The sequence below is a fragment of the Euleptes europaea genome, chromosome 12 (genome assembly GCF_029931775.1).
Source record: "Euleptes europaea isolate rEulEur1 chromosome 12, rEulEur1.hap1, whole genome shotgun sequence".
Lineage (NCBI taxonomy): Eukaryota > Metazoa > Chordata > Lepidosauria > Squamata > Sphaerodactylidae > Euleptes > Euleptes europaea.
The window spans coordinates 17,930,392-18,218,749 of NC_079323.1; the positions used below are offsets into that span (position 1 = coordinate 17,930,392).

The following is a 288,358-nucleotide window of genomic DNA, read 5'->3' on the forward strand; positions in this document are numbered from 1 at the left end:
AAGCCCTTGCAAAAGTGGACTTGTTTGCACTAGAGGAAGTGCACTAGTGTGCCTGGGATTGTTCATAGGTTCCTAGCCAATGGAGCTCATTTATTGAGTGTAACTTTGGCCAGATGTGCTGCGCTGCTGACCACTTGACACTGTGCAGTGGATTACCTGAATGGCTGGGAAATTATGAGTAAATATGCAAATGATTATGGCATACCTGCAAATAATGGGAATACTGGCACTGAATTAGAGCAGACAGATGGCAGGTGGGTACACAGCATTCATTGCTTTCCCTGTTTCTGGCAACACATCATACCTTTTACCTGCAAAAAAAAAAAAGTCAGATGGCCATCTTGGCTCTGTCTGGAGATGCTACTTATGGGCTATTCTTGAAGCAGTTTAATTACCAACACAAATTGGAGCCAGAGCAGCCTCTGAGTCCTCCTGGCCTCTCTGAAATAAGACAGGCTAACAGACAAGGGGTGTGAGACAAAAGGAAGCAACATGATTCGTTATTCTGTAGGCTTACCCTGTGCTTATTATGCCTGTAAGGTCTTATTTCTAAGGCATGTTATTTCTTCAAAATCTCCAAGGAAGGAGATTCTGCGATCTATCTTGGCAGCTTTGTCCAATGATCTATTGTACCGTTATATGTGAGTGATGTGAGCGTGTGGCTTATCCTTGAGACATTAAACCCTACCAGCTGCAGAAAACTATAATTCCTGGTGGACTGCTCTCACCATACCTATGATTTTCATAATCATAATGATTTCTATTGTTGTATCTCTCTGTCACTCTCTCTCTCTGCTGGGAGGGGATATGTTTTGTACTGAGAAAAAAAGGTAGAGAAAGTCAGCATATAAAAACCAACTCTTGTTCTTCTTTTTTATAGATGTAGTGATGGGCTAGGTTCAAATTTGTTCTCTGCTATAAAACTCACTGGTTGATTGGAATAAGAGGCCTAGCCTAATTTGTTGTTGGGTTAACACAAGACAAAGCATTTTATACACAGAAACAATCTTGTGAAACAACTAATTAAGTCATGCCATAAACTTCCAGAAAATTCTGGTCAAGGCGATAGATCCATCGAGCTGGGAGAAATCAACGTCCCCAAACTCAAGTCAGGATCAATGGGCCATCCACCCACTCCATCCTAAACAACCTACACAATCAAGAGCCTGGATGATTTGTCAAAGACAGTGAGTAGCTGCACCACTGAATGCTACTGAAGAATCAATTGCCCCACCAAGCGTGAAGAACCTCTCAGCACACCACTCAACTATTCTTCATTGGGACAGTCGCCCTGAATTCAATGGCACCCAGCATGCCTTTGCCTCCCTTTTAATACCACTGTCTACTTACACCGATCAGTGCACACAATCTTCTCAATGCTTGGAAAACTACATGACTTTATTGAACCTGGAATGTCTCTCACAACGAAGAGCTACTGATCTATATGGTTCTGTTTAAGAAATGTTGATCTTTGACTTGACCAAAAAAAAAGTCCAACTCTTCCCCCCACTTCTTAGGGTTGCCAACCTCCAGGTACTAGTGGAGCTTTCCTGCTATTACAGCTGATCTTCAGCCGATAGAGATCAGTTCACCTGGAGAAAATGGCTGCTTTCGCAATTGAACTCTATGGCTTTGAAGTCCCTCCCCTCCCCTAACCCCACCCTCCTCAGGCTCCACCCCCAAAACCTCCTGCTGGTTGTGACGAGGGACCTGGCAACCCTACCTCTCCATGATATGAAATAATATGGTAATTCTGGCAGTCTAAAAACACAAACAATGCACCTAAGCGTTTTGCACACAAAGAGGTATGGAAATGTCCCCCAAAGTAACTTTAGCTGTCATAATACGGAAGCAAATAACACGGTACCTCGCAACAATGCGGATGTTTAGGATGTATCATCTTTGCACATGCTTTTAAAAAAAGCACCATCTTGGTGGGAATCTATTCTTTCTTTTGAGAATGAGTTGATTTATTTGCAAACACAGGCATTATCTCCATGGAGATGCTGACACCAGTAGTTTAGATCCAGCACCTATCTCTATGATTATAAATTCCTTCCTTACTATAAATTAACTGCTTGAAAGGATATCTAAATGGTGGTTCCGCATTCTCCTTCAGGCGATCACTCCTGCCTTCTGGACACTACTGTTCAGAGGAATTAGCATGCCTGGTCTCTCTACTTGTCTAGAAACAATAGGAACAATGCATCAAGAAACGCTGCTGTGCGACACCCCATAATTATAACGGAGGTTGAGCAACAGGCACATGAAAATCCCATTGCGGAGAATGGAAGTTGCAGAAATGTAATTCCTGGTGGATTGCTCCCACTGTCCCTATGATTTTCACAATCATAATGATTTCTATTGTTGTATCTCTCTATCAATCTCTCTTTCTCTCTGCTGGGAGGGGATATGTTTTGAACTGGGAAACAAAGGGCAATTGTTAAAATCTAAAAGAAGTTATCTCACAGTCAAAGTACATTCATGACACCTCCAGTTTACAGTGTCCAAATGCAGCACAAAATGCCCATGGAAACAATGGGTTGGATCCAGTGATGCAGTAGAAAGGAAAATATACCTGGCACAGTTCCACTTGCGCAAGCAGTAGCACAATGGCTGCTGCAACAGTTCACACTTTGATATAATTTTTAATGAGATAATGCATGCATGGAGCATTGGGATGTAGAGCAGACAATTAGCGTGATATCACTGAATTTGCTTTCAAAATGACCTCAGAAGAAATAGAAGAAGAGTTGGTTTTTATATGCCGACTTTCTCTATCATTTAAGGAAGAAGCAAACCGGCTTACAATCACCTTCCCGTCCCCTCCCCACAACAGGCACCCTGTGAGGTAGGTGGAGCTGAGAGAGCTGTGACTAGCCCAAGATCACCCAGCTGGCTTCGTGTGTAGGAGCGGGGACACAAACCCAGTTCACCAGATTAGCGTCCACCACTCATGTGGAGGAGTGGGGAATCAAACCCGGTCCTCCAGATCAGAGTCCACCGCTCCAATCCACTGCTCTTAACCACTACACCACACTGGCTCTTGAGCTATGTTTTGCACATGCAGAAAAGAGGGTGAGGATACAATCGCTTAGCACAAGCAGACAGTGAGGAGCCACTGGATTGCTTCCGCATGCACAAGGAGAAGAAATCTCTCATGGGAACCAACCCCAGATCTATACATTATTAGCTGTCCTATAGTAGCTTGCATATAATTACAGAGGCAGCAATACTGAGTTTTCTCAGAGAGGGTCTGAGTGAAAAAAAAGTTTTTAAAGTGGAGGGAAGTTACTTGTTGAGAGACATATGTATAGACAGTGGAGACAAAAGATCATGAAATGTAAGGCAGCACTCAGCCTATGCAGAGCTTCTTCTCTTCAGCACATTTGGGCACTGCTTAGAAATCTCACAAACCCACTGCCACTCCTTGCACAATCATTCCATCTCCCACTCCTCACATTTCTCTAGAAATATGCATATATAGGCAGCCAATTAGGACAGTTCTAAGCATTAAATTGTGGGACTCCCTGCCCCAGGATGTGGTGATGGCTGCCAACTTGGAAGGCTTTAAGAGGGGAGTGAATATGTTCATGGAGGAGAGGGCTATCCATGGCTGCTAGTCAAAATTAACATTAGTCATGATGCATACCTATTCTCTCCAGTATCTGAGGAGCATGCCTATTATATTAGGAGCAGTGGAATACAGGCAGGATGCTGTTGCTGCAGTCGTCTTGTTTGTGGGCTTCCTAGAGGCACCTGTTGGCCACTGCGTGAACAGACTGCTGGACTTGATGGACCTTAGTCTGATCCAGCATGGCGAAACGTCAGGAAAGAAAGAAAATTCCAAGACCACGGTTACACAGCCCGAATAACCTACAAGAACCAGTAATATATCTCTGTTTAAGGTGCCTCCCAAATCTTCTTTCAACTGCAAGTGCCTAACATAGCAGCTTCCTCTGGAATTCATCACAACGTGAACCTATGACCCTTTGCTAAGCTTGAGTTTTGAATGACCATAAGACCAGTTTTATCAGAGGACTTTCTACAAGGGCAGAGCCAAACTATGTCAAAATTTGGAGTAAGACGTCAACAAAGAGCCAGTACAAGAAAGCCCATTAACATCATCACTTGACATCGCTGATAATTGATATGTAGATCAATGATCCATAAAGTTTCCACAGTCCAAAGGCTGGTCACTATTAGGAAGCGACACACATGTGGTCTTACAGTAAGCCTTTATACACAGGAGTACCCCGCGTAATTGTTTTGGTGCGCCGGAATAAATCTGCACACAGTTTGCACTCAAATGAACTTTCACCTCCTATCATTCCCCCTTTCTGTACAGCATGTCTAAGAAGCCCTTTAGCCCCACAGAAATCTTGGCCTCCCATTCACTCCACATACCAGTTATTCCAGCCCTCCAATATGATTCCCCTTTTAAAAGAGCCATATTTGGTTCCACGCTAAGCCACAGGTTGCAGATCCCTGAGCTATATGCTTTTTCCTGCTCTTCAAAGCATATTGTGATTAAAGTGGCATATGAGAGACATACTGCATGTTGAACACACATATGAACACATGAAGCTGCCTTACACCGAATCAGACCATCAAGGTCCCTCAAACTCAGTATTGTCTACTCAGACCGGCAGCGGCTCTCCAGGGTCTCAGCCTAAGGTCTTTCACATCACCTACTTGCCTAGTCCCTTTAAATGGAGATGCCAGGGATTGAACCTGGGACCTTCTGCATGCAAAGCAGATGCTCTACCACTGAGCCATGGCTCCTCCCCTTGTGTATATAATTTTGCTGTGGTAGCAACAGCAGACGTATGAAAAGGTAAATAATATAAAATGAAAGACTCTTATTAAATGTTTCTGTCCGAAAAGGGGACACAAGAGTACTATAATGTCTGCTAGTGATGCTTTTATATTAGTGAACCCCAGCATAACAGTCCTCTTGAGATCAATGGTACTACTCCAGCACAAAAAACAAAAGGGGAAAGGAAAGACCCAACCTAAAATCAAAGCTGTATACCCAAAGGTTGGGTGGAAAAAGACTCAATTGTGTATTGAAATATATTTATCTTAAAGCGCTGGTATCTATATTAAATGATTTAAAAATTATATTAAAAGAAAGAACAAACGGCAACTAATACAGGTCGATAAACGAAAACCACAATCCGAACGTGTTTCAGCCCCCTGGCCTTCATCAGTGGTCTAATAACATCCATAGCCTTCCATACAAGGTGTGCATACCTGTATCACCATTATCTGATTGATACTGGTATGCACACCTTGTATGGAAGGCTAACAAAGCCCAGAAAAGAACAAGCAGAAAGTATTCCACGGCACTGGGCTCTTTAATTTTATAAATTTTATATTGGGCACAGAGTCAAATTGGAATGCATCCCTATGTACATACCTGGGTTGTTATAATTCTGCTTTAATACTGTTATACATATTGTATTATGTATTAGTGTATACCCAGATGGCAAAACAGGTAGCCAAATTTTGTGCAATTGCATACAAAGTTCGACACCTAATGTTGGGCAATTGCAATTAGATTAATCATAATTTGGTCAATTTTAGTCTTATCATAAATTATTTGGAAATTTTAATTAGGAATGTTTTTGGTTGAACTGCTACAATTTTTTACCTTTTGCATAAACGATACATGTGTTTTACTGGCTTATGCTGTATCAATAAGTCTGAATCTGAATCTGTATTGGTGTGCATTATAAGTGACGTTATTAGATCACTGATGACGGCCAGGGGGCTGAAATGCGTTTGGATTGTGGTTTTAATTTATCAACCTGTATAAATTGCCATGTGTACTTTCTTTTAATATAACTTTTTAATGTTTTTAATATAGATATCAGCGCCTTATAATAAATATATTCCTATACATAATTGACTCTTTTTCTACTGCTCCAGCACAGCCAGTCTTTCTACTGCTAGCAGCCTAAAGGTGCATGCTCAAGATTACTTACAGTGCAACCCCATGCCCTTTTGGCCAAAAATAACTTCCGCTTCATTCAATGGGGCTTAATCCCAAGTGCATAATTTTGCAGTCTTGATGTGGTTTGGTTACCTTTGGAGATGGGAGGCTCCATATCATGCTAACGATCAGGATGGCTATAAAGAACAGTGCCAGAATAAAAAATTGGCAAAGCTTTGAAATGAAGCACATTTCTGAAATTTGACAACAGCATGTCAAAGTTTCAGTGTTTGAAAATTTATTACATTTCAAAATATTCTGCCCATACCTTGATAAAGAATAAAACTGCGACGATCATTATCTGCATTACAAGTGCCATACCTTCAGCCCTCTTTTTCTAAATCCATCAACATTCAGAATCATAACTAGGAATCATATTTTAAAAAATCCAAACAGAAATTTGAATTTTTGTAAACAAATCCAAATTAGGAGAATTTGCTTAACATTTCCCACCCTTCCTCTAACTAGTAAAGAGGACTTGGATTTTAAATACTCCTTCCCAACTTTCCCAATAATTTCAGATAGGTGAAATGGAGATTCGAATATGCGTTAGTTATTTTGAATGCTGAGCCAATGGGGGTAGGTATTCTGGGTCAATCCTGTGCAGTATGAGGGGTGGTTTTGTGTACCTGGGGGTAAAGCTTGGGAGGAGGGCATGGTGCTTGACTCATCCGCTTTTCAGCCATATCCCATTAACTATGAAGAACTGTTATTTGCAAACAAACAAAAAAAGCTCCTAATACAACCCATAACAGTTGGATGGTTGAGGTTATACCAAGAGTTAGTGGGAGCTTTGGATCAAAGCAGTGAGGAATTGGAACATTAAGTTTTTAGCCATGTTCCCAGAACCAAGCTGAACAATCACCATTTTTACTTCCATTGTTCTGATGCCTGTACTGACCTTACTAGCAGGGCAAAGACAAAATGTCATTTTTAGATAAGCAAAATACAAACATCTAACGTGCCAGGAAAAGAAAATAACCCACATGGTATCCTTGCAAACCCCCAACAAAACAGCCTTTCTTATTATTTAAACAAACAAAAAAAAAAAACAGAATAAATTGGAAGGATGGCATAAAATATACAGTAGTCAACTGACCTCATACTTGGAATGCAGAGAATATTATTTGTCCAGAAAGTGAAATGTATAAAAAAGGTAAAATCCCTACAATATTATATACTGGATATATATTCCTTCGGCCAGGAAGATTATAAATGATCTCTACAGTATCCGTATGAAATTTTTAAAAAAACCATCAGCCTTACAAGATCATTCTCCTTACTGAATAACATTTTTTTAAAGGCAAGAATGCATCTCAATCAGGACTCTACGCTTAGCTGGTGCAAATTTAAGATGTCACTGAAACCCTGCTGCTCTGGGTCTTGTGTGTGTTTTACAGGCGCCCATGCAGAGGGACCTGCACCAGTTGTACTGACACAGATGGAGGTTATTCACGCAGTAGCGGGAGCTTTGTGCCCTTCAAAAAGAAATTTCCCACCCATTTCTGAACAGAAGAAGCATTCCACTCACTACTCCACTGATTTAAATGGAACTGGCACAGGAGACTCACTGCTGAGTGGGACGTGTCCATCAGTAGCAAATTAATTTGGATCTCTGTGTGTGTGTGTGTTTTAACCACATTGACATTTATGACCAACAGCAGCTCCAGCAATGGAGAAGTTATGTTGCTTAATTTAATTTCTTTTCTTAAAACCCCTGTCCTCCCCCCCCGCCCCCTTTTCCAGTTTGTTTACTGACAGCAGTCACCCACCTTTAAAAAGAATTATTGCCTGACATTTCACGGAGCTTTTTTTTTTTTAACTGCTTGCTTGGAACAATGCAGTGAAACAGAAAGAATCTCCTTTCTCCTGTCATGACCCAGTTCTGGGCTTGTGCTTTTGTGATGAGTCTTTGATCTGCAGCGGGCCTCATAGGCTAGTTTCCCGGAGGAACATGGTGCCAATGTTGTAGGAAATCTTTCTCACTCTGGCAGATGTGACGGAGGACTTTGGCTGCTTCTGACCAGTTCTGACCTCCAGGAAATAACAAATCCCAGGGATTTCCTTTGGAAAGTTGTCTGGAAGCTCTTCACGGGATCGAGGAACGAAGATAAAATTTTCTTCCTTTTTCAGGAGTCTAGGGGAAAACAAGAGGAGGGTCAGCCTTGAGTTATGCTTCTTCCGTCCCATAGGAGGTTCAAAGCACAGAGAAATGTTTCTTCACCTGCCCACAAAACTATGCCGGTTACCCAGACAACAACAATCAGTGCCTGTGATAATATGAGAAATTATACATTATGTTGTAAGAGGGTAGGAAGTATTATAAATAAGGTTGCCAACCTCCAGATACTAGCTGGAGACCTCCTGCTATTACAACTGATCTCCAGCCGATAGAGATCAGTTCACCTGGAGAAAATGGCCGCTTTGGCAACTGGACTCTATGGCATTGAAGTCCCTCCCCTCCCCAAACCCTGCCCTCCTCAGGCTCTGCCCCAAAAACCTCCCACCGGTGGCAAAGAGGGACCTGGTAACCCTAATTATAAACATCAATGCTGTATGCATATATGTTATGCTGCATCAACATATGTTAAAATTGTTTAGTGATTGCCAAGAACTATTCAGGCTAGGAAAGAGGAATCTTTGTGTGAACAGAAAGGACAGAAGAAGCAGGATGAGACAGCTAAGAGGAGCCCTGTGCAAGAAGAAATTCGTACCAGTTACTTAGTAGGTACTTCAGAGGGAATGTGTCAGCTAGGGAGATAACAAAGTGAGATGACACAGGTCTTGGAGAGCAAGTAAATTAGTGGAACTGATGACCAACTATGGATTAAGAGGTGTGTTGGAAATGAGATACAATGTGTTACGGTATGTCTTGCCACACTGATGAAATGGCAAATTGATCAAGACATAAAATGTAATGCACATATATTGCCTCCTTACGCAATCTTTGGAGATGACTCCCTTGTGTCAGTCTGTTCACGGCCACGAATAAACTTTATTTTCCTTCCACTAAGTGTGTGTGTTTTAATTGGTCTCAAAACAGCACCAGGCAAACAAACCTGAACCCAATTTGGGTATCACCTGCACTGTCAACCCATCATCCCTTTCTTCATAGAATATTTATTTTAAATAATTGATATGCCAACTGAGACCCAAGGCAGATAACAGAAATCAAACCATCTAAAGAATTAGCCAAACAACAGTCATAATATGTGAAAACAACTATTAGCAAAGCAGCCCTTAAAAATACAATAAATAGTGCCCACTCAACAGATCAATGACCAGAGTCTATACATTCCTTAGATCTTATTGAGTATTAGGGGGCCCTCAAGGTCCTCTTAAAGAGCTCAGTATTTATTTATTATTTCAATTTCTAGCCCGCCATTCCCAGCCGAAGCCTGGCTCAGGGTGGGTGACAACAGTAAAATCAACATATCTTCCAATATAAATATATCAATAAAACATTTAAAACAATAAAACATACCAAACAGCAATCCTCCAAAATTATTAAAACCATAGATAGCGCACAATATCATACAGCACTTGCTGAGGAACAGCAAGCAGGCAGGACCCCCACAGGTCAATGCAGATGCATGAATCATATATGAATCAAATAACTACATATTGCAGCCCTAATGAAACCATATCAAAACTGAGGCCCTCATCTATTCTTCCGGAAGGCCATTTCAAAGAACTAGGGCAGCCACCAAGAAAGCCTATAAAGAGACAGCAGTAGAGCACATCCTCCTGGGGTATGGGAGAACAACCAAGAGATGTTGGTGTGTTGAGTGAAGTTGCCACATGGGCTCACAGGATTTGGTTGTTCAAGTATGTAGGCCCCAGGCCATGAAGGACCTTAAAAGTGAGCACCAGCATCTTGAATAGTATCCAAAAACAAACTGGCAACCAGTTAATAGACTACACAATGGGAGTAATATGCTTCTTACAGCTAGACCCTGATAACAATTTGTCTGTCACATTCTGTACCCACAGAAGTTTCTGAATCATCTTCTAGGGTTGCCCCACGCAGAGCGCACACAACAATTGAGCCTTGAGGTTTACTGTGGAAAGGATCAGTGTGGCCAAATTGTAGGGTTGCCAGGTTGCTTGGATTGGCGAACAATTGCCTGCCAATCCATCGACCAACTCGGAATGGGGTTTGTGTGCACACAAGACCACATGCAACACAATTATGTCACTTCTGGGTTTACCCTGGAATTGCCACATTGTGGCAGGATGCTTTAGCACTCAAACTCCCAAAATACTAGCGTTTGGCGGGTTTGAGTGCTAAAGCATCTTGTTGCAATGCAGCGAGAGGGGACCTGGCAACCCTACCAAATTGGTAGTCTCCAAATATGGAAATATCTTGCATGCTAAATAGTGGCCTTCACAGCACACAGAATCCTGTTGACTTCATTCTGAGAAACCAAACTGAAACATGTGTCACACGTAGTCCAAAATCTGATCCTTCCTGCTTCCAGCAGGCCCACTTGCTGAAGAAATAATACTACCTAGTTTCAACTGGACTTTGTGCCACAAAAACTCTGGCTTGCTGGTGTATTAACACAGCCCTATTTGTTGTCAGGAAATGCATTTTAATACTCTGGATATTGTCAGACTTCCAGCTGGCTCTGCAGAAAGAAAAGACAGATAAAACATTTTGCCACTTGGAGAAATACGTCGGACGTATTCCCTTGTTTGCACTGGAGAAAATCCAGTGCAATGCTATTGAAATAAATAAGGCCAGTTATGGAACGAGGATGAGGAAAACTAATTGAAACCAATGCAGTTAAAGACTCCTGATTCATGACGGTTTTACCTCACGGGCTGTGAGCTGGTTCACAATGAAAAGCCTGATATGTCTGTGTACATAACACAGACCCCTTGAGGACTCTCTTCAAGTCATCTGGTTAGCAAAGCAACCAAAAGATCAGGACATTATTTATGGTTGTTCTGGTCTAGTGTAGGCTTATTAAAGTAGCTGCCTGGAATTATTTTTAGGAACATACAACATGTTAAAGTACTTCTTTCCTATAATACTTCTCTAGAGATAGAAGCTCCACCCCCACCTGCTCCAGTGAGAATAGGGTTGCCAACCACCAGGTACTAGCTGGAGATCTCCTACTATTACAACTGATCTCCAGCCGATAGAGGTCAGTTCACCTGGAGAAAATGGCCACTTTGGCAATTGAACTCTATGGCATTGAGGTCCCTTCCCTCCCTAAACCCTGCCCTCCTCAGGCAACCCTAAGTGTGATGCTGGTTGGAGAAGGTCTCACTCAGGCATTGATGAGGCTGTGTGCAAGGGAGAAAAGGCGAGGCCACACCTAGAAATACACTGCCAGCAGCCTCAGAGCCTGACAGGCCCAGTACAAGCCTCAGAAGGGAGGTGGGGCTCAGGCAGTAAACTATACCTGGTAAGAGGCCAGAGAGGAAGGCTTGCAGAAGCTGGGGCCGGTGCAGCCTCTTAAAAACCCAGGGAAGGGCAGGAGAAGGGAGGGCCCAACCAGGGTGGCTATTGGCTCAGACTCCCTTGACTTACCATAGGCATGCCCCTAAAGAGTGGGCACTGGGGGAGTCGAGGGTCAGCCTTTGATCCCCAGAAAATCCTTTGTTAGGCCAGCCCAGGGAAGTTCAAGGAAGAAGGTCCAGTCTACTCCCAAGATGCCAAAGGAGTAGTACCTGGTAGGCATGAGAGGGAGTAGGCTGGAAATGAACCTCCCTCTTTACCCTAAACTGAAATTCTTCTTGGGAGTAGCCTGGCACAAAGGGAACTCTGGAGGGTGATACAGCCCCAGACTTCACCCTAGTGCTGGTGGGAACTAGGATTGCCAACTTCAAGTTGGGAAATTCCTGGAGATTTGGAGGATGAGCCTAGGGAGGATGGGGTTTTGGGAAGGGAGGGACCTCAGTGGGGTACAAAGCCACAGAATCCACTCTCCAAAGCAGCCATTTTTCTCCATGGGAAATGATCTCCGTAGTCTGGAGATCAGTTATAATTCTGGAAGAACTCCAAGCCCCACCTGGAGGTCGGCAGCCCTAAGATAATATTATATTTTCCATTTCTTCTTTTCTGGCTGAGCTTTTCATTTTTTATTCCTTAAAGAGGATGTGTGATCCTGAATTAGACACCTAAGGCTGAGCCAGATGGTGATTCTCCCAATTCTTGAATTATAATTAATTTGCATACAAATGGTAACAGATTATAAGATAGTATCTTGTAACCACTGCAGAATGGGATTTTAAAATTAATGTTAGAATTATATATTTGTGATGGAAACAATTGTCTCCTAGTTAAACTAGCAGTGTAACAGATATGATTCATGTAGATTCACTCAGGGCACTTTCACGCATGCCAAATAATGCACTTTTGATCCACTTTCAATACAGTGTGCAGCTGGATTTTACTGTGTGAAATGGCGAAACCCACTTGCAAACGATCATTAAAGTGCATCGAAAGTGGAATGAAAGTGCATTATTCAGCATGTGTGAAAGTGCCCAAAGAGAGAGAGAGAGATTAGCTACTTGACTGGACATTTTGCCCTTTTTAAAAAAATAAGAAAATAAAATGTAAATACAGAGATAACAATCTCTGTAGTGTTATATTTTGTGGTTGTTCTTTTTTGTTTGGCCATGATTGAGATAGTCCTCTCCCTCCACAACAGCTACTGTCTTCAGCACTATGTATTACCGAAGAGTTCCAAATGTACGTTTCTCCCCGCTTGATGTTCCCCATCTATCTAGTAATGTAATTCCCCTAATGCAGAAACAGTCTCTTTAGCTCCCTTCTTCCCAAAGCGCTAGTAGCAGCTGTGTGACCCAGCACAAGGCTCTTAAGAAATAATGACTGGACCTAAGACATCTTTTGTGAGCCAGCAATTACGGTTGCAGTAGAGAAAACAAACAAAAATGAAATAAATGAAGGGTGGAGAAAAGTAGGCAATAATGGAGCGCAGTAGTTATCACAGCGGTTTCAGCTCCACAGGAACAAGCTGCTCAAAACGTAATCTGGCTGCTACAGCTGGATAAACTCCTCTCATTTAGGTATTTGCAATAGTATCGAAAATATTTTGAAGAGTGACTGCCACGCGTGGTCCTTACATGAATTTCAAGGAGGCTTGAATGTATGGCGACAAGAAATGTGAGTGAAATATTCCATCAAATAAATAGATAAGGTTATCAGCTACAAGAAACCCGGAATATATAAATAAGTAATCTGTTCCTTAGTTAGTATGGTGTTGTTGTTTTTAAAGTGAACAAATTTGCATCTTAAGAAAGCACATAGCTCAGGGCGATAAAGAAGCTCAACATTCCCTTTGCAGACTACAGGGAACATACATTTACCATTTCCTTTCCAATTTGCTGTAATATAAATATGCCTTAGTAGTTAAAGCAGTTCTTGACAACTGGAAGTTGGGGGACTGAGGTCACTCCCTGGTCAATTGGTATTCTAACTCCCCTTATAACAGCTGCATTCTTTATATGTGCCTATCTGCAAAGTGAGAGGAGATGCAAGCATTTGATGAGACCTCTAATCTAATATACCTTTGTTTCCTGTCTTTACTTCTCTAAGGTCGTTTATGCATGGGTACTTTCACTCATGATCACCCCCCTCATCTCAGTTGTTCCTTGGAGTTATGCATGTGTTTTCCCTCCATTAGAGATGACCTCGCTGCCAGCCCTCACAAACCCCGGGGCTTCCCGTCCCTCTATTAACCCAATTCTTCTCTCTCCCCTGAGCTCAGCTTGCTTGAAATCCTCATACATAAGGCAAAGCGGTCGACGCAGAAGCTTGGTTTCTCTCACAGCAAGCAGACAGCCAATTACAAAGCAGCATGTCCAGGGGTGGGGATTCAAATACTTCCTGCTTCCTTGGAGTTCTTTCTGAGCATTAAATTACATTAAGGTTGCCAGCTCTAGGTTGGAAAATACCTGGAGATTTTGGGGGTGGAGTTTGAGGAGGGTGGGGTTTGGAGAGGTGAGGGACTTCAATACCATAGAGTCCAATTGCCAAAGTAGCAATTTTCTCCAGGATAACTGATTTCTATCGCCTGGAGATTAGTGGGAGATCTCCAGCCACCACCTGGAGGTTGGCGACCCTAGTATACCTGCAGAAGACCACTGTATGGTGAAGAGACAATGAATAATTACAGAACTCCATGGGTTCCCTTGATTTGCCCTCCTTCACTCTATCCCAGGCTTCAAGCCTGAACTGTCAATTCCCAGCCAATTAGCCTCAGCTGTAGTAGTGCCAGGGTTGCTAGCCATTGGTTGGCAACCAGAGGGAGAGAGAGGGGTGGAGATGGAGGAATGTCGTCATGCTGATGGCACAACATCACTTCTGGCAAATATCCAGAAGAGACACCACGTCACTGACACGATGCCAATGTTGTGCTCTAGGATTTAGACAAAACTCTATGGTGGAACTGTAGAGTTTTGTCAAAATCCTGGACATTGGTATGTGAAGCCACTTCTGAGAATTCCCTGGAAGTGATGGTGTGATGCAACTCTGCAGCCATTTTCCCCCTGCCACCCCCACCACGGGGTGGCAGGCATCTAAGTGGGAAACCTGGTCCCCAGTGAACACACTTTGAAACATCTTGCTGTAAGAAAGTCTGGTGTACTTCTACTACTTTTTAAGGCTCACGCTACTATTTTTTTAAAAAATGTTCTTTCAAGGGTTTTGGCTAGGGTTGCCAAATTCCCTGTCCCTTTAGTAGAGGCCAAATGTGATGTTATTAACCAAGGGATGTTATTTACCTCAATGCCATGAAAAGCTTCCAACTCCCATTTTCATATTTGAAGAAGAAGAAGAGTTAGTTTTTATATGCCAACTTTCTCTACCACTTAAGGGAGATTCAAACCGCCTTACAATCACCTTCCCTCCCCCTCCCCACAACAGACACCCTGTGAGGTAGGTGGGGCTGAGAGAGCTCTAACAGAGCTGTAACTTGCCCAAGGTCACCCAGCTGGCTTTGTGTGTAGGAGTGGGGAAACAAATCCAGTTCACCAGATTAGCCTCCGCCGCTCATGTGGAGGAGTAGGGAATCAAACCCGGTTCTCCAGATCAGTCCACCTCTCCAAACTACCACTCTTAACCACTACACCACGCTAGCTCTCTTTAAGACTCAAAAGGGCAGGACATTTTTCTCTAGGCCTTCTGGCAACTCTGCTGTGGGCTACTTCTTTCTCCCACTGATCTGCAACATTTTAAAAAAATGCTATAGATCTTCCTCCCATATAGGGTTGCCAACTTCCAGGTACTAGCTGGAGATCTTCCGCTATTACAACTGATCTCCAGCCGATAGAGATCAGTTCACCTGGAGAAAATGGCTGCTTTGGCAATTGGACTCTATGGCATTGAAATCCCTCCCCTCCCCAAACCCCACCCTCCCCAGGCTCTGCCCCCAAAATCTCCCGCCGGTGGCGAAGAGGGACCTGGCAACTCTACTCCCATAACACAAATAATGACCCCCTGCAAAACAGCTCTCCTTATGTGACTCAAGCGACCATGCCTGCCTATGCTAGATCATGGCTAGTTAGAATAGCATTAGGAACAAGCTGTTAAACATTCTTCTGGAAAAGCTTTTTTTATATTAGTTAAAAGCGAATTTAACATACAAAGAACAGAAACCTTCCCCTTTCTCCTTTCCAAGAAAGGACCAAAACACTGGCCTAAATCTGCATCAGATTATGAATGCCTCAGAAGTTGAAACTCAGAAGCCATGTCTGAGTGAAGTGCCCAACTCTGCTTTGAAGAAAAAGGGGGGAAATACACTTACCAGTAATTAAACTGGAGAAACAACCCTTTATGGAAGGAAGGAGGGAACCCTTTAATCTTTCTGGCTCTGTTCTATAAGTATCTTATTTTGCTGACAAGATGCAGATAAAGTATTCTTTTCGTTCAAAAGAATGACATTTCAATTTTAATGCTAGTTGGGAAAAAGAATCTTTTATTAGGCAGTAATACCATGGTGGCTGTGCAGAGGAAGGCACTGGCAAACCACCTCTGTTAGTCTCTTGCCATAAAAACCCCAAAAGAGGTCACCATAGGTCGGCTGCGACTTGATGGCACTTTACACACACACATCAAATGGCTTAATGCACAGTTTTCATTACTGGTTTAGTTCAGCAGAGGATTTCTTGCCACTGTAAAAGGTGAGGCAATATGTTATCCGTATAAAGGCCAGACTGCATCTAAAAAGTAACTAACGCAAACAGGGTGCCAAATGTAGAAACGCACACACCAGATCTAGAGGAGCTGTGCGTGATAAATGAGCAAATATCTATTTGGAGATTAGGTTTTTTTTGCACCCCACTATTCCTGTTGGGCACCTTGCAATTTCAGAGCATTTATCCCAGTTCCAAGTTGGACTGCAGTTTCCCTAAGCTTGATAGCAAAATCCATTTCTTCAACTGCAAAAATTCTGTGGAAGCTTCCACTTCTGCATAAAGCCATCCTAATCCCCCACTGTGTTCTGTACTAGTCCTGCTTCAGATGATGATATACAACCTCGGCAAACCAGAAATGTATTTATGAACTATCCTGACGCTAGTAAAATCAATTTCCTCCCTGCTTTTCCTCCTTTTTCAAGAAAATGAGCTTCTTTCTATACTGGTCATGGTAATTCCTCTGCCTTAATATTTCTTTTAAAACATTACAGATAGTCCTTTTCAACTAAATGACATTACAGTGCATACTCCAGGCCAAAAGAAAAGGGGGCTGATTATAATGGCCAGTCAATTTCTTCTGCTAACCTTTGTCTCCTAACATTCATTTCTGGTATCAATTGGTGGTAGCTGAGTTAAAATAGATATTCAATACAATGCCCAAACTTTTTTCATGAAACAACCAGAGGACTTCAGAGCAGCAGCTCAGTTTCCCCCAGATTCTCGAATCAGATTGTTGCCTACTCAGGAAGTAATTTTTGTCTATAAACTGTACCCTCAATTTGCATACTGCTAGGTGTTATCTATTTTCTATTCCTTCAATTTTCTAGGAATTGCATTAACTGTAAAATTACTGTCACTTTTCCCTCTAAAAAAGGATTAGCACCACATTTAAGTCCCTAGTAAATACAAGTTCCCCATCCCTGAATTCTAAAATATCATTCATTAAAGCTTCATGAGATTAAATTGAACCAGTATTAGGACTGAACAATCCCCATTGTAATAAAGCAGCTAACATTGCTTTGATCAGTACATTTCCTATTTTTATGAAATAGTTGCTGTCGGAATTCCCCATCTAATTTAACTTTTTAAAAGACAGAGATACCTCTAATGTTAGAATTAGCAACTGATGAATAAATAATAATAGACCAGGATGGTGCTGCTGCACTCGTCTTGTTTGTGGGCTTCCTAGAGGCACCTGGTTGGCCACTGTGTGAACAGACTGCTGGACTTGATGGGCCTTGGTCTGATCCAGCAGGCCCTTTCTTATGTTCTTATGGAAAACCTTTTCTAGTAAATTTAAGCCTGGCTGGAGAAACACACCTCTTTGATTTTTTGTTATGTTTGATTCCAAGAACTTGATTTCTTCTTCTTGAGGACTTGGAGAGCTGTTCCAGTCAACAGTAATGTTTAAGAGGGCTTTAGCCATGAGGAGAGACAGGATATATTTAAATAAATGAATGTATAAATGTAGACAGTACCAGGCTACATAGCACAGTGGCCTGACTCAGTATAAAGCCACTTTGTATGATTTAAGTAAAGGTAAAGGTCCCCTGTGCAAACACTGGGTCATTCCTGACCCATGGGGTGATGTCACATCTCAACGTTTCCTAGGCAGGCTTTGTTTACGGGGTGGTTTGCCAGTGCCTTCCCCAGTCATCTTCCCTTTACCCCCAGCAAGCTGGGTACTCATTTTACCGACCTCGGAAGGATGGAAGGCTGAGTCAACCTTGAGCCGGCTACCTGAAACCTACTTCCGTCAGGATCTAACTCAGGTCGTGAGCAGAGCTTGGACTGCAGTACTGCAGCTTACCACTCTGTGCCATGGGGGTCCTTACTTGTATGATTTAGACTGCTGTTATTATGAGATACAGCCATTTTGGGGCATAGCAACTGGGATATAAGGACTCAGAGATCTCCATTCCAACTCGTATCTCATGAAGGGGCTTTGTCTCTTGAAAGCTTATATCTACTGAAGACCAACACAGCTACCCTCTGAAACTTTCATTTTATATTATTTCTTTTTTCTTTACGCCATGGGCCACCAAGGTATATCACAAGATTCTTTTGCAAGTCTTCTCAATTTCAAAAGTAGCATGGCAGGTGGCATGGGGTGGAGGTGATGGTGACTGAACTCATTGGGCATGCAGAGCTACTCGCTTAGTGGTTTGAATGCTAACCAGAATGTCAGGATGAAGGTTAGCCATTCACAATGAACAATTTCTTACTATAGTCTATAATACTGCTTCCCTTCCCTAGAAGCTTACTAACTGCATCGGTGTCTCTCTTGATTTCTCTGTTAATAAGAGCATAGGAACATAAGAAAAGCCCTGCTGGATCAGACCAAGGTCCATCAAGTCCAGCAGTCTGTTCACACAGTGGCCAGACAGGTGCCTCTAGGAAGCCCACAAACCAGACGATGGCAGTAGCACCATTCTGCCTGTGTTCCAGAGCACTTAATATAATAGGCATGCTCCTCTGATACTGGAGAGAATAGGTATGCATATATGTAAATATTTTTAACTGATGCCTTATACCGTAAACCAAATGTTAACTTTCTGCAGTGGATATGACTAAGGGCTGGATCCAGACTAAGTTTTCCAGGAGTGCAAGGTACTTCTTTCAGTAAAATGGAACATTCCTGCCTTCCCTCTTCTGTTGCAGCCCACTGACATTCTCATAATGCTTTTCTTGGGACCAGGGGATCCTCAAGAACAGCATGAGAGCCAAGGTGGGGCTACAACAAGAGGAGAGAATTGGTAGAAATTCACCCACTCTTTCTGTTGACAGAAAAATTAGTTGGGATCCAGCACTCAGTTTCCAGGTTCAGTTCAAAGTTCTTGTTTTGACCTCTGCAGCTTAAACAGTCTCAGCATCTCCTTTCCAGCATCTTAAAATCACCTACTTAGGGTGTCCTTGCCACTGAAATATGGCAAGAGCTGGATGGCATGAGGGCCTTCCCAGCGGTGTCTGCCCCTTTACCTCTTTACTATAAACCTCTTTACTACAGAAGAACCTTCCATCCTTCAGGAATTGGGTTGCTAAGTCCCTTTTTGCCACTGGTGGGAGATTTTTGGGGCGGAGCCTGAGGAGGGCGGGGTTTGGGGAGGGGAGGGACTTCAATGCCAAAGAGTTCAATTGCCAAAGCAGCCATTTTTCTCCAGGTGAACTAATCTCTATTGGCTGGAGATCAGTTGAATTAGCAGGAGATCTTCTGCTACTATCTGGCAGTTGGCAACCCTATTCAGGAAATATGTTTAACCTTTGTTCGGTTCAGGAAGGCTTCGGGATGCTAAGCCATAGTTGTTTTTAGAGGCTGCCAATTGGACCAGTATTTTATTAGGCATTTTAATTGTTTATTGATTTTATGTAGATGTTTCCATATTTTTACAAATAATTTGTAAATTGCTCTATAAAGCCATGAAGCTAATCAATGGAGAATTAAACTTAAAGAATAAGAACAGACTCAGGGCTTACTTGAATCTACAGGTCTCTCATCATTTACAGTTAGGGCTGCCAACTCCAGCTTGGGAAATTCAGTTGAAAGGATTTGGTGATGGTGTGAGAATAGATGTGCGGCTGAACGACATCACTTCTGCCAAAAAGCCAGAAGTGACATCATAGAGTTTTGGCCAAATCCTAGCACGTTGCTACCAACATCATGATGTCATGAAATGGAAGTGATGTCACATGCTGGCATGATGCTGGTGCATGTCCTCCACTACAGTGGGAGACCTGGCTTCTCCATTTACAGTGCAATCCTAAATGGAGCTACACCTTCTAAACCTGCTGAACTAACTGCGAGAATGAAAATAGGACCCTCTCTTTAAATCTTTTTATTATATAACACTGAGGGGGAGGCCTAAGAAAGGTGTGACTTTGATTAGGATTTAGGGTTACCAACCTCCGGGAGGGGCCTGGAGTTTCCCCAAAATTACAACTGATCTCTGGACTACAGAGATCAGTTCCCCTGGAGGAAATGACAGCTTCAGAGGGTGTACTTTGTAGCATCACATGCCCACTGAGTTCCTTTCCCCCCAAACTCTGCCTTCCCAAGGCAACAACCCCAAATCTCCCGAAAGTTCCTAAGCTGGAGTTGGCAACCCTATCAGGATGTGATTGTTAGAGGCCTTTTCAGAGATCTGTACACACCAGAATTTTCCAGAGATATCATTGGACAGGATACCATAGAGTTTCTGCTGACAAGAGGATTGATGTTCGTTTAGTGCAACCCCCTTGCCTCCCTCCTCCCAACGCAGTCCCAAATGCCTATCGAAATGCTGCTCTGGTACGCGTTGAAAATGTTATCAGTTTATCTTTACACAAGGCCAATGCCTTTAACAGAAAGAAAAGTGACTATTACTGCTATGTACCAGTTTTACTATATGGTCCACCAACCTTTTCAGTAATAAAGGCATTAAAACAAATTATAGCATTGGTACATGTCTAGTTAATAGAACTCTTTCAGCATCCAAGGTCTAGTTTCAATGGCCAGATTAAAAAAATAATAAATAAAAATAGGCACTCTTTCAGTAATATGTATACTCTCCCCATCTGCTGGAATAAGTGCAGTTCTATATCTATTTGGCGTTGTACTCCATTCTTCTGGGAAATGGATAGCACATCTTCAACAGGCACAAGGAAAGGCTGCACAAACCACTTGAATGATTACTCAGTTCTATTCTGTTAAAGTTGGATGGATGTTTTGTGCCTGCTGCGATTCACGTATACAGGGCCAAAGTTGCCTCAGCAACTTTATGGGGTGGCCATTTTGCCTTGACGGAGGTAATCCAAGCACAGAGAAGCTCCATTCCTCAGAGCTATTCTGGGACTCCCTAAACTGACTGTAGGAAAACAACAAAAACTAATCAGGAACAACTAGACAAGAGCAAACAGCAGATATCGACACTAGAACATCCTGCTCTTAATAGATGGCAACAACAACAAAACCCTCATACACTGTATCTGAAGAAGTGTGCTGTGGCTCATGAAAGCTCATACCCTGCCAGAAATTTTGTTAGTCTTTAAGGTGCTACTGGACTCTTGCTCTTTTCCACTTACGCACACTATCCCAACAGCCATCCACACACACTAATCAAAATGAACAATCAGCACAATAGAGGAAGAAGAAGAGTTGGTTTTTATACCCTGGTTTTCTCTACACGTCGGGATGTGACATCACCCCATGGGTCAGGAATGACCCGGTGCTTGCACAGGGAACCTTTACCTTTACCTTTTTTCTCTACCGAAAGGAGTCTCACAGCGGCTTACAATCACCTTCCCTTCCCCTCCCCCCAACATGCACCTTGTGAGGTAGGTGAGGCTGAGAGAGCTCGGAGAGAATTGGGACTAGCCCAAGGACACCCAACAGGCCTCCTGTGGAGGAGTGGGGAATCAAACCTGGGTCTCCAGATTAGAGTCCCGCCGCTCTTAACCACACCACCACGCTCGTGTAGTGCCTACTGCCCTCCAGAAGAGGTTCCGTTCTTGCTGTGTTGGCTGTATCCTGTCCATAGGTTGGAGGCTCTGCTGGGATTTTTGCCGTTCCTGCTGTGCCTCCAGATCATACTAGGTGGTGAACTAGCACTCAGAACCCCCAATTCATCTATCAGCATACATGGCAGGGCTGAAGTCACCCTCCCTTCTTGAAGCCCCCTTTATCATACAACATTGGAGGAGAGGGCTAAGAGGGTAAATTAGGCAACCTTCAGTTTGTGTTCCAAGCAGATGGGGGCTACCCATTCTTCTCCCATGGGAAAAATATACATTTCCCATCCTGTTGGCAGGCCTGGGCATCGCTTTGTCTGGATTTTCTCCTGTTTCTAATGGGCCAGGTTGAACTCTGTCAAGTCCTCGGGACATTTGCATCTATTACAAATAGACCAGAATGCGGTTTTTTGTTTTTTTTTTGTTACAGGCAAAAGCGGTTATGCTGATTGTTGTTTTGCTGCTAATTTGAGATAAAAAGTTAGACCTCCCAATGTGCAAGAGAAAACAAGCTAAGGCAGCAAACTAAGTTATTTATATGATAATTAACCACCTATTATGTTTGCTTGTGTATTTTAAATAGTTTTTTTCAATGGTTTTATCACTCATTAGATCGCTGATGCAATGGAACAATTCACACACTACTGCCCCTGAATAATATATAAACGTTGAATATAAAAAGCAATACAATAGAACAATTACTGGTAGGCTGGCTGGCTATACAATACAGATATCAGTTAGCTACTAATTGCCAGTTTTTTTGGGGGGGGGCTGGATTTTACTTCTCTGTAAAGCATCATTGACTCTTGAATTGATGTCACTTTCCTCTGGACCATCTGCTATTTGGTATTGCCTGAGAGCTGATATTGTTAAGACAAATGGGTGAGCTGCCATATCATTCAACAGTTCCGGTGTCGCTATGTGACTCTGTGAAAGATGACACGTCATTGTCTCTAGAGTTGTACTTCTTGGCGCTGCCTTCTTACAAGCTGCCATTGGCCCTGTTGAGAAGGAGCCAACCATTGCACATTTACAGTTACTCAAGTTAAATACACAGGGCTGAGATTTATAGACCACCCTTCCCTGTTTACGTTGCTGTCACAACCCCCGAGCGTGGTGTAGTGGTTAAGAGCGGTGGTTTGGAGTAGTGGACTCTAATCTGGAGGACCGGCTTTGATTCCCCACTCCTCCACAGGAGCAGCAAACGCTAATCTGGTGAACCAGGTTGGTTTCCCCACTCCTACACCTGAAGCCAGCTGGGTGACCTTGGGCTAGTCACAGCTCTCTTAGAGCTCTCTGCCAGCCCCACCTACCTCACAAGGTGTCTGTTGCGGGGAGGGGAAGGGATGGTGATTGTAAACCAGTTTGATTCTTTCATAAGTAGCAAGAGAAAGTCGGCATATAAAAACAAACTCTTCTTCTTCTTCTTTATTGGCTCATGATGGGTAGCCGTGTTAGTCTGCCACTAGCAGTAGAAAAGAGTAGGAGTCCAGTAGCACCTTAAAGATTAACAAAATTTCTGGCAGGGTATGAGCTTTGTGGTTTTACCACAGAGTTTCTGGTGATTCCTAGAGCTACCTGGCATCACTTCCATGTTCTCCTGGAAGTGATGTCATAGAACAGATGACAATGCGGGGGGCCCATTTCCCCAACCCTCAGCTCCTGCCAGTTGCCAGGCACATCCTGGCAACCCTATCCAAGCTGTTCTGGGCAGCATACATGACTTTTTTCCTCCTCTATTTTCACAACAACCACGTAAGTTAGGTTGGGCTGACAGAAAATGCCTGATGGACTGGTGATTTTAACCTGGGACTGTGTAGCCCTAGTACAGTGTGGAAACCACTAAATAACATGGGAGAGATACCCAGTCAAAGTTCAGGAACTATATTATCTTTAAGTTCCATATAACCCTTGAGAGAAATCCCATTGGGGAGATATGGAACTGGCCAAAATGATAACTGAGCACTGGCCAGTATAAAACGTGAGCAAGAGAGCCAGGTGTTTTCAGATTAAACAGCCTTTTTTATTCAGAATAAATTCTAAGATAACCAATACAAATCTCACTGTCTTATATTTTGACTTTCATTCTAGACAAATGTAAATTGGAGCGGGCCTGCCCGAAGTTGTGCTGTTGCTAGGCAACAGCAAATGTTATATTTATATTTTAAAACTACTTCCAGCACAGGAAAACTAAGGACACAGAAGGCTAACAAAGGTCTTTAAAAAATGTGATTATTACGTGAAAGCTGACGAGTGTTTACAAGACGCGTTATAAGATAACTTCTCATCTGAATCTAGCTGTATGATTTTATAATATGAACAGAGGTAACAGTTCGCAACAAACCTACAAGCATTCACAGCATTCATCAGACTGATTCGTAGGCAAGCTGGAAAAATACCAGGCAGCCTAGAAATGTGATTTTCCCCTCTCCACCAGTCCTGCTCAAGGGCGTCAAAGAATGTGAGACCGTTGGCTGGCTTGCAGTTGTCCCTGGTGATTCCAACCCAGACCTGGGAGCCAAGGGTTACAGTGACTTCTCTGCTAACACTATTTCATGACACTGCAGGCCAGCCTCAACCACTGAACTGGTATAGCAATCCTGGTTAGAGGGAACTGCTGTTAACTTGGAGAGGGGAACAAGTCAATCCCCCACCTCAAGACTATAGGATAAATGAAACAGTGGACTTATTCTTAGTGCCATCAACTTCTCTAAAACGCGCCCACACCTGCTTCCAACCTTGACTTTTCATACACCATTCTGTAATGTTCTCATCCACATGTGTGTGTTCTGGACATAGGGTTGCCAGGTCCCTCTTTGCCACCAGTGGGAGGTTTTTGGGGTGGAGCCTGAGGAGGATGGGGTTTGGGGAGGGGCTTCAATGCCATAGAGTCCATTTGCCAAAGGGGCCATTTCCTCCAGGGGAACTGATCTCTGTCACCTGGAGATCAGTTGTAACAGCAGGAGATCTCCAGCTAGTACCTGGAGGATCGCAACCCTATCTGGACAGCATGCGCAAATGGGTCATCACCAGTCATACACTGCAGAAAGGACTGTGGAATCACTTGAAGTGCAATGCTTTTCTGTGGAGTCAGTTCCTGCACTGAGCTCCAAGGTATCATGAAACACTAAACAACTTAGTGATAAGAAATTAGTTGACTTGCATGTGTGTATGAACTAAGTTTTCCCTGGGAACATCCCCAAGTTGGATAGAGAGAAGTGTTCTGAAGTTCCGTAGATCCCAGGCTCATGTGAGCCGGATCTGGATCGGGACCATGGTACATGGAGAAAGGGGTCTAAATCTCATTCCCCATGCCATTTTCTTGACCGTAAGTGACCTTACATAATGTGTAGCTAGGCTAGCTGAGTATCCAGCTTGCTGTGGATAAAGGGAAGATGACTGGGGAAGGCACTGGCAAACTGGCAAACCATCCCGTAAACAAAGTCTGCCTAGTAAATGTCGGGATGTGACGTCACTCCTTGGGTCAGGAATGACTCGGTACTTGCACAGGGGACCTTTACCTTTACCTAGGCCTAATATCATAAATAGGATTTGGGTTGCAGTGTGCGAGTTGCCTGTGGATAATGGGGTAGCATGGCCAACATAAAGAACAGTGAATAATGTTGAGTTTGCACGTTGCAAATTCTGCATGCACAGAGACAAGCCACTATAGGTCAGTTTATACATGCAAGTTTTTCAGCTGTGGCGGGAGAGAGAAAAATGAGTGTGACACGTGGCATAACGCCATTTTCAAGGAAAACTCAGAACTGACATCACGTACCTCTAGGGACTGATGGAAATGCTATGGTTTTACCACAAAGTTTCTGGTGATTCCTAAAGTGACATAAACATCAATTCCGGGGTTCCCTGGAAGTGACATCATGGTGCATGCAATGCCATGCCCCCCATGCCCCTGTCCCTGAGCTCCCGCTGGCTGCAACCCTAGGTCCAAATGCCACTCTCAGCTCAGTGCAAGATAAGCAGGATGCAAATTTCATATAAATACTGCAAATGAAAAACATCCTCAGCCTTGTAAAAGAGAAAAGAACTTGGCTCATGACAATTGTTCATATCCATGCCAGTTAAGAAATGTCTGTTGTTTTTTTGTTTTTTTGATGGGGGTGGGGGCTCAATATGAGTATTGTAGGGAGCCGATCCATTAATTTCCATTGGATAACTCCATTATTCATACAGTTGCAAAAAGCAGAGGAATTATCTTGAAAAGAAGCAATTACTTCAGTTTCACAGCTCACTGCCTGGTTGTTTAGAAAGGCAGTTGCTTGGATCGTGTCTTTCTCTTTTTTTATTTCAACAGGCATGGGTTGTTTACAAAAGTAGTCCTGGTACTGCATATATTAAACACACATAAGCGAAGAGAGGGCATTTTAAGATTAAGTCCTCCAGAGCTCTCAATTAAAGAGCTCTGCTTCCTTTGCTTTACAACAAGCTGCAGATAAAAGGCAGCATTTTTTGCAAATACAGTATTTGCATAGTTGCTTTGATCTACTAGGACCAATCCAAGAACAGAGGCAAGTCCTGCCTGCAAGGAGATACAAGTTGGGGCTGATTACTACAGTGTGTATGGTTGACATTGGCACTGATCTGTTATGCGCTAGAACAGAGGTTCTCAAACCTTAGCAAGCCAAGGATTCACATTTTTGGAGACCCCCAGATCCTTGCCATCTCCCCTGTTGGTATACACTATGCCCATTTTCAACGTATGTGCTGTATTCCATGTATGTCACATGGAGGCTTCCGTCCTCCTGTAGCCTGAAAATAATACACCAAGACCTTATTAGCAAAAGCAAATTTAAGAACATGTTTGCACTGTCTATATATGACCTAGAAGAGGGGTCCCCAACCTTGTTGAGCCTGTGGGCACTTTTGTAATTTTGAAAACACTGAGTGGATGACACCCCACAGGGGAACACCTGGCAATCATAAAACGGCTGCCGTGGGGGCTGAGATCACTCACAAAATGTTGGGAGGTTTAAGCCAAGCATCTTCCTGTGATGGAGACACCTGTATTTAAATGGGTATTCTTGCAGACACAAAAGGGATGCCTGCTGGGCTCTTCAGAAGCACCCCTGCTCCAATGAGGTGGAGGAAACCTAGGATTGGTTCTTCGCTTTGGGGAAGAAGCAAGTGGGCACCCATAAACACATTGAAGGGCCCAGTGTTGAGCATCACTCAGGCCTGCACAGCCCTGGGATCCCATTGCCTGCCACCACTCCAAGTGGTGGTAGTGATACATTTTTTAAAAAATTGACCGGCATCACCAGTGTGATTATGTCATTTCCAAGGAAAACCTGGAAGTGATGGCAGTAGCTCTAGGAATCACTTGAAACGTTACTGTTTTACCATGGAGGTTCCAGCGATTCCTAGAACTACCGCTGTCACTTCCAGATTTTCTCTGGAAGTGATGTCATCATGCTCAAGATAAAGCCTCCCCCTCCCAATGTCCTCATCCCTGACCCTTCCATCACTTGCCACACTTGGCCTGGCAAACCTAGCATCACTGGTCTAGAAGATCAGACCTCAGAGATTAGGTGCTTCTAAAAGACGATTGTGCAAAAGACCCTGATCCAAGTTCTCATCAAGCTCACCCCTTTGACTGGAAGGGTGTCTGTATAGGAGACATTAAAGTTAATAACTTCTAGGTAGTAACCTGTTGAACAGGAGTGGGGAAGAGTTCTGAAAACTGTTCAAAGCAGCACACAGAAATACAAAAAACAAACAAACCACAGCATCACACAAAGCCTGAACTTTTAGTATTGAAACTGTTGGGGAATGAAGATAAAACTGAAGAAACCTTAAGAAAGCAGGCCTAAGAAACGCCATGCCTCTTACTTCACCAAAGTTAGATATCAGACTGTCACTATTTACAGTAACACATTTGCCACATATATGTTTCTGCTTCTAAACTTGCTTGAATGCAGAAACAAGGGCTAATGATTAAACTGGTCACCATGTATTCTAAGTCTGGGCAAACTTTCCAGCTTGGGTAAACACTGGACAACACTAAAATTCTACAGGAGACAGAGACACATGGTAGTAGCTGCCAAAAGGTCATCTGTTGCAAGGATTTTACGAAATTGCAGCAGTTGTTTATCTCTTGCTATAAAATGCTTATGAAATCTGCAGTACGGTGAGAACTGGTCCTCCAGCCACTTTGGTGGGACTGACTTCTCCTTGTGTATCGATACGCAATAAATGTCTTAAGGCTATTCTCTGCATCTGTTTTCGGTCTGGCCTCCAGTCGATGGAGCCTGAATTCTTCTACAAAACCACGACTGGCTATTACTGTCTATTGATTCCGAGTAGCATCTCGCTCTATCTCTGTGATAAAATTCTTTGTACCAGAAAATTATATTATCTGTTATAATTATACTATCTGGCATAATTACATCATCTGGCATATATTGAAGCAGTTCCACAGGGCCTGTAAAACTGAGCTGTTCCGCCAGGCATATGGTGGAGGACAGTGACGGTTTCCATCTGGCTGGCCTTCCCTCCTCCTCCCTCTTCCCTTCCCCTTCTTCCCTTCCCTCCCTCCCTTTATTGCTGAATTTTTATTTACTTATATTTTATCGGAATTTGTTCATTTCCTATTTTCCCTCTGTATGGTTCCCGCTATTGTTACTGTTATTACTATTGTTACTGTATTCTGTTGCTGCTATGGTTTGAAGGCGCCTGGATTTTATTATGTTTATAGTTTTAATTGTAAATGGCGGATTGACTTTTAAACTGTCCTTAAATGGTTGTGAGCCGCTCTGAGCCTGACCTGGTCAGGAAAGGGTGGCCTAAAAATCCAACAAACAAATAAATAAAAATGTAAAAGTACGATTGCCTAAGTTTTCTATAAGCAAAACTACAAATTCACTCAAATATTGAAGAGAGCAGCAAACTACTGCTCCCTTAGCACATGTATATTAGTTTTTTGCCATCTGAGAGGTAAATTGAAGTATAAAACACAAAGTTTGTACTAAAGAAAATGTGGAATTTTTTTAAAGCCTTATACAGCCATAATAGGGCTAGCAGTATATTGACATATAAAGTTAAACATCATAATGCTGAGCTATTTAACAGTGTATCATCACCATAAAAACTAATTGTGGACAAAATTAGTTACATTTATTCTTCCATCTGCAGAATGCTTAAATAAATGGCACTATAATTTTTCCCCCTTTCAGGATACTGTCACCTGCCTCTTAATAAACAACGTCTCCAAAATTCAGCCTTTTATCACTTAGTTTTTTTCTTCTGTAAACCAAAGGCATTTGGGGTGTGGAAGAATACCAGGGAAGTCAAATGAGTTTTGCATTTAGAATAGGTTTTTGGAGGAGCTTTTTTTCCAGTCCAGCAGCCTGAATAGCTAGGGTTGCCAGGTCTCTCTTTGCCACTGGTGGGAGGTTTTTAGGAGTGGAGCCAGAGGAGGGCAGGGTTTGGGAAGGGGAGGGACTTCAATGCCATAGAGTCCAATTGCCAAAGCAGCCATTTTTTCCAGGTGAACTGATCTCTATCAGCTGGAGGATGGGGTTGCCATGAGTTGGTTGCATCTTAAGTGACTCATTTTTCTTTAGACAATACCACTGGATGTGGTTGGGGTAGTTTTTTACATTTGGCAATATGACCTTTTTTGGTATATTAGGATAAAAACATATCACATTAGTTTTTTAAAAGAGTACACTGATCTAGGGACGGATTTTTCATGGTTGTAGAGAGATACAGCCCACCCTTCATTGCACAGAAAGATGACTTGATAACATTCCACAGAAGTGGTGAGAATTATTAACGATGCAAAAATGGTGCAAGAAAAAAGTGGTAGAAGAAGTCAGCATATAAAAACCAACTCCTCCTCCTCCTCCTCCTTCTCTTCTGAGATCTGACAAGATCAGGCTAGCCTGGGGCTATCCAGGTCAGGGCTGTCCACAGTGTACACAGGAATTATCACTCTCTAATGGACTGACTCAATAAAGGAAGCCACAGTCCTCAATTTGCAAGATCTGAGCAAGGCTGTCAAAGATAGGACATTTTGGAGGACATTGATTCATAGGATCGCCATGAGTAGGAAGCGACTTGACGGCACTTAACACACACAATGCTGCAAATGGTGACGTACAAATCTTCACATTACACATTCTGAGTGAGCAAAATCTCATCTTAAAAAGCAATCCACTCATTTCAAAAGAATAAATATCCCACAGGAGTTTTTCCAGTGCTTCAGAATCATTATTTTATGCATACAAAAAATGAATGCAGGCTTACAGTGCCACCCTAGGTAGAGCTATGCCTTTCCAAATCCCCTGAGGTCAATGGGCTTAGAAGTGTATAAATTTGTTTAGGATTTTACAGTTAATCCACTTATCAACATACAATTAAATTTACAAAGGTTTCTTTATTTGCACTACTTAGTTCAAATAGGTATTTTTTTTTAAAAAAACCTGGAACTCATGCTCCAACGGCAGGAATCAAATTCTGATTTCTGGTGATCAACTACAAAATGCCAGTTTGAGATGAAGAGTTTGAGCATGAAGGCAACATTTAAAAAAATTCTATCCCAGAATGGCTGATTATTATTCCACTTCTGGTATCAAAGGGATTGGCTCACTTGATACTGGATTTTGAAAACACCATTTGCAGAGACGGGATCCATCTCCTTGCCAATTGCACCCCAAACTATTTTGCATTTCCAGATCTCTGTTCCGCTGCTCTTCATCCATCATGATCTGTCCTTGACAATTTCAGCACAAACCCTGCTTTGATATGTTGGGCTGCTCGTTCGAGGAACTCTGCTTCCTCTCTGGTTGCTTGATTTTTATCTGAAGCAAATGCGCTTCATTCCTTCCACCAGTTTTTAATTACTCCCACCCCCCAAAAAAACCTTCAGTCTCTTGCTGCTTTATATTCTAGCATAGCCACATCCCTGTTGAAGAAAATTACATAAGCTTTCATTTACATGGCGATGTACAGGGAACTATAAATGCCGGGACACTCAGTGCTGTTAAGATGAGAAAATAGATGAGGAGGCAAACAATGCTGGAAGTCTCTGCAAAGCCACTTGCCCCCAAATTGAAGAAAAATGGAGACGAGAGGCCAATCTTCTCATCAAGAAGGGAGCGTGTAAAGATTAATCAAAGCAGCAGACATTTGCCCAGTCAATCAAAACCTGAAGAGGCATTTCCTTTTAAAATCAGCCTTTAAAAAATACAGTAATATCTTTACATAATTGAACTTCTGTGATTGCAGTAGGCAGTGGTCTGGATTGTGTACGATAATCTGAGGCCTCTGTAAATGGTAGGTCAGTCCTTTGGCTACTGGGAATTTTAACACTGCTGTGCCAAACATGATGTACACTCAAAAGTCTGTTTTAAACTGTTTTAAACTGTTGAGTTTAATGGGACTTACTCCTGAGTAAGTGAGCTGCAAGTGATTGCAACCTGTGTGCTACCACAGGGGAGGAACGCACATGAAGCTGCCATATACTGAATCAGGCTGTCGGTCCCTCAAGGTCCTTACTGTCTATTTGAAGAAGAATTTGTTTTTATATGCTGATTTTCTCTACCTTTTAAGGAGAATCAAACTGGTTTACTGTGTCCTTCCCTTCCTCTCCCCACAACAGACTCCTTGTGAAGTAGGTGAGGTTGAGAGAGCTCTACGAGAATTGTGACTAGCCCAAGGTCACCCAGCTGGCTTCATGTGTAGGAGTGGGGAAACCAACCTGGTTCACAGATTAGAGTCCGCCGCTCACATGGAGGAGTTGGGAATCAAACCTGGTTCTCCAGATTACAGTCCACCACTCTTAACCACTATACTATGCTGGCTCTCCAGAGTTTCAGGTAGAAGTCTTTCACATCATCTACTGCCTGGTCCATTTTAACTGGAGATGCTGGAGATTGAACCAGGACCTTCTGCATGCAAAGCTCTTCCATTAAGCCTCTCAGGAAGAAACACCTGAGCAAAGCCACCTGTCCCAAATTACTACAGAAAAGAAAGATTAGGATGCCAGTCTTATCAAAAATAGTTGGATTGAATGGGGTGTGTGTGTGTGTGTGTGGAACAAAGAAACAACTGGACTGCTTAGTGTCTTGGCATCATGATGTTGTTGGATCATAAGCAGCCTGCAGAGCTGGCTAGGTGAAATGCAGGAATCATGAGTCCTTGGGTTTTGGGCCTTCATCGAATCCCATAAACAAGCAGGCAGGCAATGGAGAAAGCCCTTACACATCCCAGGCTCAAGCCTAGAAGAGGACACAGTCAAGGATAATTTTCATCAAAGCAAAAGCCAAGCCTGATCTGAGGTGAGGATAGGCCTTGCTGGGAGAATGAATGCCTCCATATACTCCCTACTTCAAGTTTAGTGCTAAAGCACTGAACAAAAATGTGGACAGGTGCATCCTTGCAATTTGCACCGAATATACCATTCTAATACTAAACACTGTCAGTACACTGTATCAGTACCATTTTGAGATTATGTGGTCATCATTTGGTGGATTTGGTGGAAGAAACCCTATTGCAGAGCAGTAACATAAAAGAAATTGTTTGGGGCCATTTCAACTAGTGTCCCCCCCCTTTAAGCAATGTATTAGATTGCCCCCAGAGTTACTTTCTAGGTCTTCAGTTACTGAGAAATAGAGAAAATTACTAATGAATATATACCTCTCCACAAGTAGCATTGTTAAACAGCTTTCTAGACTCAGTACAGCACCTTCTTCACAAAGATCTTACCATTTCCATTACTTTTTAAATTATATATTTATCCCCCCTCCAAGGAACTCAGGGTGATATAAATTGTTAACACTTTCTCCTTGTCATTCTCACATTAACCTTGTAAATCAGTGTCAGCTGAGACAGCGAGTGACTGGCCCAAGATCTCCCAGTGAGCTTCATGGCCAAGTGGGGACTTGAACCCAGGTCTCCCTCATCTCAGTCCAGCACATGAGCCACAATACCACAGCAGCTCTCCATTTACTGCAACAAATTCAGTGCTCACTCAGCACTAGATGGTTGAGCAATGCTATAATTTCCAGAGGGGATTTATGCATACAGGATTGTATAAAACAAAATTCGAATTAGACTCTCTAAAGCAGGGGTGTCAAACTCAATTGTTATGAGGACCAGATATGACGTAAATGTCACTTGGTCGGGTCTCATCAGCCCAGATCGAGATTGGGGGGGTGGCTGCCTCGGCTGGCTCGCGGGCTGGATAAGAGCTCCCAAAAAGATGAATCGGGCCTGTGGGCCTTATGTTTGACACCCCTGCTCTAAAGAATTAATCATATTAATGCTGAATACGTTCATGCTAAATGATATTATTTTATGTATTTGGATACTAAACATCAGAACTTCACAGAAATTTTCAATACACTTATATTTTTGCCCAATAAATCAACAATTGATTTATTTGATTGCTTACCTTCTTATTTATCCTTTATCTCACTGGTCTCTTTTGGTTATGTGCTACCTTTTAATATTTTTGAGATCTGTAGTTATCTTTTATCTTTTTATGCATTTTGTTACATGTTTATATATATTAAAAACAAATACATACTTTTTTTAAAAAAAACTAACAATATATAAAATCAAAGCAATATTCAAAGACAGGCTGATGAACACTTACTGGTACGTTGTTGGGCTGACATTGATGAGGCGCGGATGGCTTCCCGACTCAAATTTGCTTGCTAGAGTGACGTTGTTACCAAAAAGACAATATCTTGGCATTCTTACACCAACAACTCCCGCCAGAACAGATCCTGAGTGAATCCCTATCCTCATCTGGTAAGGGAGAGAAGGAGAGAAAAACCCAGTTAATAAGCATATTCTGTTACAGCTCACAACTAATTTAATCCTCTGGACGCTCATAAGAATAGCTTTTGTTAGGCTTTTAACACAAATGTGTCTTTTTTTCTGTCTCATTTGCTCATGAGCAATTTGAAAAAAAAAATCAGTATTCAATATGGTAAGAAGCCTAGGTACAGAACTAGTGAATCAATCAGGGAAATTCCTGTAATTAGCCACTTGTAGAGCTCCATTACACAACATACCCAATGAAACTGTAAGTAAAGGACATCTAATATGTGTCAGAGAATATCAATGGTACTCTTATTCTTTATTAGAATGTGCCATCCTTGTAACCTATTACAGTTAAGTTACTATCTTCTCAAGTAGTTCTGAAATAAATAAAAAGGAAACTATTCCTTGGCAGAAGGAATTGGTGGCAAGCTGAGCAATCTAGGTGGGTGGGCAGGTTCCCCCCCTTGAGCTGGGAGTCTTGGTCAAATAGACAATCTATCAAGTTATACTTTACTTGTCTAACTGAATCACAACAGCATAGAGCATATATCCTTGCCAGGCTAAAGGCACTACCCTCTGCCTTGTTGCATGGAAGATTTCATAAAATCCCATTTATGAATAGAGTTTGCTCTTGTAGGAATGGTGAAATAGAATCATTTGCTCATGTCCTTTTTAATTGCTCTTTTTATGCTTGCAGCAGATCCCAATTCATTGACCGGCTGTTTGTAAATAGGAATTTCTGATGAAATTAGGACATCCTACCTTACGACCACACAAAATCCAAAAATAATTGATTTGGTTGCAAGGTTTTTACAGTTAGCAATCAGATATCATGAATGGTATGAAGCAGTCCTTAATGGCTCATTTGGATTGTTTTATCAAATGTTATCTATTTGCACTCGGATCTATCCTAATGTATATTTTTCTTTCTATATGCCGATAAAGGGCAGGTGGGCAGGTAGGATTGGGGCTACCTGAAGTCCTTGGAACGTGTGGACTGTGGGGATGAGATGCAAGCATTTGATCTCTGAAAGAAACACCAGATACAAATTTCCTAAATGTTCAAAATCCTTCCAAGGGCCCTCAGCCCAGAAAACTGGATGCTCACATCAGCCAGGATTGAAATGACCAAGCGATAATGATGAGACATGGGGAGATTTTTCTTTTCTTTTAACGGCAGCAGCTTCTCGAGTCTGCTGATTTCGGAAAGCGCAACATGAATCAGGCTGAAAGGAAAGGAACATTTTCTTACAAATGGACTGCTAGGTCTGATGGTTTCTCAGCTGGCTGTGGACCAATTCTGACCGAGATGTTATTTGTCTGGTGAAGACTATACCTGTTGGAGAGCCTGACAGCTCCTCCTCACAGGTTGGGATCCTTTCCTGACTCTTTCCGGAATACATACACTCCAGTACACACCTCAGCCATTCGATTCCCAGTGAGATGTCACATGAACACATACATGAAGCTCCCTTATCAGAACCTTGGTCCATTACAGCCAGTATTGTCTACTCAGACTGGCAGCAGCTCTCCAGGGTCTCAGGTAAAGGTCTTTCACATCATCTACTTGCCTAGCCCCTTTAACTGGAGATGCCGGAGACTGAACCTGGGACCTTCTGCATGCCAAGCAGATGTTCTGCCACTGAGCCAAAACCCCTCTCTTGTCCCCTCACACTGTATTAACGGGCACTGCAGTTGGGCTCAGAAACCCAGAGGAAGCAGAGGATCTAACTTGTGGTTCTCTATGCGGTTCCTGTTTAAAGAGGAATCATCCATCCCACTGTCATATGTCCAGCCTCAGCTGAAATGAAAGTCTGGCAACCGTTCAGGCTATCTATGTTCTTGTAGCTGTCAGGCATGAAAGCACTTTTACATTGAACTGGGGAAAAAAATTGGAACACCATCTAAAGGGCTGTCAATGTGAATGGTCATAATGAGGGATTACGTTTTGGATATGCTTCAACCACTGTGTTTTGTTTGCCTAGGACATGGTCGCTAGGAATGGGAAATATCTTTTCATTTAGACTGCTTCAGACTCGAAGAGACACTTTCCCCGGCAGCCTCTGGCCAGGCTCTTTTCCTTCTGTCATTTGGAACTACCCAGGCTGCCAAATCCCATTCGGAACTGCACCTGCATTCTGCTTGTGGCATGCAAAGGTCAGGGTTGCAGAGGCTGATCTGCTGATGGGAAATTACTTTCGGTCAGGGAATTGGAGTTCTGGCCCCTTATAAATTCTTATTTTTATACTTCATGTTGAGTGTTTAAAGCAGAAGCTTACTCAGCAATCTATGACAGCCCTGCAAAGTGGGCCAGATGACCCTATTGCTGATAAGGGGCTGATCCCGAATGACAAGTCAGAGATAACGACAAACTATTGTGTGCTTTTTATATGGGCAATCCTGGAGGATTTTCAGATTCATGTGCTCCTCCCCATTCCTTCCTCCCCTGGTGCACAGTTTACGAATTTAAAAGTTCCACTTTCACAGCAAACCACAGTTTGTTGCTATGTCTGAATCACGGACTATGGTTTGTGCTTTCCCCCTCAAACCAGGGGTCCAAATTCTGACCAAATCTTGATTTGGAATCCTGGTTTGGAGGGAAGACCTCAAGCCAGTTTGCAATTCAGAAATTAAGGTTTGCCACATAAATGGAAGGTTGAGGAAATACTGTCAAGACACAAAGCCTCATAGCAAACTTGTGGCTGGAGCGAGGTATGAACGGGGGATTGCCCTTCCATGTCTATGATTTATTGGCAGAACCAGAGAGTACTGGCATCAGAAGACAGCAAAACAGGGGCTTCTGAACCCCAAGCACACCTTCAGAGGCTGAGGGCTCCCGTGAGATTTACCAATGTGCAGTTAATTGTTGCTTCTTAGCCACCATGTGGTTTGCCTGCTTATACTAATTATTTGACAACTCCTCGTCTTTCTAGAGCCTTCTGTTTAGCTAGACTGAATGCTAACCCCTCTATGGTTATGCAGGGCAGAATTTTGAATATACTATATTCAGACAGGACCTGTCCTTGCTCTTCTGGCTCTATCGATTCATTAGCTCATGCCCTCTTGGAATGCCGCTTTTATGAGGAACTTCGATCACATTATATCTCTCCCCTTTTAACATACAAATCTAATGCCTCGGTGTCTGACATAATGCCTTTTCTACTAAGCGATAGGGATCCCAAGGCTACATTGTCAGTGGCAAGATTTGTTTCAGTCTTTATATGTATCCCTCAAACATTAGATATATGTTGCTCAAGATCAATGAATCAAGGAGCTTCTAAGGGATAAAAGGAAAAGGTTGCTTCTTAGATGTTTTATTTGACTACCTTTGGAACCACAGGTAACACATACTCTGGACAAAGAACCAGATCTTCTTACATCTCATCCCTGCAAAAGATTTCCATCTGTACATCACAAAAACCTCTCTATTTTTTCACCATGCTAGATAGGATCAGATAGGCTGTGCACCTGAATATTTGGCTTCCCATGCTGAGTATGGCCAGGTCCAGGGGGAAAGTCTTTGCTTTCCTGAGGGCGTTTCTGAGGTCTCTTGCAGTGCAATCTTATGCAGAGTTACAGCCTTCTAAGCCCATTCAGGTCAATGGGCTTAGAAGGGTGTAACTCTACTTTGGATTGCTCCATAATTGCTGAGACCAGCAAGCAAGTCTTACCCAATATTTTTAAAAGAGTCAGGCAGTAACTGGACTTCCCTGATTTATTGGTTCAGCTGGTCTTCTCTGATGTTCTCTCCTTAGGCTAAAACTGAATGACGGTACAAAGGCTGAATCGCCATTTGACACCTTCCAGTTTAATCGTTTCCAAGACCCCCTTTATGGAATCCTATCTGGCCATTCCCTTAGCCAAATTGATAGAAATGTTTAGGGCATTTTCAATCTGACTTTCTTTAGTAAGACTTTCCTTAGCTGATCAATATTATCAGCATTCTAACTCAGCTGAGGGCTTAAACCCAATAAGGGTCTAAACAAATTAAATTATATTTAGTGACCAAATCAAATCACTCCTGTACATTACTCTGTTCAGTATCCAATCTAAAGATTTACTCAGCAGTAAATCTTTATTATTATAGTTTGTTTTTGCTCTGAAAGCAAAAATAAAACAAATATTTTTTTCTATGTATGCTTTCACGGATATGATCAGTTGACCTGACTTCGTCTGTTTTTTCATCTACGAATACTCCTATGGGCAGTTCAAGACAACATGCAAAATCATTGCTTATTATAACTATGGCTAGTTTGTGAACCCGGGGTTCGGCTCACACATGAGATGCTCATTCAGACCCTGGATTGCCTTGCAAATACTGGTTTCATCACCTTCATTCTATTTTCCATCTCTCCTGCAGAGACCTGCCTGGTATCCTGCCCTGCACCAGGGAACAAAGCAGGATTAAGCCAAGATGCCTGTGTCTATATATCCCAAAGAACCACAGTTAAGATTAACTGTGTTTACTAACCCAGCTTCCAACTTTGGTCTCAAATCCTGGTCTGAAGTACCTTAACTAACCATAATTAGTGACATAGCCCATGTTCAGATGATCACACTAACTGCAGTTAGTTTAATTAAGCCATGATTTCATGCAGTGTCTGAACCAAGCTACAGTTCTACATTCGGACACAACAACAAACCACGGTTTAATCTTAGTTTGGAATCTTCATGTTGTAAACAAGAAACAACCCATGGTTTGATTTGAAGTTTGGATTACATGACAAACTGGTTTTTTGAGTGCTCAGTAAATCTCTGAGCTATGATCTGATGGGGAGGAGAACAGGGAACACCTCATTCTCCTCACTGCAAATCTTGCTTTGCTGTTATAGGAAAATAATTAACTTTATACTGCATACACTTGTACGTTAAAGAATGACTGTAATGTACTATGCTATTCTTCAACAAAATAATTAATAAAACATACTACAGAGCACTTAACAAGCATGATGAGAAAAAAGGCCAAACATATTATATGGCAGGACTTGAGAGAGGAAATAATACCAACATCTGTCTATTGTTAAATTTACTCTTACAGTCTCTACTCTATCAACTTTCTGCTTTTATTTCATGACTAGTTCTCTAGAAATGGAGAACGTTAATCAATATTGCAGAAATAGAAACAGTTAAAAACAAAACAAAAAAATTCCCAGAAAGGAGAATGTGAAAAAACCTCAATGGTGGTGACACACTAGGAGGCACAGAGAATTGTCAGGGTTATTCATAGGCATTTGAAAGAAAAATAAATAGCCCTGGGAACTGGGCCTTTGTGGGTAAGTGACATTTTTTCATGCACCAAGAGACCTTGTTGCAGTTCTTACGGTGTCACTATGCAGAGCGTAACGTGGACAGACAATGCTTCGAACTGTGAAGACAGCAATCAACAGTAAGAGAAGGGAAAGGAGGTGAAAAATCAGCCTCAAGAAATGCTTCCATTTTTGTCTTGCAATGGTTTAAGTGGAGAGGATTTCCACTTTCATATATGTTTGCCCAGATATTTGTTTTTCTTATGGAATACATGTTTAGTGAATGGCTTAAATATATTCTGAGCAAGTACAGGTCAAAAGTTATGTAAATAACTCCCTACTAGGTCCATTCTGGCTCAGGAAAAAGTTATGAAGAGAAGACAGGAGCCCCAGAAGCAGGGTTGCCAGTTCTGGGTTGGGAACTACCTGGAGATTTTGGGAGTGGAGCCTGAAGAGGGTGGGGTTTAGGGAAGGGAGAGATCTCAGTGGGGTAAAATGCTATAGGGTCTACCTTTCAAAGCAGCCATTTTCTCCAGAGAAACTGATCTCTGTTGCCTGGAGATCAGTTGTATTAGCAATAGGCAATCCTACCCAGAAGGTTTAGGGGTGGGGAGATTTGGGGCCGCCATGTCCTGTGCATTGCTATGTCAATTGTAGGGGAAACTCGGAAGTGGCGTTGGGTAGCTCTAGGAATCACAAGAAACTCCATGGTAAAACCATAGGGTTTCCAGTTGATTCCTAGAGCTACCCTGAACCACTTCTGGGGAAAACCCAGAAGTGATGTAGTGGCACACAGGACACCAACTAAAAATAAAATAAAATCTCTTTTTGCAGAAACTAGGGCTCTAGCTCCCTCCCCCCCCCATAGGGCTGTCCTGAGGTACAGTAAATCAGATTCTGTAGGCTTTAAAAGCAATGTTCCCTGCAGCTGCTGTATGACTGAAGTGAAAGTGAGTTGGGTCTGGGAAACCCAGACTCAACTTGTTTAAAAACATCTAATGTAGTCTGACCCTTAGCTACTACATGACACCAACTCCAGTGTGTTAGGTGAGCACTGATACTCTAAATTACACAGACTATTTTGACTCATCTCAGTTATTTATTTCACCGTACAGGGCATAAGAGCTAGTGAAGGAGTGTTTTCTGTGAAGATGTCAGAGTACTATCCAGGGCAGAGGGAATACAACCTGAATGAAATGCAAAGATCTAAAATATTTTGGCAATTTTAGCTTTTGTACCTTTACAGCAAATTCACACTTATTACTAGAGACAACCCTAAATGCACCATAGAAAGCAAGAAAGAAACTGTCAGGAAAGGGCATTCGGGAAAAAGAATTATTTCTTCTTGGTGTCGCTCCAGAATTTAATAATGGTTTAGGAATCTTATGGAGCAACAACACAATGAACTCCTGCTTTGGACTGGTTCAATCTTTAAAGTACTAATGGTTATTTTCCTGATATTAATCAAAACTGTGAGTCATTCTTGGGTAGCTGTAAAGATGTAAAAGAGATCTACACTTTCATATTTTTAGTGTGCCTTCTTGCCAGTAAAGTAGGTGTATTGTTTATTTTGACAAAAGTTACATTAAGAGGGCGAAGAACCCACACTAGTTGTGAAATGTTAATAGAATGCAAAGGACATAACATGAAGTCCTGATTGATAAAATAATTTCAGTAAACTGGGAGATGAAATCCTTCATGTAATTTTTTGCCATTTGAAAGAATGAATCATAATAAAATAGCTTCCCACATTTAAATATGCATATCATAAGCAAGCAAAATGATTAAAATATTCACATTTGAAATGAAGGGCTGCCAGCACTAATGGATCAAGCTTGACTTATGCAATTTGATAAATCCATAGGTGGACTCCATTTTTCTAAAATAATTATCCACTGACGCTTTCACAGCTGTGCCCTGACCTGGATGGCCCAGGCTAGCCCAATCTTGTCAGATCTCAGAAGATAGGTAAGGTCAGCCATCGGTAGTACTTAGATGGGAGGATGCCAAGGAAGTCCAGGGTTGCTACGCACAGGCAGGGAATGGTCAGTCACCTCTGTTCATCCCTTGCCTTGAAAAGCCTCTGGGGCTGCCATAAGTGGGCTGCAACTTAACAACACTTTCCACCACCATTCACTGCTGTAGCGAACAACCATTGGCCTTCCATTCCTATCCAGAGCCCCCATGCGCCCTGCGAAGCATGGAGCTGCCTCCTTCGTTGAAGTAAGCAGAGTCCCTTACAGAGGGAAATCCTAAGCGTGCACACCAGAGTACCCATGGACTAGGGTTGCCAAGTGCCAGGTGGTGGTGGGCAACCCCCCACCCCGCCAATCCACCTGGCTGCCCGCCAACCAGCTGAGTGTCGGCCCGCTACGCCATGTCACTTCTGGTTTACACCCGGAAGTGCAGCATCACAAGGGGCCTTTTACCACTCATGGAAGGGTTGCCAGGGGGACCTACCATGGACACATGGTTCACACAGGGCCAGCTGCAGGGATGCCTCCTCCAGCCTGGGAAATTTCAGGATATTTGGGGGCAGTGCCTGGGGAAGGTGGGAGGTTCAATGGCGATGGGATGCCATAGAGCCCAAAACTGCCCTTTCTTCCAGGGGAACTAATCTCTGTAGTCTGGAGATGAGCTTTAACGTCAGGAGAATGCCAGGCCCCACCTGGAGGTTGGCAACGCTGGCCAACTGTGTAAAATCAATATGCGAGATGAGTAATACATCATAGGACCATGTATCTAGAGAGGTCATTGAATTCCGTTAATAAGTTCCTTCAGCCTTGGGTTTTCCCTGATTGGAATGAAACTGCAGTTGGCTTCCTCCTACCCCAGAACAGCTTGAAATGGTGTTGGCATCTGTCTGCCACTACCCAGCTGTGCCTGTCAGCAGCATTCCAGAGCAAAAACCAAACCTTGGGGGTGAGGAGTAACTGGCAACAGGGGAACCCTCATTAAACACTGGCTAGGGACCTACCTCTGTTCCAAAAATAATACCTAATCTTCCTCAGCCATCACTTCCCGCTGGGCCTGATAGAAACTGCAGTTTTGTTGGCCAAGTCGAGAAACCTACAGTCTCATCGACACTAGCAGGAATAGATGCTTGGAGAAACTGGAAATTGTTTTTGCAACAGGCTGTTTAATAACAGATTGCTTACCTTCAGATTGCTTACCCCCTTTCCCAAAGGAAAGGTTATTGTTCCGACTGGGGGGTCAGATGCCTGTGTGGGGATTTTTGGCAAATTCCTGTTGAGCACTCACAAAGGCACCTGAATTTTTTTCAAGTGCTCGACATTGGCAATCACAAGTAAGCAATTCGGGGAAATAGGTTTTGGGTTCCCTCCCCTCGCCCCGCTCTCTCTGGCACAAATTCAGAGGGAACCTGGTTAGCGCTAGCCACATTTTGTTGTTGGTACAGATGTGATGTTAAACCACGATTGCAGTAAACAAGGGGAGGAAATGATTGCCACCGGGAGGCACATTCCCAAGACACCCTTCTGATTTGGAAACCACCGTTTGCGCAGAGAACAGTTATGTCTGTGCAGGTTCCGTGAAGAGTTCATCAATCTCGGTGCAAAATCGCTTAATAATGACACCTCTGTTTTCAGCGCAGCACGCAGTACCCCTTCGGAAACACTCGTCCAATGAAAGTTCCCAGCTAAAACCCTCATCTCCATAATCTTGAAAACGGGCCCATAAATATTTAATTGAAGCACCTGCATAATACATGAAAGCAGCTGGGGATGCGCGTAAACTGAATTCCACCATCACTAACGGATTCCCTAACAACTAGCCATGCTAATCAATTTGTTTTCATATCGGGTACAATCCAGTTAATTGATGAAAATGCAAAGCTCTTGAGGGCTTTATGTTCTGGACCCCTGCTGGAAAAAAGAAATCTATCTCGCTCTCCTCTGCTTATGTAAACAGAACCTCACTCCCTGAAAACACACAGAGAATCTCACTCCCTAAACAGAATCTTACTCGCTGAAAACACACACAAGGGGGGGAAGGCTTCCTAGACAACAGCAGGCAATAATTTTCAAGAGGTAGCTGTGTTAGTTGGTTCTTTGCATCAAAACTAAAACAGAAACCAACTGGCATATTTATTCCACCACAGGCTTATTCCAGGAGCCCCGTGGCGCAGAGTGGTAAACTGCAGTACTGCAGTAAAAAAGCTCTGCTCACGATCTGAGTTCGATCCCAACGGAAGTTGGTTTCAGGTAGCCGGCTCAAGGTTGACTCAGCCTTCCATCCTTCCGAGGTCGGTGAAATGAGTACCCAGCTTGCTGGGGGTAAAGGGAAGATGACTGGGGAAGGCACTGGCAAACCACCCCGTAAACAAAGTCTGTCTAGGAAATGTGATGTCACCCATGGGTCAGGAATGATCCAGTGCTTGCACAGGGGACCTTTACCTTTTTACTTTAGGCTTATTCCACTGAGTTTATTCCACCATAGGTTTTTGTAAATCACAGCTCTGACCTGTGAACGCTTATGCTAGAATAAATTTGGTTAGCCTTTATAGTGCAGGAATAGAAGGGGAAATAAAGAAGGTTTATAACAATTTTGAGGGATCTGGTTTCTTAGTAGCATAGAGTCCTCCCTCCAGAGCTGCCATTTCCTCCAGGGGAACAGATCTCTTTAGTATGGAGATGTTGTAATTCCAGGAGAACACTAGGCCCCACTTAGAGGGTGGCACCCCTACTTGCCTTACCTCCATTGGGGCCCTAGTACACATGTACCGAACAGGGGAGATAAATATCCCTGATTTCTTTCCCTGAATAATATTTCATTCCTATCTACAGAGTCTGAATAACCCTTAACCTTTCTTTACATGGTTAGCACATGTTAATCTAGAGACACAGTGACCAAATTAAAATAATAAACCGTTATCTCATCACCTTTCCTGATTAGTGTCATTGTGTTAAACCATTTCAGCCAGTAAGTCACATTTTCGGGAAGTGCTAAGGTGGGTTTTGTTTAGTTTTTGCATTTTAATTTTACGCTTTTAAATGTGATTGATATAATGCTAGCCAAACAAAAGGGCATGCTACACCCAATTATTGGTATAATAACTAATCTCTGTTGGACATAACAGTCCTGTCATTTCCATTTAAATAACGTTTCTAGAAGTATAGCAAAATCAAGTAAATCGCCCACATCTCTCAGTCATTTATTCTCAGATAAATGTTAACAGTGTAAAGTTCTGCTCTTCCTAGTCAGAGTAGAGCCGGCTATATATACTGACTGCCAACTTGGCAGTATTTACACCATCAGATGCTTTGTTTCTTACACGTGTGGTGCTTTGATTCTTAGAGCCAAGCTATACAACCAGCAGAACTGTGACGCAGCTGTTGCTGGATCAAACCGTTTCAGACTTTTGGTGCAGTGTTCCATGTCTGAATGCTCCCTGCATGCAGAAACGCAACATGTTGAAGAAAAGGGCACATCCTTATCTCAGTTTGACAGAGCACTAGAATATGCAGTTCCCCTTTCTGCTGTCTACAGTCCAGCAAGAGATCCACCGTGTGAGTCTGCTGACCATGTAGTTCAGAGATTCCTAATTTAGTGCCCATAGGCACCATCCCATCCATCAGTGGGTTTCCTAATGCCCATTTGCTCCTTGGTCAAAGCAGCTCTTCCCCAAAGCAAAGAGCCAGTCCTGGCTTTCCTCACCCTCAATGGAGCAGGAGGTGCTTTGGGAGAAGTGACGAGGCACCCTCTAGACATTAGGAAGAATTTTCTAACAGTTAGAGCAGTTCCTCAGTGGAACAGGCTTCCTCAGGAGTTGGTAAGCGCTCCTTCCCTGGAGGATTTTAAGCAGAGGCTAGATGGCCATCTGTCAGCAATGCTGATTCTTTGATCTTAGACAGGTGATGAGAGGGCTGCTATTAATCTATCAGCATCACAGAAGTGCTATATCGGCAGGATGTAGCTATTCAAATCAAGGTGCTTTAAATTATCAGGGGAGAAAAAGACTGGTTCAGATCGATGACTGAAATAAATTTGCCCATTGGGTAATTTGCATATTTTCCTGTGGAAGCGCTCATATTAAACAGTTGCTATAACAATGGAAACGGACTGATTTACAGCTAAGCAGTGCTATCTAGGAGAACAATCCAAAACCTTATCAAATATAGCGCACATGGTTTTTGTCCTTCAGATTTACATGGTTACAGATAAATTACAACAGCAATCGATATCTGTTTATCTCTTTTCCAAAACTTCCCACAAGCAGGAGCTGGTGGTTACCAATGCAAACAGCGTTTCTTCAAGAAGTGGGAAGTCAAAACATAAGCCAGGCCAAGTTAAGCAAGCTTAATGCCCATTGATGCCTACAGGAGAGTCAAGCACAGGCTTAACTCTCTCCCACTGAAGGCCATGGGAACGGTTTCCATTAGGGTGTGCCTTAAATGTCAATTCCATCTGCTTGACAGATGAAAATATTCTTTGTTTGCCAATATTATCTCATATCATATTCATAACTTTTGACCTTGGGTATCTTTCCCATGATTCTTTTATTTAACCAAGTATGTTTTTATAAGTGTGTCATGGTACAAGGTTGACATGTTGGTTTGTGTTACCGCCAGATTTCAAGTTAAACCAGATTACTTTTAGAGAAACATAATGCAATCTTTTTTTAAAAAAAAATCCTGATGTAAATCAAAATATGCTTTAAAAAATGTGCATCCTAATCTGAGTAATGTCTCCTTCCACAAAACAGAAAGCTAGAAAACAGAACAAGTTTGTAATCTGCCTTAGCAGTGTGTTGTCATTAAAAAAAAAACTGTGGAATAAATTACTAAGGCTGTTAGAAAATTTCTGTGGCTACAGCTACTGCACAAATTTTATGTACACACACACAAACACACACACACATATATATATATGTGTGTGTATATGTGTATATGTGTATGTATGTATGTATGTATATTTCAGTTATACTCTGCCTTTCTCCCCAATGAGGACCCAAAGCAGCTTACAACATTCTCCCCCCCTTCCATGTTACCTTCACACCAACCCTATGAGGTAGGTTTGGCCGACTGATTGACTGGCTCAAGGTTACCCAGCAAGTTTCCATGGCAGAGTGGAGATTCAAACTTGGGTCTCTCCAATCTTAGTCTGACACTCTAATCACTACACCACACAGGCTCTTGGGACTGGATTCAGAGAACCATGAGCAGAATTAAAATAGCCACTAATGCAGTGGCACAAATGCTTGAGCATGCATTAGCAGAAGAGTTTCTGCAGTATTGTTACGGATAAGCTTTGTAGTGGCTCTCATGCTCCTATGCTTGTACAAGAACTTCTTTGGATTTAATTTTGCTAGTCTCATCCAGTATAAGATATAACCTATTTAGCTTTTTATCTTCTATTTACTTTTCCAAGGAGCTCAGGCTATCAGCTGTAATTTTCCTACCCCCATGTTATACTCACAACAACTCTGTGAGGTAGATTAGCTGTGAGGTAGATTAGCCAATACTGACCCTTGATGGAGCAATGGTCTGACTCAGTATAAGGAAGTTCGTGTGTGTTTCTAGTGGAGTGAACTGAAAAAAGGCTTCAAAGTTCACACCAGGTCTGGTTTTATACTATTGTAATTCATACATAAGAAGATTTTGCTCCAGGCAACAGTTAGGTTGGGAAAGTTATTATTCTCATGACAGTACGCGGCATTTCTCTATTAACAGGACTGCAGACTTGTTTATTGTGATATAAATAATTCTAAAAATCATATTCAGTTTTCCTGATTGCAGAATAAATTATACAAACCAGGAAACTGCTTTGTTTCTCTTAGTATTCATTTGCTTCCAAAAGCTGGTCTAGACATTATTTTTTATTTTTTTGTTCACAAGATCAACAGCAACCCACCACTCTGTAGCAAACAGGCTGCATAACAACCAGCTCTTCCATTTCCAGCTTCATACAATCATTCACCTTCCTGCACGGCCAGCGCAATGTAGTGGTTAAGAGTGGCAGACTCCAATGTGGAGTACCTGGTTTGATTCCACACTTTTCCACATGAGCAGTGGACTCTAATCTGGAGAGCCAGGTTTGGCTCCCCACTCCTTCACACGAAGCCTGCTGGGTGATCTCGGGCCAGTCACAATTCTCTCAGAACTCTCTCAGCCGAACCTACCTCACAAGATGGGTGTTGTGTGTGTGGGGTGGGGGAGGCGATTGTAAGCCACTTTGAGACTCCTTACCGTAGAGAAAAGCAGGGTATAAAAACCAACTCTTCTTCTTCTTGCACCATCAGCTGTAGTAAGCAGATGCCCTGGATCCTGCCCTTGTGAACAAACCTTCAACCTGATCCATAGGCTACAAGGCTGGGACAAGGGAAACAGTCTTGGAAATATTCTTGAAAACAAAAAGAAGCTCCTACAACCTTAGGAGGAAACTACACGGAATTTGCAAATATGTGTCACAAATAGGGCTGGAAGAAAAAAAAGGAGGGGAATAAAACCCAACCTAAAAACAAAAGCTGGGTACCCAAGGTTGGGTGAAAAGACAATATATATATAAGTCTATGTATAAATGCTGAAAGTATAATTTATTAAAAGTGCTATGTAAAAGTTAAAATTATTTAAAAACATTAAAATAGCACAAATAGCACAAGTTAAATAATTTTAACTTGTACATAGCGCTTCTAATAAATTATACTTTCAGTATTTATACACAGACTTATATATATTGTCTTTTCATCACAAATAGGGTTGCCACCCTCCAGGTGGTACCTGGATATCTCCTGCTATTACAGTTTATCTCCAGATGATCAAGATAAGTCACCCCTGGAGAAAATCTGATTTAGAAGGTAGACTCTATAGTATTATACCCTGCTGAGGCCCCTCCCCTCCCCCAAACCCCACCCTCCCTAGGCTCCATCCCCCAAATCTCCAGGTATTTCCCAACCCAAAGCTGGCAATCGGAGTCATAAAGCCTCAATACCTCTTTTAAAAACTGTACTGTCAAGCACAGGAGTTGCTTAGGAGGATAATTAACCCATTCCATGCTGGCCATTTCCTCACTCAAAATCATCCCCTCAAATTGCCCCCCTAGGAAGGTTCCAAATACATATTGACAAGGGTAATAAGAGAAGTGGAATATCTAGGGTTGCCGGGTCCCTCTTCACCACTGGCGGGAGGTTTTTGGGGCGGAGCATGAGGAGGGTGGGGTTTGGGGAGGGGCGGGACTTCAATGCCATACAGTCCAATTGCCAGAGTGGCCATTTTCTGCAGGTGAACTGATCTCTATCGGCTGGAGATCAGTCGTAACAGCAGGAGATCTCCAGCTAGTACCTGGAGGTTGGCAACCCTAGGAATACCACAGGGGAAGGGGAAAGTAGTTTGTGAGGAGGGTGCTAGTCAACTGAAACATAGCCAGTAGTTAAAGAATAATCTCTCTCCCCACCCCCAGCCCCCATCCCAAATTTCTCAAGGTTTCTTTTTATTAAAATCAAAGTCAGGGCTTTATTGCACAGTTTGCATGTAATGTGTAATCTGCCCCTCAAATAACCTTCCCCCTCCCCCTCAAGAAGCACAAAAGGAAGCAGAACAAAAGTTAATATACTTGGGCTTCAGCCAAAATGGTCTTGACCTGATTTCCCAGGCTTTGATCAGCTATCTTGTTCATCTGTACTCCAGAAGCACAAAATAAATATAGAGATTAGACTGGCATTAACACAGCATGTTCTCTTGGGGGGAAGGGGGGAAGCAGCAAGGCAAAGGAAAGACTGACTTGGTTGTGTATATGGTGACAGATGATGGCGTGGCTTTTCTCTAACTTCCTTGTTAGTTATTGCTCTGAATCCACCCTTTAATGCCCATAATTGGGCAAAATTGGCAGCTTAAAGGACCCAGATGCCTAACCTTCCACTTTGTGGCACTGCCACCATCATTACTACTGGTTTCTCCTGCCTGGGTTCTTGCTAGGACTGTGTTTCCTTTGAAACACTTTCTGGCAATTTCTCTTCTTAGAAATCACTTTCTCCTTTTGTCTCATCCTTAGTTGAGGGTAAAAAAAAGAAAATAAAGAAATGTATTTATTTGTTTGGAGGATCAAACTGATGTTTCTTGAATAGGGTTGGGCACCATTTTTTTCAGTATTTTTTGGCCTCAGGTTTATTCAACAGGAATATTTTTGAAAAATCCAGATTTTTTTTGAAAATTTTCGGGTTTAATAAACCCAAAGCCAAAGGTTACTGGAAAACCCCCAGCAAGGAGCACCCTGGCACCCCCACCCACCTTCCCCAGAGTCCTGGGAAGGCGGGCAGGGGCGTTTCACTTAGATCCACATCGCCAAGGCTGGCAGCTTGGATCTTTACTAAGCGCCCCTGCCTGGCTGGCAGCATGGATCTTAACGAAACCCCCCACAGCTCACCTTCCTCAGAGTCCCAAGAAGCCGTGCGGGGTGGGCTTCACTTAGATCCATACTGCTAAGGCTAAAGCAATTCCATGCCTCCCGATTCTTTGGGTTCCCGGGAATCGGGACAGTGTAGAATTGCTTTATATCTGTGCTGTGGGGCTTCTCTGGAGAAGGCCCACAGCACAGATCTAAAGGGGAATAGCCAAACCCGAAAAACCCGAATACCTATTCGGGTTATTCAGGAAGGGTCTGTTCGGCTTTGCTGGGATTCCTCTTTTCCCCTATTCGGCTGCAATTAAACCTGAAAAAAAAATCAGAAATGGCTTATTTCAGGTTTATTTGCGGCCCGGTAAATCTGATATGCACAGCACTATTCCTGAATAAATTGCTATTGGAACATTGCAGCCGGGAGGAAAAGGTGGAATCAGCCGAATGTAAAGATGGAGTAGGGAGGTCAGGTGTAAGAAACCGTCACTGTCTTCAACCATAGGCCTGGTGGAACATCTCTGTCATACAGGCCCTGCAGAATTGAGTTAAATCTTGCAGGGCCTGGGTCTCATTTGACAGAGACTTCCACCAGGTGGGGCCAGAGCCAAAAAAGCTCTGGCCCTTGTCGAGGACAGCCACTGACAACCTTCCCTCCATTTATTTCTCTAACTCCCTTTCAAAGTAAATTAAACTACTGGTGACCACATCCAGTGAATTTGACAAGCTAATCCTTCTATGAGTGAAGAATTGCCTTGATAGGATGTTAACCTGTAGCCCATGGACCTAGTCTGGGGGAGCATAAGAGCATTATGTCACACCAGCACCTTAATGCCCAGATGTGATGTCGAAGAATGTGTTGTAGGGGCATTCTCAGGGAATAAAATGGGGCAGTCATGACCATGTTTCTATAATTCTACACTACCCCCCCAAAACTGTCTTTTGTTCATCTTGCTTAAATACACAGAGCTCCTGTTAGCTGAAAATTTATACTATCTTTTGTGCTTCTAATAGATTTTTTATCGCTGTGTGCAAAGAACAGAGCCAAAAGAGGATATTACAATGACTAACTGCAGCAGTGAGATCTATAAGCATAAAAATCTCCTGAAATCAGATAATTTAAATGCAAGGAAATCTTGAATAAATTAAGCATAAATGAACATGTGTCTCCCCACACCCCGCGGACCAAACAGTCTGACTAACAGCAGATGCCTTCAAGTTAAACTTGTTGTCCAAGACGCAGAGCTATGCACGCACACAGGTCTGCCATTCCGCTATGCAGATAAATTTTAAAAGCATGTGGGAAACTATTTTTCCTCCACTGATGTGTACATGGGCATGTCTCCCCCAACTGTAGCCACAGGGTAAGTTCTAAGTTAGAACTCACTTGGAATGTGCCATGCATCTTAAAAAAAACACCAGTATTTTATATTTATCATAGCTCCCGTCCTCCTTTTCCATGGCGACTACTTCCTCTCTTTCCCTTCTTTTATTAGACTTCTCACTATTCTCAGATTCTGCCACCCAAGAACAAGGGAAACATTCAGATCCTTCAAGTGTAGAAAATTCCTTGCCCCTTAACATCCCATGACTTTGCTGTACCCCCAATGAAGGTGGCACAACAATGTATTTTCCTCAGCTTGGCTCTTGGCATGTTTTCTAAACTAAGTTAGTAATTCTGAGTACAGAATGGAGTGGGTGCTGAATAAAGATGGAAAGGCTTGGTGGGAAAACCCTGGGAAATGTGTGTGTGTGTGTGTGGGGGTATTTTTTCCACCCAAGGTCTTAAATCAATTCCAGTGGAGAAACTGGAAATTTTTGGGAAGCAATGAAAAGAATGAGAGACAAGTAGGGTTGCCAGGTGCTCGCTGGTGGTGGGCAAACCCCCGGCAATGTGCCCCTCTGCCCGCCGACCAGCTGAGGGCTGGCGGGCAATCGTGCACATGCGCGCTGCCTCACGAGGAGCCTTAGACCACTCAAGAGGAGCCTTAGACCACTGAAACACACACCCAAAAACAAAACTACAGCCTGTGACTTTACTAGTTTTAATCTGTACTGAAATCAATTTGTATTTATTGTGTTTTATTATTTTAATTGACGTTAGCCACCCTGAGCCCGACCTTGGCCGGGAGAGAGGGCGGGATACAAGCTCAAAAATAAATAAATAAATAAATAAATAAATAAATAAATAAAGTGTGTGATTGCATGTGATCAATCAATCATCCAATTGCTAAGAAACATATTTCTTCACACTGGACAACCACTGTAGGAGTACCTTAATTATTTACTACTACTATTTAAGGCAAGGGTGTCGAACTGAATTGTTATGAGGGCCCGATATGACATAAATGTCACTTGGTTGGGCCAGGCCATGCCTCGCCAGCCCAAATCGGGAGTGGGAGGGGGGATGGCTGCCTTGGCTGGCTCCTGGGCCGGATAAGCTCTCAAGGGGTCAGATCCGGCCCGTGGGCCTTATGTATGACACCCCTGATTTAAGGAGTTCCTGGTGGTTAGGGTCTCTTGTTCCTATGTAAATATTGTCTGGCTTCCAGAAGCAGCTGCAGACCTTAAAAGTTATTTCTCAGGGGCTTGTCTCCAATGATGATTGGCTGGGAGTGTTCCACATTCCTTTTGCAAGGACCCATCTAGAAGGGAGATTTGCCTGGGAAATCAAGAGAGTTGAAGACAAACAAAATGCCTGCTCCTTGTAGGTTATCCGGGCTGTGTAACCGTGGTCTTGGAATTTTCTTTCCTGACGTTTCGCCAGCAACTGTGGCAGGCATCTTCAGAGTAGTAACACTGAAGGACAGTGTCTCTCAGTGTCAAGGGTGTAGAAAGAGTAATATATAGTCAGAAAGGGGTTGGGTTTGAGCTGAGTATTGTCCTGCAAAAGTATTGTCCTGTAAGTATCAAGATAATGTGCTAATGAGGGTATGGTATGTTAATATGGAACCATTGTATCCTGAAGTGATCTGTTAATGTGTGTAATCCAAAACTAATCTGTATGGCTATTGTTGAATGTTGTCTTTGTCTGGAGGTTTTTCAGGGCAGGAAGCCAAGCCTTATTCATTCTTAAACTCTCCTCTTTTCTGTTAAAGTTGTGCTGATGTTTGTGAATTTCAATGGCTTCTCTGTGCAATCTGACAAAATAGTTGGTAGAATTGTCCAGTCTTTCAGTGTCTTGGAATAAGACCCTGTGTCCTGTTTGTGTCAGTCCATGTTCAGCCACTGCTGATTTCTCAGGTTGGCCAAGTCTGCAGTATCTTTCATGTTCTTTTATCCTTGTTTGTATGCTGCGTTTTGTGGTCCCGATGTAAACTTCTCCACAGCTGCAAGGTATACGATATACTCCTGCAGAGGTGAGGGGGTCTCTTTTGTCTTTTGCTGATCGTAGCATTTGTTGTATTTTCTTGGTGGGTTTAAACACTGTTTGTAGGTTATGTTTTTTCAAAAGTTTCTCCATCCTATCAGTGACTCCTTTAATAAATGGCAAGAATACCTTTCCTATGGGAGACTGTTTTTCTTGAGTTTTCTGATTTTTGTTTGGTTCAATGGCCCTTCTGATTTCATTCTTGGAGTAGCCGTTTGCTAGCAGTGCGTGATTTAGATGGTTAGTTTCTTCCTTGAGAAACTGTGGTTCACAGATCCGTCTTGCACGGTCCATTAATGTTTTGATTATTCCTCTTTTCTGTCGGGGGTGGTGGTTGGAGTTTTTGTGTAAGTAGCGATCTGTGTGAGTTGGTTTCCGGTAGACCTTGTGACCTAACTGAAGGTTTGATTTACGGATGACAAGGGTATCAAGAAATGGGAGTTTACCCTCAATTTCCTTTTCCATGGTAAACTGAATGTTTGGATGGATATTATTAAGATGGTTTAGAAAGTCCATTAATTTTTCTTCACCATGGCTCCAAATGGTAAATGTATCATCTACGAACCTGAACCAGACTGTAGGTTTGTAAGGTGCTGATTCTAATGCTGTCTTTTCAAAATATTCCATGTAAAAGTTTGCTATTACTGGACTGAGTGGACTTCCCATAGCTACTCCATCAATCTGTTCATAAAATTCTTGATCCCATAGGAAATAACTTGTTGTCAAACAATGGTGAAATAAGGCTGTTATATCTTCTGGAAAAATCTGGTTAATCAATGAGATTGTGTCTTTAACTGGAACCTTGGTAAAGAGGGATACAACATCAAAACTGATTAATATATCCTTTGGATTGAGTCTTAACGGACTGATTTTGTTGATGAAGTGAGTTGAATCTTTGATGTAAGAAGTGGTTTTTCCAATGTGGTCCTGTAGGAGGGTGGTCAAATATTTAGCTAATTCATATGTTGGGGAACCAATGGCACTCACGATGGGTCGGAGTGGAACGGAATCCTTATGAATTTTAGGTAGTCCATATAATCGTGGTGGCTGTGCTTCAGTCTTGCATAGTTTTCTGTGTGTGTCGGGATGAAGAGTGGAATTCTTGATCAGAATGCTAGTTTTCCTGGTAATTTTGCAAGTTGGATCTCGTTTTAGTTTTTTGTATGTGGCAGGGTCCAGAAGTTCCTCAATCTTCTTTTTGTATTCTTCTGTTTTCATGATCACTGTGGCATTGCCTTTGTCAGCTGGTAGAATAATGATTTCTGGATCTGCATTGAGGGTCTTGATGGCGTTTCTCTCCTTGCGTGTTATATTGCTAGCAGGGGGCTTTGCTTTTCGTAGAATTCTTGCTGTCTCTCCTCTTATTTCCTCAGCATCTTCTTCAGGTAGATTACGAATGGCAGATTCTACATTTGCAATGATGTCTTCCACTGGAATTTGGGTGGGAGTGACTGCAAAGTTTCCTCCCTTAGCTAAGATGGAAGTTTCTTCAGGTGAGAGTTGTCGGTCTGTCAGATTGAAGATAATCCGTTTGTTGTCAAGTTTTGGACTGTTCTGTCTTCTTTCCTGTAATTTGTTAAACTTTTGCTTCTGTCTGGAAGTATGGCTGGTTAACCCCTGTTCCATTTTTCTGTAGGTGAGATTATCAATCTTGTCCCAATCATGGCTTCTCATTTTGTGGCTAGTATTGATATGTAAGGAAAACAACTCCTTGTCTGTGGCAGCAAGTTCTCTGCGGGTAGTGTGAATTCTCTCTCGTAAGAGAGCCCGTTCTAGATGGTCATAAATGCGGTTAGCTCGTGAAGTTTTAAAGATTCTTTTACTTGTGAGAAAAGATGGAATGGTTCCAGTGTCTCTGCATCGCAGTAGAAAAGTTAAAGAACAAAGTAGATGTGCTTTCTTGTTCCGAAGTGTTTCCAATCTCCGGGTCTGTTGAAATATTTCCTCCCCGTAGAGGCGTTCAAAATATTGTCGAAGGCTTTCACGGTCAGAGTTCATTGGTTCTTGTAGGTTATCCGGGCTGTGTAACCGTGGTCTTGGAATTTTCTTTCCTGACGTTTCGCCAGCAACTGTGGCAGGCATCTTCAGAGTAGTAACACTGAAGGACAGTGTCTCTCAGTGTCAAGGGTGTAGAAAGAGTAATATATAGTCAGAAAGGGGTTGGGTTTGAGCTGAGTATTGTCCTGCAAAAGTATTGTCCTGTAAGTATCAAGATAATGTGCTAATGAGGGTATGGTATGTTAATATGGAACCATTGTATCCTGAAGTGATCTGTTAATGTGTGTAATCCAAAACTAATCTGTATGGCTATTGTTGAATGTTGTCTTTGTCTGGAGGTTTTTCAGGGCAGGAAGCCAAGCCTTATTCATTCTTAAACTCTCCTCTTTTCTGTTAAAGTTGTGCTGATGTTTGTGAATTTCAATGGCTTCTCTGTGCAATCTGACAAAATAGTTGGTAGAATTGTCCAGTCTTTCAGTGTCTTGGAATAAGACCCTGTGTCCTGTTTGTGTCAGTCCATGTTCAGCCACTGCTGATTTCTCAGGTTGGCCAAGTCTGCAGTATCTTTCATGTTCTTTTATCCTTGTTTGTATGCTGCGTTTTGTGGTCCCGATGTAAACTTCTCCACAGCTGCAAGGTATACGATATACTCCTGCAGAGGTGAGGGGGTCTCTTTTGTCTTTTGCTGATCGTAGCATTTGTTGTATTTTCTTGGTGGGTTTAAACACTGTTTGTAGGTTATGTTTTTTCAAAAGTTTCTCCATCCTATCAGTGACTCCTTTAATAAATGGCAAGAATACCTTTCCTATGGGAGACTGTTTTTCTTGAGTTTTCTGATTTTTGTTTGGTTCAATGGCCCTTCTGATTTCATTCTTGGAGTAGCCGTTTGCTAGCAGTGCGTGATTTAGATGGTTAGTTTCTTCCTTGAGAAACTGTGGTTCACAGATCCGTCTTGCACGGTCCATTAATGTTTTGATTATTCCTCTTTTCTGTCGGGGGTGGTGGTTGGAGTTTTTGTGTAAGTAGCGATCTGTGTGAGTTGGTTTCCGGTAGACCTTGTGACCTAACTGAAGGTTTGATTTACGGATGACAAGGGTATCAAGAAATGGGAGTTTACCCTCAATTTCCTTTTCCATGGTAAACTGAATGTTTGGATGGATATTATTAAGATGGTTTAGAAAGTCCATTAATTTTTCTTCACCATGGCTCCAAATGGTAAATGTATCATCTACGAACCTGAACCAGACTGTAGGTTTGTAAGGTGCTGATTCTAATGCTGTCTTTTCAAAATATTCCATGTAAAAGTTTGCTATTACTGGACTGAGTGGACTTCCCATAGCTACTCCATCAATCTGTTCATAAAATTCTTGATCCCATAGGAAATAACTTGTTGTCAAACAATGGTGAAATAAGGCTGTTATATCTTCTGGAAAAATCTGGTTAATCAATGAGATTGTGTCTTTAACTGGAACCTTGGTAAAGAGGGATACAACATCAAAACTGATTAATATATCCTTTGGATTGAGTCTTAACGGACTGATTTTGTTGATGAAGTGAGTTGAATCTTTGATGTAAGAAGTGGTTTTTCCAATGTGGTCCTGTAGGAGGGTGGTCAAATATTTAGCTAATTCATATGTTGGGGAACCAATGGCACTCACGATGGGTCGGAGTGGAACGGAATCCTTATGAATTTTAGGTAGTCCATATAATCGTGGTGGCTGTGCTTCAGTCTTGCATAGTTTTCTGTGTGTGTCGGGATGAAGAGTGGAATTCTTGATCAGAATGCTAGTTTTCCTGGTAATTTTGCAAGTTGGATCTCGTTTTAGTTTTTTGTATGTGGCAGGGTCCAGAAGTTCCTCAATCTTCTTTTTGTATTCTTCTGTTTTCATGATCACTGTGGCATTGCCTTTGTCAGCTGGTAGAATAATGATTTCTGGATCTGCATTGAGGGTCTTGATGGCGTTTCTCTCCTTGCGTGTTATATTGCTAGCAGGGGGCTTTGCTTTTCGTAGAATTCTTGCTGTCTCTCCTCTTATTTCCTCAGCATCTTCTTCAGGTAGATTACGAATGGCAGATTCTACATTTGCAATGATGTCTTCCACTGGAATTTGGGTGGGAGTGACTGCAAAGTTTCCTCCCTTAGCTAAGATGGAAGTTTCTTCAGGTGAGAGTTGTCGGTCTGTCAGATTGAAGATAATCCGTTTGTTGTCAAGTTTTGGACTGTTCTGTCTTCTTTCCTGTAATTTGTTAAACTTTTGCTTCTGTCTGGAAGTATGGCTGGTTAACCCCTGTTCCATTTTTCTGTAGGTGAGATTATCAATCTTGTCCCAATCATGGCTTCTCATTTTGTGGCTAGTATTGATATGTAAGGAAAACAACTCCTTGTCTGTGGCAGCAAGTTCTCTGCGGGTAGTGTGAATTCTCTCTCGTAAGAGAGCCCGTTCTAGATGGTCATAAATGCGGTTAGCTCGTGAAGTTTTAAAGATTCTTTTACTTGTGAGAAAAGATGGAATGGTTCCAGTGTCTCTGCATCGCAGTAGAAAAGTTAAAGAACAAAGTAGATGTGCTTTCTTGTTCCGAAGTGTTTCCAATCTCCGGGTCTGTTGAAATATTTCAACAGTAATAGCAAACTTTTACATGGAATATTTTGAAAAGACAGCATTAGAATCAGCACCTTACAAACCTACAGTCTGGTTCAGGTTCGTAGATGATACATTTACCATTTGGAGCCATGGTGAAGAAAAATTAATGGACTTTCTAAACCATCTTAATAATATCCATCCAAACATTCAGTTTACCATGGAAAAGGAAATTGAGGGTAAACTCCCATTTCTTGATACCCTTGTCATCCGTAAATCAAACCTTCAGTTAGGTCACAAGGTCTACCGGAAACCAACTCACACAGATCGCTACTTACACAAAAACTCCAACCACCACCCCCGACAGAAAAGAGGAATAATCAAAACATTAATGGACCGTGCAAGACGGATCTGTGAACCACAGTTTCTCAAGGAAGAAACTAACCATCTAAATCACGCACTGCTAGCAAACGGCTACTCCAAGAATGAAATCAGAAGGGCCATTGAACCAAACAAAAATCAGAAAACTCAAGAAAAACAGTCTCCCATAGGAAAGGTATTCTTGCCATTTATTAAAGGAGTCACTGATAGGATGGAGAAACTTTTGAAAAAACATAACCTACAAACAGTGTTTAAACCCACCAAGAAAATACAACAAATGCTACGATCAGCAAAAGACAAAAGAGACCCCCTCACCTCTGCAGGAGTATATCGTATACCTTGCAGCTGTGGAGAAGTTTACATCGGGACCACAAAACGCAGCATACAAACAAGGATAAAAGAACATGAAAGATACTGCAGACTTGGCCAACCTGAGAAATCAGCAGTGGCTGAACATGGACTGACACAAACAGGACACAGGGTCTTATTCCAAGACACTGAAAGACTGGACAATTCTACCAACTATTTTGTCAGATTGCACAGAGAAGCCATTGAAATTCACAAACATCAGCACAACTTTAACAGAAAAGAGGAGAGTTTAAGAATGAATAAGGCTTGGCTTCCTGCCCTGAAAAACCTCCAGACAAAGACAACATTCAACAATAGCCATACAGATTAGTTTTGGATTACACACATTAACAGATCACTTCAGGATACAATGGTTCCATATTAACATACCATACCCTCATTAGCACATTATCTTGATACTTACAGGACAATACTTTTGCAGGACAATACTCAGCTCAAACCCAACCCCTTTCTGACTATATATTACTCTTTCTACACCCTTGACACTGAGAGACACTGTCCTTCAGTGTTACTACTCTGAAGATGCCTGCCACAGTTGCTGGCGAAACGTCAGGAAAGAAAATTCCAAGACCACGGTTACACAGCCCGGATAACCTACAAGAACCAATGAACTCTGACCGTGAAAGCCTTCGACAATAAAATGCCTGCTGTTGTTGATGATGGTAAGCACCCAAACATGGAAAAAGACATGATTTTTTTTCAGGGGGTATTTTTTATAATGCTTAAGAATCCTGGAATTGTGTTTACCATTTTGAAAATCACAGTAATGACCCAACACAGCAATTTTCATATATATTCTCAGTTCGGGAATTTCAAAATGCATATTCCTACTATCAAGTATTACGTATATTTGCCATTTTACTAAAGCATTTATTCCTTTACATTTCATAAATATGCCAATTAGTACAATGTTATATGCCAATGACACATTTTATGTTGTTATTAGCAGTACAATAAGTTTGGGTTTGATATGAAAGTAAGAATTGCTATTTCATTTAAAAAAAGAAAAGAAAAACGGGGGGGGGGGAACCTTTTGACCCCATGGCTACAAAATTCCCACAAATTTTGCATCTCCAGGGGTGAGGCTGCCCAGATTTATTAATGTCTTATGAAAAAGTTCTAAGCCCATTTAAAAAACAACCTTTAAGCCAAATAATATATGAACACATTTTTCCTTAATTTGCATCTTATCAACAGAATGTAGGACCACAGTCAGCGTTTAGACCCCCCACCCCCTCTGCATACATATATCTCTGGGGAAGTGGACAGAACAGGATGGAGGAAATGCATTTTTGTAATGTGAGAATGCTCAGACAGGAATGGCAAAGAAAGATCCTGGGAACTTTGCTGGACCGTTGGCTCAGCTATGCATCAGTCAGCCTATTTTTAAAACACTGAAGTGTTGTTTAGCGATTTCCATGCTTTTAAGAACACACATAGGGAAAAGCAGTTTCAACAGCAGTCCTTACACATTTTTGGCAACCCCATACCCTTGGGGCTTGCAGTACTTCATAAGGCTCTGCAGTAAACATGACTCCATCAAGGGACTGGTTCAGGGCGAAGGGGGCGTAGAATCATGACAGAAAAGAACTTGTGCCAAACTGTAATACTCTCATGACAAATACTGCTAGACACTTTCTCCTTTCAAAGCCTTGCTGCTGCAAATGGATAAAATGATCAGAATGCATGAAGCAAAGGCAGCATCTCAAAGCTGCATCCCGCTTGGGATGCAAACCCCATAGCAAGTCTCATAGGCTACAATCCTAAGAACGTTTTCCTTGAAGTAAGGCCCACTAAGAGCCCTGTGGTGCAGAGTGGTAAGCTGCAGTACTGCAGTAAAAAAGCTCTGCTCACGACCTGAGTTCGATCCCAATGGAAGTCGGTTTCAGGTAGCTGGCTCAAGACTGACTCAGCCTTCCATCCTTCCAAGGTCGGAAAAATGAGTACCCAGCTTGATGGGGGTAAAGGGAAGATGACTGGGGAAGGCACTGGCAAACCACCCCGTAAACAAAGTCTGCCTAGGAAACGTCAGGATGTGACGTCACCCCATGGGTCAGGGATGCACAGCAGACCTTTACCTTTTTACCCTCCCCATTACTTTCTTTAAAGTGGCATCCGACATTTTAAACCAGGGGTCCCGAACATGGTGCCTGTGGGATCCATGGTGCTTGCCAACATGTTTCCTGGTGCCCGCCAATTGTTTTTAGAAAGTGTGAGGGGCCAGGTGGGGCTTTTACCCAGCAATGCTTTTCATTGGTCACTGGAGATTTGATTGGCCGTGCTGTGCATTAAAAAAAAAATTGCTTTGGCAGCAGCTGCCACCCAGCACAAAAATCTTCACTGTGTGAGTGAAGGTAAGCTGTTGCAGCCATTTTGTGGCTGCGCCCACCAGGTTACACCCGAATTCCAAAGGGGCCCACAGTCTCAAAAAGGTTGGGGACCCCTGTTTTAATATGCAACAATTAAAAAAGAATTCAGAAATAACATTACTTGCTGCCAGTGGAAGCTAGATTGCATCCAAATGCTTACGTGCCAAACCTTCCTTTATGTGCACAGATCTTTGTGATTGCTGTAAAGGAAGGCATTCACTTGTCTTATAGGTCCTGAAGATCTCCTGTAGGAAAGTGTTTAGGTCTGTTCATTGTAATTCTGAATACTCTTACTAAGCAGGGCTGAGAAGAATTCTAATTTGAAACATATCATTTGACAACACCGTAGCCACTGTGATCCATGACTCTTGCTTTCCTTAGGTGGTGGCATACCAACATTTGCAAGCACGCCAGGGCACCGTTGGAATATTTAGGGCATGCTACCTTCCAGCCCACACTGAGAGAGAGTGCGTGGCTGTGCACACAATTGCATCTGCTGCTTTGTGGCAAATAAATCAATTGATCCATCTGCCACAAACAGCGAGGGGTGATGCTGTAGGGGGGGGGGAGTAGCTGCCTTGAGCAGAACTATTCTGAGCATCCAGGTTTTATGAATAGCGGCAGAGCAATTTGAGAACTGATGTGTAGCAAACGAGAAATAAAGAACAGAAAAGGACAGTTAATGGTGAAGCACTAAATCTACACAGGCAACAAAATCACAAATGGCTGTTTCTACAGAATGTACTAGACCGCAGGAGGGATAATGGCATGTTTTCATGCTTCAGTATGAAAAGATTCCCCATACACACATACAAAAAAACCCCAGAATGTCAGTGAGACGGGTTCTTGCCCAGCTTGTTCTTCAACACCCTAGTTTTCCATATGGTGAGATTCTGCCCCTAGGGTTGCCAACCTCCAGGTACTTGAGAGAACAAACAGCACCACAGCTCAATTCTCTAGAAGCTATTTAGTAATAATAATAAAGAAAAAAACATCTCAAAGCATACACGCAGGTATGAAAACAGTCCGGAACCTCAAATTACAATAAGGATATACAGGACTATTAAGCGGGGGTGTATCCACATATGAAAAGTTCCAAGTAAAAATCAGAAATGAACTGTTCTACTGTCGGGTATCCTCCCGAAATTCCAAGGTAAATAAACGAAGGTTGCTTCACCGTATTCCAAATAACGAAAGATAGTGGATGATGTTTCCAAAATAAATATTCAAGGTAAGTGTTCAAATCAAAATGAAACGATCTCTCCGGATATTAAAATCGTTTCGCAGTCGCTTCTTCAGTCAAAGTCTTTGTATTTTTTCAGGTACCGCGACCTCTGCAATAAATTATACAAACCCCACAATAATCTCTAATAATACAAGAAATATGCCAAAAATATTCATATGTCTAGAAAAATATCTTACCCAGAGGTGACCAGCGACCCATAGGGCTTCTTATTATCTCTGATGGCTGGTACCAAGTCATGCCTGAATTCTCATTATAACTAGAATAGTCTGCCTGCACAGCTGAAGCGGATCAAAGCCTTAAAGAAAACTTGTCAAGTCGAACTCACTATTGAGTCCTAAAGGTGATAAAGATTTAAATAAATGGATGTACCTCATCTCTTGTTGATGTAGAATCTTCATAACGTCTTGATGTTGATATGGGCGAGGTCTATATTGCCAAAGGGCAAAAAACAAGATATCATTTTCAGAGTGGCCTTGTTGGATATAGTGCTCAGTGAGCGGAGCCTCCAGCGTTTTTGAACGAATCCTCGTTCTATGCTCGCTAATGCGTATTTTTAATTGGCGAGAGGTGGAGCCTATGTAAATTTTTAAACAGGGACACAAGACCGCGTATATAACATTTTTAGAAAGACAATTAGTGAATTGCTGTAAAGAATATTTAAAATTGAAGCTGGAGGAACTGACTTCCTTAATGGGAAGACTGTACGGGCACATTGCGCATGTGCCGCATTTGTGATGTCCCCAGATATTAACCCTAGAAATACTCCTGACGCTATCGGTTTGAACCAAAAAATTACGTAAAGATTTGGTCTTCCTAAGACCAAAAGTGGGAGGTTTAGAACAGCCTGGAATATTGAACAAGACGTGCCAATGGCGTCGGATGATGCGTTGAATTTCATGTGTAAGATGATTGAATTGTAAGGAGGCAAACACCCCCTTGGATTGCTCATCTACATAAGAGGAAGATTCCAAGAGCCCCTTTCTATCCCTGTCTGCCACTCTGTCAAGTGCTGAGGCCAGAACAGAGTCTTGTTCAATATTCCAGGCTGTTCTAAACCTCCCACTATTCTAGTTATAATGAGAATTCAGGCATGACTTGGTACCAGCCATCAGAGATAATAAGAAGCCCTATGGGTCGCTGGTCACCTCTGGGTAAGATATTTTTCTAGACATATGAATATTTTTGGCATATTTCTTGTATTATTAGAGATTATTGTGGGGTTTGTATAATTTATTGCAGAGGTCGCGGTACCTGAAAAAATACAAAGACTTTAACTGAAGAAGCGACTGCGAAACGATTTTAATATCCGGAGAGATCGTTTCATTTTGATTTGAACACTTACCTTGAATATTTATTTTGGAAACATCATCCACTATCTTTCGTTATTTGGAATACGGTGAAGCAACCTTCGTTTATTTACCTTGGAATTTCGGGAGGATACCCGACAGTGGAACAGTTCATTTCTGATTTTTACTTGGAACTTTTCATATGTGGATACACCCCGCTTAATAGTCCTGTATATCCTTATTGTAATTTGAGGTTCCGGACTGTTTTCATACCTGCGTGTATGCTTTGAGATGTTTTTTTCTTTATTATTATTACTAAATAGCTTCTAGAGAATTGAGCTGTGGTGCTGTTTGTTCTCTCAACTACATGTTTATCAGCATATGTAGCAATTATTTAGTGTTTACTAACCTCCAGGTACTAGCTGGAGATCTCCCACTATTACAACTGATCTCCAGCCGATAGAAATCAGTTCCCCTGGAGAAAATGGCCAGTTTGGCAATTGGGCTCTATGGCATTGAAGTCCCTCCCCTTCCCAAACCCCACCCTCCTCAGGCTCCACCCCAAAAACCTCCCGCTGATGACAAAGAGGGGCATGGCAACCCTATCTGCCCCCCATGTAGGGATGCCACTTAACCATAGCCAGCCAGGAATCTCTTGCCAGCCCATCTCTCCCTTCTCCACTGCTCCATGGAATGGCAAGGGGAAAACAGGAAGGAAAAGACATAGCATGATGCGTTGACATCACTTCTGGGTGAAAACCAGGACGTAATATCACTACCATAGGCAATGCGCTAGAAATCCCCCACATCTCTAGGTTTTGTCACAGAGATTTATGGGATTGCTAGAGCACTGTCGCATGACTTCTGGGTCTTTGTCTGGAAATGATGTTAAAGTGTTGTGTGATGTAACACTGGTCATGACCTGTCTTTCAAATTTCCCAGGAGACGCAGGCATAGGCCTGCCACCCCACCTCCACATGAGAACATTCAAGTATGACATCAACTGCCTACAATCTATAATGATACAAAATAGGAAGGACTGCATGACACCTCTCTGCTAGATGTAGATTAGCTCAGCATTACATGCCTTGCTGTTCTATCACAAATTCCCAAAATACTAGAACGCGAAGTCATCTGTTGAAGCTGGAGGGTAACAGATACAAAACAGATAAAAGGAAGTATTTTTTCACACAACGCATAGTTAAATTGTGGAACTCCTTGCCCCGGGATGTGGTGATGGCTGCCAGCTTGGAGGGCTTTAGGAGGGGAGTGGACATATTCATGGAGGAAAGGAGTATTCATGGCTATTAGTTAAAATGGATACTAGTCATGCTGCATGCCTATTCTCTCTAGTATCAGAGGAGCATGCCTATTGTATTAGGTGCTGTGGAATACAGGCAGGATGGTGCTGCTGCAGTCATTTTGTTTATTTCTAGAGGCACCTGGTTGGCCAATGTGTGAACAGACTGCTGGACTTGATGGGCCTTGGTCTGATCCAGTAGAGCCGTTCTTATGTTCTTATGTTCTTATGTTCTAAACGTGGTGCAATAAGGGACTTCAACAGGTTATTACTACCTACAGTTTTACAACCAAGCACGGTAGTACACAGGCAGCTCTGCAACACTCAGTGCAGGTATCATGGCTGCAATTCAATATAACAACAAACCATAATTTGTCATAGAAATGAGTCCTTGGGCTCTCTCACACACCGCCTCTTTCTTTCTCTCATGCCCAGCAAATCGAAGACTTCCTGGTTCACAATAAACTGTAGTTTGCCATTACATCTGAACCACAAACTATAGTTTGTTTCTCAACTAGAAGAAGAAGAGTTGGTTTTTATATGCCAACTTTCTCTACAACTTAAGGGAGACTCAAACCAGCTTACAATCACCTTCCCCTCCCCACAACAGACACCCTGTGAGGTAGGTGGAGCTGAGAGAGCTCTAACAGAGCTGTAACTTGCCCAAGGTCACCCAGCTGGCTTTGTGTATAGGAGTGGGGAAACAAATCCAGTTCACCAGATTAGCCTCCGCAGCTCATGTGGAGGAGTGGGGAATCAAACCCGGTTCTCCATATCAGACTCCACTGCTCCAAATCCCTGCTCTTAACCACTATAACACACTGACTCTTAACCACTACAAACCAAGTTTCCACATTTGTGTATAACATAAAACCAGAGTTAAGATCAATTATAGTTAAAATGAACTTCAGGTCTTGGCTTTGGATCTTGGTTTGACAGACTCTAACCAACCATAATTAGCGAAATGTCTTGTGTTCAGGTGAATCAAACTAACCATAGTTTAATTAAGCAACCATTTCACATTACGTCTGAACACAGTCTTCATCTTACGAATGTGTAGAATGATCTATGGATGTGTAGGCTTCATCCTGATTTGTTCCTTGGTGCTTTGTTCCTTGCACAGTTTTCAGGCTTCAGAGGTAGCTGGCCAGAGGGCCTCAGAAGAGAAATCTGTCATTAGCAGTCTCCTTGCATGAAGAAATCAGTATTTGTATTTGTCAATATGAATCAGGATTTGAATGATTATTTGTGAACCACACCCTCATTTCACAAACTAATCATAGTTAAAATAAACCATGGTTTGGCAAGATGTGAGGCTATGCCCTCGGCATTACTGGAAGGTAAATACAACACCCCCGCCCCATATCTAGAGAGACACTGCCCATGTTCCATGGGAGAGATGGAGACAATGAAGCATGTCTTTTTTTGATGCCCATTTTACAGTGGTCTGAGGGTTAAGTTTGTCCATCCTATAATAGTTAAATTCGCAGAAAGTCCAGAGCAGGTATGGCTGGATAAATTATTAATTGACGAAAACCCTACGATCTTAAAACAAGTGGCCAGTTTTTGTGCTGGTATGACAAAAGCCTGGAGCAAGAAAAGGGCCGATGGAAAGGATAAGGAAATTTAATAAGTATAGAAACTCTGCTCCAAGTTTTATACTGCGAATAGTATTTTATCTGTTTTTGTATTTGTCTTATTACCAGTTTTTTTAAATGTAAGGTTTGAGATTTTGGGTTTGTAGCACAGCAATGCAATATTATATTTACTGGTCTATGACTGCAATAAATTATATTATTATAACCATGGTTTTGCATTACATCTGAGCTGGGACTAAAATTTTAGTTCAGTGCTAAAATTCCATCAAAGTCAGGTTTTTTTCCAAACAGTTTTAATTGTGGGAACATTTTGCCGAGCAACATGATTATATAAAGAACACCTAAATGTTACAAAACCCAAATATTAATCTGGTTAAATAGTGGAACAGGGGGGAAATATTCCAATGTTACAAGTTTTCTCATTTTCTTAACAGAGAATAACCCCCAAGGACAGTTCTAGATTTTTCAGGCTTAAAATTTCTTGAAACCCTTAGATTTACCTTTGCCACATGTTTAAGAGAAAAGACGTGAACATGATGTTACAGTTTTTAATTCCATTCCCAATAGTTGGTAACGTTTTTTTTTTTTTTGGTCCCAGAGTACATTATGTCTCACGGGAAAGGAAGCTGAAACATTTAAATAATCTGCCTGAGTATTTATTTTGAGAGGCAAAAACGTCCAACCTCGTGTTACTAAATCATTCTGAAACGGACGAAAAATGTTTAACAACTTGTCAACTCCAAACACAAGTCTCAGTGCTAGCCTTCACATTCCAAGCCCCAGCTCGATTCGCACTCAGTTCTGTGAACTTGCTGACAGACATTTTTAAGAGAGGAAATGTATATTATTGATACAGTATTTAAAAGATTTTTTTTCCTTTTTACTGGTAACTCCCCCTCCCCCGAAAAATACTGAAAAGGTATTTTGTGTGTGTGAAGGGGTTCAGTTCAGCTTTAGCAGAATGCACACCCCTAGTGTGTCCCTTCTTGGCCCTGACATCCAGATTTCACCTTGTACTTTCAGAGGATTGTACATCTTGACACCCCCCCCCCATTGTTGTGACTTAATGGCACATCTTATCCTAAGTAAAAAAATGCCTTTGCATTTTTCTTGCATGCCCTCTTTTTCTCATAAAATGCCCAAGACAATCAGGGAGTTCATCCTTTCAATATCAGCACTTTTCAAGAGAGACTCTCCTAGGTTATGTATGTAAAGTGCAGTCAAGTCGTAGCTGATTTATGGTGACGCCAATAAGGGGCATTGAAGACAAGTGAGAAGCAGAGGTGGTTTGCCATTGCCTTCCTCAGCAGAGTCTTCCTTGGGGGTCTCCCTTCGAGGTACCAACCCTGCTTAGCTTCCAAGATCTAACAAAATCGAGCTATACCATGCTGCATTTCCTCTCATCCTAAACTGGGTTTTGTTTTTCTTTTTTAAACAGAAGCCAGATGGGAGAATAAGATAGCAAATAGTACATTCACTATAATGTCTAGGCAGAGACTGATTCAGTGGGAGAAACATCTGGCAAAAACTGTCAGAAAACATGCCAGCTGCCATGAAGGCAGGCCCAACTCTTGTCAAGTTTGCAAATGATACAACAATTGCAATGGGCACAGAGTTGGAACTGCCAAACCTACCCAAATTTACCCAGAAAGTAATCTCATTCAGAGGCTGTTTGGTCCTTGGTGTAAATTAGTGGATTCTGAACGATGTTGGAGAACTTACTCTACCAGACCTGCTTTGTGTCCTCCCCAATACCTACAGAGGTAAGATAAGAGGTAAGATGCATGGTATGGGACAGTGGACAGATAAAAGGAAGTATTTCTTCACACAACGCTTAGTTAAATTGTGAAACTCCCTGCCTCAGGATGTGTTGATGGCTGCCAACTTGGAAGGCTTTAAGAGGGGAGTGGACATGATCATGGAGGAGAGGGCTATTCATGGCTATTAGTAAACATGGATGCTAGTCATGATGCATACTCTCCAGGATAAGAGGAGCATGCCTATTGTATTAGGTGCTGTGGAACACAGGTGGGATAATGCTGCAGCAGTTGTCTTGTCTGTGGGCTGGTTGGCCACTGTGTGAACAGACTGCTGGACTTGATGGACCTTGGTCTAATCCAGCATGGCCTTTCTTATATACTTATGTTCTTAAGTGGCCATAAGGGACCACAAGACTGAGATGAACCACCACCACTCAGAGTAGCCAATACTGACCTTGATGGACCAATGATCTCATTCAGTGTAAGACAGCTTCATATGTTCATGCAACTTGTATCCTGAGTTACTGCTCATCTCTTTTAATGGCTTGATTTTAGGCTGAGCTGCAAATTTTAGTTTCCATTCCTTTTGTTTGTATGTTTTGGATATTGTACTTTTTTGCTTCTCGGAAATCACATCAAGCTATTTCAGTCAGAGGCTGTAGGGTATGCGTACAAATGGATTCCCATTAGCCACACACAGACACATAGGAATATTCCTTTTTGTCCTAAGAATTTTGTACACTCTGGAAATTTGCACCCTTAAACTAATTGATCTCAATACCAATCTAGTGCCATCAATTCTACACCCTTATTTCTGTGAGATAAACACTACCACCATCACTCAGTCCACAAACATTAAGACGAAAGAGAGCATCAGAGCAGAAGAAATCCTGTTATATAACCATATTGCTCAGGCATTAAAACATGATTAGTTGTTCAGTATGCAAATGTACTCTGGACTAGTAGTATTAGTTTTCAAACTGTATTCGGGAGAACCCTGCTGTTTGTGGGGAGCTTACCAGGGGTTCCTCAGTGAAAAGGTCAGTACTGGCAGCAAACTTCTTTGTAAGACAACCTCCCTGCCATATCAACCTTCCCCTCAACTGTGCTGGCACAGGAAAATATTCAATATATTCCTGTTACGTTCTCAGTTCATATGAGGCAATGGTAAGGCTCAATCAGCCCGTCAGTATATGAACAGAATATGCACCTTATATATGTCCCACAGAGCATTCCTGAGGTGGGGGGGGGGGTGAAAGTGCTCTGGAGGTGGTGTGACCCCGCCGCCAGCGTAAGTGGCCTCTTATAACAGAATAAGAGGCACTTACACTGGTGGCAGGAGTAGTTTCATCAGTGCCTAGGCACCACGGAGCTGCATGCTGCTCTTTTGACACCGCTGTCTCTCCAGGACCTAAATCCCGGAAGAGAAATGCAGTACCGGCGTGTGTGGGGGGGAACATTCCTGGGGACAGAGCTGATGGTAGTCAGCTTCCAAAGCCCCTCCAGCACGGGAGCGCCCCTCCAGCAACAGCACCAGGAAAAACCTGGTGCAGCACCGCTGTTTTCTGCGTGTGTGTGGGGGAAGCCCCATTTTCTTTTTAAACCTTCAAAAAAGGCTTGTTAAAGCACTGTGACGGCCGGGTAACCTCTTTGGAGGTGCCATGGTGGTGCCTTGGCTACGCTGTCCCTGGCTGCTGCAAAGCTCAGGAATGAGCTGCCAGACTCCTTTGGAATTTCCTAGCAGGTAAGTCAATGTGGAAAAGTTTCTCTAAAGAGAACAGTAGGTCGTGAGACAGCCTCGGAGCCAGTATCCCCGATGACACATCAGTGCTGTTCTTGTGTTTTAAGATTGATGATTCTATTACTCAGTTGGGCTGCATTTTTTAAGGAGACTTGGATACACAGAATAAAGCGGATCCCGAATAAAGCGGATCCTGAATAAAGTCAAATTTTTCCAGCATTTTCTAGCATACTTTTTTAAAGGGGAAAGAAAAGAAATAGACCGATGGTCTGACTCATAAGACACCTTTGCCTGCACTTCCCTATTCGTTGTGATTTTCAGCCCCCGAAAGACTCAACATTCTGAATTCCATAAATTCCATAATCAACATGATTTTCTTCACTAGGAAGGAGCACATTTTGAAGCAGGTTTTGAACCGTTCCATCCCCCCCCCCCTGGGCTTTCAACCGCCAAGGCTGAGGGCAACGAATCTGCATAATTGTAGAGTTGATTTTAGCAACCTCCTGCAAACTGGCATTTGCTTTCCCTCTGTGCCTACATGCCCCCCACCTCATACCCATTAGTGCCACCTTTGCAAGCTAAAGATATGAAAATAATCATTGAGAATAACTTTTAAGGGAGAGAAAAAAGCCCTCTCGTTAGTCAAGATTCCAATCAACATCTCTGGCAAGACTGGAACTCTCAAAAACAAGTTCACATGTCAAACTGGGAAGATTAAAAAAGGCACACTATTAACAAGCAACATGCTCATCAATAAGACAGGAAGGGTTTCCCATGGGTGTGTGTGTATTTTTTGCCATAATCTCTCCAGCTGCATGTATATGGGGAAGAGGGTGGACAAAGAGGCTATTGTGGTAGGTAGGGTTGCCAGGTCCCCCTTCACCACCGGCGGGAGGTTTTTGGGGTGGAGCCTGAGGAAGGCGGGGTATGGGGAGGGGAGGGACTTCAATGCCATAGAGTCCAATTGCCAAAGCAGCCATTTTCTGCAGGTGAACTGATCTCTATCGACTGGAGATCAGTGGTAATAGCAGGAGATCTCCAGCTAGTACCTGGAGGTTGGCAACCCTAGTGGTAGGGGCTAAACCCCACCCCTGATATTCAAGCCTTCCATCTTCACAGTGGCACCCAGCTTTACTCAGGATCCCGACAGTTCAAGATTTGGCTTCTTTTTTATGCCAGAATGCCATGAGAACTTTGTCTCTTGTCTTTAGAGAGGGGGCAGCAGGAAGGGGGTGGCGCGGGCCACGGCAGCAGTCATTGGTCAGAGACTGTGGCTGCTGACTGGGTGCTTCAGGGAAGAGGCCCCCTGGAGCACCTTGTGCAGGGCTGGCTGCCATCGGGAGCAGGCTCGCTGCAGCAGCATCTCCAGCCACACCGCTTCCCACTTGTCCTACACCGGGGCCTGCCCAGCCGCCTCCCACATCAGCACGCCCACCAGTCTGGCAGTGGGAACGAGCTACCCATGAACATCATGCACCAGCTCGGACAAGCGCCACGATGCCCGCCATGCCCCAACGAGCTTGGCCGGCACAACATGAAGGCCAGTGGGCACCAGGGCTGCTGGCGCCTGGCTTCAGCATGTGCGTGTGTCCCCTCTCCCCTGCCCCAGGGACTCTTTCCCCCAGCACCATTGCTGAGTGTCAGCTATGAAGCAGTAGGTCATGGGTTTAAATTTTACTTGTGTTGCAGTCACATGCTTTCTCAACCTCAGCAATATTGGGACAACCATACTGATCTACCTAACAGGGCTGCTGTGAAGATGATCCCTGTGAGGTACTATGAACTCCTGAAAGCACTGCACAAACATTAAACAATATTATTTTATCCATACAGACCCTGGAATCATCCATCTAGATAAACAGTAAGATTTGAACTAAGAATTAAAGGGACAGCCTTCCCTTCTGCCTATTTTGTTTTGCTTTACTGGATCACGTTACATGCTCAGGCAATATTTTCAGCATGCTAAAAATGAGTAAGAGCCCCATGGTGCAGAGTGGTAAGCTGCAATACTGCAGTCCAAGCTCTGCTCACGACCTGAGTTCGATCCCAACGGAAGTTGGTTTCAGGTAGCCAGCTCAAGGTTGACTCAGCCTTTTACCCTTCCGAGGTAGGTAAAATGAGTACCCAGCTTGCTGGGGGTAAAGGGAAGATGGCTGGGGAAGGCACTGGCAAACCACCCCGTGAACATAGTCTGCCTAGTAAACATCGGGATGTGACGTCACCCCATGGGTCAGGAATGACCCGGTGCTTGCACAGGGGACCTTTACCTTTTTACTTAAAAATGAGAACAAAATATAGTAGCTTGGATCCTATGAATGTTTCATGCACACTAGACAGTCTGTGCCACAGAGTGCACTTCTTCTTCCGCTAAAACTTCCGTTTGTGCAAGATCAGTGGGTCCAGATGGGCCCTTGTAAAACAGAAGTTTTACAGTTAGAGGAAGTGTGCTCCGCAACACAGATTGTCTAGCATGTGTGGAACTTGTTCATAGGGTCCAATTCTAAGCCATAATTCCTAGGATTTAATATGCTCAGTCTACACCCACAATGATCTCTCCTTCACTGTCTCTCTCCCTCTCCCTCTGAAGGTCAACACTCCAGAAAATTCCAACCACAGCATTAATTTTAGCTATTAAAATGTAACTGAGTATAGAAAAGAAACATGGGAAAGATAAGAAATAAAAGGCACGATCCAACCCAAGCAAAGTCTCAGTGATTTCAATGGGATGATTCACCTCTGTTACTTTAAATCAGGGTTCCCCAATGTGGTGCCCACGGGTGCCATGGAGTCCACAGCCACCTTTCCTGGAGCCCACCAAGTGGGTGGGGCTTGTGCCCAGTAGGGCTTCTGATCAGCTATTGGAGATCTGATAGGCTGTGCAGATTTTTGAGAAGCTGCTTCAGCAGCAGCTGCCACCACAGCCCAAGGATATTCGCTGTATGACTGAAGAGAAGCTGTGCGTTTGCAAGAAAATATTTTCCAACAATATGTTCAATTTTAAAAGGCACCCTGTTAAACAGAGGTTCTGCCTGAAATGGGGAAGTGTTCCTGTTACAGTTATGCATAACCTTTCTCCCTGACATTTTGTGGCTGGCACTGCCTCTTCTGGCAGCCATAATGTGGTTGCGCTCACTATCCAATGTCAGAATTCTAGAAGTGCCCGCAGACTCAAAAAGATTGGGGAACCCCTCTTTAAATCAATGGGATTTAAAAATGCTCAGCTTTGGCTGGATGGTGCCCAGATTTTCTGTTTGAGCAACTGCATTTTAAATGCACGAGGAAGCTTAAAATCAATACTTTCAAGAAACCACAGCTATGCCGTATTTTGGCACAAGGCCAATCTAATGAAGGTCTCTTGAGTAAGTATGCTTTCTATCCAAAAAATGTAAACACATCCCAATCTTATATTCAGGGACAAATCCCAAAGTCCTCAAGTCTTTCTCCTGACAAGCTCAGCCAACCAAGTAGTAATAATTGAATTGCTTTTATTCTAACACTAGGGTTGCCGGCTCTGGGTTGGGAAATACCTGGAGATTTTGGGGATGGAGCCTGAGGAGGGCAGGGTTTGGAGGGACTTCAATGCCATAGAGTCCAATTGCCAAAGTGGCCTTTTTCTCCAGGGGAACTGATCTCTGCCACCTAGAGATCAGTTGTAATAGCGGGAGATCTCCAGCTAGTACCTGGAGGCTGGCAACCCTATCTAACACATAAATACATTACTAGATGTTACAGAGGCTAGCAATTTTTGTTCACCCACTGCAACTCTGAAGAGAGTTACACAAGGCCCTTGTAAACCCACTGACTTCAATGGATTAAGAAGGGTGTCACTCTGTTTAGGATTCGACTGTCTCTAAAGGCAATTTCCCCGGTCGATTAAAGGAAATCATTTGCTAAGTAGGCAGATACATCTCTAGCTGCACAGCTACATTCAAACTGCATCGCTTATGTGGGCCCAAAGAATGCGCCCAATACATCTTTTAGTGGCAATGGGGGTTGAAGTTAGTAGTTATGCTCAGATAAGAGTACGATCATTCAGAGTCAACATGTATGCATTCTCACATGGAGTTCCACAGCAAATTTTTCACCAATGCGGCAGGTAATTACATATTTAACAAGTATGACTGCCAGTCAGCCAGAATTTTCACTGGCCTGACCAGTTGCTAGTGGAAGAAAATAGGGGGATGAAACCCAGCCTAAACACAAAAGCTGGGTACCCGGGGTTGGGTGAGAGGAAAATTTATGTAAATCTATGTGGAAACTCTTTTGATTTAATTTTAACCCGTTGTTTCTGGTTTGACCTTCTGGGGCAACAGAAAACAACTCGGCACCCTCCTCTATGTGATAGCCCTTCAAGTACTTGAAGATGGCTATCATATCCCCTCTCAGTCTTCTCTTCAGACTAAACATACCCAACTCCTTCAACCTTTCCTCATATGATTTGGTCTCCAGACCCCTCACCATCCTTGTTGCCCTACTCTAGACATGTTCCTGCTTGTCTGCATCTTTCTTAAATTGTGGTGCCCAAAACTGAACACAGTACTCTAGGTGAGGTCTAACCAGAGCAGAGTAAAGCGATACCAGCATTTTTCTTGTGATCTGGACACTATACTTCTGTTGATACAGTTGATATATTTAGCTCTTACAGATGAATACAAATAACAGCTAAATACAAAACGAGCTAAAGTTTCAATTACATCTCTACCACAAGGGCAGGGTCTCTGGGGGCGGCTAATACCTTTGCAGCAACCTGGCAGTCCTCCTACCAGTCATGACCCTGTAGGAACTAGTGAAGGATTATCTTCCTGGAGAATTTGACTCCATTAATGCCAAGATGGTGCAATTACGTCCATTTTATCGAATCAAGGGCAACTCAAATTAAACTGGGTAGCTGGACAATAATTCGACCGTATGCACTGCAAGCTCATTAATGAGTTTAAGTTTAATGATCTGTAGTTTATTATATCTCACGGATCATCTTGATAGCCAGCTCCTGCTGTTCAACGAGGTGTTATTACTCAGCTTATTGAGAGAAGCACAACACACTGCCGCGATTAGCAACTGGGAACACTAAGAACATTAGGAAAACAGGATGCGAGTCTGATTCTCCAACTTAGCCATGGTCAGTACTTGACTCACTGCTGGGAAAAAATGTGTACTCCATTATAGTAAAGATGATTACTTTTGGTTCTTGTAGGTTATCCAGGCTGTGTGACCGTGGTCTTGGTATTTTCTTTCCTGACGTTTCGCCAGCAGCTGTGGCAGGCATCTTCAGAGGAGTAACACTGAAGGACAGAGTCTCTCAGTGTCAAGTGTGTAGAAAGACATTGTCCTTCAGTGTTACTCCTCTGAAGATGCCTGCCACAGCTGCTGGCGAAGCGTCAGGCAAGAAAATACCAAGACCACGGTCACACAGCCCGGATAACCTACAAGAACCAATCAACTCTGACCGTGAAAGCCTTCGGCAATATTATGATTACTTTTGTTTAAGTAGACTATATGCTGCCAGGGAGATCTAAAAAAAATTAATAAGAAGCAGAGACAGATACTGGAGGCAATGGGTAATGTTGGCACCCAACATCAGTTCCTTTAAAGCTGGATAAATAATGCATAAATTTGTTACGTAACTAAATCAAAAAGGAAAGCAAGAACTGACCAACGCTATATTTCTGCTAGAATATATGTTTGTCTTCAGCCCCAAAGCCTTAACAAAATATAGAGATAGGTAAAATAATTCAACGATTAAATAAAAACGATAAATCACCCTGCAGACAACATCAGCAATGCTTCCTAATAGAGCTACTACAGAATCCACAAAACGTTTCCCGAGGTTTAGCGGAAGCTGCCGCAAACAAGGCAGCCTCGCGTGTCTCTGGTTTGTTTGCACACTGAACAGATAAGCGAATTCCAACACAGATACGGGCAGTTTCGCCATGTTGCTAAGTTAATGAGAAAGAAATAACAGGCAATCTAAGCAAGCGGCAATATCAGAACATTGGTGGCTATAAAGAGGACCCTTCAGTCCGCGGTATGAGCCGAGATGAAGGGAGGAGAAGAATATTTGCATACAGTGCAATTCTAAGCAGAGCTGCAACCTTCCAAACCTGTTGTCTTTGATGGATTTAGAAGATAACAACTCTGCTTAGGGTGGCACTGTTTGTCACTGGAGCCTCAGGTAGGGTGGCCAGGCCAGACCTAGCCTTTCAACCATTGGGAGACCATGGAGCAGGGACATGGAGGGGCGGCCATTGGCCGACAGTGTACCATCACTTTTCCCAGAAGTGATGTCATGCCATTGGCCAGTGGCCATTTATTTATTTTATTTTTCTACCGCTGCTGCTCAGAGCAGCAGTGAGAAACACCAGCTGGGGTTAGGGGATCCCTCTTCCTCAGCAGGAGGCTGGCAACCCTGGGTGCAAGCAGCCAAAGGGAAACAGGAGGTAACATGTGCAGCAGAGTGAAATGTCAGAGGGCCACACTGTTGCTGTAACTTCTAGCTAATAAACAGTGGAGATTTAAGCTTTGCGGCTCAAGGGATCAACACAGGGAATTGTTACAAGGCTAGTTTTAAACCTAGAGGCAGGGACCCGCAGTTCAAAAGTTTGCTCTTGGACATGGTGGAACGTATAAGAATTCTGTGTCATTGGGAAGAATGGATCCATGCCTCCAAACTATAATGTGCAGCACAACCTTAATGCATATCCCAACAATAAGATGCTGAATATCTAAGCCCTCTATGAAGCATTCCTATCCAGAGATCAGGACCTAACTCTGAAAGAAGGTTTGTGGGTCATCAACATTTTGTGACATGATCAAATAATTAATTTAATTTTTCAGCTCCATGCTATCCTATAAGGGAGCTCACATTTACAGTAGGTGCGTTATTCCAAGCCGCTCAGTACTCTGTACTCAAAATTACTATGGTTTTCTACTGTTATGAGAAAGACTCTTTCCAGGCTTTGCTCTCTGAGATCCTTTAGCCTGAAGACTGAACATTTCTACCAGCAAAGTACGCACTCTGCTCCTAAGCTGTGGTGCAGACCCTTCTTGTAACTTCCCTTGATGCTTAGCAGTTAGTTATGACATTTTCTATCACACTCCCTGAGATCCAGTCTGCTGTAGTGGTTAGAAAATTGCACTATGCCTGAGAAAACCTGGGTTCAAACCCCTGCTCATTAAGAAACACTGGATGGCCTTGGGCCGGTGACACCTTGCACCCTAACCTATCTCGTAGGGTCGTTGAGAGGATAAAATGAAAGCAAGGAAAACCAAGTCCAGTGCCTTGAGCTCCTTGGAGGCAGGGTGGAATAAAAATGTATGGAATAAATAAATCATAGTCCTGCAGGAACTTTCCACCCATGACAAGCAGTTCAATGTCTCCCCATTGGTTACATAAGGTAACACAACAATCTGTTTTTCACCTCTGTTGCGCATGAGTTGTAACCCAGTCACTACCTGACAACCAGAGCATTTATGCTGGAGAAGACCACAGACTGAAGTCCATAGGGCACCTTCCTTATGCAGTCTTCTAGAGAGCCAACAAGGTGGTCCTTTTCTGCAGAGCCTTTGTAAACTTCTTATAATTCATAGTATTGATTTTGGGCAATGGCTTTTTTAGAATGATGCGTTAATTTGTTGCGTTTTAACATTTGAGTATTTCCCTTGTTGCATTTATTGTTGACCACTGTATGCCTGCACTGACGATTAGCGAAGACAGAAACGTTTAATAAAACTAAACCAAAAAACATTTGTTTAAAAATTTCAGCACCTCTTTATCACCATCTCAAAAGCGGCTCACTGAGTGAAATCCTTGAAAACACTTAGAATCAAACAGTGCACTATCAGAAACCAAACTGCCTGTTTGGAATGTTTGAAGTGGTTCAGCGCCAACCCTCCAGAACAACCTTGCTTAAAAAAAAAAAGTCCTCTGAAAGGGAATAGCCTCAGATAGTCTTCAAAATAAGGAAAGAACCGGCTCTACATACCTCCTCTGGCAGATTATTCCACAAAATTGGCACTGCTACGGCAAAAGCACGCACTCTAGCTATGGGGCGCTGCGCCTGCCCGATCAAAGGATTAATGTGTACAGCACATGAGTTCAGTTTGCCTGCTGGGAATACGGAGCCAAGAAGGTTACCTTAATAGGTCTTCCATCTGGTGTGAGCACCTCCTCTGACAGCTCCATCATCTTCAGGGCCATCAGGGCAATGGGCTTTGCATGATTTAGATTCTGCCGGTGGAGCCCGGCTGCCACACAGTACGCATCGCCTATTGTTTCCACCTGCAGCCAAACAGACAAATCAAGTGCATAAGTTTGCTAATGAGCCGGGAATCTGTACCATTAACTATCTGCAATCATCAAATGTTGCTTAAAAACATGTCAGCGCAACATCAATAAGACAAGCTATTAGACAACCGTGTATAATTACCCCCCAAGTTTGCAAACAGGCACCGTCAAATCTTGACACCAAGCTGCACAGCAGTTCATCATTATGGCGCACATTATCATTAAAACTGAGGACATCTTGTACCATTGAGTGTTGCTTGCAACAGGGTTGTCACCAAAAGGATGTGGATTTTATGGACTTGGGGAGCCTTAAATGAAACGGGTTACAGATATGGGGAGATGGTTCCACTGTAGGTTGTCCCACTGAAATGGAAGACATATTACATAGAGAACAATCTATTCCAATATAATAGGAATAGATACGAATTTTTTCTCCCATAAAGCTAAACCTCATTCAGCTACCAGACTCACAAGAGACAAAAGAAAGTATTTCTTCACACAATGCATCTTACCTCTTTTTAGACATTTTAGACATTTCAAACTGCACATATCGAAAGCATGTGCTAGCCATGATCCTCCTGATACCAGGTATCCTGATTACTCATTCATTCACTCAATGACTCTCTGAGAGAGAGAAAGGGAGGAGGAGGAGGAGAAGAAGAAGGACCACCTCTTCTCCAGACTGAACACTTCCAAGTCCCTCAGCCTTTCCTCCTAGGGCTTGGTCTCCACGCCCCTGATCATCCTCATCGCTTTCTTCTACACCCACTCCATTCTGTCCACATCCTTTTTGAAGTGAGGCCTCCAGAACTGCACATAGTACTCCAGGTGTGGCCTGACCAACGTAGTGTACAGCGGGACCATGACATCTTGTGATTTGGATGTTATACCTCTCTTAATATACTACGAGGCTGCATTAGCCTTTTTTGCCATTGCATCGCACTGACTGCTCATAATTAGTTTACAGTCTACCCGTACCTCAAGATCTTGTCCACACCCAGAAGTGTATCCTCCATCCAGTATGAATTCTTCTCTTTTTTGCCACCCAAATGTAGAACTCTGCACCTCTCCTTGTTGAATTGCATCTTGTTCACTTCTGCCCATTTTTTCAGTGCGTTCAGATCTTCCTGAATTCTATCTCTATCTTTTGGGGTGTTCGCTACTCCTCCCAATTTTGGTGCAAATTTAATGAGTAGCCCCTCCACCCCTTCAGATCATTTATAAAGATATTGAAAGGTACCAGGCCCAGAACTGAGCCCTGTAGCACCCCACTGGACACCTCCCTCCAATCAGAGGAAATGTCATTGGCAACTACTCTTTGGAAGCGGTTCTCCAACCAGTTCCCTATTCACCTAACTCTCCTAGAGCCCAGTCCGCGGTTCTCCAGTGTACCCATCAGAACATCATGGAGAACCCTGTCAAGCCCTTTACTGAAATCCAGGTAAACAACATCCAGGAAGTCTGTTCCAGACACCTCTAACCGAATAGAAGCTCTATCCCCACCCATGGTTTTTTGTGGTGATACATCAAAACAAGATGAGAACAGACCCCTCAGGGTGATTTACAAGTATGGAAGCAAGAGGAGATGCCTTGTGCGAGTCTTTCCAGCCGATGCTCTCCGGACTTTTACTCCCGCCCTCCCCACATTTCAAAATACTGGCTTGGAAATACATATAAGCATGTAATCACAGGGGGGGGGTTCACATTTGTGGCATGTCTGATGTATGCTTTTCGTCACAAAAAGGAGAGAAAACCGGTGCACTGAAAAGAGCAGGTGCACAGGGGAAAATGCTGGTTGGGCGACTCAGCCTCTCCCAGCAGGCTCCCTGTAAAAGCTTAATAGACAATTTGGATTAAAACTGTTGCAGCTGAGCGCTCCGTTTTGCAATGAACAAGTCCCCACGTCAGCTCTTTCTTGAAAAGACTTGGAATTACTCCCACGTCAAAAAGAGGTAAACTCCAATGTAGAAAAGAACAAACTGTATTGGGGGGGGGAGAAAGAAAAAAAAAACCCTCTGACAATTCAATTTCTTTGCTGCTTCTGATCAAAAGAAAAAAGGTTAATGGCAAAGCAAAATGGAAACTTGCTTTCAGGTGGCCGCTTTCACAAATGCTGCTGTTACATTTCCGTGCCCGTCCAAGCCAGGACCGGTTGGCATTTCATTCTGAATCCACAACTCAACAATGTTTACAATCACCAAATGTCAACTGCCATGACAGACATTTTATTTTAATATCTCATATTTGAAAAGTATGATGACTCTCTTTTCCACAGCAGGTTTGTTACTGTTCTTGGAAAGGACAAGGACTGTAGCTCTGGATGACTCCCTGAAGGTGATATGCATGTTAAATAAACCTTGAAATATTACACTTCCAACAATAAACACACAGAACTTTAGCAAACAGCATAGCAAAGAACATAGATTGTTTAGACCGGCAGTCTACGGGAAGGCGATCATATCCACCATAAGCAATGTTTCCCCATATTTTAATAAACAAGGCACAGTTTTTGTCTTAATTATATTTTGCAGCAAACACCTTCCATGAATGCGCTCAGTCTCATCAACATCAGTGTTGCCAAGCAATGAATATGAAATGATGGCTTATTCATTTTTATTTTAGGTGCTTTTCTCCACTCAATCCAGAGTTAAAATGGCTTATAATGACAAAAAAGAGAAGGGAACACCTAATAACAACCAGAAAATGATCATATTCCCTAGCATCAAAACTACCTGACTAAACCACAGGGTGAATAGACAAGAGCAGGTGGTAAACACACAGACCTCTAGCCTCTCTAGTAAACACACTTACCTCTAGCCGCAGTTGCGGCTGGGGGGCTGTGGTTCTTCCTGGGAAATGGGAGAGGGCTGCCACCGGGACTGCATGCTCCTGGGCTGTGCCCCCGTGGCTGCATGGCCGGGCATTTCTGCCCACCCCCGCCGGGTGAACAGCCAATCGCTGGCTGGGGCGGGCTGCAGTGAGGCGGGGATTGGCACCAGGTGATGACATATGCACACCATCATCTCCCCACCCCTAGTCGGCCATTCAGCCTTGCCTTCCCAAAGCCAGGGGACAGTTCCTTTTATTTATTTGGTTGATAGTAGTTAACAGTGTCAGACTAGTATCTCGAGGACCCAGGTTCAAATCCCCACTTGTGCCATGGAAGCTCGCTAGGTGACCTTGGGCAAATCACACCCTCTCAGCCTAACCTCCCTCACAGGGTTGCTGTGAGGATAAAATTGAGGAGAGTAGAATGATGTAAGCCACCCTGCGTCCCCATTGGGGAGAAAGGTGGGGTATAAATGGGATGGATGGATGGATGGATGGATGGATAGATGGATAGATGGATGGATCGATGGATCGATGGATCGATAGATCGATAGATCGATGGATGGATGGATGGATGGATGGATGTGTACTGGCTCAAGATCACCCAGCAAGCTTGCATGGCAAAGTGGGGATTTGAACCTGGGTCCTCCAGATCCTAGTCTGACACTCTAACTAATACACCACACTGGCTTCTTTCTTTCCAGGGAGCAGTTCCATTTATACCTTTAGGGGCTGGAAGGGAAGTGCAGAACAGATGACAACAGCTCAGCCCTGGAGGGTAACAGTCTCTCCCCTGCCAGGCAGGCTGACAGGTATTGAAAATTTCTGGGTCCTACATTTACTCACAGGGCTGGGGTGGGAAGACACAAGCTGTCTCACACTCAGTGCACATCTGCTTAGGGATGGCAGACCACACAGATAACAATTGTCAAGGGGGAGCCAGAACGTAGCAGTGTAACTGGGTAAATGGAACAGCTAAGAGACTACGGGCCAAAAGCAGACCGTATGGGATGTAAAAGAGACAAAGAGGTTTGGGGAGGATCAAGCCAGGCAAGGGACCGATGAAGGCATCGGTGTGCTTAAAAAAAACAAAAACTAGAATTGTTAACCAACTGGTCTGTAGGCTGATCCTGCTTCCGGTTGATAAAGCTGCTGGGAGGCTGGTGCCAAAGAATGAAGGAAGCTAAAATGGCCGCAGATGGGCCTACACTCCAAGGCACAGTGGAGCTGAGGAGAAGCACCTCCTGACAATAACCCACAAATGCTGGGCGTTGATCCCAGAACGATCTACCTACCTAAAAGAACTGCTGCAAAGATTTAGCGAAGGGCTGTGGCTTAATGGGAGGGCATCTGCATCGCATATAGAAGGTCCCCAGGTTCATTCCCCTTCATCTCCAGTTTAAAGAAAGGATCAGGTAGTAGGGGAAGCGAAAGACCTCTGTCTGAGACCCTGGAGCACTGGTGTCTGTCTGAGTAGACAATACGCACCTTGGTAGAGTCAGTATAAGGCAGTTTCATGAGGTACACTTTCCCCTACACCAGGATAATTCTTGTTAAATAACGCAAGCCTGTATTTTAAAGTCTGATGTGTGCTGTGATTTTCCCCCTCACGCTGCCACAAGTTGTGCACCTCGACAAGTGAATGCACGCTTATGAAACCTGGCACTGCTTAAATAGGAAGGAGCTGTTCACAGTGCTGGAGACCGCCGCATAGCAAAGAGTAGGCTTCTCCTCCTCAAACGTCTCCTCACAAGGAGCATATTCAAGGCGGGAAGAGGCTGGCGTGTCCCTGGGGCTTATTTCCCTTCCATCCCTGTCTTAATCCATTCTAAACGAAGAGAACCCCTTTCTTCTCCTCCCCTCCCCGCTTCTGGCTTTTCCCTTCGGAGTCCTTTTCTCAGGTTTCCCTCACAAGTTTCTAGATCCAGTTAAGAATATTTGCAATGTTACAAGTGCTCAGCTGTACCACTGACAGCTGTTTCCCTAGGAAGGAAAAGCTGTCTTGTATCGGGTTTATTTCCAGGCACCAGTACTGGCTCTTTCTCCGCTTGTTTCCAAGACTCTTGCGCTTGCAGTGAATGGCTTCCTCTTGTCTGCCAGATTATAACCTGTCTGAGTCTCTTTCTTGCATATAGTTACTTGAAGGCCAATTTCACCATAATAGTAGCTCTTTAGCGACACATCTCATATACAGTTAAGGAGCTTGGGCTCAGTTGTTACCTAATCACCTAAGTACCCTCATGAAAGCCTTTGGCGAACACCTTTATGGAGCTATTACGAGAATCGTCTCATTGACTTGCATAGAGTTCATCCGTGTTACAGAGATCTTGACAAGCGCACATCTTTTGGGATCGACGTCACTACACTTTGGTTCGAGTAAAGTGCAGTGCAGAAAGCAATGCTTACATCCTAGTTCCTTGTTGATGCACTGCCAGTTTAGTTTTTAGAAGAAGAGGAAGAGTTAGTTTTTATATGCCGACTTTCTCTACCACTTAAGGAAGAATCAAACCGGCTTACAATCACCTTCCCTTCCCCACAACAGACACCCTGTCAGGTAGGTGGGGCTGAGAGAGCTCTAAGAGAGCTGTGACTAGCCCAAGGTCACCCAGTTGGCTTCATGTGTAGGAGTGGGGAAACCAACCCGGTTTACCAGATTAGCATCCGCCGCTCATGTGGAGGAGGTGGGAATCAAACCCGTTTCTCCAGATTAGAGTCCACCACTCTAAATCACCGTTGTTAACCATTATACCATGCTGGCTCTCTTGCAGTATTAGCCAGAAGTTTAGATTAGATTTAAGCTTAGACTTTTACACTTACAGACTACATGCTTCATTTGATGGTACATCTGTCTGCGCATACATACTTCAGAATACAACATATGCTTTTATGTTAATAGACCCTTATGAGGTTCTATCGTAGTCTGTAAATCTAATCTAAACTTCTGGCTAATGCTGCAAATTCCCTATACCCCAAACAAGCAACAGGATTCCCAGCTTCAGTATTTATGCTTATGCTCTCAGCTTTAAAAAAAAACTCACGAAGTGGAATTACTCATTCTACCCGACACCTATTATAGCTTAATTTTGCTCGATTCTGGTCACTGTTGTGAGGTAACGTTTACACCATGTCTCTTGACCCTAAAAGGTGAATGCATCAGACTTCAAAGTGCTCCAAGGTCCCTTTGTGTTTTGCAGAATGTGCATAGCAAATTTCAGATGAAGTATCACAGTCATTTGCCTCATAACTTTCTAGCCTCTCATTTCTAGGGAGATGCTTACACATTTATCTCCTTTTCAGATTTGAGCTATATTTCACCTTTCCAGATTGCCTGTTAAGTGCCTTAGCAAAAAGAGAGAGAGAGGAGAGAGAGAGAGAGAGAGAGAGAGAGGATGCAGTGGAATAATTAATTTTAATTCACCATGAGACCCCTATATGTTTTGCATGGGCTTTTTATTCCACCTGATCCCCCCAAATCTGTTGCTGTGAGAAATGTCCATACTACAATGAATACTTCTCCCCCATCCCAATGAAGTGTATGTGAAATGCACAGGGGTCTCCGAGTGAATTAAAATTCATACTACTACTGTATCAGTTGTCTCTTGGGTTGTTGTTGTTTTGCTCCATGCTTGGTGCAGTCCTCCTTTTCTTGCTGTAAGTACTTCAGACATTTGGGGGTGGCACTTTGGGGTGTCTGTGAGAAACAGAGATTTGTTTGAGCTAGCTATCCAGCCATTGCTTGAGATCCCCTTCCCCCAAGTCCACTGAGGTTGCCCTGGCTCTGCCAAACACAGAAATGGCGTGAGAGACTCATGCTGATCCTGGGTGCATGATATGAAACAAAATGAGCCAGCGTGATGTAGAGAGCCAGCGTGGTGTAATGGTGTATTGGTTAAGAGCAGTGGTTTGGAGCGGTGAAGTCTGATCTGGAGAACCGGGTTTGATTCCCCACTCCTCCACATGAGCGGTGTGGAGGCTAATCTGGTGAACTGGATTTATTTCCCCACTCCTACACATAAAGCCAGCTGGGTGACCTGGAGGTAATCACACTGGATTATAACCCAGTTTGATTCTCCTTTAAGTGGTAGAGAAAGTCTGGCATACAGAAACCAACTCTTCTTCTTCTTCTTCCCTTAATTTATTGGGAAAAGAGCAAGAGTCCGGTAGCCCCTTAAAGCCTAACAAAATTTCTGGCAGGGTATGAGCTTTTATGAGCCACAGCTCACTTCTTCAGAAAGCTCATACCCTGCCAGAAATTTTGTTAGTCTTTAAGGTGCTACTGGAATCTTGCTCTTTTCGACTAATTTCCAGACTGTTTTTGATGGAACTAGCATGAAGGACACAAAACGTTTTGTCAAGTGTTGGTTGTAGCTTTCACCTACAGTGGCCATAATAATTTTAGGATGGCAATGAATTTGAAATCATACAGACCTTCCATTTATTTCTGCAAATTCTTTTCAGGACTCCAACATAAAGAACAATGCAAGTGGAATGTCTTGGGGTTTTTTTTCCCTTACAGGGAAGCATGTTATTTATCCATGTTCCCTTTGATGTATGAACAACTTGGTAGCTGTCTGTAGCCCCTGTGCCAGATACTAACAGATGTTTTTTTACTGATGTTTCTTATTCCATACTGTAATAAAAAACAACAGTCCAAAGGAGCAGATACCATAGATAAGTGCAGTTCTGGTCACCACACCTTAAAAAAGGATATTGCAGAGCTTGAGAAGGTGCAGGAAAGAGCAACCAAAATGACCAGGGGGCTAGAGCAACTGCCCTATGAGGAGTGGTTAAAATACTTACAGCTGTTTATCTTGGAAAGAAGGCGGTTAAAGGGAGACATGATAGAGGTCTATAAAATTATGCATGTATGGAGAGAGTGAACATGGAGAAGCTTTTCTCCCTCTCTCATAATATCAGAACATGGGGGCATCTGCTGAAGCTGGAGGGTTAGAGATTCAAAACAGATAAAAGGAATAATTTCTTCACACAATGCATGGTTAAATTGTGGAACTCCCTGCCCCAGGATGTGGGGATGGCTGCCAACTTGGAAGGCTTTAAGAGGGGAGTGGACATATTCATGAAAAATAGGGCTATCCATGGCTACTAGTCAAAATGAATACTAGTCATAATGCATACCTATTATCTACAGTATAAGAGGAGCATGCCTATTATATTAGGTACTGTGGAACAACGGCAGGATAATGTGGCCAGTGTGTGAACAGACAGCTGGACTTGATGGCCTTGGTCTGATCCAGCATGGCTTTTCTTATGTTCTTATAGGTACTAGAAGACAGGCATTACATGAAGAGAGTTCTCAGTTTGTTGCCCAGCATCTCCAGTTAGAAAGGATATAAATTAGTAGAGTTGAGGAAGATCTGTGCTTGAGACCATGGAGGACTGATGCCAGCCGAAACTGATAGGACTGGGCTAGATAAACCAATGTTCTGACTCATCAGAATGGAAAAAGAGCCCTGTTGGATCAGAGCAGTGGCCCATCTAGTCCAGCAGTCTGTTTCACACAACAGCCAACCAATTGCCCTGGAGGCCCAACAAACAAGGAGTAGAAGCCAAACCGTGCCTTTGATGTTGCCTCCTAGCACTGGTATTCAGAGGTTTGCTGCCTCTGAATATGGAGGTTCCCTTTAGTCACCATGGCTAGTATTCATTGATGGACCTCTCTTCCACAAATCTGTCTAATCCCCTTTTAAAGCTGTCTATGCTTGTTGACATCGCTATGTCCACTGGCAATGAATAACACACTTCAGTTTCTCATTGAGTAAAGAAGTACTTCCTTGTATCCATCCTGAACCTACTGCTCATTAGCAATGGATGCATATGTTTTGGCGGTATGGGAGAAGGGGGGAGTTATTTCTGTTCACCTTCGCCACCCCATACATAATTATATAAACCTCTACAATGTTCTCCCTTAGTGATATTTTCCCCTCAACTTTGTATAAGAGAGCTTCCTACGTCCATAACATGAAGACAAGTTTCATAGACGAGCCCACAATGCCTACACTACCCATGCTAAAAACAAAGTGACATTAGAAGAATGAGAAACAAGAAGCAGCTGCTGTCTTGTTATAGTAAGATTTACTACATGAATATCCTTAGATCCATATTTCTGTTCTGTAGACCTCTTTCATGTACTCACAGACTGAAAATAGGTGTATTCTCTATACAATTCTGAAAAGCCACGTTTATTGATCACGAGGAGAGTGTTATACGTGTCTGTACATACAATGGCTTTTTTTCATTCCAATGAATGCACGCAGATCAGGAGCAGAGAATGCCACTGTGAACCTGCTCCCCTGGCCCATATGCATATTCCATCAGCCTCCCGCAAACATCTAAAGAGGCCTTACTTCTCTCCGTTATCTAAGGCCTTTCTTTTCTGAGCGTTAGCGTTGTGTCTCTAGCATCCCAGTAACCAAAGTACTACTCCGTTCATCTTTCAATGCCAGTGGGACAAACATGTTAAAAAGTTCACCTTGCAGAAGTTAAGGGGGGGGGGGGGCTAGCCCCTATTCTCTGATCTGTTAAGATAGCTTAAGAATTGCATTCAAACAGTTTTAATCGTTTAGCAGGTAGCGGTATCGGGACGTTACTGAGAGAAAAAGAGCAGAGAGAGAACCTTCGCACAAAGAAGTTCTACACATTATGATCTGGTATCTGAAGATAACCTTGCGATCCGATGGCTTCATAGACGAGACCCATCGTCTGACACGGCTACACCTCTGCTTCCCTGCCAATCAAACTGTAGAATGCTCTCCGCCAGGATGTCAGCTTGCTGCTTTCGTGTTCGCAGGAGACTGCCGATAAAATTACCCCCACAGTTCTCTCAGTGGTATTCTTTTCTTCCTTTCCGTTTAAGCAAAGGGACTTTACAGAAAGGCAAAGTGACTCAGAACACACAGGACTTAGGGTCATGTTGTATTTGCACACTATTCAGCCCTTGGGAAATTAAGTTTATGCTGGGGCAGAGAGCGTCTGCTCCCCTCAAGTCAAAGCAAAACACAGGCAAACCATGCTTAGAAGCATTCTTTTACCCCAGTGAGGCCCTATAATCGACTAGGATGGCTGCGGCCTTGTCACCACATGCCGCAGAACTAGAAGGTGAAAGGCTCATGTGGTAGTCTATACCTCTTCAGGTTGCAGGGAGGGGGCAATTAGAATTGCCAACACTTGGTTGGTAAATTCCTGGAGATTTGAGGACAGAGCCCGGGAATGGGGGAGTTTTGGGGAGGGGAGGCAGCTCAGCTGGGATGTGAGGCCACAGAGTCCACCCTCTGGAGCTGCCATTTTCCTCCGGGGAACTTGTTTAATCACATGAACACATGAAGCTGCCTTATACTGAATCAGACCCTCGGTCCATCGAAGTCAGTATTGTCTATTCAGACTGGCAGTGGCTCTCCAGGGTCTCAGGCAGAGGTCTTTCACATCACCTACTTGCCTAGTCCCTTTAACTGGAGATGCCAAGGATTGAACCTGGGACCTTCTGCATGCCAAGCAGATGCTCTGCCTCTGAGCCAATCAGAGAGAGAGTCTACACACTTCCTTACCTACCTGCCTTGACCACTCAGCATGCTAAAGTAATACACCCCTGTGGTGTCCAAAATTTCCACATGCACCTGCATTTTTTTTGAAGAAGAGTTGGTTTTTATATGCTGACTTTCTCTACCACTGAAGGAAGAATTAAACCCCTCTGCACAACAGACACCCTGTGAGGTCGGTGCGGCTGAGAGAGCTCTAAGAGAGCTGTGACTAGCCCAAGGTCACCCAGCTGGCTTCATGTGTAGGAGTAGGGAAACCAACCCAGTTCACAAGATTCGCATCCGCCATTCATGTGTAGGAGTGGGGAACAAAACTAGGTTCTCTAGATTAGAATCCACCGCTCCTAACCACCGCTCTTAACCACTACTCCACACTGGCTCCACACTGAAAGTAGAGAACCATGAGGGGCCTCTTTGACCCTTTGAACCCTTATCATTTTTCCATTGAAAAACACCCCCAAGAAGCTCTTTAGCCCTCCCTTGTGGGGAAAAAATAGTTACCGGTAAATACTGTTCGATTTCAGTCCAGTAGCACCTTAGAGACTACCAAGTTTTTCAGGGTATAAGCTTTTGAGAGTCAAAGCTCCTTTCATCAGATCTGAAGGGTTATACCCTGGAAAACATGCTGATCTTTAAGGTGTAACTGACTTTGAATCCCCCTCTTCTACTGCAGAACAACATGGCTACCCTCTTGAAACTGTAAATATTGTGGATATTATAGATGTGAAGGATTAGAATACAGGTCTCCCTGTCCCACTTCATAACTCAGAACAGTCCCTGGCTATCCTACAAACATCAGGAGAGTTCAAGGAATTGTTGTTCCCCAGTCTCACTAAGGCAAAAACTCTGTGCATAAGAAGAAGAGTTGGTTTTTATATGCTGAGTTTCTCTACCTTTTTTTAAAGGAGAAACAAACCGGCTTAGAATCGCCTTCCCTTTCCCTCTTCACAACAGACACCTTGTGAGGTAGGTGGGGCTGAGAGAGCTCGAGGAGAACTGTGACTAGCCCAAGGTCACCTAGAAAGCTTTATGTGGAGGAGTGGGGAAGCCAACCCGGTTCACCAGATTAGAGTTCACCACACTTAACCACTACACCATGAGGCTGAACTGCATGAAGCAGTCTGGTTCCACGTGAATATCCCCATTTTGATTTCAATTTCTCCCTTGTGAGAAACAAATCTGTACATTTAGTTTCACACCAGCTTCTCTTTCTCCATTCCCGGTTTTTCCATTCAAAATGAACCCATTTTTCAATGTCATTGTTGTATCGATTATAAAAATGGCATGCGCATAAAAAATGGCACATAGTGCAGAAAAGAAATGCATAACTTCTTGAGAATCATTTAAATGCTGACGCATGTATTGCCAGGGAAGTTATCAGGGTTCTCGAAAATCACATTAGTCATTTAAAATCCAAGACGTCATCATCTATATCTTAATCTTTTGTGGCAAGAAAAATGAAGTGAACCGACAGTGACCGCACATGAAATCAAAAAGAAATATCAGTGTCCCTTCCATTCATGCTGCACAATGTGAGAAGTCCAGTCAAGAGCATTACTTGGGGGAGTCTTTAGCCCATGCAAATCAGCTGTTAGTCACAATCAATTAAACTCACAGGAACTAAAAACTTCATACTAATTTACCCACATTCGCTTTTATAGCCATTTGCACTCAATTACGCTTCACATTCCCGAGCCCAGACAGTTCTAATTATAGTCTCTGCCGCACTTAGTTATACTAGCAATAATACTCAGACACAGGCCTAAGAAAGCATATTAATACTCATACTCAGTCATACAAATAGAAACCCAGACACACTTTCCTGTTATAAAAGCAGAACAGAGATCAGCTGCGTTTTTGTTTGTTTCTTTGCATTTTTAATGGACTGTGCTGCTGCTACTGAGTTTTTAGAGCAACTGTGCACTTTATGTTTGTCAGGTATCCACCGAAGATAAATGTGCACCTAAAACCATAAAGCAGGAACATGACAGAAGAGCATTTGTAAACACTCATATTATAGTTTTATGTTCACCAGGACGCAGATTTTGATTGCAGCTCTCTGACAGGCATAGATCTAAAGTATATGAAATGGCTCTGGCTGCCTTTGGTGAATTAGTAACATGAGGATACAGCTCAGTTTCATGTATTTGTGGCAGTGAGACTGAACTGCGTGCTGCCCATTCAAATGGTGCATTTTTCCTATGTGGGCTACAGAATCAAGGAAGGCCGAACCCGCTGAAAGAGATGCAGAAGGCAGAAGAAAAAGAGTTGGTTTTTATATGCCGACTTTCTGTACCACTTAAGGACACTCAAACCGGCTTGCAATTGCCTTCCCTTCCCCTCCCCACAACAGACACCTTGTGAGGAAGGTGGGGCTGAGATAATGTGACTTGCCAAAGGTCACCTAGCTGGCTTCATGTGTAGGAGTGGAGAAACAAATCCAATTCACCAGATTAGCCTCTGCCACTCATGTGAAGGAGTGGGGAATCAAACCTGGTTCTCCAGATCAGACTCCACCACTCCAAACCACCGCTCTTAACCACTACACCACACAGCAGATTCACAGCTAGGGTTGCCAGGTCCCTCTTTGCCACCGGTGGGAGGTTTTTGGGGTGGGCCTGAGGAAGGCAGGGTTTGGGGAGGGGAGGGATTTCAATGCCATAGAGTCCAGTTGCCAAAGCGGCCATTTTCTCCAGGGGAATTGATCTCTATCAGCTGGAAATGAGTTGTAATAGCAGATCTCCAGCTAGTACTTGGAGGTTGGCAACCCAATTCACAGCCCATTCCTGAGTCTTGCAGCAGCCAGGGCCGGCGTGGCCGTAGCAGCACCACAGTGCCTCCAAAGAGGGTTTCCGGGGCACTGCAAGGCCAACCCCCCCCCTTTAAAACATAAATTTGCAAAAATGGGGGAAATAGCCCCACTGAAAACAGCAATGCTGCGCCAACAAAAATCTGTTTCTTCTAGTCAGTTCATGGGCTGGAAGGGGTCAGGAAGCTGACTACACTCAGTTCCACCCCTGGGAACACACACACACTGGCGCCGCAGTTCTCTTCTGGAATTTAGGTCCTGGAGAGGCTGCAGTGGTGGAAGAGCCTGATGCAGTTCCGTGGTGCTCAGGCGCCAAATAGGGCTGTCAATTCGGTTCGTCCTGAACTGAAAACAGCCGAATTTCCCTCGATTCGGCGGTTTTCAGTTCGGATGGAACCGAATTCAAAAAAAGGCGGGAAAACGACGAGCCGAATTTGGAGAGTTTGGGGCGATCGCCGAATAAATTCGGCAAATTCAGGGGCTTCGAATCAGCAGCATAATCATCAGTTAGTAAGCAACTAGCAGCATTCTCCCGTGGCCAATGGTGGCCAAGCCACGTCTTCTTCTGGCCAATCAGTTGCAGTTGAGTGCATGAGCCCAGCTGCTGCGCAGCCCGGGGAGAGAAAGAGAGAGTGTCTGTTTGTGTGAGAGAGAGATCCCCGTGGGGGGGGGGGTGAGTGTGCACATTCGTGCCTTTCCACGGTCCTGGGGGAATATGTTTGGAGGTAGAGGTCCCAAACTTTCAGTGTAGCTTGAGGGGACCCTTCTTGCAAGAACCCCCAAGTTTTGTGAAAATTGGGTCAGGGGTCCCGGGTTATGGGGCCCGGAAGAGGTCCCCACATCTGCCCATTGGAATACAGCCTTTAAAAACACATTCGCGTTGGGCCGTACCATTACCCCGGCCCGGGGGTCTGGTTGTCTTGGCAGTTGGGTCGTACCATTACCCAGGCACGGGGGTCTGGTTGCCTCGGCAGTTGGGCCGTACCATTACCCCGGCCCGGGGGTCTGACTAAAAGGCAATTAATCTCGAGTTATGGGGTCCCCCCATCCACCCATTGGAATGAATGAGAGCAGGCAATCCTTAATGTGCATCTAGAGAGTGGCAAATCCAAGGCAAAACCTCCCCCACATAAATGGCCAGAGAGTATGTGTGGTTGAGTCCGTATTGGATTACTCCTGAGTCCTGACTCCCAGTCCCTGTTCCTTGTGTATGTGGGGGGGGGGAGATTATGTGTGTGTGAGAGAGAGGGGGGGAAGCCAAAGGGGGTGGGTTTACCTGTTCTGCTGGGGGGTGGGCTTGATTGCCTCTGTGTGGGACTGTGCTTTCTACTGTTTTCACCAGTTGCCAACTTCGTGTGGAGTTAACTGTGGGTCAGTGAGTCTCTCTCTGGCTGGTTCCTATTGTTTCCAATGGGCTGTGCAGCCTCTCCTGTTGTTTCGAATGGGCTAGCCTGGCATTCGTTTTAGTACATCTCCTGTAATGTATTTCAGTGGAGTCAATGCAAGTCAACCTACATTCCCCTCCCATTATCTTCAATTGGCTGGGCAGCCTCTCCCATTGTTTCCAATAGGCTGACTTGTCATTTGTTTTAGTACATCCCTTTTAATGGCTTTATTCCAATGGTGTCTGGCCCAGACTTCAACAGGCAAAGCATCATCAGAGGAAGAGCCTGAGCAGGGAGAAATAATGGGCATCACACCTCAGGCAGCTGAGAATGTAGGGCAGGGTGAAGGACAACAGGTAGGAGTAAACACCCGCCCTGCTGAGGAATTGGAAGTAAACACAGAATCACCTCCTTCGACACCACCAGATGCGGCTGTAACTCCACAGAAGCAGGACCCACCCAGCTCACCTGAAGCCACTCAACAGCACAGGCAAAAGGGGAGAATGGAGTTGCAAAGTAAAAGGAGAAGTGCGCGCCTACCGGTTCTAAGGAGACGGCTCCAAGACTGTGAGTCGTCTGAGGATGAGAACTAAGGAAAAGAGAAACAGCTTAAACCCAGGCTTGGAACAGACAGGCGTTGTGAAAGCAATTGTTGCAAAAGGATCTCTGACTTTTGTTGCTGACGCTCCTAGACTTTGATAAACGGACTTCGGACCCTTGGACCGGACTTTTGACTTTGCCTCTGCACGCCTTTATTTTGGTTTCCAGCTCCTGGCGGGACTCCCCCGGATTCCTGCATTCCTGAGATAACAGCCTGCTCTTAAGACCAGTAGCCGGCAGTAACCCGAGATGACCTGGCCTAGCACAAATGGGCAGATGGGGGACCCCTTCCGGGCCCCATAACTCGGGGGCCCCTGACCCAATCTTCACAAAACGTGGGGGTTCTTGCAAGAAGGGTCCCCTCAAGCTACACTGAAAGTTTGGGACCTCTACCTCCAAACATGCCCCCCCAGAGCCGCAGAAAGGAGCGAATGTGTTTTTAATGGCTTTATTCGGCTGAATTTTTTCCCAAACTCCGAACTTAGTGCCGAATTCCACGGATCCGAATCGGGGGAGTTCGGACTTCGGCATTTCCCAAATCAAAATGGGCCGAATTTTGCCTAATCAGAATTTTACCCATTTTTTTTTTCAACAGCCCTAGCGCCAAACAAAATGTCCCCCACGGCAGCGTAAGTGCCCCTTATTCCATGAAAAAGAAAACTTACCCTGGAGATGGGGTCATGCTGCCTCCACACCACTTTGAGCCGTAAGCTCAGGAATGGGCTGCCAGAGGATGTTTTACCCAGAGAGGCTGTGGCTTGTAGGAAGCAAGCCTAAGTAGGTCTACTCAGACATTAGCCCTGGTTTATTTAATGAGGCTTACTTCCAGGAAGTTGTTCTTAGACGTCTGTTCCAATGAATGGGTTTAAGATTAATACGCTGAAACCCATTCAATTAATAAGGAATATCTGATGCAGTATATTTTATAGAAAAATATATTAATTCAGTGAAAGTACATATAAAAAGTGCAGCTGGTAGAAACCACTTTGGAAGAGCTGTTCTCCCTTCTCTTATACCACAGGAAGAATGGCTTTTCAACCATACTATGACCAGGAATGCATGATAACCCTTCTGTTCAGATTTTAATTCAGTCACGAAGATCAGGAAGCATCCTCAAATACTCAAAAAAATTTTTTTTATTGATTTTAAAACCTCTGAAATTGCCTGCCATTAAATCATCGATACCTTGCATATGTACATTCACCCAATGTTTTCCCTTAACCCTTGCTTACCATCTTTGAACTTGCGCAATGTCACAATGCTATCTTCCTTCCCTCCCTCTCCCCAACTGCCCTAAGCACTTGATGGAAAAAAATAATTACCTCACAAAATCAAAAAAGGTGCTTTCATCAGCTGGCTTAATCCTGCTGGGGGGGAGGAACTGTGCGATTTTTCTGTCTAATATTCCACCTTTGCTTGGTTTGCCTGCCCAATCATGCAAGATAGTATGGATCACAAAATATTTATGGTTTCTTGCAGCACCAACAGGGAACTATAGTATGTGTGTGTTAAGTGCTGTCAAGTCGCTTCCGACTCATGGCGACCCTATGAATCAATGTCCTCCAAAATGTCCTATTTTTGATAGCCTTGCTCAGATCTTGCAAACTGAGGGCTGTGGCCTCCTTTATTGAGTCAATCCATCTCTTGTTGGGTCTTCCTCTTTTCCTGCTGCCCTCAACTTTTCCTAGCATGACTGTCTTTTCCAGTGACTCTTGCCTTCTCATAATGTGACCAAAGCATGACAGCCTCAGTTTAGTCATTTTAGCTTCTAGGATCAGTTCAGGAAACTATAGTACTATCCTACAATTTCTGACAATGCAGCAGCATGGATCGCAGCCAATTGATTGATGGTGCCAACTGATCAGGTGCAGTCAGGAACACATGACCAGCTTGTGATAACCCAGAGGCACAAATAATCCAGGCAAATCATGAGTGCATATCAACAATGGTCATGTGGTCAGCTGCCATGCTCAATGATACCACCAGATATAACACTGCTCAAAATACCGCTCAGTTTCAATGGTATGAGCACATGTCAAGGTACTCAGAGGAAGTATTTAACTCAACACAGAATGGGCACTGGAAACAAGGTCACTTTGATTTTTTAACTCCCCCCCCTAAAAAAAGTTTGAAGTATCTTTGAGTCCCGAAGCACATCTGTATTACCTAAAATCAAAGTATACTTTCCCCTCAGAACTTGTTTTCACTTGCATGCAATTTCATGCGGATGAAATCAATTAATTAATTGGTAAAAACTCATTTGATTCTTCTCAGGAGTCAGGCACAGGGGTCATCTGCTCATAAATTAATTTCCTCAGGCAACTGCGGCAACAGGAACATTTCATGAGAGGTGCTCTTGAAAAGGTATTACAAAGGGATGAGATTTTTTTAATCAGATATCAGCCCTAGGTGCCCAGATATGTCTAATTTTTGCTACACTGTAACAAAATGTGATTATATATATTCACATATATATGTTCATACATATGAAACTCTATGGCAAAACCACAGTGTTTCTGGTGATTCCTAGAGGTACCTTATGTCACTTCCTTATGCCACATGCAATGCTGATGTTTGTTTGTTTTAATTCTGCTGCTGCCACTTGGAGCAACAATAGGTAACAGGAGCAGACATGGAGGATCCCTCACTCGCAATTGGAAATAGGACCCCGGGATAATAGGCATTCTATCTTCACTTTCTGGGATTTTCCACTCCCCAAGCCCCTAAAATGATTATCTCATTGAAAGTTTGTTGACAGTTTTAGTCAGCGTGGTGTAGTGGTTAAGAACAGTGGCTTGGAGCGGTGGAGTCTGATATGGAGAACTGGGTTTGATTCCCCACTCCCTCACATGAGTGGCAGTGGCTAATCTGGTAAACTGGATTTGTTTCCCCACTCCTACGCATGAAGCCAGCTGGGTGACCTTGGGCTAGTCACAGCTCTCTCAGCCTCACCTACCTCACAGGGTGTCTGTTGTGGGGAGGGGAAGGGAAGGTGATTGTAAGATGGTTTGAGTCTTCCTTAAGTGGTAGAGAAAGTTGGCATATAAAAACCAACTCTTCTTCTTCATCATTAGTTTTATATTCCTATCACCCTTTGTGTACACTTTGATACGGAATAACACAAGGGTCAGCCAATCAGCACAGTGCACAAACATACTCTGAAAAAGCTTTCTTGTCTACACAGGGACTGGCCAAGCAGAGCTGAATATACCCGTCTTTTTCTCAAACAGAATAAAAAAAAAGATTCCTTCTCAGTCCAAATCCGAGCAGAAGAGAATACACGAGTAGCAGTGATTGTACTTCCAAAGCAAGCTCATCATGGTATTTTTGTATGTTTGGCTAAAGTCAAAATGATTTCTGAATAAATGACTGAGGAGAAAACCCCAAGAGTGTAAAATAATACCGAATGTCCAACTCAGCACAGGCTAGGAAGTAAGAAGACACATTCAACCTGACCCTCAATTCCCTTTCCTATTACATTTCTGAATTAAATTTTCCTTAGCCCTGCATTTCTTGCTGTTTCTGTCTCTGTACTTGCCTCAAGGTACATCTTCAGGTACTGAAACAATGCTACATTCGCTCGTGCATCTCCTTTTGAAAATGAGCCAGGTGAGTCGCTCCCAGCTGGCAGAAAACCATTCCCGAGGGAAAGGGGAAGAGATTCCAAGAGGTAATCTGTCCATCTGCTCAACGTGTGTTCTTCTAAAGCTGGCCTCTCCTGCAAATCCCAGTTTCTTCCCCAAGAGCCTAATTATGCATCAATTGCTCTCACCAAACCTCAGGACATTTTTTTTTAAAGGAAGAATTTAATGATGCTTCAAGTTGGCATACCCAGGAAGGTTCTTATTCCTGGTTCTACAGTTCCTGCTTAGCAGTCAGGGCAGGAAGCCCCTGAGTATCCAGGAATAAAGGGAAATTCTGACGAGAACAATGTAGTGAGTCCCAGACAGCTATTTTAAAGGAAACTGAGAGAAGCAATCACGTCTTGCCATATACACTCTCTACCTGATAGTAAAATGACATTTTGTCACTTCCCCCCAACTAAAAATAAAATAAATTTATATACACACACACACCTGGGAGCAATTTGCATCAAAGTGAACAGAAGATTACAGTGCAATCTTAGCCATATTTGCTCAGAAATAATTTTAATGGAACGCTCTGGAACTATATGTTACGTGGGAGATCTCGACTCCTGACATATTTTTAATGCTGCAAAGCATCTGTGGGGAGGGAGGGGTGTTTAACCCTCTCCCGATGCAATTTTCTTACAGAAATGCAGAGATTGAGACAACTCTTGTCAGCCACAGAACGAGAAAAAGTTGTACACCAGTATTGCCCCTGTGATTTTTCTAGTACTTGGACAATTTCTTTAAAGAAAACAACAAAGTGGAAAAGAGTTAACTCCCTCAGCCCCCATCCAAACCACATCCTCATTCCAGCCCCATTTCTTTTTAATATTATAAAAATACATCTGGAGAGCTCTCCAACATTACACATAGTTCATCCCATTTAAGCGTGTATAAAATGGCAGACTTGGCCTGAAATCTTCCACAAAGGCTGCAATCTTAAGAACACTTTCCTGGGAACAAGCCCCACTAAATAAAATGGGACCTAATTTTGAGTAGATTAAGCTTAGGATTGTTCCCACACTTAGAGGTGTATTAGGTCATTTATGCATGGTCGCTTTAACATCCTTTATACCCCGTTTCAGCCAGGATCAAAGTCACCCAAGTTGGGAGAAACCGTATGCATTGGCTGGAATGATCAGGGACGAAACTGTGTGTTAACGGAGGCATGAATACAGAAAAGCAGTCTCCCAAGTTCAAATCAAGTCTCACCCCTTTAAATCCTGCTCTGTAATTGGCTGACTTGCAGTACTCACCCTGAGAGAAGATTTCCTCCCCCCTAGACCCAACTGCCACAAAAAAAAGCATTTTAAGAACAAAAAACGGAGCAATCTGAAAGAAGGGGGGGTAGAAATCCAAGTCTTGTTTTAAAAAAGCCTTTCTTTTGCTCAGAAAGAGCTCCGAGGTAGCAGGAAGCAGGAAGCACTTGAATCCCTGCCTCTTTACACACTGCTTCATAATTGGCTGTAAGAGAAGCCAATCTTCTGCGCTTCCCCTGTTTGGCTATCTGCATGCTGCCTTGAAGAGGGGTTTGGAAAAGGGTGAGGCGAAGCTCAACCCAAGGACAGAGTATGCATGCTCTGTGACTCCGGAATGAGCCAGGAAGAATGGCTTAATTCGGGCCAGAAGAGGAATGGGAAAAGCCGGGTTTGTTTTGCGTTGAAACAGCGTTGAACTTCCAAGGAATGAGGTGACGTGCATACTGAAAAATTTGATCCTGGCTGAAACAGGGAATAAAGGAGGGTAAAGCGACCATGCATAAATGACCTTAGTCCAACTGAAATCAGTGGGTCTTGGAATGAGTGTGCACAGGACTGGGTGGAACAATATAGCAGCAATGTCAATTTCATGTCACTGTTGTGTATAAAACCTGTGGGAAAGATTCAGCTTTGACAACTTTGGTGCTCAGGCCTGTGCAAGATAGATAGCCAAGTAACAAAGGAAGCTTTGGGGAACACGCCTGCTTCATTTCTGTTGCATCTTTTGGATTTCTGCAGGCAGAATATTTGCCCCTTCCTCAAGCCTATCTACTTAGCATTATTTCCATCTGCCCCTTGCTCATCTTCTGCCCAACTTGGGGGAGGATCCAAAGCATTATACTGCTGTATGCTAACAACAACCCTGTGAGGAGTGATTTGCCATCCAGACACACAGTGGCTGACCAAGGATTTGAACCCATGTTTCTCTAGAGCAAATCTAACATTTCTGATTTTTAGCTGGAGAGTTTGCAATTTGGACTGGGTAATTTTTTCACCCAAAAAATGTGAGATGGAGCAAATATTTGTCTTTTCAAAATCCACTCTTTCTCCTGGCTTTGTCTGCTTTTACACAATTGATTTTGCCCGTTGCTGATGATTCTCATTCCTGGATTAATCGTATGGATGTTCCCACTGAATCAAGTATCATGCAGAGAACAAGATGATCTTCCTCACAATCAAATTGGACTATGGGATGAAAGCAGCTAGGGCAATTTAAAAGCATAAATGAACAGTTTTGCTAAGAGTGCTGAAGAAAAAATGCCAGGAGGAAGATGTGTTTTCCAGCCCAGCATAAAATATAAAATACACACACACACAGCTTAGTGTAGTGGTTAAGAGCAGTGGTTTGGAGCACTGGACTCTGAACTGGAGAACCAGGTTTGATTCCTCACTCCTCATGAGCGGCGGAGGCTAATCTGGTGAACTGGATTTGTTTCCCCACTGCTATACATGACGCCAGATGAACGTTCTTGGGCTAGTCACAGCTCTTAGAGCTCTCTCAGCTTCACCTACCTCACAGGGTGTCTGTTGTGGTGAGGGGAAGGGAAGGTGATTGTAAGCTGGTTTGCTTCTTCCTTAAGTGGTAGAGAAAGTTGGCATATAAAAACCAACTCTTCTTCAGTTTGCAAGTCGTTTCAGCTCTTGTGTGAAACCACATTACACTGTACATTACATTTCTACGGAACTGGGGTTATAATTTTTAAAGTCCTCTAACAGCAATGGCTTAAGCACATAACGCTCTGCTTGTTGGCTCAGGCATTAATGCCATGTTTCTTAATCTTTTTTTTTTTAATATTGTGGACTGTGGCTCATAAATGGCTTTCCCTCCCCTTTGTTATCACGCAAACCGTCTCCTTTGTGATCATCTAATATCTCTATAGCAACCACCCCAATTACTTGCATAGGAAAGTAACATCAGGGAAGTATATTTTTAGATGCCTTTTAATGTGTAATTTACCAGCGGGAAACTAAAAGGCGAACCACCTCCATGCACCTCCATGCCATCGAGTGCTTCAAGGCCTACAAACCAGAATCCGAACATGTCTGCTCATTTAACCTTTGTTTCGGGCACACATGTACGCACACACATCTGGCTTAACACAATTTTGTTTTCAGAGACTTGCTCTTCCTTAACACTGTATGCAAAGATCATCACTATGAAACGGCCGTAGCTCAGTGGTAGAGCATCTGCTTGGCATGCAGAAGGTCCCAGGTTCAACCCCCAGCATCTCCAGTTAAAGGGACTAGGCGAGTAGGTGATGTGAAAGACCTCTGCCTGAGACCCTGGAGAGCCTCTGCCGGTCTGAGTAGACAATACTGATGGCCCAAGGGTCTGATTCAGTATAAGGCAGCTTCATATGTTCATGTGTTCATCATGGGCTCTAGCCCATCGATATTCAAAATGCTATCTGAAAGGCACGCTGACATCAAAAATGTTGCTCATAAAACCAAAGTGTGTTTTCTAGAGCTATATTCTATCTGTTGGCTTTATAGGAAAGTTTTGCAAATAAAGCTTATTTATTCAAGGTTATGGTCTCATTTGTCAGTTTTTAATGACTTTATTGACACAGTGACCTAAATAGATACTCAAGGCCGTTCATTTGTTTCATTTGAACTGTGACAGTATCAGAAGACATGGATAAGCAACATGCAGGTCTATTGTCTGAAGAAAGGAACTCTGATTCTCAAAACCTATACCCTGAAAATCTTGTTGGTCTCTGATGTGCTACTGGATGCAAATCTAAATGTTCTACTACAGACCAACACGGCTACCTTCTGAAACTATGCAGTTCTAAGGCTCCCAGATCTATTTGCGTGTGTACTTCACTTTCACAATCAAACCACCCATCTTTTTTTGCAGCATACTGATTGCAAAGGTTGTACCCAGCTCCTTCAAGCTTTCCTCACAGGACTTGGTCTACAGACCCCTCACCATCTTCATTGCCCTTCTCTGGACACGTAGTTGTGAATTTCCTGCATCGTGCAGGGGGTTGGACTAGATGACCCTGGTGGTCCCCTTCCATCTCTATGATTTAATTCTTCATTTTAGCCTAATGTTTTATCAGCTGTTTTTAGTTACTGCTTTGCAATTTTTTATTTGATGTTCTGTGTTGTTCATTTTGTCTTATTTTGTGTGGTCTTACATAGGATATTGCCATTCCTTCAGCTCTCCTGGAAGGCAGGTATCTCCGTACTCCCTTTCATCAACGACTAAGCCCAAGCAAAACAGAGAAAGTGGAAACAATACAACATGTTCTGCTGCAATGTCCCTTCTACAACAACATAAGATCGCAGTACATCCTCTCCCTACTGTCATCCTTTCCTGGGAGATCGGAAGAAGCTAAAGTTTCCCTTCTCCAGCAGACTCCTCTTGGGAGATAACCATTCAAGAAGCCAAATTTTGCCTCCAGTCTAATGGTATTCGTAAATGGCTAACTGAAAACCTTTCCCCATAGACGATCTTTCCTCCTCTTCTTCAAATCATCCCTCCCAGAATCATCAACATTTATTATTTTATTTTATTATTTTAACCTAACTTTGATTTTTACTCAGAGCTGATATTGTATTGAAATAAAACTTGACTGATTGATATTGCGATTGCTTGAATGTATTTACCTCACAAACTGCTTTGACCATTGTTGGTGGAAAGCATGGCCTAAAAGCAACACATGTAAACGCATCAAGTGGCTCCCCCTCTCACGTAACATGACCAGTACCCCACCTCCAGCTCCTCTCAGTCCAAATCTCCCAGTTTCTTTTCTCTGTGCCTCTACGACTGGCGGCAGTTCTCTGAAGTCCCCAGCTTTCAGCAAGCCCTGTGGGCTTAAAGCTGCCAAAGGAGCATGTTCGCTTCATGCTTAAGGTCAGTCTCATCAGGCAGCTTTTGAAAAAATGCTGCTATGGAGAAAAGATACACGAAAACAAAACAAAGCTGAAGGCAGCTCTGCAGCAAAAAAAAGAAGATTTGTTGCACTCCGGTGCCCGCTGTATACCATACAGAGAAGCCAAAAGCAATCTCATAAAAAGGCCCGAGTTCACGCGGCACGGCAGAACCAGATCTGCTCGACAGCGGCCTCAGTGCAAGCTGGAAAGCGATCTCATCTAGGAGACGCCACAGCTACGGCGTACTTCAATCCTGTAGTTCTGGTGCCCAAATCCCTGTTTCAATTTAGCTTCTTCTGTCCGTGGATTGAAACCCACAAGTCTTTACCTTTCGCGTTGTTTTCTGTTCCTTCGTATCGAATCTTTCCCATTAAAAATGTACATTTCCCCCCCGACGTTATTTCTGCCTCAACTATGCATGAAAAGTATAAGTGAAACCAAGGAGGAAAATGTGGAGAACAGAAAGCCTGGCCATGACAAACTAAGAAAATTAATCAGATTAAATTTAATCAGATTAAATCATAATTTGGTCAATTTTAGTCTATTATAAATTATTTAGAAATTTTAATTAGGAATGTTTTAGTTGAAGTACTATAATTTTTTACCTTTTGTATAAATGAAACGTGTGTTTTACTGGCTTATGCTGTACAAATAATAAATCTGATCTGAATCTGATTCTCTGAGTTGCTTCCTACTTACAACTTCAGAACTCAAGAAGAGCCCTGCAGGAGCAGAACAGTGGTCCATCTAGTCCAGCACCCCATCTCACACAGTAGCCAACCAATTCCTCTGAGGTCCAACAACTGGGCACAGAGGCCGAGGCCTTCCCCTGATGTTTCCTCCTCGCACTGGTATCTAGAGGTTTACTGCCTGTGAATGTGGAGGTTCCCTTAGATTTCTGTGGGTGCAAGGAGGGTGGATGATTTTCTCCAATTCCTCCTCCAGTGGCAACCCAAAATGACCCATGAAATGCTGCTCCTGGAGGATGGGAGACCCCCCCCCAGGAATAGCTTGGGGGGAAATCAGAGGTCTCATGCAGAAGGGGGAGATTGGCAAAAATCACTCCTCCTCCTGACACTCATGAAAATCTAGGGAGGACCCAGCCACTGAGTCTTGAATAGCAAAAAGTTATAATGCATCTCTGAGAACTGCTGAGATAAGTATCAGCAAGCAACTAGAACAAGAAGTCAAAAATAAAAAGTGCTTCTACAATTGGATTTATGAATGAACTATTCACCAAATTTATACTTTTCTAGGACAAAGATCAATTACATACCAACCCTATGAAAATTTACTTCAAAGTAAGCACTATTCAGTCAAGTTTACTACCAAGCAAACATGTATAGGACTGCATTCTTTGGCTATTTGTGTAAGATGGTGAAGTCACAACGTTGACTTCCAAGTAGGGCACATCATGGACCGGTGTTACTATACTGTTCCATTCCATCTTCCTTCTAGAGCTGAGTAGCAATCTCAGCACCTTTAAACCCAATGTGAATATACGACAGTTCTCTCCAAAAATCTATTTTATGGAAACCAGTATATACCCAAGGGATCACAGTTTCCTATATATTGTCTGTCTGTCTGTCTGTCTGTCTGTCTATCTATCTGTCTATCTATCTATCTATCTATCTATCTATCTATCTATCTATCTATCTATCTATCTATCATTTCAACTTTCTACTCCGTTCTCCCCAGTCAAAGCAGGGCTCAGAGCGGCTTACAAAAGGGTACAACGTCCCAATTAAATAGATAAAAACCTTAAAACAATATTTAAAACAGCCCTATAAAACAGTCATACAAACCAGAAATGTCCTAAATTATCTAAGGCGCCTCTGAGGTATAACATAAAGCTACATCCAGGCAAGCAGATGGATAAGATCCCAAGTTGGATATAGGGGGGAAAGTAACAGCAGTGGAGGTTAGGCCGGCCTTTATATATAAGGGAACCATAGCTGGCCTCAATCATAGGCCTGGCAGAATAGCTCTGTTTTACAGGCCCTGCAGAACTCTGTGAGGTCCCATTGGGCCCTGGTCTCACTAGAGAGGCTATTCCAACAGGCAGGGGGCAGGGCCGAAAAATCCCTGGGCCTGGTCGAGGCCAGACGGACACTCCTCAGGCCGGGGACCACCCAAAGGTTGGTATTAGATGAACGAAGAGTCCTCTGGGGAAACATATAATAAACTTTTCATTATAATTTTTTAAACGAATACCTTTACTACACTGACTTGCGCAGAATTTTAAAAGGGCCAGCGGGAGATGAAGCGAGTTACCTTATAGATATCGAGGAATCCACACTGGTGGTCAAATCGCGTGTAGAGCTCATTGAGCATGCTGATCACCTGCATGGGAGTGCACTGAGCACAGACCGCCGTGAAGCCAACAATGTCCGAGAAGAGCATGGTCACGTCGTCAAACTTCCTGGCCTGAACTTGTTGCCCTTGCCAAAGCTGCTGAGCCACTTCTTCTGGGAAGATGGAAATGAGGAGGTCCACTGTTTTTTTCTTCTCCTCTTCCAGAGCCTGGTGCGTTCGTTCTAGCGTTGCCTTCAGTTTGTCCATCCGCTTCTTCAAGCCATCCTGAGCCTTTGCTTGCTCCCCAACAAGGATGACATCACGGGTAGCGTCGTGGATGGGTATGTCGGAAAGGTGGAGTCCTCGGCCCATCAGTTCGTCCAGCTTGTCCACACAAGGGGAACCCAAAAACAAAATGGAGTTGGATTCTGGGACATGAATCATTTGCCCTTTGATTTCCATCACCTGCAAAATACAGAAATTGAATCATAATGATATCCTAATAATGATATGGAGAGTAGAATCTCAAGGTAAACTCTCATACTTGTTGAAATGCTGTTTTTAGAAATGCTGAGCATTTGTCTGGGGGGTTTTGTTTTTAAAAGTAACAGTATTTATATATAAGATTCTACGGATTTTCACCAATCTCCCTTCCGGACTTGGGACAACCCCCCAAAGGTGCTGATATTCAGTACCAGTGTGTACCACCACACAGTAGTAGTCCTGGCAACATTTCCACGGGTTTCCACGGGTTCAACCTTTCACATTAACATTAGGTAATAAATATCAGCCTCAGATTGAACTGGTTTGCCCATTCTAGTGCATTCTTTCGCCCTTTCATGTGTAGGAGTGGGGAAACTAATCCACTTCACCAGATTAGTGTCCACTGCTCATGTGGAGGAGTGGGGAATCAAACCCGGTTCTCCAGATTAGAGTCCACCACTCCAAACCACCCTCTTAACCACTACACCATGCTGTCGTCTCCTCCCTGGAAGAAAGCCTCATCCACAAGGACTGAATTTTGGTCTATTCCCTTCTACGGCATCCCATAACAAATGGTGGTTCAATAACATGTGTTTCCTCAAAGGAAGGATAATGTATGAACGAGTGTTGAGTGAAAGTAAGTACAATGGTAAGGTTCTGGGATCAGATCTCAATAGAGCCAGGCCCTTATTATGAGAGATCTTTAGGAAGTACCATCCCATTGACAGAAAAAAGGGTAATGCCTATGATGTACGGTTACCTACAGCTGAGGAAAATGTCCTCTCTTTCGTAAGTGTTTAATATGCAGAAACGGGCAGCTGAAACTTGTCATGGCATGGAGCTAAATAACACCCCATGACACCTGCCGCAGATCCAACTGATATTAAAGGGACAGCTAGTTTAAAAGTTGGCAACCCCAACACAAAGTCTTTCCTCTCCCCCATCATTTGAGGTTGCTCTTCCTTCAGGGAGACTCTTGGCCTTTCATATGCCTGACATGGCATAAATACGCTCAGCTGGTCTGCCTCCAAAAAGAAAATCATCAAAAGAGCTGTGCATGTCCGTACAGGACCTGACAGGCTCGAGAGACCAAAGTGAGTCATGGAAGGGATCTGCAGCCAATCTACATATGAAAGGTAGCATTAAAAAAATTGCCACAGCAAACTCGACATGAGCATAGCTAATAATACCATTTGCTTCTAAAATCCTTCAGGCTAGAAAAGCAAATTCCAGGGTTGGTGTCTCTCTGATAACTAACTCCAAATTCAAAATGAACAGACAGCGCAAAGATGGAAGATATTAATCTGATTAAAGACGCGCAGGACAGAATAAAATACATGGCATGAAAACTTCCAAATGACACTGAGCAAATGTAGGTGATAAGGCTGCAACCTCTGGCTTGGGAAATTCCTGGAGGCTGGGAGAGGTGCTTGGGGAGAACAGAGTTTGGGGAGGGGAGGGAGATCGGCAGGGATGTGAGATCGGCAGACTTCTATTTATCCTAAACTCTATGGTATACTATAGAGTCCACTCCCCAAAGCTGCCACATCCTCCAGGGGAACCAGTCTCTGTAGTCTGGAGATCAGCTGTAGTCCTGGGAGAACTCCAGGTTCCACCTCAAGGTTGGTAACCCTAAGACAAAGATGTGCAATGAACATATGAAGCAGCATTTCTACATGTCAGACCATTGATCCCTCAAAGTCCTTACTGTCTAATCAGACAGTTGTGGCTTTCCAGTAAAGAATCCCAATCCTGCAACCCAAAATCATTCCCAATCCTGCAACCCAAACCCAAAACTAAGGTCAAACCGATTTACAATTTCCTTCCCTTCCTCTCCCCACAACAGACTCCTTGTGAGGTAGGTGAGGTTGAGAGAGCTCTACGAGAACTGTGACTAGCCCAAGGTCACCCAGCTGGCTTCATGTGTAGGAGTGGGGAAACCAACCTGGTTCACCAGATTAGAGTCTGCCGTTCATGTGGAGGAGTGGGGAATCAAACCCGGTTCTCCAGATTAGAGTCCATCGCTTTTAACCATTACACCATGCTCTTAACTACTACACCACTCTGGCTCTCAAGAAGCTAAGGAAGTGGTTTCAGGGAGGACTTAGTTTGATCTTGAAGGAGGGATGCCATTTTCATGGGAGGAGCGCCATATCACAGCCCCAGCCCCACAGCCATGGAATGGTTGCTGAAGCTCAGCAGGCCTGGGTCTGGTCCCTGATTGGATAAGAGATCTTCTGAGAAGCCCCTGAATGCCACCTTGGCCTCCACTGTGGAAGAAAGGCAGGAATTAATTGTAACAACCCACCCAGCATTCTTAATGGTGCAGTTCCGATCAGAGTGACTTGTCTAAACTCATTGCCTTCAATGGGCTTAGAAAAGCATAATTCAGCTTTGGCTTGCACTGTAAGCTTGTGATTGTACCGCATCTCAAAACGGTTCAGCCCCCATAAGCCACTATTAAATCCTATCGGATAACTTATGTGCTAAAAGTGAACATGCTTGAACCTTATAATGAATAAGGTACCCTCCCTAAGCAGATTTTTTTTGGATGAAGTCATTAAGGACTTTGTGCAGTGACACTAACGGGGCATAAAGACATTTGGTGCCCCCCAAGATGCAGCCAGGGCCATATAGCATTGGCACCCTTTGTCTGAGTTTCCACACTCGGAGTTTCCAGCTGAGTGAATTGTCAAGAGACATTATTCTTCACAGCAGCAAAGCTACCGTTACAAATGTTGGTTTATTTATAGAAGTCTCCAGGGTGTTGCATAACACGCAACAGCCTCCCATCCAAAAAAAGAGGCAAATTTAGCCTTTTTTGGGGGGGAGGATTTAGCAGTGATGTCTTGAAAATGCAGGAGAGTAACGTCAGTGATGCAGGAGGCTAAATTAAGGGAGAGAGTAGGAGATGTACCTCGTGGGTAAATGTCAGCCTGTAAGAAAGAAAGAAAGAAAGAAAGAAAGAAAGAAAGAAAGAAAGAAAGAAAGAAAGAAAGAAAGAAAGAAAGAAAGAAAGAAAGAAAGAAAGAAAGAAAGAAAGAAAGAAAGAAAGAAAGAAAGAGAGAGAGAGAGAGAGAAAGAGAGAAAGAGAGAGAGAGAGAGAGAGAGAGAGAGAGAGAGAAAGAAAGAAAGAAAGAAAGAAAGAAAGAAAGAAAGAAAGAAAGAAAGAAAGAAAGAAAGAAAGAAAGAAAGAAAGAAAGAAAGAAAAGCATTTAAAAATCCTAGGGAGGCAATTAGTGCAAGGGATGCGCAACTCGTGTTTCCTGAAAATGTGGCTATATGCAGAGGCTGTAGAAATCTATGTGTGTGTGTGTAAAGTGCCGTCAAGTCGCAGCCGACTTATGATGACCCTTTTTTGGGGTTTTCATGGCAAGAGACTAACAGAGGTGGTTTGCCAGTGCCTTCCTCTGCACAGCAACCCTGGCATTCCTTGGTGGTCTCCCATCCAAATACTTACCAGGGCCGACCCTGCTAAGCTTCTGAGATCTAATGAGATCAGGCTAGCCTGGCCCATCCAGGTCAGGGCTTTTAGAAATCTATGGGGCCCCAAATGTTTTGGAGTACACACTAAAGCATCTAATAAGAATGCAATAGACAAAACAAAGTCAGAAGGACCTCAGCGCTGAAGATGATGTTATCCTTTTCAGTGATGCAGGAATCACTCCCAAGCCTTCGTATACAGGATAAATGTGATTTCATTGTTACATTTCTTTTTATTTTTTTTATATAAATTTTTATTGATTTTTTAAAGCTATAAATTCTCCATAATTTTGACAACAGCGTAAAAATAATATCACAATCGCAATTATATTGATTGTTGTCTTAATTACCATTAAACATAAAAAATATGACAACTTCCCCATCACCTCCATCTACCTCTTAATAAAGTATTATTAGCCTTCGTTAACATATACTGATCCTAACATTAATTTCATTCTAAAGTTTCATGTTTTATAAAGTTTTACATTCTGGATCAAAATAAAAAGTAGCCTTCCATTATTCCCAGATCTTGTACATTATCACAATGATTCCTTCAATACTCCCCTTTTCCCCAGTTTCTCCAACTCCACCAGTTCTAGCGTTAAAATGATTTAATCCCTTTATTCTGAAACCTTTGTCCCTTTCCATTTAACATAAATTTAAAATAGCCATGCCACCCGTCCACACTGTCAAAGCCTTCCAATCCAGCAATCATATTTAAGTCAATCCTTTAACCATGGTCTAATACTTCCTTCTGTAACTGAAATAAGTCAATCAGGTATGGGAACAAGATTTCTTTGTTTTCTCTCATTTCCTCAGGCAAGGTGCATATCCAAAAATAATTCTTTCTGGGCTTAATCCCCATCGTGGCTTCAATCTGTGTTCCTTGATCTGCTCTCTTCTTCCTTGTATCCACACGTCCTTCCATGTCTTTTTTAAATGAAAAGTCCATTTCTTGTATGTCTGGTCTCTTTGTCGCCGGCTGGTTACTTTCTTGAACTTCTGTCTTCTTCTTTATATCCTGATATTCTTCCGTGACTTTTTGGGCAGAAGAATCCATTGCTTGTAAGTCCATATTTGTAGTCATCATTTGAATTTTCAAGACTTTTATGTCTTCTGTAACCAGATTCAACTTCTGATTACATACCAGTGATGATTGGTCAAGAGTCATCATCACTGAAATCAATTGAGCCATCTGTGTAGAAATCTGTTTTAATTGTTTAATTGTCGCCTCAGAATATTTAGCAAACATGTCCTGTACTTTTTTTTCCATGATTGAATTCAGTAGAATTCCCTTTGATTTCATAAGAGCAGGGCTATGTTAGCCAGATCAGGGAGAGGCTCCAGAGTATGTAACTTTATTAAAAATTTGATGGTCATCTAGCAGGAGTCCAGCATGTAGTTAATAGAAAATACTTTATTGTCCAACTTAATATCTTTTTCGGGTTGAAAAAATAAGTATTTAAACTTAAAAAAACTTTTTAAAGTTAAAAATACCAACGAGTTTTACCAGATGCTCTAGATCGGCTGAGCCAGGAAGTATTCCAGGGATTACCTAATCGTAGACCTTCTATCGTCTCTTCTCTATGGTTATTACCTTCAGGAGTGGTTTTGGTGTAACACGAGTAAGACGAATTTCCGGTCTTACGACCTTCTTCCTGTTGATTTGTAGAGCAGTGGAGAGGTAAAGCACAGAGTCATCCGGTCAAAGGATCCTCTTTGTTGTACACGTGGCTGGAGGACCTTTTTTTCCCTCATGTAACTTCTCAAAAGTTCCTCCCTCCCCTTCCTTTAAGAACGCGTCGGATTGGCAGATCTTACATCAATCATTCAAGCTCGTTGTTTTAATTTAAGTTGATCAGTTTGATAAGGCTCCTGCTGCTTTATCTGATGGATCTCATACAACAAAATCATCCAGTTCAATTAAGGGAGAAAAACGGTTACCAGGAATATTTTCTTCAACCCCCTGTTATTCGATGACGCCAGTGAAAGACGAAGGATTCTTATCTACTCACTTGGGCGCCCGGAGGTGAGGCTTTAATCTTAATGTAGTCCTTATGATGTTTATAGGGTGCTGGAGGGTAGAGTCTAAAGCCGAAGTTGCGCGCTGGCGATTTCATTGTTACATTTCTAACCTGCTCTGCATAAAAGGAGTTCACGATGTGCATGGTGTCCCCCACCCACCCATTTTCTTTTCACAGCATCCCTATGAAGTGAGGAGGAAGAGGAAGAAGAAGAAGGAGGAGGAGGAAGAGGAAGGAGGAGGAGGGCTGGTTTTTATATGCTAATTTTCTCTACCTTTTTAAGCATAATCAAACTGATTTACAATCCCCTTCCTCTCCCCACAACAGACACCATGTAAGGCTGAGAGAGCTCTAAGAGAACTGTGACTGTCACCCAGCTGGTTTCATGTGGAGGAGTGGGGAATCAACCCCCAGTCAGGCTGATAAAGACTAGCCCAAAGACACTTACAGTGCAATTCTAAACAGTTTAAAAGACAATTGACTTATTTAGAAAATTCCTGTATAGGGCTGCCAGGTCCCTCCTGGCGGAGGATGGGGGAGTAGGTTTGCCAGATCCAGGTTAAGAAACTCCTGGAGATTTAAGGAATGGAGCCTGGGGCGGACAAGGACCTCAGTGGGGTACAACGCCATAGAATCCACCTTCCAAAGCATCCATTTTCTCCAGGGGAACTGATCTCTGTAGTCTGGAGATGAACTGTAATTCCATGGGATCCCCAGGTTCCACTGGGAGGCTGGAATCTCTATTCCTGTGCCACTTTTCCAGGGAAGCTGCACCATTTCATTTTTTTTAAATGTTCCTGAATTTAAACAAAAAACAAAAAAACACCCTCCCTGCAAACATAAAACTTGCACGGCAAGGAGATTCTAGCAGTTCCCTCTGCTTATTATATGGGACTTCTGCTTGCAGGAAGAGCCCCCTCCCCTTACATAAGCCATTATTAAGACTTTGTCATCTCATTCTGCTGTGTGTATAGACACAACCTGACATGCAACCTGGAAACGCAAAACTGACTGGTGACCTAGGTTCGGCAGAAAGGCGAGAGACAAATGTTGTAAACAAATGAAGGCCATTTATGCAGGGTCAGTTTTGATGCTCACTCAAAGTTCTTTTTTTAAATGCGACCTTTAAAATGCCTATTCACAGTCCTGATGCAAAAGGAGAAATCCCACCCCCCCACACACTCACCTGCTTCTTTTCTCCTTCGTTTGCATAGCCATTGGCAATGGTCGTTTGCATAGCTAAGCCGCGTTTGTTATTTTTCATGGTTCGTTCAGTAAATCCTTCAGTGTGGGGGCGGAGCAAATACAAAAGGTCGCGTTAAAGGGGCTCTTAAGAAATGCGAAGCAGGTATGCGTCGGCTTCGCAGTCACTTCCTGAATGACGGTTCAGCGTGAAAAACTAAAAAAAAAAAATATGCAGGGCACTTCCGCCTGGAACGCGCTGCTAATTACCAAGCATAAATGGCCAAAGAAACCAGCAAGAAACCAGTAAACCGAAAATTAAGAGCCTGTCATGCCCTGGTTGTGAGGGAATGCCCGATTGTGAATATGAAGAATGCTGGATGAGATGGAAATCTGTCTGATCTGGCAAGGCAACTCTGACATCTTAGGAGGTCAACAGCTCAGTGTATGTGATGTTAGACAGTTTGCATTTCTTGGACTCTAATTACATTTGCTCTACCAGCTCAGATGAGGAGATTCTGAAAAGCTCAGGGCGTGCAAAACCGCATGGGCCGAGGGGCAGAGTAAATATAGACAGAGTATCTGACGAAGGGAGTTTTTACTCATGAAAGCTTATACTCTGCAAAATGTTGTTGGTCCTTAAGGTGCTACTGGACTTGAATTTTCTTCTACTACTTCAGACTAACAAGGCTGCCCACATGAAACTGCAGAGACAGTAGCTCAGTTCTCCCTCAACTAGACCACAGTGCTTCCTCAATTGTAATCTTTTGGATGGGAGCTGAGGCAGTACCGTTGTGCTAGGGATGCCCATGTCTCTTTCACAGGGTTGCCAACCTCCAGGTGGGGCCTGAAGATCTCCCAGAATTATAACTGACCTCCAGACATCAGTTCTACCCACAGTGCCATGCATAAGAACTTAAGAAGACCCATGATGGATCAGAGCAGAGGTCCCTCTAGTCCAGCATACTTTTTCACACAGTTGCCCTGAAGGGCCAAACAAACAGGGCACAGAGCTCAATGCTTTCCCCTGATGTCACCTCCTACCACTACATTTCAGAGGTTTCCTGCCTCTGTATATGGAGGTTCCTTTCAGTCACCATGGCTAGTATTCATTGATGGATCTCCTCCATGAATCTGTCTAACCCCCCTTTAAAGCCAGCTATGCTTGTGCCCATCACTACATCCACTGGCAATAAATTCCACACTTACATTTCTCATTGAGCAAAGAAGTACTCCCTTTTGTCCATCCTGAACTTATTGCCCATCCACTACAAATGATACCCTCAAGATCTAGCATTACAGAAGATCCTCTTTCTCCACCCCATACATAATTTTATTAACTTCTATTGTGCCCTCCCCTTGGTTGTCTTTTTTCTCTGGGGAGGAACTGTGGCTCAGTGGCAGAGCATCTGTTTGGCACATAGAAGGTCCCAGGTTCAATCCTCAGCATCTCCAGTTAAAGGAACCAGGCAAGTAGGTGATGTGAAAGACCGCTGCCTGAGACCCTGGAGAGCTGCTGCCAGTCTGAGTAGACAATACTGACTTTGATGAACCAAGGGTCTGGTTCAGTATAAGGCAGCTTCATGTGTTCATGTGTTCTAGACTAAAAAGGCCCAGATCTTTCAGCCTTTCCTCATAGGAAAAGTGCTCCAACTGGTCTCTCGTGTTCTTTTCCTTAAAAAAAAATGTGCCATTGTGCTACCTCATTCTTTAACTGGTAGGCACACCCTACTTTGGAGAGAAAATACAATTCCACCCCCATATTTCATGAAGAAGCAACAGCATCCATGGTTATTTTTAGACCATAGACAAGTTTTCCCAGCATCTGCTTGTGGCAACCATCAAGGGGAAACAGAGTTTTCCTTTCTTTAAAATTAAAGTATATACTGTGAAGACCCACAGAGATACGTGTTCTTCTGGAAAAAAGTAAATTCCCCACTTCCCTGAGCAACAGTAATGAGGATGGCAGAAGTTCTTTGAGGGAAATTAGAAGCTCAAGCTCCCCGAGAAACAGAAGAAGCTATCCTCTGTGTGAGGACTACATTTCACATAACGAGCATTTAATAGGCCTAGCCCTAGCACAGAATTATCCAAAAGCCCTTTCTTTTTATTGACATTGGCGGTGCCCCCCATGTGGACATTTTTACACAGCACATGCAATCAATAAGTTGATGGAGTAGTTCTTCCATACCAAAGTTTTAGAGGGGCTGCAGTAGGAAGGGACATTCCTCTGTTCGCTAAGCAGATCTGCACCTGGCCAGTGAGTTGGATTCACCGCAAAGCTCTTTTGCAAATGGAAACACACACACACACACAAAGGCCACAGCAGCTGCTTGCAATAAGCCAAACTTCTTGTATCCCTATGTGCATCTCCAGTTTCTTGGCACTACAATGTACAGGGAGGAAAGGGCTCATTGCTGCACAAGATCTGTCCAAGCAGAACCGACCGAATCCGCTTATGCTTCCGCTTGTGCATCGCTGGATCCAAGCCATCACCCAGGAAACAAAACTCCCATGTAAGCCCCCATTAGTTCCATGATGGGGAAAGACAAACACATGAAGCTGCCTTATGCTGAATCTGCCCATAGGTCTCTCATGGTCAGTATTATCCCTATGATTGGCAGGCCCCTCCCCAGGGTCTCAAGTATGGGTCTTTCCCATCACCTGATTCTTACAACTAAAAATGACAGGGACTGAATTAAGAACATAAAAAAGGACATGCTGGATCAGACCAAGGTCCATCAAGTCCAGCAGTCTGTTCACATAGTGCCTCCAGGAAGCCCACAAACAAGACAACATTGTCCTGCCTGTGTTCCAGTATAATATAATATAATATAATATAATATAATATAATATAATATAATATAATATAATATAATATAATGTAATGTAATGTAATGTAATGTAATGTAATGTAATGTAATGTAATGTAATGTAATGCAACACAACGTACTATAATAATAATATAAAATAATTTAATAGACATGCTTATCTGATCCTGGACAGAACAAGTATGCATCATGACTAGTATCCATTTTTACTAGTAGCCATGAATAGCCCTCTCCTACAGGAACATGTCCACTCATATTCAGGACCTTCCCCATGCAAAGCAGATGTTCTACCACTAATTCACAGCCTCTCCCTGCAGGTGGTGGGACATCACTGTAATAAAAAATGAAGCAGCCCATGGATAACAGTTCTCTTATACACCAGCATTACAGGGATTGGGATTTTTGAATAATAATTAATTGATATAACCAGACAAAAATTTAGCTTCTTTTTCTTAAAAGTGTGTAAATTTACAATGGCTTATTGCTCCATGTGGCTGAACCCACACACCACCTGTGTTCCTGGAAGCTCCTGCTGTGCCATTCTACTGGGCCAATAGCAGGTCTTGCAGCAAACCATGCCATTAATAACTTTGACATCTCATCCCTGCCAAAGATCCTTCTTGCTGATGTTGCTCCTTCCTGCAACATAAGGGTTGGGGGGGGGGACCAGCTGACCATTCTCATGTTTACTTCTGAGCAAACCTGTAATTCTTGATTGAGGGCCACTCACAGATGCCACTGCACAAGTGTTCACTTGCACTCTCTTTTTTCAATTGGGGGGGGGGGCGTAAACAGTAATGTCATATGGAGCTGCCTTATACCAAGCCAGGCTATCGTTCTACCTAGCTCTATACCGCCTAATTTGATGAGCAGCAGGTCTCCAGAGATGGCGTGGTGTGGTGGTTAAGAGCGGTGGACGCTGATCTGGAGAACCGAGTTTGATTCCCCACTCCTCCACATGAGTGGAAGAAAATCTGGTAAACTGGATTTGTTTCCCCACTGCTACACATGAAGCCAGCTGGGTGGCCTTGGGCCAGGCATGCTTTCTCAGCCACACCTACCTCACAGGGTGTCTGTTGTGGGGAGGGGAAGGTGATTGTAAGCCACTATAATGAATGGGCTTAGACTGGTGTAACTCTCCTTAGGAGAGTTACATCTCTGCAGTGTGCCTGAACTCCTAGGCCTCCCACAATAGCTAGCATGGTTAAGAGAAATTCTCTTACTTCCTTGTCACCCAATTTCTCCCTGAAATTCAACAAACCACCTCTTTCCCTCTTTTTAGGACTTTGGCATATACTTCAAATACATTCTGTTTTGATCAAATAGAGAAATTAGAAGTGGGAAGGGCAAGAAGGGAGGTTCTGCAAAATATTCACTCTGCAGATGCTCAGGGGCAGGCAATGTCTTCCCACTCTCCTTCTAGAACCCCATCACATGGTGAGTAATATTAACAAAAACACTACAAGGGCTGAAGTTACAAAAGGTATAACAGAGGTGGAACAGAAATCCACAAAGAGAAATCAAAGAGGTATTAAAGAGAGATTCCTCATTTGAAGGAGAAAAGACAATAAGAGAAATCTGTTTCTAAAAAAGTGAATTTTGGACAAAAGTGCTAGCGCCAGCTCAGCTGACACAGGGATATAAAAGCTGTCCAGTGTGTTTACATGAAGGAAACTCAGTTTTGGATCCCTGCTAATCTGTGAAGGATTGGTAAACCTCTGTCTCTTAGGCCAAACTACCAGCATTGTTTCTCACGTTTTTTTGTTTTTAAAAAAGAATTTATATGTTCCCACTGGGACATACCAAGCATGGAGGAATGGGATAGGAGATCCATGAGTGCACGATTCCACAAAGGGAAAAAAATGGGGGTCCATAAGATAGCAATTGTGGGATCACAAAAAAATACCCCCGTGGCTTAATTAAAGTTCCCCAGTCGGATTTTCTAATGTGATACATCAGAAAACCTGTCACATTAGGGAATTCTTGAATGATCTAGATATATTATGTGAGAGAATCCAAATGGTGAACCAGAGTTAAGCCACTAGAATGCTTTCAGTGATCTGATCTCAGTAGAAGTGCACACTGAGGGACTTCTGATTCTTTTCATTGGCATGTTCTAACAATGTTAGCTGTTATTCTCTGGATCCCACTGTCAAAGAAATGTACACAATGGCCTCCTGTCCCATTTTCTGCTAGTGTCTGTGGACACCAAGAGATACAGACCCATGAAGGACTAGTAAGTACTACACAGAAGATTGTGAAAATGGCAGATTATTGGAGTAGAAGCATGGAGTAACCAGCAAATAAAACAAAATTAGAATGAAACTGGGAAGGGGGGGATGTCTGTTAGTCCGAATCCATTACCAGCAAGACCAATTTGAACAGGGCTACTAAATACATGCCCTCCACCAATTCCCATACACATAATTATCTTGGAAAATCATGGTCCCTATTGTACCCCTCGTTGATGCTTTTAAAAATATCATTCACAAACAGTGATTACAGTTCTTTGCGTTTCAGTTGCTGCCACTTAAAGTGTTTGGAACCGCATGGGTTCAGTCCTGTGGACTTCTTCCACTAATAATAGCACCTTTCCCCAGTGTAAGGAACCTTCTTAGAATCACAGAATCATAGAGTTGGAAGGGGTCTTTCAGGCCACCTACTCCAACCCCTGCTCAATGCAAGATCAGCCTAGAACATCCTTGTCAAGTGTTTGTCCAGCCTCTGCATAAAGACTGCCAGTGAGAGGGAGCTTCCAACATAAGAGGCTCCACAGGAAGAGACTCTTGCAATGAAGGAAAGTACCTTGTGCAGATGCTACTATTAGCACAATAAATTCATAGGCTCCAACCCAATATCTTGGAGCAAATGGGGCCTAAATCTTGTCTTCTTTGTACAAGCATGTAAATGCATGTGCATGAACACAAAATTACAAGAGCCCCACTTCCGCAGACTCATCGCTGCCTTGCCAGAAAGTAAACGTTGCTGAAGTTTTTGAGTCACAGCTATTCTAAAACAAGTGCAATCAGATATTAAATATTCTTAGTTTCTTAATAAGGAAGCTGTTATCGTCAGTTTATCATCACACCCTTTTCAGAGAAGAACAAGCTATTGTAGAGTAAATGAACACAATATACAGCAAGCAAAGAAGATCTTCCAGCAATGTGTAAAAGTCAGGAGGGAGGGACTCGGGCTGTGATCCTTCAAGACTATCAGACTGTTCCTATTACCAATAGGTAAAAGGTAACAAAGAAATTGGAAACACCAGCAAGGGAAAAGGATGCTGCAAAAAGGCACTGTCCCTATTACCAATAGGAATACACAAACATCTCCTTTCCCAAATTAAATCAAATCAAATTTATTAATATGGTTAACAACCATATTAATACAATTAATTAATTAAATGCAATTAATTAATTAAAGAAACAAAACTTATAATCTATACCTAAAATTATAAGTTACAAATATATAATTGAATGTATATAGACACCACACAAATTGACATAATCCCATTAACATTTCAAAATGGTAGAGTATTCCAACTGATCTTGTCCTAGCAGGGCATGGCATATTTTAATAGCTGCAGCACAAAATTTGGTGGTCAGAAGCGAAAACTGTGGTTTTTCATCTATTAGGAGCATCTCGGCTAAAAATGTGTCAGGTTGGCCAGGGAAATGGTTAAACAGAGGAGGAATAAACCTTATGTGGACTTCCTGGTAGAACGAACAACGGATCAGAACATGTTCTGAGGTTTCAATATCCCCTGACTCACAACCGCAGAGCCTTTCTGCTATAGGGACCTTCTTACAACTTCCTTCCAATTCCACCGATGGTAGGACCTGGATGCTGGAGGGAGGACTTGCACCAGCAGGATGCCAGTGGGAAGCTGAGCTGGCATCCGAGGGCCACACTGACGTGGCCATCCAGGGGGACCAGTGCAAGTGGGAGAGCAGGAAAAGGTTGCTTAACCACCCCCACAGCAACACTAAAGTGAAACATCATTTCAAAAGAGCCAGAGTTGTTAATGGGAAGGTATGGCGAGGAGTTAAGCCAGCAGTTTCCTTCTCACCCCACAACAGACACTCTGTGAGGTAGGTGGGGCTGAGAGAGCTCTAAGAGAGCTGTGACTAGCCCAAGGTCACCCAGCTGGCTTCATGTGTAGGAGTGGGGGAACCAACCTGGTTCACCAGATTAGCATCCGCTACTCATGTGGAGGAGCGGGGGAATCAAACCCGTTTCTCTGGATTAGAGTCCACTGCTCCAAACCACCACTCTTAACCACTACACCATGCTGGCTCTCCAACCTAACAACCCTGCTGCTTGTTGCAGGATGGGGAGAGGCTGGTGGCTGGCTTCTCCTCTCACTCTACCACCAGGAGCATTATAGGAGTGCCCCCCTCCCCAGCTCCACTCTTTCAATAGACAGAGAGTTCATACTTCTTCTCCGTTCCCTGGCCATATGGCAGCAGAGCAGAAACATGAACTCTCCCTTTGTCTATTTAAAGAGTGGTGTTGGGGGAGGCACTTCTATGGTTCCCTAGCCACATGGGGGCAGCATGTGGGGGCAGCACCCACGCCCACTTAGGGCTTCCCCCCTCTAAGGCAACAAGTGGGAAAGTAACCTTTTATCTGCAAACCAAAGCATTCTAAATGTATGTCACATCCTCCTCTGTGGTTGGCTCCATTTTGCAGCTCTAGTGAGCTTGCTTGTTTTGCTATTGCTATCAATCATAAACCCATCAGTCAATTATGAGGATTCTGTGCACTGAATCATGGGACTGATATAGACTTTTAATTACAATGCTGCCTGCACTGAATGACACATTCACAAATGACAGCACAGCTAAAATCCTGATCCGAAATGCATTTTTAATCTGGGACTAGTACATTAATCAATGAATTGGACAGAATGATTCTATGAATGCTTTTAGAGCTGACACGCCTTTATTGACCTGGTTACTCGTTCATTCACTCAATCACTCACTGAAAGAGAGAGAGAGACAGAGAGGAAGAGAGGAAGAGGAAGAAGAAGAAAAACAGCCCATTCCTGAGCTGAGGCGTACGTGGACAGCGGTGTAGAGGCTGACCCTGGTGGGGTTTTCAAGGCAAGAGATGTTCAGATAGGGTTGCCAACCTCCAGGTGGTGGCTGGAGATTTTTTGCTATTACAATTGATCACCAGCTGATAGAGATCAGTTCAGCTGGAGAAAATGGCTGCTTTGGCAATTGGTCTCTATGGCATTGACGTCCCTCCCCTCTCTAAACCCTGCCCTCCTCAGGCTCAGCCCCCAAAATCTCCAGGTATTTCCCAACCTGGACCTGGAAACCCTATGTTCAGAGGTGGTTTGCCATTGCCTGCCTCTGCATCACAATGCTGGTATTCCTTAGAGGTGGCATTGCCAGATCCCTCTTTGCCACCAGCGTGAGGTTTTTGGGGTGGAGCCTAAGGTGGGCAGGGTTTGGGGAGGGGAGGGACTTCAGTACCATAGAGTCCAATTGCCAAAGTGGCCATTTTCTCCAGGTGAGCTGATTTCTATCGGCTGGAGATCAGTTGTAATAGCAGGAGATGTCCAGTTAGTACTTGGAAGTTTTGATACCATTATCTTTATCCAGCTTGTCTAAAGGTATCTGTACTTGATTTTTGCCTGGAAGTTGGCAACCCTACTTAGAGGACACCCGTCCAAATACTAGCCAGGGTCAGGACAGAGAGTGTGTGACTGGCCCAAGGTCACCCAGCAAGTTTCCATGGCACAAGTGGGGATTCAAACCTGGGTTTCCCAGATCTTTAACCACCACACCACTCTGGCTCATAGGGAGACATTTCCCTCATCTAGCTGTGAACAGGACTCACCCACCAAGGCAACACAGGCCACCTCTGTTCTACAGACCAGTTTAAAGTCAGACTAAAGCCTTCCATGGGCAGATGCATCATCCAGATATTTCTCTAACTGCTCAGCTGCCACCAGTAATGTTATATATCATTTTATGGCTCTATCTTGCTTTCTTCCCTAAAGTAAATAATCAACATTCAGAGTGAGGGAAGCCTGAATTACTTCTAGCATATTCCTCTGACATCAGTTGCACAAAGACCAACATGTTTCCCATAAGGGATTCTTTTACACAAAGATGTACACTAATAGGAATAATTCATGACCATAATTCAAAAGCTGGAATTTCTGATTTTATTCAGGCAAGCCATCCTATTTTTACTTGTGATTAAATCAAACCAGCTGGCCCCAAAGCCCTTCCAGTTTCTTATGAATTATTGAAGAAGAAATCTTAAAAAACTAAAGCTTGAAAATTGCAATACCATCTCTTTGTGACAGCTACTGGCCTCTGGTCCATGCACAAGCCTCCATAAAAAAAATCTTTCCTCTTTTTTTGTTATGCTCTTCCAGGTATATATTATATGCTATTCCTTGATTTTGATTTTAAAAAAAATAGGTAAGAGGATATGACAAACCACACTAGCCATACACAAAACTGAACATCTCTGTTGGCTTACCTGCAAACTGCATTATTTTTATGGATGCTGCAAATTTCACCACAAACAACAGCTGAACTCCCTGGCACTTTCACACACGCCAAATAATGCACTTTCAATCCACTTTCAGTACACTTTAACGATTGTTTGCCAGTGAATTTTGCGAGTTCACACAGTAAAATCCAACTTCAAAGTGCATTGAAAGTGGATTGAGAGTGCATTATTTAGCATGTGCGAAAGTGCCCAACTGTGTCCAAAGGTGTCAGTCTAATGCAAGCTGGTCACCTGATCTTTTTGGCTTGTGATGAACAGCCATGAATGCCTGTCAAACCAGGAATTTGCAAATCTGCGCAAGTGCAAAGAGGCTACTGATGCAAACACGGCATTTATTTATGAGTGATTTATATGATTTGTGAAGGATCTGATTGTCAATTTAAATGACAGCCAATTATGGGGGGACGGGGTGTAGCAGAATTCGATCAGCTGCACACGAACATGCATGCATGAAAAGGCATATGCACTGTACTGTAAGGTTAGGAAGGAATATGGTAAAGCAGCCTATCGAACTCTAATGAACAGATCAACAAACTAGTAAACCAACAGTAAAAAAAAAAAAAAACAGTCCTTGTAAGTAGAGAACAGAATGCAAACAAAATGGATGGATGTTCAACCTAGGGTTACCAGGTCCCCCTTCACCACCAGCGGGATATTTTTGGGGCGGAGCCTGAGGAAGGTGGGTTTGGGGAGGGAAGGGACTTCAATGCCATAGAGTCCAATTGCCAAAGTGGCCATTTTCTCCAGGTGGACTGATCTCTATCGGCTGAAGATCAGGAGATCTCCAGCTAGTACCTGGAGGTTAGCAACCCTAGTTCAAGCATTCCTAATTATCTGCTGCTCAAAAAGTAGACAACCATTCATTGAGGTAAGGGGCTTTTCCCTTTGTTGCCCCAATGTGCCTCGACCCAAATTATATCCTCAGCTGCCATACAGTTCTGGAATCTAGGGCCACCATGGCACAGCTCAATGGGAAAGTACAGAAAATAATATTTTCTGGTCCATTCTGGTGCCTCTACGAAAGCTCCTATTGTACCTAGCCACTCTGCATGTCCCATACTTTTAATTATCTGGTTCAATTTCCACAATGGGAATGGAAAAATTGTCTTCAGGAACAGGCTTCAGGAACACTCTATGAAAGAAGCTGTTTGAATCAAGAAAACTGAACGGCATATTTACTTTAGTATCTCCCTGCCTGACTTAAGTGGTATAAAACTGGAAGCTTCCAAAAATAATGAACAAACAGAATCAAAGACATGCTATCACAACCTCATCTGACTCAAATTATGTCAGTCCGCTGGTATTAAATGTTGATGATACCAGCTTTATTTCCAAGTTCTTTCTAAGACTGTTCCCCCCATGAGGAAGTCTTTGACCTTACTAAGGGTTCCCCAGACATGGAGAGCTGTATTTTTGACAAACATGCCATATAGCCAGAGGCATTGTTTTCTCAGGGAGGGTACAGCTAAATATCCCTCATTATTTCATGAGATGTCCTATCTCTAAGGAGATGCACAGTATATATCTGGAGCAGTTTCTTGTAGGGATTTCCCAAAAGAAATCTTGCCTGCAATCACTGAGAGGAAAATTAATGAAAACGTAATTTCTTTTGCTTTTGAAGAGGCACGTGCACAACTGTTCTACCTATAAATAGAGTGTAGGGTTTTTTTCTTTTGTTTTAAAAAGACAAATGGCTTTTATTGTTCAATTATGTTTTATTCCTGCTGTAAAAAGTAAGCTTGATATGACTTGTGGCTTGTTTCTTATTCTAATTTTTTTTTTTTGTCTGGAATAGAAATAATTCATTCACTCCATTTTTATGGAGAATCCAGACCAAAAAAGCTGTCCAGATGCTTTACTTCCACCTTTTCTTAGACTTGATGTGGCTCTTTTTCCTACCTCAAACCCCAATTGCATTATTATTGCAGTGCCATCCATCTACATGACAACAGGAAACAATTCTGTTCACGGGGTTGCCAACTGGCTGAAGAGAAAAAAAGTTCCATCAGAGGCTAAAAGAGTGTTATTTAACAGGTGATGTTATTTACCTCCATGCCAAGTGGAGATTCGCCTTTTACCTCTTGCCATAACTCCACCAGCTGGCTCTGAGGAAAGCAGCCCCTAAGGAGCTCCTTGCAAGAACTTCTTGGCTTAGACCCAGCCCGTGTAAGAAACAGGCAGGAGAGGAAGTAGGGAAGATGCTACTAGATGGTTAGAAGGAGCTGAGGAAGATCTGGATGAGATAGTTCCTCCTCTGCCCACAGGTACTTAAGGCCTAGGCAAGGCCAAGGATCCCTGAACTCCACTATGCAAAGTCATAAGTTTTCTTCTAGCTTACAAAGTCTTCCTCCAGCTTAAGCTGAGGGTACTTAATTTAGGAACTTAACTCCTCCAGCCATTTTAGGCTGAAAGAAAGCTCCTTAGGCTGGAGGAACTTCAGTGGTTGTGTTTACAACAGAAAACACCATTAGGCTGAAAATGATCCGTCTGAGCCACAGATGTGGCTCAAATTACCACGGACACACAATGTGAACATATCACCAAGGTCTGGAGGTCAATCATGGGTGTGCCCAAGGAATGAGTGCACGTTAGACCTTGGAAACGTGGACTCTTCTGCTAGTAGATGGAACTAATGTTTGTGAAGAGTGAATAGGGTGGTCTTTAGAAATGCAGAGAGGGGCTGTGGCTCAGTGGCAGATCGTTTATTGGGGAGGGGCCATGGCTCAGTGGTAGAGCATCTGCTTGGCACGTAGAAGGTCCCAGGTTCAATCCCCGGCATCTCCAGTTGAAGGGACCAGGCAAGTAGGTGATGTGAAAACCTCTGCCTGAGACCCTGGAGAGCCGCTGCCGGTCTGAGTAGACAATACTGACTTTGATGGACCAAGGGTCTGATTTGGTATAAGGCAGCTTCATGTGTTCAAAGCTGGAAGAACTTATTAGATATTGCCACCTTGATTTTTTCCTGATGGGTACCTAAAGCGGCTTACAAAATCGTTCTCCCGTCCTCCATTTTTTCCTCACAACAGCAACCCTATGAGGTAGGTCAGGCTGAGAGAGAATGGCTGACCCAAGCTTACCCAGAGAGCTTCCGTTGCAAAGTGGAGATCTGAAGCAAAGTCTCCCTGCTCCTAGTCTGACAATCTAATCACTACAAAAAATCTACACAGGGAGGCCAACGGGTGGAAAGATGGACATTTTTCACAGTTAAGCACCACTAATTTGTGCAAGACGTAACTCTGAGGAAGAATTACGTAGAATAGATAAGGAGTGTTACAAAAAAATATTTTTGCAAGTTTAAGTGCCTTCATTCATGCAGAGAGATTTGTGAATTCCCCATTTTACAACCAAATTGGCTGCAAGATCTTTCTTGAAGCGATGCGTCCGTGCCGTTTCTGAATTAAATATCGCAATGAGACAGAATGTTCCCACCACTGCTCAGAGGAGTGCTGTCATTAGTGCTGCAAATTCAGAAACCTCAGCACTCATTACATCTCAATAAAATGTCTTCAGCTCCGGAAATATCTTATTATTTAAAGAACAGGGTAAACAAATTGGTTTCCAGGAGCACTGGGCAAATGTAAAAGGTAGAGCACTGTGTGCTTTTTTCCTTATCATGAGGTCTAAATGCTTAAAGGGGTTCAATCAGAAGGCAGCCCTTGTTCAGCAGGGTGATGAATATCGAGGGCTTAAAAACAAGAGCAAGGCTCTTATGAAAATGTTATTCCCATTATAGGTAGCCAAGCAAAGTTCTTTTTCCTCATTGGGATGGGGGGAACAGGAGAGAGCCCTGTGCCACGCCCAGATCATTTCCCCACCAATCCGTAGATTAGTCTCCAGGGCTAAAATTCAGAGAATTAAGGGCAGTGTTCCAAAAAAAAAAAAAAACCCTACTTGCAAGTCTAATGTCAAAGATGTTTATCATGCTGCACTGTGCCTTTAATAGTATCAGCTTGAAATGGAACAAGAAAGATATTTTTATTCAGGTTTGGTTTCATTGGCTGAGATTACGCTGATATTTCTCCAAGCACGGTTAGCATTTTAATCTTGGACACTGGGTTGAGTTTTATTGTTTTGTAAAGCATATGCCTGGCAGCTTTGTTTAAAAACTGACAAAAGGTTGTGCTAGAGGTGGACAGAGTTTGACCAGATTGCTCAGTACTCGTCTGGAGGCAGAAAGGTAGATGATCTGATCTGACAGAAAAAGGCAGAGGACCTGAAGGAATGTTAAGAGGTTTTCCCTCTCGACTGTTCCAGGTCTCTGAACATTTTGAGATGCATATGGATAATTAGGGTTGCCAGTAGTGCCCGGCAACTGGTGAAAGGGCTGTGGACTGGGATGAGGGGGGCATGACACCACCTGTGGTGTCACATCCCTCTTGGTAAAAAGGGACACAGGCAGCTCTAGGAATTTCTGGAAACTTACGGTCTTACCATAGAGTTCCTGGCTGTTCCTAGAGCTACCCCATGTCACTTCCTTTTTTTACCAGAAGCAATGTAATGCCAAAGACAGCATCACAAGGTTTTAAAAATTTTTATCCCACCACAGGAAATGGGAACGGTGTGCTTGGCAGCCCTACAGATACTTGGGCAAATCAATTAATTATCATTATCCTCCCACTCAAGAGTAAAAGTTCAAAGCAGGTTCGAGGCAAAAGTTAAAAAATTGCAGTGTTACAACAACATGAATTATGAACATTGCTGCCAGGCACAGTCAAGCTCCAGGGTTTTGGCTGATCCCAGAAACGTGATTGAAATAGTATTAAAATCCAAAGTTAGTACCATATTCCATTCAGAAACGCTGCTAAAAGCCCTTTTAATGCTCAAGGAAGGCAGCAAAGGACACCTTCTGAAAGCACAGGATGCCACAGCCTTGTTGAAGATAAACACGGGTGGCGGGACTGAGAAAGAACTGAGAATTAGACTGAGAATATATTGTCTTGGAAAAACACATGTGCAGCCTTGAGGTCCCTGAAGGAAATCAGTAAACTATATTGATCTTTTACGTCTAAAAGATATCAATAATAATCTCTTACATTTAACCATCCACACAGGGATATTGTTGTTGGATTCACAGGGGTAAAATGTAACTAATGCCTTCCAAAATATCTATCAGTCTAGTAGGGTGTTTTTTCCCCCTTGCCCTTTCCTGAAGGAGCTCAGGGCAACATGCACAGTGTTCCATTCATTTTATTCTCATAGCAACCCTGTGAAGTAGGATGATGGGCTACGAGAGAACGAATGGCTTCATGGCTGAGTGGTAGACTTACCAGGTTGCCTGCCCTGGTGAGCAATTTCAAGCCCCTGCACCCCACACTCACTAAAGGGAGCGCGGGAACCAAAACGTGCATATGGGCAAAAGGACATCACGGTGTTGTGCCATGCTCTAGGAATTTCTTTGACCATCATGCAACAGTATTTTCTGCAGTCTCTGTCCCCCAAATGCTCACACTGTCCCCCCCGCAATTGCTTCCAACTGGCAATCCTAGGAGATTTACAGCGCATTCCTGACCTTTAAGGGCAAAAGCCCTTAGGAGGCCAGGAAGGCGCTGCGCTGGCTTTGGGGCCCTCCACGCTGATGTCCGGGCTACTTATGCCGCCGTAAGTGGCCCCAATGCCGTTGGGGAGGGCCAGGCGCTGGGCACCACTGCGGCAACACCGGCCCAAGATGCCGGTGGGGCCTTCTGCCGGCATCCCACCAGCGTAAAGGCCCCACGCTGGCATCCCAGGGGGCATCCCGGGATGCAATCCTGGGGCATTCTGGGGGGAGGAGATGCCGTTAGGCAGCCTCCTGTCCTCGTTCGCCCTGGGTATGCCGGCGGCGAGAGGAGTGAGGCTGCGCCAGCTTTTTGCTGGTACAGCCTCGCTTTTCTCAATGGGGTGAAAAGGCCCCGTTTGACAAAAAAAAAGCCTCTAAAAGGCTTTTTTGGTCTTTCAGTGGCCGTGGAACGTCTTAGGAGGCGGCACGACGGCGCCTCTTCTCCTCCGTCCCTGGCCGCCGCCAGCTCAGAAATGGGCTGTCAATCCCTTCACTCCATTCTCTGTGCTTTCTGCCATGTTTTTTCTCTATTCCCCAAAACTGCCCCCTTCTTTCTCATCCTCTAAATTCCCTCCCCATATTTTTTGGCATTTTCCCTCCTTTCAAATTGCTACAGCTCTCTGCTCCTCTATAGCCATCCAATTCATTCATCTTCATTGGATTGTGACCTGTCCCTGTCATGTCTGTTTATGCTAAATTAGGCAGCCCCTGGAGACCAGCGAGCAGTAGCAGGGTCAACTGGGCTTTCAGAGGTTATTGTAAATAGGCAAGCACACAGACACCAGCCGTGCAACCCCAGACTTCCGCTCATCTAAGTTCATTAACTTCGGTGAACTTACAAGAGTATAATTCTGCTTGTACTTGGCTGCCAACCTGGAATACATTAAGAGGGGAGTGGACATGTTCATGGAGCATAGGGCTATCCATGGCGGCTAGTCAAAATGAATACTAGTCACAAAGCACACCTATTGTCTCCAGTATCAGAGGAGCACAGCTATTATATTAGGTGCTGGGGAACACAGGCAGGATAACGCTGCTGCAGTCGTCTTGTTCTTGGGCTTCCTAGAGGCACCTGGTTGGCCACTGTATGAACAGATTGCTGGACTTGATGGGCCTTGGTCTGATCCAGCATGGCCTTTCTTATGTTCTTATGGACTTTAACCTTCCAACTAGCAGCACCTGGGAGATTGGGTGGGTTTTACAAGACAAGGACTCTGGAGCATCTCCTTGGCCAACCAAGTCTGCTGGATGTCTGAGAGCCAAAACGGAGCAAATAAAAAGGCTACTAGCTAACAGAGTTTGGAAAAAGACTCAAGCTCAAAGAGACCGACAGGTTTAGCAGCAGGGACCCAAAGCATTGACCTGCTCCACGAACAAGCCCAGCACATGCAAGAGGTCAGTCATAAAGCAGCTGCTGGGCTTCTGAGGGTTTAAATCCTCAGTGCCAAAGTCATGCCAATTTCATATTTGAACACATGAATACATGAAGCTGCATTATACTGAATCAGACCCTTGGTCAATCAAAGTCAGTATTGTCTACTCAAGACCGACAGCGGCTCTCCAGGATCTCAGGAAGAGGTCTTCCACATCACCTACTTTGCCTAGTCCCTTTAACTAGAGATGCCGGGGATTGAACCAGGGACCTTCTGTATGCCAAGCAGATGCTCTACCACTGAGCCACAGCCCCTCACAGTTACTGTATATATCTGCACCAGGTCTGTAGCAATAATTGATTGGCCTCGTTACCGCTTTAAAGAAAGAGGGCGCTTACTTGTCTTGCACACAGTGATGGAACTGAAGTTTTTCTTACGTTAGCTGAAGTGTGGAAATCCAGAACCCGCTTGGAGTGTGCCTCCAAGGAATCAGGCAAAAAAAAAAAAAGTGTGACCTCTTACAGAAATGTCTGCAATACGAAAGCAAGATCTGGACACATGAACACATGAAGCTGAATCAGACCCTTGGTCCATCAAAGTCAGTATTGTCTACTCAGACCGGCAGCGGCTCTCCAGGGTCTCAGGCTGAGGTCTTTCATATCACCTACTTTGCCTAGTTCCTTTAAGTAGAGATGCTGGGGATTGAACCAGGGACCTTCTGCATGCCAAGCAGATGCTCTGCCACTGAGCCACTGCCACAGCCCCCCTTATAAATGCTAAACAACTATACAAGTAATAGACATTTTTTTCTGCATTGCACCATGATGTTATTGAAGTGGCAGGAATTTAATCTTGCATTACATCCTCCTCCATCAGAAGAGCATATCGCGATGCAATTATAGCTGCACACACACATTAATTTTTCCAACCAGAAAGTGTAATGGAAATAACTAGTTTTAAAAAGTTAACTTCTTTCTAAAAGGCAGTCCCTTTGAACCAAGGCCAGAAAACGCATGGCTCAACAGAACTGTTTGGTTTTTTTCTACAAACCAAAGAGTGAAAAAATAGCATTTTTTTTTTAGAAAAAGGAAAAGAAAGCCAGTAAAACTGTTAATGGGTTTCTTTATATGAGCTGTCTCACAGCACAATAAAAGTAATGGACTAAAAAGAAGCTTTTCCATATCTCACAGGGTGTTCAATGTGAAAGAGTAACCTCTAAAGGTTAAGATACTCTCTTTAGCTTTGTTCCTTCTGCAGCTTCTGAAATGCACAAACGTCTTGAAAGCAAGAGAAAAGACAATCCTGCTACTCTGTACCAAGCAATTAAGGGGAAAGGAAAGTATTTTAAAGCTAATTGCATTTCTTTAAGCAGGTGCACACGCACTGTGACTGAAAATTCATTGGTGAAATGAAACGGTTTTAAAGATATTAAAGTATTTCATGACCAGTATTTTTTCCAGCTTTCAATGCTCTCATTTCACAAGCCCTGCCAATGAGCTGAAGGACACATTTCCAAGAGTCATCTCAAATGATCTGCTACAGGTTCCAATCATCAACAGGGATCCACAAAAGTTGGCTTAGCTTACGAGTCAGCCATAGTGTGTGGTCACCACTGACTGTTCCCCCAGTTCTCTCTTGGTGTGTGAGCTATCTCAGCCACTTCCAGACCTCAGTACAATATGATAAAGCTCACCTCCCCAGAGTCAGAAGGAAGGGAGTTTCTCATGTCAGCAGGAGCCTGCACTAGGGGCATCAGGCACTTGACCGTGGTAAGTTAGCAAATGCATTTGTGGAAACATTGTGCCCACATTCTGGTCCTGGTGAGAAATGAATAAGAACCATGAAAACATCACAATTGCCCTGAACCTATCAGGTAATAAAGAGGGCATAAGGAAATGTTACATGGGCTAGTCCATAACTGTTTGCCTCAGGCCCATCCTGAGAGCTGATGAGGTGACATCTGAACAGTACATTTGCCAGGTCTTAGCCACGATACTGAGCCACCTCTGAAAAATCTTATTGGTCGGATCTAGGGCATTTTCATGAGTGCAGTAAGTTCTGCCCCAGCAGGACTCGGAGTTACTCTCTTAGTAGAAAATTACCAAGATAGAAAGTGAGGGGGGCTGGTGCACCTCCCTGTGGAGGATGTTCCACAACTTTGGGGCTGCCCCTGAAAAGGCCCTTTCACACGGGCCCATCAAACAAGCTTCTTTTATTAGTTGGACAGTCAGGAGGGCCTCTCCCTGTGATCTTAATTCCCTGGCAAGACCATATGGGAGAAGATGGTCCTTCAGATACCCCAGTCCCCAAGACATGGAGAGCTTTACAGGAGAAAGCCAACAAGCTGAATTGAGCTCAGGAGCAAATTGGTAGCCAGAGTAATTGCTGTAGTGTTGGGGGCACATGCTCCCATAACTGGCCCTGACCAGTAGTCTAGCCATACCATTCTGCACTAGCTGCAGCTTCCAAATACTCTTGAAGGGTAGCCTCAAGTAGAGTGCATTGTAATAATCCAGTCTAGATGTAACTAAGGCATGGATCACTGTGACTAGATCTGACTGACCCAGAAACAGACTCACCAGCCAAACCTGGGCAAAAGCGCTCTTACTTTGAAAGTACTATCCTGGATCCTCAAGGTATCCTTATCTTCATGGTCTGGATAAACCCTCTCCTATTATATGTATCTAACTTCTGAGATCAACATTTGACACTTTCCTGTACATTCCTTTGCTATGTGATTAACGGTGAATTGGGACTCATGACAAAGTAGGTTCTGTGGTGGTACCACACATGTGAAATCCATACATCTCTGTCCTAGCTCACATGAAAGACTCAGTTGTTTAGGAAGGTTTTTGATGCGTCTTATGTCTGTTGTTGTTGCCAGTGGTCTGATTTAGCCTTTTACCTTCTGTGATTTCGACATCTGTTGCAATTGTGCATGTAAGTGACTGCAGTGGTTTCAAGTGGTTTTAATTTGCTTACTATTGCTTAATCTGTTTAGGGTTTTAATTATATGTAGGGGGCGGCCTTGGTCATTTTTTTTAATTGGAAAAAAAACCCAGAACAGAATAGTTCAGTGAATAAAATAAAATAAAATAAAATGGTTTGAAATATTCACTAACCCAGGTCTGTACAGCTCGTGACTCACCAAATCGAACAAACACAACTCACCCATCATGCATCGTGATCTACCATGTACTTGACAACTTGGTGGCTTCTGCAGTCTCGGGTTGATCAAAAAGAGGTTGATCAAGATTCTATATATGGCTAGACTCTATATATGGATCAAGAAGCTATATATGGCTGAGCTTAGTTTGACCACAAGCTGGTCTGGCCTGCAGCAACCCTACGGGCTTCAGTGTCACTTCAGAGACTAACAAAATTTGTTCCAGTATAAGCTTTTGTGAGTCAGAGTGCACTTTGTCATACACATGAAGTGTACATCCAGAAGGCTGATGAATGTATTTAAAAGGCTGCAAACAATGGAAAGGTGGGTGCTATTTGCAGCCTTCATTGTAAATTCATCATCCTTATGGATATTCAACCTATGCATATGATGAAGTGAGCTCTAATTCACAGTAACCTTTGTCAGTCTCTAAATTGTCACAGGATTCCAGTTGTTTTACTGCTGCAGACTACAGTTATTCATCTGGAATATTCCCGTTGGTGTATTTTAAAATATATAAGGAATGCTTTTTCTCCTTCTCCCATAATATTAGAACTTACGGTCACCCGCTGAAACCAATTGGAAGTAGACAGAGGACGGGCAAAAGAAACCTTTCTTCACACAGGATGTAATTAAGGTATGTAATTCACTGCCATAAGATGTGTTGATGGACACTAAAAGGGGGTTAGACAAATTGAGGCAAGGTCTACAACTATTAGAAGGCAGAGTAATGTAACTCAAAAAAGAAGTGAACTATTAAAATGTAAATTTAAAAAGTAACGGCCCATTCCTGAGGGGAAGGGCTGAGCCGGTGGCTGGAGGCGGCACCACTGTGCAGCCTCCAAAGAAGGATTCAGCACCCCCCCCAAGCCAAAATGCTGCCCTCACCCTCGAGCCACATGGAACCATGCCATAGGGTTCCACAGGGATACACCACCTAAAAAGGTGGCATTCATTGAGGTGAGGGCAAAGGGGGCATTCCCGGCTTGAAAGAGCTTAGGAGGCCACCTAAAGGCAACGTCCTCCCAAACAGCCCCAGGAACGCCCCCCGGAAAGACGGCACACTCAGGACGCCGGCGGGAGGCTGAGCTGGCATCCCAGGGCTGCACTGCAGTGCAGAGAGGGCAGCATGAAAGGCCCAACGCTGGCATCCGTACCAGTCTTGCCGGCACAAGGGACACGGGCACAAGGGGCACAGACACCAGTGTGGGCCCCTGCCCTCTTCCTAAGGACTTTCAGCCCTCAAGGTCAGGAATGGGCTGTAAGTTCCACATCAAATGTATGAATATGATCGTTTATATTGTATGTTTTTATGTTCTGCTTGTGTATTGAAATAAAACTTTTAAAATTAGAAAAGGTCTACAACTATTAACTACAATGCTAAGTATTGATGACTACATGAAACTTCTGATTATGGGTTACTGAGAGGCAATAAAAGGTGAGGGCTATTGGTTTACCACCGTTGTGAGCTTCCCAGAGGTATCAGAACGGCCCCTGTTGTAAATGGTAACCGCTTATTAATTAATTATTACTACTCTCTAATCAATCTACATTGGTAAACAGAGTAAAATATATTCAAGGGGTACACTGGAACATTACTACAGGAGATGTTGGAGCAGAAAGAAATATGTGTGAAGTATGAAAGTGAGATAAGGTCGAAAGGCTAAAATTCCTGAAAGATTATGAATGATGCCATAATGAAATCCTGGAAGATCATGAGCGGAGTGAAAATAAACAGCAAGAAGGGCAAAGAAAGTGCAAAGAAGAGACAATAGAAAGAATGTGCCAATTAATAAGACAGAAGACTACGGCCAAGTAGCTAAAAGTAGAAATGTATATCAGGTTATGATGGAAGACCAAGCAGACCAGAAGGTTAAACACAGGAGTAGAGTTAATGGGACCAGGGGCCAATACGAAATGGTGCACCAATTCTGTCAGGCAGACTCCTCTAACTTGCTTCCTATTCCATGAGCCTTATAAAGTGTCTCAGGGTCTTTGTCTGCCTTAGAGAAATCCCTTTTTTAACTAGACTTGCTTGGCTCTTGTGGCCCTTTCCTATATGCCGATAGGCACTTTGGGGTTAGGAATTTTCCTCCAGGCCAGATTGGCCTGGGGATCCTGGAAATTTTTTGCCTTCATCTGGGCATAGAGAAGGAGTCATTGGGGGAGTCAGAGGTAGATGTGAATTTCCTACATTGTGCAGGGGGGTGGATTAGATTCCCCTTCCAGCTCTATGTTTCTATGTTTTACTCCTAGACTCTGTAATCCACTAATGTTATTAAGCTTAGTTAAAAAAAAAATTACAGAAAACAGGAAGAGACAGGGAATAATGAAAAAGTGAACACAGCATTTTCAAAGTCGTAAAGCATATTTATAATCCTTTGCCAAACCAGGCAATTACTGGATGATTCTTGAACCAACAGCTACTGAAACACAACAGCTTTCAAAGAGAACTATTAAGGAGGGGGGAATCTCCTGTGTCTCTCCCAAAAAATTGTTTCATAGAATTATAGAGTTGGAAGGGACCACCAGGGTCATCTAGTCCAACCCCCTGCACAATGCAGGACATTCACAACTACCTCCCCCCCCCCCACACCCCCAGTGACCAGAAGATGGCCAAGATGCCCTCCCTCTCATCATCTGCCTAAGGTCACAGGATCAGCATTGCTGACAAATGGCCATCTAACCTCTTCTTAAAAACCTCCAGGGAAGGAGAGCTCACCACCTCCCGAGGAAGCCTGTTCCACTGAGGAACAGCTCTAACTGTTAGAAAATTCTTCCTAATGTCAAGACGGAAACTGTTTTGATTTAATTTAAACCCGTTGGTTCTAGTCCGACTTCCTGGGGCAACAGAAAATAACTCGGCACCATCCTCTCTGTGAAAGCCTTTCAAGTACTTGAAGGTGGTTATCATATCCCCTCTCAGTCTTCTCCTCAGTTTCAAACCAGTTGGTGCCGGGTCACTTGCAGCCTCTCTCACTATTAAAGGATTTGTGTAGATTTCCAACCTATCTGTCTGGATCAGAGCCAGTGGAGGGTTATTAGGTTTTGAGTTCCTTTTGAGTTCCAGTGAAGAGCTCATAAAATGGCAGTGGAACAAAATACGTTCTATGATCATGTAAACTTGCATAATGCCGAATGACCCCTATCCCAGTATTGTCTGCTCCAACTGGATGTGGATCTCCAGAAGCAATCGTGTTCATTGTTGCTACTGTTTTTACTGGAGGTGATCAAGGTTGAACCTGGGACCTTCCAATTGAAAGTGTGCTCCCCGTGATCTACAGAGTCTCCTCAAAGGCACGTCTTCGAAAGCTATGTCAGGAGGGGTTTTGGGTAGGACTGCCAACCACCAGGTAGTACCTGGAGATCTCCTGCTATTACAACTGATCTCCAACTGATACACATCAATTCACCTGGAGAAAATGGCCGCTTTGGCAATTGGACTCTATGGCATTTAAGTCCCTCCCCAAACCCCATCCCTCTCAGGCTCCGCCCCAAAAACCTCCCGCCGCTGGCAAAGAGGGACTTGGCAACCCTAGTTCTGGGGTATCTGAATTCAGGACCTCTCGCTCCCTAAGTGAGACTTGGATCCCTAAACCAGAAAGTCAGATTTCCCCTCTTCCCTTGTCAGCCTTAACCATTGTTTAGAATTACATCTGCACTGGTCTAACAAAGTTCCTTTAATCGGGGGTTGCAAAACTGTTTCTAATGCTGCTTAGATATCCCAGTTAAGATGGGAGCCCTGGTTAGTGTTCCCCATTATTTTATTTGGTACAGTTGTCAGCCTTGCAAGGGAGGGAACATTTTACCCTGGAGGGAGAAGGAAGCATACAAGCCTACGGCCCTTTTCCAATCAGCAGCATCAAATGGGGCCGCAGGTAAGACGGGGTAAATATTTCAATAAATTCAAATGAACTATAATCTATCATTATTTATCCAAAGCATTTGTCTCTGCCTTTCACTCAATAAAACATTTATAGAACAGTTTCCAATAAAAAGTGAAATACAATAAAAAAAAAACCTAAAAACCAAACAAGATGGCAACAGGGAAACAATTCTGGGAATTTCTGGGAATTTTCAGGGTGCTGCCACACAAAAGCCTATATCCAGCAAGCACCTGTTTGGCTTTTGGTGCCTTGGCACCCAAAGGAGTGACACCAAAGATATTAAGGGTTGGTTGGGTTCCTATAGAAAGCAACAACTGCATGGGGTTGGAGTCCAAAGACTAGCAAGTAGAGCTGTCCATTGGGGAGCAGCCACATCCCCCTGCACCACCCAAAAACTGCTCCTGAAGGTTGTAGGGCCTTCAGCAACTATGTGGGATGCTGTACTAAGAGAAGCAACTTGAGTGGAAAACCCACAGAAATCACAGACTCCCTCCTTGCTCAAGTGGAAGTGCTTTCCAGTTGCAGAAGAGCATTTTAAGGTCCAATTCACAGACATTTAAACACAGCCCTGCAATCCCATTACCACCTCTGAGGTGAGTGCGAACAGGATATCTGTCTCTCCCTTTCGCAGTCATTCATGGGAGGAGCAGGCTGTGAAATTCTTCACTTCTACAATATTCACAGTCAGCGGTGATAGTTTTGTAAAAAAAAAAAAAATCAGAATTACATCAGTACACAGTTATTTGTGCTTAATAGGTCGGGTCCCGGTCACCATGAATTCTCTCTGTCATTAGTAGGGATGTCACACATTCCATTTCTAAAGAAGTAGGATTGATATTCAACATTTGTTAAATGTTCCTTGGAGGGGGGGGGAGCTATTACTCAGGCTGGTTTTTTTTTTTTTGTCTTACAATACCTCAAATTGATGAATGACCTGATTAGTTCTTAACAGTTTGTGTTAAATTTAGCTGGAAATTGCAGGGAGGACAAAGGAAGCTGCCGAGTGGTTTTTAGGTTAGTGATATCAGCCTGTTATTGTTTGTTTGCAATCATACTTTTATCCAAGGCCTTCAGTTCCCTTAACATAATTGTTTTCTGACAAAACTTGGCACAAAATAAAGGGTATTTTGTTCTGTCTTCAACTGGCCTGAAACATGTCCATATTTATACTGAAGACATTTCAATAAGGTTTCACAACTCATGAGTTTAAAAATACCCAGGCGTGGGTCTGTTAGTGGGACCTTTAAAAAAAAAAAGGTCATGATGCAAGATTATGCCCTGGTTATGCCCTCTTTGCCACCCATTGAAGGTTTTTGGGGCGGAGCCTGAGGAGGGAGGGGTTTGGAGAGGGAAGGGACTTCAATGCCATAGAGTCCAATTGCCAAAGCGGCCATTTTCTCCTGGTGAACTGATCTTTATCGGCTAGAGATCTCCTGTAATAGCAGGAAATCTCCCGCCGCTACCTGGAGGTTGGCCACTCTACCTGGTGAGTTGTTAGCAAATCTACAGTTGAGACTGGTGATAATGGAAAGGGGAATGTAGAGGCAGGCCCTGAAAGGGGAGAAGCTTCGTAGAATAGGCCTGAGTCAAGAGAAAAAAATTGTAATCTCCTTTACAATTGTAAAATTGTAATGAATTAAATTTAAAAACACCCATGCTGTTCCGCAATGCCGCCAGTTACAGCACAGCTGATGGAGTCTCACTTTGTAAAACTACAGATGTTTTCCAAAAATTTGCATTAAATTTTTTTGTTGGGAAAAACATTCATTTTCAAAACTATAAGCTCCCTCTTTCTTTAAAGCGGTAACGAGGCAAATCAATGATTGCTGCAGACCTGGTGCAGATATATAGAGTAACTGTAAGGGACTGTGGCTCAGTGGTAGAGCATCTGCTTGGCATGCAGAAGGTCCCAGGTTCAATCCCCGGCATCTCCAGTTAAAGAGACTAGGCAAGTAGGTGATGGGAAAGGACTCTGCCTGAGACCCTGGAGAGCCACTGCCGGTCTGAGTGAGGGGCTGTGGCTCAGTGGTAGAGCATCTGCTTGGTAGAGCATCTGCTTGGCATGCAGAAGGTCCCAGGTTCAATTCCCAGCATCTCCAGTTAAAGGGACTAGACAAGTAGGTGATGGGAAAGACCTCTGCCTGAGACCTGGAGAGCCACTGCCGGTCTGAGTGAGGGGCTTTGGCTCAGTGGTAGAGCATCTGCTTGGTAGAGCATCTGCTTGGCATGCAGAAGGTCCCAGGTTCAATCCCCGGCATCTCCAGTTAAAGGGACTAGGCAAGTAGGTGATGGGAAAGACCTCTACCTGAGACCCTGGAGAGCCACTGCTGGTCTGCTTGGCATGCAGAAGGTCCGAGGTTCAATCCCCGGCATCTCCAGTTAAAGAGACTAGGGAAGTAGGTGACATGAAAGACCTCTGCCTGAGATCCTGGAGAGCAGCTGCCAGTCTGAGTAGACAATACTGACTTTGATGGACCAAGGGTCTGATTCCATATAAGGCAGCTTCATGTGTCCAGATCTTACTTTGGTATCACAGACATTTCTGTAAGAGGTCACACATTTTTTAATTGCCCGATTCCTTAGAGGCTCGCTCCAAGCGGGTTCTGGATTTCCACACTTCAGCTAACGTAAGAAAAACTTCAGTTCCATCACCGCGTGCAAGACAAGTAACAGAATGCGCTCAACTAAATACATTTCATTAATTCATTCTGGGGCAGCGACTTGTGGCAGTGATGAAACTTGGTATGAAATTGGAAATGCTTGGTTAATAATAACAAATGTGATTTTTCATTTCCAGATTTATTGTGCTTGTTGAAAATAGAATTACCTTTGCTGCCCGACCAACAGAAAAGGAGGGGGGAGAAAAACTTTTGAGAGCATTAATAGCTTTACAGAAAGAAAACGCATCCCTTTATCAATGCATTTCTTCGTTAAAGAAGTGCTGCAGAAAGCTGCAGTTTGCAAAAGAGAATTAATTGAGTAAAGATTCATTCATTAAACAGTTTACTTTCTTTATTGCTAAAGAGTATTTTGGTAATTTTCTTTTGAAGGCTTATAATCTTTTAATAGCTATTTATTCAGGACAATGATCAAATAATTATTCTTTTTTGGGAGGAAAAAAACACTTCAATCAAACTAGAATATTTACTAGCTGCTGTGAATTCAGTGAGGCTTTATCTGTAAACTGTAGCGCTAATGGAATTGAAGGGTGTTCAAGCAACCATTTCATCTTCCTTCCAGAGTTCATACTAATGGTATGTCTGGCTCTCTAAATGAATGCAAAGGACGTTTCCGAACTCTATAGAACCTTACAAGAGTTTTCGGGCATACTTCCAGGTCAACCTATGTCATGGCTAGATCACATCCTGATGAAGGTAAAGGCTGTGCTGTCCTCCTCCCTCTACAACAGGGGTGGGGAACCTTTTTTCCGCCAAAGGCCATTTGGATATTTATAACATCATTTGTGGGCCATACAAAATCATCAACTTCAAAATTAGCTGACCAAGCCCCAAGCAGGCAGCTGTCCCAGATGATACCCCCACCCGGGCATGGGCAAGCAGGCAGGCATCCAACCGGTGGCACTCTCTTGTAGTCCGGAGGGAATACGTTTCTCCACAGCCCAGGTGGGAAAGGGTTAATACAGTGGTCCTAGCAGCTCCATAGCTAATGACTCTTCTGCAAGGGGGGGAAAGGTTCCTTTCCTTGGCAAAACAAACTCACATCCGCCTTGAATAGAGGCTATCCTGTCCGCGGGAGGGGGCGGATCACCCGTCTTAGATCCTTCTGAGCTAGAGATCTGCCAGGACCCACGAAGGGCCAGACCAAATGATTTTGAGGGCCTTAAACGGTCTTCGGGCCTGATGTTCCAGATTAGAGTCCACCACTCCTAACCACCGTTCTGAACCACTACACCACGTTGAATATAGAAGACAGTGGACAACATGGCTACCTGGATTTTGACTTGTAGAGATCAGTGGTATTTTAACTTTTTTTTGCAACCTGGGGTTGCTATGTAAGCTGCTTTTAGTCCTCAGAGAAAGGTGGAGTAGATTTTTTTCAATAAATACTTAAATGTGACGATAAAATTAGATAAAAACTTGTAAGCAGGAAGAGAGGCAGATTTCACCACAGGAAAGATTGTCTTGGTGACTGATGAGAAAGTCTTGTCTGGCAAGCTACCCTGCTGAGATAGATATTTGTAGGAAATAAGATTACATCTCATTTAAAGAACATCCTGTTTAGAAGAGAGTTCATATCTGCTGGAGAAGGGACAGAGCAGTCAAGGCCACAAGCTACTCTCAATCTTTTCAACAACCCTGGTTAAAAGTTCAACAGAATTACATCGCTGCTCACATACAGCTCTTCTTCATCTAGAATGTAAGTTTTTTACAGAACAAAAGGTTTAAACTCGTGTATGGTCAAGAAACTAGTAACTTTTTAAATGATAGTGTTAAAAACACATTTGGCACAATCCAGCCAAAGTGAAGCTTTGTTAAGACACACTAAATTAAATAGTAGAGCTGAGGACATACTCAGTTCTCTCCCATCTCTCCCAGTTCTCTCAATGGCAGCAAAACTGATGGATCATGTTGATCATTCACACATAAGCTGCAGTACCCAAACCCAGTGAAATACCGTAAATCCCATCAGAGTTAATAGGACTGTACAACCTGTGTGCAGGATTGTAGAGAAAATGGGCAGCATTTAAAACTAATAAACATGAATATTAGTTCAAGGACCAACGATAAAAAATGACTGATACCTCCTTTATGCCTTTAAAAACATCAAAACAATAAAACATAAACAATAGGAATAAATCCTTCAAATATAAGTGTGACAGGAAGTGTACAGATCAGTATGCCAAAAGATGGTTACCAAGATTCAAAATGAGCCACAGAGTACAAAGAGATGAGGAAGTATTTGAAAGAAACACTATCATTAATTAGAATATTTGTAATCTTGCTTCTTGCTCAGATAATTTTTTTTAATCTGCAAGAAGACTTGCAGACTTTCTTGCTCAGTAGTATAAAACCCCTTTTCCCCATGTAAATATCCATTACATAAAATAACGATATTTTCTATCATGGGGATGTGGGACACTAGATCCATGTTTGTTCCCAGACTTACATCATATAAACTGAATGCTTGGTTAATAACTTCTGAAGTTTTATGTCTATGAACACAGGGTTGTCAACTCTGAGAAATTCCTGGAGATTGGGGGGGGTGCATCCTGGGGAGGGCGGGGCATAATGCCATAGAGTCCACCCAATCCACCCTCCAAAGCAGCCATTTTCTCCAGGGTTGCTGATTGCTGTTGTCTGGAAATCAGTTGTAATTTTAGAAAACCTCCAAGCCCCATCTGGAGGCTAGCCACACTTTCTTGTGATCTGCGAAGGGGCCCCCATAACAGTTCAAGCTTCAGGGTCCCAAAAATGTAGGTCTGCCACTGCTGGATTTTGGCAATGAAAACAAGTTGCAGCATTGAGACTCAGTGCAAAATTACAGCCTATAACAGGAACATGGTATCACTGTTCAAAATGTTTGGAGGAGAATTTAACAGCAAACCAATGAGCCGTACTTAGATGCCACTGTTTTATGAGAAACTGCAAACAGAGATTGATTGACTGACCTAGATGTTGCATAAACTTTGGAGGGTGGAAATTGAAAAGGATAAAAAAAACCGCAGACAGAAAAACAAGCAACGGAGCAGCATGATTCTGGGGAAGCTGTGCTTCTTCAATTTGCGTTGCTCTTTGAAAACGATTCAATAAAACAGTGGATGAAAGGAAAGCCGGGGAACATAATTTGGCATTTTGAAAGCATCAAATCACCCGCCCATATGTGGCTCAAAAGTTGTTAATTAAAAACACCGGGTTGTTGAGCTAGCTGAACCTCTAATCTGATTGTCTACGACAACTCGTAGTCTCTTAATTAAACCACCCAACAACACACTGAGATAGCAAAGTGTTTCTGTAATAATTTTATAGGTAACAGAAACCTTGACAACCAGTGGGACCTACTTAGAAGTGTATAAGAACCCTACCAAGGGTTTATATAGCACATTTCAAGTATTCCAACACCTTCGTGTTATTTAAATATTTATACCCTGCTTTTCTCCTCAATGGGAGCATGAAGCAGTCTCCAACATTGTCTTCCTCTCCACCTGTTATATCCTCATTTTGTCCCTTGTGAGGTAGGTTAGTCTGGGGTGGGGGCAAGATCCCCCAGCAAGCTTCCATGGCAGAGTGGGGATTTGAACGTGGGTTTCCCAGATCCTACTCTGACATTCAGGGAAGGCAGGATGGTACAGTTTGATCTGATTTAGGGAGGGGCCGTGGCTCAGTGGTAGAGCATCTGCTTGGCATGCAAAGGTCCCAGGTTCAATCCTCAGCAACTCTAGTTAAAGGGACTAGGCAAGTAGGTGATGTGAAAGAGCTCAGCCTGACACTGCGGAAAGCCGCTGCCGGTCTGGGTAGGCAAGATTGACTTTGGTGGACCAAGGGTCTGATTCAGTATAAGGCAGCTTCATGTGTGTTCATGTGATCTTGTCAGATCTTGGAAGCTAAGCAGGGACAGTACTTGGAAGGCAGACCTTAAAGAAAGACTTTGAAGAAGAAGGCAATGCAAACCACCTCTGTTTATAATCACTTGCCTTGAAAGCCCCTTGCTGGGGCTGTCATGAGTTGATTGCGACTTGACAGCACTTTATACACACACACACACACACACACACACACACACAAAGCCTGACATTCTAACCCCTACAGCACACTGGTTGTTTTCAGTACCAAATGAGCTTCTACCACCCACAAGGGATAGGAAACTATTAACATAAGCAAAATCCCTCCCCACCCAAAAGCCATATAACAACTTTTAAAATAACCCAAAATCAATGTGTAGGCTCTTGAGAATTTATCAGGCTGGATGTTAAAGGGAGGGTAGAAAATTCTTTTAGAGTGCTGAACTAGGATTTGGGAGACCCAGGTTCGAATCTCCACTGTGCAATGGCGGCTTGCTGGATGACCCTGGACCTAGGGTTGCCAGGTCCCTCTTTGCCACTGGCGGGAGGTTTTTGGGGTGGAGTCTGAGGGTTTGGAGAGGGGAGGGACTGTGGCTCAGTTTGTAGAGCATCTGCTTGACATGCATAAGGTCCCAGGTTCAATCCCCGGCATCTCCAGTTAAAGGGACTAGGCAGGTAGGTGATGTGAAAGACCTCTGTCTGAGACCCTGGAGAGCCGCTGCCAGTCTGAGTAGACACTACTGACTTTGATGGACCATATATATTCAGTATAAGGCAGCTTCATGTGTTCATGTGTTCAATGCCATAGAGTCCAATTTCCAAAGCGGCCATTTTCTCCAGATGAACTGATCTCTGTCAGCTGGAAATCAGTTGTAATAGCAGCAAATCTCCAGCTACTGCCTGGAAGTTGGCAACCCTACTTCGATCAGTCACACACTCGCAGCCTAACCTAACCCACAGGGTTGCCGTGAGGATAAAATGGAGGAGAGGAGAATGATGGAAGCCACTCTGGGTCGCCACTGAGGAGAGAGGTGGGGTATAAATGAACTTCTGTTTGGTTTTTTTTATCATCCAGCCCCATCAACAGTTCCTGAAAATTTAAAAGCCTGCACGCATAGATCCTTGCTGTCTCTATCCACGCTAGTTCATCTAAAAAGAAACGGTTTCCCCCTGCTCTCATTCACAACAGACCTACTGCTCAGGCACCTTTTATCAATGAGTAAGGGCTTCGATAGGAAGCGTGACATGGTTAGCCAGCCTGTGGCACAGATGCCATATGTGTCACATATATTAAATGTCAATGGCGCTCTTGGACAGGAGTGTGAGGGGCCTGCAGGCCTGTCTATGGCCGAAGCATGAATATGATCTTTTTTTATCTCTTACGTGCTACACATGGCTGCCCATCACTGAGTCAGCAGATTAGAGGCAAAACCGCTGCAAGGAAACCGGAGGGCTGCTTGTATGTCACAGCGAGCACTAAAAGGGCAATCTGGACTCTATTTGTGGCACACTGGGCAAAAAGGTTGACCTCCTCTGACATACCAGTCATTTCCCAGTCTCAGGTCATAACAGTATCCCAAGTACTGCTGGTACATCAGTTGGTGATTTATAATTGGGAAGGCACTCAGAGGTTGCTGTCCAATTTATGATAACCTTAGTTAACGTAGTTATGCTTTTCAAAATCCACACATCTGAAATTGGCCCTTACTGAGAACATATTGATTCCCATCATACAATACAATACCTTTATTGGCATCTTGAAGTAATAAAACACGCCAAACAGCCGGTGAATATAGGGTTAAAATCATTCTTATGATTCATTAGTAATGATAATTTATCGATTAAAATTACAGTTTATATAGTACTTGAGCTCTCTTGAACCGGATGTTCTTTGGGGATTCTCTCAGAGAGGGCTGTAACTAAAAAGGAGGCTACTTGAGCAGTGAGGTTACTATCCTGATCAGCTAAAAGGAAGCGAGTCATATCCCTTTTTGATCTTATACGCTGAGGATCTGGCAGATGGCTGAGCATTACATGGCGAGGTCTGCTGTGGAGTGGGCAGTCCAATAGGATATGTTCCACAGAGTGGGGGACTCCCGCATCACAGGCGCATAGTCAGGCATTGTACAAAGAAACCTGCCATGAGTCACTGCCAATGGAAAGGCATTTAATCTTGTCATTATCATGACATTTATGACTCAAAAGACGTCCAGCAGAAATGGGAATCCTAACAAAAAGGTACTTTTTGTAATGCAATAATCATCACATTTATTATTTATAAGGACTTGACCAACCAGGAACTGTATAAAAGATGTATTTTAAAAGAAGATAATCCCCACTCACAGGATTACAGTCTAGAAGGATGACACCAGGAGAAAGAGGAAATGGCCCGAGACAATGGAGACAGGAGAAGTAAAGACTACAAGTCAAAAGCACAAGAAAACAGATGTGTTTTAAAACAGTTTTAAGGTTTCAGGAACAGAATTGCAAGGATATGCAAGGGAGAAGGAACCAAATAACGTTTTTTGTGTGATCATTTAACAATATAGGATGATGCTAACACAACTAACAGTGGTGATATTTCACGTTTGCGCATATAAATGGAGACATCCCTCAAAAATGCTAGTCAGACACATATACCAGTGGTACATTTTGCATGTACCTGGATGGCCCAGGCTAGCCTGATCTCGTCAGATCTCAGAAGCTAAGCAGGGTCAGCCCTGGTTAGTATTTGGATGGGAGACCACCAAGGAAGTCCAGGGTTGCTGTGCAGAGGAAGGCACTTGCAAACCACCTCTGTTAGTCTCTTGCCATGAAAACCCCCAAAAGGGGTCACCATAGGTCGGCTGCGACTTGACGGCACTTTACACACACATACACACACACATTTTGCATAAGTGCAGTCCAAAGTTCAATCCATCATCAGCCCAGTCAAGTTGCAAGGCTGAAAAAAAACAGAAAACTCCATGATGAGCTAAGGAAGAAAAAGGGCATGTTCAAGAAATGGAGAGAAGGACATAGCTCTAAGGAATAGTATCTGTGGGTTGCTAGGCACTACAGGTCAGCCATCAGAGAGGCCAAAGCTCAGAGTGAGCCGAAGCTGGCCAGGGAGGCTCACTACAACAAGAAAAGTTTCCTCAGATATTTGAGGGACAAACACAGGGTAAAAAAGGTGATATGCCACTGTTCGGTGGAAATGGAGAAACTCTGACAGAGGACAGAGAGAAAACAGAAAGGGGCAATGCCTATTTTGCCTCAGGTTTTTTTCCCTTTAGAAGAGAACAGGCCCATCTAGAGATGGTTGTAGGCAAGGCATGGCATCTGGGCTGCTGGTTGACATGGACAGAGAGGTTGTTGAGAGGCACCTGGCTGCACTGGATGAGTACAAATCCCTCAGGCTAGATGGTGTGCATCCAAGAGTGCTCAAAGAACCTTCTAGAGAGCTTGCAGAGCCTTTGTCCAGCATCTTCAGGACCCCTTGGAGGATGGGAGATGTGCCACAGAACTGGAGAAGGGTGATTGTTATCCCAGTCTTCAAAAAAGGGAAGAAGCCAGCTAAGATCTATGCCTTCTCTGAAGTGAAACTTATAAAACAGTGCTGATTCTATGCTTCTCCTAACTGGGAGTTTGAGTGGTAAAAGGCCCCTTGCAATGCATTTACACCCGGAAGTGCCGCATCGCAAGGGGCCTTTTACCACTCAAGCTGGTAGAAGATCCCTCACAATGCGGCACTTCCAGGTGTAAACCGGAAGTGACATGGCCATGCATGCAATCTCCTCAGCTCTGCCCCCCAAAAGCCTCCCGCCGGAGGAAAAGAGGGACCTCGCAACCCTACATACATATCTAAACACACAGCACTAATCTAAAAAAAGCTGGAAGGGTTGTTTAAAAAAAAAAAAACTTTGGTAAACTTTTGCACTTAACACAAAGCATGCCTGATCCCATCTATGTGTCACAGCTTGAGCAGCGCAGTCAGTCAAGCAAACTACCCATCCAGAAAGAACTGTTATTTGCCCCAGGCAACAGTCTAACTGCATGGCTGCGCTCTGTTATACCCTTAGAAAGTCATGCTAAGACCATTCTGTTGGGCATTTGTTTTCTTAATGAATGTCATCAAGCAGCATATGTTCCTGTCTCACTATCAAAAAAAAAAACCTCTCTTTGTTAATGAGTCCTTATTTTCAAAAAAGCGGGGGGGGGGGGGGAGAGAAAGAAAAGAAAAACAGCTTCCCTGATCTAGAAAATGCCATTTGTGTCATAAGTGAGAAAGGAATGAGGAGTATCAGGGAAACCAACAATATTTTTTTTGGGAACAGGGATCCAGCATAGAAGGAATAAAATAAAATAACTGAAAAAGATCTAATCGATCTAATAATTGAAAAAGATCTAATCTAAGGCCATAGAATCAATGCTGATTCTGTGACCTTAGGCAGTTCATGAGAGGGAGGGCATCTTGGGCATCTTCTGGACATGGAGTAGGGATAGGATTGCCAGGGCCCTCTTCACCACCGAAAGGAGGTTTTTGGGGCAGAGCCTGAGGAGGGCAGGGTTTAGAGAGGGGAGGGACTTAAATGCCATAGAGTCCAATTGCCAAAGCGGCCATTTTCTCCAGGGGAACGGATCTCTATCGGCGGGAGATCAGTTGTAATAGCAGGGCATCTCCAGCTAGTACCTGGAGGTTGGCAACCCTAAATAGGGATCACTGGGGGTGTGTGGGGGAGGTTGTTGTGAAATCCCTCCATTGTGCAGGGGGTTGGACTAGATGACCCTGGTGGTCCCTTCCAACTCTATGATTCTATAATTTCACAATAGCAGATTACAATAATAACAAATAATGTTTTTTCAATGAGTGCTTCCACATAGCAAAATAAACATATCCATGGACTGGGATGGTCATGCACATACCTGACAGCACATGCATTGTGTATTGTTAGTCCACATCATCACCAGTAAAAATCTATCCAAGAAGGAAAGATCTGAGCATGCTACTATCATGAGAAGAGACCACCGTTTGTGATCCACTATGCTAAAACAGCCCTTCAGTCAAGAACAATGACTCACCTGAAGCTCAATAAACTTCCATGGTGTAAAAACCTTAGCACAACGCCCCCCCCCCCCCAAACAGCTTTTGAATGACAAAATTGTTCTGTAAATTTTTCTCTTCTGTTCCTTTATCAAAACCTCCCTTCCCTCTGTTACGGCTGTGGTCTTTCTCCACTCTGCTCCTCCCCTTTCCCCTCTGTGACACTTTATATACAATGTGATGTTTTTAGGCTTGCATTTAGCAATTTTTCTGTAGAGCTTTCTCTACACCCTTGTATTCTTCTTCACCTTTTGCATTTAATTTTAAAGTCAATGTACTTCAAGAAAGCTGGATGCAAGATAGATATTATATTAAAATGCACTGTTATTTAAGATGTAATAAAGTTTTTTTAAAAAACAAAAAACAAAAAAATCCATGGTGTTTCAGGGTTTTTTGCTTGTCTTGGGCAACAAGACTTTCAAGAACCTGGAAGGGTGACACATATATGGTAAACTATTAAAAAATTATGCAGGCCTATAATGAGCGATAACCATTATTATTTACTTATTTTCTTCTTGTGTGCCCTACCTTTTCCCCCAATGGGGACCCAAAGAGGCTTACATCATTCTCCATGTATCCTCACACAATCCTGTGAGGTAGGTTAGGCTAGGAGTGTGAAACTGACCCAAGGTCACCCAAGCTTCCACAGCAGAGTGGGACTTCGGACCCAGTTCTCCCAGATCCTAGCCCAATACTCTAACCACTACACTATACTCAGTATGAATCTACAGAAGATGAATTCAGATCCTTAAAACTAGACAGACACTTGTTTAGATATTTGCAGCTGAAACAGAGTATCTGCATAGGGATATACTCCACATTTTCCTCAATATACCCTCATGGCTGCCATCCTGCTCTGCATAGGTCTTTTTTGACAGATTTTTTATTATTGTAGCAGCGATATCTCTATAGCTTCATAGTGCTATAACAACTCCCAATAAAGAATATGGCCAAAGTAAGTCCATTGGTGGCAGGAGGAATGGCACCAGATGTGGATGGGGAGGTTTGGAAATCTGCACGTTCCCAACCACGTGATGGGAAAACCCACTTTGCCTACAATCCTCCCATACTGATCGTAGCAAAGGAGGTTTGGAGAAGAATGTACTGAGGACAGGGAAAGGACCATCAGAGCGTGACTAAGCAGCAATGTCATGTGAACAGTCTGATAAAAACAACCACTCTTGTTTGGTGCTAAACCAGACCAAAACCTCTGTTGAAAAGCAGCCTTTTTAGATGGGCATGTTTTTTAGATGGGCATGCTTTTTAGATGGGCATGCTTTTTAGATGGGCATGTGGTGTGTTCCCTTTTGCTTGCAAGTCAGGGATAGGGGAGTCACTCAGGGTCCTGCTCTTAGGTTCACATAGCACGGACTGGTGTGTTCAAAACAACATCCATCTATTATTAAAAAGCCTGCCCCCCTGGGGCTGCGTTTGTGGTGTGATTCTGGGGGGGCAAGCAAAGAGTGCATTGGCTCCAAAGTCAGGCGGCTCGGGGGGGGGGGAGCAGGTTGTGGTGGCCTGCGGCCAGCACCTGCTTGGTGTGTCACGAGGGGCCAGGCAGCACGATTAGGGAGCTTGAGGCTCCGGCTGGGCCTGCCACTTGCTACATATCCAGCCCAGCACCGCTGGCCCACCCATGCTCCCCTCCTTGCCCCTGGGTCTGTAAGATATAGGGATAGGAGCAACTGGCTTCAACACAAGGGAGCTCATGCAGTCTACAATTCTGTTTAACGAATTGTACTAAGGAGAAGGGACTCCACCCCAAGAAACCAAACCAACAGATGCAAATTTCAGAGGGAAAAACAGACAGTTCCATTGCAATGCATACAATAAATATAACCACTGGGCTAAACATAGGGACAGAAAAGTATATGGAGGGTATAGGTTGACCCTGAAAGGATCCTAAACAGATCACCTGTGGACATAAGCACAAGACTGTGACCCCCAAGCAGCAGCTGTCACCTCTGTACGAACAACCACCAGTGATATTGTGGCCCCCAATGTCCACAGAAGGCCTGAATCACCTGAATTGGCGCTATCAGAAACACTCAGTTTTGTGAAATGTGAACATTCAGTTTGCTTAGATATATTCATTGAGCTTCTCCCCGCCCCCGCAAGATATTTCAACAAAACTTCATTAGAAAAGCATTCTCTGGACTAGAATTTAGTACAAAATCACTGCTATCCTTGGTTACTAAGAAACAGCCATTTATGGCCTGAACTGTGGAAATGATATTTGTGCTGAAGACTGGGCTTATGTCAGTCCACAGTGCATTAGACTGTGTCATGTTCTATTTATCCAACTACTTTGTACCAAAATAAAGACAGCGTTGTTTTTGTCAGACTCGCTAGCTACACCGGCCAAATCAACAATAGTCTAATATCCAAAAACAACATTACATCTTGTACTTGTTAGAAATAGTCCACTAACAGACAATGATTAATCATAAGGTTTAAATGTATTAAAAGCCTTTGGACAAATGAAGAGAAAGTTAAGTTTCAACTCAGCATGAGCCATGTAATGAAGAATGGCTGAACTTCTCCAGGCAGTCATTTAAAATATTTGTATAGCACTTTTCAATGTCATTCTAAGCGGTTTCCAACAAAAACCATCAAGTAAGCAAGAGCTTTAAAACAACACAGAATTGCAGATTGTGAAGGACAGCTGCATACCGAGGAGTTGACCTGGTCATAGAAGCCCTTGATTGACAGGGAGTTCAAATGGAATTCAAAGGATAGCAGTTAGAAAACTGACAGTTGAGAACTGACGGTGGAAGGAGAGCTGTTAACTGACAACTGGAGAGTGAGCTGCAAGCTGTCTGTAGAGGATTCTCCTCTGGAGTGAAAGGAACACGCTTGTAGGATCAAGAAGGATCCATAACCAGTTATAATGGGATATAGCTCTAGTGAACAGGGTGATACAGGTCAGTTTAAAGACGAAAACTGTGGAAGTGTGTATTTATTCCTAACTCCTCCAATTTAAGAACTACTGTTTGAAGAAGCTGGTGTTTATGAAACAAAGCAGAGACAGCCAAGAGAAATCTATCTCAATACATAACAAAAGTATCAACACTTGTCTGTGAACCACCTGAAATACATCCTGAATTATGAAATATCTAATGTATATAACCATCATAAGTTCTTCATTCTTGCTGCTCTGTTACAAGCCACATTATTGTTATGAAACCTTGCTAACTTGACTTTTACATTCCCCTCAAAGAGACAAATAAAACCATTTGACATTTTTCTTCAAGAAGCCTCTTGTGTGCCATCTATGTCTGACCCTTTTATATAAACCGAAACAAGAGTATTCATCATAAAGATCCTATGACGTGGTTCCATTTGCATTCCTCTCTGCTGCTGTGGAAGCTTTCCTCCACTGTGGTACTAATTTCCTCTACATAAATAAGGGCTTGTTAAAGAACACTGATCTTGTAGCATGCTAGACCACAGAGGAAACAAACAGGGTAGCAGGTGAATGCCTCCACAGTGGCCTAAGAATTGCATGAGTGAAATAATGTTATCAGATCCAAGCCATTAAGAATCAAAGTTCAGAAATTTACCCAAAGGCTCTGCTTAATAATTCTCTTTCTCTTTCATGTCCCTGTCATCTAGGGTAGCCAACCTCCAGGTTGCGGCAGAAGATCTCCTGCTATTACAACTGATCTCCAGCTGATAGAGATCAGTTCACCTGGAGAAAACGGCCGCTTTGGCAATTGGACTCTATGGCATTGAAGTCCCTCCCCTCCCAAACCCTGCCCTCCTCAGGCTCCACCCCCAAAACCTCCCGCCGGTTGTGAAGAGGGACCTGGCAACCCTACTGACATCCCAGGGCAGCCCGTTCTATAGGAGTGGAGCTGCTGCAGAAAAAGCCCTTGCTCTTGCTGCCACAAATCCCACACATACATACATACATACATACATACATACATACATACATACATACATACCTACCTATCTATTTATCTCTATATAGAGATAGATAGATAGATAGATAGATAGATAGATAGATAGATAGATAGATAGATAGATAGATAGATAGATAGATAGATAGATAGATAGATAGATAGATATACTGAGCCCTGTTAGCCATTCTATTATTATTGCAGTTATTAACACAGCACCATCTTTGTACACTTCCCTGCTCCACATGCAAAATAACAGCCGAGTTCTCAGTGCCTTCAGGGTATTGTAAATGACTGTTTTTCCATGTGATCACTGGGAACAAGCTGGGTGTGATCCTGGTTGCAAGCGGCAGATCCAGGTCACAGAACTACCATTAATTGTGAATGTAGCTTCTGCCGCGTCTCACTGATTTACACATGGTCACCTCTCCCGCACACTCTCCATGACAGAGAAACCACAGACGGCATTAAATTGCTTCTCACCTCAGAGATTTGCAACCTCAGGAATTACCTTCTGTAGGCAATGCTTTTAAATCTCCTCATTAAAACTACTCATTATCAACTCTGATGAGCGATAAATCACCTCATAACACAACAAACTCAGATACAATAAAGTCTAGTGGTAACTAGCAATGGAGATGGACCCAATGCTTCTTCTCTCATGAGGTTTAGGGCAAAACTACACTTCACAAGGTACAGTTCCTCAGAATATTACCGTAATGGGGGGGAGGATTTGCAAAAGTAAGTTGGTGGATGGGAGGAGGTGCTTAACCCTTCGCCTGTCTGCTAGTTCAGGTTGCCAACCTCCAGGTACTTAGTATGGAGTCGGCTAGTTAATTTCAAGTCAATCACAGACACAAAGTAATCCAGAACTTGACAATTTATCACATAGGTGCAAATGTGCAGTGAAAGACTTACAACATACAATTCTATATACAATCCTATGTTCTCAATCCTATAAGGTAACAATCTCCACCATTTTCTCTTGAGTAATCTTCACAAAGGTAACTGGAGAGCAAAATTCAAAAAGCCCCGTGAGGGTAAGGTTTCAATAGTATTTCTAGAAGAATGAAGAGGGGGACGATCGTTTCAGTTCTTCTTCAGCCCCTTTTCAGTTTAATTCAATTGTATATGTTCACAACATATCTCCATTTTTCCATTCAGGACAAAGCTGCAGCCACGTACTGTATATATTTTCAAAGTTCCCACTCAGGGTATATCATTTCACATACGTGGTTGCTCAGATGCTGTTATCTGTTCCCAAAGGAACAGTGATCTCCAGCCGATAGAGATCAGTTCACCTGGAGAAAATGGCCGCTTTGGCCATTGGAGTCTATTGGCATTGAAGTCCCTCCCCTCCCCAAACCCCACCCTCCTCAGGATGCACCCCCAAAAACCTCCCGCCAGTGGCGAAGAGGGACCTGGCAATCCTACGGCTAGTTCTCCCCTGTAAATGCACCCTCAGGCAACTGTAACCTATTTTCTTCCCTAGTCAAGAACTGAGACCAGGGAAAAAGTCCAGGTGGCCCCATCTGGTCATCTGATCCAGGCTGCAGAGGACGGGAGACGACAGGAAGTGGAAAACCAATGTACCCACAGCTGCCCCCTCAAGCTCAGGCCATGGGGAAGGAATAGCATAAAGGGGTGGAGCTTCAGCACTCACACATATATCCCCCATTACATTTATTTGACAGCCACTGAAACTAAAGCAAAAGCGTTACCCTGAAAAATTACAACTGACAAAATAATCAGCAGAAATGAATTCAGGGGGAAAGCACAGGTGCATTTAAAGAAATTAGTGCAGTTGAAATACTGGTCTCATTAGGATTATTACCTTCATTGTTGCAGTGGGACAAAACCGTTTTCTTCATTTCTGTGCAGTAATGCCACAGGTTTACCATAATTCACTACTGCAACATAAATGATGTCAAAACTTCTTTCTATGAGCTGAATTGGATATTCCTCACAAGCTCTATCCCTGAAATCTTTGCCTTTTCTGGACTTGCACTCTGATCCTCAATATATTTTCTTTAAAATAATCCCTTTTGGTTTTAAATAAATAAACAATTTAAGAGAACTAAGTAGCTTATTTTCACAATCTTACTGTAGTAGATTCTTGCACAGTTTATTCCGAGAATTTTGCTCATTGTAGCAAGCATCACCTTGCTGCTACTAATTTTTCAACAAAAAAAGGTTTAACTAAACACTCCCATATTTGTTAAGAGTTGCCTACTTGTACTGCTTATAGGTGGTCAACCAAACGAAAACAAATACATTGTAGTCACTATTAATTGTTAATGGAATTTTATGGTTAACTTATTTCCCTCATGCAAGACTGACTATGGAAAAAAAGCTTAAAATTATACACACAAGAGAAACAGAAAGCTTATAAGATTTTCTAAGTCGTCTGCTGAATGTCAAACAAACTAAGTGTGAAACACCCAAGCAGAAACTAAGAAAACAGTACCATATAACATTTACTCCATACTAGTAACAATTAGAGTGGAAACAAAAATACAGAAATTCGTACTGAGTTTGGTCAACTTTATCTGGGGCAAACATACTCTGAGAAGCAAAGTGCTACGCAAGACATTGCATAATTACTCTAACTTAACTTCCAGGGCTTAACACCAGCCTAAGCCTTCCCCAATACTGGCAAGTCCCTGAGCCAGCTGATCAACAGCAGGAGATGGGGGCCTGTGGATCTCCTGTCCTCTGGTAGCCCTGCCTGAGGAAGACCTGTTGAACCTTTTCAACCCAGGACTTTTCCTCACTTCAAATCATCATCTAAATAAAATCCCTGCTGCAATCCTATGTATGCTGAACAAAAGTAAGGCCCACAAATTCAGCAGAGCTTATTTCCAAACCACAATTTTGTGACTGTGTCACAGGGTTGCCAGGTCCCTCTTTGCCACCGGCAGGAGGTTTTTGGGGTGGAGCCTGAGGAGGGTGGGGTTTGGAGAGGGGAGGGACTTCAGTACCATAGAGTCCAATTGCCATAGTGGCCATTTTCTCCAGGTGAACTGATCTCTATCAGCTGGAGATCAGTTGTAATAGCGGGAGATCTCAAGCTAGCACCTGGAGGTTGGCAACCCTACTGTGTCACCTCGGGTTACGTTCAACGCCTGCCTGTGGCACCTGCAGCCCAGTTAAGGGCGGCCTCAGCAGACTGGGTCTTGGTCGCCTGTCCATGTCCTCCTCTGGCAATCACTCACACCAAGACGGTTGTGGTTTGCTAACTTCTTTATTCAAGTTCTTTTCCAGCCAATGTCTTCAGGCTAGTTACGCCACTCCCTTTACCCGGCCACCTACCAAGCCCTGCCTTGCTTGCACCAGTCATTCCGCCTTCACACTTTTTCCTCACGTGTGCTTCCCCCCCCCCCAACCCTGTGCCACCCAACTCCCACCCTTAAACCCTCCCTCAGCTTAGGGTCCACGGCTGAAGAGTCAGCCCGGAGTCCTCACCTTTCAAGTACTTGTTGACTCCTCCATCCTAGAGGCACGCCCTCCCCGAGCAACATGGAACCAGCCTCTCCCCAGCCCATGCCCTTCCGGCCAGATCCTAGCAGTTGGGTGACCCATTTCCCATTGCACCCTGCTGGCTCTTAAAAAGCCCCCATCCTCTGTTAGCCCCTTCGTGTCACAGACTGGTTCTGGTTGATGGACCTCGGAGCTCTGCTGAAAACAAAAGCAGACCCTGCAGTTGTGAAATCTGCCCTCCCTGTCTTAGAAAACAGTCACTTCTATAATTTGGGCCCTCAAGATTCTTTCTTACTATCTTAATAAATATATTAAGTATCTAATTATGATTACAGTACTTGAGCAATATTTCATCCATTGACCAAGTTTTCCAGTAAAATCCAGGCCCATTTAATGACAGTTTATTGCTCATCAACTGGTCTCTTCCGTGTTTACTTGTAAGATCAGAACCTGCATTTTCCTTTCCTCTCCCACTGTGGTCCCTGATGAACAGAAGTACCCCTTTTGGTGAGAATTTTGTTTAATGGGCTCTTTTACCCAACATCTAGTATTCCTAGAGTCTGCCAAGATCTTCTTACCAGTAAACGTCTGGCCTGGATAACATGCCACCTCCTGCCTCCTTCCCCCTTGGCCTCCAGATATACCACAGTCAATTACAGTATCAGTTACATGATTGTTTGACACTGTGGGAAAAACGGTGGTCAAAGTAAATAGTTATGAATTTGAGATGGAGGCCAAAAGATTCTGGGCCCTTGGCTCACAGATGTGGTTTCGTATGAGGTTTTCTTGTTTGCTTTGTTTAGACTGTTCTTTGGAGCTGTTGTGGGTCCCTCTTGGAGATGGGCAGCCCATTCCTGAAGGCCTGAAGCTCCTTAGGAGCCAGCATGACCCCGTGCCAGCGTAGATACCACCTTATCACGGAACAAGGTGACATCTATGCCGGTGCATGGGCAAACATGCCGCCGTCCAGGCGCCACTGGCCGCCACTGCCAGCACCGCCATACCACCAGGGCTTTCCCGAAAGGGAAAGCCCATGCCGGTGTAGGGGGGCATTCCCGGGGGTGGAGCTGCCTTTAAGCAGCTTCCACAGCCCTTTCGCCCCATGAACGCCCATTTGAGCGGCAGCAGGGCTGCACCACCTTCTTGGATGGCACAGCCTCACTGTGTACTGTGAGGCATTTCCCCCTATTTTTCTCTATTTTATTTTTTAAAATGCTTTTTTTGTCTCTGTGGCAGCCGGGAAGCCTCTGAGGAGGCAGCATGGCTCTGCCACTATCAGCTGCCATGGATCTATCCTCCCTTTCAAGACTGCGCTCAAAATGGCTGAATGAATGAATGAATCCAAAGGACCACAAGGCTCTCTGCAGTTCCATGCTATGCCCAAAATGGCTCAGAAAGCATGTGGTGGTATCCTCTGTAACTCTGCTGTTGGACCAAACCTGGAAGATCTGGCATCTTACAGAATTCTTGGATAGTGACAGCATTTGGAATTATTTTATCCCTCTATTCCCAGGGTCTGTGCCAGAAATTCTGTGTTCAAGAGATAGAGCAGAATCTTGGCCCAGAACTGGAGAACTGAATCCTTCATCCTTCATCAACAAGGAATGCAAGAATGGAGGGGTGCTCAGTTGCTACAACACAAGAAAACCGAAGCTCTTTTTAACGTTATGTTCAGCAGTCCAGCTAAGAGACAAGGACACATATTTGTTTGAATATTACAAATTACAAGTCAGCAGAGTTTCTATTTGTTCCACAAGAGCAATCTTTTTTCAGATTAGTATTTCTTCTCCATCTGTGATTCTGAAGCCTTCTAAAAATGTTCACACTCAAAGCTCTTTTAAGACCAGCCTTCCTCTTTACACTAATAACATTTGGGAGGGTTGCCAGGCCCCCTGGCCACTGATTGGGGAGGGGGTTATTGAGTTTACAGCTCCGAGTTGGGCGTGGAGCCTGGGGAGGACAGGTGCCTCAGTGGGGTACAATGCCATAGAGTCTACTCTCCAAAGCATCAATTTTCTCCAGGGAAACTGATCTCTGTAGCCTGGAGATGAGCTGTAATTCTGGGGGATCCCCAGGCCCCACCTGGAGGCTGGCATCCCTAACACTTGAGGATAACATCCCCAACCCCTTTGAGTTTTAAAATGGGTTGTTAGGTGTAAAGCTTTTTATTTTCCCAAGTCCCCTTTACTGGCCACCTACATAACTTTCTTTGATTGATAAATTGCAAAGCATCTTGAGTAATACGCTATTAATGGCAGGAGGCGATAGAGCAGTTGTGGCAGAAAACAAAGCAGTCCTTCGAAAACCAATCATTCCCCAAAGGCACAATTGCATGACTGGAGAAAAGGGCTGGTGCGTGCCAAGAACAATAAATTAATACAACAAGTCTAGGGTCTGCTGAGGCTCTAGACATGGAGCCTTCCAATCAGCCTCTTCTGGGAGCAGCTAATTTGCCTGTATTTTGTAGTGCCTAATTAACTTAGTTTATGGGGAAAACATATATGCTGTCACATATATGCATATTCACATAGCATAACACACACACACACATATATATATTCTTATGTACAAGTCTAGAATCACTTTGCATTATGGGTAACCTGTATTCTTTGGTCAACAGACATTTCCTACTGTAAGAGAATTGGGTCAGAGTGACCTGCAACTGTTTGCAAGCAGCTGACTAGGTGAGATCATTCCCTCTTAGTACAGGCAGGTTCCTTAATTAAGCCTGGAGCTTTGATTTAAGACAAGAAGTGTCATTCTGGAATGTGAAGTTGTGCCTCCTCATTAACCATTAGGCAACGCCTTGAAGAGCATTTTCTATTGGATATGCAAATAATTGCTTATACGTCCAAAAGGTTTATTGGACAGTTCAGTCTTACGTGTGTATTATGCTTCTGTAACCACCCATCATCAAAGTCTATATCCATGCTTGCAATCCTTTGATGTGTGTGGAAATTGCTCTGCGCTTTAGGCAATTTTCACCAGCATCTTGTGTATTGGCCAATAAAACAACCTGCTTTGAATCTTCAGCTTCCAACTGTTTTATTGTGATTGAATATTAATACAATAAGGCAGAATGACATTACAATTTTTACACAAGAGGTGACTAACAGTGAAATCCTGTGCAGAGTTACTCCAGTCTAAACCCAACAGGCTTAGACTGGAGTCATTCAGCATAGGACTGTAAATGATCCAGTTGGAAACGTTAACTCTATTCTTGTTAACTAGTTTTTATCATAGTTTTTATCATAGTTTTTTATTATTGTTCTCTGTTAACATTTGCATTGTATGTATTACTTTTTAGTCTAAGATTGTAATGGCCTTGGGCCCCTTACAATAAACACTACTGCTGCTGCTGCTGCTGCTGCTGCTGGTGGTGGTTTCTGACCACTTGCCATGGACCCAATGACAACTAAGTATTAATGACGTTGCACAAGATGTTACACAATTAACCCAATTACACATTACAGTGACTGAACAACCCAGCATTGTGAGCAAATAACATTTGACAGAGAACAATATCTAACTGGTCAGCTTATTGAATGGTGAACACTGCCTACTTTGACTAGAATGGAAAATAATAAGAAAATCAACCATTTAAAACTTCCTGCTTTAGTGAAAATTATACATTTGCCATGTTTGGGGTATTTACATATGTTTGGGGAATTTACATATGTACATGCCACAAACATGGCATGTCACAAACATGGCAGATCTCCACAGAAGTAATATGGAAAGTTAATTTAAAATGTTGTGTGATCCAAGGTGTCATCAAAGTTCACTGAAGCACAGCTACCCGAGTGTGTCCATTGTACTTTTTTATTTTATTTTTTGGCTTCTTTAAATCCATGTCATCTACAGTTTCACGTTTCCCATTCCCAGCCACTGGCAGCTGTCAAATTAGCCAACCTAATTCATTTTAGAAATCATCAGAGCCTAAATATGTTTTGACAAGGCAACATGAGGAGTGTTTGCAAAAGAAAAGGGAAGACGCCCCAAATTGGATCCTGTGCTTTTTCTGCAAGGTTACAGGCACCAATAGAAGCTTAGTGTCAGATTCTTATATTCACAGAGCGAACGAAGGAAGAATTAGAACTTTCAAGATAATATCTGGCAGATGCCCCTCACGGTACAATGACTTTCGGGCCACTCCATTTGAATTTTAAAGGGAATGAAAGAAAGACGGAAACAATTCAAGGCTGTGTGTGATGCATTCTCAATTACTCGGCCTGCTGGCTTTACAATACACAAAAATAAATATTGATAGACCAGGGCTCTTGAGTGAAGCCAAGAAAAAAAAAAGATGTGGCCTTCGTTGGTAAGAAAAAAATAGTTCCTAGTACATTATTTGTGAAAGGCCAAAACATCTGAGAAAGGGTTGAATGAAACAACATTCTTCAAAATGACCCTAAGAACACATTCAGTGGAGATTAGCAACTGGAGCTTTCAGAGCCAAATCCGGCCCTCCAGATACCACTATCTGGGACTAGTTGACAACCCAAAGATGGAAGGATGGAGAGAGCAGTCACAGTCCAGTACAGGCCGTTCCTAACCAGGAATAACAATGCAGAGGTCTTTTCAGTAGGTAAGAGATAGCTGCACAGTCAACCAAACAGTTCCTTGTGGCCGCATATAGAAAAGGATATTTCCCCATGACTTTTCAGAGCTTAGACAATCACTTGTGAAACTTCCAGGAAAATTTCACTAACAAAAACACTTTTAAAAAACAGTACTTCAAAATATCTTAGAGGATCTTCCTAAGCAGAAACCTCTAAATTTGCCTTTAAAAGGTTTTCAGTTTAACCAAGATTTGGTCTTGATTTTGGATCCAGGTCTTATCAACTTTGCCCACTGCACCATCCATTTTGTCACCAGCCTCAGACACCGAACAGGACATCCAGGGCTAGTGACAGGACACATAAAATACAATGTGAACAAGTTATCCCAAAGAGTTATGCGCAAAACCCCTCTGAGAGACTTCAAGAGTCCACTCACAACATTTTGATGGCCCACAAAATTCTTCAGGAATTCTGCATGAACAAGAACCTAAAAATTAAATTTCTGGGAGAAATTTGGTGGCAACTCTTACAGACAAAACTGAAGGTCACGTATGTCCAAATAAAACATAATCTGAAGTCACAATCATCTGGGCAAAAGTCACAAAGCACATGCCCATTTTCATCATGTTCAGAGCTACTAAGATAAGCAACAAAATGAACTTAGCCTGCATATTTCCCTTAAATTTCATTGACAGATTATTGTTACATTTGCTAGGAAACCACCACCCCAGTCCACCAATTGACCCTTTTTTGCCATCAAGTTGAAGCTGACTTATGACAACTCCATAAGGCTTGCAAGGCAAGAGACAAACAGTGGGGGGTTGCAGTTCCCTGCCTCTGCATAGCAACCCTGGACTTCCTTGGTGGTCTCCCATCCAAATATTAGTCAAGACTGATCCTGCTTAACTTCCAAGCTCTGACAATATCGGGCTAGCCTGGGCTACCCAGTTCACACGTTACCAGTCTAAATTCATATTCTTACCTTATCTTTATTTTCAAAGGCAGACATTTCAAGCTTGGTCCGGATGACAAAGGGTGTAGACAGTCTCAGCAGGACCCGTTCAAATGTGGCACTAATCTTTGGAGAAACAATCTCAAAGCAGTCCTGGAACTTCAATGCCTTGTGAGTATCACACTTGAGTTGCTTCCTAAGACCTTCCCCCAGCTGCAGCACCAGCATGCTGGGATCAAACATCAGATGGAAGGGGAAAGCTCTGCAGAACGTACTGATGCTTATCCTCAAGTCTGCGGGGGACCGGGAAGACCCCAGAGGAAGCGCTTTTGTGATATTTGCATTCTCGCGTTCTTTGATTATAAAGATGAGGCAGCTGCAGTTGCCTGGGTTTGAGTCCTCGGAACACGGTTCGTCATTTGCAACCTGTTCCACTTCCACTTCCAGTTGGTAGATCTTCCTTGCTGCTGCCTTAACCATACCCATCATGGCAAAACCAACTATCTGATGCGGGTGGAAGTAGTGGAGCATAAAATTACCTTCAGGGAGCTCTTTGCATAGGAAAGAAGGGGATTCCGAGGTGGCCTGCCTTCCAACAGAAGTCCTGATGTGTTCCTGCAAGGCATCGAAGCCATTAAAGAAATCTTGTAAGGTGCCACCCACCGCTCGGAGGACTCGTTCGTTCTCATCAAAGCAGATGTTGAAGAATTCCACCCCAAATCTCTCTTGCAGTTCTTCAAATTTCAAGCCTACACAGCAATGGACAGGAATATGTCAGTATGACAGAAGGTCCCAGGTTCAATCCCTGACATCTCGATTAGCACCAATCCTTGGGAACATTGAGAGGCAAATGAATACAGAGTCACCTACTAAGGAATGTGGCTCTAGAATATGGCCAGCAACTCTGAGGATCTATGAATGGAACTATGGATGGCAGTCATATCTAATTCCCTACCTCTGACCCACCAAATGGCCTACTGGTCAGCCCTGTTAGAACAGATGTTACTCCTCTCATATCTCTCACTTCTAAATCAGCCACTTGGGAGCTAGGGGGTATTCCTGGGGGAAAGGGGGAACTTCTAGTTGATTACTCCTACTCTAAAGACACTGGGCATATAAGACAGACTCAAAACTGCCCTACAGTTTTATACCAACCATCAGAGGACTAATGGAGATGACGAACTACCCCTCCTCCTGCCAGTAAGAGTGATGCCTACTCAAAAAATGGGAACAGTTCTTGCACTGTTCTCACATCAGTCTGAAAGACATGCCAGTTAAGAGAGTTATCAGAAACACAATGGAACCAGCAATCTGTACAATTTCTTTTTTAGGACACACGTTTAGCCTTTTCAAGCTCCCATCACAGAATCTCCTGCTTTTGATTACCAAAAGGTCACCCTCCTAAGAACTTACACCGTCGAAGCAGAGATCACTGAATGACAACTTACAGCAAATGTGGTCTTGCTTGGGTGTTCTAACATCTTACAGACGCCTGTTGGAAGACTGTCCATTTTATATTGACTACTAATCACTTCCACCTTTCCACAGTTTCTGAGGAAAGGCTTTCTTAAGCATCATTTACATTTTACTCATCAGGCACAATTATGTGTTTAGGAAACCAGTTTCCCTATTCTCAACTACACCATGAGGGAACGAGGCATGGGAAACTATGACTTTTCAGGGCCACCAAATGCACACATACCAAAATCCTTGCTGTTTGCATGTAATTCTGCACAGTTTAACAGGGCAATAAAAGCTAAGAAGTCCAAGGGTTAATTTCCATAGAGACCATTCGAAGCCTCTTCCCCAATACCAGCCTTTCATTCATTCAGCAAGGCTATCCAGGAGAGGAAGAGAGTGTGATTTGTCAAACATCACTAGCTGTGAAAAGAAATAGGAGATGGCGCTGTGAAAATTGAAAATTGGGTGTGGGGGGAGAAGGTACCACAATCAACTCATCTCAAGAACTGCACTTCTTTCATTCATAGATTGATGGTACCTAGTATAGCACCCATGGGCAGCATAGTGTCCACCAATGGGTTAACTTCACCCATTTGCTATTTTAACAAATCATCTTTCTACGCAAGCAAAGATCCAGTCTTGGCTTTTCTCCACTTCACTGGAGTAGAAGGAGCTTCATAAGAGCTCAAGACACATCATCCTTGTGTCTGCAGGGATCAGCCCCGTTCAGAAACTGTTGCCTCCAGCATAGGATAACGCTTGGGTTGCAACCTCCTGGCAGCCATTTTGTGGTGGTGTCCATTAGCCATTCTCGAAATTCCAGAAGTGCCCAGAGGCTGAACAAGGGAGATGAAGGACCCTGAGATAGATGAACTGGGCATCCCCAATCCTGTTTTTCATGTCAAGCACTGGCCACACCTGCCTTGGACAACAGCAAGCCTAGAAAGTGAGCAGGTTTGCTGTCAAACACATGTAAAACTGAATAACTTGACACTGCTGCACAGTGTATGTGGTACTTGACATGTGTAACAGGCAGAGTTACATCTCACTGGCCCCTCATGATGAAGAAGAAGAGTTGGTTTTTATATGCCGACTTTCTCTACCACTTAAGGAAGAATCAAACCAGTTTACAATCACCTTCCCCTCCCCACAACAGACACCCTGTGAGGGAGGTGGGGCTGAGACAGCTCAAAGAGAGCTGTGACTAGCCCTAGGTCACCCAGCTGGCTTCATGTGGAGGAGTGGGGAAATAAATCCAGTTCACCAGATTAGCCTCTGCCACTAGTGTGGAGGAATGGGGAATCAAACCCAGTTCTCCAGATCAGAGTCCACCGCTCCAAACCACCATTCTTAACCACTACACCACGCTGGCTCATGCTGGTCTAAGTAGCAGTGGTTTCCATTCGCTGCTCACAAGAACACCAAGGAGAAGCAAGAATCTTCCAAAAGGAACTAGAAATTTTCGGCAGCATCTTATTAAAAGAAATGCAACATGAATTTGCTACACCAAGAAGAATAACCACCACAGAGAAAACGGCATCTTTCATTTTCTATCGGAATATTTTATTTCCTAAGGGCATGAATTAAGATACTTGGAATAATATAAATATTCAGCAGCCCATATGATATCAATAAAATCCCAGTGGAGCTGCCAGGAACATTGAACAATTTGGATGGCTCACAGTCTTCTGAACTTGGGAGAAGAGCGTAATTAAAAAGTTTTATGCCCCGAGGCATAAAAAAATGGGGAAAGGTGAAAATGGAAGGGCAGAAAAAAAAACATTATTTATCCACTTGCAAGTCGTGGGGGGGGGGGGGAGATTAAAATCACAAGGCAGGTTTTCCAGATGATGCATATTGCTTGCTGCATTAATGACTTCATAGGGCTTTTCAGCCAGTGAGCTGCTCAGTGGCTGACAAAGAAGAATCAGGGTCTACAAGCCCTGCCATTCACACATCAACAGAACATTACGAACCACAACAAGCACTGAAACAGCAGCCAACAGGTATACAGCCTCACCCTAACCAGATTTATTCTGAAGTAAAACCTAGTGGTATCTTTCTTTCTCTCTCTTGTTTTAATTCAAAAGGGGTGGGGGAGATCTTGCTTTTTAAAGGAAGGGGAGGGGGGAACGATTTGGGTGGTTTGGAGCCAAATCGAGCCAGTCTGTGGGTTGTTGTCCTCTCTAGTTCATAACAAGGTGGAGCTGCCGCCACCCTGTGATTCCTTTATTTAGCCGTGGCCTTAACAGCAACAGCAGCTTCCTCAGTTGTTGCCGACAGCACGGAGATCAGAATTTCTTTGCCACTTCGGTTCAATCGCCTTGCCCAGGTCTCCCTCAGGAAGACATAGGTCCTCCCACACTTCTCCACTGTCCTAGAGCAGGGAGAGGTACCCATCCTGGATCCCAATAAGTTGGAAGTCATTTCTCTTAATACTGGGCACATCCATGTTATGGGCTGAAGGGCAGATATCTTCATATTTCTTCCCAGTGGAGATGTTATGCAGAGGCTATCTGTCAGCAATGCAGATTCTATGACCTTAGGCAGATCATGAGAGGGCATCTTGGCCATCTTCTGGGCACTGGGGTTTTTTGGGGAAGGTAGTTGTGAATTTCCTGCATTGTGCAGGGGGTTGGACTAGACGACCCTGGTGGTCCCTTCCAACTCTATGATTCTATGTCTATGCCAACAAGATGTACTTTGGCATGCCCATGCTTGCTGGTCTTGGAGGTAGACATCTCCACAATCTTGCAGGGGCGCCCTATGAGCACCACAAAGCCATTTTTGCAGACAGCAGAACACAGCATGGGGAAGGGGGCAAAGGCTCTGGCATCACTAGGTCATCAGCCATGGTGGATCAGATATTATGGAAACCACCACAAACTCAACCACTGCTGCCTGCTGCCAAAACCTATTAATCTCAATGGAATTGACTTCCAAATCGATTGGATTAGCATTACAACTGAGTAGACTAATCCTATGAATGTTTAATCAGAAGCAAGGGCCACCAAGTTCAACAGTGCTTACTCCCAAATAAGGATGTACAGCAGCCACATGGTATTGGCTCATGGCAGGGGACCATGGTTCAGTGGTACAGCATCTGCTCGGCATGCAGAAGGTCCCAGGTTCAATCCCTGACATCTCCAGTAAAAAAAAAAAAAAAAGGATTAGGTAGTAGATGATGTGAAGGCTCTCCAGGGTCTCAGGTAGAGGTCTTTCCCATCACCTACTTGCCTAGTCCCTTTTACTGGAGATGCCGGGGATTGAACCTGGGACCTTCTGCATGCCAAGCAGATGCTCTACCACTGAGCTACGGCCCCTCCCCTATATAGGGTTGCCAGCAGGCCTGAAAAAAAAAGTCCTGTCCCTTTGATTGAGGCTTCATATGTGGACATGGCTGACTGAAGCTTTTCATGGCATGGAGGTAAACAACATCATCTGGCAAATAACATTCCATTAAGCCTCTATTAAAAGGACAATTTTCCCCAGGCCAGTTGGCAACTTGTTGCATACGGTTAAGCCCAACCAGATTCCTCTGGAATTATACTTTGAAATCTCACCAGACCATGGCAGCAATCACTGGCTTACAAGAGAACAGTGTTTTGCACACATTATGGTTTGCATCAGTTCACAGGTAACAACAAAACCATTGTTTATTTACTTACTGCTTTTTAGCTGCCTTTTCTAATTATTTGATTCCCCTTAAACAATAGGTGCAGTGGCAGACGGAAGAGGGGAGGCATGCCTCCAGTGATACAGAGGTCAGGTTGTTGTTGGTGATGGCTTTAAAGTGCAAGGGGGGGATGCAAGTGGAAGGTACACAGGTCAGAAAGGAAAGCATCTGCCCACGAGAAAAAAAGGAGGTGCTAATAGGGTTGCCAACCTCCAGGTACTAGCTGGAGATCTCCTGCTATTACGACTGATCTCTAGCTGGTAGAGATCAGTTCACCTGAAGGAAATGGCCGCTTTGGCAATTGGACTCTATGGCATTGAAGTCCCTCCCCTCCCCAAACTCAGCCCTCCTCAGGCTCCACCTTAAAAACCTCCTGCCAGTGGCAAAGGGGGACCTGGCAGTTGTAATAGCAGGAGATCTCCAGCTAGTATTTGGAGGTTGGCAACCCTATCCAGGCATACTAATATGAAAATGAACCTGCAAGGCAGAAAGATGTTGTGTTGATTATAGAAAGCTTCAACCACCTTTGTAAAAATATGACTGGGGGGGGAGGGGAGCCCTGTTTCACTTGGTCACAAACTCACTCCTTTTTCCCCCAAAGTACTCTTAGCAGGCAGCAGGCAAAGGGGCTTCGCAATGTTTGCAAACAGCGAGACTTTCCCCCCACAGCTTTCGACACACTACATAGTCGAAGTGTGAGAACTGCGAAGTGACATGAAAAATGTTCTTGCTGCCTGCAATTTCCTGGAAAGGCACTAAATAAGCAATCCACCAGTAAAGTCGTCCTGACAAGCCCCAGAGAAATGAATGGAAAAATCTAGAACACAATTAATTGGCATTTTCTCCTTGAGAGAGCCTTCGAATGGGGCTTGCACAAAGATAACATTTCTGATTTCCTTCTCGGGTACCAGCAGGGTGGGAGGGTTTGCACATACTCAGACTACCAGCGGAGCACAAGACACATACACACACACACACACACATACACAACTCCTAGTTATACAATCCCATTCTGTAACGCAGTATTCATAAGCAAGTTTCAGAGGGACACCTATATCTGCTGCAGCCAAAATAACCAACAGTCTAAAGACGAGTCAGTCAACATGGCCAGAGTTTTCAGGAGCCAAAGCCAACTGTGCCAGGTGCATGACAAAGGTATCACAAGATGCTCTGCAATTTATCAGCAGTGGATCACATTAAAGGAACTAGGAGACTCATCCGAGACTCTGTAGCCCACAAACAAAAAAGCCGCGTCCCCTGCTAAGGCCTGATCCAGCAGCTTTGGCGCTCATGCAGAGGCTCCAAAGCCTGAGGAGGGGCTGGCACATACTCTGCAAGGTCATGGAATGCACTGCGTGCATTGGAGGGAATGCTCAAGTCTACACCATCAACAGCAAAGAGTACGTTTAGAGTGGAGATCTGTGCCTATTCATCAGAGCTCTGGATTGTGGCCTCTGGGTACTAGCACACTCAATTATATCAACAGAGTCAAATAGGTTGGTATTTAACATCAGAAGGCACTGTACACTGGATATGAGATGCAGCGGAATGACATGAAGGGACGGCTGTTGTCCGTTCCTTGGTTGTGAGCCTTTGGGAGCATCTGACTGGCTATGTTGGGAACCTTCCGGGAACATCCGACCGGCTAGGTTGGGAACAGCACGCTGGACCAGATGGACTTGAGATGTTGCATCGAGCCATTCTTCTATGCATGGAACAACCTCGCCACGATTGCATATTAACGGCACTGATTACAAACTACAGTCTGCAGAACAGGGGCTTGTGGATAAAGTGCAAGGGGCAGGAAACTCGAAGGGCCTCTCCCCCATAATAAAAATAGCACAACTACACACAGTACCGAGTATATTTGCTGTACACTGGAGAATTCCTGAGACGTCATCCGTTTCATCGTTGCCAGAGTTGTCCGCATAGGAGCATCGGTTAGAGATATTGTGGAAGTTCTTCTCTGCATCCCTGTAACTAGAAAGCGACGGAAATCAATTGGTGTCCAGCAGCAAAGCAAACATCAGCTAAGATAAACGGTTATTATACATACAGAAGAACAAGCTTCCTGAAGAACAACTGGTGTGGTTTCTGCAAAGGGAAGTCCAGCCTCAACCATTTTTTTTGTCCGAGCGATTTCCAATAGTTATATATTGATTTCAAAACTTTATCTAAAATAATTCATCAACAGCTCCTGCATACAATGTAATGTTGTTGTGTTAGAGAATGCCTGCATTCCAATCAACACAAAAACCTGCTACTGTGCAGTCAGTGTGTGAGTATAATTGTACTTTCATATCAGGTATTGCATTTGGGAGAAATATGCATAATATGATTTGTTTGTTGCATGGTCTCTTTTCTTCCTTGTATTAATTGTAGTCATCTGATGTATAGATTTGTATAGCATTGATTGTTTGGATGTTACCTGTATGGCTACATTAGTTTGCAGCCAATAGACCTTTTAAATATAACATTGTAATATTGTGATTTCTTAGCCAACTCTGCTGGTTTTTTTTTTTTTTTTTTGCTGGACTTCCCATTACAGCAGGCTAATCCATTGATTGGGTTTGCCCTGCATAAAATGTAGCATCCACAAGGCAAGAGGAAAAGTTATGCTACAGATTAGTAATTATCCATGGGCAACATGGGGATAGCCAGCGAAGTGTTGTAGTTAGAATGCTAGACTAATATATGGGAGACCCAGGTTCAAATTCCTACACTGGCATGGAAGCTTGCTGGATGACCATGGGCCAGTCATTAGGGTTGCCAGGTCCCTCTTTGCCACAGGCGAGAGGTTTTTGGGGCGGAGCCTGATTAGGGCGGGGTTTGGGGAGGGACCTCAATGCCAGTGAGTCCAATTGCCATAGCAGCCATTTTCTCCAGGGGAGCTGATCTCTATCAGCTGGAGATCAGTTGTGATGGCAGGAGGTCTCCAGCCATGACCTGGAGGTTGGCAATCCTACCAGTCATACACTCGTAGCCTAAACTACCTCCCAGGGTTGCTGTGAGGATAAAACAGAGAAGGGGAGAATCAGGCACACCATGCTAAGCTCCTTGAGTGAGATAAAGAGGTATTAAAATAAATAAATGACTAAAAAAACAGGAGGCAGAAAACAGAAATAAATGAAGGTATTTAGCACTCCTCCATAGAAATCATGATTCAGAATTATATAGAGCCATGGTCAGATCCAGCAAGCTGTTCCTAAGGTTCGAATTAAAAGAAATGTTACCTGTTGTACTGGAGCAGGTCACACTGACTATAGTAAGGTCAATGGGGACATTTTTGGAAATGTCACTGGAAACGTCTGGTGTCAAACATAGGCCAGTGAACATTAACCACCATTTCTCCACTACAAAGCAGAGGGCCAAAACCAGATATGATGTGAAAGGTCCATGATTAGAATTTTAAAAGTCAATTAGCCCTCCCAGGTAGCAGCTTTCAGTAACGGGGAAGGATCACTGGGTGAGAGGGTGTTAAACACTCTCCTCCTGTGCCTCTTGTCCATGATTTAAAACAGGGCTCCTCTATCTTGATGAATCTGTGAGCACTCTTTGAATTTTGAGCACAAGGAGCTGCCATGGGAGAGGGCAATGACAAAACATTGGAAGGCGCAAAACAGGTATCCTCCTACAATGGACACAGCTGTTTTCTCAATGGGTGCTCCCTGTAGATCCAAAGCTGATGTTCTTTTGAAGCACCTGCTGCTCCAGTGAGGTAGAAGAAGAGTTGGTTTTTATATGCCAACTTTCTCTACCACTTAAGGAAGAATCAAACCAGCTTACAATCACCTTCCCTCCTCCTACCCACAACAGACACCCTGTGAGGTAGGTGAGGCTGAGAGAGCTCTAAGAGAACTGTGACTAGCCCAAGGTCACCCAGCTGGCATCATGTGGAGGAGTGGGGGAATCAAACCCGGTTCCCCAGATTAGAGTCCACCGCTCCTAACCACAGCTCTAAACCACTACACCATGCTGGTGGAGGAAAGCCAGCCTTGGCTCCATGCTTTGGGGAGGATGCTTTGTCAAAGAAGCAAATGTGTGCCAGAAAATACATTCCGGGGTGGGGTACCCATGGGCACCATGTTGATTTAAAGATACCCCCTTTCAAGGGTATAATTTAGGTTTACCCAAAGAAAAAGGCAGGCACAAGTATCTTTGCTCCTCCGGCTTTGGAGTGGCATTTTAAATCACGGGAAAAGGCAAGAAACAATTCTCTCTTATCCAACAACCATTCCCCCATCTTGGAAGCAGCTTCCTGGGACTACTTGTTAGCTTTTTACGAACATCCTAATCAAGGATCTTTTGTGGTCACATCCTTTTTGGCCCAGAGTGGGACTGGGGGAGTGATTTGCACGGGAACCTCAGCAGCAGCAGTGCTATATCTTTTTTTCTGCATGCCCAGGGCTTGCCCCGTGCATTATTCACCCCAGCCCTCATTCAGCATAGCAAACATAGGGGTACAGGAAGCTCAGAGGGAGGGAAAGTGCCCAGAAAGATTGTTTCAAAGGGACGGCAATAAAGGCAAACAGACTTAAACACCTTCCCATGTTCCGCTTCTCTCTTGCAAATGGGGGAATGCCATTGGGGGAGGGGGGGGAGCAGCCAGGCAATGAGATCCAGCTTAGCCGAGAATCCTTTCCCAGATAAACATTTGCACTGAATTTTAACTGTCTTTTATGAGTCCTCGATTCCTCTGAGCTGCTTCGAATGCCAATTTTGTCTGAAATGCAGGACACGAATCATAATTCATTGGTCGACTGGTTAATTAAATCGCACCACCCTGCCATTTTGCAGCACAGGAATGGCAGCCAGGGTTCCCCCCAAGCCATGCTTGCTGCATAAAGCATCTATGACCGCCCCCCCCCCCCAGATAACCACTTTCTTCCCAATTATCAATAGCTTTTTACAGTCTCCTACTGGCGGGTATCACTTGCTGCTTCACCCAACAGGGAAGCTTTCTGCAGGCAAGAATTCCCTGCCGGAGATACACCCAGTGAAGCTGAAAGCAGACAAAGTGAGGAAAAGACATAAAGAGGCTGAAGGTAACAGGCACACCAGCTTCTCTCCTGTGGAGTTATAAGAATGTGAGCTTTCAAGATACGATAACCATCTTCAAGTACTTGAAGGGCTGTCATATAGAGGATGGTGCCGAGTTGCTTTCTGTTGCTCCAGAAGGTCGGACCAGAACCAACGGGTTAAAATTAAATCAGAAGAGTTTCCATCTAGACATCAGGAAGAATTTTCTAACAGAACGGTTCCTCAGTGGAACAGGCTTCCTCGGGAGGTGGTAAGTGCTCCTTCCCTGGAGGTTTTAAAGCAGAGGCTAGATGGCCATCTGTCATTGTGAATTTCCTGCATTGTGCAGGGGGTTGGACTAGATGACCCTGGTGGTCCCTTCCAACTCTATGATTCTATAAGCAGAGGGGAAGGATGGCTCTGCCAGGGAGTTTTCCCTCCTTGTCTCCCACCTCTGTTTCATATCCAGCATCAGCCTATGACTAAGGCACTACACGGGTGACTCCCCAAGCAACAGATCCCTCTCCCACTCTACCCCAAGGTGTTCTCCAGACGTGCCAGTATTATTAATGCCAAAGAGAGGCCAAGTGCTCAGTTTGACAAAAGAGTGCGCAAGGACACATTCCTAACACAGAGAGAATTTCATAAGGCTGGCCTGTACTTTAACAACCACTCACTTCTGGCTTGAACAGTGCACTGAAGATGCCACGGCACCTGGGTAATTAAATAACAGGCAAGGGTGCCATTTGTAGGGTTTTGGTGATTTCGAGAGAGGACTGGTATCACTTCTGGGTATTCCCAGAAGTGGGAATCACCTTAAGGCAACCCCCATGGTCCCTGCCACCTTGGTCTCCTGCTGGTTGCTAAACAACTCTCTCTAGTAGTTAAAGAGCCTGAGCTGATGATGGTCAGAGGCCCTAAAGAACATATACATTTGATGCACATGGGGCTTCAGAAACAACAAATATACAGGAACACAGGAAGCAAGGCACACCAGCTCCAGTTATTGATTCTATTGCCGTAGAAGTACAAACTCTGAGAAGAAAACACTGGTCATTTATGCATGGGAGTTTTACCTGAGGTTCATTGCTGGCTGGACCCACACTTTCCAGTTGGGAATCTCTGCACCAGCTGTCTGCAAGCTCAAATCAAGTCCCACCCCTTTAAAGGCTGCTTTGTAACTGGCTTACTTTGCAGTGCTCACTGTGAGAGAAGATTCCACCGCAAAACCCAATTGCCGCATTAAAAAAAAAACATTTTAAGAACAACAGCAAAAAAATCCGGAGCAATCTGAAAGAAAGGGGGGAGATATCCAAGCCTCAGTTTTAAAAGCCTTTCTTTTGCTCAGAAAGAGCTTTGAGGAAGCAGAAATCATTTGAATCCCCGCCTCTTTACACACTGCTTTGTGATTGGCTGTGAGAGAAAGCAATCTTCTGTGTTCCAAGCTTTGCCTTCTGCACGGAGATTTTAGACGGGCTGAGCTCAGGGGAGAGGGAAGAGTCAGGTTAAACGGAAGAATGGGAAGACCCAGACATTGCGAGGGCTGGCAGTGAGCTCATTTCTAATGGACGGAAAACTCATGCAGAACTCCAAGGAACAACCGAGTCAGAGAGGTGGCGAACATGAATCCAGGTACCCATGCATAAGTGGCAACTGTCATTCTACCTTCTTCAGAAACTGTATTCAATGCTGTACATTTTCATGCATTCCCAACAAATGTGTAGAAGGTCAAAATCATGAAAAGGGTTAAACAGCCACATTCAAAAAGCAAATGCTTGGAAGACTGGTAGAAAAGGGGAGGATGAAGGATGCAGAAAGAGATATGCACAAGCCCCATGGGAATAAATAAGAATGACGCCCATGTGCCATTCCCATTCACTGCAATGGAGCTTGCACGAGAGAACATCCCGGCACCGCCGGTCCCATGACACCACAAGGCACTACCTTAGCAACTGCCGCTTAATTTTTTATATCCACCCACTCACCCCTCCCTTTCTCCCTCCGCTCCTTCCAAATGTGGAGGAATCAGCTCTACTTACCCAATTGCCTGATGCTCGTAATGCTGCAGCGTCCTCTGGAGAGTCTGCCTTATGGTCTGAGGCTAGAGAATAAACACAGAAACAATAATAAAAAAAAATGTTATCAGCACTTCGCCACTCAGCCTCGCACTCAGCACGCTGTCTGAATGGAGGTGACTACTTATTTTATCACTTATTCTAATGTATGTTTTTCCAATTACATTCTTTTTTTCCTCTCCTCGCACATCTGCTGCGCTTCCCCCAGAGTAACAGGAAGAAAAGGAGCCCAGAAGTAGCAAGCTGTTTTTGTACTGCAAACACATCAATATTTCAAGGCTCTTCCTTCAAACTCCAGCCTCTTCATTTAAAATCAGCTGTGGGTTTTCTTTTCTTTCTTTCTTTCTTTCTTTCTTTCTTTCTTTCTTTCTTTCTTTCTTTCTTTCTTTCTTTCTTTCTTTCGATAAACACTCTGGTTATTATGATCATTATTTTTATTATCATATATTGTGATAAGTATTGTATATATGAATGTGTATGTTATTGCAGAGGCTTGCACGCCCAATAATACATGCATTGAGGAGACTGACTGAAGAAGCAATTTGCGAAAGGACCGTCGATCTAGAGGGGTCGTCTCCCTTTCCTTTTGTCTTCCGGTTCCATTGGCGCCTCCGCAAGTGCTGCGCAAGTTTGCCTTGATTTTTCGTTTGGGGTGAAGCAACCCGTCTTGTTTGGATTTACAAGTGTGTGGGGTGATGCAACCTCCATCTAATGAACTTACCATTTTGGATCATGAGGTGACGCAACCTCCATTACCACGGACTTACCACCTTGGACTTGGGTGATTTCGTCCCATTGGGACTCAGTTTATTTGTCCATGTGTTATTTGTTTATTGTTTGCATTGTAGTAAGTAAAAGCAACGTGCTTTATATTAGTGAGCCTAATGTGCTGTTTGTTAGTTGCAATTACGTAGTTTTCCAGCATAGGTTTGTTGTCTTCCCAGAACCTCCAGGTGGTGGCAGGAGATCTCCTGCTATTCCAACTGACCTCCAGCCGATAAAGATCAGTTCACCTGGAGAAAATGGCTGCTTTGGCAATTGGACTCTATGGCATTGAAGCCTCCCCAAACTCTAGCCCTCCTCCGGCTCCGCCCTAAAAACCTCCTGCCAGTGGCGAACAGGGACCAGCCACTTTGAAGTTTGTTTTTTCAGCCCCTTAGTATCAGTTCCCCCTCCTGGTTAGGATTTCGTACTTTTGAGTCTTTTTCATATTTCATTTCATTTCATTTCATTAACCTTTATTGGCATACCAAAAGACAGAGATAGAAAAAAAAAAAACAATATACCTCCAAAGGGCAATACATATAAGTTACAAGTCGGGTTAATAAAACTTTTCTTGTTCTTTAAGAACTCCTGTAAGAAATTCAGCCACGGTAGCCGTAATTTTAGGGTCATGGTCACTCAAAAGAAATTTGCATTTCACTTCATTACTCCTGTATGTCTTGAGTCTTTTTCATATTTTACAGGTATCTCCTTCATTAAGGTCATAGTGCTGTCTTTTAGAGCGTGACCATCTGGAGGTTGGCAACCCTACTGCCTAGCGAGGCTGGATTGGTTAGATCCAGTCTCCACTGGCCCTGACATTTCCCATAAAGACAACATTTCCAAATTGAGTCCTGCATCCTGAAGGTCTTATCTATCTACTCATTTAAACCACTGCTAGATGTTGGCCAATCATTCAAAGCCATCAGCCTACCAAATGAATGATCATCAGCCAGAAGAAGTTCAAATCAGGGAGGGGGGAATCCTACTTAAAATCAAAACTCTGAACAACAGTTATTAATAACTGCGTTTACAATCAAAGTTCATCTCTAATCAGGGCGTGTTTAGCAGGAGCAGTTTGGTTACTTAACTGAAAAGAACTGATGTGAAAAAAAATCTTGTACATCTCTAATACAAAGCTGAAAAAAAACCAGTTTCCTTTTACACTTCCATCAATAATGGCTGTGAATGTTTGTGCAACTGGTCGATCAGTTCTAACATGAGCAATAACTTCTTTTTTAAAAACTCACAAGTTATTACTGAAATTTGTATGATATATTAAGTGGCTACTTCTACATCCTTTTTCCTGCAAAAAAATGTGGACTTGGATACTTGTTCTTGTTTTTTTTTAACACAAAATGCAAATGATTACACCAATATTGCTTTAATTATGGCAAATGTAGCTTTAAAAACATTTCTTTTTTAAGTTAGTAAATCAAGTTGGCAACAGTGATCCCTCTGGGAAGCAGAGGCATCTATAAATTGATTTAATTAGATGCACTTCAAATAGGCAACTTTGGACTTCGGCAATATTTTCAGTCTTGAAAAAAAAACAATTCCATCATTTTTTTCCAGTGCTGCCAATAAAGATGGAAGGCCAGGCTGTGACAAGGCAACAGAATTTCTTTTCTTTAAAAAAAACAACAACAGTAAATCACAGCTTAATTATCCTCACCAGAAATAAAGCAAATGTGTAAGATCTTTAAGGTGGAAGCAGAACACTCAATATGCCTTCTTCGGCTAGCTGATATTAACAATTTCCTCTTGCATTCAGATAGCAGCTCAATTAGGGTTACCAGCTCCGGGTTGGGAAATACCTGCAGATTTTGGGGGCGGGGACTGAGGGGGGCAGGGTTTTGAGAGGGGAGGAACCCCAATGCCATAGAGTCCAATTGCCAAAGGGGCCATTTTTTCCAGGTGAACTGATCTCTGTCGGCTAGAGATCAGTTGTAATAGTGGGAGATCTCCACCTACCACCTGGAGGCTGGCAACCCTAAGCTCAATACATACTGAAAAATAAAGAAGGGTTGAGGCTTTTACAGTGGGGTTGCCAACCTCCAGGTAGAGATCAGTTCCCCTGGAGAAAATGGCCGCTTTGGCAATTGGAGTCTAGGGCATTGAAGTCCCTCCCCTCCCCAAACCTCACCCTCCTCAGGCTCTGCCCCAAAAACATCTTGCCAGTGGCGAAGAGGGACCTGGCAACCCTATTTTATAGTGCCATCCTGAGCAGAGATACACCCTTCTAAGCTCAACCTGTATGGATTTAGAAGGACCTAATTCTGCATAGGATGGCACTATAAAATATACTTGGGGGGGGGGGGGAATCGACACCAGGCACTTTGCTCTCAGCAGGAGTTAAACTTACTATCTCAGGAAAGCATTTTAAAAGAATCAGCTGTGCACTTGCAAAAAACAACATCAGAAGCTCTATCTAAATGAGGCCACACATAGGAGACAGCTTCCTCCCATTTGGAGAAGCAGGTGTTTAAGTCCTTAAAGGCCCGATGGAGCAGAAATTCTCTTCAAATGCTGCTAAAACACAGACAATTTAGTCGCTCTCTGATCCTTGCTGTGAGAGAAGGAATAGAAAGGGGGAGGGAGGGAGGGAGAACACCGTGTGCATTCCCAGAAAATACACCATCTCTCCCTGGCCTTTTTGTGTTAAAACTCAGGGTTAGTTTGACCAGTTGCAAGATTTTTTGCACAATTAAAATTAAGCAAACAAAATCTGGCGAGCCTACAAAGAGAAGAATTAGCTCCTCTACATAATTAAGCTGCACAGACGACGAGTCTTTGAACTTCTTTTGCTTAACGTTCCCTTCATCAATGTCAAATGCTGTACCAAAACTGACATGGTCCTTTACCTCATTATCAGTAGGGTTGCCAGTCTCCAGGTACTAGCTGGAGATCTCCTGCTGTTACAACTGATCTCCAGCCGATAGAGATCAGTTCACCTGGAGAAAATGGCCGCTTTGGCAATTGGACTCTATGGCATTGGAGCCCCTCCCCAAACCCCACCCTCATCAAGCTCCACCCCAAAAAGCTCCCACCAGTGGCGAAGAGGGACCTGGCAACCCTAATCATTAGTGGCCTGCTTTAGAGACAGAAGCCAGGCAGGATTCAAGAGAAGGGTAATTTATTATCCTGGAACGATATCATTATTGTAATTATTGTGAGGTCTTAGAAAGGGAAATAATCACCAATTAAAAAAAAAAACTCTCTCAAATTCCAGTTCTGCAATTTAACCATGAACTGGCCATCAGGCCTTGCAAAGTCTTTCTGAATCTGTTAAAATATCTCCCCCCTCTCTCACCAGTGAGGTACAAAACAGTGCCCCAGACTAGAATGCAAGGAGACAGTGCGTGGTTCCTCATATAAATTCTCCATGTCTGTGGAAGTCTAGCACCAGAGTTCCAGCAGTCTTCTTCGTGATGTGCTACATTCCCGGAGGCAGAAAAGGATGTTTCCCCCCTACTCGAGCAAGCCTTCCCCTTTATCCTGAAATAGTAACATGTCTACAGGATCAGAGCAGCATGCCTATTATATTAGGTGCTGTGGAACAAAGGCAGGATAATGCTGCTGCAGTTGTTTGTGGGCTTCCTAGAGGCACCTGGTTGGCCCCTGTGTGAACAGACTGCTGGACTTGATGGACCTTGGTCTGATCCAGCATGGCCCTTCTTAAGAAGAAGAAGAGTTCTTATGAAGAAGAAGAAGAGTTGGTTTTTATATGCCGACTTTCTCCACCACTTAAGGGAGTCTCAAACAGGCTTACAATCACCTTCCCTTCCCCTCCCCACAACAGACACCCATGAGGGAGGTGAGGCTGAGAGAGCTCTAACAGAGCTGTAACTTGCCCAAGGTCACCCAGCTGGCTTTGTGTGTAGGAAGTGGGGAAACAAATCCAGTTCACCATGTTAGCCTCCGCCACTCATGTGGAGGAGTGGGGAATCAAACCCGGTTCTCCAGATCAGACTCCACAGCTCCAAACCACCCCTCTTAACCACTATACCACGCTGGCTTATGTTCTTAATTCTGAATCAGCAGTGCTTTTCTGTTTATATACATTCATATATAAGGTTGTGCCGATTTCCACCAGTTCTGCCTTGAGGACCTGGGAATACCGTCACACACACACACAAAAAAAAACCCTGTGAATCAGTGTCCTTTCTGAAGAGCCACAATGCAAGCCTATGCCTTCCTGTTCAGATTAAATACTTCACAATTGAAACTGTAAAGGTTGAAATAACATCTAATTACCTGCAAAACTAGAAATGTCATAGAAGAAGACTGGGAAGAAACAAAGCCCTGAGGAGCTGGAGATCCAAAGGTTAGCAGGAGCTTTGGCAGGCAGCCTATCATTTCCAGATGCCTTCCATTCTTGACAAAGACTGCTGAATTACAACTAATAATGAAACTCAAGGCTATGCATTCTCCTGGACTTAACAGAGAGCTGGGATTCCTGTCTCATTACCAATGCTAATTTCTCCACTTCTACTACCCCTCTTATAAAGGAAGCCATGGCCCTCAGTTTGCAAGATCTGTGCAAGGCTGTTAAGGATAGGACATTTTGGAGGACACTGATTCATAGGGTCGCCATGAGTCAGAAGCGACTTGACCTCACACATACTACCCCTCTTCATAACACACCTAATCCAATCACACCCGCTAATGTCATTTACTTGCTTTTGACATTTACATTGCCATTGTGTACCTAATTCACTCCTCTCTATTTAAGGATAGATGGATTCACATTCTAGCTGTATCTGAAAAAGTGAGCTATGGCTCACGAAATAGGGTTGCCAGGTGCCCGGTGGTGGCGGGCAAACCCCTGGCAATTCACCCCTCTGCCAGCCGACCACCTCAGGGCCGGCGGGCAAAGGTGCGCGCACGTACACACCGCACGCACATCACTTCCGGTTTATAACCAGAAGTGCAGCCTCGCGAGGGGCCTTATGCCACTCAAACTCTTAGTTTGAGTGGTAAAGGGCCTCTTGTGATGCGGCACTTCCGACTGTAAATGCATTAAAAGGGGCCTTTTACCACTCAAAATCTCTAGGCCTTTCCCAACCCGGAGCTGGCAACGCTACTCCCCACCGCCCATTTTGTCGTTCATGGAAGCACATTAGAATTCCATTTTTCACCGCCAGCTATACACCTCCTGTTGCAGATTTTTCCACTTAACCAGATAATTTTATACAGTTTAGCATACAAATTACCTCCAGCCAGCCAACTGCATTGCTTAGAGGAAAAGTTGATAACACTTTTCTGTTTTCCTTATGGCATTTTTTCAGGGTCATGGCTTTTCTGAGTTCCACAGTTAACTTGCTCTGTTGCTAAAATTCCCTTATGTTGCTTTCCGTCACCAAAATCTCTTGAATTTGTCTTTCAATCAACATTTTCCATCTGCCAGCTCACAAAGGAAAATAGCACATCAGAACCCATCCCTTTGGTAAGACAGAATTACAAAAAGCTTGGTGGTATTTATTATCAGGAAAAAACCCCAAAACTCCTCTGATTAGAGGCCTGAATTCCATTTATATCCCTTGATTTTTTTTGGCAATTTATCTATCATTTTTATCCCACCCCTGCCTCCAAAGATCCCAGATCTCAGTATACACAGTTTTCTCTTCCTTCCTCGTAAAGTAGGTTAGGTTGAGAGAGAGTGACCAGGCCAGGGTTACCTAGAAAGATTCATGAGATTGAGGATCTGAAGCTAGGTCTCCCAGATCCTAGTTCAACACTGGAATCACTACTTCACATTGCCTCTTCCAGATGAATGTATGAATTGATTCTACTCGGCATTTGGGATTATACAGAAATCCCATCTGCAGTGTTAACTAAGCAATGGTGTGATCACACATGCAAGTCACCACTTGTTACTACGATTGTCAAACCAAGAATCCAGTGGACATGTGTGGTCCTTAGGGCAAAAGAATGGACTAGATAGCTCTCAGCTTCCTTCAGAATGCACCAAGTCTGAATGTATCTTGTATCTAAAGTCCCGCCATCTCTAAATTCAAGTCCCAAACAAAAGAAACCTTATGCGAGCAACTGAACGTTGTGTATTGGCAATGATCATAAAACTTTTTATTAACGGTAACATGGCGGGAGGTGGGAAACTCCAGACTGTTCTCTACTTGTGACCCATCAAACATGCGCAGCAGTCCAGTAGGGGGCTGATAAATCTCCAGCTATTGCTATCTGCCTGGGACTTCAAAGACAAAGGAGCAGTTCAACCACACAAGCGGCCACAGCCGGCGGGCTGCATTTGACCAGGTAGATCACAGGCTGCGGAAACCTGACTTAACTCCAAATCAAGTTGGGTAGCCAGTTTGACATGAAAAAGCCTAAGATCAAGATATCATTGTGTGTTTTTTTCCTTTCAATATTTTGGCAGAAACTATCCAGAACGGTACTCATTTTCCATTGTTAAAAAAAACCCTCTGCACACTCTTCTTGTAGCTAAAAAACAAAACAACAGCATAAAAAATGACTGTGGTATAGTGGCAAGGGTGTCAGACATAAGGTCCAAGGGACAGATCCGGCCACTTGAGAGCTCCTATCCGGCCGGTGAGGCAGCCAACCCCCCCCCCCCCGGTCCTGATTCAGCCTGACGAGCCTGCTGTGGGCTTGCCAGCCGAGGTAAACACCCCCCCCCCGCCATCCTGAGGTGTCAGTTATCAAAGACTGTTAAATAAAAGTTTAAATAATATGTTTTTCTCCCTCTCCCATAATACTAGAACACAGGGTCATCTGCTGAAGCTGGAGGGTGAGAGATTCAAAACAGATAAAAGGAAGTATTTTTTCACACAACACATAATTAAATTGTGGAACTCCCTGCCTCAGGATGTGGTGATGGCTGCCAGCTTGGAGGGCTTTAAGAGGGGAGTGGGCATATTCATGGAGGAGAGGGGTATTCATGGCTATTAGTTAGAATGGATACTAGTCATGCTGCATACCTGTTCTCTCCAGAATCAGAGGAGCATGCCGAATATATCAGGTGCTTTGAAACACAGGCAGGATAATGATGCTGTAGTCATCTTGTTTGTGGGGTTCCTAGAGGCACCTGGTTGGCCACGGTGTGAACAGACTGCTGGACTTGATAGCCTTGGTCTGATCCAGCAGGGCCTTTCTTATGTTCTTAAAAGAAACTACTGTAAGAGTGTTACTGTTTTAAGCATGTTTGTATTTTAAGCAAAAAAAATTAAGTAAAAAATACTATCATTAATTGTCTTTGCCTGTGTCATCTATAGGGTTGCCAGGTCCCTCTTTACCACCAATGGGAGGTTTTTGGGATGGAGCCTGAGGAGGGTGGGGTTTGGGGAAGGGAGGGACTTCAATGCAATAGAGTCCAATTGCCAAAACAGCCATTTTCTCCAGGGGAAGTGATCTCTGTCACCTGGACAATGGTTGTAATTCTGGGAGATCTCCAAGCCCCACCTGGAGGCCACCCTAGGAAAGGGGAGAATGCTTCTGCAAGATGCTTTGGGCCCAACTGGGAAGAAAAGCAAGATATAAACAAAAACAATACCAACAATATTGTACTAACTCGATCTGAAGGAATTCTGCAATATTGCTGTAAGGATAAAATGGAGGAGAGGAAAATTATGTAAGCTGCTTTCAGACCCTGCTGGGGATGAATACAGGGCATAAAGTAAGTAAATAAAGCAATAAATGCTTCGCGCCTAGGTGAACAGCTGTCTTCTCAATAGTTCTGTTCTTCCTGGCATACAGTCGAGGGAATTTGTCTTTCCTGTTTTGGAAACATTTATATATGCCACCATGCCAAGAAAGTTTCTTATGCTACAGCCTAGTCCAAAGAGATGCGTATCCCCTGACCTTGCTTCGAAAAGGAAAATAGCCCTCTGTTTCTCAATATATTCAATTTAGGCAATTTTTAACCAAGTCCTAAATATTTTTCCCAGACACAAGTCTCGCTCGCTTCCTGGCGAGTACGGCAAAGATTTTGTTATTTAAACGAGTGCAAAGAATTTAAACTTGCCAAAATAGTCGATAGGCTTAACAAATATATGTGGCGAGGACATCAGATTTAAAAGATAATAACTGCAGCATTACAGGCTGAACACACATGAAGTCGTCCTATACCATCTAGCTCAGTATTATCTTCTCTCACAGACCGAGACTCTTTAGGGTCTCAGGAAGAAAAGGGGCTTTCTGTAGTCCGAGGTATTTTTAAGTGGAGACGCTAAGGACTGAACCTGGGACCTTCGGCATGCAAAGCACATATTTTTCCACTGTGCCACTGCTCCCCTCCTGAGCAGTAGCTCATTGGGCACAAATCATCCATCACCTAAGAGACAAGCTGTGCACAGCATATGCAATTTGTGACTGGATCCCCTGATTCAATCCTCCAATTGGTAGAACAGCTTCAAAAAGTAGTTACGAGGGTCTAGAGCATCAGCAGTGGAGAAGAGGGAATTAATGCATTATTTACCCAGTCCAAATTATTTACCCAGTGTTTTTAGACCCAGTCGAGAAGAAAGATGGGCATCCATCCCATGCCTGCATTTTCCCCATACTGAGGCTTAAAACAGGCCGAAAAGCCCATTTCTGGTAATTGAAATAGCATGGGGGGGAAAGCGATAACTCATGCTCTTCCCCAGTGCTGTAGCTCAGATCTGTCAACCTGGGCAACTGCTTTAAAAGTATTGATTTTTGGGGGGATACAGAAAGGAAAGTAGGGAAAAATGGATAATAAGGAAAATTACCATTTTGCTATATGCCATGCAGCCCACCTCTTTCTCCACCTCAATAATCTATAACAAACTATTTTTTCTTTCTTGCTGGTCTCACTAAAATTGACAACCCTATTTTAAACTTTGACTCTATAGTCTTCTAAAAAAAAGAGCTATGTATTTTCATAATAGTGATAGTTATACATTTCTATATAAGTAACAGTTCTAACCTTCCAAACTTTCTGACTTTAGCATTCAGCCTCTCACACATATCTATCATAAAATGGTTGTCATCTTTGTTTATGTTCTTCTGTCGGTTTTCTTTGAAGCAGATGTGTTAGTCTTGCCATCGTTGCAAATTCCTGCATTTTTGTAATCCAATCTGAGAGTTTTGGTATCTCCTTGACTTTCCAGTGCCTCACATATACAATTCTCGCCGCTGTTACTGCATTTTGGAAGAGTTCTTTTTGTATGGTCTGTACTTGCATTGGAATTATCCGTAAGAGCATATGTTTCGCTTTCATTTCAAAGTCCACTTGTAAAATTCCCTTAATTTCTTTATATATACACTTGCAGTATTTCTGGGCAACTGCTTTTTGAGATTAGCTGCACTGGTTTCTGTCAGCCCTGCCCACATACCCTGCAGCATACTCTGAAGCTCTGATCCCCTATATTAAAGCCATATAAACACAGCTCTTCCAGTCTATTTGCAGTTGCAGGCTAAGGGCTGATCCACCCATTACTGGCAGGTGAGGCTTCCACACTATGATCTGGATCCAAAGTTCAGTTCCCATTAACAGAAGGATCTTATCAATGGAACAAAACTTTTCTGCCATCTCTTTCCTACAGCAACCTGTGGTTCTCCCTGAAATGTTGATCTTGGATGACAGGGGACCATTTCAGGGAGCTCAGTCCGCTGTCAAGGGAGGGAGAAAAGTTCAATTCCATTGATGGAAGCGTTAATGGAAAATCTAAGCTGGATCCAGCCCATTGTATTTTTCAGATGCGTACGTACCTAAAATGTTTTATATGTACACCTAACAATGCAAAGTGAAAATGCGAGCAATACACGTACAGTATAAATAATCTCAGCAGGGATCTATGACTAGGGTTGCCAGGTCCCTCTTCACTACTGGTGGGAGGTTTGGGGGGCAGAGCCTGAGGAGGTGGGATTTGGGGAGGGACTTCAAAGCCATAGGATCCAATTGCCAAAGCGGCCTTTTTCTCCTGGTGAACTGATCTCTATTGGCTGGAGATCAGTTGTAATACCAGGAGATCTCCAGCCACCACCTGGAGGTGGGCAACCCTATCTATGACTGACCACAGCTCCTTAGTGAGTGTACATATGGTCGGAGAGCCTGGGTTGCATCTGCATAATGTGAGAATGGGCCGCAACATTGGAAATCATTATGTATGAGAAATGATAAGAATGTACCATCTGCAATATTTGATTATCGTTGATATTTACAAGTTATCCCTTGATGGCACAGTCACCAAGCAAGGGGTGAGTGACATGATCTTTAAGATAACTAACGACCTGGAATTAACTCATGAATAACTATATGAATGATTAATTAAATGCAAAGTTGTTTTGCTGGGAGGTGCCGTGGCTCAGTGGAAGAGCTTCTGCTTGGCATGCAGAAGGTCCTAGGTTCAATCCCTGGCATCTCCAGTTAAAGAGACTAGGCAATCTGGTGATGTGAAAGACCTCTGCCTGAGACCCTGGAGAGCCACTGCCAGTCTGAATAGATAATATTGACTTTGATGGACCAAGGGTCTGATTCAGTATAAGGCAGCTTCATGTGTTCATATACTGTTTGAAGCAAGCAAGTAACATGGCTGCTCCTAATAACTGTTCTGAACACCTGAAGCTGAATCCACACACCTCCCACTGCACTCTGCAGAAGCATCTCCACACCACAGGGAGACATGCGAACTTATGCTAGACTGTCTGAAGCATGCATGGGAACAAGAAGTGCAATTCAGATTCATTCCCCATCACCCTGTTGACTTCAAATATCCATAGCCACTCTACACATGATCCTAAACACATTTATTGGCAAGGAATTTCCATTGATTTAAGCTGACGTGCTAGTTATGGCTTGTTAGGAGCACAGCTTAAATCTGCAAAGTTCACACACTTGGCTTGAGATCAATAGAATTCATCTCCAAACTACAGATATAGCAGAGCTGCTAACAGTCAAAGCTAGACAAGGTTTTTAAATAGTAAATAGCAGCTAGATTGGTGCCTGTTGTCTTGCGAGGCAAATTTATTTACTTACTTCATGTATACCCCACTTTTCTCCACAAAGGAGCCAAGGGGTTCTTCCACTTTCTCTCCTTCTTGATTTTATCCACCCAACAACAAACCTGCGAGGTAGGTTACACTGAGAGTACGCCTGGCCCATGGTCACCCAGCAAGCTTCCATGGAAGGGTGGGGAGTCTCCCAGACTCTAACCCGATACGCTAGCAACTACAATGCTGGTGTAGCACCTCTGGGAGGCTAACTGAGGTTAGGAAAATGGCACAGGTGGGGAAAAAATTCAACCACCCCCAAACGCACACCCTGATCTGAATTCCCCCCTCTCCCAAGAAGACTCTCATGGATTGAGCAGTGTCACACCGGGTTCAGCTCTAACAATAATTCTAAACAGAGTATCGCCCTTCTAAGCCCAGAGACAGAACTGAGGAAGTCCTCATTTCTAATTCCCCCCCCCAAAAAAAACTCAGTAGGGCTGCAGAGGCATTCGCAGTGATAACAGAAAATGTACACAGTAGTTTTCTTTGCAATTCCCTTGTTTCCTCCTCTTTTAGTAGTCATTTCCCCCATGACACCAGGGGTCTTTTATCAGGCTTTTTTTTTAAAAAAAAAAAACCTGGTTATTGATAGAGTGTAATAGCAGCGCAATGTTCACATATCCTACAGAAACAATTTACTACTTCCTAGCTACCAATAAACAATTTTAAAAGCTTCAAAACAAAATCCCGGTTCAAAGCCACTTTGACTGCAATCTTTTCCAAAAAGATCATACCAAACCAGGTTTGGGTAAAGACTGCGGCAAAGCAGGAGAAAACACAAGTCGGATAAAGAGGTCGTGTGGATTCTCCCCAAAACCACACTGCATCAGGGAACCAAGGCACAGCCAAACATCCTTGTGGAAACAGCCTGTGTGTGTGTGTAAAGTGCCTTCAAGTCGCAGCCGACTTATGGCGACCCCTTTTGGGGTTTTCAGGGCAGGAGACTAACAGAGGTGGTTTGCCAGTGCCTTCCTCTGCACAGCAACCCTGGTATTCCTTGGTGGTCTCCTATCCAAATACTAACCAGGGCCGACCCTGCTTAGCTTCTGAGATCTGACGAGATCAGGCTAGCCTGGGCCATCCAGGTTAGGGAAACAGCCTATGTGTCTTGAAACTCTGTCAGCATCAGCCTGCCGTATGCATTTCTAAATACTAGCCTACCTTAAAGGGTTGTTGAGATGATGTCTACAAAGCACTTTGCCTTCTCTGAAGGACAATATAAATTTCACTATCCCAATTAATATATAAATGGAGAACTGCATCATGTTCTCTCCTGGCAAGAAACTGAGTGATGGTGCTACGGATACCAATATAGCATCTTTTCAGCAGTCGAGATCTGCTGTGGCAATCATGGTTGAAATAACTTGTCAATAGACACAAGAGTAGTCTGTCCCTTTTGCCCCGAAAAGTTAATTTACAAATAATCTTGCAACAGCTGGGAGCAAGACCAGAAGGGTCAAACGGATGGAGCATCCCCACTAATCTATGACTACTTCGTGGCATTAAGAATGAAACAAAAAATACCCCTTCGTGGACTGATAATCTGCAGCGATATCTTTGGCCCTCTCACTGAGATAAACTTAACACACAGGAAGTGTGGAAAGAGAAAAGCTGAAATTACAGGGACTACCTAGGAGTGTGTGGCTGTCCTCGACGAGAGCCAGGGCTTTTCAGCACGGCTTTTTTTCAGAGAAAAATAAACAAACAAACAAATAAATAATACGTAGGGATCTTAAAATATGACACTGAACTTTATCAGATACATTGAGGCCACAAGCGCTACTAAAATTATGCTATTATCTTATTAAATAGTTTTAACTGTTTCATTATGATAGGAGACAGGTCATCTGGGATGTCTTTCCCAAATTTTGATTTTATTTCATTAATTTGTCTACAGGGAAAAGAGCTTGGCAGTGGGGTGGGGAAAAGACAAAACTAGTTAATGAAACTATAGCGCTTAACTATTTAACACGCTGGTAATTCTCTTCAGCTGTCAAACCTACCGGCAAATCTAGCCTAATCATCTCAAACCATGATGGTTCAAGAGAATCTCAAAAGCCAAGATGAGCCTTTGGTAAACTGGTACTCAGCCAAAGAGATCTATTACACAATTGGAAAGTTGGCTACGGGCAACAGATTGCCTGGCAATTTCTTATCATTTTGAAGTAACAGTCCAGTAAAAGTGGAACAGGCCACACCACCTGTTACCACTTGAACGAGCCTATAGCATGTTTTATGTCGCCGACTGCCTCCAGCTATTGAACAAACCAGCTCTAGAGGGGATAAAGTACAAGGAATTTTTAGCCCCTTTCAAATGCAGGGCCAGAAAAATAGATTTTTCATGCTCAGTGATCATCAATCTTTTTTTTTTTCCAGGTGTCCATGCTACATGGGACCAATCTACTTTCACAGCATTAGATTTCTAGGTGACCCAGCACTGGGATTTTTTCACTCTTGTCTAAACATACTTCTCAGAGATTACACTTGCCACTCTGCAGACCAAAGCACATACTTGGATAGTCATGAAAATGCCATCAAACTCAGTGGAACAGGAGGAGAAGGGGGAGAGAATGAAAAATAATCTAATTTACTGCAGTCCTGCCTGACATTGGGGGGAAAATGGCTAAACGACTAACTTGTTCAGCCTGGCTTCTGTCGCGAGTACGAGCAGACATAATAGCTTCAGTCCAAGGTTAAAACTAAAATGTAAGCATTTTAGTGTTCCATTAACTTCAAAACGAACTATTCCGCCATGCATAAAGAGTCAAAAGTGCTTTCATGAGGCTGAAAAAGCATTTCAAACAGGCACTAAACATTCACAGCAAAATCTGTTGTGGCTGAAAAAGAACAAAACCCTTTCCTTCTATGCAGCTATTTGAGAACTCTACGCAGGGGAGGAGAGAAAACATATAACCACTTTTGCACACAGCAGAGGCGGGTGCTGAATGCACCTCAAATCATGTTGACTGATGAGGTTTTTAAAATCTGCTTAATGAACTACTCAGTTCACAGGCTTCAAAGGATTCCACCTTAATAATTTTGTACAGTGGCATAAAAACCTTCCCCCCCAAATGAATAAAGTGGAGGGAGAAGAAGGTCCACGAGTTTCCGCAAAAGATAGCTAATGACTTTATTGTCAGCTTTGCTAAGCATTACTATTTCAAGTAAGAGCCCTTCACAACTCCAGATCTGCGATGCTCAAACACCCGAAATGACAGGGACCACTGTGGTTTGCCTAATGTCCCTGTTAAGTTTCCTACCAAGCCAAGATTCCTACCAAGCCAGGTAGAATGTTGATTGCTTTCATGACAACAGTAGCCCTGTTCAAAAGTTACAGTGAACCCACGCACACCCTTGCATGCACATCGGTTTGTAACAAAGAGAGAGCCAACGTGCATTCACTTTACAAATCACATCAAGGACTAGCATCTGCATAAAAGTGCGGTTTCAATCGCAGGTTCAGCTGTGCACGATTGAAGGTCCCATGAGAATTCCTCAATGACATATAAAGACAAATCAAGGGTTGGCTGTACATGGATTCACTGTTAACTTGTGAACAGGGCTAGTATCTCCAGTACAGCAGTTTACTCTTCCCCAGATGAGGAAGAATGGCACCCATTCATGTCTGTGGGAATAATGGGGCGCACTCAGGGACATTCTCGGGGTGTCGGCTAAACCTGTGATCTGTAGTGACCTCCAGTTTCTGAGAATCAAGGCTGCTCCTGTCTATAAAGCCTCACTTTGGATTCTGTCTCTCAGTCATCGCTAGGGGGGCAAAAACAGAATTGTGGAAATTCACTGTTCTGGAGAGATGCCAGGCCATTTGGTTCAGCCCTAGCACTGACCAAGGATTTGGAAGCTCACTGCTAGTGAGATGCTGCAGACACAGCCAGACATGTCATATGTAAACCGGGCATCATTGTCTTATGTGGAGCTATTATTTCAGTTTATATATTTACACACATAGAAATGTCCCCTCTGGCAAGACTGTTAGAACAGCCGCTGCAGAATCCCAAGATTTTTCTGCAGCGGTGCCTGTTCCAGGGAACTGCATTCTGAATGGGTCAAAAGGAGCCGACTTAACGCATTTTCAGGAGACGACTTCGCAATTTTTTTTTCCATTTGGGATGTTGACAATTATTTTTAATAGAGTCAATCGTTGTCATTTCTAAATGTGTTTGGGTTCCTGGGGAGTGGGAGCTGTGGCAGAAGAGTTTGAAATAAATAAAATAAACAGAGGAGAGGAACAGGGAGGGAAGGGGATTGTAGCCCATTCTCAACGGCTTGTGTCTCCACTCCTGGTTTTACCCCCAGAAGTTTTCCCCAACATCCTAACTCGTTCTCCCAACATTTAGTCACACTCACATGTGACCAAGAAATTCAACCCAGCATGTGTAACTGGAGGAAAATTAATAGTAATAATAAGGGTCATTATGGGATGGACAACAATTGCCTCACATGAACACATGAAGCTGCCTTATACTGAATCAGACTCTTGGTCCATCAAAGTCAGTATTGTCTACATAGACCAGCAGCAGCTCTCCTGGGTCTCAGACAGAGGTCTTTCCCATCACCTACTTGCCTAGTCTCATTAACTGGAGATGCCAGGGATTGAACCTGAGACCTTCTGCATGCCAAGCAGATGCTCTACCACTGAGCCACAACCCTCCCCTTCCTCCATCTCTGGTGGCCCTGATCTTCACTAGACAGGGATCCCAAAGGGAGTGCAATTGGAAGGGTCCCATACCCTTTCAGGCCCTTGCAATACACCAGCCCTCTCACCCCACACCCCCTACCCATTGCAGTGATGGATCTGGTTGGTAGCCTTCAATCATAACCGCCTCCCTATACCCCTGACTAGGAAACACCCCAGTTTTTTGGAGGCACTAAAGCATATGCTTTCTCCTCACCCTGAAAAACTGCAGACACGTAAACAGGGGACAACTGATCAGATCTTTCCTTGAACTAAGAGATCAAGTAGAAAAGGTGCTGGAGATCCCTGATCAGATCTTGAGTCGTCTTAAATCTTCTTTAAATGCAACTGCGTGACTCCCAATTTGGACTGGGGCCAGGGGGCTTACTCTACTTCCTCTAGTGCTGTTTTTTTGGATAGAAGTCAGTATCCCAAAGAGTGGGGGGGAGGGAGACAAGCAACCCTTTGGGGAAAATCAAAAGACACCTGAAGATCTTATTAGAGACCTCCTGGCTGAGACCTATGACTCTCAGGACAAGAATAGTTCATTTGGATGTGGGGTAAAAGGACCCAGAGAAAAATTGCTGGCAAGAAGAGCAGCCAGCTCAACAGCCCCATGGCAATAAACAGCAGGGAAGACAATCTCCCCAAGTAGCCAGGGAACATCCCTGTAGTGCAAAGAGCACCAAAGAATGCGCCAAGGGTCCAACTATGCATTACACACAAACGCAAGCAACCCAACCAGCCATTTCAAAATGGGCCAATTCTAAACCAACAAATGGGGTGGGGAAAGTGGTGCTTAACCCTCTCCCCTCCCAGCCGCTATACCTCCCCCTCACAGGATTTCATACTCCCTTCTAATCCCACGGGGGGGGGGGGTTAAAGCACTTGGGGTACAAAGGTGGGATGGAGAAGGTGCGGGAGGCCAAAGGGTTAAAACACCCTTCCTCCTCCACCCCACATCTCTGCTCTGATTTGCTCCCTCCACAAAGTGACTTTTCCTTGTTTTAAAGCCATCAGGGTTCATTTATAGACATTTGCATGCGACCAGGCAGGAGGCCCAGAAAAATGGTTCCAAGCCCGATTGATGGGAAGAGTCAAGTCACATTAACAGCTGTCCACAACTGCTGTTTCCATGCTCGGTTCTGACAACATTGGAACACCAGCAAAGATGACACCAGCCGTGGATGGAAGGAAGCATCTTAACCAAGAATAACAGGTCACGGGAAAGGAATGATCATGTGGGAAGAACTCAATGATTTTGGGAGAGGAACAGTGTGAAGAACTCTCATGGGAAATGGTGGTCCAAGCAGATGGGAGACAAAGAACAGTATTATGGTAGCAGGTTTGGGGGAGCGGAAAAATTCTGGGGAACTCAGTGAGGGAAAGTTATGGGGAAATACGAAAGGAGATACAGAGAGAAAGCACGACATATTAAGAGCATGGCAAAAGTATGCCCCACTGAGATCTGAGCGAGGAGAACAGACGCTCGCTCGGGGAGAGCATAAGGTGGTGGAGGGAAGAAGATCTCAGGGATCGATGAAGACCTAACCCAGAACATGGCATTTTGAATCAGGCAAGAGTTTTACTACAACAGAAGGTAAGGCGGTCATAGATTCGAGGTGCCCCTGAGGGTAGTACAATGTGAAATGGACAGATCGGATCGGTGGGGCACAGGTGTCCCTGCCCGAATCCCAGTGGAATAAGAATGCTGCGCCGGGAAAGGCATGCCCTACACTTTCAGTGGGACTTGTGGACAACTTCGAGGTGGAAGGCGCCCCGTCTCGTGTCCGGAGGAGGGAAACCTGGCTTTTCTGCCTCCAGCGCTGAACTGTCTTCAGATGGTCGGGTGGATCTGGGCACCAAGCCTTCCCCAGCCCCAATCTTTGTCACAACAAAGCCAGCTGTACACGAATCCCCGACGGCGGGGCTTTCCCAACGTTTCTGGGCACTGCTGGCGAGGGAGGCAGAGGCTGTCAGGCAGGGTCCTGGTTAGGAATCGGGACCCAGGAAACCGCTCCGACCACAGGAACGTGCAGTGCCAAGATCGGGGGATCAGGAAAGGGATTTTTTTTTGGGGGGGGGGGTCGATCCGGGATCCAGCCGAGCGGACGCGGGGGGGGGGGCGCAAAGTAACTGGGGGGCGGGGAGGGGGGGATGCGCGACTCCAAAGCCGACGCGCCACCGGGGTCAGGCGTCTGAAAGCCCCGACCGTCCGCGGGGAGATCTCCAGCTAATACCTGGAGGTTGGCAACCCTGGGGGGGAGGTTAGGCTGACTACAGCCCCACAGTAGGAGACTACAGCCCCCTCCCCCGGAGCGAGCCAGCCAGCCAGCCGGCAGGCGACGGCAGAGCGACCCGCCCGGACGCCGGCGACCCCGCCGCGGAGGCAGAGCGCGGCCCGCCCGCCCCGCGTCACGTGTGAGCGCCGCAGACGCGTGTCTCCCCCCCTCCCCCCCCCGCCGGGCCGCCCGCACCCCCCTCCCCCGGCGAGCCCTTACCGTGGGGGCGGTGAGCCGGCTGATGCTCTCCCCCAGGGAGTCCAGGTTGACCCTCCGGCGGCGCCTCCTGGAGCCGGCGGGGGGCGCGGCGGCGGGCCGGGGGGGCGGCGGGGCGGCGGCGGGGCTGGCGGCGGGGCGGGCCGGGGGGCTGCGGCTGCCGTTCCAGCAGAGGCGCGCCACGGGGCACTCGCCCTCCTCCTCCGGGCTGGTCTCCACGTAGTCCGAGCCCAGCGAGCTGAAGGAGTCCGAGGAGATCTTGCGCCGGGACATGATGCTGCCGAGGCTGCGGAGGATGCGGGTGCGGAGGCTGCTGCACACGCGGCGGAGGACAGGGCATCGCCGGGGAGCCGCGCTCGCCCTGCCCGCCCGCCCTGCCTGCCCGCCCTGCCAGCCACACGCGCCGCCCGCCCCGCTTGCAAGGCGACGCCTCCGGAGCCCCGGCTCTCCCCCCGCCGCCGCCGCCGCCGCCGCCGCCTCCGCCCCTCGCCGCCGCCGCCGTCACGCGTCTGCTGCGGGGAAGGCTGGCCGCGCCGCCGAGGGGTCCTCCTCCGCGGGAAGGGGGGGGCTGGGGCTCCCGTCCCTCCCACCCACCCACCCCCCGCCTTGGGTCACGCGTGCCACAGCGGTACAAAAGGGGCCAGAGCCCAGCAGCACCTTAAAGACTAACAAGCATGTTTTCTGGTAGGGTCTGAGCTTTGGGGAGCCACGGCTCACTTCTTCAGATACCAGTAGTAGAAAAGGGCCAGAGTCCAGCAGCACCTAAAGACTAACAAGCATGTTTTCTGGTAGGGTGTGAGCTTTCGTGAGCCACAGCTCCCTTCTTCAGATACCAGTAGTAGAAAAGGGCCAGAGTCCAGCAGCACCTAAAGACTAACAAGCATGTTTTCTGGTAGGGTGTGAGCTTTCGTGAGCCACAGCTCCCTTCTTCAGATACCAGTAGTAGAAAAGGGCCAGAGTCCAGCAGCACCTAAAGACTAACAAGCATGTTTTCTGGTAGGGTGTGAGCTTTCGTGAGCCACAGCTCACTTCTTCAGATACCAGTAGTAGAAAAGGGCCAGAGTCCAGCAGCACCTAAAGACTAACAAGCATGTTTTCTGGTAGGGTGTGAGCTTTCGTGAGCCACAGCTCCCTTCTTCAGATACCAGTAGTAGAAAAGGGCCAGAGTCCAGCAGCACCTAAAGACTAACAAGCATGTTTTCTGGTAGGGTGTGAGCTTTCGTGAGCCACAGCTCCCTTCTTCAGATACCAGTAGTAGAAAAGGGCCAGAGTCCAGCAGCACCTAAAGACTAACAAGCATGTTTTCTGGTAGGGTCTGAGCTTTCGTGAGCCACAGCTCCCTTCTTCAGATACAGCTAGAATGGGAATCCATCTGTCTTCTTCACAAGGTTGATGGATTTCCATTCTGTACTGCTAAATGTGGTGCCTTCCATGAAGATAATTCACAGCGGGTCGCCGTGTCTGTCTGCAGTAGTAGGAAAGGGCAAGAGTCCAGCAGCACGTTAAAGAGTCCAGTAGCACCTTTTGTGAGCCACAAAAGCTCATACCCTACCAGAAAATACTCTTGTTAGTCTGTCTGCAGTAGTAGAAAAAGGCAAGTAGCACCTTAAAGACTAACAAGAATGTTTTCTGGTAGGGTGTGAGCTTTCGTGAGCCACAGCTCACTTCGAAGAAAGCTCATACCCAGCCTTCGAAGAAAGCCCATACTGTCTGCAGTAGTAGAAAAAGGCAAGAGTCAAGTAGCACCTTAAAGACTAACAAGAATATTTTCTGGTAGGGTATGAGCTTTCGTGAGCCCGAAAGCTCATACCCTACCAGAAACTATTCTTGTTAGTCTTTAAGGTGCTACTGGACTCTTGCAGTCTGTGTATGTGTGTGGGGGGGGGTAGGGTTGCCTGGTCCCTCTTCGACACTGGTGGGAGATGTTGGGGGCGGAGCCTGAGCAGGGCAGGGTTTGGGGAGGGGAGGGACTCCAATGTCATACAACCCAATGGCCAAAGTGGCCCTTTTCTCCAGCTGGACTGATCACGATGGGCTGGAGATCAGTTGGAATAGTGGGAGATCTCCAGCTAATACCTGGAGGTTGGCAACCCTGGGGGGAGGTTAGGCTGACTACAGCCCCACAGTAGTAGAAAAGGGCAAGAGTCCAGTAGCACCTTAAAGACTAACAAGAATATTTTCTGGTAGGGTCTGAGCTTTCGTGAGCCACAGCTCACTTCTTCAGATACAGCTAGAATGTGAATCCATCTGTCTTCTTCACAAGGTTGATGGATTTCCATTCTGTACTGCTAAATGTGGTGCCTTCCAGGAAGATAATTCACAGTGGGTAGCCATGTTAGTCTGTCTGCAGTAGTAGAAAAGGGCAAGAGTCCAGCAGCACCTTAAAGACTAACAAGAATATTTTCTGGTAGGGTATGAGCTTTCGTGAGCCACAGCTCACTTCTTCAAAAATATTCTTGTTAGTCTGTCTGCAGTAGTAGAAAAAGGCAAGAGTTAAGTAGCACCTTAAAGACTAACAAGAATATTTTCTGGTAGGATATGAGGTTTGGGGAGGGGAGGGACTCCAATGTCATACAACCCAATGGCCAAAGTGGCCCTTTTCTCCAGCTGGACTGATCACGATGGGCTGGAGATCGGTTGGAATAGCGGGAGATCTCCAGCTAATACCTGGAGGTTGGCAACTCTGCCGGAAGGGGGGGGGGTTAGGCTGACTACAGCCCCACAGTAGTAGAAAAGGGCAAGAGTCCAGTAGCACCTTAAAGACTAACAAGAATATTTTCTGATAGGGTATAAATCAGTACTGGACAGCTCCTTTGCTTCATTCAGTCATATTTTCAGGTCTGCTGCTACCCAACTGATTCCGTTCCTTTAGAGTTAGGGTTCTCTGGACCCATACCTTCAAAGATTTTATTGCCAAAGTAAGAATTCCTTTTTTAATGTCACTTGAGAATCTGAAATCTGCATATAACAACTTCATATTTGTGGTTAACCAGCCATCATTTACAATTAAATGTTTATTAAGATCATAAGAAAAGCCATGCTAGATCAGACCAAGGCCCATCAAGTCCAGCAGTCTGTTCACACAGTGGCCCACCAGGTGCCTCTAGGAAGCCCACAAACAAGCATTCTCCTGCCTGTGTTCCAATGCACCTAATATAATAGGCATGCTCATCTGATCCTGGAGAGAATAGGTATGCATCATGACCAGTATCCTTTTTAACAAGTAACCATGAACATTCCTCTCCTCCATGAAAACATCATCTCCCCTCTTAAAGCTTTCCAAGGTGGCAGCCATCACCACATCCTGGGGCAGGGAGTTCCACAATTTAACATTGTCAAATTTCAAGAGAACTCCACTGTCCAACACACATGAACACATGTGAAGCTGCCTTCTACTTAATCAGACCATCAGTCCATTAAGGTCAGTATTGTCTACTCAAACTGGCAGCTGCTCTCCAAGGTCTGAGGCTGAGGTCTTTCACATCACCTACTGTCTGGTCTTTTTTAACTGGAGATGCCAGGGATTGAACCTGGGACCTTCTGCATGCCAAGCAGATGCTCTTCCACTGAACCACAGCCCCTCCCAAGCATCTTCACTTCTGCATGATTGACTTACTATGAGCAAGGCTAAGGAAGACAAATCGAAAATCAGATGACACTGCAGAAATTCTACCTTCAAGAATAGAAGAGAGCTGATGACACCATTAAAAACAATGAAAGACAAGCTATCCAAACCCTCCAGTCTTTTTAAAAAAACTCAGCACACATTTATGTTTTCAAATACTTAAAACAGGTCATTGAAGTTTTGCTAACAACAACACAGATTCCCTCAAAGCCCCCCGTGGCCTAAAACCGCCTTTGGCTAATACAATGTCCTAATTAGTGTTGCCGGAGGAGTAAATGGGGAAAGGGGTGGGGAGGTGACTGATAGAGATTTCATAGATTCTTTGCTAAGAACTGAAGCAAAAGTTTGAAACAGGAAAGTCATTTAATCAAACACTTCTCACTGGTGCTAGGGATATAGCCAACTAAGTTTGAAAACAGAGAGTTCAAATGGGTTTTAGTTCAGTTTTGGATTCACAGTTGAGAAGTAAGACACATGTTTTCTTCGACTGGAGGGACAGCCATATTGATCTGTTGTGGCAAAATTAAACAGGGGCCCAACGCCCCCTTAAAGATTAACGTTTGACTGGTTCATCTCCATGATAACCCCTTTCCGTTGTTTGAACTCTGAGGGCGCTCTGGCTCTGATGATGTGGGCTGTGATTCTTGAAATCTTATGCAGAAATTGATTTTGTTAATCTTTAAGGTATGACTCAATTTCTGTTCAGTATGATGGAGGAATGGTTTAGCCCTAAGCCTCTTCACTCAGAGCAAAGAGCAGACCTGTGTAGCCAGCGTGGTGTAGTGGTTAAGAGCGGTGGTTTGGAGCGGTGGAGTCTGCTCTGCAGAACCGGGTTTGATCCCCCACTCCTCCACATGAGCGGTGGAGGCTAATCTGGTGAACTGGATTTGTTTCCCCACTCCTACACACGAAGCCAGCTGGGTGACCTTGGGCTAGTCACACTCTCTCAGCACCACCTACCTCACAGGATGTCTGTTGTGGGGAAGCGAAGGTGATTGTAAGCTGGTTTGATTCTCCCTTAAGTGGTAGAGAACGTTGGCATATAAAAACCAACTCTTCTTCATCATCATCATCATCTACAACTCTCAAGCAGAATTAAGGTTCTGGATTAGCCAGGCTTGCTATAAATATTGGGACCTTTTAAAAGAAGTAATGCTCTACAGGTGTCCTTTGACCATTGGTTTGGGGCAGGTGCCATTATTAACCATATTAATACTCACACACAAGTACATACACATTTTGTTAAAGATTTTCTGTAATTCGTTAGAAGAACAATAGCTTTGATTCTGCGGAAACTCTCAGTTGACAGAAGGGATTTCTGTCAGTTGAACAGGACTTACTCTCCTCCCCACTTCTGTGTGTGTAAAGTGCCGTCAAGTCGCAGCCAACTTATGGCGACCGCTTTTGGGGTTTTCATTGCAAGAGACTAACAGAGGTGGTTTGCCAGTGCCTTCCTCTGCACAGCAACCCTGGTATTCCTTGGTGGTCTCCCATCCAAATACTAACCAGGGCCAACCCTGCTTAGCTTCTGAGATCTGACGAGATCAGGCTAGCCTGGGCAATCCACTTCTACCACAGCCCAAAATAAACCCCAACATGCTACTCCTTGGGGAAAGCCCCCCCAGGAAAGAAATAAGGAGTTGGAGGTCTTAAGCAGAAGGGGAAACTGGTAAAAAATCTTCCCCCTTCCACTAGCAAAAAATGTCCACAGGACCTAACCCATAATATTGAACTTCATTAATAAATGCAGCTACGTCTATCCTTAGTATTTCTTTTTTAAAAATCTGTATTAGTGTAACTCACCAGTACCAAAATAGCTTTTTGAAAAGTAAGCAAGTGAGCCCTTAGTTTGGAGCTCCACTGAATAAAATTGGCTTCACTGAACACAATTATAATTTTCAATTAAGATTGGCTACCACTGATTAAAGCTGTAGGGAGTGATCCAAAGCAGGAGCTACTTAAAAATAAGCCCCGTTTTATTCCATGGGGCTTACCCCCAGAAAAGTGTATTTAGGATTGCAGCCTTAGTTGATTAATTGACAAATATATAAAATCTTTCAGACCTAGTTTTACTACTTTGGGACGGTAGACTAGCCTCCAGATTTTGAAGTTCGGCATCATGATAGACTAAACTTGGCATCTGTGGAAAGAATCACACTTTAGAGGACCAGCAAAGTCTTGGTGAAGTTGCTGTCTAACTTATCTCATGAGGTTCTTGTGAAGACCCGCATGCCACAGCGGACGGGTGGAATTCAAAGAAGACAAATTAAAGGAAAACCCGGCTCTTAATGAAATTTCCTATAGCCAAGGATTTAAACACGTACCTTTGAGACCCTTCTGTTCAGCATGAATTTTTCCCATGGCTCTGTTTCAAAGAACTGAAGATAGCATGCACACAGAGAAAAGAATTGCTGCTGCATGAAGCTGAGGTTTAGATCTTCCATAGGCTTCTCCAATGTTTGTGGATTTTCCTGCCCAAAGCAGGAAGCTGAACAAGAGCTGGCAAGAACCAAATGTTCTGTGTTGATTTGCTTTCGCTTGAGTAAATGTGATGCTTAGGGCACAGCCTGCTTTGTTTGCACAACCTTCTTTATTTCTTCTTCGGTTGCTCCAGAAGAGGGATCACAATTGCTTCTGTTTGAAAGAGCATATCCGTACATCACTATCTCTTCAAAGGGACTGATTGGAAGCAGGCTTTCCTTCTTCTGTGTTCTTGCACCTTGGACTTTTCCCTAAATATTACAACAGTCTCCATTTCACAGCTTCGTAAATCAATGCATTCATCTCCTTCTTCTTCCCACGCTGGGATGGCCCACGGGCTAGGCAAACCTAGGCAACCATCTAGGGCACCAGATTTTGAGAGGTGCCAAAAAGGAAAGAGGAACCTCCTTTACTAGAAGAAGAGAAGTCTGGCATTAACTGGGTTCTAGAATCCCCATATTTGTTTGCTCTGGACTTCTTTAGCTGGCATGACGGAACAGTTTAAACCCCTTCTCCCCATGCACCTCCATCTCCATCCAAATTGGAGTCAGATTGGTGTAGTGGTTAAGAGCAGCAGACTCTAATCTAGAGAAGCGGGTTTGATTCTCCACTCCTCCACATGAACGGCAGAACTAGCGAGCCAGATTTGTTTTCCCACTCTTCCACATGAAGCCTACTGGGTGACCCTGGGCTAGTCACAGTTCTCTCCGAATTCTCTCAGCCTCACCTAGCTCACAAGGTGTCTGTTGTGGAGATGGGAAGTTAAGGTGATTGTAAGCCACTTTGAGACTCCTTAAAGGTAGAGGAAAAGTGGGGTATAAAAACCAACTCTTCTTCTTCTTATGCATACCTGGTAAGCACAAAACTCCCAAACCACATCAGTAGACCCAAACCACGGACAAACCTGAGGAAAAAGGCATATAATGGAATTAAGCCCTCAGGCTAGTGTAGATGAACTAAAAGAAGGGGGGATTTGCTGTCAAATCACAGCTGACTTTTGGCAACTCCATGGGGTTTTCAAGGCAAGAGACGTTCAGAGGTGGTTTGTCATTGCCTGCCTTTGTGTCACAATCCTGGACTTCCTTGGTAGTCTCCCATCCAAATACCAACAAGTGCTGACCCTAACCAGATGGCCTACTGCTGGTAGAGAGAAATATTTTAAATATTTTCTTGGCTGTTAATGTTTTTCAATCATATTTTGGGACTCTTGCATTATAAAGAAGAAGAGGAAGAGGAGGAGGAAGAAGAAGAGTTGGTTTTTATATGCCGACTTTCTCTACCACTTAAGGGAGACTCAAACTGGCTTAAAATCACCTCCCCTTTCCCTCGCCACAACAGACACCCTGTGAGGGAGGTGGGGCTGAGAGAGGTCTGTGAGAACTGTGACCTGGCTTCATGCGTAGGAGTGGGGAAATCAAACCCAGTTCTCCAGATTAGCCTCCGCCGCTCATGTGGAGGAGTGGGGAATCAAACCTGGTCCACCGCTCCAAACCACCACTTTTAACCACTACACCACACTGGCTCTCACCAGCACCATTTCCTAAGCCCTAATGTCAGGGAACCTTTTACAGTTCATTTACAGGCTTCATCCAGTGTTAACTACTTACAGCCTCCCTCTTTTCACATTGCAGCACAGAATGACCTGATGTTTTCATTCTTGTCCCAAGAACAAAACAAGTTAATGGATAAAACAGACTGTGGAAAGACTACGAATCCTGAGAGCTTAAATTTTTTTAAAAAAAAAATCAACGGTGATTATGAGTACACTAGCAAACACTGGCAGATACTTCCTCTAATTATTGAATACTGTATTGTTATGTGCTCTCCTCTTTCCTGAGTGGTGGAAAGTTCAGGGGCAGCTCTACAGGGTTGAACTTCCTTTTGCGTGAGATATTATTGTTATAGCTTATGCATAAAATACTTTTCTGTATAAAAATACACTCAATATGTCACTCAAGATCACCAGAGACTTATAGTATTAAGGAGACATCAGTGTATTTACAAATATAGACAATGAGCATAGAAGAGCAGCAAATAGTAACCAGGCAGATGGTGCTAATCTGTGAGGCATCATCCTCTTGGGGGTCCTACCAGGTTTCTTCTTCAAGCTCGCTGAAAGACGTACATTTCCGTTGCAGCTCTCTAAACTATTTTTCTCTGCTTTGTAAACGTTGGTGGAACACTGATGTCAGCTTCATCCTCGCCGGTTGTTTTGTCTCGGCAAATAGCGGATTTCAACTTTAATGAGATGTTGAAGAAACACCTTCCAGACATAAGCTCTCTGGAGGAAACGTCATCACATCATCAATGACCAATTAGCAAATCCAAAGCAAGAGGCTCTTACACCAGTGGAAGATTTTCTTGCATTGGAGGAAGTCTCTTCGCACTGAAGGAATGCACTGTTGTTAGCTGTAAGGATATATCCCAAGTAGAATGCTTGTTCTAGACTTCTCACTTTTATATTTATTGAATGGGTTTTTTTTCCCCAAAGTCATAATTCACCTTGGGCCAGCCCTATTACCCCTATGGTCAAATACTTTAACCTTAAATAAATGCCTCTAGAGCTTAAAGGCATGTCAGACTCAAAGGAGCATCTTTTAATAGGACTATGGAGAAGTTGCTGGGACTATGGAGAAGCTGTTGGGGGAGAGTGTTATGGATACTGTGGACTGCCAAAAAAATATATCAATGGGTTATGGATCAAATCAAGCCTGAACTGACCCTACAAACTAAAATGACTAAACTGAGGCTGTCGTACTTTGGTCACATTATGAGAAGACAAGAATCACTAGAAAAGACAATCATGCTAGGAAAAGTTGAAGGCAGCAGGAACAGAGGAAGACTCAACAAGAGATGGATTGACTCTATAAAGGAAGCCATGGCCCTCAGTTTGCAAGACCTGAGCAAGGCTGTTAAAGATAGGATGTTTTGGAGGACGAGGATCCTGATTCATAGGGTCACCATGAGTTGGAAGCGACTTGATGGCACTTACACACATGGAGAAGTTGGCATAGGAAGTTTAGAAGATTCTGCGTAAGCAATAATCTAATACCAGTAGTGTGTATCTAACCATCCACAGACTTCACAGAGTGGAACTTTCCTGCTTCCCGCTCCTGCTGCTGCTCCCTGAACACCTGAAATTGTATTTCCCAGGGTCAGCAGACTCTTAAGAATAGTATAGGGGACAAAGTGAGGATCTGCAATGGGAGGGGGGCTCAGACTCTTATCAGGTCTTTTCATGTGACTTATCATTCACATCTGTATTCTTTCCCATGTCGTCCTTAGAAGAAGAAACTCTGTGTTTATTGTTCTCTTATTTCATCCACCGGTATCCTACCATTTTTTGCCAGTATGGCATGTTTCCTCTTGTGACTTGTTTTGCTGTTTTATGACAGATTGAATGCAATGGAAAAGATATGAGGAAGCAAGTCAGAAATTGTCTTATGGGATAGTTATGTGAAAGGAGTACCCCAGGATAGGGTGTCTATTCCAGGAACAGTAAATTTTGTATTATTGTTTTCCCATTTTCTCATCTCTGGCCTCATGTACCGTACATTCCACATCAAGCCTCTAGAGGGCTCCAGTTTGTCTATGTCAGTGATTCTAAAACCATCTGAAATAGGATCCAGTTCTAAACTAAATCTACTTTTCAGGACCTACTTGCAAAATAGCAACATGCTACCTTCACATCATCTACATAAAATCCCATTTTATATTTTATTTTTCATGTTTTGGTATTTGTAAATATATAGAATTATTGAGCAACCGGCAGTTTTTCATGGCCGTTTTGCACATTATGCAAAGTAACACTCAAATAAAGCTCTCAGACTCTCCTCTCCCACATCACCTGGTTCCTTCTCCTTCCTTGTGACCTCACAACCCACCTGTGAGAGAGTTGTGACCCAGTTTGGGCTGTTGATCCCTAGTTTGAGAACTACTGCTGTATGTGCCAGCTAGTCATGTCAAATGCTTACTCCAGGAGGGCAACGTCCCAGTGATGAACCCACCTGGACCCTCAAACCACCCTCGCTTCTTGGGCCCACAGGAGAAGCAGTGGTGGGGCAGAAATGATGTTGGGCTACATGCCAATCCCAAGTCCAGACAAAACTCTGGATATGGCAACAGATGTCACCCAATGCTCTAGAAACTCTATGGTAATACCATTGAGTTATAACATAAAGTTTCTAGAATATCGGTTGACACACTGATGTCATGTCCAGTTCTTTGTCCAGATATGACATCATCATGCAGCCTGACAACATTTCTGCCCCTTGCCCCTCCCCCAAAGCACCTGGGGATGCCAAGCTACTTCCTGGCATCCCTAGTGCTGGTTCAGACAAAGCAAAACACGTCTACCTTACGAACTACTGGTTACTTCAGTGTGGTGTCTGTCTGTGTAATTCGCAAGTTAGGACCATCAACCATGGCAGGTGGAAACTCTTCTGACTGACTGTCTCCTCTGGGCCAGGGAGCAAATTAGTGCTAGAGTCTCCATAAGCACTATTAATGCCATCATCCTGAAATCTCTTTAAAGCACATGACAGAGATATATTTAAACTGGTAGGATGATACACCCAAGACTTTATCCATTTGTACTAGATGTCTTGTAATGAAACTCCTGAGGTCAGGTTTCAAAAGCCAACAGTAAAATTTAAGGTATAGTATCTTCCTCGGAATGCAATGGAGGGTTAAGTAGAAGGAAAATTGTGATTGATAGTAGAGTAGGGATGTCAAGTGGTGTACCTGCATTCCCAGGAGCTTTGGGGGCAAAGCAATGGTTGGAAATGACATTGAGCTATGTGCCACTGTTCAGGCAAAAACCCAGACATTATGTCAGCAAGTTGACTAACACTCTAGAAACGCTATGGTATTACCATAGCGTTTCTAGAGCTTCTGCTGATGGCTGATATCTCATCCAGGTTTTTGCAGAAATAGAATAATAGAATCATATAATCATAAAGTTGGAAGGGACCACCAGAGTCATCTAGTCCAACCTCCTGCACAATGCAGGAAATTCACAACTACCTCCCCCACACACACCCCAAGTGACCCCTACTCCATACCCAGAAGATGGCCAAGATGCCCTCCCTCTCATGATCTGCCTAAGGTCATAGAATCAGCATTGCTGACAGATGGTCATCTAGCCTCTTCTTAAAAACCTCCAGGGAAGGAGCACTTACCACCTCCCAAGGAAGCCTGTTCCACTGAGGAACCCCTCTAACTGTTAGAAAATTCATCCTAATGTCTAGACACAAACTCTTTTGATTTAATTTCAACCCGTTGGTTTTGGTCTGACCTTCTGGGGGAACAGGAAACAACTCGTCACCCTCCTCTAGATGACAGCCCTTCAAGTACTTGAAGATGGTTATCATATCACCTCTCAGTCTTCTCTTCTTCAGGCATTGGGCTGGCTACATGCTGTCACAAGGAGATTGCCTGCCCAAAGGGGGTACTTAGCATGCCTGTAGTAGAGTGAAATGACATTCTGAAAGCTAGCCAAAGTCAATCCATCAAACCTCTGGTTTTTTTGGTAGTAAGTCTAGATAAGCCAGTCACGAAATACAAATATCCAAGTTAAAAATCCAGAGCAGGTATCGCCAGAATAGAGGTAGCTTGATCTGATACGAACTACATTTGTCACCTGTGGGTACATAATGTGCAACGTCCATACTGTCAAACTGCCCATACTGTGCATTTGAATTATGAATTGAATGCTTGGCTATCTCAATTTGTTCTTAATGTATAACCTCAACATCCCTGCGGTGCTTTTCAATTCTTCTCGCTTGGCTTCTTCTCCTTTTTTTTTTATAGATAGCATCATATCATATTTCCTGTTCAAGCGATGGCAGTTTACTGCATTTTATGAGTCTACAGGATGAGTGACAAGGTATCTGAAATGCTAAAAAATGCAGTTTTATTGGACGAACTTAAACAAAATACAGGCAGAAGGGAAGAAGGGTGGTGGAAAACTGTGCTGTCAGGGAATAGGTGCTTATTTTTCTAGTATTCACACTATCTGAATCACACTTTGCTGTGGAAGTACCTGTCAGTATATGCCTACAATGGATTTATGTAAGGCAGATAGGCAGCTCTGACAGATAAAAGGCTGAGCTTAGAATTTAGTATGTAATTATAGACAGCATCCCAGAATTCCAAAACACCAATTTTTATGCTCGCTAGGATTAAAATTGAGAGAAAGGGTTGGAAAGGTATGAGGAGGGCAGAAGGGGTAGTTTATTGAATTGTTACATTGCCTTCCTATGAGGAGCTCAGGGTAACCACATATAAGAAATCAGAGATCAGTTCCCCAGGAGAAAATGGCCACTTTGGCAATTGGATTCTGTGGCATTGAGCTTCCCTCTCCAAACCCTCCTCTCCTCAGGCTCTGCCCCAAAAACCTCCCATCGGGGGTGAAGAGGGACCTGGCAACCCTATCTAGGAACAGTCACCATCCAGCCTAAGATGGTAAATCTATTATCTCTCCCTCCTTCCTCAGTATGCTTTGAAACAACACAGCTTGCTTGGTCACTAAATAAATAACCATTTACCACATGACATTGTGGCTCCTCGTTTTGTACTGCCAGCAAGTTGAGAGAATGCAGTTAATCAAATCATATATTGGGCTTCTGATATCCTTTCTCATTAGCAATGTCTCCATCCAACGAGACTGAATCACCCACCCAGCATGCGGCACACTATAAATTGTGCCGGGCTTTTCGTTTGTCCATGAGAATCCAATGCCCTTGCAATTGTGATTGAGTGCCAAAAACCAAAAATGAAACCAGCCCCTAAAACACATTCATCTAGAATTTGCCTGAAGTAGTTAAAAAAATTCCCCCAAAGAAAATTCTAGAAGCAACACCATGAATCACAATGAAATTTATTTCAGAGAGAAAGAAGGAGCCAGTTGATCATCTTTGCTTAGCTCTGTCACAGCCTGTGTTCTTTCGGTCTTGTACTTCTTCTTGCCCAATATATTATCTTCTTTATTTAAAAAATACCCCTGTTTAGTTAAATCAAGCTGTTAATGAGATAAGATGTGATAAATACTTGCTATTAAGGAGAAAGCTGTAATCGTATAGTTCAGCACACTACATTTAAATGAAGCCATTTTGTATTCCAGGAAATAGTGGGCCCAATGAAACCATCACTCTTGACTGTGTAATGTCATGTGGAAAGAGCAGTTTCATCATGGTTAACAATGTGCTCAGCATTGCCTAGGGCATTTAAAATGGAATGGGACTGGATGAGGTAGGATGACAAACTGGTGACCCAGTGCATTCCTAAGGAGAGTTACTCCAATCTAAGCCCATTGAAATGAATGTTACTCCAATCTAAGTCCATTGAAATGAATGGGCTTAGACTGGAGTAACTCTCCTTAGGAATGCACTGTGAGCCCTGGATTACGTCAGGCAGAAAACTGTAAGTGTTTGAATCTTCTATCATTTCAGCATTTCAAGGGCCATCTTGAAAGAATGGAGGAATAACATTAGAACACTGAAATCCTATCTATCAATAACACTTTAGTTCCACCCTTCTCCAAGACATTCAGGAAAGTATGAAGGCTTTAAAAGGGAATGGACATGTTCATGGGGGAGAGGGGTATTCATGGCTACTAGTCAAAATGGGTACTAGTCATGATGCTTCCCTATTCTCTCCAGGATCAGATGAGCATGCCTATTATATTAGGTGCTGTGGAACACAGGCAGGACAATGCTGTGGGCTTCCTAGAGGCACCTGGTTGGCCACTGTGTGCTGGACTGGATGTTAATAGTTTAGTTTCCCAGTGATACTCTCCTCAGGAAAATGCTAGATTGTGGGGAAAGATCTTTGGGAGCAAGTTAGGAATGTTCTCTGCCTGAGACTTTGGATAGCTATTGCCAATCAGAACAGGCAGCCATTGACTGTACACCATCTCAATATAATGAATCTACCTTCTCAGTAAAAAGGTAAAGGTAAAGGTCCCCTGTGCAAGTACCAGGTCATTCCTGACCCATGGGGTGACATCACATCCCGACCTTTACTAGGCAGATTTGGTTTACGGGGTGGTTTGCCAGTGCCTTCCCCAGTCGTCTTCCCTCTACCCCCAGAAAGCTGGGTACTCATTTTATCAACCTCGGAAGGATGGAAGGCTGAGTCAACCTTGAGCCAGCTACCTGAAACAGACTCTCGTTGGGATCGAACTCAGGTCGTGAGCAGAGCTTGGACTGCAGGACTGCAGCTTACCACTCTGCGCCATGGGGCTCATGCCTTCTCAGTAGTGGGACCCAAACTCTGGAACTCTCTCTCCCCACAGAGATTTATCTGTCACCTTCTGTTGCCATCTTCCACCAGTGGGTGACCTTTTTAGTTTCACTTGGCATTCCCTCAGTGATCTCTCCTTCCTGCTCAATGTTTTTAATCGTTGTTTTTGTCTTATGTGTATTCTAGCTGTGGTTTTAATTGTTTTAATGATGGGATTTGGTGGGGGGCATTAATACTTTTAAAATATGATTTTATTGTGTGTGTGTTTTAATTTGTTAGCTGCCTTGTTGACCCTCATGAGGGCAGAAAGGAGAGATGTAACTTTTATAAAGTGAATAAATAAATAGGTGGCATTTGATAAATATCTAGAGCAATATATTTTAAACTCTTCCAATATTTTACCCACAGAGATATAGCCACACACCCTGCCGCCATCATTTTGTGAGAGTTCATGTTTTTTTTTCCCCACCTCACTATTGGTTGTAACTATGATAATATAAAATTCAGTTATAATTATACTGAAAAATTGTACAGAGCACTGTAGGCTTTGTCTTGTCAAGCTTCCTCATAATTCTCATGTTTTATTGGTGCTAAATATGAACTTAATTAGTAATCAGAGCTTGAGGTCCTCTTTTGTAATTCTAAACCACCAGCTCAAAATATTTGAATATCTTTTTTCTGCAGTAGCACTAAATGAGCCATTGAAAATTCATCTTTTTCGACTTCTTTTTAAAAAATATCTGATAGCACTTTTTTTGGGGGGGGAACCTTCCAAAGTGGCTATAATTACTTACATCCCAGTTGATAAGTATTTGTAGGCAGTCAAACTCTAACTTTGGAGTATTTTAACTAAGATGTGACTTCTCATATCTTTATGTAAATGGATGTGGTGCTAATTTATAAAAATAAACAGGTAGCATTAAAGGACTAATATTGAAGGCTAGCAAAATGCCTGTCCTGATAATAGCTAATATTTTCAGGAGTGACAAAAAAGGTCCTAACCAGATTATGATGTCGCCTGTCTTCTAAGGGTCATGGCTGAGTGAGGGTTGAATAGGACTGGGTGTGGAGAGCTTGGATTTCCCTGACCTTCACCGACACTGTGACTGTGCTCTCCTGAATAACTGGAGCAGGCAGGATGCATTCACCAGTCCATGCATATAAGCAGAAGATGATCTACTGTAAATAGGGTTGCCAATTTCCAGGTACTAGCTGGAGATCTCCTGCTAATACAACTGATCTCCAGCCAATAGAGATCAATTCACCTGGAGAAAATGACCGCTTTGGCAATTGGACTCTATGGCATTGAAGTCTCTTCCCTCCCCAAACCCCGCCCTCCTCAGGCTCCACCCCAAAAACCTCCCATCAGTGGCGAAGAGGGACCTGGCAACCCTAACCCTAAGCCTGATCGTATCACTCCACTCATCAAAGTGTATTCATTCATTTACTAAAATATTTCTACCTTACCTTACATTTTGGCTCAAGTTTGAAGTCTCCTTCCAATCTAAGGAATCCTCCTCTAACTTAAGTGGCTCTTCTGATGGAGGAAGGGCCACTTAAGTTGGAGGAAGGCTTCTTAAAAGATGGTTGGATCCCCACTAATGCATGTCCTGAGGAAAAACCCAGCAAATGGCTGCGGGGGAGGGGAGGATTTTTAACTGGCAATGTGCCACGTAGAAAGATTGGGCCACCTCAGAATGGAGTTGCAAAGGGTGGCACCATCACTGACAAGGCCCTGCTTCACTCCTTCAAAAGCAATGCCTTAGTAAAGAATGAAAAATAGGGCCTCATTTACTGATCTAAGTAAAAAGGGTTTGACCAGCACTGGACCCATGTCATTCCACATCAGGATGGAGAGGCAAGAACCAGGTGGAAGACCAGCCAGGTGCAGTGGGGCTTTTATTTCTATCTTGTACAGCAACAAAACAATTTGTCTACCAGCCAGGGAAGTAGTTGGGAGTAGTTGCATCACTCTCCCTCCTCTGCCAGCCCCAGGCTGTGTTGTTCTGCCCTTTTAAGCCCTGCCCCACTGAAATCCTTGTAATGGACCCACTTCCCTTAAACTAGTTTCAGATGAAGGGAGCTTTGACTCTTGAAAGCTTGTACCCACAAAATCTTGTTGGTAAGGTGCTACTGGACTTGAATCTAGCTGTTCCCTTAAATCAGCTGTGCCTTTGCCCTCACTTCTAAGGTATTACCTTTTTCACTGGGGGCACTCCCATTGCTAACCAGCACCTCCTCACTTTTTTGGTGCAAGGCCACAATTGCATGACCAGTTTATCCCTTCTGTTGTGTCTCTGAAACTGCTGTTCTCCAGGTGATCTGCTCTCTATCGGCTGGAGATCAGTTGTAATAGGAGATCTACAGCTGCCACCTGGAGGTTGGCAACCCTACTCATGACCTGGAGGGAACTCTGTTTCCATTGGCTGGGATGGTAGAGGTCTACAACTGGGTAGTACATGTAGGACAGTGATAAAACAAGATATTTCAGTGTGCAACAGTTCAAGCCTGAGCAGAGTTACATCCTTCGAAACCCGTCGACTCCAATTGACTTAGAACGATATAACTCCACTTGCGACTCCACTGTAAAGACCAAGTTATCTGTGGCATATTGTGCCTGCCTTAAATGGAGCCCACAGGGCACATTTTTGATCATGGAAATGGCATGAGGGGTGAGGAGTTCACTCCTCCCCCTTACTCAGCACTCTGCCCCTAATCCATACCACACATGTGTGTCCAGAGCTGCTTTTTGCCTATAAAGCAACATTGGGTGATCCAGTCACAGATCCCCAATTCACTTCTAGTTTCAGCCCTGAGGCAGAAAATCCAAATCCACCCTCACATGGCTAAATACAGTGGTGAACTAAATAACTGACTATTTTCTGCCCATTAAGAAGATTTCAAAATCTGTGCCTGAGGCGAGCTTCCTCACCCCAATCTGTTGCTAGGGCCAGCTTTGTCCAGATTACCGATGATAATATTGGTAAGCTTGAAGAAAGCTCTTCTTTTTTTTTTTCAGTCAAGAAGATGAAGAAAGAGTCATCTTCCCGTAACAGGAAAGAATTCTGTGAAATGCTTTTTCCGGTTCACTATTAATAATATGAAAGGGATAAAGACTGGAACTGCCTTAGTGCCTAGGTGAAGGTCAAGCCATATGTTTTCATGCTGAGTCAAGAGCCAATTGTATAGACCTTTACACCAGTCTGGAAATTCCCCTTTTAATACTGACATGAATAAATACCCAGAACAACCATTCTGTGATAGCTGAGAGCTTAAGTAAAGAAAGACTGTTTTTTTTAAAAAAAAAAAAATCACACACATACACACAAGCTGATGAATTAGTAGAAGCTTGTTAGATTGGTTTTCCTTGGTTCCTTTTTGAAGAACAATCTTTATGTTTCATGTACTAAGTTGAGAGGTTATCAACTATTGGTTTGTTCACGTTGTGATATGTTTAATAATTATATTGAGAAAATTCACTTAAGTTTTACACCCCTCTGTGGGAACTAGATAAAAATTGATGATATATGCATTTTCATAGACTTGTTCGTTTTCTGTTAAGAGAGCCCCTCGCACTGTTCTTATATCTGAACCTCCAGGTAGCAGCTGGATATCTCCTGCTATTACAATTGATCTCTAGCCGGTAGAGATCAGTTCACCTGGAAAAAATGGCCGCTTTGGCAATTGGACTCTATGGCATTGAAGTCCCTCCCCCAAACCCCACCCTCCTCAGGCTCCACCCCAAATCTCCTGCTGGTGGTGAAGAGGGACCTGACACCCCTAACCCTGCTGCTAAAAGGAACCACTCCCTGCCCTTCTCTGTGACAGCCCTTCAACTACTTTCCCCTAAACTGGCTTATCTTCTTCCACCACAATTTCTCCTCCTACCTCACTTTTTCTCACAGTGACGGCAACATTCCCGCCCTTTGTAGGCCCCTTCCACAGAAGAAGAGATGCACAATTCATCTTGTGTCCTGGCTTAACCAAAGGAGGACACAAAAAGGCTGGACTTTCTCACAGAGGGTCAGGCCCAAACAGTGGCGTGCATCTCAGAAGAGATACATAAGTTGTAGGAAAATCCCTTAGGCTGGAGGAAGCCTTCAAACGATGCTGAGCAGAACGGTAGGATGCAGACCAATGTAAACAAGGCACCCTCTTCTCGGCGAGTGCTAAACTCAGCTGCACAAAACAACAAACTCTAAAACCTGCCCAGGGCTTTCACAGAAGATTGTTCGGTGCGCACACACTCTCTCTCTCTCTCTCTCTCTCACACACACACACACAGTCCAAAAAGATCCTCGCCTCTCACTCTGAAAGGGGATTTATTTGAAATGAATTCATCAATATTTCTATTCCACTTTTCACTGCTGCCCGAGCACTAGTCTTGCGAGACGAAAAAGAAGGCTGTTACATTATTCCCGCTGTGGCTGCCTGTCCAAAGGAACCAATTACCTTGTCCCCTTTTATATTCTCTGGAACCAACAAGGCAAACAAGCGGCTCTTTCTGTCATATCTGCGGAGTCCTGCTCAGGTTCTTCAGACCAGCTACCCAAGCAGCTGAGAGATCTTTTGCCGACTGAGGGGAGAAGTAGCTGCCCCTTCACCCCCCTGCCTCATCATTGCTGCCATGCCCTGCTGTGCCACTGTAGAAGAAGAAGAAGAAGAAGAAGAAGAAGAAGAAGAAGAAGAAGAAGAAGAAGAAGAAGAAGAAGAAGAAGAAGAAGAAGAAGAAGAAGAAGGAGGAGGAGGAGGAGGAGGAGGAGGAGGAGGAGGAGGAGGAGGAGGAGGAGGAGGAGGAGGAGGAGGCACTTTACACACACACACAATGGGAATAGACTAGAAAGCCAAAAGGGCCTTAAAAAGGGTCCCACCCTTCCCCCTCCCACACACACACACACACACACACCCCTAATGGAGGGAAGACCTAGATGGGTCACATGTAGCACCCAGCTTGGCTGTGGCATCACTGCGTGGGATAGGGTTGCCAGGTCCCTCTTCACCACTGGCAGGAGGTTTTTGGGGCGGAGCCTGAGGAGGGAGGGGTTTGGGGAGGGGAGGGACTCCAATGCCAGAGTACAATTGCCAAAGTGGCCATTTTCTCCAGGTGAACTGATTTCTATTGGCTGGAGATCAGTAGTAATAGCAGAAGATCTGCCGCTACCTGTCTGTCATCGAAACATGCGTTTTGATGTTTCATTAACTTTTGGAAATTGTGCACACTTATTCTCAGTGAGGACCCTAAGGAGTCAATCAAAGGGAGAGAAGAATTTACCCTCTATTGCTCCATTGAACAAAATGGCAACACAGAAATGAGAAACTGGAGAGTTCCTCTTTTCCATTGGCTTTAGTCTATTAATTAGGTGACAATTAAAAAAACAGAATTTCGTTTGAAAAAAAGAAGGCTTCTCAGAATGACAATTAAAAGAAAACAAGTTATGCTTGATGGGATAGAATATCAGAGTTGCCAACACAAAACAGTATTTAAAACACATTTTAACTTGGTGGTTCATTGAAGCTTATGAAGAGCAGTGATAATGGTCATGCTACTCTGAACAAGAGTGCCTTCTATTACTAATCTTTATTTATTTATGTTTATTTAGAATATTTATACATCAGTCTTCAACCCTGAGCATCTCAGGACCCAGGGCAGGCATAAAGCAATATAAAAAACAATTTGATATAAATATTAAAACAACAGATATAAATAAAGATCAAAAACATGATGTGGTCACCAGCGGAGTATTCCCCTTTTGCCCAGACTCAGGTTGCCTCAAAAGCTGTCCTACAGCCTGACTTGAAAGCCAGGAGGATTGAAGCCCCCCTTACCTCTTCCAGTAGGCTATTCCACAGACAAGGGACAGTCACCGAAAAAGGGTCCCTCAGTTCATGAAGGGCTTTAAAGGTGAGCGCAGCACTTTGAATTTGACCTGGAACGTATCTGGACTTTTGATATAGCGGACCGTGACAGCTCAGAAACATCAGTTGGCACAGAAGTATGCAGCTCATTTATTTCCAGGAGTTACGCAAAATGAGTGCATTGCGCCAGTTCTGCGATTGCTTTACCGGTTGCCACTTAAGTTTCTAGGTTCAGTTCAAGATGCTACTTATTACCTATGAAGCCATTCATGACCTGGGAAGCACAGTTTTGCAGGACCACTTATCCAAATATGCTCTAGTGCAGTGGTTCTCAATCTTTTTCCAACCGTGGCCCCCATCCAACCTTGTTTCCTTCCTGTGGCCCCCCTGTCCTACAGGTAGAAAGGTAGCTATTTAAATGTTTTGTTTGTAAATAGCCAAGGAACAAAGAAGCGTAAACAGCCACACAAAATGCACACATGCAGTTCTTGTTGGGAAACTGAAATTTACAACAACAACAACAACAAAACACAAAAAGGGAATACAACATGCTAATAAACAACAATGTTCACATACAAGGGAGAACAAAGCCTCTACCGCCCTTGCACAAGATTACAGCAATACAAAAATCCACAGTTGCAAATGATGCATAGAAGTGCAATGAAGAATGTCATGTGTTAGGTTTTCGTGTGTTTCTGTTTTCTTCACTTCTCACTTCCCTCTGTGGCCCCCTAGTCTCATTCTGTGGCCCCCATTTATGTAATTTTCACCTGGGGCCCCCTTGGAATATCCTGGGGCCCTCCGGGGGGCCATATGGCCCCAGGTTGAGAACCACTGCTCTAGTGTGACCAGTGCCAGTTCCAGGTTTTGAGGGGTCCTGGGCAAAGAGGTGCCAGGGGTCCCCTTCTGCTTACCACCAGGCCCCCCTTTTGTTTCCCTTTAACACTCACCCTTCTGCATGTATCCCCCCTGACTGTGCATCTGCCCCTGCTCACAAGCCCTCTCACTCGCATGCTCACAGCTGCCTGCACCACATTCATGCCTAGGGTTGCCAACTTCCAGGTGGTGGCTAGAGATCTCCCTCTATTACAACTGATCTCCAGCCGATAGAGATCAGTTCCTCTGGAGAAAATGGCCGCTTTGGCAATTGGACTCTGTGGCATTGAAGTCCCTCCCCTCCCCAAACCCCGCCATCCTCAGGCTCCATCCCCAAAATCTCCAGGTATTTTCCAACCTGGAGTGGGCATAAGTAGGATTGCCAGTAGGCTCCACCCCCAAAATCTCCAGGTATTTTCCAACCTGGAGTGGGCATAAGTAGGATTGCCAGCTCTGAGTTGGGAAATACCTGGAGATATGGGGGATGGAGCCTGAGGAGGGCAAGGTTTGGGGAGGGGAGGGTCTAATGCTATAGAGTCCACCCTCCAAAGAAGCCATTTTCTCCAGTGGAACTGATCCTGGTTGTCTGGAGATCAATTGTAATAGCAGGAGATCTCCAGGTGCTACGTGTAGGTTTGCAACCCTAGCCTGATGGCAGGAAAGTAAATATGTCGAATTAAGACTTCATGATACACTTTTACTGAATATATTGTAGTTTTATGTTTATTAGCGTAACCCGCCTTGAGTCATGAGGGTGAAACGCGAGTTAGAAATATTGTGAACAAATAAATGGCTGTGATCCCTTTTAAAATCAGCATTACAAAGAAAAACAGTTAGAAACAGAGAAAGATCGATTGCCAGTGCGCTACTCCACTGTGATAATTTAGGACTTGGAGCATTATCCTGGGAACTCCACATTCTGCATCTTGTCGGTGGAACGCCTCTGTGACTCACTGCAGGACTGCTTGCTGGTAACTTATAAAAATTGGTTTTGCTGTAATGCTCTCCTGGCCACATTTCTTTCGGAGAGGAGAGCAGTTAAGTTCTAACTTCTGACACTCTGTGCCTTACAATTTGTAGCTATGTTATCAACCTGAGGGAGGCCAAGGATAAAACACTGGCTGCCAGTAGACTCTCCTGATATAAGGATTTACTCCAGACAGAGTAGGGTTATGATACTTTTCCCTGCAAAGAAATCTATAAGCCAGAGGCAACTGTCAGGGTTTGGGCCTAGCCTAGCAACATCTGGCGAGTCCAGTTGCTTCGTGAAGTTGCTGGAAGAGATGGAGAAGGATTGACATCTGGGGCTGAGAAGCAGCTTGAGTTTCCATCTGTTAGAAATGGAATATGGACAATTACTATGCATGGAGGTACACAGCTGTCATTTTGGTAGGCGCCGGAGAAGGGAAGCAGGGGAAAGGACGCATTCTTGACTGTGCCTTTCGGAAAAATTGAAAGCAGTGACTGTGCAAGCACGAAATGAAGAGAAAATAGAAGCTAAAGATATATAAATATGCACAACAGGAAATAAACATAGTACTAGCCTTGAAGTCTTCATGATCTGATTTAAGCAGCAGCCAGGATGAAAGTGGCCATAGTTGCATGGTTGCAGGTTCCCTATCACTAGGGTTGCCAACTGCCAGGTATGTCATTGGTGGGTATATTACCACGTACTGTGAATATATAGCCAGAATATTGTTGGCATTGCTCATAGCTATTCCTATACTGAATTTCTCATCTTATGATAAGTGTATAGAGGTGTCTGATTTGGTTTTCACAACTGCCAGGTAGTAGCAGGAGATCTCCTGCTAATTCAACTGATCTCCAGCAGATAGAGATCTGATCACCAGGAGAAAAATGGCCGCTTTGGCAATTGAACTCTATGGCATTGAAGTCCCTCCCCTCCCCAAACCCCGCCCTCTTCAGGCTCCACCCCAAAAACCTCCCGCCGATGGTGAAGAGGGACCTGGCAACCCTATCTATCACCCAACGAAACAATTCCCCATGCAATATGTTAGGCCCTTTTCATGTGGGTTAGGTGCCCTGGGTTCAATGCTGTTGGTTTTTTTTTCCTGATTCCACACAGCATTGTAGTACATTCCAGCACCTCCTGACTTCCCCATTTTTCTCCAATCATCCTCAAACCTGGCTTGCTGCAAAGTTTTGGGAAAGACTGCAGTAAAGCTAGGTTGGTTGCTGTGTGGGTGGGAAAGTTCAGATTTTCCTACCACATAACACCTCTTTCCTTCTCACACTGTTCCCAAGGTGGCCATTTCCTCTCCCCACTACTTTTTTTTTTATTGGCAACTGAATATTGTTATATTGGTATAATGTTATAACAATACGTGTGTAACAGATCTGCTGAATTACCAGCTTTCATGAAGAAAAAGGTAAGCCCATTTCATTGTGGAAGTATAAGGGGAAAGGCATATCTATGCATTGGAAGGAGCTAGAGGTTTACTTTTTTTGAAAAAAAATTGGAATTCAGAGAACCTGTTAGAGGTACTGTTGTAGCATTATGTCAACATAGCAATATTCAATTGCTGATTTTTTAAAAAAATGAAAACGCCCCAGTTGCCTGGGGAAGGGGGAGATGGCTACTGCTGGGGACTGGGTAGGATTGCCAGGTCCCTCTTCACCACTGGCAGGAGTTTTTTGGGGCAGAGCCTGAGGAGGGCGGGGTTTAGGGAGGGGAGGGGCTTCAATGCCAGTGACATGTAACTGTATCTTTAAGAACCATGCTCAGTGCAATTTGTTTCTAATTATGCATGTGACTCACTGCTTAAAAATTCTGTGATGACATAGCTCTTTGGCCAACGTGTAAGCAAAGTACTAACAGCTAGCGTGTGAGTATATGAATTGTTGCAAACTATTGTATTTATAAGCAAAAGTCTATATGATTTATGCCTATATGCTTGACTTAATTTTTATCATTATAATATGATTATGATTATGTATTTAGTGGTCCCTGAGGAAGGCTTCTAAGCCGAAACAGAGAGATAACCGGACCTCTGTACAAACAACTGCACCTCTTGAAAGGACTGGAACCACAAGACGTTGAATTATTATTAATATAATTCTATTCATTTTGTCATTGTACATATTGAATACATTATCAGCGCATTGTCCTGATTTGGACCTGTATATCATTGTATATACTGTAAATATATTTTTTTGGATCTATGTAACCCATGGTGGATATGTTGTAAATACCACTAGTGTTACAAATATATTGTTGCATTACTGCTGCTGTCTTTGTTTACTAATTACCTGGAGGTTGGCAACCCTAGGGTGGGAGTCTGCCTGCTGTTGGTGGGCACCTTTCAATCCTAGGCTTGGATCTTCTCCAGATTCTGATACCCTGAACTATTTAAAAAATGGAGTACACTTTTGAATATTACAGAGGGATGTTTAAGCCTTTTATTTATTAACCCAAGACTCGTATATCCTACATTTCAGATAATTGCCTCCCAAAATGTCTCCTTTTTCCTCCCAGCAACTTCTATACTTACATTTGGGGCAGACCAACAGCTCCCCCCTGTAAGGTTCAGAACACACATATGTTACTAGTCTGGAGATCAGTTGTAACGCTGGGAGAACACTAGGCCCTACCTGGAGGTGGGTAACTTACTAAGGACTGGTAGGGCATCATAGCACAACGGAGCGCACAATTGACTATTTCACATGCTGGTAAGGATGGGTTTTTTTTCTAGTACATGTTTAAATCAAATAACAAACAACATCTTAGCTTTTTAATCATGTGGGAGAGGCTGTAGCAAAGAAAATCAATATAGCACGCAGCAGGCAGAACAGATCTTTCAGCACTGTTTAATCGCAGGTTCTTGGGCACAAATCACTGGTATGAGAATAGGGGTGCTATAAATGTGTTCCTATTGTCATCTGTGAAATAGTAGAAGGTTTGGATACACACTGATCCTATATCACTGGTTCCCACACTCTGCTGTTTTTTTGGCAGCTGTAGCTTACCAAAGATGCAGCGCCAATTGAGTTTTTCATTTATCTTTTAAAGACAAATATATATCTCCCATCCTCTATAAAAGCAAGATTTAAAAGAACCTCAGAAAGATTTATGAAGGGAAATATTGCAAGAAACAGTATCTGTGGTCTGTCCAAGCCTATTCCTCCCCCCTCCTCCACGGCTTTTCAACAGGCCACTGGGAGAAGATTCCTGTTCTTTTCCTGTGAAGGGCAGGAAGTGAATTACTCCAGAAAGCATGATGCATGAACACTCAGCACACTTTTCCTGTGCATGTGTGGGTGTGCATTTCTTTCCTATGGAACCTCATGTCTTTTGGTAGGGTTGCCAGGTCCCCCCCTCCTCCTCCAGCGGGAGATTTTTGGGGCGGGGATTGCATGCAGCCACGAGTGACATAATCCCGTCATTTCCGGTTTACTTCCAGAAGCGCCACAGTGCGACGGGATGATTTACCACCTGTTTTCTGCTACACCTTTCTGTTTCCATTGAAACACAATGGCTTAGTTGCATCTGAATCTATGTAAGTTTATTTGCCGCGGTGTCATTACTGGGTAAGGAACAGACACACAACAACTGATGAAGCTGGTTACTTTGGCAACTGACACCTTCCTCTCCTTCCTCCACCACCCCACCCCCAATCTGCTTTCTTAGTCACAGTACATTTCCTGAGAATTGTGAAGTCTGTGGAGTTTTCATTGCCCAACTTTTAAACATCATAAATAATTAAAGTGCCCTTCTTTGTGTGTGTTACGTGCCAGGGTTATGTATTATGTGCAGTCAACCTGCTTCTGACTTATGCTGACCCTATCAATTAAAAGGTAAATGCCCCCTGTGCAAGCACCGGGTCATTCCTGGCCCATGGGGTGATGTCACATCCTGATGTTTACTAGGCAGACTTTGTTTATGGGGTGGTTTGCCAGTGCCTTCCCGAGTCATCTTCCCTTTACCCCCAGCAAGCCGGGTACTCATTTTATTGACCTCGGAAGGATGGAAGGCTTAGTCAACCTTGGGCCGGCTACCTGAAACCGACTTCCGTTGGGATCGAACTCAGGTCGTGAGCAGAGCTTGGACTGCAGTACTGCAGCTTACCACTCTGCGCCATGGGGCTCCTGCCCTATCGATTAATGACCTCAAAAACATCGTATCATTAACTGCTTTGCAGGTCTTGCAAACTGAAGGCTGTGGCTTCCTTTATTGTATTAATCCATTTCATGTTGGATCTTCCTCTTTTCCTCCTGCCCTTCTTCTGGTGTATAAGAATCCCCCCTTCCACCAGGTCTAAATGCTTTCAAATGCAATCCTAAATCCTTTCAAATGAAAGACTGGACACAATGGTGATCTTCCAGATGTGTTGGCTGGAAAAGAGAAACCAGGGTGATGTATGCACATGATATTTTATTCTTACTCTGGGTCCAAGAACATGCCTGGGGCCAGGAGCCTGGCAGAGGAACTGGACAGCCGACATGGTGTGGTGGTTAGAGTGTCAAACAAACTAGGATCTGAAAGACCCAGGCTTGAATCCCTGCTTTGCCATGAAAGCTCACTGAATGACCTTGGGCAAGTGACTCAGATGAAGCCCTAACTCAGTTTAGGATTGCACTGCTAGACTCTCTGAGGTGCTCCCTCTGTTGTTAGTCCTCCGGTTCTACTTCTTGTACAATATGGCAACATATTGAGGGGAGGGGCTGTGGTTCGGTTTGTGGAGCACTTGCTTGGCATGCAGACAGTCTCAGGTTCAATCCCCGGTATCTCCAGTTAAAGGGACTAGGCAAGTAGGTGATGTGAAAGACCTCCACCTGAGACCCTGGAGAGTTGCTGCTGGTCTGAGTAGACAATACTGACTTTGATGGACCGAGGGTCTGATTCAGTAGAAGGCAGCTGCTTCATGTGTTCAACTCACCTAGTTCAATAGCATCCTGCTTCAGTGGCAGGGAAATGGAACATCAAATCTTGGAGAGGAAAGGGCTCCTGGTCCCCTGCAGTTCCCTCCAGTGGTGTTCTCTGTCTGTTTCGTGCTTACCTTTCTAGGTGCATGCCAGGAAGTGGGTAGGAGAAGCGATGTCATTTTCACCCTGTCTTAATTTTATTCAGGTCTCATTGATTTCATTTCACTAAGACATCTTTCCAAAGGAGACATGTTTAGGATCACAGTCCTCTTGTAAAGAAGGCTCATCCATAACTTGGGCAATGTAATTTGAAAGAGACAGCCAAGATGTAGGATGTTTACATCCATCTTTAACACCTGCCCTAGTTTTGCCTGTCTGAAAAGGCAAACAACATGGTAAACCATGAGAAGATCATCTGGATCTGCATCGTAGGTCTGAGCAAGCTATTAAACACTTTACTACGCAGGGGCTGTACAAAAAAAAGAAGAAGCTTGGAACAGATAGTGCTGTAGTTCTGCTGGCAGGTGGTAGTTAAACTTCTGTGCATGCTTCTAGTCTCAAGGGCACATTTCCATCCCACATTTCCATCCCACAATCTGCAAGATGAATGGAAGCAATAAAGCTTACAGCGTGATAGATACAATGGGAAAACATTGTTGTTGCTGCTTCTGTGACTGCTTAGAGAAATATCTGCTATTTACAAGGAGAAGGCATTAGCTTCATTCCATGGCGATCATATATTGCAAGCAAAACTGGGTGATTGCAGACAGCTCATAGAAGTAAGAGCAAAACATAGAAACGGAAGCACACGACTTCCTAAATTTGAGGCCCAGATTACACAGGGGTGTGTGTGCTGCTGACTTGTATCTCCTTCTGCACCACCCTGGTAATATATAACTGGAGAAAGAAACACAGTTGAAGACTGCATTAGCACTTCCCTACCCTTCCACACTCCCCCTCGGCTTTTAGGAAAGGGAGATGATGAAATGCTAAGATGACAACATTGTGATATGCATTCTAAAAAATGTTACTTCACTTACACCCCACTTTTCTTCCTAATTGGAACCCAGAAAACTTTCTCCTCTTCTCAATTTATCCTCACAATAACCCTGTAACGTAGGCCTGGCTGAGTGTGTGTGATTGACCCAAGGTCTCCCAGCATGCGTCTAGGGCACAGTGAGCCACCAAACCTGGATCTCCCAGATTCTAGTCTGACACTCTAACCACTGCACCACACTGGTCTTTGTAACAGGATGATGCAGACCGGGGGAAGGGGGAGGAGGTCAGTGGCTCCTGTGAATCTTCCCTTAACCTATAGTTTGGGCAACATGTAGAATAGACAAATGAATAGTTATACATCACAAAACAGACAGACAGCTGGCTCAAGCTGTCGAGATGTTCCAGGTGTCCCCCTCTCATGATGCCTGGGCCGGGTCCAAGGCACAAGAACTTCCCATGGCACTGCCACTTGGGGTCCAATATGTTTCCTTTGCATCCTACCTTAGATCCTGCAGGACGGCACAGGAGAAGGAGGAGGAAGAGAGTTGGTTTTTATACCCTGCTTTTCTCTACTTTAAGGAGTCTCAAAGCGGCTTACAATCGCCTTCCCTTCCTCTCCCCACAACAGACACTTTGTGAGGTAGGTGGGGCTGAGAGAGTCCTGAGAGACCCGTGACTGGCCCAAGGTCACCCAACAGGCTTAATGTGTAGGAGTGGGGAATCAAACCCGGTTCTCCAGATTAGAGTCTGCCACTCTTAACCACTATACTACACCATATACCCTCTCCTATGTTGCTGCCGCTGAAGATCCAAGTGGGCCACAGAAGCACTTTGTCTGAAACCTCCCTGGACCCCTGCCATGAATGAAGGCATGCACCTCCTCCTGTGCTATCTGAGCAGAGTCACAGAGGAAGAACCTCTGCAGCCCATCTTGGACCTCTAGTGGCAGCAGTACTGGCACAAAAGGTGACAACAGGTGTGAGACACACCTGTCACCTCCTCCAGGCATCTGCTTGGGTTACTTGAGCGATGAACCAGCCCTGAGAGTCTGTAGCACTTCCCTCTCCATAACAAGATACATGATGCAGAATGAGGAAGCAATCTGAGATGGTAGAAGTTTGGACTGCTTCATTTCAAGCATTCCCTGATCATTTAAGGAGACAGGTTTAGCAGCACAGCTCTCTCCATGATTGGCTCAATTACAGGAAGGAAGCTTTGCTGTCTGGGAGCATTCAAAACCTGCAGCCTAAAGTGCTACATTCCAGAATCTCTGAATTGTAAAGAACAGCTCCAGAGCAACCAATAAGTCCTATTTGTCATGCATCCCACTCCGACTGAGAAACGTCTATTAGCCTAGATGAAAAAAAAAGACAGACAAAGACAGTTGCCTGTCTTTTTCTTCTACCCAGTCCAAACCAGAGGCTCTGAGGCCGCTTTTTAAGGCCAATTCACACATGGGGAGATCTGATCATGGGTCCTCAATGCATCAAGTAGTTTGGCCCTTCTTTGCAACTGACATTTGCTGATTGGTGCTATAGCTGGGGTTTAACATTCTGAAGAACTTCAGTGTAAACTGACTTCATTTCAATAAGACATCTTTCCAAAGGCAACATGCTTAGGATGTAAAGAAGGATAAGTAACTTAGGCAATGTCATTTGAAAGAGACAGCCAATATGTAGGATGTTTACATCCATCTTTAACACCCATCCGAGTTTTTGCTTGTCGGAAAAAGCAAACACCACCACACTCTGCACATGCTTCAGCATATTTACCAGCCAGTAAGTGCCAATTGGGGAGGGAAGACAGCATGGTATACCCTGATGTCATCAGATCGTGGAAGCTAAGCAGGGTTGGTACTTGGAATGGAGACCTCTAAGGAAGACCCTGAAGAGGAAGGCAATGGCAAACCACCTCTGCTTCTCACTTGTCTTGAAAGCTGGGGTCATCATAAGTCACACATCCACACGCAAGCCCCAACTGAAGACAATGGTGCTAACATCTGAATAATAATAATAATAATAATAGCCTTTGATCTAGGGACAGGGCGAACAATTTCCCCAAGCCCCCCTTTAAACACCTTCCATTTTTTTAAAAAAGAAAGGGATCATCATTTTGCCTTTGTTTGAATGACAGCCGCCTGCTGTTGCAACCCGGTGCTTTTGTAATACAGAAACGAGCCGCTCTCCTGAAATCATTCAGTTGGCTAGAAGCCTGGTGTATCACCACTTTTAATGCATTCCTTACAAATGAATCATCAGTCAAGTTGGCCTTGCACACACACAGAATGTGTAATGGGGTGTCCTCTGTTGGCCTGAGCAACAGGGGACACTTTCAATTAGAAGCTACATGAGGTGCAGGGAGAGGAAGGCAGCCTGCACTCAGTGACTGAGCAAGCCTAGGAGGCCAACCTAAGTATTTTTGCTAGTAAGAAGATCCTGTTGAACTGCACCGGGTCATTTCTGACCCATGGGTTGACTTCATATCCCAACATTTACTAGGCAATGTTCTCAGGGTGGTTTGCCATTGTCTTTCCCACTTGTCTACACTTTACCCCCAGCAAGCTGGGTACTCATTTCACCGACCTCGGAAGGATGGAAGGCTGAGTCAACCTTGAGCCGGCTACCTGAAACCGACCTCCGTTGGGATCGAACTCAGGTCATGAGCAGAGCTTTTGACTGCAGTATTACAGCTTACCACTCTGTGCCATAGGACTCATCAGTGGAGCTTACATTCGAGTAAATGTGTTAGGACTGGGCGAGTAATAAATTTGAGGACTGTGCCAGGGCAGTGTAGGAAGAGGAAGAGTTGGTTTTTACATGCCAACTTTCTCTACCTTTTAAGAAGAATCACACCAACTTACAATCTCCTTCCCTTCCTCTCCCCACAACAGACACCTAGTGAAGTAGGTGAGGCTAAGAGAGTTAAGAGAGAACTGTGATTCTGGTGTTACATGGGTTTCAGCCATTGAGACAGAAATCTTTTAAATACATAAAAAATATCAAGCATAGATTGCAGCAGCTGACCATAAGGTTTACAGCTGAATAAGGCTAATCATTGTCAAAGGTCATTGCCCAGGGCATTTGTCCGGTGGTAGAGCCCCAGCTTGCTTTATCTCTTGGAGTGAAGAAGAAGAGATGTTTTTTATACCCTGCTTTTTCTCTACCTTTAAGTAGTCTCAAAGCAGCTTTCAATTGCCTTCCCCTCCCCACAACAGACATCTTGTGAGGTAGGTGGGGCTGAGAGAGTTCAGAGAGAACTGTGACTGGGCCAAGGTCACCCTGGCTTCATGTGGAGGAGTGGGGAAATAGACCCAGTTCACCAGATTAGAGTCGGCTGCTCATGTGGAGGAGTGGGGAATAAAACCTGGCTCTCCAGATCAGAGTCCGCCGCTCTTAACCACTACACCATACTGGCTCTCTGTGAGGACTCCACTGTGAGGACTCCCAGAGTGCTTGGAGATGACCCCCCGCCCTGCATCCTCAGAGGCTGGGGCCAGATGCTGAGGTCCTCGTCACAGTTCTTCTGGACTTACCAAATAAGTAATTAATTTAGGGTTGCCAGCCTCCAGGTGGTGGCAGGAGATCTCCTGCTATTACAACTGATCTCCAGCCGATAGAGATCAGTTCACCTGGAGAAAATGGCTGCTTTGGCAATTGTACTCTATGGCATTGAAGTCCCTCCCCTCCCCAAACCCCACCCTCTTGAGGCTCCTCCTCAAAAACCTCCTGCAGGTGACAAAGAGGGACCTGGCAACCCTAAGTTAATTGAAAGTCAAACCATTTTCATAAGGCAATCTTGTCCTGATCTAGGTATTATCAGCCTAACTCAAGCCACCAGTGTTTGAACTACCGTGAAAAAGCTACCATATTTCAATTATTTTGTTTTTTGTTATTTTTTTATTTTACTAAACAGGCACAATGTAGATTTTCTGCCTCAGGCAACAAAATGTCTTGAGCCTTCTCCGATAGCTTCCCAGCTCAAGTTTCCTTATCTCCCAATTCTCCGGGTTTTTAAAAAAGTGAAGGTTGAAGATACTTTTGATGACTGATTTCAACATCTGTCCTCTTTGACTCATTCCCGCTTTTAACTGTGCTGTGACCTGATTACCAAATGCTGGTGTTTGGTGGTGGGGAGAGGCAGAGAGAGAGAGAAGACGGCTCTTACTAGTCCTGCTGAAAAGAAATTAGCACCAGATGTCCCCTGATTATCTAGGAAAGTAATGAAAGACGTCAAAAGGATTAAACCACTGATGAGAAGTGAATAGTAAGTCAGAGAAGCAGACAAAAAGGGAAACGTATTGAGCATTTGTGTTACTTCACTATCTGATCTCTCTAACTCAGCTTGCCCTATGCGAACCAAAACCATCTGCATAATAATCCCCTCTTTTTTCATTGTTCCACAAGCCTTTAGCAGCAAAGTGAAATACCACTGTTACTCTATTATCTTTCTGAAGTGAAAACTTTTTGATTGTTACTGCTTTCCCTAGGGAGATTCTTCAACGTCTCATCCCACATGTGCCTATTTCCTGTCATTTGTGATAACTTTCCTAATGCAAATTGAGCACTGAACTGCATGAATCTTGTCGACTTTGAGAACTATGATTATAACCCCTTCGGGAGTTTCTCCCATGAAAGTTCTTTTCAAATACCCAGTTAGTTCAATGGAACTGGAAATCAACAGGCTTAATAACACCATGTTCTATGTTTGACTATGGTTTGTATGTAGAATGAGAGATCTAGCCATAAATATCTAGCGGTCCCTACGGAATAACCAGCCCCACACACCATCTCTTAATGGTACTTATGACTTTGTTACATAGAAGGCGGTTAAGGGGAGACATACAAAATTATGCTTGGTATGGAGAGAGTGGATAGGGAGAAGCTTTTCCCTCTCTCATAATACTAGAATGCGGGCTCATCTGCTGAAGCTAGAGGGTGAGAAATTCAAAACAGATAAAAGGAAGTATTTCTTCGCACAACGCATAGTTAAACTGTGGAACTTCTTGCCCCAGGATGTGGTGATGGCTGCCACCTTAGAAGGCTTTAAGAGGGGAGTGGACATGTTCATGGAGGAGAGGGCAATCCTTGGCTATGGAAAAAAATGGTTATTAGTCATGATGCATACCTATTCTCTCCAGGATCAGAGGAGCATGCTGATTATATTAGGTGCTGGGGAACACAGGCAGGATGCTGCTGCTGCAGTCGTCTTGTTTGTGGGCTTCCTAGAGGCACCTGGTTGGCCACTGCATGAACAGACTGCTGGACTTGATGGGCCTTGGCCTGATCCAGTATGGCCTTTCTTATGTTTTTATGTTACATGCATTTTAAATTGATTGCTCATAGTGCAGAAAAAGCGGACAGAGAGAGCTTTTTCTCCTGTCCCCAAAAGATTAGAACTTGGCAGCAGCCAATGAAGCACTAGATTCAGGTCAGACAAAATGAAGTAGCTCTTCACACAGTGCTTAATTATGTTGTGTTACCCACTGCCATAAGATGTAATGATGGCTGTTAACTGAAATTGCTTTCAAAGGGGATTAGAACAATTTGTGTAGGATAGGTTCAATGGCTGCATAGATGGCTGAGCAGGACCACAATTTGCATAGGCAGCATACCTCTTAATACCAAGTCATTATGGGGCAATAAAAGGAAGAGGGTTTGGCTTCCAGGCCTCTACCTGTATGACTTCCAGGGTCATCTGGTTGTTCTCAGTAGGAAACAGGGATGGTGCATGAGATAGACCATTGGTCTGAACGGAAGTGGCCCTTTTTATTTCTCATGATTCAGGATGTTTATTAATTTATATGTGTTTTATTTTTATTCAAATATTTATACCCCACCTTTCCTCTTGCTCAAGGCAGCTGATGAAATCACAGAAAAGTGTGCTTTGCATACCTCCTGAGATTCATTCCAGCTATAGATGCCAACTTCGGTCTTTGTGACTCAACCCATGGGTCGGCCTGTTTTGCGAACGCTGTCAAGTCATCGTGCGTCTCCGCCCTTTTCTTGTCCTCAATTTGCTTTATGAAATGGAAGGTCCCCGAGAAAGAGATCTTTGCATCTAATGGCTCTTCTGTATTCACTACATGTCACTTTGTCCAAGCACATTTTGTTAAATTAATGGATAGAGGGAAAGAACCAGATTTTTCTGGCGACGTAGTTACCCAAAGATCCTAACCTCCTCCCTTCTCTCAATAGCGCCTTATGCATTTTGCCGCCACCCTGACTTCCCTGATTTGGAGGAAGGAAGTATAAGCAACAGAGAATTGGGCTTGTCTTAACTCCTCTGTGCCTCTTTGAGAAGTGTGACATCTCATCTGATGTGCGTTACCTCCAGCAGCAAGCCGTCCCCCGATACAACGAATGTGTCCAGATTTCTCAGCCAGCTTATTACCTTCTGGCCTGGCAGCGACAGAGTGGCTGACTGACATCTCTACAGCACTAGCATCGAAATGCACTGTTGATTGCAATTCTGGAAATGGCTGGGCTGGAAATCCATCTGGCAACCTGAAAGTTTAATTGGAAACAGCCTTTGCCACAGACATCCTGCCCATTTGGCAAGGGGAGACATTATCCCAAACTCCGGAATTAGAATGGAGCAGAAGTTCTGCCGCTTGGCAAATCGGCAAAGAGGCTGGGCTTGAGAGGGCAGGCGAGGGCTTGGGTGACAGCTGTGGGCTTTTATCTGGTTTTGCAAGATTCTGATCATTCAGCTGTGCATGGGAAGGGGAGCATATGCATACAGGACCATTGGGTATGCAAGAAAATGGCTGCAGTACATTGCACTAACAGACAGCTTCAGGGTGGCAGCGGTTTCGATTAATGGTCTGTGAAAAGGTGGAGGCAGTGTTTTTTCATATTGAATCATGGAATTGTACAGTTGGAATGGACTACCAGGGTCATAGTCCAACCCCTGCACAATGCAGGAAATTCACAACTACCTCCCCCCACCACACACACACACCCAGTGACCCAGAAGTTGGCACACAAAAAAATAAAAAACCTCCAGGATCCCTGGCCAATCTGGCCTGGAGGAAAATTGCTTCCTGACCCCAAAGTGGCAATTGGCACTACCCTGGGCTTGCAAGAAAGGGCCACAAGATGTAAACCTTCCTTTCCTCCCTCTCATTATCTACTTAAGGTCATAGGATCAGCATTGCTGACAGATGGCCATCTAGCCTCTGCTTAAAAACCTCCAGGGAAGGAGAGCCCACCTCTTCTCGAGGAAGCCTGTTCCACTGAGGAACTGCTCTTTGCTTTGTTTACTGTGTGTATTACACTGTTCTTATATAATATTGCATTGGTTGTTAGCTGCATAATATTGTTTTGTTCTTATTTCTTTGCATTTCCCCCCCTAACTATGCAATCCAGTTTTACTGCATTGTTTATTTCTGTATTTTACTGAACTTTGCTGCATTGTTTTATAACTCTGTCATCCACCTTGAGCCGCTGCAAGGAAGGGAGTTGATAAAGGAAGGAAGGAAGTTATGACGCACCCCCCTTTCAACCTCTTCAATATCCCACTCTCTCAGCCCGACTGTATATGCTGAGGGAAAAGAGTTGGCCTGAGTATATTTGTGAGGAGATTATTTTCCTTCTCCTCCAATCCCACACCAGTATTTACCTCAGAGAGAAATATGACACAAGAGGCCTTTTAACTTAAACAGACAAAACAGGGAAGTTTATTGAACAGAACTCACAGAGATTGATTTTCAAGGAAAAGGCAGAATTGGAGGGGAAATTCAGATTGATATACACAAGATTACTGTGGATAATTCACCGTGGGTAGCCGTGTTAGTCTGTCTGCAGTAGTAGAAAAGGGCAAGAGCCCAGCAGCACCTTAAAGACTAACAAAAATATTTTCTGGTAGGGTCTAAACTTTCATGAGCCACAGCTACTGGACTCTTGCTACTGGACTCTTGCCCTTTTCTACTAGTAAACTTTTATAGCATTTTACCAAATTGCAAATTTAGAAATAGCCCAGTGGTATCTTGCTGGGAATGTTTAAAATAGCCATGTGAGCATTTGTTCCAGAGCTCAAGAAACACTAGTGAACTCTTGTAACACCTTAAAGACTAACAAAAATATTTTCTGGCAGGGTATGAGCTTTCTAGCTGCATCTGAAGAAGGGAGCTGTGGCTCACGAAAGCTCATCCCCTGCCAGAAAATATTTTTGTTAGTCTTTAAGGTGCTACTGGACTCTGGCCCTTTTCTACTACAAGATTACTGCAGAGAGATAGCTTAGATGTTTTCTTCAATCAAGTTCCTTTTGTTCTTAGTTTCAAGCTTAGTTCTGTCCCTCAGAACTGTGACTCAGATTCAGACTCTCAGACTCTGTCCCCAGCCTAGCTCACGGGAGCAAAGGAAGTTTGAGTTCCTCTCTCTCCTCAGAGAACTCACAGAAGTTTGGGGAAATATCCAAAATCCCTCTTCCAGTTCTCTCTCTGATTATGGATTATCCTCCACACCTCCCTGCTACCGGAATAGCTCTACCTCAGAGACTAATTCCCCTTTGCGACCTGAGAATGGGCCCACTCTAACCCAATTCTCACTCCTGTCACTACCACAGGTTGTGTGTTTCAATAACTTTGGCTTTAGCAGAACCCCTCAGGTTCACAGAGTACAGTCTGGCTTCTTCTTCGTCTCCTCACCCAGCTCTGAATGCTTTTCTGTCTCTCAGGGCGAAAACGCACGGTCACTTTATCCTCCTTTAATCCCTGTTTCAGCCAGGATCAAACGCACATTAAGCGAAACGCATGCGTTCGATCCAGGCTGAATCCTGGTTGAAACAGGGATTCAAGGAGGATAAAGCGACCGTGCGTTTTCGCCCTCAGAGCTCAGAGTGTCATCTCTCTGGCTCCACCCATTCTTGGTCTGTCAGCTCTTGCTGCAGACTAACCCCTTATCCGTCACAGGAGTAAATAAGCAAGCAAGCTCTGGATGAGCTGCAGCCAACTCAGCTTGCTCATTTTGGGGTATTTTCCCCATGGCATTTCTCTTTGTTTCCAAACAGAGTAAGCCTGAAGCACATTATCACCAACTTCATATGATGTATCTGCTCCTGACTATACCGCTCAGACCATAGGTGTGTGTGTGTGTGGCGGGGGGGGAACAAACAGCTCCTTCCTGAGCTTAGCGGTGGCAGGGGATGGTGTAGCCGAGGCACCACCGCTGTGCCTCCAAAGCTGTTCCCCGGCCACTGAAAGTCTTAAAAAAGCCTTTAAAGCTTTTTTCTTAGAAAATGGGGCATTTTGCCTCATTGAAAACAGCGAGGCTGTCTCAGGGCCGCACTGACGTGCCAGCTCAGAGAGGCCTGGGTGAGCACCCCAATGCCTCTCGGGCTGGCCTAAGCGGCCCAGGCGCTGGCGCGGCCACTTGCGCTCCTCCTGAGCTCTTTTCAGCCAAGGGCTCAGGAATGGGCTGCCCACATAGAAATGCTTTCTCCATTCTCCTCAAACAAAATTCCATGAACATAAAATTCCTGTCAGGGAGCTGGTTAGGTTTAAACCTTCTTGGTGACATGTCTGTTTTTCGCCAGCCGGGAAGGTTGTGTGGAGAGACGCCATCAAACATTGGTTCCATCTGCAACAGATGACAAAGAAAATGCAACGCTCTGGCTAATGTAACAGACCAATTCTATTCACCAATATACATTTTCAAAACAAGCACCAACATTAACATTACAGTAGCCATCTATAAGGCACAGCTCATACAATTCTTAAAGCTGTGCCTTGTAGATGGCTACTGTAATGTTAATGTTGGTGCTTGTTTTGAAAATGTATATTGGTGAATAGAATTGGTTTGTTAAAATTCTTAAAAATTCTTAAACCAATACAGTTTTTCTTCCTTATTTTGTAGGAGTTAGAAATTGTTGACACAAAGTTGCTGTATTTTGCAGGCGAATACCCAGGCTTCTGCTTGTTAGAAAAGTCACTACTTAGTAGTACTTTACATTCCTTTTCTTTCTTTTGTGTCCTCTCATGGTTGCTGTGTGAAGCCCCAGGGAACAGGAGGAATCACAAGAACTGAGCTATGGCTCCTGCCGTTTATTATTTATTTAGAAAATGTGTATGCCGCCTCTCCAGACCTGCTTGAGGCAACTCGCAACCAAAACTGGAAAATAAAAAAACAAGGCAACAAACAAAAAATCATGGCAATAAAAACAGGTCCAGAAAACAGGCCAAGTTAATCAAATAAACCAAGTGAGTAAAAACCTGCCAACGAAAAGCCAGGACATAAAAGCCAGGACACAAAAACAAAGAGAGAAGTCTGATAAAACCGTCCTCGGGCTTCAAGCAAATCATAAAAACAGCTGAAAAGATAGGACCCCCTTCATGAAAAGAAAGGGTAAAGGGAGATGTTTTGGCTCCGTGCCTAAAACAAAGTTAGGCAGGTGCCTGGTGAGCCTCAATGGGGAGGGCATTACAAAGGCGAGGTGTCCCCACTGAAAGACCCCTAACTCTTGCTGCCACCCACCTCACTTCTATAAGCGGGGGCAAAGAGAACAGGGCTCAAGAAGATCTTAACTGGAAGGCTGAGCAACACCTTCTCAGCACCTGCAGCATGTAGCTCACTTGCTCCAAAAATCTGGAGCAATATGGCCTTCAGAGTATGATTCAAAAGACAGCATTTTTGTATACAGTGTTATTTTGTGATTCATTCCATAACTCTAGTTGTCTATGATATTGCTATCCTACCCTTCCTCCAAGGTGTTCTCCACTCTGGGTTTTAGCTGCAAAACATCTGTGTGAAGTACTTTAGGCTGAAAGACAGTTGCTGGCTAACCCAAGGATCTTGGCGGCTGGTGAGGATTTGATCCCAGTTTTCCCCAGTCCTAAGGCATTTTCACACATTTTCACACATGCTGAATAATGCACTTTCAATCTAATTTCAGTGCACTTTGAAGCAGGATTTTACTGTACAAAATGGCAAAATCCACTTGAAAACAATCGTTAAAGTGCATTGAAAGTAGATTGAAAGTGCATTATTCTGCATGTGTGAAAGCACCCTAGGCCATTTATGTAGGGTCAATTTTGATGCTCGCTCAAATCTCTTTTTTAAAATATGGTCCCGATGCAAAAAGGAGAAATTCTACCCCCACACACACCCACACTTGCCTGCTCCTTCCTTTACATAGCCATTGGCAATGGTCGTTCACATAGCTAAGCCATACTGGTGATTTTTCACGGTTCCTTCAGTAAATGCTGCGGGTGCGGGGGCGGAGCAAATACAAAAAGTCGCGTTAAAAAGGCTTTTAAGAAATGCGAAGCAGGTATGCACCAGCTTCGCAGTCACTTCCTGTATGATGGTTCAACATGAAAAACTCAAAAAATATGCGGGGCACTTCAGCCTGGAACGCACTGCTAATTACCAAGCATAAATGGCCCTAGTCTCTCTAATGATTATGCCATACTGATTATCTTACTCAGCAAGCTTCAAGCTGAACAGAGATTCAAAGCTGGGCCTTTGTAGGGAAAGAAGTCCTCCTGGGCTGAGTGAATCCACCTCGAAAATTCAGTACTGCGGCATTATTGGAAAGACCAAAGCAGGAGATGATAGTTTGACTTTGCTTTTCTCATTTCTCAGACTGTGTTCCATTTTCGGCTACATTCTTCTCCACACACAGCCTTCTTCAACAGCTTCTGTCTCTCTTCTTTAATGGCAGCCTTTCAAGTCTTCTCAGCTGCCTCTTCCCCCCTCTTTTCAGCTCTGATCCCTCTTTGACGATGCCTTTGACCCTTCTCCATTGCCTCCTCTTGTCAGTCATGGATCGAAATCCTTTGGACTTCTGGACTGGCAATTTGCGATGTTAGGTAACTTGGCTAAGCTTTTAACAAGACAGGCTGGAAGAGACTGGGGAGTAGAATATTGTGTGCTTTATTATGTAGCCATTTGCTGTTGTATTTATTATTTCTTTTCAACGTCCGTATGCCATGTTTGTCTTATTCACAATTTTTTTATATTTTCCCTTTATTCGCTTAGTAATTTGATTCATCTATTAGTCCTAGCTGCTTTGTCTGAAGTGCATTAGACGTGTTGTTCATTTCCCCCCCTGCTGTGATACATTATTTGTTTTCTGTATAAGAGAGTATGTTTTCTGTGCTAGAAGCGCTCACTGCTTTTGTGTCATGCCTGATTAGGTCATTTCCTTTATTGATCCATGCGCTGGGCCTAATAAGCCATTTTAATGCAATGAAGTCAAATTGTTGTGTATGTTCCCACTGCTCAGTGGTCACTCACTAGAGTAAATTGGGACCCAGGTTTGCAACGTTAAGCCTTAAAAAAATCCCAAAGATCTGTGAACAAATCTCCCACCTCGTGTGTCATTTGATGCTATGTCAGGCAGAGTTTGATGGATATGGAAATTGCCTGCTCATTCTAAAGGTTGTTGAGTGTACCTGCAGTGCTTGAATTTGCATATATATTTTTGGAGCAGGGAATGCAGTGTTCAAATTGAATGAGCAGGGCTGCATTCTTGCATGGGAATGTGCAGCAAAGCCATGGAGGAGGAACTGTTTGTACCCTCTCGGGTCCTTGTTTGAGCTGAAGTGTTTCCATTTAATGAATATTAAGAAGTGCTTTAGTAAGTAATGTCTCCTCCTGCACAGACGATTGGGAAAGAAAATGATCCCTCTGAATATGTCGGACAACACAAAGTTATCTAGAGTGAAATTAGCAATGAAACACATTGTCCCCATGGTGGAACAAAATCAGCACCATGGACAACGCTGCTATTATAACGAGCCAGAAGAATAACAGGGCAGAGAAGGCAAAAGCAGCGAAGGATGCTGAAAGATATAGCAAAAGTAACCATAATTGCTGCGAAACTGCCTGTTTTCCTGGGAGTCAGCCCTACTGAATAAAATGGGACTTGCTTCTGAGTAGACCTGCTTAGGATTGTTCCCTGGTTTTGTTGCAGCAATCATTCAGACCTTGGAAGGGCCCTCTCCAGCATCGAGGTTCAGAGTGTTTAAGACAATCGGCACAAATTTTCTAGGGTCCAGTATAGGCCCCCTTTTCACTTCTTCACCCCGCAAGTAATTAAACTGTGGTATTCATTGCCAGTGGATGTAGTGATGGACACAAGCATAGATATAGCCTTAAAAGGGTGTTAGGCAGATTTATGGAGGATAGGTCCCTCAGTGGCTACTAGCCATAGAGACTGAAAAAAGCCTCCTTCTACAGATGCAGCAAATGTCCACACTAATGCTGGGAGGGAGCAGCAGGGGAGGGCCTCTACTCTAGGCTTTTTTTTAATTGGCCATCCATGTCAAATGGATGGCTGCCATGATGCTGGACTAGATGGACCACTGGCCTGATCCTGGAGGCTCTTCCAATGTTATCTTGAAGGCTGTTCCAAAGGGCAGGGAAAGAATGGGCTTGAACTGTGGTTCAAGGAATGGGCTTGAATTGCATAGGCTGGAGAAAGGGCACAGGTGAAGGGAGAAACACGTATTTGTTCATAGTTTTTCAACATTTATTTATTTTATCAATCTTATAACACACCCTACCCCAACGAGCTGGGCTCAGAGCGGTTCACACAATCTCCAAACATACAATAAAACGATAAAATCACATAGAACAATACACTAAAACAGCCCTAAGCAGATTAAAATAAATTCTAATTCCAATTTCTGATGGTGCATAGGGTTGCAATATAAAGGCCACATTAGACCTGCAGGCAGTTGTTTGGCAGGTAAGGTATGGAGGCCAGCATTTATAGTACAAACCGTAGCTGGCCTCAACCATAGGTCTGGTGGAACAGTTCTGTTTTACAGTTCTGTTTTACGCTGAAATCAGTGTGATTGTCCAAACATGTTTCAACCTACCAAACCAGGTTTAGGACCTACCAAACCAGGTTCTGAAACCATGGTTGGATTTTAGTTCATTAAGTACAGTTAATCCTAACTATGGTTTTGCAAGCTTTATGAATGCAGATGTCTTGCCTTCATCCTAGCTTGTTACCCAGTACCACTTCACTATAATAGAGACCTGTCTTTGCTGGGGTGGAATGGGAAAGAGAAAAAGCTCTAACAAACCCAGTATTTGCAAAAATCAGCCACAGTTTGAAGCCACATACTGCTTTCATAAGGTTTTTGTGTGTGTCACAGCTGACTTATGGCAGTTCCATAGGGTTTTCAAGGCAAGAGACATGATTAGCCATTGCCTGCCTCTGTGTCATGACCCTGGTGTTCCTTGGAGGTAACCCATCCAAATACTCACCAGGCTTGATGCTGCTTTGCTTCTGAGATCTGATGAGATCAGGCTAGCCTGGGGCTAGCCAGGTCAGGGCTTTCATAAGTTAGCCAGAGTTAAAATAAATGATAGTTCCACCTTGGGTGGGATCCAGACAACTTTTTGACTCAGTCTTGTCCAATTCCTCTCCATATTACAGCCTCCATCCCACATGGCTTTTGTCATGTAGGTTCCAGGATCCCCAGAATAACCTGGTAAGCCTTCCTTTGTTACCAGTGGAAATGCTGGTTGGATCCCACTCATTATGTATGAAAAGAGCCACTGTCTCGGGGGTGGGGGAGGCTGCCCAAAGATTGACGATAGTCTTCCTGTATCTGTTGAAGATGACATCTTATTGCTGACTGTTGATTTTATAGATTGCTTTTATTCATATTTTATGACTGCTTTGCCACCTGCTATCTGCTTTGTTGTCGCTAGCCTTTTCTATCATATTATTCGCTTGAAATTTTCTCTTGGTAAACTATCTTGAATTTTCGTTTTTTCATAGAGAGGCAGGGTGTAAATCTAAATAGACTAAAAACACAGTGGAATGTTAAAAGGACCAAAGTTACCATAAGAAACGCAGAAGCCTTCTCCTTAAGGTATTTATCAATATCTTTTGACTCATTGTTCTATGTATCCTGCCTAGTAAAATCCCACGCTAACAGGCCTTTTTTTATTCATGTATTTCTGTACTGCGTTCTATATGAAGCAGGCACCTTTAAAAAGGAAAAAAGCACCTTGAGCGAATTTCTGAAGAGCATAAGGACTCTCCATTGCCTGTCAGATGTGAGTCTGTTTTCCTTCCTCTGAACATAATTAAGGCGCCGGGCCTTTGCTTGCCATGCACATCATTTGCAAAGCGCACCTTCTTTAGAACTTGACAACAAAAGAGGTCTCCGAGGCACTGGAAGCTTGACTCTGGGGTACCACAATGGTTTTGAGCCCGCTAATTATAGAAGCATGTGAAACCCCTGTGGGGAATGGTAATAGCAAGCCTATTTGCACTCAATATGCTGGCAAAAAACTATGCACCGTGCAGTAAAATTTACCCAGTGATCCTTAGCGAAACACTGTCTGGCACGCTTGTGTCGTGTAAATTGTTAATATCACCGGCATGCCCTCTGCAAGGTGATATTCACGAAAGGTGTTTCAAATGCCAAGCTGAGGGAACAGGTCTTACTAGACAAGCAAGAGACACGCAGAAGTGTGCGTTTATATCTGCCCTTCTACTTTCACAAGGGGTCGGAGTCCCTTTTTTGTATTCAGCAGTCTATGTTTGCTTTGTCAAGGGTGGTTTGTGCATTTAGAAGAACCAAAGGGGAAGGCTTGGATCCTGTGAACAAGGCCCATGTGTGCTAGACAGTCTGTGCCACGGAGCATTCTTCCTCTTCCCTTAAAACTTCTGTTTGCATAAGATCAATGGTTTTTAATGTCTATATCTTTCTATGGAAAGGAACCCACAGTTTCGATACAGGTTGAAATGTGTTTAAAAACCCCCACAATTTAGGATTAACCCTCCCAAGATTTTAGCAACCTCTTCACATGGGCAAACATTGGTTGGCCTTGTGAGGACAGTGGAATCCGTGCAGTAGGTCAAGCATTACTTTCTATTAAGGTTATGAAGAAAAAACAGAGGTACCCCCAGTTTTGCAGAAAAATTAAAAATAGTAAAAAAAAAAAACATCATAATTGGGGAGTAATCCCCCTAAACCTTTAGCAACATCTGCACATGTCTGTACATCTGAAAAACTGGGCAAAGTTCAACCACCATTTGGGTTATCTTGCCAACCACAATGCATGGCAAAACATGAGCCTCAAAATTTAGAAATGGGGTCATGGATGCAGCAGCCAGGAAGATGAGACAGAGAAGCTGGTAGATGTGATGGAGAACAGGAGGGGGGAGTGGTAACAAGGATAGAGGAGAAGAGGCAAGACAGGATATGGAATTTTCCCTCCTGCAGGATTCCTTGCATATCACTGATTTGTGCCTCCTATTTTTCATAAAGGCAAATAACTTCCCTGCCCTCCTCTTGTGGAAGAGGAAAACCATGAATTTGGGGGCATCATTGTGGGGAGAGTAAAACCAACTCCTGCTACTAAAAAAACTAGCCTTCAGGAAGCTGTATATCGCCAGGAGCCCATGCGGCGCAATGCATTCCACAATGAGAAATGCATCCTTACACAAGCCCTGTGATATAGTCTCTTGCTTGGAGCCTTTCTCAACCCTACACATCTAAATGAAGGGCACCTTGCTAAAAATGTCAATCTTTGTCCATGCACACACAAGGGATGGAGCCTTTCCTAAAAGTAAATGTGCTACAGACCTTTGTAATACCAAGATTTATTCAGACTTAAATCAACAACAACAACTATTTGAGAGACCATAAGACTCTGCCTTACAAGGATTGGATCCTGAGAAACACTTACCCCAGTCACATCCCTGAGAAATTCAGTACAAGGTGATAGTGTTCTGTTACGGTGTGCTGCCCGTGCAAACCACTTGCAGGGGAAACTATTCTAGTTGTAAGGAAGAATGCAATCAAAACGGGCAGTTCTGGAAACAGAAATGTGGAATCAACATTAGATTCACTGGTCTCCCTGGCAGCTAATCTCAAAAGCTGTGGGGGATGCAGAAGTTGGCAAAGATGGTCTTAGCCATGAAGTTGTTACAAAAATAAAAGGAGCATTTAATGCGATTAGCAAGGAAAATTCAGTATGAATTCTCTAAGGTCCTCACTACACATTACAGATGTGAGTGTACACACATCCTTTTAAAGAAAAGAAAAATATTTTTAAATTCTAAAAAAAATCCAGTACCAGTTTGGATTTTGCATGCAATGCCCAGCTACACTGCTCATCTTCGTATCTTCTCTAGCTCAAGATGGAAGCTGGGTTCAGTTTCTATGACAGCACATTCTTCCAGTCCCCATACCATAGCCTGGAGTGGCTGTTGAGAGTGCAGAAATTGGCCACCCTTTATCCAAGAGTTCTCAGTGGAAACTCCGGATTGCCCAATGGAGCATTGGAGGGGCCCACCACTTTCCAAACCAATCCTCTGTACATTAAATTCCCAAAACATGGGAGGAAATACAGAAAGGACTCAACTAGACTTTGTTGACCACAATTGGAAATGTGGGGATTTGTGGGGATGGAGTTGGCTCTTTGTGTGTGTAAAGTGCTGTCAAGTCACAGCTGACTTATGGCAACCCCATAGGGTTTTCAAGACAAGAGATGTTCAGATGTGGTTTGCCTGCCTCTGTGTGGGCTGAGAGAGTCCTGAGAGAACTGTGATTGGCCCAAGGTCTTCCAGCAGACTTCATGTGGAGAAGTGGGAAATCAGACCCGGTTCTTCAGATTAGAGTCCTCCGCTCTTAACCACTGTACCACAGTGGCTCTTTTGGCCCTTTTTATTTACCCCTTCTTATTTACCTCACTGTGGAGAGGACAAGGTGAGGTGCATGCATCCTTTAGGCTGGTGCTGATCAAATACATGGATGATCAGCATAGATTGGCACATAGTCCTGAGTACTGAAAGCACTTCATATACTTCATGTCATTAATCCTAAAACCAACCCTGTGAGACGGGTCCCTATTATTTATTCCTGAGATGCCAGCTCCAATTGAAAATCTGAGTGGGTCTCCTGTTAGCACAGATGATGTCTTGAGATATTTACAACAGTGTGCTTTTGCAGCTTTCAAAAATCTGAAGCATTTTCTTTCCTCGTGTGTTCGGTGTTCATAAAAAAAGAGAAGCCCTTGCCTCCATTTGTCCTTGACGAGATAACTGCAGAAGAGAGATAAAATAAAAGCTAATGGAGAGCCTGTGTCCCAGATATGTAAGACGACATCCAGTTCTCTTTCTCCCTGTAAAAGAAATGAAATCCAGCCTCTCACAGTAATTATTAGAACTGTTCCAGACTGCAGCTGAGAGGGGATGGGAGGATGAGAAGGTTAAAAGGAAAACGCAAGAGTTGCCTGCCGAATGTTCAGTATGCTGATTGATTAGCCACAGCAAACTATATCTTCAGGGTACTGATATGTCAGGTTCAGGCTTGTCCAAAGGGGCCATGTTTCTATCCAGAATGGAATCCAGCACAAAGGACAGCGGTCTTCCAGAACGCCTGCTATAAAAAGACTCAGCGGCCAAGTACATGTTGAGGGCTGTACCACTTTACACTGTTGGTGGCCGAATCACGGGATTTGATATAAAAAAAAATCCCCTGCAAATTGTAAGTTAGCACATTTTGGTGGGGAGAAGATGACCTAGAACCATTCTCCTCACCACTCTCTTGTAACATGAAGGGATTTTTGTAATGCAGGGGGAAGCATTCGATCTCCATCTCATGCTGGTGGAAATGATATAGTCTAACAAAAGCTACACTCTATGACAACCTAGCCTGGCTTTGAGAAAAACTAGAACTAAAGAACAGGCTATTAATGGTAACACATTTTAAAATATTACTAATGGCCCAGAAGCCATGGTCCTTTTTATCTGCAAGAAATCCAGATTTCCAAAAATAATGAACTTTGAACAATGTTGCTTTTCTAAAATATAGCCTTCTTGTAATGTATGGCATATGCTGGCTATTACATAAAAATAGGGCAGTTGGGTATAGGTTGCTTGCATCAAAAGGTCTTTTTGTGTGTGTAAAGTAATGATGTCTTCCCCCACCCACAATCAGCTGCATGGAGAATTCAAACTGCAGTTCCATACAGCCCTTACTGCTACATTCTCCATTAAAATTTGGCAATGCCCATGTTCAAGGGCAAGATCCTGTTATTATGTTTACTTAGAAACAAGCCCCATTCCTCAAAGGCCCATCCCACAAAGGCAATTATTTATTTACACGTGCCCCCCTCATTTCTGCTATTCCATGCTTACTTAGCTGTTTCCTGTTCACTAATGGTGCTAGGCCTCTGGCATCCTTGAATGGATCCTTACTTTGACTGCAAACTATGCTCATTGCTTTATTATCCATGATCATAATTTTGTAATTGTACAGTTATGACATCAAAAACAATAATGAATGACGTTTGGTGCAAAGACAAAAGGAATAACTATATCCCTTGTCCCATCATTAGGGTTGCCAGGTCCCTCTTTGTCTCCGGCGGGAGGTTTTTGGGGTGGAGCCTGAGGAGGGCGGGGTTTGGGGAGGGGAGGGACTTCAATGCCATAGAGTCAAATTGCCTAAGTGGCCATTTTCTCCAGGTGAACTGCTCTCTATTGGCTGGAGATCAGTTGTAAAATCAGGAGATCTCCAGCTAGTACCTGGAGGTTGGCAACCCTACCCATCATAAGTGAACAGGAAGTTAGTAATAATGCACAAAGAAGTGGAAGGTTCTCTAAAATGGCAGAAGAAAAGAGTATTAAAGGTACGGTAGTCCTGGAATGCCTAAATCAGTGGTGTCAAACTCAATTGTTACGAGAGCCGGATATGACATAAATGCCACTTGATCTGGCTGGGCCATTCCTCACCAGCTGACATCGAAAGTGGGGGGGGGGGCTGCCTTGGCTGGCTTGCAGGCCAAGTAAGAACTCTCAAGGGGCTGGATCTGGCCCGTGGGCCTTATGTTTGACACCCCTGACCTAAATAGCCCTATTTGGCAGTCCATATGTGGGCAGCTTCCCCAACAAAGAATGTTATGAGACTGCAATTGCATGTAAAGAGGTTTTAAAAGGTCAGGTCTGGAAAGGATAAGAAAACAGTGAGAATAGTGGGATGCAATGGACAGATAGTGATGTTGTCTGGATTCATCATGACAGCTGAGTGAACAAATGATCTCTTTGCACTACAGAGCTAATGTGGAAGAGCCAGACGTTAGGTGACAGAACCCAAACTGCATGTACAGGAAGCAGTTAATTAAGCATGGAGTATCAGAGGTGGCTGGGAAATAGCACATGTAAATAAACAATTGCATGCAGAAGCTGGGCCTTGATGGAATGGGCCTTGCTTCCAAGTAAACATAATAGCAGGATCTTGCCCCTGAAGATGGGCATTGCCAGATTTTAATGGAGAATTTAGCACTGCTGTGTGGAACCAGAGTTACAGTCAGTGATTCCTAAACTGTGTGCTACAATGTGAGTCAAACTGTACCTTAAAAAAAACAATGCTATCATCTTGAAGTCATCCATCTCTCTAGATCTGTCAGGATAATGAGACTCCCACTCCACCTGCCAATATACAGGAACCTGAAGGAGGGAGTAATGTTGAACTAGGATTTCCTAATACAGGCATTACTATGGTTAGCTTGTGTGTGTGTGTGTGTGGGGAGATCTCAGAAGCATCTCTGTGGCCCAGAAAAGAGGTTCCCATACCTGACAGACAATTCACATGTTATGAAGAACACTGGATGGGTCTGGTGTCAATGGCCTGTGTAACAGCCAGATGTGAGTGGCTGATTCTCTTCAGTTCCTGCATGCATGGTTCCTGATTTGGATCAAAAGCCCCGGGGCACCTGAAGAATGGGTGTCATCTCCCCCTTCCATTTTTTAGACCTTATTTAGTCCAGGAGGGCACTGGAGAAACCCAAGTGTTTCCTGGAATACATGTGGTTTTCCCTAATGGGCTAAACACCACCTCCTCCAGGCCATTTGCTGACCCAGCACTTAGCTGGGTAGAGGCTGGAGATGGCTAACGTGGCCTCCCCTTGAAACCCTGGCATGCAAGAACCAATGCACAGGCACATGTTGGGATGAAAACGGGCACAACTTTATTGGTTACAGCAGAGAGCATTGGCATAGCATAGGGGCTAGATCCAGGGCATCGGCTGACCCACCTGCCGACCGATGACAACTTCCAACTCCCAGTCCGCCTGCTGGGAAGTAGTCTTGGATTACATCATTTGGACAGGAGCTGCTCTGTGAATCCCCTGCCACTTGGCGGGAGGCCGCCCTGACAGCCCCCAAGCTGGGCATGTCCCCTGCAAGGCCTTTCCCCAAATCCCCTATTAGGATCCCCAGAGTGGGGAAAATGGGGTACACAGGCCAGCTTTCCCCAAAAAACTGGGTCCAGCCTCATGTGAACACTGCCAAAAGTTGTAACAAGGCAAAAGCAATAACACAAGTGCTGAAAAACCAAGTATAGGAGGGCAGTGGAAAAACCCAAGTGGTCCAGGAGGGCACTGGAGAAACCAGAGTGTTTCCTGGGATACATGTGGTTTCCCCTAATGGGCCAAATATTACCCATTCCAGGCCATTTCAAGTCAGAAAAAATAGTGTGGGACAATGTCAAAGCTCCTTCTCCAAATGTGCTGTGTTCTGCGTTGGGCAACATGCGCATAGGAACCTGCAACTCATGTCTGACAGTTACACAGGGTGGGGACCCAAGACTCAACCGGTGTACTCTGCCATGTGTGAATCAACCAGCAGGCCAGGCGAGTCTTGGCTGTGCTGAGAGGAGGAGGAGGAGGAGGAGGAGGAGAGTTGGTTTTTATATGCCGACTTTCTCTGCCACTTAAGGGAGAATCAAACTGGTTTACATTCACCTTCCCTTCCCCTCCCCACAACAGACACCTTGTGAGGTAGGTGGGGCTGAGACAGCTCTAACAAAGCTGTAACTTGCCCAAGGTCACCCGGCTGGCTTTGTGTGGAGGAGTGGGGAAACCAACCCGGTTCACCAGATGAGCCTCTGCCACTCATGTGGAGGAGCAGGGAATCAAACCCAGTTCTCCAGATCAGACTCCACCGCTCCAAACCACCGCTCTTATCTACTACGCCATGTGTAGAATGCTTGAAGGCAATGTTAACTAGGCTACATAGCAGTTACGGGGAACATTGTTGTGGCTACTGATCAAGAAAATACATATTCATCTTTTCTGGTTCTTAGAGTGAAGTGTGCCACCAGTTTAAACCCAGAAAGAAAGGGAAAAAACACCAGTGCCCCAGGCATCCAAAGCCTGGGAACTACCTGGAGAGCCAGATCTTTCTGCTGCTGCTTCACTGTTACACTGCCTTCTGAAGCATAAGGAGGTAGACACCTGGCCATTGCTTTGACTCAATAATCCAGCATCAGTGTCTATCCCCCCAGGTATCCATCAACTTTGATGCAACAATTCAAAGACTATGCCCTTGCGATAGGAGTGTATGGCTAAATTCCCTTTTGGCATCTTTAGCGCTAAATCCTCTTTGGAAAAGGAAGCATTTAATTAATAATCCTTCTTTTCTTTGGTTATCGTGGATGGCCAGCTTGGATGTTACGCTGCCAGTGCATTCCCTTGCCGTTAACAGCCCTGTGCACTAAAGAAGGCACTGAAGTGCAGAGAACGAAGCAGAAAGGTGATCACACAATTAACGGCTGTATCGCAAAAGACCCTGCGCAAGTGAAATGAATGAAGGGTGCACCGGCAGGTTGAGAGCCACCAGTTCCTTGACCTGAGTTTCCTTCCTTGTACAGTCACTTCCTTAGAATGGAGATCCATTGTGACTGAAAAGCTTACATCCCTCAAGAGCCAGCGGGGTGTAGTAGTTAAGAGCAATGGTTTGGAGCGGTGGACTCTAATCTGGAGAACCGGGTTTGATTCCCCACTCCTCCACATGAAGCCAGATGGGTGACCTTGGGCTAGTCACAGTTTTCTTAAAACTCTCTCAGCCCCACTTATCTCACAGGGTGTCTGTTGCGGGGATGGGAAGGGAAAGTGATTATAAACCGGTTTGATTCCCATTAAAAGGTAGAGAAAGTCAGCATATAAAAACCCACTCTTCTTCTTCTTCTTCTCCTCCTCCTCCTCCTCCTCCTCCTACGAATAGACTGCAACATTTTGTAAGTTTTTTTAAAAAGATAAAGAAATACATTTTAAAAACATTCAGCTAGCTTTACACTTTATAGAGGGGATTCATAAGACAGTGAAATTCCCTGAAGCTAGCGCTATACCTCAGATCACATTTTAATTCTTTGCTAAAAGAAACACAATTATACTTAACACTGTATTAAACTTATATGTCTCCATTAAGTTTTTTTCCTCCTTCATTTGTCCTTTTGTTGAGTTTCATCTGTGGATATGTCTCTACCCCATTCTTCAGTTCTGTGACTGAGAAGTCTTTGGATTCTTACCCGATCCTCTAGGGTGCTTGCAATCCCTCCATTCAGCACTCTGCCAATATAGTTTCTCTTGGAAACAGGAGCTCTGGAACTCAATTTACTTTAAAAATGTGTAGATCCATCTAAAAAAAGCACCAGGGCAGATCCACAGCGGGCTTATCTTTCTAGATGTGTAGGTCAGCGAACAACCCTCTGTCTTGAAGTTGTGTACTGTTGCTTCTTCAGCCAAATAAATGAAGAAGATATTGGCTAGCACTGTTTCGGGTGCCAAGAGGTACCTTTCCCCAACATTTTTCTATAGTTCAGCATTTTATAAACAATCTAATATCCACCTTGAAATGGATAATTTTAGCCCGCTGTCAACTTTCTAATGAGAGTGTCAAGTAGGACTACTTCATACATTTTTCTTTAGTAGTCCTGGCACGTTACACTTCAATAGCGGAGTATAGTGCAGAGCAGAGAAACATGGAAATGCTCACAGGCATGAGCTGATTGTACAGCCTTAGGGCGGTTACTATCACCCAGCTATTTGCAACATGATGAATGGGGCCTGTTTTAGGGTCAAATTGGACATTATCGCAGAGAGGAGCAACAGTCTCCCAATTGGTTTTTATCTTTAAAACAGCTGTGAGGGGCTACTGGTTTGAGCAGAGGAAAGAATAGTGGAGGGACGGCCTTACTCCTGACATTTTGTCCACCAGAAATCCCCCCAGCTACTTTTCTTCCTAAGAATAAAATATGGGATCCTGTATCTTTTTGCCCACAGGTGGGAAAGCAGTGGGGAAAGGTGTTTGGTTGGTGATCGATGCAAGAGGGAAAACTGCTGCCCTTTCTCCCACTGTTCTTCCGATCCCAGTCACATCCTCGCTCTCTTACTGTTTCCCTTCCCAAGCCACTTTTTCTTCCATAGTTGAAACTAGGGTTGCCAACCTCCAGGTACTAGCTAGAGATCTCCTGCTATTACAACTGATCTCCAACCGATAGAGATTAGTTCACCTGGAGAAAATGGCTGCATGGGAAATGGACTCTATGACATTGAAGTCCTTCCCCTCCCCAAACCCCACCCTCCTCAGGCTCCACCCCAAAAACCTCCCACCAGTGGCAAAGAGGGACCTGGCAACCCTAGTTGAAACCCTGAGTGGTTCATAGCCACAGAGGAGGGGTTTATTTTATGTTCTTTGGTGCCATTGAAGCAGAAGTCATATTGTATGTGACAGACACACCTACCTCCAGGAGCATGTTTTCCTACTGTGGGGTGATATTTGCCTCTTGCCTTTCTTGTTCCTTTACCACCACACATATTTGACTCCAGCTTCAAGGTAGGTTTTCATCCCATGGCAGACTTTTGACCCTCTAAGAAAATTTTTTGTCTGTGTGGCTTAAGAAACAAACAGCCACCCAACCCAGTGTAGGATATGTGTTGTTTTTTTAAAAGCCTGTTAATAATATTTCTAGGCAAGAAAAGGAAATGGCTTCATGAGCGCCACAAGGGACAACCAATCAGCATACTGCACAACCACAAGGGCTGGTGGGAGGGAGGTGGTTTCATAATTATTGCAAAGGCCAGCCATTCAGCACCCTGCCGAGATGGCTTCTCTTAGAAACAGGAGTTCTGAAACTCAATTTACTTCTAAAACATGTAGATCCTTCCTTACAAAGCATCAGGGCAGATCCACAGCAGGCTCATCTCTCAAGATATGTAGGTCAGCAAACAACCTAAGATAAGCAGAGACATGTCTAAGAGATTCCTGATTAGGTACTAGACCTCATTTTACCTGCTGGTGCTGGTAAATAATTGAAAATGTCTTCAATATGGGGTGAAACTTCGCTATTGGCAAGATAACTGGAGCCCAGATGTGTTCTGAAAATGCAGAGCTCAGTTCCGCAAGGTCTTCAACTCTCATAGGGCTGTTGTTTCTTTGCTCCATTCATGAGCAGCAACTGCTACAAACATCCACCTTAGTGATCTGAAATACACTTATGCCAAGAAAAATTAGTCGAGCATATGAATACATAAACACATGAAGCTGCCTTATACTGAATCAGACCTTCAGTCCATCAAAGTCAGTATTGTCTCCTCAGACCGGCAACGGCTCTCCAGGGTCTCAGGTAGAGGTCTTTCACATCACCAACTTGCCTGGTCCATTTAACTGGAGATGCCAGGGATTGAACCTGGTACCTTCTGCATGAAAAGCAGATGTTGTACCCTTCCCCAAAATGACTAAACTGAGGCTATGGTACTTTGAAGACATGGAGCTGCCTTATACTGAATCTGACCTGTGGTCCATCAAAGTCAGTATTGTCTACTCAGACCGATAGCGGTTCTCCAGGGTCTCAGGTAGAGGTCTTTCACATCACCTACTTGAACCTAGGACCTTCCACATGCCAAGCAGATGCTGTACCATTGAGCCACAGCCTCTCCTACTCTGAAAGGAGGTCTGTGACAAGCCTTGTTTACCCTACTGAAGGGATGCCCACAGCCTCCTAAGATTTTTGGGATCTAGGCTTGTTTTGAACTATAAACCATCCCCTCAGTTACCAGGTGTTCTAAAGGCAGCAAGTGTATAGTTTTTGGGTTCACTACCATGAGGTAAGTTTTGTAGTGCACAAGGAGTTTATGGAGGTCACTGAGACAGGATTTTAATATAAACAACAAAGAAAATTTATTTATTTACTGGTTACTCTCAAGGAATAGATGAGCAGCACGGGTTTCCAGGCAGACCATGATGGCTGAGGCACATTGATTTAAATGAGTTATGGCTTTAAAGTAGTTAGAATTTTCTTTAATGCTTTCAGGCACAAACAGGCTTTTACTGACCAGCCACTAGGTTGGGTCCTCTCACACACACTCAGGATTCCACCCACACTAGCCTGTTCTTTCTCAAGACTAAGTTGTACAAGGTCTGTTCATCGCCAGAGACCGGCCCAACAATAGGGTACTCTGTTCTCTCTGAGAGATAGAGTTAAACCACTCTGCAACACCACCAGGCAGAGCTACCCTTCTCGCTGTCTGCTTTTTTTCATGATCCACACCTGCCTCTGCATAGCAACCCTGGACCTCCTTGGTGATCTTCCATCCCAGTACCAACCAGGGCTGACCCTGCTTAGTTTCCAAGATCTGAGAAGACTGCACTAGCCCAGGCCATCCAGGTCATTAGTCTTCTTATTCCTTACTAAATATTTTCCTGGGCTATTTGCTCTGGATCTTTGGGGACAAGGTTGACTCACAATCTAAATAAATATATAGTTTCTTTAATATCACCAGACCAGCTTCATCTGTTGTTCCCTGTGTCTCCTTGCTCTCATTAAACAAAAAGTTAATTTACCTGCAATGACAGTTAATGTTTGCTTATAAAATTCTGCAGTGATTCCATCTGGTCCAGGATGCTATTGCATTGGCATTTACATAATAGCTTCTTTAATTTACTTGTGCTGTATTGGTTTCTTTCAGCTTTGGGACCATTTAGTATTTAACTCGTGCTTGAAAGCATGGGTTCTCGTAGACAGGTACTTCATCCCAGACACATTGACTAAAAAGGAAGCTCCGTTGATTCAGTGCAGATGAGTCCCAAGGAAATGTGGCGGAGATTACACACGTAGAGTACAATCCTAAACAGAGCCATGCCTTTCTAAATCCGTTGAAGTCAATGGGCTTGGAAAGGCGAGACTCTGATTAGGATTGCACAGTTCATCCCTATGGGGTTGCTTTTATGAGATTTGGTTCCCATGGGACTAAATCACATTAACTGGATCGGGGCTAAAACTGCCTGTTACTTAGTTTTATGTTTATCTTGTGCTTCTTATTGTCCAAGACAGGCATTCCAATGCCAAGGCTTGAAGGATTTGAACATTTGTGCCAGGCAGTAGTTATTTGGGATGGCAATGTTTTAGAGGTGCTGATGGACTGATGTCCAATCTAAGAGTGCAATCCCTGCAGCCCTTGGGGTTATGGATACTCAGGTGGGATTTTTTAAACCTTTTTGACTGTTGTAGAATTGGAGATTACAAAGTAAAAAAAAAAGACCCAGCAGAACTTGCTTTCATATGACTGTACATGCATTCAAGTAGAGGCTTTGTTTATACTGTAGCATAATGTAGCATAAATGTTGGCAGTGCGAATGTATTGTTTTCACCACCACTGTAGCAGATAGCTAGAAAACGCAGTGAGATGCAAGTCCAAATACCTCTAAAATCTGTTAAATCCAGGCAGCCTGGATTTCTGCCTACCCCATTATCATCATCATCATTATCATCTTTTATTTATAATGCATCTAAAATTACTAGGCATTGTTCAATAAAATGTAAAAAGACTATTCTATTCCAGCAGGCACATAATCTAAAATTGATAGGAAGAGTAGGGGAATGGACAGGGAAGGAGAGGGAACAGAAGAGAGGAAACAGAAGGAATGATGAAAGAATGGATTCTGAAACATGCACACACCTCCAACAATGACATCCTAAGGATGTATGGAAAGGGGGAAATGGTTTTTTAAAAGAAGAAAGAGGAGATGAAATTAGATATTAAGAAGCACTAGGCGGAGTCAGAATGAATGGCCAGAAAAGGCAAGGAAGGCCTAACCAGAAGATTAAATGGAACAGAGCGTAAAGAATGAGAGAGCACATAAAGAGAAATCAAAGAGAGGGGAGAGAGACAATCTTTAAAAGCCTTATTGTGAAGAAGGCTTATAAAACAAGGACAAGAAAAAAATAGCCAGTGAAGAAAAACCGAGACGCATGATGAATGATCAGACTAACGTTACATCAGAACGAAGTTAGATGATACTAGTATCGTGAAGATGAAAAACAACCAGCACTTGAACTGTATTCTTAACTATATCAGAGGAAAGAAGTGGGCAAAACTTTTCAAGAGTGATCGGAACACACTCACTTTTTTGCAACAGAACTAAAGCCTGAGGGAAAAGGTAGAATCTTTCATTGACCCCCAGGAACAGAATTTTGGGCAGCTCAGTAAGCTGTAGCAGGAGGGGGAAGTGGGAAAGACCCACTCTGATTGTTGGGCATGTGTGTGTGTGTAAGAGCTGGTTCCGGGCTCAACGGGAGCCTCGTTTGCCGGCCGGGTGAGAGGGAGGGCAGGAAGCACGGTGGCGGGCCGCTTGAGCAGCGGGGAGCAGGCACGTGTAGGAGGCTGCTGGCCGGTGCCTGTGCCTCGTGCCTGCTTGCTGCCGGCTGCCCAGCCAATGGGGTTTGCTCTGGTGGCTCAAACGAGCCAATAGGAACTCTAGCTCTGGCCGGGTGGGCTGGGCTGGGCGAGGGGGATCGGAGGGAGACGTTTTCCCTCTGGTCCTCCTCAGCAGAATGAAAAGGGGCGAGGCTTCGCCCACAAGCCCAGTCGGTCTCTGATTTTGTCCCACCCACCCTCCCTATTTTACGGTTTGCTGAGGTGGTTTGCATGTCACAACTTGGGCGGGTGAGCATGGAGATGTGGTCAGTTTGGGGGGAAAGCGGCCTGCGTGCCCCTTTCCCCTAGGCTGGGGACCCCAATAAGGGGTTTTTGGGAGAGGCTTCAAGGACATGCCCGGGTAGGGGGGCTGTCTGCCTCTTCCCCAAGTGGCGGGGGAAGACACCCAGGGGCCATCGTCCTGGTGTCATCCCTGTACCGCTATCCTGGTTGCCCACAGCAGGACCGCTGTGGGTCAGCACGTACATCTGGCCGCATTAGGGTCGGCCCATGTACCTGACACATCTCCCATGCTGTGCCAAGGCTATCACAGCTGTCGCCAATCAAGTTGTGGCCTAAAAAATTTCCATTAAGATTTAATCCATTAAGATTTAATCATTTTCCAAAAGTTGATGTTTAATAAAGTTAATGTTGTAATAAAGTTGTTGTTCAAATTAAAGGTTGTGTGGGTTTCATTAAGCGCTATATGAATTCCCTCCATATAGCCCCTGGCCCGGCAAAGGGCCATCAAGTCACATCTTGTTTTTGGTGACCCCCATAGTGTTTTCAAGGCTTTTCAGAGGTGGTTTGCCATCGCCTGTTTCCATGTCACACCCCTGGTATTCCTTGATGATTCCTTGATGGTCTCCCATCCAAATACTTGCCAGAGTCAATGCTGAGAGTGTGACTGGCCCAAGGTCACCAAATAAAGTTTCCATGGCAGAGCAGGGATTTGAACCTGGTTTTCCCAGATCCTAGACTGACACCTTAACCACTACACCACGCTGGCTCTCAGATTGTCGAATACATGTCATCATATCTTATTATTATAAGGATACTGTTATGGAGAGAATGGGATATATATACCTTTCGAAGGAGCAGACTTATCTTTGGCACAGCTTTAATTTTGTAAGTAACTTGCAATGCAATACTAACAACATTTTCCTGGGAGTAAAGCCCACTGTCTCAACATCTGCAGAATTCTGGATAGACCTGCTTAGGATCGCTCTCTCACAGCGGCATGCTCAGCAGAGTTACACCCTTCTAAGTCAACTGAAGTAAGAAGGGTGTAAGTTTGCTTAAGATGGCACTGTTACTGTCCTTTTTAAACATTGCAATGGGCTGTTGCAATGATTTACGGTTAAATGGTAACGCTATAAACTGGATTAATAATACTATCAACTCAGAGTGCTGTGATTTGTAGCTTTCAGGGTATCCTGAATATCAAGGGTTGCCAACCTCCAGGTGGTGGCTGGAAATCTCCTGCTATTATTACAACTGATCTCCAGGCAACAGAGATCAGTTCCCCTGGAGAAAATGGCTGCTTTGGCAATTGGACTCTATGGCATTGCAGTCCCTCCCCTCTCCAAACCCCGCCCTCCTCAGGCTCCACCCTTCCCAAAACTCCAGGTATTTTCCAACCCAGAGTTGGCAACCTTATACATATCCAATGCTTTCACAATGTCGAATTAATGAAGGCATTTTTAAATTATAAAGAGTTACCCCTTTGTCACTTTGTTCCTCATTTAGAAGGCACAAATGTATTGGCCAGACACTGTTTTCTTCCTCGTTCCATATTTTGTCATGACGGACATTGTATTGCTCCTAACTCTCTCTAAACTCAAGCTTGGCAAAAGAGCTTTTAAAATATTCTTATATAAATGTGTGGAATTGAGTTGCAGTGATTTCCGGAATTTCATTATTCATGTGTGTCTGTCTGGGCACTTTGAGATACTGGCACAAACATTCATAGATCCTGACAGTCTTATGAATGTTAACTGAAGTAATTATTCAGAAATATGCTCCTAGATTTCACCGTTTCATTTTCTGGTATCGTCTTAAGTATAAAAAGTTTACATAGTAATAAGCCATCAAAGAGATATGTGAACAGCATACATGCTCGTCTAGCAATTTGCTGTGGGTCAGGAAGGTCGGATATATGCATGGAGGGTCTGTGCCTCAGTAGCAGAACACCTGTTTTGCATACAAAATGTTCAAGGCTCAATCATCAGCATCTCCAGCTGATCAGGTAGTAGGATCAGGTAGTAGGCAATGTGAAAGACCTCTGCCCAAGACCCTGGAGTTCCACTGTCATGAACACATGAAGCTGCCTTATACTGAATCAGACCCTTGGTCTATCAAAGTCAGTATTGTCTACTCAGACCGGCAACGGCTCTCCAGGGCCTCAGGCAGAGGTCTTTCACATCACCTACTTGCCTAGTCCCTTTAACTGGAGATGCCAGGGAATTGAAACTGGCACCTTCTGCATGCCAAGCAGATGCTCTATCACTGAACCAAAGCCCCTCCCACATTTGGATGTTTGGAGGAATCATTAAGATTAATCTGTTCTCATTCTTGCATAGATTGGGGGGAAGCAATACTGACCCTGATAGACCAATGGTCTGATTTAGTATGGTCTGATTTAGTATAAGGCATCTCCATATGTTCATACTCACCCCAAAAAGGGCTGCTTGTTTTTCTTTAGTGGAAAGGTTGGCTTTATATTCACATTCATTCATCCTTCCATTCATTTGTTCATTCATTCATTTGTTTATACCCTGCTTTTCTCCCAAAGGAACCAAACATTGCTTACGACGGGGGAAAAACAATTATAATACAAATAAATCCGGATACAGTAAAGCCAGCATGGTGCAGTGGTTAAGAGCAGTGGTTTGGAGCGGTGGACTCTGATCTGGAGAACCGGGTTTGATTCCACACTCCTCCACATGAAGCCAGCTGGGTGATCTTGGGCTAGTCACAGTGCTCTCAGCCCCACCTGCCTCACAGGGTATCTGTTGTGGGGAGGGGAAGGGAAGTGATTGTAAGCCGGTTTGATTCTTCCTTAAGTGGCATATAAAAACCAACTCCTCCTCCTCCACTTCCTCTTCTTCTGAACAACAACTCCATCTTCAGCTGGTTCTGGACTGATTCTCTGGCTCGTCCAGAGATATATTGCGAGCCACAGGCTAAAAGCCCAAGGGCTCGTGGCTCTGTTTATACCCTATCTTTACAAAGTAAAGGAGCGAGAAAGCAAATCTTCAGCAAAAATGTTAAACAGCTGGCAAAGATGCTTTATACAAACGTTGCCACTTCCACTATTGGAATGAAGATGGCAGCCTATACAGGAATATAGAAACTATGTATGAGGGGAATAGAGCTGTTTCTCCCCACACCTTAACCTTTAATATGATTTTGCACGCATGTCCAGATGGAGGAGGGAGGGATTCAGCGATTTAACAAAAGAATGTTCCTTGATAGTATCTCTAATCTTTACTGTAATATAATTTAGAGTTTGAGACACTGACACCCCCTCAGAGATCCAGTACAGTGTATTGGTTAAAATGTTGGAACAAGGCTAGAGAAATCCTCCACTCAGCGTTGATGTGCCCCATGTACCCCTTAGATCAGCTCCTCAGCCTTTATGCAGCTCACAGGGTTGTGGTGAAAATAAAATGGAGAGGAGAACCAGCTCGGTGTCCCCAGATTTCTTTGGAAGACGGGTAAGGTAACAGTGCAATAGGCAGAGCTGAGGGAAGTGGCAGAAAAAAAAACCATTTTTGCAGCTCTTTTTTTGAAGACTGGAGGAGAGGATGTGAGGAAGAAACACAGAAACTCTACTTTGGAGTTGAAGAAGAAGAGTTGGTTTTTATATGCCGACTTTCTCTACTGCTTAAGGGAGACTCAAACTGGCTTACAACCATCTTCCCCTCCCCCTCCCCACAACAGACACCCTGTGAGGTAGGTGGGGCTGAGAGAGCTCTTAATAGAACTGTAACTTGCCCAAGGTCACCCAGCTGGCTTTGTGTGTAGGAGTGGGGAAACAAATCCAGTTCACCAGATTAGCCTCCGCCACTCATGTGGAGGAGTGGGGAATCAAACCTGGTTCTCCAGATCAGACTCCACCGCTCCAAACCGCCGCTCTTAACCACTACGCCCCATTTTGAGATGACTGAAGGTTAAGCACCTTGGCAAGTAGGAGGCCTGTCTGGGGTTCTGATGCACGGTTAGCCGTTCTGCTGCCTGCTGAAAAAGTGTCTGTTTGCTTCCATAGTACTCTACTTGCATATTGTACATTTTACAAAGATGCATTATGTTTCCAATGCTCCCTCATCCACAGGAAACTGAATTACATACTGTTCTGGAACTTCTACAGATGAAGCTGTTTTGTATTACATCAGACCATTTACCTGTCAAGGTCATTGTCGCCTATTTTGGTTGGTAGAGACTCTTCAGGGTCTCCTGATTATGCATACTTATACCTGATCCTTCTAACTAGAGATATTGGAGATTAAACCTAGGACTTTTTACATTCAAAGCCAATGCTCTACTATGGAATCAGATATGAGGTTCCCAAGATGGTGGACGGATCAGCAGCATTACTCTCCCATGACTCTGAGGCAAGGATTGCCAGGTCCCTCTTCACCACCGGCGGGAGGTTTTTGGGGCGGAGCCTGAGGAGTGTGGAGTTTGGGGAGGGAGGGACTTCAATGCCATAGAGTCCAATTGCCAAAGCGGCCATTCTCTCCAGGTGAACTGATCTATATCGGCTGGAGTTCAGTTGTAATAGCAGGAGATTGCCTGCAAGTATCTTGAGGTTGGCAACCCTATCTGAGGCTCTCCCACGACTTTGCTTTCAGTTCCTACTAACTCCTTTTCGAAAGCTGTCAGAGCAACTCCTGGCTGTTCAGCAATTGTAAGAGCATCCGTGTGTTTGTTGTTTTGGCTCCATCCTCAACTGTATCTATGGTAGGACTCTAATCTTATCTACTTGGTTGCTGCGTAAGCTAGCATTATAGTCTCATTATATCACAGAGCTAACTTCCTCGGCTTCACAGAAATAACACTAAGAGATTATCTGCACTTAGGCTGCATGCCCATTCGGGGGATCAGAGATCGGACTATTCCCAAAATTTTATTACTGACAAGGAGATTTTTAGAAGAAGAAGAAGAGTTGGTTTTTATATGCCTACTTTCTCTACCACTTAAGGGAGAATCAAACCAGCTTACAATCACCTTCCCTTCCTCTCCCTACAATAGACGCCCTGTGAGGTAGGTGGGGCTGAGAGAGTTCTAAGAAAACTGTGACTAGCCCAAGGGATTGGGGAGGGACTTCAATAGGGTATAATGCCATACAGTCCACCTTCCAAAGCGGCCATTTTCTCCAGGTGAACTGACCTCTGTTGCCTAGAGATCAGCTGTAATAGCGGGAGATCTCCAGACACCACCTGGAGGTTGGCACCCCTAGGCAGGGTGTTCAGGAGTACCAGCCAAGAAAACAGCATGGAGAGGGGGAGGAAAAGTAGTGTGGGTGAGAAGTTTCATTCCTCCCCCAGCAACATGACCCTGATTCAAATTGGTTCCCTCCCCCAACACTCACCTGTTATTCAAGGCTAAAAAAGGTGTTTGAAGATTCAGTCATTCTAGTGTTATGTGAGCAGAGAAAAAGTTTTCTCTCTTTTTCCTACACTATGCTCAATTTCACAGACTTCATCATGTCCCCCTCCTTCACCCCTCCCAAAAAGCCTAAAAAAGGTTTAAACTCTGTTACGCTTTTTCATTAAATAAAAAAGGCATAATTCCTTGATCATGGTGTGTGGGGGGAAATAACTTTTAAATTTTTTAGCATTTATACAGGCCTTTGTATAAATTGCCTCAATAATAGATAGGAATCCACTTATCTCCTGCTAAATTAATGAGTAAATACAGATCACCTCATTTGAAAGTAGAGATTGAGGGGGTGAATTTAAGCAGCATATCCACACACAAAAAGAGGCTTGCGAGCAGGTAATTGTGAATACCTGGCAGGTAACAACAATATGCCAGACAAGAAAAGGAATTATTCATGGGCTAAATAGCTGGGAGGATTATTCATGGTCTCAAACGGGGGAGAAATATCTTGATGTAAAAGTTGGAGGGGAGGTTAAGCATGTTTGAAAAACATTTTGGCAGAGAGAGTAATTAGACAGGGGAACTGACTCCTATGGGAAATTAATGATGGGCTGTCATTTGCATGTGCTGGGAGTAAAGCCCTCTTAATGCCTCTCAAGCAAAGGAACTGACGTACCAAGGTGAAGACACCCCTCCACCTTCCCTGCTTGCGCTATGAAACAGTCTGCGCTTGCTAAGGCGAAACCACTGTGCCTGCAAAGCACTGCCAACATGCATTTTTAAGGTGAACGGTAGGTTTGCCAACTTCCGGGTACTGGAGATAACAGACGTTAGCCTGCTGTAGAGTATGCTTAATCAAAGTACCAGCAGCACAATGCAAAAAGGGTTATGAAATGCAGTTATATTGTCACTGCTTTTCAACAAGTTCGACATAGCATATACACAATGCAGTTGAATTGTCACTGCTTTTCAACAAGTTCTAAATAACATATACCCAATAACAAATAATTTCAACACGTATTCTGAGTTGCCTTTTGGTGCCAAAGTCCTTATATTTTTATCCTGACTTCCAAGTTGAAAGGATTACTCCGAAGAAACTGCTGTGAAGTCCTTCTGGAATGGCTATAACTGTGTTGCGACAGTGTAGTTTCCCCGCTCCTTAAAGGGATCCTCAAAGGTATATGTAACATACACAAACCCTGAAACATGCCTAAGACCGGGCATCAGGCTACAGAGGTCCGGATACCTCCCTGTTTCGACCAGTGTCTTCTTCAGGGACCACTATAATAAATGTGCATCATCATTTAGAATCATTTAACATCATCTAATTATTAACCAAGCATTTAAAATGGCATATTACGAAGGAGTCAGGTAAAATGGCCACTTTGGCAATCGGGCTCTTTGGCATTGAAGTCCCTCCCCCCCCTCAAACCCCGCCCTCCTCAGGCTCCGTCCCAAAAACCTGCCGCCAGTGGTGAAGAGGGACCTGGCAACCCTAGTGAACAGCCAGCCAAGCTTTCTACTAAATAATCAATTGTTTCCTGATTGTTTCACTCCGGGATTGTTTCCAGCAGGGGCTATAGTCTGATGGAGATGCTAGACTTACTGCCGTAATGGGAGCTTCATACTTAACTGACTGGGATACTCAGGGACAAACTAGAAGGCATCGTATCCCTGGGTCTGTCACAGGGATGTGGTGCTATGTTATAGCTTGCTTTTTACCTTTTCAAAATGTCACAAGTCCCTAATGCTGTGGGGACCACAGAACAGGGGGATGGGGGGGAACTCCTCTTCCCCATCCTTGGGTTGCCAACCTCCAGGTGGGGCCTGAAAATCTCCCACAATTACAGTTAATCTCCAGACCAGAGATCAGTTTCTCCTGGGCTGCTTTTGGACTCTATTTAGGGTTGCCAGGTCCCTCTTTGCCACCGGTGGGAGGTTTTTGGAGTGGAGCCTGAGGAGGGCGTGGTTTGGGGAGGAGAGGGACTTCAATGCCATAGAGTCCAATTGCCAAAGCAGCCATTTTCTCCTGGTGAACATTTTCTCTATTTGCTGGAGATCAGTTGTAATAGCGGGAGATCTCCAGCTATTACCTGGAGGTTGGCAACCCTAACAGTATCAGAGGAGCATGCCTATTATATTAGGTGCTATGGTACACAGGTAGGACAATGCTGCTGCAGTGGTCTTGTTTGTGGGCTTCCTAGAGGCACCTGGATGGCCACTGTGTGACGGCTGGACTTTATGGGCCTTGGTCTGATCCAGCATGGCTTGTCTTATGTTCTTATGATCTCCAAAGTCAGTTGTAATAGTGGGAGATCTCTAGGTGCCACCTGAAAGTTGGCAACCCTACTCTGTATTGTCTACTCTGACAGGCATTAGCTTTCTAGCAGAGAAAAGTAATCCCTAACATCATCTGAAGTCCTTTAAAAACTGGAAGTACCAGGGATTAATCCTGGGACCTACAGCATGTTAAGCGGGTTGTCTGCCATAGACTCAGAACCTCTCCCCAATTTCATTAATAATGAATAATAGGCATTTTGTAATCATACTATCTGTGATTTATTCAGAGTTTTGGTAAGTAAAGTGAATTGCCAAAGGAGAAAGGCACAGATGGCAAGTGTAATTTTAGCTGGCCCATTTTAGCTGGGTTACACTCCATACGTCATCTGATGTGGCAAACTCTATTAAGTAACAGGAGTGGTGGTGCTCTGGGTGTGAGGATAAAAATGGTTTGTCAATCTATGGTATTTTTACCAAGTCTGTAGAGACCACCAGAATGATACTAGAGGAAAGATTTAGTTATGTTTCTATGGAAACGATAACCACTATATATATATATAATGCCTACTTAACAAAGGATTGTGACACAGTAGCTCTTTGGAGGTGAACTGCTTCCAAATTGTGTCATTGATAAATTTCCCACTGCTTTTTAATGTCTAGTAATTATGCTTTTTAGTGACTCCAAACAATGGCAGATAATTAGTCCCCACCATCATACTGAGGTGGAAAGACTGCTCCTTCCTTCCTTCCTTCCTTCCTTCCTTCCTTCCTTCCTTCCTTCCTTCCTTCCTTCCTTCCTTCCTTCCTTCCTTCCTTCCTTCCAATTTTTCTGCCCCACAGGGACCCAAACTGGCTTACAACATCATTCCAGTGTGGTGTAGTGGTTAAGAGCGGTGGTTTGAAGCGGTGAACTCTGATCTGGAGAACTGGGTTTGATTCCCCACTCCTCCACATGAGCAGTGAAGGCTAATCTGGTGATCTGGATTTGTTTCCCCACTCGTACACACAAAGCCAGCAGAGTGACCTTGGGCAAGTTACAGCTCTGTTAGAGCTCTCTCAGCCTTACCAACCTCACAGGGTGTCTGTTGTGGGGAGGGGAAGGGAAGGTGATTGTAAGCCGGTTTGATTCTGCCTTAAGTGGTAGAGAAAGTCGACATATTAAAACCAACTCTTCTTCTTCTTCTTCTTCTTCTCCCGTTCTCCATTTTATCCTCACAACAACCCTGTGATGTCGATAAGGACAAGAGTGTGTGACTGGCCCATGGTCACCAACGAACTTCCATGGCAGAGTGGGGATTCGAACCTGGGTCTCCCAGGTACTAATCAGATGCTCAAACCATTATAACACAATTGGTTAAATAACAAAATCAAATGGTTTCCATCCAACAATTTACGATGCAAAGCTGGCAACAATGATCCTGTCAGAACTGGAAACAAAGTCCATCCGTCTAGTTTAATTTTACCCTACGCTTTTTCCATCGAGCTCAGGGTGACAAATGTACCTCTCCCTTCCCTGTTTTTATAATCATGACAATTGTGTGAGGTAGGTTAGGCTGAAAGAGAGTGATGCATGCAAGATCACCAAGCAAATTCCACAACAGAGTGCGGATTTGAATCCACATATCCCAGATCCTAGTCAGACACTCTAACCACAATACCACATTGGTTTACGATCACATGACATTTCTTTCTTTCTTTCATTTACTTCATTTATTCCTACCTGACGAAAAGTGAGGTTGCTTACCCTGGCTGAAAGTAAAGTGAAGAACCCTGGGATATTCTCCACATGACCTCAGCTGAGGCTTGATTTTGGTCATTCATGCATGGGTACTTTCATTCAAGTTCACACACCCCCGCCCCCGGTCTGTCTCAGTTGTTCCTTGGAATTATGCATGAGTTTTCCCTCCATTAGAGATGACCTCGCTGCCAGCCCTCACAAACCCCGGGGCTTCCTGTTCCTCTGTTAACCCGATTCTTCCCTCTCCCCTGAGCCTGAGGAGGGCGGGGTTTGGGGAGAGGAGGGGCTTCAATGCCATAGAGTCCAATGGCCAAAGCGGCCATTTTCTCCAGGGGAACTGATCTCTATCGGCTGGAGATCAGTTGTAATAGCAGGAGATCTCCAGCTACTCCCTGGAGGTTGGCAAACCTAATTTTATCACACATCATGTGTGGTAAAATTGTCCTTACCCCTTGGGGGGATAATACAGAGGACCATGCTACCCTGGTATAAGAGTCAGCTCACTCCTGCATAGTTCGGTTATTTGAATAGGTTTGAAGTAATTGCTGCTTCTAAATATTCAGTGTGGAGCCCCCACTGTGCAAAAATGATATTTTTTTGGCAGCAACCATGCTGTGCTTATAATGTCTGAAGCTGCAGACTAATGCTGTTTGCACACATTAATATGAGCAGAGCCAAATTGCCTACAGCAATTTAAGATTCCATAAGGAACAATCCATAAGTTACAGCACGTTATGTAGTGAGCTGAGGTCAAATATAACTTTTTAAATAAATCTTCCATGCCACCCTCCAGGCCAGCTCTCACTCATCCTTTAAATCTGTCCAAAAACACACAAAGCCTTTCCTATCTTGTGCTAGTAGCTAATTCAGCCATCTTCCTCTATGAATCCTCCATTGAGCCTTCTTTATGTGCATGTATAATTGCCAACCTCCACACAGGGTCTGTTCTCCAAGAATTTCAAGTGATCTCTACACTACAGAGATCAGTTCTTCTGGAGTAAATGTCACTGTTGGAGGGTGTTCTCTAGGGATGCCAACTTCCAGATGGTGGCTGGAGATCTCCCACTATTACAACTGATCTCCAGGCGACAGAGATCAGTTCCCCTGGAGAAAATGGCTGCTTTGGCAATTGGACTTTGGCAAGACATTGAAGTCCCTCCCCTCCCCAAACCCTGCCCTCCTCAGGCTCCACCCCCAAAATCTCCAGGTATTTCCCAACCCAGAACTGGCAACCCTAGTGTACTCTATGGCTTCACATCCCTGCTGAAGATCCTGGCCTCCCCAAACTCCACCCTTTCCAGGTGCCGCCCCCAAATATTCAGGAATTTCCCACATTGCCCTATTGACACAAATGTATTGGGAAGATCATGGGTAGCATATGCTTAGATTACTAATTGGACAAATTGCATTAAAGTGGAAGAGTGACATTAATGTTACAGTACAATATCAATGTGGCCACACACAGAGAGAAGGAAAGTCCAATTGCCTGTTTGTGAGTCCAATTGCCAAAGGGGCCATTTTCTCCAGGTGAACTTACCTCTATTGACTGGAGAGCAATTGTAATAGCAGGAGATCTCCAGCTACTACCTGGAGGTTGGCAACCCTAATTACAACAGTTAAAAATGTGAAAACATTATTACTCATGATAAATCATAAACAATGCAGAAAATGGAAGTGTACACGTTGGAGGCAATGCACTGTTTCCATCACCATTACCTGGCTCACCAAGAATGGTTTCATCAATAATTCATTTCACTGGCCTGAGAGGAGCACAAATTAACTTTGAAATTGGGGGAGGGGGAGTTTACATTCCTGACATATGACTAATTGACAGGATAGAAAGAGTTGTGAGCAGTGTGCAGATGCTTTTCTGGCCAGTTGTTCTGCCACACGAAGACAGTATCAGCCAAACTACACCTCAGAGGGAATACAGAGCTGCTGCTGAAAATGGCAACCCCTTTGAGTTCTCACTCCCTTTCGTAAAATCCAGTTTTGACTTCCCTTGTGTCCTAACATCATTACAATGTGAATTTCCTTGCCCCACCTCCACATTATTGGCTACTGAGGGCAACAATGGGGAAACAAACATTATACTTACATCAGGATCGGGACAAGCTGAACTAGAGGTTATGGAAAGAGAGGGGAAATTCAACTCATGGCTGCCATTTTCAGCAGTAGCTCCATGTTTGTTTGTTTGTTGTAACATCTCATTCTACCTCTAGGCTAAGCGTCTTTAAGATCCAGACTCCACATTTAACCTCACCCTAAAAAACTGGACCTGCTTTTAATCTTTTATCCATATGGATTGGATCTCATACATCCATCCCACTGCATCTCAGAGGAAGCCTCTGTGCATTACAGGAAGGCGCCACAATTAATGGAACAGATCTATGGGATCCAGTCCAATATGTTTCTCTTGTTTCCTCTCTCTTTCCTCTCCTTTCTTTTTCCTTCTATCCCTCCCCCTCCCCCATCTTTGTCCTTCTTCTCACAAAACTCATAAAGATAAACAAAATAAAATAAAATGGTGCTGTTGTTAGCGCTGGTGCCAATCTTAAACTGGGGCATAATCCATCAGTGGAATACCAGCTAAGTGGTTATAGATGTTGAACTAATTCCTTAATGCTACCTGTCTATCTGGTATTTTCCTGCAGTTTCCAGTAACTCCAGGCAATGTTAATCAAATAAATTTTGGCCTACTTCTGAGTCCCAGGAATTTTGAATCTGTAGAAATTCACAGACTACAAAAAAGAGCAGAAGAGTCTACCCGCTGCAAAGATAAAAGTAGAAGATAAAGTGAGAGACCAAAGAGATTTGGGCCAGTCAGCCTTCTGTGGGAGTGATAAGCCCCTGAGCCAGCCTAGGCCTTGCGGTAAAAAGTCTCTTAAATGGAGCATACTAATGAATGTCCAAATTAAACAAAAAATCATATCAGTGAATTAAATTGAGAGAGACATGCCAACGGGCGAAAATGCATAGTTGCTTTAGCCTCCTTTATTCCCTGTTTCAGCCAGGATTCAGCCAGGATCGAGCGCATGCGTTTCGCCAAATGTGTGTTCGATCCTGGCTGAATCCTGGCTGAAACAGGGAATAAAGGAGGCTAAAGCGACCATGTGTTTTCACCCAGTGAGTCCAAATCATTAGGCTCAGAAACCTGAGTACAACAAAAGTTACGAAGCAAACTTGTAGGCCGGATGGTTCACACATTCTTATACATAAGGTGGCCAGTCAAAGGTTAGGGGGTGGGGACATGCAAATATATGTCACTGAATTGCCCAGACATCACTTCTGATGTGTACCCCTAAGTGACAGAATTGTTTTGGTGCAGCACTCTAGGGTTCCCCCCCGCAGCATACTAGGTTTCCCCTGAAGCTCTATGGTTTTACCATAGAGTTTTGGTGGGATACTAGAGCATTGTACTGAAGCAATTGCATCACTTTGGGGTTCACGTCAGAACTGGCATTGTGGTAAAGCCCCCAATTCCCCTCTGCCATCAATCTACTAAGCAGGAAACCTGACCACCCTACTTGTACACCTTGATTGGTATGATTATCAACTTTATTATCTGATTTCCATACGCTGTAATCCTTATCACACATGTATTTAGCCATTTTGAAGTAAAAATTAGACTCCACACCCCACTTGGAAGGAGTATATATGTAAGCAACAAAATAGCTACTTTAATTACATCTAGCTTTACCTTTAAGACACTTCAAACATGATTAACATCATACTGTGTATCTACACAGGGCAATTGCATTCATTTGATTAGGATTAGTGCTGAAGTATACGCCAGCCACAGCATATTTCTATGGCATGTTGCAAATCTACAGGGTGGTCTTCAAATAAAGGACCATGATTTTGCAGTTATGGGTTTATACCTACTACTATGACAGCTAATATGGTGTAGTGGTTAGGACAACCGAGGAGACTTGGTTTCAAGTCCTCACTCTGCCATTCAGTTTAATGGGTGACCTTAAATCTGGCATTCTCTCTCAGCCTAATCTACCTCACAGGGCTGTTGGGAGCATAAAATGGGGGCAGTGGACTCTGTGCATCCATAGCTCCTTGAAGGACAGAAGGGTAAAAATAATCTAAATAAAATAAAATATAGCCCAAGGATTTGTATTCACAAATCTGCTGTTGCTGCAACAAAATCCATAGGGCAGGGGTGTCACACATAAGACCCAGGGGCCGGATGCGACCCCTTGAGACCTCTTATCCAGCCAGCGAGTCAGCTGAGGCAGCTACTGTCCCACACTCTTGATCTGGGCTGGTGAGGCATGGCCCGGCCCGACCAAGTGGCGTTTATGTCATATCCGGCCCTCGTAAAAATTCAGTTCAACACCCCTGCCATAGGGTCTAGCTATAGCAATTGGTGTGAGTGTTACATAAACACAGACTCCATCTTACACTTCACCATTAATGTTGGCATTATGGCAGTTAAGAAGGTGGCTCACAATCTTTTGGCTAATGCTTCTGGCACCCTACAACTTAGCGCTGAACTGGCAATTCTCCAGACAGATCTTGTTACTGTACCAGTTCAGGCTACAGATTGGATGTTCTTACACACTGAAATTTCAGCTGAAGTATCCAGTAAAAAACAACCCAGCTGCCCATCTTCACCCCCTGGGTGGTAGCCACGTGAGCCTTTTGGAGCAAAATAAAACAAAAGTCCCTTGGCACCCTAAAGACGATTTATTCCAGCATTGTCTTTCAAAAGGGAATGCTGGAATAAACGCTGTTTGTCTTTTAAGTGCAACTGGACTTCCATTATGTTCTCCTTTGCCACTGCCAGTGCATTACTACAGCATAGGGTAGCCAGGTCCCTCTTCGCCACCGGCGGGAGGTTTTTTGGGTGGAGTCTGAGGGTTTGGGGAGGGGAGAGACTTTAATACCGTAGAGACCATTGCCAAAGTGGCCATTTTCTCCAGGTGAACTGGTCTCTATTGGCTGGAGATCAGTTATAATAGCAGGAGATTTCCAGCTGGTACCTGGAGGTTGGCAACCCTACTACAGCAACATTTTGTAGGGTGCCAAATGAAGAAGAGTTGGTTTTCATACCCTGCTTTTCTCTACCTTTAAGGAGTCTCAAAGTGGCTTACAGTCACCTTCCCTTCCCCATAACAGACACCTTGTGAGGTAGGTGGGGCTGAGAGAGTTTTGAGACAACTGTGAGTAGCTCAAGGTCGCCCAGTAGGTTTCATGTGGAGGAGTGTGGAATCAGTCCCGGTTCTCCACGTTAGAGCCCGTTGCTCTTAACCGCAATATCCACTGGCTCTCATCTATTTAGATGCTATTTAGATTTCATATTCTTTTTTGTAAGAAAGAAATATATCTTCCATCTTTACAGCTGTACATCGCACTTACCCCAGGAAATCCTAATCATGACAACATGTAGTTGTGTGTGAAAACACAAGTGCACACATAGGTGGCGAGATCGACTGCCATTTCCACATGTTACGTTTATATTTCTTGAGAAACCAACAGGAGTCGACAGCCAAGATCAAATCTTAATTTGTGGTAACTGGAAAAGGATGTTTCCACTGGCAAACATGTGCCATCTCTATTGGCCTCTTGCCACTCAGTATCCGAGCTGTGGGATTTGAAGCTTTTGTGTAAAGAAATGAATATATCAGACTAGAGTTCTGAAGCAGTTCATGTATGGCTTGATGGAGCTATAAAAAGCGACACCTCATTGAAGCCCCGACTGACTTTGAATCTCCAAATGTAGTCTCAAGTGGTGATACAACAAAATAAGCGTTTTCTGTAAAATTGCATTGGCTGCACACTTAGCATCTCGAGGAGCAAGGGGGAATAGTTACAGAGCACATTTTTAGCAAGCAAAATATCCTTGCAAAACACTTGTAAAGGAGAAAAAAAACAAGTCTTATACTCACTGCAGCTACATCGACTTCAAGACGAGATGAATCAAATTATGGCAGCCTCGGATGTGGCCAACATTTTAATTGTTGTCTTGTATCCTACCACTCCACTAAGCAAAGTTTGGAGTCTTCCTCCAGCCTAAGGACACCTCCTCCAACTTAAGTGCATCTGGCACTTTAGTTGGAGGAAACCTTCTTAGGAATAGCACTGCAGTTGGAAGAATTCTCCTTAAGAAGAGCCACTTAAATTGGAGGAAGTCTCCTTAGTCTGAAGGAAGGCTCAAGTAGGTTTGAGGAACTTTTTTTAGTCCAAAGTAGGATTCCGTCCATTTTTAGTAAGTATGTGTATCCAGGATTGTGTAAGTAAGTAAGTATCCAGGATGGCAGGATGGTGCTGCTGCACTCCTCTTGTTAGTGGCTTCCTAGAGGCACCTGGTTGGCCACTGTGTGAACAGACTGCTGGACTTGATGGGCCTTGGTCTGATCCAGCAGGGCCTTTCTTATGTTCTTATGTTCTTAATAAATAAAGAATATAAGGCAAGTAAACATTTAATCAAAGGTGGTTGTTGAAGAGAAACTGTGGCTTAGTGGCAAAACATGGATTTTACATGCAAGACATTCCAGGTTATTTATTTACATATTTATACCCTGCTTTTCATAGAATCATAGAGTTAGAAGGGACCTTTAGGGTCATCTAGTCAAACTACTACTCCCCACACTCCCAGGGACCCCTGCTCCATGCCCGTGTGTGTGTGTGTGTGTGCGTGTGCGTGCGCTGTCAAGTCATAGCTGACTTAGGGCGACCTCGTAGGGTTTTCAAAGCAAGAGATGAACAGAGGTGGTTTACCATTACCTGTCTCCACATCATGACCCTGGTATTCCTTGGAGGTCTCCCATCCAAATTTTAACCAGGGCTGACCCTGCTCGGCTTTTGAGATCTGACGAGATCAGACTAGCCTGGGGCTATCTAGGTCAGGGCAAACTGGAGAGGAGGGATCAAACAAAAGGCTACTTCATTGGCCATGTAGTTTACAGCAACTAACAAAAGGTTCACTGTGGTCTTTTATGCATGGCTGTTTCACTCACGGTCACCCCTCCAACAACTTTGGGTCTTTGTTTGGATTATGCATGCTGTTTCCGAATGTCAGAGGTTGCCTTGCCCTCCCCCTGAATTTCCTCATGTTTTGCCCGCATTTTCAAATTTGAGATAAAACAGGTCTCTCAAAATGCGGGCAAAATGCGGGGACACACAGGGGGAGAGGGAGGCGACCTGTGATGGTCGGAAAGGGCATGCATAATCCAAACAAAGCCTTGAAGTTGTTGGAGGGGTGATGGCGAGCGAAACAGCCATGCATAAAAGACGTGTGAGGGAGGGAGAATAATAAAGCACTTCTGCATAAACACCCACAAAGCAGCCGGCTTCATAGTTCATGATGTTTCATTGTGATTAATGTAATCCTTCCTCAGGCAAGGAACGGGTGCACCTCAAAATAAATGACCTGTAAAGGGATACAAGGTAAAAATTGTGATCTGGGAAAAAAATGATATTAACTGTAAGGAAAAATTGGAGCTCTCAGAAACTAGAACAGCAGTATACCATTTTGAAACCTGGCATATGAGGAAGGTGCGGTTGGAAAACTTGAATTGGTATTGAAGGAGAAAGGGTTTCTTTCTCTCTCCTTCAGAAAAACAATAAAGCACTGAAAGGTAGTGGGGTTATAAATGCTTCTTTTTGGTTCTTATCTCACTCATTGACCATAAGTCTGGCACAATTAAGGAGTCAGAGCTTTCATTTATCGGCTATCCTTGATCAGGGCTGATGAGAGCTACCACATCTCCTGACAAAGATTGTGTCTGGACCCCTATCAGTTACTTTCACAACCTGCCTTCCTTCATTTTTCAATGTGCAGGCACTGTGCCATTTCTCGAGCAGGACAGCAAAATGAGGTAGATGGATGACACATGCAGAAACAGTGGGAGACCCTCCCCCTTTCTTCTAATTCAATGAAAGGGATGCAGTATGTATAGCCCCACAATAGTGGCACCTCGCCTATCTTCTCAAGCCACAAGGGGGACCAAGGTCCACTAGGGTTGCCAACCTCCAGGTAGACGCTAGAGATCTCCTGCTATTACAACTGATCTCCAGCCGACAGAGATCAGTTCACCTGGAGAAAATGGCTACTTTGGCAATTGGACTCTATGGCATTGGAGTCCCTCCCCTCCCCAAACCCTTCCCTCCTCAGGCTCCGCCCCAAAAACCTCCTGCCAGTGGAGAAGAGGGGCCTGGCAACAATAGGGTCCACTGGGCTCCCCTCTCCATAGCTGTGCCCTTGTGTTGTAATATTCTTTTTATTTCACTAAAACCACAATTCACTCCTTTCCTGTCACAAATGACTCCACCCTCCCCTTTAACCAGCTCTCCACAACTATGGCTTTTCTCTTCAAAACTTTCATGCTCTGTTCAGTCACTGATTCCCTTGGGGAACTTTAATATCACTTTGGCTGCTATAATTCCCCTTAAAGCCTTCTGTGTGCCTTCAACAGGATGGACTTGTAAGGTTGGCAAAGTATGTATCTATAAATATAAAAGGATCCATCCTTCTGACTGTGACACGCATAACTCATCAGAAAATGAAACTAGGAGTCTCGAAATTGGGCACCAGCATCAGGATGATTGGGGGAGTTGCAGCGCCAGACATGAAGGAAATTGGAACATCCTGGTCTACATAATCTCAAAAACTCCCACCCACCCCTGCTTTTTGCATTGGGAGCTATGGTTATCTCTGGTAGGCATAACTCATCAGAAAATAAAGCTAGGCATTTGAAAAGTGGCCACCCAGTTCAGTCTGATGATGGAGACTACTGTGGCAACCCTACCACAAAAGCTTGCTGAGTGACCCTGGACCTCTCACACATTCTCAGCCTAAACTACCTCACAAGGTTGTTGTGAGGATAAAATGAAGGAAAGGAGAACAATGTAAGCTGCTTTGGGGAGAATGGCGGGGTATGATGATTGTTATAAATCTAGCTTTAGCTAAAATTTGCAAAAGAAAAAAGGATCATCGCTCATGCTGTTGCTGTGTTGGACTTTGACTGGAAGAGACTCAGTTGAAGTTCTAGCTTAGCCATGAAGCTCAGCAGAGACTGTACCAACCCCTTTCACTCAACTTTCTTCAGTCAGTAGTTGTAGGGATAAAATGGGGAAAGACTATCCTATGTACACTGACATGATTTTGGAAACATTTTGGGGTGGTGTTATATTGGCCGTTTATGCAGGGTTGTTTCCCCACAGGGCTTCCTTTTGATTATGTATGCCTTCTCCGAATATTAGCGGTCGCCTCATATTCCCCATGCTTTTCTGCATGCTTTGCCCACGTTTTCCAAATTCTGGCTAAGACAGCATCCGAAAAGCATGGGCAAAATGTGCAGAAACGTGTGGGGAGAGTGAGGGGACCTCTGACAGCCAGGAAAGGCATGCATAATCAAAAGGAAGCCCCGAAACAGTTGGTGGGGTGACTGCAAGGGAAACAACCCTGCATCAATGGCCATAGAGTTTCTTTGTATTCTGTATGTTTTAAATTTGTTTTTGGGAGCAGTGGGAAAGGTGGGGTATAAATATTTTAATAAACAAACAAACAAACATGGAAAGGGTTCCTTGAAAAGTTTGAAGCATCTCATGACTCAGCATGGGAGACTGCTAACAAAAGCAGATCTATAGCTTGGTTATCATGTAACTAACTTGATTCCTAAAGTGTACTGCATTTGAGAGGAGTCACTCTGCGCCAAAAAAGAGAGAGAGAGAGAGAGAGAGAGAGAGCTCTAATAGAGCAAATCATCCCAAGTGCCTCATAACATAACATAAAAAACAGTGTGAATTGCAACAACACAAAAGTGTATTTTTATGCCAGATTATTTTGAGAAGCTGTCTTGTTTATAAAGCCCAAAGGCTATAAACAGGAAAATATACCCTCTGAAAGAGGGTTTTATTTGCAGTCTGTAAAGCAGTGAAGCAAAACATCAGAGCAATAATAACCTACGGACACTTCTAATATTAAGCTATTACATGCAGTGATTACACTCAGCAGGAGTGGTTCAGCACTCAGTTACACCAGGGAAATTCCAGGTTACTCAACAGTGCATCTGAGAACTTGTAGATTTAAGAAAATTCAAGTAGATATTAGCTCCTCTTGTTGTGGTTTTAACTTAATAGAACCGACTTATTGTTCATCCTACTGTTTAAGGTGGTCTTTGCCTGGTGACCAGCCCCAAGATATAGATTAAGGCAACTGAAAGGGAGAAAATTTCAAATAAAAACCACAAGCAGGACAAATATAATCATAAACTAAATAACTGCCAATGTCCTAGCCTTTAATAGCATCTAAAAATCTCCTGCCTGAAGCAATTGCCTCAGTGCATTTTATGATAAGGGCAGCCCTCTTTTGAGGGTAAACTCCCATTTCTTGATACCCTTGTCATCCGTAAATCAAACCTTCAGTTAGGTCACAAGGTCTACCGGAAACCAACTCACACAGATCGCTACTTACACAAAAACTCCAACCACCACCCCCGACAGAAAAGAGGAATAATCAAAACATTAATGGACCGTGCAAGACGGATCTGTGAACCACAGTTTCTCAAGGAAGAAACTAACCATCTAAATCACGCACTGCTAGCAAACGGCTACTCCAAGAATGAAATCAGAAGGGCCATTGAACCAAACAAAAATCAGAAAACTCAAGAAAAACAGTCTCCCATAGGAAAGGTATTCTTGCCATTTATTAAAGGAGTCACTGATAGGATGGAGAAACTTTTGAAAAAACATAACCTACAAACAGTGTTTAAACCCACCAAGAAAATACAACAAATGCTACGATCAGCAAAAGACAAAAGAGACCCCCTCACCTCTGCAGGAGTATATCGTATACCTTGCAGCTGTGGAGAAGTTTACATCGGGACCACAAAACGCAGCATACAAACAAGGATAAAAGAACATGAAAGATACTGCAGACTTGGCCAACCTGAGAAATCAGCAGTGGCTGAACATGGACTGACACAAACAGGACACAGGGTCTTATTCCAAGACACTGAAAGACTGGACAATTCTACCAACTATTTTGTCAGATTGCACAGAGAAGCCATTGAAATTCACAAACATCAGCACAACTTTAACAGAAAAGAGGAGAGTTTAAGAATGAATAAGGCTTGGCTTCCTGCCCTGAAAAACCTCCAGACAAAGACAACATTCAACAATAGCCATACAGATTAGTTTTGGATTACACACATTAACAGATCACTTCAGGATACAATGGTTCCATATTAACATACCATACCCTCATTAGCACATTATCTTGATACTTACAGGACAATACTTTTGCAGGACAATACTCAGCTCAAACCCAACCCCTTTCTGACTATATATTACTCTTTCTACACCCTTGACACTGAGAGACACTGTCCTTCAGTGTTACTACTCTGAAGATGCCTGCCACAGTTGCTGGCGAAACGTCAGGAAAGAAAATTCCAAGACCACGGTTACACAGCCCGGATAACCTACAAGAACCAGCAGCCCTCTTTGTTTCATACGAGATTCTCATTTATTAGAAATTAGGCTCAGATTTTCCTGACTGAAGACTGTCTTCTGCAATAGCCTATTAATAGATCAGGAGTTGAGGATGATTGACACTGTATCTAATAGAAAAGTGGATGGCCCTTAGGTCAACCACCCAAGGAACAAAACATTCAATCAAGGGTACCTCAGATACTCAGAAAAACACTAAAGAAAAGCAACCTCCACTCCCTCAGTAGTTCGATGAGGACTGAACATGTTCCACAAACACAATATTTGAATAATAATCCAAAGACTCAAAGTCATCAGAGGGATGTCAGTGAGTGAAATGGCCATGCATTGAGAACTGAAACCTCTTTTAATCACTTCTAACATTATCGTAACTCATCCCTCCCCCACCTCTGTCCAGCATTCTGGTGCCCAATCATTCAACTTTCTTTTTCTCTTCCTCTCCTGAAAGCCCTACACTGGCAGCCTTTCCCTTCCCAGTTTCAACAGAAAATCTTCATCTTTCAAAGCTCCACATGGCCTTGCTCTTTGCTCCTCCTTATCTCCCCGCTCCCATATCCAGATGCCTCCGTGTGCTCCTGAACTTTTGTCCTCCAGTCACCACTACACCTCTTTAGCTGTCCTTCAAATGACTCTGCCTATCTTGCCTGGAGCCGTCCCAGAATACCTGTCTCGCTTCATCAGAACCTTTGGACCAATCCTTTAATACCTGTCCCTTAGCAAAACTAAGTCCATATACGCTTAAATGAAGGCACATCCTTCTTCCCAAGCTTATTCCCACCTTTAACTTGTTTCCCTCTGTTGTACCAGCATCAAGGCCTAACCACATGTTCCAAAGTCCTCAGGTTATGTCTGGCCTTCCACAAAGGGTTGCCAGATCCCCCCCTTGTCACTGGCAGAGCATGGGGGAATGTTTTTGCCAGATCCAGGTTAAGAAACTCCTGGGGATTTGAGGGTGGAGCCTGGGGAGGACAGGGACCTCAGTGGGGTACAATGCCATAGAGTCCACACTCCAAAGCATCCATTTTCTCCAGGGGAACTAATCTCTGTAGTCTAGAGATGAGCTGCAATTCTGCAGGATCCCCAGATCCAACCAGGGTGCTGGCTTCCATAGTGCACACATATCATTAGATATCATGCAATCAAGGCATTATAGCAGTAATTCACAACTGGATTTTCCTGTATGGTGAGATAATCCAGAAGGTTAATGGTTGCTGTAATACAATTGCTCAATACTTTGTGGTTTTCCTGATGGGCAGAAGTATCAGGACCAAACAGCTCCTGCAGGGAGACATTTGATAACAATACGGCACCAACTGAAAAGACAGTGCTCATTTGACCATAAATGCAAATTGTTGGACATAAGATAATACATAGCTGTAGTGTTGGCAGGGTAAATTGTTAACCTGGTCCAGAAGAAGTTGACATAGTTATCCTGAAGAACACCCAGAGTATGGCTTGTTACAGTTTCAGCTGTGGTGGACAAGAATAATTTTGCTTAAGTGGAAAAAGCTTAATCATGTGAACCGAAGTGCACAGAGATGTGGCAAAGGTTATGTGAAGAAGTTAATTCAGCAGTCTGGCTGATAAGAAGACAGATGTGGCAGATCTTTGCTGCATAATTAATGCTATCATATAATAAAGTTGATGAATAGCCAAAAGTGCACAGCTTAGTTTATAATGAACCAAATGGCCTTGCACACACTTTTTTGTGGTGAAGGGAATAAGATGGACTGTTAAGTGTGTTTGTGGGGGGGGGGGTCTAGATAGCTTGGTAAGCTTAACCCTCAAGGACTCCTATAAGGCTCCCTGGCTCCAGCATTTTGAACATAAGCTATCTCTTGTAAATTTGAAGGTGGAAGACCTTTACTCTTCTTCTGTAGATCAATGTAAAAAACATGCGGCCAAATTGATCTATGCTAGAGATAAGAGTTACAATCATTTTGATGCTCGGAGGACATGTTCTACACTTGCCCTGGCCCATTATCTAAGGGTAATCTTCCTTCCTATATGGATTCTCTGGTTAGTCCAAAGTTATGTAGAATCTTTATGCGTTTAAGATTTAATTGCCCTTTTTCTATTGTTTTGCAGGGCCGTATGCTAAAGAACCCTTTTTCAGATGGGTAGTGTCCCTGCCTTCTTCAATCAGTGGACTCCTTGGTACATATCCTTTTGCACTGTCCTTACGTAAACCAACTTAGGCTAAAATGGATTATACCAAGTTTTAACAAATGGTCCACATCTTCTTGAGCAACTTTGGAGCAAAAGGTTCAGTTCCTCTTAGGGTGAAAACGTATGGTCACTTTATCCTCCTTTAGTCCCTGTTTTAGCCAGGATCGAACGCACGTTAGGCGAAACGCATGTGTTCGATCCTGGATGAATCCTGGCTGAAACAAGGATTAAAGGAGGATAAAGCGACTGTGCGTTTTCACCCTTAGAGAACTCTGACCCTCAGTGTACTTATTTTATTGCTCGTTTTCTGGTGGGTTCAGAGAAGAGATGAAAAGAGGTGTTTTTAGAGATGGGTCTTATTTAAGTTTTATGGTTTTATTGTTCAAGATCTCGGACTAAGAACGGTGGGGGGAGAGAAAGAAAGTGAGGGGTCTTTTGATGACAACTTGATTAACAAGGAAGGGTTTTTTTTCTTGAAACTGGTCATGCTGACTCCCTGTCCCTTAAAATAATGGGATAAATTTTAAGCCGAGACATTTGGCAGCATGGGAGAGACTGCCTATGCTCTGTGGAAAAGGGTGTAGTGGACCAGAGCAGGAAACAGTGGCTGGACTTCCTGCTTATTTTTTTTTCAAACTTTATTCCATCCTCACCAAAGGGCTCTTCCCTTCTCCCCTGCAGTGAGGTCCGGTCCTAATCCCTTGGTGCTTTTAAATGGAGTTTCCAAAAACTAACTTTAGATTAATCAGCAGACCTTTCAGAATGTAAAAAAGAACAGTTTGGGGTCAGTATTCATACAATTATTATGTGATGTCACAAGCCAAAGTATTAGCCTTGATAAGAGTGGACAGACAAGTAAAGAACAGTGGCACCTAGTGGGAGGACATAGCCTAAGCACTCTTAAAAGAAGAAATGTGGATAGTGACACCTAGTGACAGAGCAAAGCATTACGATATTTCCTAAGAAAAACAGACCCCACTGTCAGCTCTACCTGTTCAGCATCTGTTGTGATTAGGGCTGCCAGGTCCCCCCTCTCGATTGGCGGGATGTTTTAGGGGTGGGGCTAGGATGGCCGCATGTACACGCAACAATGTCACTTCCAGGTTTACTTCCAGAAACGCTGCATTGCCATGGCCGATTTACGTCACACATGACGTCACTGTGTGTGGCGTGTGTGCTGCCGCATGCGTGCACAATTGCTGCTCCAGGGCGGCTGGGTGTATTGGCAATCCTAGTTGTGATATGATCACTGGCTGAATGATCTCACAACAGAAATATCCTGTCAAAAGCTAATAATGTGCAGAAGGACTGCTCCATAGGACTGTTCTTCCCAGATGTAGCAATATTAGTACTAAGCTGTGTACCATCAACATTCCTCAAGATGCAACCCCCAGGGCTGACTTTTTCCAAATATTCTTTCCCAGGTTGTCCAAGAGTGGCACCCCTACCCCCATACTTACCTGCTCCAGAAAAGGTGCTGAAGGGGGCAACCTCACCCAGGCACTGCTAGGGCAGGCAGCAGCATTGAAGAAGGGAGCAAGGCTGAGGCCACGTCTGAAAATGCTCCAGCAGCAGCTTCAGAGTCTGGCAGGCTCAAGCAACAGGGTGCACCATGCAACAGGCTAGAGGAGGAGGTGAGCATCAGCCGGAGACTCCAAAGGCTTGTGCAGGCAGGAAGAGCAGCCTTTTAAAACCTACGGGGAGGCTGATTTTCTCTACCTTTATGCAGTCTCAAACCAGTTTACAATCTCCTTCCCTTCCTCTCCCCACCACAGACACCTTGTAAGGTAGGTGGGGCTGAGAGAGTTTGGAGAGAATTGTGACTAGCCCAAGGTCTCCCAGCAGGCTTCATGTAGAGGAGTGGGGTGTCAGGACTGTTTGGTTTCAATGCCTGTCATGATGTATATAGTGATTTATTTGTGTGGTAACTAGATCAAAAGGTTGAGTTGCTTGATCTGTAACCTGAATCCCACACGGGAGTTGGGAAAGTGGAGCCATGTGTGTATAGGGGAGGGTACAAAAAATTTGCACAGCAAGGCAGAAGAGTGACCTTGAGGTGCACAGATAAGGAGAAAGCCTCTGAGTGAAGAGAAACCACTTGGACTTGAGGGGGATGGGATCTTATACCTGCTATAACTGGAGACTACTGGCATGTATGCTGATTAGAGTCTTTATGCTGTACCAAGAGTTATGAAATTTTCTGAATGCTCCCTGGAATTACAATAAACCACTGCTTACTGCCAAACAAATACTGAGTGCCTGGAATTGTTGAAATATTGTCGGGACAATGAGAAACCTCACATGGGGAAACCAACCCAGGTCACCAGATTAGCCTCCACCGCTCATGTGGAGGAGTGAGGAATCAAACCTGCTTCTCCAGATTAGAGTCCACCGCTCTTAACCACTACACCACGCTGGCTCTCAGAAGAAATAGTTGAAGGAAGAAATAGCAAAGCCTACATGAACTTTTCATGTTGTTGTTGTTGTTGTTAAGTTTATTTCTTACTAAAACTCAAGGCGGATTACAGAGTACAGAAAAAGAGGGGCGAATTGTAATCATGTAAATATAGGAGATGGAGTGAACAATGCAATAGGACTAGGACTACCTAATTTCATGAGCTGCAAACTGCCCAGGCTGGCATAATCCAAGCCATGGAGAATGTGGGATTACAAAAGTACAGGGCAAGGCAGTATTAACTGGTTCTTGTAGGTTATCTGGGCTGTGTGACCGAGGTCTTGGTATTTTCTTTCCTGACGTTTCGCCAGAAGCTGTGGCAGGCATCTTCAGAGGAGTAACACTGAAGGACTGTCCTTCAGGGTTACTCCTCTGAAGATGCCTGCCACAGCTGCTGGCGAAACATCAGGAAAGAAAATACCAAGACCACGGTCACACAGCCCGGATAACCTACAAGAACCAATGAACTCTGACCGTGAAAGTCTTTGGCAGTATTAACTGTTCTCAAAAATATACATTAAAGCTGCAGAGGGGGAATCCATTCTTTGGAAAAGAGGTAGTACTCACAAACCCTCGGGTGACATAACATCTGAACCATCAGTGCAGTGCAAGCGAATGCCATTTAGAGAAGTATCGTCTTTCCCAGATTTATCACCTTGGAAGGGGATCACCTGAAAGAGTATAGAGAGTGTCACCAAATGGGCCAGAGAGACATTCACCGAGACAGCTACATGAGAATCTTTAAGATGAATTTAACGGTTACAAGGAGCAGAGCCATTCTAACAATGTGCAGATTGTTTCCCTATAACCACTGAACAGCCACAGACTCCCCCTTATGTTAACATACGCAAGGGGGAGCATATGCATGCTGAGAGCCTTTCAGATGCTGAAAGTGTCTGTAGCCTCTCTCCACTCCCATTAAGAAGCAGGGTCTAGCAGCATGATGGCTTGTATTCTACCCACACCAATTAAAACCACAGCTCCTCTTTCAGCATCTAGAAATTAAACCCCTGACCCCATGTCTGTCACCAACAAATTGACAACCAGAGAGCATTTTCATACATCTACTCCCCACCACATAAAAATTCAGTTTCTTCCTTGCTTTACTTGCCGAGTTGTTTTCTGTTGCCCAAGAAGGTCAGACCAGAACCAACGGGTTGAAATTAAATCAAAAGAGTTTACGTCTAGACATTAGGAAGAATTTTCTAACAGTCAGAGTGGTTCCTCAGTGGAACAGGCTTCCTCGGGAGGTGGTAAGCTCTCCTTCCCTGGAGGTTTTTAAGAAGAGGTTAGATGGCCACATGTCAGCAATGCTGATTCTGTGACCTTAGGCAGATAATGAGAGGGAGGGCATCTTGGCCATCTTCTGGTCACTATGTGTGCAGGGGGGGGGGGTCGTTGTGAATTTCCTGCATTGTGCAGGGGGTTGGACTTGATGACCCTGGTGGTCCCTTCCAACTCTATGATTCTATGATTCTATACTTCCAACTATCACTTACAAATGCAGAGTCTTTTTTATATATAACTTCAACTTTTCTTTTCTTTTTTGCCATTAAGACTTTTGGTGACCCTGTAGGGTTTTCAAGGCAAGAGATGTTTGGAGGCGGTTTGCCATTGACTGCCTCCGCATCACATCCCTGGTATTCCTTGGAGGCCGCCCATCCAAATACTAGCCAGGGTCAGGGCTGAGAGTGTGTGACTAGCCCAAGGTCACCCAGCAAGCTTCCATGGCGTGAGTAGGGATTTGAACCTGGGTTTCCCAGGTCCTACTCCCACACCTTAACCACAACATCACACTGACTTCAGTTCTATCCCATTGCAGCTGAACTCCACATGGAGTTTGGCTGTAACTGGGGTGCAGAACTGAAGGCGAGCCCAGACTTCAGCTCTTTGCCCCGTATTTTTCAGGTTTGGGTTTATTAACCCGAAAATTTTTGATTTTTCGAGAAAAGCTGAAATAAGTATACAACTTTTTCTGGATTTTTTGAAAATTTGAAAAATTCCAGATCTATTAAACCAGAACCCAAAAAAATGTTGGGGGGGATGATGCACGCCACAAGTTGCATCTCCCAAGCCTCCTGGTATGGCCTGCATCTAGGAAAGTGCCACAGTGTAGGTCAGAAAGAGAAAAATCGATACTTAATTGCAATAAAAGGGGAAACAGGAATAGAATCTCCATGTTCTCAGGCAGTATACCTCTAAGGATCACATGCTAGGGGGGATAGAGGGAGGAGGGCTTTTGCTTTAATGCCTCACTTCTGAGCATCCTGGAGGCATCAGTCTGGCTAAGTGCTGTTGGAAATGGGATACTGCCTAGGCTAGATGGATGTTTTTGTCTGATCCAGGAGGGCAGTATTTATGTTGTCTTGGGGTTGGAAAACCAATTTGTATGATGAATGGGATTTCTGTGGCTGAAAGTTGAAGAAAACAACATCCTATTCCCAAAGGCATGTGATAAAATTTAGATGTACTAAATCACTGTATCCAAATGCTGTCGCTTCTGTCTGCTAGTCTATCATTGGGTCTATGAGATGGGCAAAACACTCTGGGGGAAACTGGACAAAATTCCCATGCAGTGTGCTGTCTTCTTTGGCCACGCTTCCATCTGACGCATAAAATGGATAACTGGGTTATTTATATCCTGCTTCTCTCTCCCCAAGTGGCTCACAGTCTACTTAGAAACAGATAAACAAAATGCATAGGATCCAGACTATAACCATCTTGAAAACACTAAAAGACACACAAAGCTAGGAGAATAAAACAAGGGTCCATACAGGCCATCTAGTCCAACCCCCTGCTCAATGCAGGATCAGCCTAGACTAGAGCATCCCTGACAAGTGCTCATCCAGCCACTGCTTGAAGGCTGCCAGTGAGGGGGAGCTCACCACCTCCCTAGGCAGCTGATTCCACTGCTGAACTACTCTCACTGTAAAAAAAATTTCCTACTGTCCATTTGGTACCTTTCCCTCATAATTCATTCCCATTATTGCAAGTCCTATCCTCTGCTGCCAACAGGAACAGCTCCCTGACCTCCTTTAAGTGAAAGCCTTTGAAATACTTAAAGAGAGTTATCATGTCCCCCTTCAACCTCCTATTCCCCAGACTGAACATTCCCAAGTTCCTTAGCCTTTCCATGTAGCGCTTGGTCTCCAGGCCCCTGATACCTCATACGGCAATACGAATATTTCAGAGAAAAAGATTGACATCAGATTAAGAACTCTCTTAAAGAGAACAGTCTTCTCTAGATTGTAGAAGGCAAACACAGACAGATTGCATTATCTTGGTGCCACCACCATGTTACCCCAAGAGCCTCCCCCCCCACCAGGCACTGGGTTGTTCAGCCTCCACCAATCCTCTGTCCTTGCACCGTCAAAGGTAAAGAGGTATCCATCTTTGATATAAAACCAGAGAAGCTGATAAATGACATGCAATTAAAACATTATTGCATGAAGGAGCAGCCTGTTTCCTCATCATTCTAATCAAGGCACCTTTCTCTGATTTCTCAAGGCTCCACACACCTTGGCCATGATTAATTATCCAAGGCTTGCAAGACAATAACTAGGCACTCTGGGCCACTCAAGAATCTTCCTTACAATGGAAAATTCTTTCGAAAATTAGTCAAACACTTAATCATGTGGATAAATTCATCTCATGGCTCGTCAAGATGAGATGTAAGTCATACAAAATAATTATGTTCTTTTCCTTCCCACCAAAGCTATCTGACTTCATGTAGGGCCCTAGCTAATAGTGTTATGCCAACAGGTATCCCACAATGGTCTCAGTACTTCCCCATTTCCATCTTGTCACTAGTCAGAGGGAAAAGGGTATAAGAATAGCTCCAAATCTGAACTAATCCTGCCTCCGTGGCCTTCTTCCACTGCTGCTGACACAGAGTTACAGAAGCCCCTTGACAGGACACAGGGAATATGATTTAACCTTTCCCTTTTAACATTCTGTCTTTCCCTTTTAACATTTTGTCTCCAAGCCCCACTCCTACTTCTAGTCTACAAATTCCCCAATTCTCGTCCAGATTCTCAGCTGGCTGGCTATTGTTCACCATCTTTCCATAGCCTTTAAGTGGCACCATAGCCTCTAGGTAGCACCTAGATATCTCCGGGATTACAACTGACCACCAAAAAAACAAGTTTAGTTCCCCTGGAAAAAATGGATGCTTTGGAATTACCAGGGACATATAACAGGGATAGTAGGAATCTGTACAACATAATAGACACCAGTCTGGGATCCTGAAAAGCCTTGTTTCTAGATGCCTTGAACACTCCTGTTCTTTTCATAGAAAAGTGGGGTAGAATAATATGCTAAATGAATGTGCCCAAGGTACCTGACAGCTTGTGAAAATAGACCACATATGAGTGGTAAGGCACATACAGTGTACATAAATACATGTCCATGCTTGTTAAAAGGGTCTCATGCAGCAGGGCTGTGAAGCACCTTGGGTTGTTTTCTGTTGCCCCAGAAGGTCAGACCAGAACCAACGGGTTGAAATTAAATCAAAAGAATTTCCCTCTAGACATTAGGAAGAATTTTCTAACAGTTAGAGTGATTCCTCAGTGGAACAGGCTTTCTTGGGAGGTGGTAAGCGCTCCTTCCCTAGAGATTTTTAAGCAGAGGCTAGATGGCCATCGGTCAGCAAGGCTGATTCTATAACCTTAGGCAGATCATGAGAGGGTGGACGTCTTGGCCACCTTCTGGGCGTGGAATAGGGGTCACTGGGGGTGTGGGAGCAGGTAATTGTGAATTTCCTGCATTGTGCAGGGGGTTGGACTAGATGACCCTGGTGGTCCCTTCCAACTCTATGATTTTATGATACCCTTCAAACTAAGGGTGTGCACTGTTTTATTGTTTGTTTGTTTGTTTGTTTGTTTGGTATTTCTCAGGTTTGGGTTTATTAAACCTGAACATTTTCGAAAAATCTGGAAAACCTAGATTTTTTTTGAAAATGTAATAAACGTGAACCTGAAAAATGCCAGTAAAAATTCGGCAAGGAGTTGGGGCGCACCTAGCCCCACGGTCTGCATGATCCCTGGAGTGGAATTGCACACACAGGGATTTTTTTAGGAACTCTGACGCCTCCGTTTCCAGACTGCAGGCTCGATCAGGCCTCCCAGGGGATGCCCGATTGAGCCTGAAGCTTGAAGAGGGAGGGGACTGCATTTTTAGCCCCACTGTCTGTGCAATCTCTGGAGTGGGATCACGCACACAGCGGGGATTTTAAGAGTGCACAGATAGAAGTGAAGGGGCCCCCTCCCGCCTTTTGTTTTGTTTTACTATCCCTGCAATCAAGTAGGTTGGGGACAAAACCAGAAGTCACTGGCTCTGACTCCACTTACCAGTGACCACCCTGCCCTTTTCCCCTCCAGCACAGTAAGACAAACTAGTATTGAAGAAAGTTGAAAGAGATTAAATACCTCATCATGGATCTCTATCTCATCTAGACTGGTCTTCAGTTAGGAACAAAAAGACACTTTATCTCAGAGGAGCAGGGGGTTGGACTAGATGGCCTGGATGCCCCTTCTAATTCTATGATTCTATGTGCTTGGGAAAAACAGTGGGGTGGATTTTTGCCTTCATGTCCCACTTGTGAACTTCTCTCAGGCATCAGTCTGCACTCAGAGTTTTTGGGCCATATGGATATGCTGCTCTGATGAAGGGGGATAGTTTTTCTGTTGTGTTGGGACCAGAAAACCAGTTTCCGAGACAAATGGGATTTCTGCTATTCAGCTTCATTATTAATTATAACAATTACAAAAATTGGGATATTTTGTAATTATAGTCATTAATAAGAAAATGAAACAAATTCCCCATCCAAACAGCCTATAACTAAAAAAGGAAAATCCTTATGATTGTTTTTCATTTTGTTCTGGTTTCTTTTGTTATTGTAGTCTCCACCTCTGTTGGTTTCAATTTTGCAAGGCAGTCAGCATTGTCCTAAGAAAAGGGATAAAGAGAGCATAATTTCATTAAGATACAAGCACCTTTTAGAGACTAAAACACCTTTATGGATTTCGACACAAGAAATGTTAACATTGCGAACACTACGACCTTCCTCCTTTATAACCTATCAGGATATTTTTTTATGGGATGGTAATCAAGTAGCCCTAAAAGAATATGAAGAACTGAAGGATCATTTGACTTGGCTTCAATATTATCAAATAAAGTCGGTATTTGCTCAAGACATGAAAATAGGTTTTACAAAAGATAAATCATTATTGCAACGGACATTATTAGATACAGATGACCATTTAATTTCCAAGATGTATAAAATACTATTGATGATTTATACAGAACAAGATCAAATTAAACCTACGTTGATAACATGGGCACAGACATTAGGGCATGATATACCATTGAATAGATGGGGAAAGTTGTGGTCTAAGGATATGAATTTTTTGCTTTCACAATCATTAAGGGAAAACATTTATAAGATGATATACAGATGGTATTTGACTCCAAAAAAATTAGCAAAAATGTATGGAACTATGTCGTCAAAATGTTGGCAATGTCAAAGTGAAGTTGGTTCCTTCCACCATATTTGGTAAACATGTGAAAAAGCAAAAAACTTTTGGGATATGATCTATAACGAACTTAGATTGATTTTACAGCATAACATCCCTAAAACACCAGAAATGAGAAAACAGAGATGAAAACAACCACAAAGCTGAAGCACTATTGCTCTATAGACAGTCACGTTTGAAGTGGCATGGATATTAACCTGCTCTCTCCTGGTATATAAATCTGTTTTTATTAGATAATCCCTTATGGATCATATACCAGGCTGTAATAATCCACCGGTATTAGGGTTAAGAAAAACTAGATCCATAAGGGATTATCTAATAAAAAGAGATTTATATACCAGAAAACAGCAAGTTAATATCCATGGCTACTTCAAATGTGGATCATGTGCAATGTGTCCATTTAGTTTCCCCATCAAACAGGTAGATTCTAGTTCTTCAAAGTTTAGTAATTGTGGATCCCGCACGGTGATTTATACTTTGATCTACCCTGTGGGAAGATGTACATCAGCAGCAACATTAGACATGTCAGGCTCAGGATCAGGAAACCCAGAGCTCGTATTCAGGCCAGAACAAAAGAGGCTCCGTTAGTAGAACACTATATATCCAAAGGTCATTCTGACACAGATCTTTCTTTTTTTGTATTGTGGCAATACATACCATGGCCCTTCCAAGAACAGGATGTAAAAAAGGTGCTCTTGCAGTAGGAAATGTGCTTTATATTCTTTTAAAACTCTAATGCCCAGTGGGCTGAATAATGAATTTGATCTTTCCTGCTACATCTAGGTCTCTTGCTCTACTCAGGTTCTTGCAGTGTTACTGTCTCTTTAATAGAAGCCTCAACATAGATGACTCAGAAAATGAGTTTTGTTTCCTGATTGGTTAGCCTAGACTTTTAGTCTGAGAAGCTAGGGAGTTGGGTATCACCACAGGAGGGAATGGTACTTTTACACATAAATTTTGAGAGTTCAACGTATAGATTCCGGTAAGAATGGAAAATGATTGAAATTTACGAAGCAGCGTTTTTTCATAATGCACATTTATTATTTCTGTGGGTTTTCGTTACAGTGTTAAGGTGACAGATCAGCAGCATGATGTACAATTTGTCCTTTAATGTGTCTGGAGCAAAATAATTCATTAATGAGCCGGTGAAGCCATCGAAACGTGATCTGATCGATCTCACGTCCTCATTTTCTCACCTTAAATTTTGATTGTCGCCTGTTTTCTATCCACACCTGCTGGACAACGATCCTTCGGATACTATTTGGGTTCCTACAAACAATTGTGGAAGATTGAATGACCCAACTCGGGTGTAAATAGGCTTGGTAAAGGTATCGGGCGAATTGCCCACAGACATAAGGGTGCGATATAATAAGTGTTCGTTGTATAGATTATTGTATGATGTGATTGTATGTATGAGGTTTGCAAAGGTATTGTTGCATTTTTAGGATATTGGGTTATGATATTTAGTTTATGTATGTATTAGTTTATGGTTACTTATTGTGTAAAGGTATAGTAAACTGTGGCATGAAGGCTAATGCCCATATCTAATTAAAACACAAAGCTTTTGCTCCTTTTTTTCAACACAAACATTGTGTGTATGGATTACTGTTAATATTGAGCCATCATATCTACTTTGTGGCATAGGTTGTTTTTTGTTGCTCAATCTCAAGGTAATAGCTGGCGATCTCCTGGGAGTACAACTGATCACCAACCGATAGATATCAGTACCCCTTAAGAAATTGGTTGCTTGGGCAATTAGACTCTATGGAAATGAAGTCCCTCCCCTCTCTAAACCCTGCCCTCTTCAGGCTCTTCCTGAAGGTTTCCTAACCAGGAGCTGGCAACGTTATTGCTCTCCCTTCCAGTCTCAATCTCCTTCTGATTTCTTGGTTGCAATCTCCCTGTGGTACCACTTGTGTGTGTAAAGTGCCTTCAAGTCGCAGCCGACTTATGGCGACCCCTTTTGGGGTTTTCATGGCAAGAGACTAACAGAGGTGGTTTACCAGTGCCTTTCTCTGTACGGCAGCCCTGGTATTCTTTGGTGGTCTCCCATCCAAATACTAACCAGGGCTGACCCTGCTTAGTGTCTGAGATCTGAAGAGATCAGGCTAGCCTGGGTAACCATTATTTATTTTCTCAACTAGAAAAACCCTTCCACCCAAGTCTTATCCTTTCCTTATAGTGATGGTGCTCCTACCTTATGATTATTTGGGTTGGTCTTTTCAGAAGACCTCTGCTCACTGCTGTGGCAGCCCTCTTCACACATAAAAGCCTTTTCCTGTGTACACTTCATGTTGACTTAGAACATCAGAGAGGGATCCTAATTTATGCTGGAGAACATAATTGGGAGAATGATAGATTCTTTTCCTCATGGAAGAATATGCATTCACCCTGTGCTCTGGGCTATTTGCCAAAGGGAAGAGTTCCGATTCACCAATGCAAACAATCTGAAAGTTTCACTGCGTGCAGCAAGTGAACTACTTAGTTTAATGAAGATCCTATCGTGGATGTGAGCAAGTATGTTTGTCATTAGATTAATGAGGCATTCCAGCTAACCCTATAAAATAAGGTTCATGTTCTGTGGGATTATAGACATCTACCAAACCCTCTACTGAACTGAAGCTCCGATATGCATCCTATTACTACTGTAATCTCGCTGCTGTTCTCTTGTTGCCTGTGGGAAGTGGAAACACGAGAGGTTACCGACGTTCTTAAAGTATCAAATGGAGGGAGATGGGGAGAATGGGGAAGAGCGGAATTCTGTCCCAAAGGCTACATTGATGGAATTTCGCTAAAGGTAATCTCTCTCTCTCTCCCCCTCCCTCCCCCACCCCCCTCTCTCTTTTCTCTCATTCTTTGGTATTCAGGCTCACAAAAGGAGGATTTCTGCTGGAGAGGGTGGTGCAAGAACATAGTTTACAAAAGAGATTCCTTAGCTTACAAAAGGGATTCCTTAGCTTTAGAAAAGAATTCCTTACAGGGGGGCTTGTTCAAAGACATAGACAGGGGAGGTCTCACTTTTGGCAACATAACTTCTGTTTGCAAATGTTCTCCGTCAAGGGGAGATGAGGGGATGCTGAAAGGTAAGGCTACAAAAGGATGCATGAAGAAAAAGAAGCTTTGCTTCTTCTGGCAGAGACCCTGATCCATGTCATACCATCTTCAGAGGTTTTGTGTGAGGACAGTATATAACAGTGGTGGCACTGGCGGTGGAAAGCAACGTCAAGTCGCAACCAATTTAAGGCAACTCCACATGGTTTTAAGGCAAGAGACGAAGGTGGTTTGCCATTGCTTGGTTCTGCATAGCAAGCCTGAATTTCCTCAGTGGTTTCCCATCTACCGTAAATATTAACCAGGGCAGACCCTGCTTAGCTATCTGAGGACACATGAACACATGAAGCTGCCTTATACTGAATCAGACCCTTGGCTTATCAAAATCAGTATTGTCTACTCAGGCTGGCAACAGCTCTCCAGGGTCGCAGGTAGAGTTCTTTCACATCACCTATTTGCCTAGTCCCTTTAACTGGAGATGCTGGGGATTGAACCTGCTGTAAAAAAAAAGAAAGAAAAAAAAGGCAAATTCCATGTTGGCTATAATTAGATGAGGAAGAGAATAAAACTGCTGATATCATACTGCCCTTGTACAAATCTATGGTGAGACCATACTTGGAAAACTGTGTACAGCTCTGATCACCACACCTAAAAAAGGATATTACAGAGCTTGAGAAGATGCAGAAAAGAGCAACCAAAATGATTAGGGGACTAGAGCAACTGCCCTATGAGGAGGGTTAAAATGCTTAAGGCTGTTTAGCTTGGAAAGAAGGCAGCTGAGGGGAGACATGATAGAGGCCTATAAAATCATGCATGGTTTGGAGAGAGTGAAGCTTTTCTCCCTCTCTCATAATACTAGTACAAGGGGTCATTTGCTGAAGCTGAAGGGTGACAGATTCAAAACAGTATTTCTTTACACAACGCATAGTTAAATTATGGAACTCCCTGCCCCAAAATGTGGTGATGGCTGCCAACTTGGAAGGCTTTAAGAGGGGAGTGGACTTATTCATGGAGGAGAGGGGTATTCATGGCTGCTAGTTAAAATGGATACAAGTCATGATGCATACCTATTCTCTCCAGGATCAGAGGCCAGAGGGCAGAAGGGGGGAGTTAGTGGTGGGGCCCTTGAACTGTGTTGTTCACTAATTTACAGTAGATCAAGCTATGGCACCATGCTGGGAAATTTGGTGGAAATTATGAGATTTTTTTCCAGACTTTGAAGAGCTGGTACCACTTGATCAAGTTCATCATTGGAACAGTGGGTTCTTGAGAACCGGGTTTGATTCCCCACTCCTCCAATTGAGTGGCGGATGCTGATCTGGTGAACTGGATTTGTTTCCCCACTTCTACATAGGAAGCTCACTCAGCTCCACCTGTCTCTCAGCCCCACCAGCTCTTCTTCTTCATCAGTTTTGTTGGATAAATTTCAACGAAAAGCTTTCATTTGATTTTAAATAGATGTGCAATAAATTGTTACTGTTTTGAATTTTTATTGTTATTATCTTGTTTAGTGAGTCTTGCAAACCCCTATTTTGAATAATGCTTTTTATAGAATAGGGTAGAGGGTGGGGGGTTGAGTTTGTGGAACCAAGGGGGCCCTGGCCTGAAAAGTTTGGGAACCACTGCATAGATCAATAATCCCCATAAAAAAAACACAAGAACTGTCCAGCTGGTTCAGACTACAAAATCCATCTGGCTAAGGCAAAATACCATTACCAACAGCCACTGGTCATGCTAGGAAGCTCACAAGTGAGGCATCTGATTCTTTGAAGTATACTGCTTGTGGACATGGAGGTTCCATTTCACTTGCTAGCTAATACATTCTTCTCTCTGTTTCTGGTCTATGTGCACTTTCCCAGATGCAGGAGAAGGGGAAACGCATAGATGATAAGACTGGTGTAATTGGAATTCGTGGGCATTGTACAGATGGCTCAGTCATCACATCTTTAGAGGGCAAGTGAGTACTCTGTAGGGCTGTTGAATTTAAAAAAATTTGGTATAGTTCGGATTCGGCTGAATTCGGCCTGTTTAGATTCGGGATATGCCGAAGTCCGAACTCCCCCGCTTCGGGTCCGTGCAATTCGGCGGGAATTCAAAGTTCGGGGAAAAAATTCGGCCGAATAAAGCCATTAAAAACACAACCGCGCCTTTCCGCGGCTCTGGGGGGGCATTTTTGGGGGTAGAGGTCCCAAACTTTCAGCAGAGCTTCAAAGGACGTTTCTTGAAAGACCCCCCAAGTTTTGTAAAGATTGGGTCAGGGGGGACTGAGATATGGGCCCCGAAAGGGGTCCCCCCCACTCTTAATGTGCATCTCTGAGCAGAGCTTGCCGCCCACGCACAAAGCTCCCAGCCCCGACAAACAGCTGAGAAGTTTGCAAAGCATTGCAACACCACTGCAAAGCAACGCAACCTTGTAAGCAACACCTTTGCAACTGTGCAAAGCAACACCTGACACCTGGGAGTTTGCAAACCATGGAAAGGGACAGAGGCAGCTAGCTATGCATAATGAGCAGGAGGGGTGGAATTTCCCCTTTTGCATGGGACTCCAAATGCATTCTTTAAGTCACCATTTGAAAACCAGTTTTGAGCAAGCATCCAAATAGACCTAACCGCTCTTATGAATGAGGGAAAACCTGAAGACACACAACTGAAACCCCCCCTCAAACCAGGGAGAGAGAGACTCGACGGGGAACACACACCCCAGGCAGAACCTGCAAAAGCCCCCTTTGGCTTCCCCCCCCACCCACAGAAACTGCTCCCTCCCCACACACACACAGACTCTGCTTCCCCTCCACACACACACACAGGAGAAAAATTATAGATTAAAGCCCCCAAAGGGGTCTTACTGTGGCTGTCTTCTGTTCCATCAGGAGGGGCTGGGGAGGACTAGGTAATCCAAGACGATTCCATTTAGGCACGGGACGTTTTGCTCTGGAGATGCATACAGGATCCCATTCATCCCAATAGGGAAAAGGGGAAAGGGGAAAGCCCATATCTCGGGACCCCCTGACCCAATGTTTACAAAACTTGGGTGGTCTCTTAAGAAGGCTTGTCTGAAGCTCCGCTCAAAGTTTGGGATCTGCACCCCCAAAAATGTGCCCCCTGCAGCCAAGGAAAAAGAAAAGGGGGGAGCTGATATTTCTGCCCCCACTGAACCCACCTTTACAAAACTTGGGTGGTATCTTAAGAAGGATTGTCTGAAGCTATGCTGAAAGTTTGGGGGCTGTATCCCCAAAAAAGCACCCCCTGCAGCCACGGAAATGGAAAAGGGGGGAGGGAAAAGGGGTGGAGCCCATATCTCGAGACCCCCTGACCCAAAGTTTACAAAACTTGGGGGGTATCTTAAGAAGGCTCATCTGAAGCTCCACTGAAAGTTTGGGGTCTGTACCCCCAAAAATGCACCCCCTGCAGCCATGGAAAGAAAAAAGGGGGAGCCCATATCTCGGGACCCCCTGACCCAATGTTTACAAAACTTGGGTGGTCTCTTAAGAAGGCTTGTCTGAATCTCTGCTGAAAGTTTGGGTCTGGGCCCGAAGTGGCACAACAAGTTACAGAAATGGAATTCTTTGCTACCAAGGAGGTTGCCACCTTTATTACTGTCTATTATAATATGTCTTTTAAGAGAACCTTCCACTGCCATTGAAATGTCACTCCGCCCTAGCGCTGCTACTCCTAAAATTCCCCTCTCTGTTTGGGCTTTTGTTTCCTTCTTCTGTCCTGGTCTCAGATCCCACTCTTATGTCTGGGGGTTCCGTCAAGTACAGGGATTTTCTTTGACCCATATGGATATTCTTTCCACCTTCACATTATGTACTAGTAGGGCTAGACCTTTGCTTTTAGAAACAGTTCAGGTTCCTAGAGGTGCCCCCATGGCTTCCAAGTTCTCCCTGGAAGAGGCATCATCACACTTGTGACACTGCACCCCTACCATGTCCTCACTCCAACCCTTCCACTGGTTGCCAGGCTCAGCCTAGCAACTCTAAGTGGATGTGGGCATGAGCCCATTGGCCCCATCCCCTGCCTACTCATGACTGCATGCAGAGTAAGTATATGTGCCTAGGTGGCTTAAAGGAGATGCTGCTATTTTTAGTGTTTCTTATCACTAAAAGGGAAGCCCATGTATATACAATTCTGTGTCTTTGCATGTGCATGACTGGCCTCATCCCTCATCACATACATAGCCAGAAGGCACCTGCTGGTACTGATACATGCTCAGGGCTTTTGCTGGATTGCTGGGACAGATGATAATTGTAGGGGTTGGTGGTGCTGCTGTATTTATTGAATGCTGAATAGGGTTGGGCAAAAAAATATTTCAGTAAATTTCAAGTTTGGGTTTATTGGGCTCAAATTTATTTATTTATTTATTTATTTGTTTATTTATTTATTTAGGTAAACTTGGAATAAGCCGAATGCCCATACAGGTAAATATCAGTATTCGGCTTATTTTCAGGTTTACTGAAAAATTTAGACCTATTATTGTCTATGGGGATTCTTTCAAAGTTCCTGTGGGTGCATTTTTTGGACGTAGAGCCCTCAAATTTGCTGCACAGCTTGAAGAGACTGTCCTTGCATGAACCCCAGTTTGGTGAAGATTAGGTCAGGGGTCCAGTTTTATGGGGTCCCCTAGGAGTCTTCCCCTCCTCCATAGAGAAACATTGCAAATGTCGCAATGGACTGGACTTGAGTGGTAAAAGGCCGGTCATGATGCAGCACTTCCAGATGTAATCCAGAAGTGCCATGATAGCGCCGGCACAACCACTCATACACACAAGCCCTGTTCCTGAGCCGGGTGATGGATTGGCAGGCAACCTGGCAACCCTAGACCAAAGCTTAGTGTCAGATAGGGTTCTGACAGCCCCGTCTCCAAACAAGATGGTTTCCCCGCGAACAAGATGGAGTTCTCCATGCATTCCCCCCCCCCGCTTTGCACACGAGCTCCGGCCAGGGATTTACTATTGTATTGGGACCCGCCCGTGTAAATCTCCGATCTGATATCAGGTCCCACACACAAAGCCGAGAGCTCAGCCATCTCCTCCACTGATTGCTCTTAATGGTTTTTGTTTCAGTTTAACTTAAGTCGTTACTGGGAGGAAGCGACTACATTGTTTCTTTGTTCCTGTAACCCAATCATGTCTATTGTATTAGCGCTATATATTTATCCACACTTCCCCAGCCATGTATTCCAGCCTTGCTCATCTCTTACTGAAATCACTGACTTTCTGAAATAAATCTTTGAATCGCTGCTCTGCCTGGATTGAAGGTCTATTGCCTGAAACGCTGTGTATTTGCTGAAGCCTGACATTAGGCTGGAATCCATCTTTTTTTATTTTCTACTAGTTAGTTCTTGGGAAAGATGTTCTCCAATTCGACCCGATCCGCCGAACTGATCCGGCGGTACGAACGCCTCTGCCTGTCGGAGCAGCAGGGAGCGGCCCTGCCCCAGGATGAAGCACCCCCGGGAGGAGCAAACCCAAGCCGGGAGGAAGTAACCCTGGGAAGGTGCCCCGCAGAACTTGCCGAGGGGGCACTGCGGATCGCCGGACAGTACGTCCACCAGTCAACCATGGGACCAAGCTTCGATCTCCTATATCAAGGCCCACTGGATGACCTGTACTCCAGGGATGAGGAACCGCTCTGAGGCCAAGCTACAGTCACCTCAACCCAGTGCCCCTGGGAAGAGGAACACCGTCTTCTGCAGGAGCAGAACCACGACCTGACTCAGCAGAACCGGGAGCTTCAGGACCAGCTGGGGACCCTAAGGAGGGAGATGATGGCACTAGCAGGAACAGTGTGAGGACTCTGATCATCCATCGTCGCTATGACCTCCCCCCCATTCATCCTCCACGCACAGTCGCCCAGGACCTGAAGATCTCCTTTGATGGAACCACACCCTGTTACCCCACTTCTTATTACAACTTTCGGGCTTCATGAAAGGCCAGGGCAAGACTTTCCCCTCCGAGGAAGCCTGGGTTCGGTACGCCATCGGACTTCTGGAGGAGGAGGCGGTGGAGTGGGCAGTAACAGCAACGGAAGTCAACCCCGGACTCTTGCACTCCCTCGATGGTTTCCTGGAAGCCCTGCACCGCCGGTTTGAGGACCCGCACCGAGTGGAGAGGGCCAAGATCGCCATGCGCAAATTGAGGCAAGGGTCCCGTACAGTACTGGAATATGCCCAAGATTTTCAGTCGCTGGCGTGCAAAGTAAGGGAGTGGAGCGAGGCCACCAAGGTCCAACACTTTTGCAAGGGACTGCAATGGGAAGTTTTGGAACAATGCCTGACTCTGGGCGACCCTGAAACAGTGGAGGGCTGGATCCGGCTGGCAGGGCAAGTGGAGCACCGCAAGCCTACCTTGCAATTTGCCAAGGATCCCCCCCAGAGTCCCAACTAGGGGGAATGCCGCGGCGGTGGCGCACCATGGCGAGGGAAACCAAGGCAGGTTCCTGGAAGAGAGGGCACGCCGTTTCAAAGAGGGGACCTGTCTGCATTGCAGGAGAATGGGACACTTCGCGGCCAAGTGTACCAACGGATCCCCTGGACAGACGGCAGGCAGAGCGGTTCCGACCGACCCCCGAGTTCCGGACCGGAGGAGAGCAGAGGGAACACCCACCCAGTGCAGCGCAGCGGCTCTAAGTGCAGACCTGGGGCCTACTCTGTATGAACATCGCTGCTGATCCGGAGAAGCCTCACCATCAAAAAACTAAGAAAACTTCCTGTGTTTGAACCGGCACAGGAGGCTACTTTGCAAGAAAACGAGCCAGTTCCGACCTGGGTGAGTGACCAGGGAGAGACTCTACTGGTGCCAGTGGTGTTAAAAAATCCCCGGGGAGGGGATCCAATTGCAGTAGTGGGCATTTTGGACTCTGGCTGCTCCAGGACTTTAATAGACCAGGGTGTGTT

The 288,358-nt window shown here is 44.0% G+C and overlaps 1 protein-coding gene and 1 pseudogene across 1 annotated transcript; both read right to left on the reverse strand.

The window, feature by feature from the left end:
* Positions 1 to 7,750: 7,750 nt before the first annotated feature.
* Positions 7,751 to 190,022, reverse strand: GUCY1A2 (guanylate cyclase 1 soluble subunit alpha 2). The gene is made up of 8 exons (XM_056858331.1): positions 189,753 to 190,022; positions 170,766 to 170,827; positions 165,566 to 165,687; positions 158,601 to 159,319; positions 103,546 to 104,031; positions 77,176 to 77,319; positions 33,276 to 33,430; positions 7,751 to 8,135 (listed from the first exon to the last, which is right to left on the reverse strand). The coding sequence occupies exons 1-8, from the start codon at positions 190,020 to 190,022 to the stop codon at positions 7,928 to 7,930; spliced, it is 2,166 nt and encodes a 721-aa protein (XP_056714309.1). The 3' UTR covers positions 7,751 to 7,927.
* Positions 162,261 to 163,602, reverse strand: LOC130485232 (eukaryotic translation initiation factor 5A-1-like; annotated as a pseudogene).
* Positions 190,023 to 288,358: the final 98,336 nt, after the last annotated feature.

Coding starts and splice junctions, on each gene's coding strand:
- GUCY1A2 (XM_056858331.1), bottom strand. CDS start 190,022: ATGTCCCGGCGCAAGATCTCCTCGGACTCCTTCAGCTCGCTGGGCTCG. Junction 33,431..77,175: donor CAGATGGAAGACCTATTAAG/GTAACCTTCTTG, acceptor CTCCCTTACCAG/ATGAGGATAGGGATTCACTC. Junction 8,136..33,275: donor GTCAGCCCAACAACGTACCA/GTAAGTGTTCAT, acceptor GTTTTCCCCTAG/ACTCCTGAAAAAGGAAGAAA.